This window comes from Topomyia yanbarensis, chromosome 3, assembly GCF_030247195.1.
Source record: "Topomyia yanbarensis strain Yona2022 chromosome 3, ASM3024719v1, whole genome shotgun sequence".
Classification (NCBI taxonomy): Eukaryota; Metazoa; Arthropoda; class Insecta; order Diptera; family Culicidae; genus Topomyia; species Topomyia yanbarensis.
In genome coordinates, this window is record NC_080672.1 from 28,547,696 (window position 1) to 28,795,317 (window position 247,622).

A 247,622-nucleotide genomic window follows, 5' to 3' on the forward strand; every position below is an offset into this window, starting at 1 on the left:
ACGTGTGAATTAATATATGATAAACACTAGCGCCGCCACACCAATCTATCCCAACTATCCGTCAAATCCATTCCGGAACCGGTTCGAAATCCTGAATGGATTCAGTATGAAATCTTGCTCAAAGAAAACAACCGATTCCGACTCTATCGGTTAATGCATTTGAGCTGGAATTCATTCTGGAAGTCCGAACCGGTTCCGGACTAGTTTGACTGGGTAGAGGAATAACCGCTGTCAATTCTGTCGAACTCACCCACTGAGACGTCCAAAAAATTGTTTCAAAATCGTTCAACACGGGTCAAACGATGGACGTTTGTTGAACGGTTATTTGGACGTTGTCCAAAATGGTCCAACGAACGTCCTTCATTGGACGATTTTGAAACCAACCGTTCTTAGAGGGCAGCCACAAAAAAGCATGACGACAGTAGCGCATCGCAATAGCGAATGGAGTCAGTATGGATTCCAAATCAAATGCAACAACCGATTCTGAGTCGGAATCGGTTGTTGCATTTGATTTGGAATCCATAATGACTCCATTAAGAAATCCGAACCGGTTCCGGAATGAGTTTCACTGGGTGGTTTGGATATCCCAACTACCTTCAAAACCGTTAGAGATTTTACACAAGTTGAATGCTGAAGATGGACGTCTGTTCTCTGTGGTCATAGCGTTCACACGATTCAATGGGAGCGGAACAAACGGTATGATGAAAGCAAGTCGATTTATTTTGTGATCACTCACACCACTCATGAAAGATTCATCTTACGAATACCAAAGTGCCCTCTTCGCCATACCTGTATATACACATTGGGTGAATGTGGTCACCTTTCCATGTTTCGTTCGCGAATTAGTATTTTTTTAGTCAGAATGATGTTTCCGCTACTTAGCGTGTAGTTGTGGTTAAAAAGAAAGAAAAAAAGCGGCTTTGGTGGAGTCCTTTTGCGTAATTATTGAAATTTGCGCTGTTTCGCACTGTTTGACCCGAATCCGTAATAATTTCGGATTGATCGCGGTTGTCGTTTTCTTTACGGAATAAGTGTTGTGTATAAATCTTTGTTCGTGAAACTGTAAAACACTCCGATCGGTTTGTTTCTACTTCTAACCTCAACTTTTTTTGTGTGCATGCCTGCTGGAGCAAAACAAGCTGGCGGTGGCGTCGCTTTAGAAGAAAGTTGTGTTTACATTGTTTTCTTGTTGGCATTTTTCAAACGGCTACAGAAATGAGCAAGCTTCGGCAGCGTTCCATGTCCGTATTTGTTCCGAAGGACGATAATCGGTTCTCGAAAAGGTTTGAAGGAGGTAGGTAGCTCAGCATGTAAATTTCGGTGCGTTGGGAAGTATTTATTATGAACTGGCAAAGCTTCGGCTTTTTATATTCAACTTTCACTAGTCTAATTGTTTACTATTGCAGTTGCTTCTGACAATGATGCGCATTCGGATTCGGAAATCGACGAAGATGACGATGATTTGCATCGATCTATCGACACCAAATCACACGGAGGTTTGGAAAGAGTTGATTGGACGAAGGGCGATTACGATATGTTAGTAGAAAAACTGAGAGCAGCGCTTCCCAAGAAAGATACAAAAAAATTCAATCGCACACTTCAGACTATCAATTGGGAGGAAATCGAAGTTGGTAACCACAGCTCGGAGGACGTCAAAAACGTCGCAGAATCCTTGATTGCAAAAATACGACGTTTCCGAACGCTTGGTGAAATGTTGAACGACATACCGGAACTAGTGAACAAGTTGCTTAGTGCGGAAAAACCGAAGGCTCCCCCGAACGCTTACGCACTGTTTGTGAAGGAAAACTTGCTCCGCTACAAGAGCGCCAGCATTGATATGAAAAATGTTTTTAAGGTTGCCGCCAAAGAGTTTCACAAATTATCCGACAAAAAGAAGAAAAAGTTCGAAGACAATGCTGCTCGATTGAAACAGGAGTACTCTAATAAAATGGCTAAATACTAGTAAGTTTATTGTGTTGAAAATCTATTACGGATGATACTAAATGTTATGAAATTTTAGCGAAGATCACCCGGATATGACGCCACAAAAGAGGACGAAAAGAAAGGAACCAAATAAAACACCGTTCAATCTATTCTATCGCGCGCGGCGTGAAACATCCTCCAACATTTCCATGTTACAGCTTCGGAAGGAGTGGGAGGAACTGCCTATAAAAAAGAAGCTTAAGTATATTCGAGAATCATTTGCTTCGGAGAGCGCAGGTAAACATCTGAACAAAAAGGAACAGGAAATTTTGGATCGTGATCATGGAAAGCCGGAGTTTATTGGACGAAACGTGTTCGAGTTATATGCTCGCAAACAACGGACCCAGTCCGAAATGTTGGCTTTGAGTGGAAAAGAACGAGAGCAGCAGATACGCAAAGATTACAAGGCGTTAACTAATCAAGAGAGGCTTGATTTGAAAGCCGAATACGCGGAAGCTAGAGAGAAGTACATTACTCAGTATAGAGCATATATTGAAAAATTGCCTGTTGAGAGGCGAGAGGCTGAAATTGAACATATTCGTGGGTTAACGGAGTCCAAAAAACGGGACAAGAAGCTTACAAACAGTGCAGATAATGCGTCCGATCTGTATTCCGGATCTGGGAATGAAGATCCGCCGATAGCAGAATCAACAACGATAAAAAAGGTTAAGAGTAAGAAACAACCCAGTTTGCCGGAGTCATCTGCTGTAGAAGTCAAGAGGGAATCATCATGTGAACCATCCGCATCGCCCAGCAAAAGATCGAAGCCAGCTGCCGAGTTGACCATGAAAGCACCTGTGCTAGTTCCTCCACTAATAATCAGCAAGAAAAAAACCAAAACGGACTCTTCCAGTGACGAAGCCTCAAAGCAGCGCAACAAGAAAGACAATTTTACATTGGAAATAAAGCGAGATCAGCCGAACAAATCAACTAAATCTGGCACCGAATTGGAAAAGCTACCAAAAGAGGAATCTTGTGTAGATATGCCGTCGACCTCGATCAGCAAGAAAAGCAAAAAGAAAAGCAAGATCGCTTCGTCCAGTGACGAAGCACCGGAACCGTTGGTTTCTGCTAGTCCAACTAAAAATGGTAGCGTTATGAAGGAGTCGAAAAAGCGATCATCGATGGAAAATGTACAGTCGCAGGTGGAGCAGAAAAAGTCAAAAACTTCGACAAAAAAGGGAAACCAAGATGTGCCAAAACCGGCACAGGAACCCCTAAAGGAACCGGAACGACCTCCAGGGTTAGTATATAAGTTAGAAGATTTTTGCCACACTAACAGAAGGTTATTTATCTCTGTACCCAATAGGGAGAAGAATCTGACATTGCCAGGGCGTAGTAAACATAGTAAACGGCACACTAGAGCAAACACCACACGGCAGTGATGTTGTGAATGCTGGTTTGCGGTGAAGTTGCACAAAGTTACTTTTGCATTTTTTTTCCTCGATTGTTTGGATTTGTTTATGGCAAGGAGAAGCGCGTCTATGGTTTTGTTTTTTTTTGCTTTATATTTGTACGATTTGAATAGGAAATGCTCGATCATACATGTTTTAATAGCTGGATTTATTGTTGATGTGAATTCATTGAATTGCAACCTACTCTCAAGTTGAGTATAAATGTTTAACACATCATTTTTAGTGGAGCAGTTTCCATAAATTGTTAATTAGGAATGCGATACCAACTGAACGATGCAAGGAAATTAATTTTTGTTACTAACTAAAATGGCGTTCGTTATTTTTGCAATGAGCCCTGTACGTCTATGCCAATTGGTAATAGGTTTCGCTTTCGAAATTTATATTATCTTCCAAAGAATGATTCGAAATCTTTCGCCGCATTCTTAACTGTGCAACTACGAAATTTGAAGCCGACTAACCTATTTTACGAAAGTGTCAATTTTCACTACTGTAAAACTCCATTGACAGATAATCTAGCCGAATCATAAAAAAACTAACTTTTACTAACATGAGGCAAGAATCATCTACTTTTTCTAACACTCAGCTGAACGTTCAACTTAAGTAATCTTATTCTTGCAGGCAACCGGAAGAGTTCTATCGCCAACGAATCTACAAGGGTAAGGTGGGCAAACACAAGGAATCCTATGCAAATCTATCCGCGGCCAAGAAACGCGAAATTATCGAGCAGATGAAAACGGCACAGCAGCAGTTCATAGTAGATTTGGAAAACTACCTGAAAGCGATACCCCGCGAAGAAATCAACCGATACATCCAGAAGGTAAAAACGATGCAGCCCGAAACGAAAAACGGTAGTTCGGATGATTCCGATGAGGAGGACGATGATGAGTCATCATCTGATAGCGAAGACAGCAGCTCCGATTAGAGGAAGTGTGCCACTTTATATTGAAAATAATTTATGTGTTTGTTGGCGTGTTAGAATAAGTGAAATCAGTGACAATTTCAGATGATTTTTTTTATTAGAAATATTATTTCCTATGTAAATAATAAACGATTGACTAGTAGTACTAATTATTTTCTCAAAATATTTTTCAGCAACGGCCCATATTGCCCGTAGGGGTCAACGGGAATAAAAATTGCAGATTTAAAAAAACAAAATCCAACAACTCTACCACGGACGATGGAATCAAAAGAACCGGATTTATTATAGCTATCTTGGAACTCCCTTTCCGAGATAAGTACCGCCTCATCTTGCACTGCTTTTTCCAGCATACTAATTTCCAGCGGCACATTAACCTCCGCTGATCCTCCAGTGCAATCCGATATTAAAAGTTTATTCGTGTTGAATAAATTATCCAATTCGTAGGCATTCGCCACCCTACCGTGCAGATCGCTGGGCACCATTGCTATCGTAGGATGCCCCGCTGACTCGAACCATGCAACGGCTGCGGTGATACGCTTCGCATCAAACTGTCGATAAGCATCGTCGTATGCCAGGCTTTCGCCATCGCAGATTACCGGACGGCGATGTCCTCGTCGACGAGTTCACGACGAATCCGCCGACTTGTTGCTCGTGCTAGGGAGGTGTTGGGTTCGCACGTACCCAGTTGTGTGCTGGTGGCAGGAATTACACTGGACTTTCGAGACAGATTTCTACGGTTGACTGGGTGTTTTATCGGAATTTTCGTTGCTAGTCTTTGGTTTGCAACATTCGATTTTGGAATTATTTTCATGTCTTTTATTGTACTCGTTCAATTATTCAATTAGAAAATTTTGACACGAACGATTTGGATTCGAGCTAAAAAAAGTGAAAAAATAAACGTTGCTAGCTGCAGCCTACTATGATTTGAACTATTTTAAAGTAGAACTTATTGGAGTGCCGACATCGGCAAAAGTCGAGTCTCATATATCATTCGACTCAGTTCGTCGAGGTCGGCAAATGTGTGTAGGTGAGTGTGTTTTTTATAGTAAAGTTTAAAAAGTTTCAGAAGCCTGGCCTGTAGTGTATTGGCACTGTGTGGGACTCACGACTGACGTTCAAAGCTAACCACTAAAAACACTCCTTACACTTTTTTGTCCTTCCCCACGGAACTACAACAAGATATTACTTCGTTGTGCTTCCGTCGCACCGCTTTCTTGTGCTGTATCTCGGATCCTCACGTGGTCCATGAAATGGCTTGACCTTTGCGCTTTGATTTAACTCTCGACTCCTCTCTTGCTTTTTGCATCCATCTATTACGTCACCATTTTAGCTCTCGTCCCCGTGAGCCGTCTCCATGAACGATTCCATGAACCATTTAGCGCCTGTTTCCGCGAGTCATTCAGCTCCCGGCCTGATACTCGGATACTCTCCGACGGTTAACCTACTCTGCTCCGTTTGAGAGTTCCCCAGCAACGGAATTTCTCTCGGTGCCGGGGTTTGTTTCGTGAGCCAATTTCGTTACGATTCTGTCGAATAGTCCACGGCGGCGAATCTACCCTACTGTGAATTCCCCTGCGGTAGATTTCTCCCGATACCGATGTTCGTTGCCGTGAGCCATTTAGCTCTCCGCTTCGTCACGATCTACTCGATCTAGTTTCCGACGGTGGAGCTAACTTACTCAACGTGTCAGCCAGTAGTACTATCCAGCGATGACGGGTGGAGCGTAGCTTCAGTTTCACAGGCGCCCCAACGATCCACAGCTAGCTATTCGACGCGGCCTACTCGGTCTAATCCCTGGCGGTGGATCTAGCCTACTTACGAGCTACGCGGTAGAGTGTCGAGGTCGGCCCGACGATTCCGGTGAAGCCTGACGTCTTGTTCGCTGGCGCCCTGAACCCGGTGCTACGTCGCATACTACTCAACTGGTCCCGGCTGTGGGCCTAGTTTACACCGTCGGAGAGTTCCCTGGCGGCGGAATTTCTCCCGAAACCCGATTTGTGGTTTCACGGCGGCTTTCTAGCCAATGGCGCTACTTTGTTGGTCCTTTCGCCACTTTCTCTGCAGCTCGGAGAGTATACTCGTAACCACTCTGTTGACCGCATCCGAGATAGGCTCGTCGTGGCACATCTCTTCGACAATGTCACTGTCCTGTCCTCTTCCAATCTTGGGCATTAAAAGACCACGTATTCCGGTGGCTCGCGCGCGTTGACACACTCCGAGCAAAGGGGTGAGGAAACATGTCTAAGCCGATGCAAGTACTTCCGGAATCATCTGTGCCAGGACAAAAACTGCGTCAAATGGAAGTTGATCTCTCCATGCTTCCTATGCACCCAAGCCGACACATTTGGGATGAGTCGGTGGGTGCACCTTCCTTTTTCCGCGTTGTCCCACTCCCACTGCCATTTAGCCAACGAGTCCGCTCGGACCAGTCTCCTTGCATTACGTGCATTTCTCCGATTGTAGCATTCCACGTCCTCGGCTAGAGTGATGCAGATGGGAATCATCCCAGATTCGTTCGAAAGTGATGTGTATTCCCGTTTACGACAGCAAAATCAAATGGGCATACTATTCGTTCGAATCGCTTTCGAACGAATCGCGCATTCGTCGTAAACAAGAATAAGGGTGATGATTCTGTAAGCACTCGCGACTCGCACGGCCACCATCCGGAATGTCCTGTTCAGCTTTTCACGGTTCCGCTTGGTTTTCGGCGCAGCACCCCAGGCTGGAATCATATATCGGAGTATCGATGACGAAACAGTAGATAACAGACGTTTCGTGCTACTTCTCGTGCCGACGACGTTTGGCCTAATTCACGCTATTGCGTTCGTAGCCTTCACCGACTTTTCGCAGTCGTAGTTGACAAGGTTGTTGAAGCTCAACCGGTCGTCGACATCACTTCAGTGCAAGCTTCTATATACTCACGTGCCCTCTGACGTCAATCTGCATCCGCTGAACCGCTTTGCAGTTGCTGCTCAATAACACCTCCGTCTTGTGGTGGGCTATTTGCAGCTCGACCTCGTTCATCCAGCTCACGATTGCGTCGATTGTCACCAACACCTTCACCTCATCAAGTGTCTCACCCATCACCGTTAGTGACACGATGTTCACTTTCCCGGGTAGCGGCAGTGTTAAGGCCCTACCGTGCATCCCGTTCCAAAGAGTTGGGCCGAAAACGGAGCCCTAAGGAACGCCCGCTGTGACTCGCATTGGCCCTTCGCTCGTCTCGTACAGCAGCACTCTGCTCTGGAAGTAGCTCTTCAGGATCTGGCGTAGATAGTCGGGAACCCTTATTCTGTGCAGCGTTGCAGCGATGGCTTCCCAGATGGCGCTGTTAAATGCATTCTTCAAATCTATCGTGACTACAGCGTAGTATCGATCTCGTCTTCGCTTCTGTTTAGATGCCTTCTCAGTACTCTCGAACACCATTTGAATTGCTCCTTTTCGAAATCCGAACTGTATTATGAACAGTCCGCGCTCACCCTACGTGCATTTCGTCAACCTGTTAAGGATGATTCTTTCCAGGAGTTTTCCAAGTGTATTCATTAGACATATGGACCTGAACGAGGATGGATCGCCCTCTGGTTTTCCTTGCTTCGGCAGCAACACCAGCTACTGGACCTTCCACTTTTCGGGGAAGTAGCCTTCATTTAGACACTTTTACAGCACCACCCTGAACATGTCCGGATATGCCAGGATCGCAGCTTTCAGCACCACGTTTGGTATTGCATATAACCGGTTTTTTTTTATTTCAGGCGCTTCGATGTTTCTGTGAGCTCGTCGTTAGTCTCTTGCCGATCGTCTGTGTTTGCTCCTTCTTCTTCGCTGTACGGTGTCGGTGGCCAGATAGTTGCATCGTGCTTTGGGAAAAGACTCTTGACGATTATCTTCAACTTACTCGGGCACATTTCGACTGGCGTCGTCGAGCCCTTCATTTTCGCCATCACGACTCGATACGCGTCGTCCCAGGGATTGGCTTCTACTTCTCGGCACAGCTCCTTGTGACAATCTGACTTGCTCAGTCTGATCTCCCGTTTTAAAGAAACCCTAACATCCCGAAACGCTGCCTTTCGGTCTTCTCTATGTGGCTCCGATATTGCTCTCTGAGCCCGCCTCTGGCTCTGAGACAAGCAGCACGTAGCGTACTAAGCGTCTCATTCCACCAGTAAGCTGAACGCCGTATATTGCGTAGTTCCAGTTATCGCGGCATTGTGGCGTCACAAGCCGCCATAATCCTTCGTGTTAGGTCAGCCGCATCCACGTTCTCGGTCCCACGGTTCGGCTGAAGTACCCCAAGAAAAGTGCTCTTCCATTTTCGCTCGCCAGTCACCCTTCTCCGTGGTGCAGCAGGGTTCCGCTGACCGATACGGTAGCGAATCACCTGGTGGTCACTATGCGTTTACGTTTCGCATACTCTACAATCCATGTTCGCCGTCAGTGAAGGACTACAGAATGTGAAGTTGATGATAGATTCTATCCCGTCTCTCCGAAATGTGCTAACGGAGCCTTCATTGCACAATCGAACCTTCGCTAGAGCATCCGAAGTCGCCGTTGATTTTGGTGATCACGAAGCTGTCGTATGAGCGTTCCACCCGTCTGACGGTCGTTATTGTCCTCTGAAGTGCGAAGCGTGCACTTCGGTCTCTGCGTCTCGCAAAATAGCCCCTCTCCCTGCATTTCCAGCACATCCTTGATTTATCCAAGTCCATGCCAAGTATCAAAAGCCAAAACACTTGAAGCATTTCTCCACTCGTTTATTTATGGAATCCTCCTTCAATTCGAAGAAACGCCTGGTTCTCACCGTCTTCACCCAAATCCCTCGGCTCCAGGTCCTCTCTGACCTTCTTGAAGAAAGCTACATACGTCGTCGCGTCATTAGCTCTGACGAGCACGGCTTCCTTCTTTAGCGCCTTCTGATGATCCGGATGTTTTTCTTTCCTCTTTTGCTCCACTTTTCCATTCTCCTTCCGCGTTTGCTGTTTCCTTTACTTCTCCTTCCGACCTACAACGGTACTAAAGCTTTCTCCCTGTTTTGTGACGTACTTCCCTTTGGCAGTGAGAGCGTCCTCGCGCGTCTGTCTCTTGGGCCGCCTGATCTTTTATCTCCTGGCGAGGATCTTGCCCTCTTTGGAGTCATGAAAACTGGCGTGTTCTCCACTCCAAGCAACTTCTTTTTCCTCTGCTTTGGGGGAGCTAATAAAGTCTTAATAATAGTCTTTGCCGACGCGAATGCACACCCAGCTACCTCAGGCTTACTCATCCCATTCTGCTGTGTCTTACTGAGGCTGCTGCTTCTTCTCCTCCTGCTTTTGCTGAATAACTTCAGGAGCTGCTGCTGGTGGTGACCTCAATCAACGACCGCCTCGCCTATTCCTAGTTTGTTGTTTGTTCGCCATTTTATTCGGTCCCAACTCCGGACCGCTGTTTCCACTCGTTGTACGTTGTTTGATAGGATCTTAGCAGAAGCGGCACATACTCGCTTCATCGTAGTTGCTTTCGGAACTATGGTTTTTAGAGGTTTAGCAATGTTGCCCAAACCCCGCCATATCCTAGCAAGAATCTCTAACTCGCAGTAGATCCGGAGGGGGTGGGGAGTCGTTAAGCCCCTAAACTCCTGTCCTCGGTATTTGTGTGTGTGTTATAGTAAGTTTTGTAAAGTTCCAAAAGCGCGGCCTGTAGTGTTTTGGCACTGCGTGGAACTCACGACTCACTTTCGTGCCTAACCGCTAAAAACACAGAATTTCTCTCGGTACCGATGTCTGTTTTATGAGCCTTCCATTTTGTCACGATATAGTCGGTTAGTCCGCAGCTGTGAATCTACCCTACTCTGAATTCTCCCGACTCCGAGTGCAGCGTAGCTTCCGGTTTACTTGCACCTAGCTGTTCTGTTTGGCGATTCCGGTGGAGCCTGCAGTCCGGTTTGCTGGCGCCCCGACCATTCGAACCCGGTGCTACGTCGCGTACTACCCCTCTGGTCCCCGGCTGTCGACCTTGTCTACACCGGCGGAGTTCCCCGGCGGCGTAATTTCTCCCGAAACCAGATCTGTGGTTTCACGGCGGCTTTCTACTTTGTTGGTCCCTTCACCCTTGCTCTGTAGCTCGGAGAGTATACTCGTAACTACTCTGTTGACCGTGTCCCAGATATGCTCGTCGTGGCACATCTCTTCGACGATATTGTCAACTGTCACACCAGGCCTGCAAAACTAGTGTTTTTTTGAGTAGATGAAACTCCATTGTCTCCACACGAACACCGTATATTCCCTAACAATAATAATTATCAAGACACAAGGACCTACAATGCCGCCTTTAATGTACTCTCCCGTGTTCTGTTTAGCAGACTGCGTTCGTTGGTTGAACCCCTTGTGGGCCTATACCAAAGCGGGTTTCGAGAAAGACGATCAACGACGGACCCCTTCCAAATCCTGGATAAATTCCAGGAATAAATTTGGCGGACTCACCATCTGTTTGTGAATTTCTATGCGGCTTAAGATTCAGTGAAACCAAATGTGGCAGATAATGCTTGAACATGGCCTTCCGACAAAACTGACGATAAATGATTGAAACAGGGCGATGTACTCTCTAATATATATTTCAACATAACGCTTGATGGTGCTATACGATCAATCTATAGGGGAGAGTGAGGACACTTGATCCTTGAGGATATTTGATTCCCTTGTCATACCTCATAATCTATACGCATAAAGTTATCACAATATTAAAAGAAAATGAAATATTTGGTCGTTTGCGATGTTTAAAAAAACAATCTGACGTATTACATTTGTTTTGGAAAAGTTATATAATATTTTAGAAAATATATGTTCAAACCCATCTCGAAGATCTTTTTACAAATTTTTTGAACGGTTGTATGTGATCATCGAAGTAATTATATTTGAATATTTTCAAGTACTATTACTTTCTAAGGGCTTTTGTCTAGAAAAACAATTTTTTCGAATAAAAAGTTTCACAACACATACAAAAAATATAAATTTTGTTCACCTCATCAAACGGACATCTTTGATCCCTGTGACACTCGGTACTCTTGATCCCTATCATTAGTTCTCTCAAACACTTTCGAAATGTATAGAAATAGAAAAACATCATTTCCATAATGTACCTGGCACCATTAATTGATCTAAAATGTTTTTTTCCGTGAACAAATATGGTATAAGTTATTGAAGATTGGAAAAGCAAATTAAACATCACTGATTTGCCTTAAATATTTGACTTGACTTTCTACTGTGGTCAAAGTTTGTCGTGCATCTAAAAAGTTAGTCTTATTAATTAATTTGTCAGGATATCAGGAATCAGAATATATTGGCTCAAATGGCACGTTCCCCGTACATAGTCGGGGATTTGTGCCTTGCCGTGTGTTTTCATCATTTCCTGAGCGGAAGGAAAGGACAAGGACGTGTGAGGAAGTAGAATTGGAAGGGTGGGAAAAATAACAGCACAAAACAAAAATAAACAACAGGTAAGTTAAACTCACAAGTAGTTCAACTTGCCTGCGAATAAGCCTAAAGCTCTTTACCACATTGGATAAGAAACTTTAGTATGTCTCTGAGTTTCAGTCGACCAAACATGGTTTCGTCTATATGAGGACGGCTGAAGACTCGAAATCGCAATTGCGCTACCGCTGGACAGTTGCATATCAGATGATATGAGGTTCCGTAGTCGGATTCACAAAGATCACATGAAAAAGACTCAGCGCGCTGAATAGGTGCCATGTGATAATTGAGTTTGCAGTGGCCGGTTAAAGCCCTGGTCAGCATACCGCAGTGGAGCTTCGAAAAATGTAAGAGATTTTCTACTAAGTTCCATAACAAAGGTGACAGAACGCCGCCCTGAGGACAACCGCAAATACTCAACTTCCGTATCTCAGCCTGTCGCAGTGACGAGCAAAGTATGCGGTTACTAAGCATTGCGTTTATCCAACCTGAGATACATGCAGGTATCCCATGACCGCGCGTCGCTTCCAGAATAGACTGGAAGGACACATTGTCAAAAGCACCCTCAATATCTAGGAAGACACCCAAGCTAGATTGCTTGAGCGAGAAGGCTTTCTCAATGTTGTAAACAACATCGTGAAGCAGAGTGATCGTGGATTTCCCACACTGATATGCATGTTGCATTTTGTGCAGTGGATATTCAACTAAACTAACGTTCCTGATGTGATGATCGATTTTCCGTTCCAAAGCCTTCAGAAGAAAAGAACTTAAGCTGATAGGCCTAAAACTCTTGGCTTCTTCATAGCTTGAGCGCCCTCCTTTTGGAATAAATCTAACAGTTATTTCTCGCCATGCTTTCGGGATATACCCAGTAGCAAGACTGGAAAGCAAAATCTTTTTCAAGACATGTTTAAGAATATCAAATCTCTTTTGCAGTAGCACGGGAAGTATTCCATCTTTTCCGGGTGATTTGTATGGAGCAAAGCTGTCAACTGCCCACTTGACCGATTCAGTGGAGACCAATGTGAATGAGATCTGTGAACATTGTTCAACTCCGGATCGATACAACCTGGAAAGTGTGTGTCGAAGAGACAATTAAGAACATCTTTTTCGTCCGTCACATAAACACCATCTCTGGTTTTCATCTGAAAATCCTTCGATTTGGAGAGAATTTTATTTAATCTGTTAGCCTCGTTCAGACTAGAGACATTAGTGCATAGGCTTTGCCAGCCAGCCCGTTCTGCAGATCTAAGACATTTCTTATATGCACTACGAGCTGACCTGAAAGCCCTGGAGTCATCACGCTGACGCCGGTTCCAAGCTCTTCTCATAACTTTCTTCATTCTTTCAAGCTCAGCTCTCCACCAAGGGGTTCCCCTAGTCAATTTAACAGTACGAAGTGGACAAGCTTCTTCGTAGGATGCTAATATGAATGAGTTTGTCGTATCCACGACGTTATCTAAGTCGTCTAATTGACTAATTGTTGGAAAATATCCATGAAATTTAGTCGCCAAGTTTTCTAAAAAGAGGTCCCAGTTTGTAGATTTAGGATTACGATATGTCACCACATTGAATGTGACATCAAAATGATCGAAAAATATATATTTATGATCGGATAGAGACGGTTCAGTTTCATTTGGAACCTGCCAATTTCCCAGTTCATGCAAAATTCTATCAGAGCAAAGTGTTATGTCTAACACCTCCTCCCTCCCAGACCTCGCAAAAAGTGGGCGGTTTCCCACATTCAGAATATGGAGATTTGTACTACTTATGCACTCCATCAGTTCAGAGCCTCTCAGATTGATGTCCGAGCTGCCCCAAATGATGTGATGAGCAATCGCATCACTGCCGATAATGAGCGGAAGGCCATTTCTGCTACAATATGATACAACGCTTTTGAAATCATCAGAAGGAGTTGATTCGTTATGTGGTAGGTATGCTGAACAATATATATATATATATATATATATATATATATATATATATATATATATATATATATATATATATATATATATATATATATATATATATATATATATATATATATATATATATATATATATATATATATATATATATATATATATATATATATATATATATATATATATATATATATATATTTGTCTACGTTTCCGACAGTCAGTGTAACTGTGACAACACCGATATCGCGAGTTGTGAGCTCCGATATGAGACACGCGTCAATAGCCTTATTTGCAAGAATGCAAGCACGAGGCATTTCACGTGGGTTAGTCATGCCTGTCTTGTTGTAAGCAATGAAGGCAGTGTTAAGTAACTTTCCAAAATAGAAGTTTCCTTTGTGGAAATACGGTTCTTGAACCAATGCTATGGAAGCTTTACCTTCCTGCATGAGTCGAGATAAATTCATAGTTGCTGTACGTTTATGTTGGAGATTGATTTGTGCTATTCTAACCATTGTTGATTAGAGAACTGTACATTTCATCTCCAACACAAATTGCACAACAACTAGAGGACACCAAGCGAGTTGGGATGTTAACGGATATAGCGATGGGACATGATCATTTAATTCCCACGATTTGCGAAGAAAATAATGGTCCACTGTGTCAGAGATTCGCATAACACAGTAAGGGCAAAACCCAAAATGCTCCGTGCGCGACTGGCATATTTTAGACCCTCCAGGCATTAAGTCCTCGGCACGGAAGTACACCTTGACTTAGGGTCTCCTACTTTCAGTCGCCTCCTACGACATGGGAGCAGGACTCCAGTGGCTCAATTCTAGGCCGGATACCACACGGCCTCTGGGCAGGTTCATCTGTACACATCGAAATTTGATAATCGAAACTCAACAAAACTTCACCGAACTACCATCAGCCGAGAGTCTCAGCAAACCCCCAGCCAACAAAAATTCGGTAAAATTAAGTGGATCATCGGTGAAAAAAAATCGGTGTGTAGAGTGAACGTTCCGCTGCGTAATGCAGCATACTGGGGAGTTCGCCCAACTCTTCCCAGGCTCCGTTCGCCATTGAGAATGTTTTAAACCCCCTCAACAATTTTACCCATTAAATATTTGACTTGACTTTCTACTGTGGTCAAAGTTTGTCGTGCATCTAAAAAGTTAGTCTTATTAATTAATTTGTCAGGATAGGTAATTAGCTGAACTTCCGTGCCTAGAAATCATAGTGTGCTTTGTTTCTTCAGGCCTAGTAGGCGGGGGATCAAGTTACCACATGTTTTTACAAAAGCCTCGTTTTGACATGATTTTCAAAACTGTTCATATTACTGACAGGATATAGTATTCGGATTTATACATTATTCATAGCTCTTACAATATGAATTGACTACAAGCTGGCGAACTTTGCAATAATTTTTTTTATTTCATTGAAAAGTTATGAGAAAAAAACAAAAGTTGAATCAAGCGTACCCACTCTCTTCTATATATAAAAATCAAAGTATGTTTGTATGTATGTATGCCCGCTAACTACTTCTAAACTACAAGTCCGATCTTGATGAAACTTGGCATACGTATTCTTTCCCCCCAAGAAGATGTTCATGGTATGTTTTTTTTTGTTTTGGGAAGAGGGTACACTTTTATGGCCCTTAGTAATTGTACAAATTTTAGTACCGATCGGTTGTGTCTACGGACCCTCCAAAAATTTCCAAGTTTATATGGAAATTTGTATGGAGAATCGGTTAAAATTGAAAATAAATTCTTAAAATTAATGCTATGATTAATAATGAAATCCACTTGTTTTGAAGTCAAGCTGCTTCTTTAGTTAATAACTTTTCTCGGCGAATTTTCACAAACTTACAATGTTACACGAATGTGTTCAGTAGAAAAATACCTTTAGAAATGTATAGTGTTCTCATGAATTGGTTGATGAGGCGATTTTTTAAGAATTTATTTTCAATTTTAACCGATTCTCCATATAAATTTCCATATAAACTTTGAAGTTTTTGGAGGGTCCGTAGACACAACCGATCGGTACCAAAATTTTCACAATTACTAAGTGCCGTAAAAGGAATCAGTAGAGCCTGGTGGAGCTCAAAGTCAAAAATTGAACCAGTCTAGTGGACATGATTGATGGTTTCGGAATCTGAAAGAGAGGGAGGGTTTCTGAAGCAATATCAATCAATTGCTGCAAAAATCTAAAATTTTGTTGCATTTAGGTTTACCAGCACACAAACAGATTGGCAAGAATTTATTTAATAGAGATCTTTTACGCGAATGACAATATAATACTGATGAATTGCATGAGTTCGTCGATAATTAAACTAAGTTGAAAATTAAATTCAAAATTTCACTTGCAATCGCTTCATCTGAAGTAACATCAACATTGCTGGATGATGGACGAACAGCTCTGCCCTAAAATAACCACTAAATCTTGCGCTTGGCGAAAACGCTACTTAAAATATCAATCGAAATTCGGGTATAAGCAAAATGCTGAAAGAATGCAACACTGTTATAGGACGAATTCACGATGACCCATAAAAGGAACCAATCGAATATTTGGTGGTGTGGTCAATTGACAATAACTTTGTTGCTTCAAGAGCTACAGATTCATCGTTGTTATAAAAATGTGTTTTATCGCTTTTAACAACTTTGTAGAAGACACGTTTAATAATAAAAAGTAATCGTAAAAAGTTATATTAGAAAAACTGTTTTAAGAGGTCTATCTCAAGCAACTCTACATATCTCGCTACTGTTGCTGTGCAGAGCTTTAGTATCTTCAGTAAAGTTTTTCACAATAATATTTTCTAGAACTTTACTGACGACCGCGACCTTCTAGCTAAATTATTTGGGGAAATAAATCTGCTATCTCACTTTTAGGGCGTTAATCACTCAATTCATTATATGAATAGTTGCGTCTATTTATATCTAGAAACTTCTTTGAAAAAATCCATTCTCCAATGGTTCAGAAGTTATTGAATTTTGATCGTTAAAACGTCGTTTTGAAACACTGTGCACCGCATGTGTTGCAATTGAAACTTTGTGTGCCTATTATATTAGTTACTGCGCAACATCGACCCACCACAACTGTGCCTTGGTTGAATTTTTTTGCCTAAGCAACCATTGTAACTAGAAAATATAAAGGATCAGATGCACTGCTACCTGGAATTCGAATGATACCAAGGGATTTCAAACGATTGTGTGTAGGAAAACAGATCAAATTATTCTATTGTGCTCCAGGTGGTCAAACCAAGAACATTGTGTATCCGTGAGAATTATAATAAGTTTTTTCTTTGTAACAAAAATATTTGTTATTTTTGGTATATTTAAACTATTTCGTTTATTCCTGATGGGTGTAGCGAAGCGCACCAGGTTACAGCTAGTCTGATATAAAAAGGAACGGGCCATAATCACGAGATCCTATCCCGTCAGACTTTATCTCTATTTTCTTCCTATTTATAATTTCCCCCAAGATTAATCCTCTAATTTACTAGGTTTTTCATTAAAAAAAATTTTCCTGGAGCTGAATAATAAAAATTACCGATTTCAAATGGTATGTTTGACGATTCATACGGTTTTATTTGCAAGTCAAAAAGTACTGACAGAACAGTATTTTATTTACTCAATTCTCGTTATATTTTACCGATTACCCCCGCAAAAGTTCAAATAAACTTTTCTTTACCAAACGTTCGTCATATAAACAAATTACTTAATTCAGCTGTGTAAAAGTCGGTAAAAAATGCGGGGTTCGGTGAATAAAAAACTAAGTGTGTAATAGCTCATTATACTACGATCTAGTGCGGGAATCGAGGATATGAAAAACTTAACGTCAAATGCAACCAATAACCATGTCAAATACAACCTGCTATTTTAAAATATGTGCGACAAAATGAGAGGCTAAGTGAGACGAAAGAATAAACAAAAAAAAATAAAACGAAAGCATCTATCCGCGAGTTCCGTCTCAGACCACGAAGAGATTGCAGTCCGCACAACGGTGAATTCAAAATCCCGAAAAAGCCCAAATCGAAACGAAATAATACCCAATCAAACTGGGAACCACCCAACTGTCAACGATTGAAGTACCACCCCCTCCCAAGATGAAGAGAAACACCGTCTTGACCCCCTCCCACATTTCCGTTTGTTTTTAGTATTTTTACTGTCCCTCTCTTTCGTACGCGTATCCATATGTGGTTACTACTGAGGTAGGTACAGGAGCAGCATAATATTAGTTATGCTCGTGATGTGCGTTGAGCATGCAGACTTATGCTATACGGCGTCTCGAATGTAAACAAAGAATCATTATCGTTCGTCTGTGTGCGTGTGACGGTTGTAAATGCGGAGTATAAGCATAGCCAACTTTTCTCTTTCTCGAAAGCACGTTATCTTTCTGTTTGGTGAAGAGATTAGATTTGTATTATTTTCAAGCAACTAATCCACCCAACATTCCTAGATTACCAATAATACATATTTCTTTCTTTTATTATGTACTATCCAAAGTTGAAAAAGAGCTGGAATTTACAGAATAAGTTTAGTTCTATAAATTCGCGGCTGTCGGCGGGTCACACAACACTTCTGGGTGACTCGGTGCTGATGATGTCTGCACGCGTTGGTTGAAGAAGGGAGTTATTCGGAAGTTGCTCTTTGCTCATGTTGCGATTTGAGCGATACTCCAGAAACCAGTTTCTGGTTACCGGTCGTGGCGTTCGGTCGCGTTTTATGCTGCTGCTTCTCAGTTATAAACGTTCATCCCATTCGCTTGGATGTACAGTGGCATAGAGAGATCTTTAGTCTTTCCTGCATCATAATCACCCCCTTCATCTGGAAGGAAAATAGTGAAGTAGGCCTTAGGGAGGAGTCGCAGATTTACGGCCACTTTTGCGGAGCTGGCGGTGCTTGGTCTGAGTTCCGTGTTGCTAATTTTGGCTGCGATCATATACGGTTTTTGTAACCTCCGGAAAAAGTGCCTCGGATTAAACTGAAATTTGCTTAAATTGAAAAAATATTATTACCAAGGATTGCGAAAGGATGCAGGCGAAGAATTGACTGTCGCTTAAATGAAATATGTGATAAAATAGCAGCACTCGGGGTGCAATTTTTCCGTCTGCCATTGGATTGTGCTTGTGTTTTTTGTGTCAGTTTTAATTAAAATTTCAATCCAGAAAAGAAACCAGTGCGGTGTTAATAAACGTGAAGTTGGAAGATGAGCTGCTTTGAATAGCCAGAGAGCCAACAGCGCGAGTAAGCAGGCGAATAAAAACAACGCAACTTCGTGGGCTCCGTGGGCTGCGTGTGTTGGTGGGTTGGTTAGAATCGCAAGAAAACGAAGAAACGAGATAAAATCGTAAAGTGCCGTGACGACGACGGTTGGAGACGGAAGGGTAGGAAGAAAGAATGCGTGAATAAAAATTGAGTGATAAAAGGTGAAGTGCGAAGAGATAAAGCAAAATATAGCAGTAGGCGATTGCAAGATATTTAATAAGTTCGTTTTTTTATCGTCTGTGCTGGAAAACGGGGAATCGGTGAGAGGAAGTGGACGAAGCGAAAGAAAGCAAGAAACAGCCGCGCTGAAAATGTATAATAAAAGTTCATTCACGATCGTGGTTGTTGCACTGGCGGCATTCTTTTGTAAGTAATTCACTGGTGGAGGCATTCTAGTATAATTACTTTTTTTTGTGGAACTTATGGACGGTTGAGTTTGAATTTTATCTGTAGAAACGTTTCGGTTTAAGACATAACGCCTTTTTAATAATTGTTGCTCTTAAATGACTTTATTATACACAATTACTTAGGAAACTGTTGGAAAAGATTTGTTTTATTCAACGCTAATTATTGAACATAGAGCGGAACGCTTGTTCAATATACCTAACATTAATGTTTGATAAAATCATGCTCTGTTTTTATGAGTACATTATTAGTAATGATATTATTATTGATATAACAAGTACTTGATCCCAAATTATGAAAACAACACCCATTATATCGCGTACCCGTTTTTAGACTTAACGCATATATGGTGCTCAAGTTGGTTGCCATATGCTGATGAGGTGAATTCTAAAGATTCAATCAATTGTTGTTTGTAAATTTGTACCATGCTTTAGGCGATAATGCCAACGAAATAACCAAATTTTATTGTATTGTCTTGAATAATTTTAATGCATATACAACATTTTTTGTTTTCAATGTATTGCTTTATTGACTTCAAAACCTAACAGGATCTATTACTGCTTTTAATTTATTTTCATTCAAAGTTATTCCATATTCTGGATTTACAATTCATTTTTGTTTAACTCATATAGAAAGGCTGTGTAATCAGTCTAGAATCGATAACATAAACCCGAGAAAAGTCGATGGAGGATAAGAAGGGGCATACGAGGACGATTTCGTATTTTCCTCCATGGTGAATAGGGGATGTACAGAATCAAATTGCATCATAAGAAAAGGTTCATCAAAATTTATCCATTCAACCGATCGTTTTCAAACTTCCAGGGAGTTAAATAAAATTTCATAGCCATATCCAAACACACGTACCTTCTTCTTAACTCTGCTTTTAAGGTTTTGTACAACGTTTGGACCAACTTGTTTTTGTGTGGAAATCTATTTTATCCTCATTTCAGCTTCCGATTTCTCTCTCTTAGGATGTTTTCGGAGTACCTGATTCCTTCCTAAATTTCCTAATTGGTCACAATTTCGGGAGTTTAGATCCTTAGCCTTGTACCACTTCAGAACATCTCTCGTAGCGCCATTGTGAGACGTCAGAAGTGAAAATTGACGCTTTTGGAGGCATCCTGTCAAGTAGACCGTCCCACTGTTTTAACAGTGTGGCGACGGCCTTTGACTTCAACAGGACGCGGAATGCGATAAAAGTGAAAATTTTGTCAATTTTAAAATGTAATTAGTTTAAGAAACCACCATTGGGGCCAAGGGGCCTGTTGGTGAAGGTAATAAACATAAACATTAACTGTCCGTTGCGGTTGTCACGAACGGGAAGTTCCGCTTTCCACACGAGCAAACTGCCTGCCAAATCACATATTTTTTACAAACTCATACATCTTCTACTTTCTGATTTCCTCATGGACATCAAATATATCATGAGTACACGAGAATGCATTTCACCATCAGTTCTGGAAATTATGGAATCCAGTTCTTCAGAACTGGATTCCGTGATTTCCTTAACAGACGGTAAAGTGTATGCGGGTGTATTCAAATGTTAATGTTAAATGATCGTCAAATTGATGTATTATTTGTTGACAGATATGTTCAAAATACAAACAATTCACAGGTACATGGTTTCGGTTGAATTTTCTCTAAAACTGTGAACATATGAATGTTACTTCAAGTATCTTACGGGCCTTTGCTCATGGGAGGAATCTTTGTTCCCTTCTTTTAAAACAAAAGTAGAGAAGTCGCTCCAAAAGACACAACTACCTAGTGGTTCGTGGCAGTATCGGATTTTTTACTGCGACGCTTTGCAATAAGACTACCGATTAAACCTACGCTTCTTGTTTATTCGTATCCTTATCATCTTGGGACCACGGCTAGGTATTACTTGGCTGGGCGCATATAAACCATTCAAATTGTTCGATTCGATTTGTGGATGTGTTGATTCTACAATTTATCATACAATACAATTGACATGAAATAACACTAATTCAGTCTACGAAAAACTAGAAACAGTACCCTAGTGTAATACAATTTAAACTTAATTGTGTCGCAAAATTTGTTCACGAGCTTTTAAACCACGTGACAATATTATGCGTTGACGTTCTTAACTTTTTGAGTGTTGAGCAGTGCAGCGTTCCACATATGATGAAACTGGACACAGCAGGCTTCACACTTCGCCAGAAATCACATTTTCTGTTTTCAATTAATATTTAACAGCAATTTGCTTACAGATGAACAACACTTGCAACACTTGAAATCAACCGCTACTTTTATGATACTAAGCGGGCGAGCCCGTAATTTCATTCATTTCGATCTACACGTTCCTCACTGCAGGAATAGAAAGAACCGTTATTTTGAATCTTTTTAAATCCACCTACTGGTGCTATTCTCTTTTTCATTCATGAACTGTAGGATTACACGGTTGATTATTTTCAGTATGCATCAATGTAAATGTCTATTACAACGATACTACACTTGGTATCTATGTACAAAAATTAAAATTGGTGTTGATTTCACGATCACTTCTGTTTCAAACGTTGAGTATAGACGTATAGTATTGACTTTTTAGACCTACCATCGGTATATGTTACTATGTTTTAATTGCCGCAATGTTCTACTGTATCGATTTTGTTGGCTATTTTCGGCAAATTTGAGACTAAGAGAAACGAAAGCAATGAAATTGAAAGACGGATAGGTATTCTAGAGCGAATCAGTTATAAACTTAGAACGGAAAACTAGAACTAGGCAGGCTCATATGGGCATGATCGAAAGGAAATGTGAAGAATTCTTTGCCTTATGCAGAGTAGGAGTTGGGCGTTGCACCCAAGTCTACCGCATGGTCTATGGTAGAACATAACTCATCATCATGTTTTACCGCCGACGCCGGCTAGGTATTACTTGGCTGGCCGGCGTCGGCGTTAAAACATGATGATGAGTTATGTTCTACCATAGACCATGCGGTAGACTTGGGTGCAACGCCCAACTCCTACTCTGCATAAGGCAAAGAATTCTTCACATTTCCTTTCGATCATGCCCATATGAGCCTGCCTAGTTCTAGTTTTCCGTTCTAAGTTTATAACTGATTCGCTCTAGAATACCTATCCGTCTTTCAATTTCATTGCTTTCGTTTCTCTTAGTCTCAAATTTGCCGAAAATAGCCAACAAAATCGATACAGCACTACCATCGGTATGTATGAATTAGTTTCCACGAATATTATGAGTCGAAAAATTTTAATATCGTCTGTGGTTAGTTCATATTCTGCAGTAAAAGTGTGTTCTATTTCCATAGATTTTGAATGGATTGTCAGGCCTTTTCCAGATTCCCTGAAGTGTTTGTCCGGCTGGGGTCCACTAGGAGGTTTATAATAGTCTATTATCTTTCTCTGGAAGAAACTTACCTAGAGGCCGTGTGGCATCCGGCGGGTTGATGGATCTCAACCAAGAATTGATCCACTGGGTTCCTGCTCCTATGTCACAAGAGGCGATTTAAAACAGGGATCCTCAAGTCAAGGTCAACATAAACAAGAAACACGTCTATTGTTCTGCCTATTTTCCACAAAATGAACCATCACCTTCTGTTGATTTCAAAAGCGTTGTTTCATATTGTGGCCCCTCATACTCGGCAGTGAGGCAAATGCTCACCACATAATTTGGGACAGCTCAGATATCAATTTGAGAGGCACCGAATTGATGGAATACCCAAGCAGTACAAATCTGCACATACTTTATATAGGAAATCGCCCAACATTTGGACGATCTGGCAGAGAAGAGGTGTTAGATGTAACTTTCTGCTCTGACAGTATTACGCATGAGTTGGCAAAATGGCTTGTAACAAACGAGCTCGAACCGTCGTTATCTGATCATAAGTACATCGTCTTTGATCATTTAAACGCCTCGCTAGATATCGTTACATATCAAAATCCCAAATTTACGAACTGGGACCTCTACGAAGAGGGCTTGGCGACTAGATTTCATGGATATTTTCCGACGATTGAATCTCCAAGTGACTTGTATGAGGGCGTAGATATAGCAAACTCACTCATAGTAGAAGTATGCCAACAGGGTTGTCCGCTTCGAGTTATGCGTGCTTCTAGAGGAACACCTTGGTGGAATACTGAACTTGTTTGACTTAAAAAGTTATGTAGACAAGCTGTAGAGCTTGAAATCGCTGACGCAGGGACCGGTCGGAGACATTTAAGTTGGCTCGCAAAGCATACAGAAATGCCCTTCGATGCTCAGAGCGAAGTGGTTCAGAGGACGGTCAGGATGGCGATGACTGGTGAGTTCTTGATAACAGCGGCTGCTGTTATAGAGGCACTCTTGAGCATAAAACCGCTATATGAGTGTCTGAAACCAGAAGCACTTTCTTGTGCTTACAGTCTTGAGGTTACTGGGCTCTGGAGCAGAAACGCAATAGATCTTGCAACTAACCACACAAAACTGGTACCCCAAATGGTTATTTGGGATGAGTATACACTTACTCATGGTGTCCTTACACGCACACGTAGTTTTCCTTTTCAAACCTTCAATGCGAAAATTCTTCCTCGCGAGGAATGGCTGTCTGGTAGGATGGAGCTTGAAGAATACGTAGTTTGTTATACTGACGGATCTTTGTTGGAGCGACGGTGTATATTGTCGTGAAATGAGATTAAACTAATGTCATTTGCTTGGTAGATACTGTACCGTATTACAAGCAGATATCTTTGCGATACTGTGTGGTGTGCAATCGGCACTTCAACAGGGAATTTGCGGTAAAAGAATCTACACACCAAAAAAATCTGAATTTTATCGGTGACGTAATTACAAACATGACACAATTCAAAAACTCGTAATTCACGAAATGACGGAACATTACCGTTTTCCGTTTAATTTTACATGATACATATACTTTACATGCGCAGTGACATAAAATTACACTTCATACCATTCAGAACAAACGCTCTATGGAGAATAAAAATACATGATTCAAGAAATTAAACGTCATGTAAAATTAAAATCAAACGTAAAACTAAGTCATTTTTGATGCTCGTATATGTCAGGGTCAGGAGACGTAAATTTACACTATTTTTTCTAGGTGTGTATTTTTCCACTGACAGTCAGGCTGCCCTTCAAGCAAATGCTATCTATCTTCTATGGGTACCCGAACATTCCGGTATTTCTGGAAATGAATGGGCAGACCAATTGGCTAGAGCGGACGCAGCGGCTGACATCGTTGATCCAGAACCAGTTCTGCTACCGGCGATAAGTTGGATAAAGCACAAGATTCACCCTTGGGCTGCATCTGCACATGCCAAAAACTGGCGTAGCTTGCAAACTTGCGTTCAAACAAAAACTTTTTTGTCGGATGTGAGTCAGAAAATGTCAAAGAATTTGTTGCATTTTTCCAAGCAAATATGCAGTATTCTAGTCAGGGCACTGACTGGACATTGCAAACTCAATTCTCACATGGCTACTATTCAGCATGCTGAGTATTATTCGTGTGATCTTTGTGAATCGGATTACGGAACTTCATATCATTTAATATGTAACTGCCCTACAGTAATGACATTGTGTATCCGGAATTTTGGTTCACCATATAGACACGGAAAAAAATAGTTCCCAAAATCGTGAAGAGAGTGTCATAAATTCTGGAACAATCACGAAAACAGGACCATGAACAAAAACCATATGTTTTATAATTATGTTCCATTTCCATTGATTAACGCCAATATAACGCTTTCATCAGTGGAGATATTTGTTTTTGTTTTGTAAACTTCAGTCACGATTTCCGCCATATCACTACCAAATCGATTTTCAATCATTGTGAACTATTTCATGACTCCTAATCATATTGGTCAGGAATCAATATCCGTGTTTGCTAAATAGGTCACAAAATCATAAAATGTTATTCATGTATACGTGAAATGATTCATGATTTTTAGCGAATTAGTCACAACTCACCATTCGTGCTCATGAAATTCACAAAATCGTGAAATAATTTTCATGTATTTATGAACTAGTACATGATTTTTAGTCACGACTTGCCACTAGTGTTCATGAAGACATCCGTGATCATTTTCAATTTAATGCAACTCTGCACATGGTCTTGAATTTTTCACGTGAACTATTTCCAAAATTTGTTATTTTTCATGAAATATCGTATGGTTATGGCCAGCTTCTAGCGATTAGTAATGGGTGCGAACAGTAGATAAAAGCAAACTATTAGAACCTCGAACATCGTTATTCATTTGATAAGCTTGACTGTGATGTATGGACAGGAAACGAAAACCGCGCTGATCGCCAAAAAATATTATAGTGTCACAAACCGTGTTCGTGATGTAATTCACAATACAAGATACCAAATCATATTGTCACATTACTCAGAGTAAAAATCCGATAGTAATTAAACATGAACATTACTCCACGTGTAAAATTCGAAAGTAAGCTCAAGAATAAAATATCACGATAAGGTGCATATAAATTACAAAAATCGTGACTTAGATCCTGAAATCGTGAACAACACAAATTACTTCACTTGTGACTAAAATATCACGATATTTTGCCAAAAAAATCCGATAGTAAACTCATGAATAAAACATCACAGAAACGAGATCAGAAATTACAAAAATCGCGAAATCATAAACATCGTTTTAATGATATACTGCAAATCAGTGTACCCCCAAAGTATGAACAAGAATCATAAAAAAACTAAACATATCCAGAGAAGAACCACAGTAACCCAACTAAACATTGCCATGTACATTTTTGTGCGAGCTAGTTTTTTAAAAACACAGAGTTTCATGAATACGAGGCTTATTATCCATAATTTCAGAAACTTGATCACGATTTTCTTGAATCATTCAGTTCACGAAACCGTGATTTTTTGTTCATGAATTTATGAACGGATTTTTTTTCCGTGTGAAGGCGACGAAGGAGCATTTATTCAGTAGACTGTATATCAAGGATATTATAATACGGACACAAGTTTTATGAGCTGTACCTGGTTGGTGGATTTCGGATTACAGGTCATATCGTGTGCTTCCGGTTATGTCCCAGACCCGCCCATTTTTGCTGCTTTTATGATCTATTTTTATGCACTTTTTCGTGCTAAGATAAGACAATTGGTAACATGCAGTCATACATCGAGTGAAGATAGGTGACCACATGTTTGCTTCACTTCTGATTTGTTTTTCAATTTATTATATCTCCTGTAATTTCTGTCTCTTTCATTGTGTTCTTGAAAGTTACATTTTGCGCCAGGCTCTGGTTTGTGTACTATCCTTAAATGTCGAGCAAGATTCAGACTTCCCTATAAGTCTTTTATAAAGGACTACCGCATCTTCACGCCCACTCACAAAGTTGAGATCGATGGTGTGGGCATCGATTCGAGTTAGTTATGTGTATATACTACTGAAGCAAGGGGTTGGTTATTTAGCCCTTAAATGCATACTGTTGCGATTTGGCAATATATCAAATTTTGTGATATAAAGACATAACAGGAGGAATAGTATTCATCCCGAAAAATCAGTACCAAGGAAAAATGAAGTTCATGCATTTAAGGGTTTAAGTAATCCTTTGGTCCAGTTAGCGAAGATTTGTTTGGTAATCACACGTGACGGGATTACATTGTGAACTCGTATCGAGTGATCTTTTGCGGGACCGCTTTGCATATGGTCGGTGTTAAGTCAGACCGGACTAAGTCGCAAAACATCAAAAAATGAGATAATTATAGCATTGGAAAAAAAATTTCGTCAGCTACATTCGACTCTTGTCAGATTTGAAATATGTAACAATAAACAAGAATTATGGCAAAAATTAATTTCCAATCATAATGTAAAGGATGCTGCGATTCAAACTTTAAACTCGTTTTTCTCGAAATCAATATTTTGTCACTTAGTCCGGTCTGACTTAACACCGACCATATATTTACGTCTTTTTCGATAAGGATCATTTTCCTGTTCGGCGCGTCATGCATTGCAGCATTGCTTTAAATGAAAGCAAATGGGTAATTCTACTAATGAGTATCGGTGTGACAATTGCACAGAGAATCATGAAGGGGGGGGGGCGGTCATAGCGTAGTTTGTAAATCGATTGCCTTGTACGCAGCTCACCTGGGTGTATAATTTTTACATTCTGGTCGTATGTCTATCTGTGTATGTGTTCGTCTGAGTATCTGAGAAAGCTAGGTCAGGGATGTAGAACTGGCGTATATGATAGAATAGTGGGTAATTTATTGTCTCGCGTGCAATTTTAATCTCTTTACATCTTTTTTATCTCTATTCTGCATGCTATTTTCCTTTTTTACTATATCCGAAATTAGAATTCATACTAACACTCACTAACACAATCAAATGCTCAAATGCACTCACAATTTCTCTCACTCCGAACGTACAAACGCTAGTTTCCTTTGCAATAACACAAACCTAGTCACAAAGGCGAACATGTGATTACAATCATCCACACATACATACGCCCGCGATCTCACTAACACTAAAACACTCCGGTAATTTAACGTTTTAGTACTTATACCTACGGTTCGCGCGATCTTGAATCGGTTTCGTCTGAAAGACCCTACACTCGCTCCTAGCAGCCTAGACTCATGCCTTCAGTTGAATCAATCAGAAAAAATGACGCTCGTATCCACTAGGCACCAAGTTCCATGGTTACATCACTGGGTACTCTAGTGATAAGGGAGAACTCACTCTCTCCTCGCATCGTTCAACGTTCACTGAAAATAAAGTATCAGATTCTCGGTCCATCATCCAAGAACATACTCGAATATGCGAATGGTCACGCGGTTATCAAATCAAATGTATACGCGCAAAGTTACATATGCGCTAGCACACACGATATACAAACGTCCACGCAACATAAAACGCCCACGCTATCGAACACATATCTTACAAACGCCCGAGCCCTTCGCGATGATACACAAACAAACATTGCTATTGCAATCGCAATAGCAATGTTTGCCGGCTCTGGAGCATCTAGGAGCAAGAAGCGTGTACTAGAACAAACCCTTTTTTCCACAGAAATTATCCCAAGTAGCACTTGCAACATGTTCTAGAAAAACAACAAAAGTTATTTGTTGCATTACAATGACAACAAAATTGCAAAAAACACTACTGTTGCATGTGTGAAACACAGCGGTTGCACGTTACATCTTAGTAATTTTTTTGGATTTCTAATGTTTTCTAAAACAATCAACTTTGACACATATCATGGATGTTTTTGAAACGTGTTCGTGACTCTACTGCACAGCTAAAACAATTTTGTTGCAAGCATCATCGCGAAAATTATTATTCAACTTGTCAGCAAACTTTATTCTGGATACACTTATAAAACTTTTACCCAACTTGAGTTTGTAGCATAGTAGAAATAAAAACAACCGCCATATTTATTGATAGAATGAATTATTTCTCTAAAAAATTTGCTGACGAAAAGTTAATATGTTTAGATCTTTGGATGAGAACCCAAAATTTTCATCATTAATATGCTTCAAATTGTTGATTACTCTCGAAAAAAGCATATTTGAACACAGTGCCTTTCGTACGATAAATAATTCACAAAATAAGTATAAAATTTATTGAGTTTATATCAACGTTGTTTGAAGGCCCTTTAAAAATATCAAAGTATTTTCAAAAATTACTCGATTCATTTTTATTGGTTATACATTTTCACCCATATTAATAATATTGTCGTATTTGACTGTGGACGTAATATTTATGCTTTATTTGCATAACAATTTCATGAAACACATTAAGTCTAATTTCATTTCGACAAAGTTGTTCAAAGCAATCGCTAGCATTATTGCAACAATCTTTGTTGTTATTATGATTCTTGGTACATCATACGGAACAAATGAACATGTTGCCTATAAGCTCCACCTCTTGCGCTTTTTTAATTGCATAACAGTTGAATAACGCTTGCTGCACGCATATTTTCACAATTCAATGTTTGATATTGGTGTTGTAAAAACAGCTTATCAACATACCGTGTTGCTTGGGATATTTCTAACCTACGGCAAAATGAGATACCTTGCAAAAATTTTGATTCATTTTGAAGTTGCAAATAAGAAAAAACAAAAGGAGAATAAAGTGTATATACTTACTCTTCCTTACCCCTTCCCTATTGTATTTATCACGACACCAAAACCAAACTGCATCATAGCAAACCAAAGAAACCTTCAACATGATATCATCATCGTTCACACAACTTTTCCCATTGACAAACAGGGATTTCCGATTCAACTCAACAGCCTTCCTGGCCTGATAAGAAGGTAGCGAAACATTGAATACCGTAGTATGTATTTACTATTAGGTTATGATGATGATGATGATGATGATGATGATGATGATGAGGACGACATTTTTGGCAAAGGAACCTCTATTCGGCGTGTCAAGTGCTCTACTTTTGATGGGACTGCTGATGGGGAACTGGGTGGGGTAAAAAAAAGGGAAAGAACTTTTTCTTCGCTTGCTGTATAGAACATTTTTGTATGCCAGTGACTAATTTGAATTTTCTTTTTTCTGTTTCCCCTTTCCACAGCATCGTTCGCTCGTTCGGAGTTTCAATTTACGGTTCTGCCCAAGTATACCCAGGTGTACGAGGGCGAGTCGGTGGTGTTCAAGTGTCGAGCTTCCTACGACGATGAGATCGACTTTTCCTGGACGCTGAATGGTAAGTTTCAAACCGGTGCGCTGTGTCCTCTGCTGGTAATGGGACGATGCCGGACAAAGCTGAAGTTGAAGGAATTTTCCAACGAAGCACAAAAATTTGCATTAATTTTCTTCAAATTTCTGATTTTGAATTCAATTTCAGATTTTGCTCTCTCTCTCTCTCTCTCTCTCTCTCTCTCTCTCTCTGTCTCTCTTTTCGTCAAAGTTGGCACAAGTGGCACAAGGGGTAAATGGCCTCTTTTGCCATGTGCCATTTCTTTGTCGCCTGCTGATATGGACAGAGCTTAGCTCTGTGTGCCTTGTCTTTTATTTCTGGGCCGTCCCCTTTGCGGAACATTAATTTTTACTGTATATAACTCCGGCACCGGCATTCATGCTACTTCTTTCTTTCCGCAGGCAATCCCATCCGACTAGATCATCGTGTGTATTTAAATGGTTCCAATCTACATATAAACTCCGTTTCCCAGCGGTTGGACAGCGGGGATTACGTGTGCTTGGCGACGGCCGAATCTTCGGGGGCACGGGTTGCCACCCCGCCGGCCAAGCTGGATGTCATTCGTAAGTCTACATTTTATACGGGGATTGGTTTTGTTTTGCCACTCTGCCATTTGGTTCAACCTGATGTTATCAAAGAGTGGCGGCCTACCAAGTGCGATGATTTTGTTAGTCAAACAACAATATATTTTTGACAATTTGTTCCGATCGAATAACAAATCAATTGACACATTATGGATATTTATGATTTGTTTGTTTGTTATAAGCATTGTACACCAGTTTGGGAATAATATGGCGTATTTCAGGAATGCTCGAAAGGATTTAAAGTTGCCTTCACAAGAGCAAAAATTTGATGTAATGTACCTTATGACAAACTTTTATTTACAATTTCGCCAATTTGCTTCGTATTTCCACTCGTAAATTTTTCCAAATCGTGCATAACGAATGTGTTCTTTTTTTAAATACCCTACACCGACCAACGAGCAATTCGGTACTGATCGAAAGTACTGATTTAAAGACCCAAGTCATGCCAAAATGTTATACAATATAGATACACCGTGGGACAATGCATCCGCGGTGTTCCAAAGAGAAAACAAAGCCAGTGCCAATGTGAGTTCATAGCCCTTCGTTCGAAATTTACTGCTTTTTCATATCATACATGAATAAAAATTATTAAACATATAAAGCTTTAGTGCAACGTCAACACATTTTTCATGCCTGCCACGGTCCGTGCACGATCATACCATGTCCTTTCGTAACTGCGAAAATGACGATGATGACAATTTATGTCTATGTCCTATCGCGCTGCTGGGTGCATCCTCTTGGCTGGATTCCCTATCTACATACAGTGCCGGACAAAATCATAATGCCATCGGGGTATTAGAATTCCTCTTTGGAGGGTAACCTCCAAGTAATGGTTGAGATAATTCCATTCAACGGCGGACATTAATACTAAAGCTTTCTAAGGATGAAAAATGAACATGAGAATAATTAGATCCAATCATTCATCGATATTTTGAAGAAACTAGCGAACTTTTATATTGGTCCCGCACATCGTCCGGCAAACATATTTTTCAGTTACGATATTGGTTAGCCGATTCCACTTATAAACAGTTATCCAGAATGCAAAATTAAGAAGGAATTTTAGGTGTTTACTAAAACTAAATAACTAAAAAGTCTTATTATGTCTTACTGTTGCCATTTGGCAACATACCGAATTCTGTGATATAAAGCCTCAACAAGAGGTGAATATTGCATCCATAGCGAAAAATCAGTAACAAAGAAAAAACAATTTCATGCATTTAAGGGTTAAAACGACACTTAGGATGGTCCCAATTTTACCAAGCTAAAGAAAGTTAACTTTTCAATAATTCTAGATAGAGCCATACGATCTTCAGTGAAGTTGTAGAACGACAAATTTAAGAAAAGTTTGCTAAAGACATGTAAGCTCTGTCTATCATATTTTTCATTTTTCAAGACATTTTAAATCAAGGTTTAAATTGTTTATTAATGTTTCTTGGAACAACTGTTTTCTTCGTATAACTTTTGCGGTATTGATTAAAAACTGAAGTAGTCATCAGACAACTTTAAAATTGTTTTAGGGCGAATAACACGGTGCTACAAAATAAAAAAGTGAATGTACATTTCAATATTAATTCTTCATAAGAGCTAAAGAGATTTTTGTAAACAAACTTATTTCGCTCATTATTCCGCTGCCGAGTTGAATTACATGAAAAATACACATGAATCAACATCTTTACCCTTAGCAGAATCAATATAAAATGTTTTCTGTATTGAAATTATAACAATTTAAGAGAAATCAGCAAAACAAAGGTTTGTTTACAAATCTTATTAGCCCTATTCAAAAGTTGATATGGATTTGAAGTGGGCTGTTAAAGGTTGGAGATCTCATTAAATACAACACAAATTCATATTTGATCAACTTAATATACCCTCAAAATCTTGATGTAGGGCAAAAAACTATTGTTCAGTATTTTCTTCACGAAAAAATTACTATACTATTCCGATTTTAAATTCTGTGTTTTTGTTGTTGTGTTTTTGAAAGAAGAAGAAATGACCTTTCCAACGGTATGCTATATTATGTTCTTCTGTAAAAAGTACTATGCGGTTCTGGGACAACAATATGAAAGTAACCTTTATTTTGCGATTTTTTTATTCAAAGTATAATAATTGCTCTACATTTTTATTAGGAAGAGTTTTTGTTTAAATAGAAATATAGGAAAAACATTTAATTCCGCATCCAACAACCTACTTATGATCAAAATCGGTTGAAAAAATGGTAGTTATTAGTTTTTTTTTCCAAATTAGAAACTTGCTCGCATGAACTTTTGAGGGGACGGTCTCATATAAAATTTTCAAAAAATGCATTTTTTTGCTCGATTACGTATACGTTCAAAAGTATGTGTGTGAACTTTTAGCTTGAAATTGGAAAAAATAATGGAAGATCTTATAGTGCGAGAAAATACCTCACTGACCCCTTAAGAGTTCATGCGAGCAAGTTTCTAATTCGGAAAAAAATAATATTAATGCCATTTTTCAACCGATTTTGATGATAAATAGGTCTTAGGATGCGAAATTGAATGTTCTCTCTATTTTTTTTGTTAAAACAAAGACACGTCTTTAGAATAATGTTGAACTATTTTCATAATTTTCATGAAAAAATCGCAAAATTATGATTGTTTTCATATGGTTGTCCCAAAACCACTAAGTATTTTTGACAAAAGGACATAACATATGCAACACAAAACAACGTCTGAAAAATGTAGTATACCCTCAAAATCTTGATTTATGGGGAAAAAACCATTTTTCGGTACTTTTACCACTAAAAAAATTTCTACGCGGTCATTTTTCAACCGATTTTAATTTTTTAGTGTTCTGGAAAGAAGAAGAAATAACCTGTTCAACGGTATGCTATATAGTGGTGAGTCAAGTTTACCATCTGTCGCTTGCTGATGCGTTTGTCTCCATGTCGTCGTCGCTAGAGCTTTGATTTTCGCTGATACATGTTTGGTGCTTTTTGTGTTTTCGAGTGACTGTGGTATAAGCGCCTTCTTTCAAGTTTATTTCTTCCCTAGAATGGCAGTGGATTGTTTGTCGGGCATTAATTTTCTGCCAGCTGTCTGTGGTGTATCAGCTTCAGCTTCAGCTTGGTTTTTCATGGATTGTTTCTTGGTGATAGTTTAAATGTTTTCACGGTGAACTATATAAAAAATATAGTTTCACTCTCATTTATTTTGTAGAGTGGGTATTTTTTATCATAATAAAACACGCAACTTTTCTGAAACAACTAAATAGCTTTGAATGCTTTGTAAATTGTAATTATGTTATGTTAAAATTATAATTATGTTATGAATTATTCTGATAGGACTGGATTTCACTCACAAAACGAAGATAAAACGTTTGTACGAAATCACCCGTTCAGTAGTTATACACTTTATATGTGGCCCTCTATTGAATGATTTTCTAGCAGGTGATGTACAATTTTACCTCGTTCCGATTTATTGTATTATAAAATTAAATCATGAAAAAATAAAATTTAAAGGTTTTGTCCAGCTAGGTGACACTGTGCGCCTGGATATTTTCAAATATTTTATAAAGCAGTGAATGCAGCAATTTTATGCATATTCTTCCATATCCTGAAGAAAACATTCATGTTTTTTGGCTTACCCATTTTTCAAAAAAAGTACTCCGAAACAACAATCGCACGCACACGAAAACAGAGAACCGCAAAATTTTGTGAGATAAAACGGAGCTACATGAAAATGATATATATGCTTTTCACAATATTACCATAGGTGAGAAACAGCTGGAGGTCCGAATTGGCCAGCGGTCCGAATTGGGCCACTTCCCCTAATGTTCAAAGTGGTTGTACTTTTTTGAAATAGTTCGGAAAGATCGTTTGTAATACATCATACGTAAAAATTGATGTACTTTCTGGAAATGTATGTTTTTTTTGCTCCTTTTTGCGCCGAGGAACAAAAAAATAAATTTTCATGATAAATCCAAAGGAGACGCATGGTAGGGTCCATCATGCAAATTTTGAATGTCTCTCAGAATTATCAACAATTAAAAAAAAAACAGTTGTAAATTCACTTCACTATTTTTTGAAAATAAATTTTAAGATATAGCGCACTTCATATTCGTAAATGTTAAATTTTTGAATCACCCTACGTGTCAAAATATTGAGTTAAAAATATTTAAAAAAAACATCAAATATGAATTCAGTGTCATAAAACACCCGAAGATGAAGCTTTCATCAAATTTGGGGCAATTTTTGAGGCTTTGCCCAACTTTTGTATGTGCGGCGGTTAATTTAGCAATTATATGGAAAATGTGTATGTTTTACTTCTGCCATATCCTGAAACTAAAATTCATGCGATAAACCTGAACGAGTTGAAATTGTACACCACCTGTTAAAAAATATTCAATATCGGTGTTAATCTTCCGGTAGACGCGCTAGTACAGAGAGTACACGCGAACGTGTCTTTGAACACCAGTGCCTACTCGTACAGTGAGCCATTAGGTTTTACACCAACCGACATAACCCCACAAAATGAGCCGGATGAACTTCGTTTGACAATTCTCGGTGGTTTGTTTACATGGAAGTTACGTGAGTTCGAATGTAACAGATGAGCACCCGTTGCACTCGCACTCACGCAACTGACAAAGTAAACAAACCACCGGGAATTGTCAAACATGAACTTCATTCATCATAAGGTAATTCGTGTCGTCATCTTGTAGAACTCAATTCACGCGACATCATTCCTGCCATACATAAAGGTTCCAACAGTGTATAACTTCTTAACGGGTGTTTGCAGACGGTTTTACGGTTTTCGTTTTGTAGGTGAAACCTACCTTCGAATATTGTTAACCCTAGAAAGTTGCACTGGGGTACAAATGTACCCCACGCCAATTTTGGAGTCATTTGAAAACGAGAATTCGGCATTTACCGACCTGGATCCCTAACAGTAATTCAATTTAGAGTTCATAGTAAGAGTAGGATAAAGTGGTAGAGGCAGTTTGCTTTTAGCCTTCGTGGAAGCAGGAGTTGAAGCTGACATGGGGTACATTTGTACTCCAGTGTACCGTTGTCGTTAGCGTTTCGTGCTGTCAGTGGGAATGTAGGGAAAAACCGATAACCCTTTTTATGGGTTTCCACAAAACCAAGAAAGTTGTAGTTTCTGCGCAGAATTCTTCTTCGAAAAATTCTTAACAAGGTCTGATTTTGTCAGTGTCGTTTTTGTATGCCATTATTATATTATTTTCAGTCTTTTGGGTCACAAGACATGAAATTTCAATATCCACTCGGTAAATATATTTTTCTTCGTGGACCCCCAGCAACGACTTCACGACACCCTTGGGGTCTGCGGATCCCATGTTGAGAGTCACTGCTTTAGAGCATATGCTAGTAATATTTTCGTTGAAAGCAGCACAAGACAATTATTCGTATCCTTCCCTCTGCGAAAGGCAAATTGAATTTTGATAACAAGCCATTTACCTTCACTAAATTGTCTAGGCGTAGTACAATCAATCGGTCGATACGAATTGTGGTCGAAAGCTGGTTATCGCGGTATATAAATAACAATCAATGTTTCTTGTCTCCAGTCCCGAGGACCAAAGCTCTTCTGTAGAAACCAGCTGTATAAATTCAATTAGCAACTCTTTGCTGGATCAGGAAGATTCTTCAAAAAATGAGTTTGATTCTATCTGATTCAAGACGCTAGTGCTCCTGGCAATTCATCGTTAAATGGGGTGTGAATTGTGCGACACGTCACACACAATTTTCTGCCTAGAAACAGAGTACTGCCATACCTTTCATGCAAAGTCTAAAGTTTATAGCGTCGAATTTTCTCGTTTGTTCGAAATAAAACAACTCGGAAAAATGCAAATATCGTTTCTTTAGCATGACAATTTCTACCTAAGGTTTACTACAATTTTGAATGCAAAAGATTCGCCCGAACCTATTCCTCGAGTTCCGGCTCTGCATCAACGTCAACGATCTCGTTCAGGTTCACAACTGAACAGCACTTTAGTTGTTTTTTTGGCAAACTAGCTACAAGCCCGGCTTTATAATCCTTGCGAATTTGAACAACAAATCAGGAAATGAATCGCTTTGCTTCAATACATCAAACGAGTCACAAACGAGTCGGATGTCTCTTTGACTATTTTGTAGCTTATCTTTGACCCAACCAATTCAGTTTATCGGGACGCCATGTTCAAGCATTTTCTGACACCACAGTTCATTTCATTGCACTGAATCGTGTACTACGTTGAAATCCACAAATAGACGACGAGTTCCTAAGTGGTGTACCCAGATCAATGATTAGTCTTTAAGTAGATTTCTTATCAAACCAGAAAATCTCTGCAGAGTTTAAAATTTTTGACAGGATTTTCATTCCAAAATCCCGATTCATCATCTAAAAATGTGTTTCAAATGTTTTTAATGGACTTTACAGCTGTTCTAAATATACGTTTTGAATTCGCAGGATTTTTAGATTTAAGCTGATTATCAATAGGTTGTTGCAATATGGCGTCTGAACATTCAATATTTTACTAAGAGACATTAAATTTGAGCAACAACCGATTGGTAATAACAAACAATGGCTGAACTACGAATTACAGAAAGAAAGATGTTTTCCACAGTGCAGCAGTAAATTGTCTATTTTTTCCTTTTTTTGAAGTTAGATTATGATCTCAATAAATTTAAATTTTAGGTCGATTGATCGGTTATTTATAAAAATTTGCATTCAAATTACTATATTTTTATAGGCTGATCGTATTGTTTTGTCCGCCACTGTATGACCGGTGTAGAGTCCTTCCCGTTTCGTATTAGCCGTGGATTGCTCCAGTCGTGGCACCCGTGCAGAAACCCGGCTTCGAAATAGGAGCGACAGGAGCAATCTACGACTGGAGTCGGTTTTCGCTTCTAGGTGCTGATCATACAGTTCCACTGACTGCTTGCCTGCCTGCATTCAAATGCAGGATGCGTTAAATATCACCGCGCCATCATCTGCAGTGTCTGCAGCGAGTACGGAAAATGGCTATTATATAATTCATATAAATAACCAGGAAGAGAACGAAGCCGGTTGAAAGCTAAACAATAGTTTACAATTGAGTCAAACAAAATAGTCCTCTGACGAGTCAGGTTCAGAGGACATGAGCTCTCGTCATTTCCTTAATTGAAATAGCGGGACTATTCGTCTAATTATTCTGGTCGAACTTAAGGTTTTAATTGAAATAGAATAAACAGAACATGTAATCGGCTCGATCTGATTGAGGAAATGTTGTGTCACTAAGTTGAGATGTAGATCCGGTTGGGATGTGGTGCAAAAAAAAAGAAAGTACACATGCTAAGGTTCAAAATAATATAATGTTTTGTGACTTTAACCGCTAGCGACATTGATTATCTTGTAAACACGGTTGTTGCTGGGCCTGCGGTCACTGACTGTGTGGATACTGTCACATTCATATGTGTAACCTATCTCCGGGGGGAATGCATAACCGAAACAGACTCAAACCAGGCGTATCGAGCAAAAGCCTTTGCACCTTCGGTCGAAGGATGGGGAAGGGAACCCATCGAACTTCGACTCTATGCGCCTATCTCTCGACAGCCAAGTATGAGGTGTGGGTCGACTGTTTCTTTGAAGTATCTGGGTCTACAGCTCCTCGCGCCGACCGATTATGAAATATGATACGCCCTAGGATGGAGACCAAAATGACATGAAATCGTTCTGACAGTTATTAGCAGGGTTAGCGCTGAGTATACATTTTTTCCATACGGTCGAAGATAAACATTAGATCAAGTCGTCGGAGAAAAAAAAGAGAAGAAGGAATTAGAGGAAAATGAAACCATCCGTTGTGATATAAACGGTTGTGACGGTGACGCTGGCTGGTGAATGATGAACTCGGTTTTCATCGGGACTGGGGCAGAAATAACATTAGTTGTTTGTTATGCTTTCCGGACTGTATAGTTTCAGTTCGTGTGCAGCTTCGGAAGAATAAATCATAAATAATTATGCTTATAAACTCGGTGCACTCTTTGAACTTGACGCCATGTGCCGACCATATTCGAATCTACCATGTGTTTTAATTATGTTGCCATGGTGGATGATTTGATTATGACACACAGCGAAGTATAGAGGTACATACAATTTTAAAAGAGAAGAGCGGTGATTTGCATGAAGAGTGCAAAGGGCGTCTTTATTCTTATTTTTATTTGCTCTGACGTGCATGCCATCGCTGTTTACTAGATGCAAAATATTCTTTCGCTTCGGTGTTGTTTAAAAACTCGTACCAAAATTCGTTGGCTAAAACTGAAATATTCAACCGTTTAGAAGGCAGGCATAATAGAAACTAAGACACTTCAGGGTGGTCTGCCCGAAATCGAAGACATCTTCCAGGTTCTCTGCTGTACATAACTTTAACTGGTCTATCTTACGGCAGGCGCGCTACATTTCATAGCACACTATAGATAGCCGTGTTGTATGAGCCTTCCAATGTCAGCATGCTTGTACGCTAGTTTCAGCTCGTGGTTTATGCGTCTGCGTTATTCTCCATTTTCTACTGTGTGCCGAATATTGAACGCAAAGTTCTTCTCTCAAACACACCGAGTACTCGATAGTCTTCTTCCTTCAATGCTCATACCTGATGGCCATACAGAGCAACTCGGTATCAGCGATTAGTAAGGAGCAAGTTTTGTGCGTGTCTGTAGGCTACGGGACTTTGGCTGACTACGTAAACCATAGACAATCCCAATCGCAGCAGCAACACGCTTTTTTATTCGCGACTAACATCGTTATCACATGTCACTAGCATTCCAAGGTATATGAATCCATCGACAACCCACTAACCATCGATTTCCCCCTCGGAGCACACACCGTTCGGACTGTCTTACTTTACGCAGCCTCTCTTTTAAAATGCAATAATGCCTCTTCCACTACTTTGCGATCAACGCTAATGATGTCAAAGTCTTCTGCGAAGTCAAGTTACATGTCAGATCTCATGACTATGGTCCCGTTCCTTTGCACACCATAACATCGTATCGCACCCTCGAGGTCTACGTTGAACGAGTCGGATGTCTCTCCGGCAATTTTGACGCTTTATTTTGACTCGTCCAGCGTCACACGAATCAGCTTAATCAGTTTTGTCGGAAGCCATGTTGAAGCATTATCTGCCACAGTTTGTTTCATTTCATTGAATCATACGCCGTCTTTAAATTCACAAACAGATGGTGAGTTCGCTAAGTTGTATTCCCTGAATTTATCCAGAATTTGTCACAGGGTGAACAATTGGTCCATCGTTGATCGCCCTTCTCGAAACCTGCGTTGATATTCACCGACAAAGGTTTCAACCAACAGGCGGAGTCTGTAGTGAGAGATGTGGCGTAAAAACTGCATTTACGAGAAACTTTTTTGCAAGACGTACAAAGTCAAAGTGTGCGGAAGGGTTCCAACGCGAAAAAACAGTTTTTTGTCAAATTATTTTAGAAAGATGGGTGAAGCTAATTGATCGAATTTTTGTAGATTATACTACATCATTTAAATAACATTCTGTAATTTTTTCATGCAAAAATATCAACTAGCGACTCGGTGACGAAGCTTAGAACGTCTCTGGAAAAAAACATGATTTTCGGTGTTCACTGTCATTCAAAAACTACTTAACCGATTTCTTTCAAACTTTGCATACACATTCTATGTAAAAAATACCTAACCCTTACGTTGAGTTTTTGGGATAATTTTTCAATTAAGGGGGCATTTTATTCATAAAATGGCGAAATTTTTCTTGAAAAACACCGATTCCGTCATTTTATTAGTAAAAACCCCCCTTAATTGAAAAATTATCTCACTCAAAACTCAACCTAGGGGTTAGGCATTTTTTACATAGAATGTGTATGCAAAGTTTGAAATAAATCGGTCAAGTAGTTTTTGAATGACAGTGAACGCCGCAAATCGTGTTTTTTCAGAGACGTTCCACAAAAAGCTTTACCACCAAGTCGCTTGCAGATATTTTTGCATGAAAAAATTGCAGAATGTTATTGAAATGATGTAGTATAGTGTACAAAAGTTTCGATCAATTCGCTTCACCCATCCTTCTAAAAAAAAACTACAAGGGGCAGCCCTATGGGGTTGCACGAGTTGTAGACGTAGGACTATACTACTTAATGTAAAATATTTATTTTCTTAGTACATTTATATTAATAATATATTTCTTACGTATGGTTTAATCACAACCAATCAACATCGAATATTACATATTGAACCAAACCTTCTTGGTTATCAGGTCATTTCATTTGTAGTAGGTGATCGAATCCGATTAAACTTATTTAAGAAGATCTGAAGAAAGAAGACAGATCATAACTCTCCGAGCTCTCGATCGAAGCAGTTCGTTTTCTGGTGCTGTGCATAAAGTGAACAAGAATAAATTGTCAGTGAAGGTCAACCATTGTTCGAGGCAGTCTTTGTTCGCCGGTGCCCAGGCTGGTGAAGTGAATACCAGAATAGCCGGAATCGCCGCTATATAAGCTAAGTATTTTTTTTTCTTTCATTTCCCTTTCCCCGATCGGTCTCTACTTCTGCCCTTTCCCCTGAACATAAGTTTCATCTCTCGTTTACACCACGTGTTATCCTCGTGCCTAAATGGCCGAGGGCGAAGTAACATTGGATGGGAATGATATTCCCATGGATATACCGGATAAACCCGAAATTACTCCCTCCCCTGATTCCCCCAGTCCTCCCCGTATTAAAACATACCCAGCCAGTTCGACTGGACCCTGGGTGGTGTATTTCCGGCCCAACACGAAATCGCCCAATATTCTAGAAATCTCACGGGAGCTGACTGCCAACTACCCGTCCGTGGCTCAGATAACACGTGTTCGAGCTAATAAGATACGCGTTATAGTAAATGACCTCGACCAGGCAAACCAGGTTGCTCGCAGCGAGCGTTTTACGAAGCAATTCAAAGTGTATGTGCCTTGTAGAGTTGTGGAGATCGATGGGGTCGTCGCCGAACCGGGTCTAAAGTGCGAAGACCTGTTGAAGTACGGGGTTGGCTGCTTTAAGGACCCTTCACTTCAAAAGGTGAAAATTCTGGAATGCAAGCAATTGTATTCCGCAAAAACTGAAGATGATAAGACAACTTATTCTCCGTCAGACTCGATTCGGGTGACTTTCTCCGGATCTGCTCTTCCCAACTATGTCCTCCTGGATAAGGTTCGCCTACCTGTTCGCCTATTTGTACCGCGGGTAATGAACTGCAGCAATTGCAAGCAACTGGGCCACACAGCCACTTATTGTGGCAATAAAAAACGGTGCGGCAAATGCGAGGGAGAGCATGAGGATGACGCTTGCGGTGGAGAAACTGAGAAGTGTATTTACTGCGGGGGCCCTCCGCATGCTCTTAAGTCATGCCCGGCGTACAAGCAGCGCGGGGATAAAATTAAGCGCTCCCTTAAGGATCGCTCGAGGCACTCTTATGCAGAAATGCTAAAGAATGCTTCGCCATCTGTCCCTTCCGAAAATTCCTTTGCTCTTTTGGCTGGCGTTGAGCAAGAATCTGACGACCCACAAGAGGGAACATCATTGGTTAACCCAGGGGAATCCAGGAAGAGGAGAAATCTAGCCTCCCCTACATTGCCTCGTAAGGGTGCCAAGGTGTCGTCCACTCAGAGTGCGCCAACCGCAATCAATAAATCCAACGGAAGTGATGCACAAAAGCCGAAGCAATTTGCTCCAGGACTTGGAAATATTAATTCTAACAAGGAGTACCCACCACTTCCAGGGACACCAAAAACCCCAAGTGTCCCCTTTTTTCAAACAGATACTCAGACTTAATTTTCACAGCTTTCAATATTACTGATCCTCTTAAAAGCCTTCTGATACGTTTTCTCCCTATAGTGCAAACATTTTTGAAGCAGTTGACTACTAAATGGCCCCTCCTTGCAGCGATCGTATCCTTCGATGGCTAAGTCATCGAACGAGGTCACCGATTCGATCACTGTTCTACAGTGGAACAGCAGAAGTATCCTCCCGAAAATCGATTCCTTTAAATTTTTACTAAATAGTTTAAAATGTGATGCTTTCGCATTATGTGAAACTTGGTTAACTTCCGATATAAATCTCAACTTCCACGACTTTAATATAATTCGTCTGGATCGAGAAAACCCCTATGGAGGAGTACTTTTGGGGATCAAAAAGTGCTATTCTTTCAACCGAATTAACCTCCCTTCGACACCAGGCATTGAAATTGTCGCTTGTCAAGTTTTAATCAAAGGTAAAGACCTTTGCATTGCTTCCATCTACATTCCTCCTAGAGCCTCGGTAGGGCACCGAACGCTTTGTAATATCACGGAATCCTTACCGGCACCGCGGCTAGTTCTGGGAGACTTTAACTCGCACGGTACGGTCTGGGGCTGTCTTCATGATGATAATAGATCAACATTAATCCAAGATCTTTGCGATAATTTCAACATGACCATCTTAAACACGGGAGAAATGACGCGGATTCCTACACCACCAGCACGCGCGAGCGCGTTGGATTTATCTCTATGCTCGACATCGCTACAGTTAGATTGTAGGTGGAAGGTGATCCCTGATCCCCACGGTAGCGACCATTTGCCTATCGTGATTTCAATTGCTAACGGTTCAAGACCATCGAAAACAATCAATGTCTCGTATGACCTCACACGGAACATTGATTGGAAGAGTTACGCGACCGCGATACCCGTTAAAATCGAATCCACTCAAGAACTTCCTCCGGAGGAAGAGTACAGGTTTTTGGCTGGCTTGATTCTCGACAGTGCGAATCAAGCTCAGACTAAACCAGTACCCAGCGCGAATACCCATGGACGGTCTCCCACCCTGTAGTGGGATAAAGAGTGCTCAGAGCTGTACGCGGAAAAGTCCACTGCATATAAGGCCTTCCGGGAAGACGGGTTACCCGCTAGCTATCTACAGTACGCGTCGTTAGAAAGGCGAATGAAGAGTCTAATGAATGCCAAAAAACGTAGTTATTGGCGCCGGTTCGTCGACGGGTTAACGAGAGAAACAGCGATGAGCACTCTTTGGGGTACGGCTCGACGTATGCGTAACCGTAATAGTACCAACGAGAACGTGGAATATTCAAACCGTTGGATATTCGCTTTCGCCAAGAAGATCTGTCCGGACTCTGTCCCGGTACAGAAAACGTACCGCGCCGCGTCTCCTCACGATACCGCGAACGAAACACCGTTTTCGATGGTGGAGTTCTCACTTGCTCTCTTATCATGCAACAATAACGCCCCAGGGTTAGACAGAATCAAATTCAACTTGCTGAAGAATCTGCCTGACACTGCAAAAAGGCGCTTGTTGAATTTATTTAACAAGTTTCTTGAGGGTAACATTGTCCCTCATGACTGGAGGCAAGTGAAGGTCATCGCCATCCAAAAACCAGGAAAACCAGCCTCCGACCACAACTCATATCGGCCGATTGCAATGCTGTCCTGTATTCGGAAGTTGTTCGAGAAAATGATCTTGTTTCGCCTCGACAATTGGGTTGAAGCAAATGGCTTACTGTCAGATACACAATTTGGCTTCCGCAAAGGCAAAGGGACGAACGATTGCCTTGCGTTGCTTTCTACAGAAATCCAAATGGCCTATGCTAACAAAGAGCAAATGGCATCAGTCTTCTTGGATATTAAGGGGGCTTTTGACTCAGTTTCTATCAACATTCTGTCAGAGAAGCTGCACCAGCATGGTCTTTCGCCAATTTTAAATAACTTTTTGCTAAACCTGTTGTCTGAAAAGCACATGCACTTTTCGCATGGCGATTTAACAACATCGCGATTTAGCTACATGGGTCTTCCCCAGGGCTCATGTCTAAGTCCCCTGCTCTACAATTTCTACGTGAATGACATTGACGATTGTCTTGCCAATTCATGCACGCTAAGGCAACTTGCAGACGACGGGGTGGTCTCTGTTACAGGGCCCAAAGCTGCCGACTTGCAAGGACCATTACAAAATACCTTGGACAATTTGTCTGCTTGGGCTCTTCAGCTGGGTATTGAGTTCTCCACGGAGAAAACTGAGTTGGTTGTTTTTTCTAGGAAGCGTGAGCCGGCGCAACTCCAGCTTCTATTAATGGGTGCAACGATCAACCAGGTTTTCACATTTAAATATCTCGGGGTCTGGTTCGACTCTAAAGGTACCTGGGGATGTCACATTAGGTATCTGAAACAGAAATGCCAACAAAGGATCAATTTTCTCCGAACAATAACTGGAACATGGTGGGGTGCTCACCCAGGAGACCTGATCAGGTTATACCAAACAACGATATTGTCGGTGATGGAGTACGGGTGTTTCTGTTTCCGCTCCGCTGCGAACATACACTTCATCAAACTGGAGAGAATCCAGTATCGTTGCTTGCGCATTGCCTTGGGTTGCATGCATTCGACCCATACGATGAGTCTCGAAGTGCTGGCGGGCGTTCTTCCGCTAAAAAATCGATTTTGGGAACTCTCATATCGATTGCTCATCCGATGCGACATTCTGAACCCGGTGGTGATTGAAAACTTCGAGAGGCTCGTCGAGCTTAATTCTCAAACCCGATTTATGGCCTTGTACTTCGACTACATGGCACAGAGCATTAATCCTTCTTCATATACTCCCAGCCGTGTTCGTTTCCTAGATACTTCTGATTCTACTGTATTCTTCGACACATCCATGAAGGAAGAGATTCGTGGAATCCCGGACCATATACGCCCGCAAGTGATCCCCAATATATTTTATAATAAATTCCGAGAAGTCGACTGTGACAAAATGTTCTACACTGACGGATCAAATCTCGATGGGTCCACTGGCTTCGGTATCTTCAACAATACTATCACCGCTTCATTCAAGCTCAATGATCCCGCTTCAGTTTACGTCGCAGAGTTAGCTGCAATTCAGTACACCCTTGGGATCATCGACACTCTGCCCACAGATCACTACTTCATCATTTCGGACAGCCTCAGCTCCATCGAGGCTCTTCGTGCGATGAAGCCCAAAAAGCAATTCCCATATTTCCTGGGGAAGATACGGGAGTCCTTGTGTACGTTATCTGAAAAATCTTATCAAATTACCTTTGTTTGGGTCCCCTCTCATTGCTCTATCCTGGGCAATGAAAAGGCCGACTCATTAGCAAAGGTGGGCGCATTAAATGGTGACATATACGAAAGACCAATCTGCTTCAACGAATTTTTTAGTATTTGTCGTCAGAGGACACTCAACAGTTGGCAAACCTCGTGGAGCAATGGTGAACTTGGACGATGGCTACATTCCATTATCCCAAAGGTATCAACGAAGCCTTGGTTCAGGGGGATGGATGTGGGTCGGGATTTTATTCGTGTAATGTCCCGACTTATGTCCAACCACTACACCTTGGATGCGCATCTGCGGCGTATTGGGCTTGCGGAGAGTAGTCTGTGCGCTTGTGACGAGGGCTATCACGACATCGAGCACGTTGTCTGGGTATGCGCCGGGTACTTGGACGCCAGGTCTCAGTTAAAGGATTCCCTTCGGGCCCGAGGTAGACCACCCAATGTCCCAGTCCGAGATATGCTGGCAAATCGTGATTTCCCCTATATGTCCCTTATTTATACTTTCATAAAAACGACAAATATCCCAATTTAGCCCCTCTCTTTTTATTTCTCGTTTTAGAAGCTTTCTCTTGCCTTGTGGGACCGATCAGCTCCAGACTGCAACTATGTAACCGCCGTCGCACTTACCACTACGGAAACTGAAGCGAGAGCGACTCAAGGTCCGATGACTTTTGAAGGATTCCCCGCGGGTCCGAAGAATACCATCCGCCAATCCGACCTACTAGACTGAGGCGGTAATCTTTCGCTGATCTCCCGTTTGAGCGAAAGTTGCAAGTTTTGCTCTTCTCTCCCGGTCACCATCTACGCTTTCTCTCCCCTGTCCTTGATACAACTGCTTCTACAGCCCCCCTCTGAATATCTTGACCAAGCATAAGTCTCCGCTAAAAAAGTTCAAATTTGTATTCTGTATTCCTAGTTTTAAGATAGTTGTAATTTTACCTCTTTGTTAAAACTATTGTCCCCCATCTTGTAAATAGTATTGTATCCCTAGTCTTAAAACACCTGCGAATTTTCTCATAAATATTTGTTCCCCCTTTTGTGTTCCAAACTATACTGTTAGTTTTAAGATAACTGTAAATATTTCCTAAAAATTATTACTATTGAATTCCTTGTTTTAAAATTTTTTCATAAAAAAAATCTTTCGCCCCCTCTCTTGTATATAGAATCTTATTTCTAGTCTTAAGATAGCTGTAATTTTTTTCTCTTTTATATAAAAAATATTTCAACATTGTAACCTCCTAGTTTTAAGATATTCAAAATGTAAAAACAAAAGAATTCGGCACCGCTAAGCTAACGCATTTGTGCCTATCAAATAAACGAAATGAATAAAAAAAAAAAAAGAAGACAGAAAACTGTAACCGAACTAATATCTGGAACTAAATCTTTATAGCATAAGATTAGCTTGTAAAAACTTTTCGATTGCGTGTGGTAAAAAAACCCGGACCAGTGAAGAAAAATCAAATTTTAGACAATATAATCACATTTCATGTATAGACCAAGCATTCTATCGAAACTATAAATATACAAGAATCGAAAACAATTTTATATATGGACAAGATGCGTTTTTGCAACGGTTTTTCAAGTGGCAGTGTATTCATTCATAAATAGGTTTTGTAGTATGTACCTATTAGTAGAATTAAAATACTATAGGCTGAGTGGAAATGAATCACGTGATGGGGAAATGAACCAATGAATTGATCGAACGTAAATAATAAACTTTCGTTGTGCAATTTAGCAACAAATTAAATCTACCTACCTACAGATTAAACCCAAGCGCACAAAGCAAAATGAATCAACGCTGATGATGATGGGTAGAGCGAAAGAGACAACTAATATCACCACACTTGTTAACCGTGTTTGCAAATGGAGCTCGCATGTACAAATTATTTTGTGTACATAAAAGTGTGCTGGAAACCAGCACAATACAAAAGATAGCATAGTGTTTGAACGGACAAGCTCACTCGCATTCACTGGGTAGGTACACAAATCTGTCGTGTTGGATTAGGGAAGCGCTATCTTCTGTGTGAAAATGCGCGATATTTTGACTAGGTTGTTCATTATTTAAATTTTTAATGCCATGATATCAAAAATCTTTGGTTTTATCTATTGGAATCTATTCTTAGAAGTATTTCGGGGCGATATGCGCAAAAAAATTGAAAATTTATCTTGAGATGGCTGAATTATATGCGTTCAAAATTGGACCACTTTTCGTTACATACCATTTTTGTAGAATTTGCAACGTGCACCCCTATATCGAAAACAAAGACGTAGTCCTACGTCAAAATTTGACAAAAAACCTGATTTTTTACGGTGAAACCCTTACCCCCTTCCTTAAGATCTCATTAATAAATATTAAATTTTGGAGGTTTTGCATTTTCGAACAAATTTTACGAAAGAATACAACGATCTGCTGATACAATAATTTTGGTGAATAATCCTCCTAGAAGTAATTATGGAGAATTTAAACTTCGGGAATTTCGGGTAATATATTTTTCAATTTTTTCGAAAGACTTCTTGAAAAGAAATCCAGTAGCTAATATCTCGATCAGAAACCTTTTGGAGAGTGTAGTAGTGCCAATAATACCTTTCAACTGGTTCCCAGTTCAAGGGTTGCATTCTGAAAAATGTAGATTTTTAGGTATTTATTTATTTTCATGTGAAATGGATACATCGACAATAACTGAAGCGAATTAGTCGCACACAATGCCTATAGCTACAACATGGCCAGAAATATTTGGTCGGTTTATCAAAGGCATATTTAGACAAATGTGTAGAAGGCCGGAAATGTAATATCATTTTTATCATGAATTATGCATACAGTGATATTCGAATTATTGGCTCATTTTTTACTGTACAGTTCGTGCACTATCAGATAAATTTTGGTTCAATCTTAATGCAAAGAGTTTCTGGTCCTACTCTGATTACACGAATTCGACATATCGTGGCTGTTGTGCTATCTTATGACAAACGCTATTTTGGGATAAACTGAGTTAGATAAGCCACATCACTTATCTAAAAAATCTACTAAGAGGCGTTTTCAGAATTTTGACATTCTGCTTGGTTACTGAGATATAGCGAGAAACGTGCTGAGAAATTTTTAATTCTTTGCTTCAAATGACTGTGTCTGGGGATTGGCTCAAGTTATCTTGACTTGGCACCAATACCCTAACCTTTCATTTGAGATGTGAGCCCGATGTCTTTTTGGTATGATGTCATTTTGAGATACCTTAACACGGTACACTAAAATAAAGCATAGTTGTGGTTTTATGATTTGCTACTTCATTAATTACTTATAGGTACCTTTCAATTCATCGGAGCACAGTGCCCCAAGTGGTCTTAAGTCAGCCCAGATAAAATACTGCTGTTTGCTGAAAAATGGCAAATACAACTAAAATATTGTAGGATATTTCAAATTTCTGAAACCTAAGAAAAAGTTAAAATTCATGTTTTGGGACACTACGAATAACGCTCTTTATTGTACACACCATACCATCATATTATTAATGTATTCCGAACTGTTCCTTATCCCTCTTCGACGAATAAAGAACAATTTTCGAAAACATTATTATTATGAAACAATCAGTTATCGAAAGGCTTTTCAAAATAAAAATATTTGTTCTGACAAGCGTTCTAGATTCGTAATGTTTGCAAACAGATAATTGAGAGTTTATTTATTTTAATTATTTAATTGTTTCAAATTGTATTAAATAGAATTTTTTTTCTATCGATTGAATAAAAAAAAATAAATTACTATGCTATATTTCTCCCTAAGAAAAAAAGTTTCGGTGCAAACCAATTTTTCTCCATTAAGGAGAAACCATATTTGCCCAATCTAAATTAGTTATGGAGTTTGCTTTTCGGCTTCGTCGGAATCCGACTCTACCAAACTAAATTAGCGCCGGATTTACACTAGCTCCAAAGATGAAGAAACGACTTGTGTTCCTGAGCAAACACCTAGTCAAGCGTGATGTCCCGCCAGAGAAGGTGTTCTGTTTAAGTTGATGAGAACAAATGATTAAATGGGCAAAATTGTTATTTTTTCGATTTTAGCAAAGACGTGAAAAGTAGAAATTGAGAGGCGGGAGTACCAAACCACTAGCTTACACATGTTTCAATTTAAATTGATTCTAGTCCACCGACCGATTATACGATACCATCTCAACCCTACCAGGCAACGCAAAGAATATCCCTAGCTAGTATACATAATCGCAAGAGGAAAGGGCAGAACGGTCTCAAAAAGTCCATGTAAATGAGCGTGGGTTCTAAACAGGGGGAAAATCCTTCCAGTATAATAAGCCAAAAGGTTGCACCGCTAAAACAACAAGCCCGGTCTGTAGGACTTCAGGACAGCAACCCTCTGGTTTTAATCATTCAGCAAAAAACAGAAGTAGGTAGTTGGGTATTTCTCAAGTTATCCTAACGTCATTGACTGCACCAACCAGTCCGATCGGAGTGTGTATGTACTTTTTGTGCCGAAGTGGGGTTATGTTTTGCATACACATATTAGGCCCGTCAGATTGATGGCTGAAATATGATACCGATGAGAGCGAAAAGTGCACACACAGACAGATCCTGAAACAAAGCACGGGGTGACGGGTGAGACGCAAGCACAAGGATTACAAACTGTTTTCGGGGGTTGTTGATTTGATTAACCCTGTTTAAAACATACACGCGAGGTACAAGCATCAGGTTTCTTTCTGGGTCGCTATTCAATTTCAAGTCCTATTGGCTGGCTTGGGGATTGCAGGGCGTGTTTAATCGAGATAGAATCGCTCTTCTTGAAACGGGCCTGTGGTCGTGGCATCCAGCACTGAAAGTCAGACAGACGCTTATTACCAAAATATGTAAATGTGTAGCGTATCTATCGTCGAACGCTTTACTGCCAATTAAACACAAGGGGATACACTGTATAACTCAGAACAATGGTACTGCCTTGTGCAATTTTTATGCCAACGCCAACGGCAAGACTGTTGCAGGAGGAAATTCGTTAATTTTTCATCATTTTAAAATTATGCCTCAGTTTCTTCAAAGAAGCCCGCACAGCACGTAGATGGCTTCCCGGTCACATTTTGGTCTTACCTTGGAGCGGCACCGGAGATAAAGCTCAGGCGGTAAATTTGTATGAATGGCATGTGCCGTCTATCGCGAACATTGTTATATATTCATCCCAGACCGCTAGCCAAGTTCGTTGTTTTCGTTTTTCTCTTCGCAGAATCAGAGAAAAAGCTTTTTACGCTTTACCATCAATCCATGGTAAATGTGCCGACATCTCAATCTAGTTAGTTATGCGTTCAACGTTTCCCTGGCCTACAGCGAAAATGCGCGATTTAGGGTCAATTCAGACTTTCGTCTGGTCGGATTATTGACGTGTCGAAAAAACTGATTAAAGTGGGCTTTGTGTGTTGAATCAGCCTCCGTCAACGGAACAGAACGTCGATGGCGCCGTCACCGACCATTCTGTCAAAACCTTCCGTTGATGATGTGTGTGAAAGTATTCATAAGAATGGTAAGGCGACATACATAAAGTTGCAAAATGTTATCACAAGGAACAGACGCCCATCTTGAGTGTTTTAATTGACGATTCCTTCAAAATGAAATTAGAAACTCCTTGCCAGGTGCGCTACTTAGATGAACCGATTTGTTTATTGCTTATGTTCACTGTGACGTTAGCGACTGTGTCGTCTGAAGCAACCTTAAAATTTTCAACAAAAAGAAACGTCACTTAGTCGGAGCTTTCTTCGATTCCGTAGCAGCAATGACGACGTCATTTTTATGCTGTTGATTCTATTTACCGAATCATGTTACGTTTCTGGCAACATCACGACAGCCAATGTGAAATGAAGGAATACAGCCTTAGGTTACGTATTTCGCAGAATGTGATTTGAATAATAAAGGCAGGTAGATGATAAAGCGTTACACCGTTTTGGCGACATCACTAATGTAGTGTATCAACTGGTTTACGTTAACGCCTAACGAATGACAATTGGCGTGGAGTCGAATGCTGGAATGAAACTGTCAGTGGAAAAGCCCCTAAACTTGAGTTAAATTTATATCATGAAAGCAATTCAAAAAAGGTAACACGAAATTATTGAAACACAACAGTTCTTTTAGTGTGTAGTTCAAATCTTGTGAATTGAGTAATTGTGTGCCACGCTGTTTTTCCAGTGAACAGTAAGTTACGGTGGATTGCCTAGAACAAAGTTTTAATGTAGCGGTAGGCCATCAAAACTTTGTTTCAGGAGGCAATCAACCGTAAGTTCCCGTTCACTGGAAAAAATAGTGTAGGACACAATTACCCAATTCACTAGATTTGAACTACACACTAAAAAACTGTTGTGCTTCAATAATTTATATCTATTTAAACCTGCATAGTAGGATGTCCCAAAATTGCATCATGTAGAAATAGGCATCGGGCTTACTTCTCAAATGGAAAGTTAGAGTATTAGGACCCCTTCCTCGCAGTGAATTAGCGAAAACGCTCGCCACTTATGCTTTTTGAAAAATTGCATAAAATGTCAAAAGGTCACATAACGAAAATTTGAAAAAAAAAAAAAAAAAAGAAACGTATACACTATTAGTCGTAGCTATACACTTTCTTCAACAAAATTACACCCCTGTATTACGCTCAACTATTTGAAGTGTTTCCCATTCTTTTAAAATGTTGTAGATACCCTGTTTAGAAGAAAAACCAATTAAAAAATACCAAAATTGCACAATTTACTAAGTTGTAATGATTCTTGTTTCCAAAATTTGTGCAAATTAACTCGCCAAACTTTTTCATTTGGATCTCCAGAAAAATTAAAAAATGCTGAAAAAATCTATAATAGTTCAGGAGTACTTCCACAGGCATAAATTGGAAATTTGACCTAAAATCTGCCAATTTTTCAAGAAATCAAATGTCATCATCAGTATTGAGCGTTTTAGCAAATTCACTCCGAAGAAGAAAGTGGTCCTAAAACACTAACCCTTCATGGAAAAATTGAGCCCGATGGTTTTTTAACATGATGTCATTTTGGGACACCCTACTGCGCAGTCGCCATTTCTTTTACTGGGATGTTTTGCTGCGGCCGAGATGGAAGTAAGTCAATCAAAAATTTATAATCAAGAAGTGGTAGTTTCAAAAAGAAGAAAATTTCGAAATTCGCCTTAAAGCACCATGTTTGGCAGGCAATCTGCACCTTAGGAAAGCAAACTAAACTTATCGTCGCAACAGGCGCCATCAATAGTAAAATTTACAACGACCAATGTCATAAAACCTTCGTAACGACGTTTAAAAAATGTCGAAATCTAAATTGTAAGAAATTTTATAGTGAATTCGTTTTCTTTACATATTGTTAATTCGTGTTTTGGTTTGTTTTGATTTTTACCTGTACTGCACTGTATTTCATCCGTTTTTTTCCAATTAACTTCAATAATTCAGCACGCTAAAGTACCGATAATAGTGGTCAATTTTTTCGGCGAGCTCATGCGATGGTGTTTTTGCGCTGATTTTGACAAATAAAACAATTTACACGCTTAGAAAATCAGCGGCCCATCTTTTATTTGAAGCGTATGTATACAGCAGATTATTTAAAAATTAATAACACAAATGAGAAATGGAATTCATTGACGTTATTCAGTTAAGAAAATGAGGAAGTGGAAAATGATGGGAATAATCATGAAACTGCGGAAGGAAATGTTGAAACAGCGTGTTTTTTCAGTAACTGCGTCTGGTTTTGTACTTGTGAATGACTTCTTCAGTGTTCTCGTCGTCGCCAGAGTGTAGAATGGAATTTGTGCATTCCGTCTTGCGTGGTTGGTTAGCTGTGGGACGACCACGTTTACGCTTCGGAGCATTTTTTTGGATTCCTTTTCCTTCACTTTCAATCATGTTTTCTTCGAATATCTAATTCAGCAACATATTAAATTATTACATTAATAACTCACGCGAAATATCCGACGCGCATTCATTGATGGCCAGCACTTTCCTTCCACACAAGCACGTAATATTTAGAATGGAAACTCAAATTTTTTAGAGGTTTAACGAATACTGGTGCCATTTTGAAGAGCTGCTATTGCATTCTTTATGTCACCTTCATTTCGCTTTGGCGTATGTAGTGCAAAATAACACACCACTTTTCTGTCAAAATAATTCAAATTTACATTATAGTAGTGCCCCAAGCGAATGTTTTATATTGATGTCCGTATTTTTTTCAAAAGAAAAAAATGTTTAAAAACCAACACAAAACTCGTGTTTTGACGTAAGAAAAAAATCACTTGGCATTTTTTACATTGATTATATGTACTGTACTGAGGACGAAAGACAGTGCGTTTTCGCAGAACAACGCGCTAAAACATAAAGGACGCCGTAACTAATACAGGGTGCGCCATTTGGATGTATCCTATTTCAACATTGAACAACCCCACCATTTTCCAGCTGATTTTGACAATTCTGAAACGTCATTTAGTGCCAATTTAGCTATGAGTCGATTTACACCCAAAGAACGCGCTGAAATCGTAGCGCTTTACATTGAAAACGATCGTTCAATAGTGAAAACTGTGCGTGCTTATCGTAAAAAATATGGCAGGCTTCAGCGCTTCACTTCACCCTTTCCGGCGGAGTAAATAAACGAAATTGTCGTATTTGGGGGACACAGAACCCACACGTTATACATCAAACACCACTGCATGACCAGAAAGTAACTGTTTGGGCCGAAGTGTGCTCCAAAACAATCATCGTTTCTTATTTGATCATTTAATCGACGTTGTATTCTAAACCTGGTTTATAATAAATGGCATAAATTATCCTAAAAATCGGCTGAAAAATGGCGGAGTTGTTCAATGTTGAAAAAGGATACACCCAGCAGGTGCACCCTGTACAGCTGATCTATGGTAACAGCCGAAATGGCAGTCGTCAACGATGTTCTCTACCAAGTATCTAATTCACGCAACAGGAGCGGCCTCCGCAATAACATAGCAATGCCACCATATACCTATTGCACCCCCATACCTATATGACTCCGTTCTACTCGACTAGAGTACAACTATTATGTGCTACTAGTATGTCTGTGTATGTGTTTGTCTAAGTATTTGTGACGGCGGGGTCAGGGAATGGATGCAGAACTGGCGTATATGATGGAATAGTGGGTATTCATTCCAGTGTTTGATTTGTGCATTCGATTTGATTCATTCGGGAAGATCGGATTGGATTAATTTAAATACAATTAATTTACTTCACACACCGGCAATTGAGTTCACACACCGGTAATTAAGTTGAACGTGAACTTATAAAATTATAAACGCGGTCTTGAATCGGTCGCGTAGGAAGTGTCTACTTTTGGTCGTAGCAGCTTCATATCCTCATGCCTTCAGCTGAACCAATCAAAAAATGACGCTCATATTCACTAAACAACACGTTCCATGGCGACATGACCGAGAACTCTAGTGATATGGAAGAACTCAGTCTCTTCTAACATCTGAGCCGTACACCGAAAATTGAGTATCAGATTCACGATCCGCGCGCGATCATCCTAGAACACACGCTTGTTGTCGTGTTCAGTAACCACTATCTGTTCTAATGCAATATCTGTCACCTTTACAAATGCACAACTAAGTCACCTGCAGTTCGCAAAAATAAAAATTTTATGGGAATCGAGTACTGAATCATCTCCATGCGCTGTTACGCTCCATGAAAAACTGGCTCAGACATCACTTCGTTAGAAATTAAATGACTTCTCCTATCAAAGCTGGGTTGACTTCGACAAAGTTTTAGCCAATTAAATTATGTGTCTTATTTTCACTTGCATTGATAATCTTATGCATCTAGTACCACCTAGCGGTAAAAGTGCGAGTATTACTGAAATACAAACTTCAATCACTTTGATCCGGTAGCTAGACTTGTCCGATTTGGTTCAAATTTGAAACAGATACTCTTGGTAGGATTAGAAAACGACTTAGTAGGGTCGTGTTAAAACCACTCGCAGCCTCTGGGCACTATTGAAGTAAGGGGCCCCTATGATTGAGCAGCTGTAAACAGTATTGGCATTTACGTACTGTAGCAGCAATCTGACAAAATTATGACATGTGGTAATCTGACCTTTATAGTTGCATGACGTTGCTTGAGTATGAAGAGTGCCGTGGTCAAGAAGGAATGACGAAGTAGAGCGGGTGTACCGTCCACCATTGGAACGTTGTCTAGACCAGAAAAAAAATCTTCGTATTCTATGATGTGTCTAAGGTTGTTTTCATAAACAAAGTGCGAAGCTTTTACGGCTTAAATATTTCAAATAGTGCGGTTTTCACATGTTAAATCTGAACTTATTTATATCGAGGCTATTCGAATTCGAATGAGAAACAAGCGTATAACAGCCACCTTGATCGTTATATTGACGTTGACTCCAAAAAGGCAAACAATGAATTTCAACGTTGAATGTAGCTCGCCAGTTTTCAGAGTACGGGAGTTACAATAGTACGAAGTTGCCGGTCTGTTTAGGACTTCTTGATTTTGAGCAGTACAATATTTCTCATGTGATGAAACTGGACAGCGTCGACATCCAACTCCTCCAATGTATTGTATTTATGTATTTAACAATTTAGGGCCAAATGACACTGAGTCTTAATGAACATGTTCCATTAGACTACCTAGAAAAATAATGAATTTTTGAAAGCTCAATCGGCCCAACCTTGAATCAGTTCCTAATCCCACCAGGAGTACTTGCACCAAATTTGATGCAAATCGGCCAAGTCTAGCTACCGGACCAACGTGCCCGAAGTTTTTATGGGATATTCCGAAAATTTATATGGATGAAACCTACTAGCTCGCATTTTCGCCGCTAGATGGCACTGTATGCATTGTATTATCACTGTAAGCGAAAATAAGAAAAATAATTTAATTGTCAACTTTGTCAAAGACTGCTAGTCAGTCCGGCTTCATGGTTGTGCTCGGTTCCCACGAACTACACATTTTTGTGAAATAATAGTTAGATTTAGCTCAATGGTATGTTCAGAAGAATTGTAGTACACAATACGAGTTATGCTGTGGTTACAAAACTTTAGTTCCACCTGTGGCCGAATAGAGGGCGCCAACACTAACTTTTCATAGAAGAGAGATAGAATATAGAATGTTCAGAAGAATTATTGCAAAATGCCTGTTCTACAACTTTGTTGAAGACACATAATTTCTATCTCTCTCCGTTGAAAAGTTAGTGTTGGTGCCCTCTATATGGTAACATATGGAACTAAAATTTCCAACCAAAATATGACTACAGTACATAATAGGGTACTAAAATTTTTCTAAATATACTGTTAGTTAAACCTAACCATTACTTTACAAAAACGTATAGTTCGTGGAAGTCTAGTACTAATACACAACTATGCACTGCTAGGCCCCATGCAAAATTGACTCAGACATCACTTCACTAAAAGTTTAATAATGGGGCTGTACACAAATGACGTAGCTTTGTTTCGGCTATTTTCGACCCTCCCTCCCCCCTCGTAGCATTTGGTCACAAAACTCTAACCTCCCCCTTGTAAATGACGTAGCATTTAACACCCCCCCCCCCTCCACGGCAGTGAGATGAAAAAAAATGTTATACAATTGTTCTTTGACGGCTTTTATTAACATTTTCGTTATAACAGCAAATTTCGCCCAAAATAAACCCATTTCTTGACAAATATAGTGTTGATAATTTTGTTCTGAATTTTATATGTCATGGAGCATGGAGTTCTCTCAGTTCACAATCCTACAGCTGCCAATGATTCTAAGAAGAATTCGTTCACCTAAATTACTATGTAGGTTTGGTTGAATCCGAAGAAAAAATTTAATTCAGCTGCCAAACTAAGTCGACTAGTTAGCAAGATTAGCTAACTAATCTAGCATACTGAATCTTTTCGTTTTCTTGCGAGCTTGAAATTCCGCAAATCGAGAAACTTACCACCTGAAACTATTTCTCTTAGGAATTGAGGAACATTAAATATATTTTCCCTAATCAATGGGTTTTGATGCCCGTAAAAAAATTAAACTTGATGCTACGTCGTGCAGCTTCTGACCCTACCCTCCCCCTTGTCACACTTCGTCATGAATTTGGTATACCCCCCTACCTCCGAAAAAACTACGTCATTAATGCATGGCCCCTAACTTCTTTTAACAAAGCCGTATTGATTTGCAGTCTTCGACAAAGTTGTAGACAATTAAATTATCTTTCTTATTTTTTCACTTACAGTGATAATACGATTGATACAGTGCGACCTAGCGGCGAAAATGTGAACTAGTGGGTTTTCTCCAAGTAAATTGTCGAAAATCTTATAAAAACTTCAGGCACATGTGGACAAACAAACAAACAATTTGCTTCCAACGGCATTGGATTGGGGCAATTTGTAACATGTAGATCAAACAGGGGCAGCCACAAAAGATAACCTGAATAGTGGTCGCAGTGGCAAAGTTTCCCCTAACAAAAAAAACTTCAGGACCAACGGTAGCTAGACTTGTCCGATTTGCTTCAAATTTGGAGCAAGTACTCCTGGTGGGACTAATAATAGACTCAGGGGTGGGCCGATAGGGGTCATTTTTTCTTGTGAATCTAATGTTCAATCGTTGCTGTAGGATAAAAATAACGGTAAAAGTAATAATCCTTTCTTTTCTGCGAATTTCTTGCTAAGGAAGGTTTGTTTGTTAGAGAATTCAATGGAAGTTTTGTACATTCGTTTGTTATGGCCTGCTCGAAAAGACGCAGTAAATGAACTAAAACTCGAAAAGATGCAGTAAATGAACATTTTAACTAATAATGAAAATCTCCCTACTTATGTTTTATAGCCAGTGCCGGTGGTTATCTAGTAAACCTGACTACTGTTCACCCGAGCGTGTAAGATGAAAAAAAAAAAAAATTCAAGCCTTCGTAAGGGAAGCGACTCACAGGATCACAAGATTTCTGCATAATCAAATTATGTAAAATATGTTTATGGGCAAAGATAATGAGGTTGTTTGCTTTATGCAGTTTTATGGTGTTCATGTTTTTTTCAAACATTTTGGAGGTTTGGCTGAAAGATGACTCAATTTTTTCATGTTTTTGAAAATTTTTCCTTTAACGGATGCACAGGTAACGAAGACCTGAATCATTTTGCCGCAAGCGCAGAACGCTTGCCAGGCACAGATTTATTAGCTATCGTGTTCTGCTTGTCGCTATGGTTCGGTCCTCTTCGAACTCAGTGAGCGTGTAGTTCAAAACATACCATTGTTTTTGCTCAAAATAATTTGAAACTTGATTCGAAATGTTTGAGCAACGCTTGAATTGGTTAAACGCTATCCTGGCGTTGCTGTGCCGCGTTTCCTGCCACTAGTATAATTTTACTTGGTTGTCATATGCTCTTTTGATCACATGGGATACGAATCAATGTGCTCTGGTACCGATTCACCGATAGGATGCATTGGGGCATTGAATAAATAATTCAGTTCAACTTTTAATTTTTATTAGCTGCCATTGTTAGCAACGCACTAAAGAGTTTCAAATAATCGAGAATACTTTTGTTTAATACAAAAGTTAGTATGGATTTACTTCCATCTTCATTGCGAGACCCCCAAAATCCCAGGGCCCCTGGTCTAGGCCCAGTGTGCCCATGCGTAAAGACAGTACTGTGACTCAGGGGTGGGTCGATCAAGTTTTCAAAAATTGTTTTTATTTTCTGGGCAGTATAATGGGCAGGCTTGTTACATAGAACTAAAAAATATTTTGTGATATTATATGAAAAAAAAAATCCTTTTTTTTCTTTGTTCGGATTTTGCTGACGCACCCTGTATATGTCTGATATGTGCATATCCCGTACCAAATAGCGTTCGATTCGGTTTGTAGATTTTTCAACTCAATCTGGCTAACAAATTGAGAAGAATGCCGAAAACTTTTCCAATGTACATTTTTCTCCCTCCCGCAACTCGAAACGCTATTATCACCACGAGAATGCATCCTCACGTCCCGCGCAGTGGCAATGCCAATATGCTTTATGAGCCACAAAACCATGAGTGGAAACTGCATAATGCACTTTTTTTCTACAATTTCAATTTCCTTATGAGCAAAAAGGCTGAGTGCAACCCGATCAGACGAGCTCCAGAATTCCGCGCAGTACACTCAAACCGAGAGAATGGCTCTGTGCTCCGGTGCAACGACGGAAAGCCGTAAACAAAAGCCCCGGCTAAATGGCATCTTTCAGTCTGCTAATAAATAATAAGTCGGATTTACGTGAATGCTCGCACTCATTATTTATCGCTCCGGAAAACGGGCGTTAGACTGCTGCGGTGAGGAGGGGGGGGAGGGAGTGCTTTGGATACCGCTGAGAATGCACAAAACAAAAAAAAATGCAACTCGAGAGGGACGTTTTTCAATGGGTTTCGACGCGATGCTTCCTTTTGGTCCAGGTAGGCAAATACCAAGCTTCGAAGGTGTTCCTGCTTGTCTGCAGGCTATTTGTTGAAAAGTTTTCATTTATTAGCATATGCATAGCATAGCTGGATGCTGGTAAAATGAATACGAATTGTTGTTTAAGAGGGGTTATAATGCATATGAAAATAATTCCGGTATTTTCGTTATGTTTTGTGAACCATAGATTCAGCGCAGAGGTTCACGAAACGTCGACAATGGATATTGTCTAAAAAGTAAAACCACAGTACACGTACATCGCTACTCCTTTGCGTTGTTTGTTATAAACTATTGTACAGCTAGTTTTTCGAATAAAGTTTAAATGTAGGAAGATTTCGCCAAATTTATTCACCGCACTTGCTCACCACTTTTACAAATCAAAATGAAATGCGACGTAACCACATTGGAGAATGTATTTCTCATTACCTGAAGTACACAAAGAGAGAAATTGCTACATGTTTAATACAAACAGTGAAAATGGGGCAGCCCCGGACACGCAGTTAATAAATCGAGGTTATGAAAAATCTATTTCATGATATTCTAAGTCTTAAAAATAGCCATTATAAAAGTAGGAAAAATCCAAAACAGCAACTTATTTTGGAGATTATTTATTTAATTTATTTATACAAATAAAATTCTCATTTACATTTACAAATTTAAATCTACATGCGGAAGTCTCTACACTACTCCATTTCTATCATTCGAGACTCATATAACAAATACCTTAATGAAAATTGTGTCGTTTTTCTCTGAAAATTGTCATGGATCTTTCATTCGATTAGAATCATCGCACACAACTACAACCGTAATCGAAATTACACCCCTGCAAACAATAAAACAGCAGCATAACCTACCTTCGTTTCGTTTCAGAACGCCGCAAGTTGAGTTTAGTCTTTTTTTCGCCCAACGCTCGTGTCGTAAATTTTGCTATTATTGTCGCTTTAATTCGGCATTAACGCGCCGTGAAAGTCCCCACAGAGAATGTGTACGGCATTTGTGCGTATCCTTGTCATGCCGAATGTTAGGCCTGGCTGTGATGACTGCGGACTGTTTTTAGGGTTCCAGAACCTGCCCGCGTTCGAAGGGGGTGGTGAATTCAAACCTTAGGGAACCCTCCGTAGTGTCGATCGATCGGAGACCCGGAAAGCTCGTAAATTATCCATTTTATGACTCTCTGTGAGTTCTTCTGTTTCCCTTTTTATGCATTTTGGATGGGGCGTCGAATCTGATGAAATGAGTGATAGGTAGCGGCCCGGAATAGTCAGTTGGGTTACTTTGATGATTCATTTTCCGGGATCGATTTGTTGGAAGGGAATCGAATGGAAAATGGAATTATGCGAGCAGCTTTGAATCCATAGTAGTGAAAATCAGAGTAACATTCACTCGGCTTCATGTAGATTGCATCAGGCACCTAAACAGATAAACGTGAGATTTTTTTCCTCTATTGACTTCAAACAAATTTTCATCTATTTGTTTCCGTGAAAGTAGCGGACTGCCAGAAAAAAATGATCTTGTTACTAACTCCCCTCTCGGGAAGTCAATATAACTGATCTCCGCACTGAACGTGCTCCTTCGCCTTCTATCTTCATGGCAAAGAGCGAGGAAAGGCTAGCATCAAAGTTCAAGCGCTACTAATGTACTGTAAATAATGAACGAAAATCTCTGGCTTGGTTTACATGATCGTTTTGAACGGCGCGAGTTAAAGGAGCCGTTTGTTTATCGGTTTAAAGTAAATAAATTAGGCAGGAGAGTCGAAGAACGCGGCATACCGCTTACTATTACTGTGTACATCTGTGCTGGTCTGTTGTCGGTTTCTCGCGTGCGGCGATAGACGCTAGGCACCGAACGTGAAAAGTTTAAGAGTGGGTATGCAGATTGAAAATTCAATCGGATACGATTGGAAACGGCGTTCCCGTTGAAGCTGGTTGCTTTGATGTTAGGTGTTGCTTCTAACGGAGCAGTCTTTGCGTGAGAAGGAAGTTGTCAAAACAAAACAATTATGGGTTATTTTGAGTTGGCGGATCGTTGCAAATCAAACTTATCATACTTAACCATTACATTTTGCCAAATATATGCAAACGCAGTGAATGAATTCTAGTACGATTATTGAAATTGTTCGTATCGTATTAGGTAGAGTATCACACAATCGGCTTGCCAGGGATGCGCAGCATGGGCAAATTTTACCATTCTTATGAAATCAAAAGATACAAGTATTTCTCTCTCATTTCTTCCTTAACTCGTCATTGTTACGATTACGTTGGTTTTCACATTTTGGAACGATTTTTTGACATTGAAAATGTTTTACTGCACTATCTGGGGCGGGCTGTCATTCTAAAATCTAAAATCAAACGATGTCACATTTTTGCGTCACTATTTTGAACGCTAATAACTTTGTTTTTTTTTTTTATGAACGGATTTCCGTCTGGTTCTCACCAAACAGTTCGGAATGAACTGAAATTATGTTTTATTGCTATAGTGTTTTTGTATTTCAATAGCACACTATTGAAAAACAAGCAAAAATGGATAGACTCGGAAAACGTGAAAACTCCCATACATCAGTCAATCTATCCCGGGCAGAGCCGTCAATAGGGAGCACCTAAGCAACTCAATCAGATACGGGAGGTTATTTATAGAGGTGCTGCGTGTTCGTTTGCGTCAGTCGTTGCTCAATTTTCGCACGACTAGGACCTGGACAATAATGTCCGGACGATGCGATAAGGTGGGCATGACAAACTTTGCGTAGACGAACTCCTTCGTGAATGCAGTTTCAAATCTCACAGCAGGATGAAGAGCACTCAATACACGTATACACGATGATTTGCAATGTGGGTGGGTGGATGGCCTTTGGTTCGAATACTGCAGGATGTTTGTATGCCGCTTCTGTGTTTGTGTTGGGACTGGTACAAAGGGGGCAAATTAATTGTTTTATGACTGTGTGCGCTTCGGTTAATGAGACGCCAAATGTTTTTGGCAGTTGGTATGCACGTAGGGTAGTGAGCTTATTGGCACACATGTTTTATATTTGTGGATATACGTGATGTGTTTTGGCACTAAGGCATCTGGCATGTTTCTGCATGTTCAAAGCACGGGAAAACTTAATTGGGTTTGCATCTACTGAAATGCGGGAGTGTGTTGAAGATGTTGATGATTGAGCGGGGGTTTATGATTTTTGTTTTAAAAAGGTTAAACTAAAGCGATCTTTGGTAGTCAACCTAAAAGTAAAGCCATCTTACGAAAAGAAAATATCGATTAGTTTTTATCCCAGGTTTGCAAGCATTAGTATTTTATGTTGTTCAAATTTCGTCGGGCATATTAACCAGCGTAGTATTTTATATTAGGAAGTTCAAAGAAAACCTGGAACGGAAACAATCTCCGGGTTTTGTTTTATTATTTCAAACATTAAAAGTGGTATACGCTGCCTTTTTTGCTGCTTTATTTGAAACACGTTTAGAACCTGTTGTGCACAGTTCCAGATTCATAATTGTAACAGTTCTATAAAATAAAACTGAAAATTTCAAAACTAGGACTTTAGTATCAGGAAGCGAATTTTACTATAACGTGGTAGTTTTGTAACATATTATATAAAAAAGAAACCCCGGCGTGAAAAGCTTTTGCAAATGCTGTGTCGAATAAACGTTTCATGAAAAGAAATGAAATATGGAAAATTTAATTAGAAAATAATTTTTGTAAAACCAAATATCTAATTTGTAGAGCGCTGAGTGTATCGATTATGTTTCACAAAGTTGCTGATTGTAATCGATTAATGCTAAGAGATCAGTATCGACACCAGAGATGCCAGATTTGCAGACAAGTCTGCAAATTCGCAGACTTTTAATTTAAGCTGCAGATTTTTTGGGTGACGCAGATATTTGCAGATTTTCTAGTTTGGTTGCAGATATTTGCAGATTTTTAAGTTTTGTTGCAGATATTTGCAGATTTTTGAATATAAAGGCTTTTGGTTACACTAGCTTTCCTGACATTTTTTGTTCTTCCCAGACTTTTAAAATTATTATTGCAGACATTTGAAAAAAGTACCTGGCATCTCTGATCGACACCAGGGTTATCATATTCACAGATTTTTTGCACCTTTTTTGATCACAGATTCTTTTTCACAGATGACAGATTTTTGGCATTTTGATGAAAATTTCACAGATTTCCACTGATTTTTGGAAATATCGTTATTTTTCACAGTTTTTTTGGGAAATCTATCACAGATTTTCACAGATTTTTTACCTGTTTCAGTCTTCACAGATGGTAAACAAATTTTTTTTGACTGAAACACAGATTTCAATGTGGCATCCCTGATCGAGACAGATCTTTCATTAGGGCCTAAGTCGCAATGTACTCAAATGGAGAAAAATCAGTTTCAATATTCGACTATGATTTTCTAAATTGTTTGAAATCTCTGCAATAAAGAAAGCCTTGCGATTACATTTATATCTTATCGTCCATTATGTCTAACGTAAATTATGCCAATCGTCCATTATGCCTAACGTACTTGCTTTACATATTTGTGTCTAACGTCGCGCACCCATTCGCTAAACAATCGTCGTTATTTGATCATAACTTTATCGTTTTTACTATTGAAACGTTTCGCTAGATAACGCTACAAATTTACTGACTAGGTTCTCAAACAAACTTATTGCAGTAGCATATGAAGAAGTTTATCTGCTTTGGGTAATGTGTATTTCCAAGATTGTTTGACTTAAAGCTGGTAGCCGCATGTCGAACACTGTTCGAAAAAAAACTGGCCAAAATTTCGACTTCGTCTCATCAGAATCCGACTTTTACTTAGTGACTGGTCTAAGCTAGCGCCCGATAGATGCTGGCTTCAAAAACGGAGATATAAATTGTTTGTGTGAGCAAACTCCTAGTCGAGCATGGCGTTCCACATAAAGGACGATCCATAAATGACGTAGAATTTTTCGTCACAAACCTCTAAATATCCCTCTGGTAATTACGTAGCTTGACGGCAATTCTCCCCCCCCCCCTTGTTTCCGTAAAATAAAAAAAATAAAAAAAAACGATGTTAGTTATTCCCCTTTAAAAAAGCTACGTAGCATGACATGACCCCTTACCCCCCTGTCGTCACATATCATCACAAAATACAATACTCCCCCCTCCCCCATATAATGCTACGTCATTTATGGGTATCCCTAAAAGGAGTTTAGTTAAGCTCTCATCAGCGAATGCAAGCCACTTCAAGTTACACTATGCTAGATTTCTCCTAAAAGCATTAGGTAAAAACTAATTTTTCTCCACTGAGTAAGAACATAGGTAAGACCACTTTTGCGTGTTAAGAGCACAAAACCTAATTAGTTTTGAAATTCGCGTTTCGACTTCATCTCACCAATATCCAACACTTAGCAACTTAGTGTCAGAACTACTTGTGAATCTTGTATCCGTACGTATGCAGAGCTGCCCATCAATTACAATAAGCAACGGGTCTTATCAGTTGCTTGTGGCGTGTGATTGTTTGGATATAGTGCCACACTAGTGCTAATTTGGGAACTAGTTTTGATACGTCGTCTAACTTGGCCCCAAGTTGGTGCTAGTTGCTGACGAGATGAATTTGAAACACAAAAATCTATCTTTAAATTTGGAGAACTTTTCTTCTTCAAATTATTGCCCATTCAAGAAAAATGTGAAACGTTATCAGTTTTTGTTGAGTCTTAGTTTGATACCTCCATAAGGCAGGTCTGTTTTTCTGGAAGCTCTGCAATGATTATTACAAAGCTTGTAGTTGATTACAGAGCTCGGGAGAATCGACCGGTAGTATGTAAAAAACAACAATTTTGAAATTACTCTCAATCCGGGTTTTTATGCATTTTATCCATTTGATCAGTTTGACCCATTTTATTCAATTTATCCAAGTTATTCATTTAATCCACTTGATCCATTTTATCTTTGTGATCTATTTGATTCATTAGATTTAGTCTATTTTTTCGTTTAATGGGCTGAAGTAATTTGATTTGTATAGGGAAACCCGGGCCAATTAAGACAGTGGGGGTAATTCAGACCCCTTCGATTTCTCAGAAAATTCTAAGGCTTTCTGACTGTCGCACATATTTCGTCGCTATTGTGCTATCTTACGACAAACGCCATTTTGGGGTAAACTGAGTTAGATATGTCACATCACTCGTCTAAATAATCTCTACAAAGTGGCGTTTTCAGAATTTTGACATTCTGCTTGGTTACTGAGATATAGCGAGAAACGTGCTGAGAAATTTTTAATTTTTTGCTTCAAATGGCTGTGTCTGGGGATTGGCTCAAGTTATCTTGATGCATGAGATGTTTTTATCTGTAAAACTACCTGAGAAACTCAATAGCATAATCATTTTCAAAACAAAAATACCTGGATTGTGAGCAGAATGAAGTTTAGGTTTTAAACTGGAAATATAGCATATTTGGCAACACTGTAATCAAAAATAACTACTTTTTCTAGATTTCCAGGTTCCTTTCCTTCAAAATGCATCTTACCGATTGTCTATAGACCAAAAGAAGCCAAAGATGTCAATAAAAGTTAATAATTGATGATTTTTTGTGGAAAATTTTTCATGCACGATTATGACAAGCCATACACATTTTATCATCAACACCCACCTATGACACGTGTGAGTGCGACTTTTGTTTACATTTATAGTAAAAACTCACAACATTGTCAACCGATCTTCGTAATTATTGAGAGATTGATACAGAATAGATAGAAGCATCAATTGTCTTCTTTGAATTGTTTATACCAGCGATTCTCAACCTGGGGTCCGCGGACCCCCAGGCACAGTGGCACAACTTAGAACAAAAGTTGACCTAAAGTCCAAACATAGCCGTATTGGTTCAAATAGGACGATTTCATGTAGTTTTGGTACGCTGAATTCGTTTATGATATTAAAACATTTCAAAAATAAGCGTTTACTATTCATTAGGGTGTCCCAAAAAAAATTTTTCCCTACAATTTGTGTATATTAATTTTCGTATGCTAAATCGTTTTTGATATAAACATATGTAAAAAAATCATTTTACGTTAGGGTGGCTTGGAAAATTATTTTGTTGTGAAGGTTCAAAAATTTTTTTGAGGAAGTTTTTGAGCGCTGTTTTTATTTTAATTATAAAAATAGAATTTAATTTTACTACTTATTAGAGTGGCTCAAAAGTAAGTATTTTGTCTTTCATTTTTTTTCAACTGTAATTTTGGAAATTATTTTCCATATTGAAACGAATTAATTGACATCTCATTTACATTTTCAAAACAAACATTTTGAGCGTCTTAGTGGAATGTTTAATTACAATCAACAAGATGGTTAACAATTGTTTTTGTATGTGTGTTTTAAGTTACTTAGATTGCTTATTTCATATCTTAAATGAAAATAAATCCAAAACCCTTTTTCGTGTAAATGGTTCATTTAAAAATAGTCTATTTTATTTGGATAATATCGTATACCCTTAAGCTATATCAGTGCTATGCAAATTTGGATCAAAATAGTCTCACCAAATGACTAGAACTCAACTGTATTCACTCTATTTGACAGTTATTGCGCAAGTTAGCAAGAAATAGTTCCAGAAACTTTGTATAACCTATTTCAGATAGTTGAAAAAATTTACTGATTTTCAATCATTCTTTATACCCCTACCATCCTAAAAAACATTCTTCCCACGCGGCTCCTTACTCTCGATCACTAGTAAAACACTTGTAGATCATGCTCTCAATGCTATTTGAAAGTTGTATATGTATTCTTGTCATTTTTCTAGCTATAAAGTGATTATTCAAATTCAATATCAGTAATAAGCATGCGTCTCCATTCACAGTTTTTTTTTTTTTAAATTTTGATTGCTTATCGCAAGTTTTCGCAAAACTAGCATACACTCATTTTAAAGAGAAAATTAAAAGCTTTCGAATGAGTATAGTGCGATCGCCGGCATTCACGGGCGTCGTTGTTGTTATCGCATTAGAAGTTCGAATTCAATAAAAATTCATGACAAACAGTTATCTAAACACTAACTAAACCAACTAGTGACTTATTTTTGGCGATTTTACGGTGTAATTTTATCACACGGATAATTTTGTTGAAGTAATGCAATGCATAAAATCAACCATTTCTTTGAAAATCGAAAATAACCGGATGTAGTTCCTATGGTCAAGTTATGCAAAAAACACTTGAATTATGCCCTTAAAAAAGCTGCCAAAAATTCATTTTACGTTCAAATCACTTAAAATCTCGCACAATGTCTCTGATGGCTCAGCTGATAGGAGAAAAATACTAGTGAGAATATCGCCTAACATTCATATATGAACTTAAGTCCGGGCTCGTCCCACTGGGCCAGGGGGCCGCGAAGTAGTTATCAGGCGAAGAAAATTATTTATCTCGGAAGGAGCTTTTTTGTAACAGACTGAAAAGAATATTTTGATAGTACACAAAATTGATGTAAAGCCGCGGAGGTCCGCAAAAACTCTGAGCAATTACGAAGGGGTCCTCGGGACGCAAAAGGTTGAGAACCGCTGGTTTATACCATCTATAAGTTTCAAACTATACAATATCAAATTTTAAAAATCGTTTTTCTCGAAATGTGCCAAGTGGCGTTTGCCATAAGATAGCACAACAGCGACGATTTGTGAAAGCGCCATTCTGAAACATTATTTTGACAGATGAATTTCATTGTTTCATTTTATCGCCATTCATAAAACAAAAATCATTATGATGGAAAAACCGTGATTAAAGTAACTAATAAAAGTGAAAAATTACAGGAAAGTGTTTTGGAAAGCTTGAGCCTCATGGAATATTTTTTTTTTATTTGGGCGAAACCCCGGATAATTTCAAGACGCTTACAACTTTTGTGCGAAATGAGCATACGGGGCTATTCGGACCCCCCATTCCATCAACCATCGTTTAGCGGCTTGCGGCTGTGCACACGGTTGCACACGCCACATCAAAAAGAATACATGATGCGCCAATCGACAGCTGTGACTACCCAGATAAATTTTTTAACACATTTTTTGCCGCTTAAGAAGTTTCTCCACTGATAGAATATATTCGTAAATCGCTATTCATTAGTTTCATAAAGATAATTTTCATAAAATATACGAATTTTTCGTACATATAATGAATCGTTCGTAGTTCTATTGAAACACATTTATTTTTTATTACGAGTTTTTCGTGAAAACCACGAAACGACTTTCGTTTACTTATTACGAAACAGCTTCGTTTGGCAAACGAATTGTTCGCTGCTATATACGAATATCTTTATAATATTTACGAGCACCATTCGTCGAACCGTCAACGTCAACAGAGCTTCAATAGAGGTAGAATATGGAGTCATTGTTGCTATACGTCAGATAATTGTTGATGTTCACGACGGTCTCGATCTGGCTATTTAGTAGCCGTATCCGTGTCCGCCGGTTTCAGGAAGATTTTCTAAACCTCTTCCACTTCTAGTTGATCCAGAATCCGGAGCAGTACGGATTCAGTTGAGCCATCGCTCGGTGGTTTTGCATGAATAATTTTGAGTTTTTCTCTGCCGGAGCAATGTAAAAGAATGTGCTATTAAATACGAAAACTTCTCTTAGATGAACGAAATGAATTCGTGCGACCAACGAGATTGTTCGAAATATACATAGACGTTTATTAAAATAAACAACACATTTCGTTTCATTCACGAAAATAATGTCGTTTTCAATGATAACATTCGTGCCATGTACACTTGATAAGTAAAAGTTACTAAAACTTTTGTTCATCAAGCGTCCATTTCTTCACACCACAATCTTTCTAGTACTCAATAATGATGAGCAGGTTGAAATAGAATCGAATTTGCCAGATCGATCTTTTTAATTAATAAAAAATCGGTGCTGTCAAACATTGATCCTAAAACATCGAATGCGACAAACGAAATCGTTTGTAATCGACATGAACGTTTATTAAAATACACGAAACATTTCGTTTCGTTCACGAAAAATAATTTCGTTATCAACGATTACATTCGTGCAATGTAACCCAAATAAAATTCACGAAAATTTTCGTTCATCAAGCGGCCATTTCTTCGTACCACAGTAAAATCGATTTGGCCACATCGATTTTTTTAAATAAAAAAAAATCGATGTTGTCAAACATCGATCCCAAATGAATGACTGAAAATAATAAGAGGCTAATAATACGAAAACTTTTCTAAGATGTACTAAATGAATACGTGCGACCAACGAAATCGTTTGTAATTTACACAACTGTTTATTAAAATAAACGAAACATTTCGTCTCATTCCCGAAAAATAAAGCCGTTTTCAACAATAACATTCATGTAATGTACACTAAATATGTAAAAGTTACGAAAACTTTCGGCCATTACTTCACAGCACAATCTTTTTAGTCCTCAATAGAAGGGAGAAACTTGAATTACAATCGATTTTGCCAGATCGATCCTTTCAGTTAATTGAAAAAATCGTTGTTGTCAAACATCGATCCTAAAATATCGATTGAAAAAATAATATGCTAATGCATACGAAAACTTTCCTAAGATGAACGAAACGAAATCGTGCGACCAACGAAATCGTTCATCATATACATAACATTTATTAAAATACACGAAACATTTCGTTTCATTCACGAAAAATAATGTCGTTATCAACATTCGTGCAATGCAAACTAAATAAGTAAAATTTACGAAAACTTTCGTTCATCAAGCGGCCATTTCTTCGTACCACAATAAAATCGATTTGGCCACATCGATTTTTTTAAATAAAAATATCTATATTGTCAAGCATCGATCCCAAAAGATCGACTGAAAACAATAAGAGGATAATAAATACGAACACTTTTCTAAGGTAAACGAAATTAATTCGTGCCACCAACGAAATCGTTCGTAATATACACACACGTTTATTAAAATAAACAAAACATTTCGTTTCATTCACGAAAAATAATGTCGTTATCAACGATAACATTCGTGCAGTATACATTAAACGTGTAAAATTTACGAAAGATTTCGTTCACCAAGCGGCCATTCTTGTTCATGAAATGAACGAAACCTATTATTTAGAATGCACGAAAATTCTTCGTTGCAGAAAACGACGAATGAATTCGTGTATTGTATGATCGATTTCATTATATTTACGAATTTATATTATCAGTGTCCAATAATGATTTTATAGGTATACATAATTCCACTGTAAAAAAATAGAAAAATTACGATCCGAATTACCCCTACATTGTAAAAGGATTTAAAAACGTTGAGTTCTGCAAATTGTAGCCTAGCGCTACCATGGAGTGGCGCAAATTAATGTTTATGGCTCCAAAATGTAGCTGATTGAGGATATCTTCTAAATTTGTGAAAATATACAAACACGCAAGATAGATCGTGAATAAAACTATGAATAAAAACCAGCTTTCAAATTTATGAATAATATTCTAAGATCTGTGAATTTTTTTTCGTATGAATTAGCATAATCGCCATATTGATTTTTACTTGAGGAGACGACCGGATGCAGATTTATTGGATTTTCGGCCACTGGTTGTGGCCTTTTTCAAGGTAACTACACTTTAGAAGATGGTTTGTGTAATGTTATCTGCATCAACCATCTTCTAAAGTGTCTTTGAGTCGTGCACAGTGGTTAAAAAGACTGATGGGAAAACTGAACAATTCCACTCACCATAACATTTGAAGCTAATTAAAAAAACTCCGATCGTCGGCAAACGACGCTCAAACGAAGAACGATAACGTATTCCCCTTAAAAAGGCCATAACCAGTGGCCGAAACGTCGGGCAGTATAAATCACTCGTTTTAATAAATCAGACCGTAAAAGCCGAAAATCCAATAAATTAGTCATAATATTTGCGTCCTGACTTCGTCTCAGCCGAATCCGACACTAACTTAGTGACAGGATTAAACAGCAAACTCCTAGTCAAGCGTAATGTCCCGCAAGAAAAGGAGCTCATTTTAAGCTGATGAGAACTTATGAAATCGAAACATTTTTTCCGTGTACTGGTCAGCATGTTGAACATTATTCGTGTGATCTTAGAGTATCCGATTACGGAATTTCATATCATCTAATATGTAAGTGTCCCGCAGTAAAGCAATTGAACAAATAGCTGAAATTTAAGGATATGTGGCTTGTGTTAAGCATAAAAAACGACCAAGCGCCATTTTGAGATACATGCTCAAAAAACGTTATCGCATCCAATGTAGCACTAGAAACACCCAAATCTATTTATTTTTAGGAGCTCAAATAGGAAACGAACGCAAATAAGTGTTTCTTAACTTTCTACGTAAATGATAAGTTATCGAAAATGATTTTTTCAATGGAAGATACCAGAAAAATCTTATGGCGCTCAGTCTGGTTTGGCTCTACGCAGGCCATGTTATTGTTCATAACCCAATTTGATAAAGAGCTATAGACTGCAACAGTCGGGTTTATTATCCTTACGGGAGTAAATCCAGACTGTTTTTATTTTTCCATCCCCCCTCTATTTTTGTCCTTCAAATAGGATAGGAAGAAAATGGGCTTAATAACCCTATATCGAAAGTCTGAAACATTTAGACAACATGGTATTGGTGATACAGTCACAGATTTGGTGAAGCCTTACTGTGCCATGTAGAGATACAACCCTGCTCGGAACCGAAAGTATTCGCGTCTAACAAATGGAAGAGAAATATCTGCACCACAAGAAAAACACCACAGCATAACGATTGCATTGTGGTGTGAGACTGCATACGACCATATGCATTTGCAAGACACTTTCATCCGTTTGCTGTAGGTACCGTATTCTCTTCGTATCGTGAAACTTTTATCGGTTATTTTCCCCACTAGGTACAGAAGTTACATTCGAATGGAGAAACTATTCGCCGTGTTGCATGGCCATCTGAGTTTGTCCATTCGTGACCAAAACACGCCAAAAGGATAACGGAAAGTCCATTTGCGCACATAGGTACCATACGAAACAGTCTGTACTTTTCGGTGGATAGCGAGAAGATAGTGGCCTGCCACTCCACGCGGCACCAGACGGACACAGGCGACGACCGACGCCATCGTTAATGCTAATGTCGGAATGAATTTGTTTACCCTCGAGTGAAGTTCCTGAGAGCACCACATCAAAGCAGGCAAATCCGACAGTCGGCCACAAACCGACCCGTTTCCCCCCACAGAAACTCCTGTGCAGCCGAGTTACGAGCCATAGAACCACGTGCGAGTGGAAATACAAACACTCGCACCTTCGTTTCGGGGGCCGGGATATTCGTGCTCTGCCACCAACGATGACGGCGACGCACGGTGCCATGGTAACCCTCGGCTAGCTAGCTAGCTAGCCGTCGTCGTTGATGACGGGAGTTGGGAGCCATAAAATTTTATGGTTATTTTGCTTCGAAATGAAATTGTTTGCCGACGCAGGCGACTGCTCACCGACCGACCGACCGGTCGGCCAGAAGCTGTCACCCAGTGAAAGGGGAGAGAAAGCTACTAAATGTTTGCTTCTGTTTTTCCATCTGTTTTTCGTGGAACGCAGGGGAAAACCTGCGAGAAAAACTGAGAAAACAGGCTGGAGAATGCAACATTCGAAATTTTGGTGCACTTAGCGAAGTGGAAGTAATGAAATAGCGTGAGCTTTTTTGTATTTAATCAACATTATTTTTTCTCGCTTCCACAAATTCCAGAGATTTCACAGTTATCTGTTCAATCAAGCTGTTCTTTTGAGATAAAATGCGTGTAAATTGGAAAAAAATTGAATAAAAAATGTGAAATTTAACAAAACTAAAACTTGCCATACCGTTGCGGCCAATACGTTGAATGAAGATGGCAAACGCTGCTCTAACTTACAACTTCAAATCGAAATTGAAAATACAATAGCTAGTGATTACCAAGTATAACGTTGAAAAGTTTAGCGCAATATCACTCAAAAGTGCGTAAGATATGGAAGATGATATGCAAAATCTACATTAGACCTCTCCACATTTTGAAAAAGATTTGAAATATGCATGGGTCAGCCCAGATTGTTGTTCTACGTGTGAGTTTAAGAAGTTTCGCCAAAAATGACTTAATTTGGACATGATTTAGAGGTGTCTCCAATCAAAAATCGTGTTTTTGCTATGTTTCCATAGTAAGATCACTTACACTCTGATTTAATAGGCCCTACATGCCCACATATCATCAAATGTTGTTCCTTAGACATATCTTCACGTGTTTTAACAGGTGAACATAGCTCTAATCGCAATAGAAAATTTGTTAACTGGATTTTTATATAGAAAAGTATATCAAAAACAAGAAAAATTAGTAGTGTTTTTTCTTGGATTTGAAATTATTTTCAATATAAAAATTCAGTTAACAAATTTTCTATTGCGATTAGAGCTATGTTCACCTGTTAAAACATGATAAGATATGCCTAAGGAACAACATTTGATGATATGTGGGCATGTAGGGCCTATTCAATCAGAGTGTAAGTGATCTTACTATGGAAACATAGCAAAAACATGATTTTTGATTGGAGACACCTCTAAATCATGTCCAAATTAAGTCATTTTTGGCAAAACTTCTTAAATTCACAAGTAGAACAAAAATCTGGGCTGACCCATGTATATTTCAAAACTTTTTCAAAATGTGGAGAGGCCTAATCTACATAGATAGTGTCATAAGTACAAGATGTCTTTCGAAATCAAATTTTATCTTCTCTAAAAAACCGGATTTAGAAATCCCATCAACGCGAACAGTTTGAGTCTCACTGCATGTATGATAAGCCAAAGGAAACTACACTATGCTATATTTCTCCATAGTATTGAATTTGCGTTTCGACCTAGTCTCAATAGATTCCGACACTAACTTAGTGCCAGGACTAAGCTAAAACGAAAACACTAAGTTAGTGTCAGATTCTGATAAGACGAATTCGAATCACAAATTCCATAACTAACAAAGGAAACTTATCCTTCCTTATTACGTTCATAGATTTATAGAACAATCATATGTGATATGAGGAATATGCTAACAGAAACTTATGTAATCTTTAGAAGAAAACATTATTATTTTCTTCAAGCTCATTTCCTACGGTAAGCTAGCCAACAAACAGTTTAGCTTTGTGGTTTAACGCAGCATTAGCACCGTTAACGAGGTTCGTTATGCAGAAAGGGATTAATTAAAAATAATACCTTTATTATGCCACTCTCGGGGGCCGACACGGGGCGAATAAAGGGACATACGAGACAAGTCCACATGTCAGCAAAGTTTTCTCTGATCTGAGACTTTTATGCGAACCCACACTGAACATTAGCGTGAGAATTTGCCCTTTCATTACCATCTAATCTGAATACGGTAGTAACTTTCCCCAGAGTCCCTGTGTTCTCTCTCTCTTTCCACTGTGTTTTTCACGACAACATAGTATGGCGCGGGCTCTACATGGGTGTTATTTGCAATTTGGGCATAGACATAAGTTCCACATGGCGAATGATTTTGGGGTACTTTTGCTATTTTCGCTTTGATCCTTCGTTCTTCCGTCCTAACGGAAGGGACGCTGGGTTCTTTGTGGTCGTCACTTACCTTTTGTATGTATATACCGGTTATCTACCCACTCCATTAGAAAACAAGCGGTTCGTTAACTGTGAAGTTGGATTTATGGATATTTTCCTGTGTTTTGTACCTACAATTTCTTCTGTCACATATTGCAAACTTATTTTCCGGATGAGCAACCAGCGGGTATCATTATGGGGGCTCAACTAGAAATATCTAGACTACTATCATGTTATTCGTATATCCCAGTTCAGTGGTTTTTTATATTTATTTGGTATACACTATACACATCTTTTTTATCCAAGAGTAATGTATTTATACGTGGAAAATCATCCACTGAAAATGATATGGATTTGATTTAATTTCGGGCGAATTTCCATATAATACTAAAAATACATTCTAGGCATTCAACCTGCAAATTCAATTGTTTATTTAGATTTCGGTTTCGGAGTTATGTATTGATGAGTACGGTCATATAACAAATACCAATGTATATTTACATAAATGATTAAAAACCTATAGAAATGGGCATCAAAATGCTTCGGTTATAAATGACGACCAAACATAGTGTTCGTGATCTCAATGGTTCCTTCCAATGGTTCCGGAAACTATGCGAGTTATGGCGATGATTCGGAATGAACCACTACTTTGTAATATGGATATCAATACACTTCAAATTTTTAATCTACATGGTGATTTTAAATGTAATTCAATGCATTACCAGCAAATTCTGATAGCCTTACATTAGACATTGTTTATCAGGTGATTTCCGGTTCCGACAGCATGAAGTACAAAGCTACTTTACGATCGTTCAGGACATGCCGCAGACTCAGGTGATTAGCATTTCAAATGCCAAAATATTCTGACCCCCGCGGAAGAAGACAAAAAGTGAAAGTAGGCGGGAAACTCTAAGCTTGCTTATATGACCCTATTCCACGTTTTGCTAAACTTTTTTCCATCAACTCCCTGCTCTCTCTTGAGTACTATGGCTCTTAATATTGAAAAATATTAATTACCTTATTACCTTCAAGGGGGCGGGCATAGCGTAGTTGGTAATTCGATTGCCTTGTACGCAGCTCACCTGGGTTCAAGTCCCAACCCCGCACATAGGGCTGGAGATTTTTCTTAAGAGATTTTTCTAACCGGAAGAGACGAATGACCTTAAGGTTAAAACCTCTATAATCAGTGCCTTCCTAATCAATTGCCGTTACAGCAGATACAACTTATTGTTGTTAATGATGGCCCAAATAGAGTTAAGTGAATCCGTAAGCGGATACAACTACGCAGATTTCGCGGGAATTATAAAAACATAGACAAACATATGACTACGGCTTAAAAGCCAGCTGTCGAAATTCTCTTTGAAAGAAAATTCTTTTATCTACTGCCAGCATCTGTGATTTGCAAGTTATGGTTTGTCCGAAATTTCCATTCAAAGTGAATTTTGACAATTGGCTTTTAAGCCGTAGTCATATGTTTGTCGAGAGTTTTCCAACAATAACATACGGCAACATAATAAAGACTTCAACAATACCAGATTTTGATGTATGTTATGGACATTATATCTATGAAGGTAAAGAATGTAATGAACATACTACATACAATAAATTTGATTGAAAACCGTGACTTCGAAGAATATAATAAATAAATTGCGCGCAACAAACTATTTCGAATGAACTAAAGATGAACTATTTTTTCCTAATTCGTTCATTTGACACGGCCAACTATTGAATACTTTACACTGACGTCACAAATGAACTCGATTTTTATTTTTGACAGTTCGCTTGTACTGTTTACATGGACTTTATTATGGACATGGACAAATTATTTGCGATTTGCTTCGAGCGAATCTAGTCGTCCACTAATTTTTTCTAATGCTGATTTCGTTTTTAAATCAGAGTTGCTCTAGGTTCGCTCGGAGCTGTCACTTTTGTATGGAAACTGTAAACATTAGAGCGAACCTAGGGCGACTCGATTCTAAAACCGAAAACAGCATAATTCTATGTAAACAGTAAAAGTCAACTATCAAGAAAAGTGAGGTTAACTGCGTCAGTAAAAAAACCCAATGTCGACTCAACGATATTTACAATCGGTAGAAAATAAATTTGAAAACTAATATTAGCGAATATTTTCTACGCGCAACTCACTATCGCGAATAGGCAGTCATTTTCCGTCCGGAGACTATCTGTCTTCGTACACCTCCATGTCGTCGCCATTAGTGCTGTATTGATGCTCGTGGTCGAATGCAAGTGAGACTTGCTTCTCGCGTTTACAAATTCCGACGTTGGAAATCTGGCGTCGGAAATCTAACGTGGGAATTCCGCCGTCGGAAAATCAATTTCGGAATTCCGACGTCGCAAATACGTTATCAAAAATCCGACGTCGAAATTTCGACTAGGAAAATCCGACATCGGAATCCCGTCGTCGAACATCCGATGTCAAGATTCCGACGTTGAAAATCCGATTTTAAAAATACGATGTAGGGAATCTGATGTAGGAAATCCGACGCCAAAAATTATGACGTCGTACATTCGATTTCGAAAGTCCGACATCGGAATTCGGACGTGAAAAATTCGACGATGTAAGTCCAAAGTCGGAAATCCGACATCACAATTAACGATTTACTATAGAATTTCGATTTCGGCTTTTCGATATTCGGTTTTCCGATGTCTCAATACCGACATTGGATTTCTGTCGTCGTAATTTCGATATCGAATTTCTGATGTCGGAATTCCGATGCCAGGTTTTCGACGTCGGAATTCCGACATCGGATTACCGACGTCAGATTTTTGACAAAACATCGGCGTGAGGTTTTTGATGTCAGTTTTCCGAAGTTGGATTTTTGACGTCGGAATACCGACATCGGATTTGCGATGTCGGATTGCCGACATTGGAACTTCGACAGCTGAATTTCTATATCGGATCTTAGACGTGGGAATTTCCAGACGTCGGATTACCGAACGTCGAGTTTCCGGAAGCTCGAATATTCGACAGCGAAATACAGATAAATGATTTCCAAAGTCGGAACTCCTACTTCGGAATTTCTACGTCGGATTTACGGGATCACATTTTTGACATTGGAATTCCGACATCGGTTTTCCGACATCGAAATTCCGACATCGGATATCCGAACGATGGATTTTCGAAGTGTCAGATTTCCAATGTCGGATTTTCGAAAGAATTTCGGCGTAGGATTTTCGTTGTCGATTTTACGATGCCGGAATACCGACATCGGATTTGCGATGTCAGATTGCCGACGTCGGAACTTCGACAGCGGATTTTCTGTATCGGATTTTTGACGTGGGAATTTCGACATCGGATTTAATACGTCAGAATTCCGACATCGGATTCCCGTACGTCGAATTTTCCACGGCGTAGTTCCGATGTCAGACTTCAATCGTTGCTGCTCCCTCTTCGGAATTTCTACGTTGGATTCACGATCTCGGATTTTCGACGCCGGATTTTCGATATAGGATTTTCGACGTCAACGTGCCGACAACGGATTTCCGACGTTTGTTTTTGATGTTGATATTCCGAAGTCGGATTTTCAACGGAATTTTAACGTCGGATTTTCGACATCGGATTATCGATGTCGGTGTTCCGAGATCAGCTTTAAGGCTACACAATTGTAACATCGGTTTTCTCACGTCGCAATTCCGACATTGGATTTCCGACAGCACGTTTCCGACGCTGGATTTTCGTTATGGGAATTCCGACATCAGATTTCCGATGTCGGAATTTCGACGCCAGAGTTCCGACGTCGAAAATCTGGTACCGAAAATCCGAAATCGGAAATCCGATATCGAAAATCCGCTCTCGGCATTGCAACATCAGAAATCCAATGCCAAAATCTCCACGTAGAAAATCCGACATCGGCATTCCGGCGTCGAAAATCGCATATCGAAAAAACGACGTCGGAATTCCGATGATGAAATTTCGACGTAGGAAATGTGATGTCGTGAAATCGATGTCGGAATTCCAACGTTTAAATCCGGTATCGAAAATTCGACGTCGAAATTCCGAAGTCGGAGTTCAGACGCTGAAAACCTAACGTAGGAATCCCGACGCCGAAAATCCGACCTCAGAAGTCTAAAATTCGACGTCGGAATCTCAACGGCACAAATCCGATATCGAAAACCTCACGTCGGAACTCCGACATCGGAAATCCGAGGTAGGAACTTCGCCATCGGAATCCCAATGTCTAAAATCTGATATCGAAAATCTGAAGTCAAAATCCAATGTCGGAATTCCGACATCGAAAATCAGATAGCCGATGAAATTCTGACGTCAGAAATCTGATGTCGTAAAATCGATGTCGGACTTTCAACGCTGAAAATATGATATCGAAAATCCGATGTCAAAATTCCAACGCTGAAAATCCGATATCGCAAATTCTACGTCGGAGCTCCGACGTTGAAAATCCAACTTGGGAATTCTAACATCGAATAACTGCGACGTCGGCAATCCGATATCGGAAACCTGATGTTGGAATATGATGTCGGATTTCTGATGTCGGGAAACCGATGTCCGCCATAGGAATTCCGGCGTTGAAAATCCGACGTCGAAAATCCAACGTAGGAACTCCGGTGTTGAAATCCGATTGCGGAATCTCAACGGCACAAACCAGATATCGAAAATCTGACGTCACAATCCAATGTCGGTAATCCGATGTCGGAAATCCGCTGTTGGAATTCCGACATCGGAAATCCACTGCCAAAATGCCCACGCCGAAAATCCAACATCGGAATTCCGACGTCGAAAATCAGATATCAAAAATCCTACGTCAAAATTCCGACGATGAAATTTCGACGTTGAAAATCAGATATCGAAAATCCTACGTCAAAATTCCGAAGTCGGAGTACAGGCGTTGAAAATCTAACGTAGGAATTCTGACGTCAGAAGTCCGATTTCGGAAACCTAATGTTGGAATACGATACGGAACTCCGACATGGGAAAACCGACGTACATAGGAATTCCGACGTTGAAAATTCTACGTCGATGTAGGAAATTCGACGTTGAAAATCCGACGTCGGAATCTCAACGGCACAAATCCGATATTCGATGTCGGTAGTCCGATTTTGGAATTATCACGTTGAAAATCCGACATCGAAAATCCGTTATCGAAAATCTTGCGTCAAAATCCGATGTTGGAAATCCGCTGTCAGAATGCCGAAACCCCCATGTCGAAAATCTGACGTCGAAATTACGACATTGAAATTCCGACGATGAAACTCCGACGACGGAAATCTGATGGTCGGTCGTAATTCCAGTGTCGGATTTTCGACGTCGGAATTATGATTTATTGTTATTATTTATTTATTTATTATTGCTTATTTATTTATAAATTATTTTATGAAATATGTGTATCTTTTACTTGTTCTTTCGTATCTTAAAACAAAAACTCACACGATAAACCGGACCGTAAAAAGAAAGAAAATGTATTTATCGGGTGTGTGACGTTAGGCATAAATACGTTAGGTATACATACATTAGGCATAAGTACATGAGGCATAATGGACGATAGACATAATTCAAAAACGTAATCGCAAGGCTTTCTTTATTGAAGAGGTTTGAACCTTTCGCTAGTTTTTCCGGTTTATAAAAAAACCTATGCTTAGCTACGCCATATCTTCGTATAATTTCAACAAAAGACTGCAAAATGAAAAATATGCGAGATATTTATCCCTTACAAGCGTAGAGTTTTCTTCTATTTTTTCCGCAGATGGGCTGGATACTTTTTTCATGTAAGCGAATAGTTTTGGAATTTGCGTTTCGACTTCGTCTCATCAGAATCCGACACTAACTCAGTACACGTACAAAGCTAGCGCTGGATTAACGCTAGCTCCAAAAAAACGGAGACATAATTTGTGTTCCTGAGTAAACTGCTAGTTATGCGTGATGTCCCGCAAGAAAAGAAACTCTTTTTAAGCTGTTGCGAACTAACGAAATCTAAACAATTAAGTTTGGCTTAGCAGACCAATGCAAGATACACTATGCTATATTTCTCCTTAGTGGAGAACAACCTACGGAAACTCGCAGTGTTATGGATAACATCAGCATTAGGCTACGGATGTGATGTTCGTGATGATTTTATGTTTCGGTAAGTCTTCACATTACAAGGAAATCTTTCTCCCTCGTATCAGACAGCTTCCGTAGTTCTATCTTTGACGGCTCCAAGAATGTAATCTTTACACTGAATATTATGAAAGATAAGAATCAGCAATATTCGTATATTCGTTGAATGAATAATAGAATACATCGTTCTTTCATTCATGAGCTGTTCTTCATGGCTTATAATTTCTTCTCGATCAATTGCATCGTGCATGTATGTAAGAACTAGTCTAAGTTAATGTGCGTTATTCATACCCTAATATAAATAAGATTGATTTTAAACAAGAGTGTTGAGCCTGTTTTAGTCCTATGTCATTTCTCGGATGTTAGTCGAGAAATTAACGCAAGCTGAGTTTCCACATGCCAAGCATTTTCAGTCTACTTCTTTTATTAGAGCAAAGATCTCTTCAGGTATATACAGCAAATTCAAATGTTGATCGAGTTTGATCAGTTTTCAGAGTAATTCTACAACATCAAAAAAGTTCATACATTCATCATCTTACCACCCGAAGCCATCACCGCCCAAAAATGAGTTTCTTGAAATGATACTTCAACATGATAATTTATGGCTAACGTCCATTATGCCAATCGTCTTTATGCCAAACGTACGTATACCGAACCGTTAGAGGAAAAAATCCAGCACTCTAAGAACTATGTTGTATGGCATAAATATATTTTTTGTTCATAGTCATGTTATACGGATTCAAAAGCAGTTTAAAATTAATACAAAACCTATCACATCTCTTTTCAAACAAGCCACAGCGATTTGGTCTTCAGCAAAGTTGTGTGTTTTGTGACAATAAAAGATATTTCTGAATAAAATAATCGCTAGAATTCAGAAACAAAAATGGTTTGCTTAAAAATTGCAATTTAAGGAGAAAAAACGACCCATAAGACGATAACTATTTAAGGCTCAAGTTACTTTCTTTGAGCATGTGTAAGAATTGAACGCTTGGTAGTATGCGTAGGAAAAATTATGTACATCTTTGCCGTCGGTTTATCCATATAAAGCATTTATGGAACTGTAAAAGAAGAAAATCAATCGATTTATTAGATATTCACGATTCAAATCATGCAAAATAGTTGGTGGAAAAACAATTGACCGGGCGGAATGGTGCTTTCGAAAAAGTGGCTGTGGTTTTTTTACTACGCAGTTGTGTTGCGTGCCCCAGCACAGTGTGGTGGTATGACAAAAAATCGCCGCCATTTTTTCAAAAGTACCATTCCGCCCGGTCAATTGTTTTCCCCCAAACTATTTTACATAATTTGAATTGCGATAACCCAATAAATGGACTGATTTTCTTCTTTTAGAGTTTAACAAATGATTTATATGGATAAACCGGTGACCAAGTTGAACGCATTTTTTACCAACGCATATTATCAAGCTTTCAATTCGTATATACGCTCACCTAAAGTTTTTTGAACCTTGAGAAAGCTTCGAAAAGCGGTCATCTTGGAAAATAAAAAAGCAGTTTTTCCTCATTTCTCGTTGGAAAAATGTTCATGAAAATGAATTAATGTATTGGGGGTTTCGGTAGAGTAATATAGATTCATTTTCAAGAAGATTTTTCACACGGTGTGAGAAAAAACTGCTTTTTTCGTTTTCCAAGATGGCCGCTTTTCCAAGCATTCTCAGTTAGAGGCAGAGAAAATACGTCTTCAGCAGAATTTATTGAACTGTTCTCCTCTACAACTCTCTCGAAGACACTCATGCGATATCTCTTTTCGTTTAAAAGTTAACTTTTATATAGCTTACTATGATCAATTTCTTAAAAAAGGAATATCACCAAAAGCTGGCGGATACTCCATCCAATAAGGCTTGTCCATTTCTGTGCGTTTAGCCCCACGTGAACTATTCTGATGGTTTTGTCGTCTATAGTATATGTAGGGTGATGAGCCTATTTGCGCCATGTTTCTATTATCACCCTATCCATTTGAAGCCGTTGGCTAGAGCAGTGTCTGCCATCTTTGTTCAACGCATTGAGTCAAATGGTAGCGCAACAATAGGGGCACTCGATTCGAGTTTTCATTGTGCTCAAACACGAGAATTTTACTGTTTTCAACGCATTTGTGTTATTATATTGGTTCTTAACAACGAAGCGAAGCGGTTGATGTCCATTTTTACGCATTCCATTGATTGTAAGGCAAGAAATGATCGAATTAGTGAGGCACCTTGCTTAGTATGGTGAAAATAGGCTCATTACCCTATTAAGGGTTTCCAATTAAAGGGAATCCTCCCAATGTGATGGACTACTTTGAAGCTTGCTATAACCTGAAAAACGGAATGAAAATCGCTCGGGGTCTTCTTATACAAGATTTCAAACTTCTAAAACTTGTATGTCAACCCGAGCAGATGAAAATAAATCCTGACCACTGATTTAAAATACTCCTCGAACTTAAAACATTCTGAGATGTTATGTAATATTTATTTCAATAAACCTGTAATAAAATTAAAGTGATTTTTCTTGTTTCAAATTCTGCAGGAGTTTTATTCCATTCCAAATTATTTTGATTATTGAGAAAAGGTGAAACAAGACTTAGGGTAGGGTTATTAAACACAACTATGAAATAAATTTAAGGTTAAATACAACCGATCCGGTTACTGCCCTAGTAGATATCAACTACATAAAATGGGAAAAGTTCAAAGTCCAAATTGTCGTTTCTTTCAATTTAAGAATGAGACAGCGGAGCATCTACACTAAGAAACAAAAATATGCATAGTTTGCATACTTTATATTCCCGTCTTTTTTTCTTCTGCTGTGATTTTTATGCATTTTCATGCATATTCTTCTAGTAATCATTCAATGAGTGGATAGACCGAATATGTCCAATGCATAAAATTTACAGCAGAAGAAACGAGAGGCAGATAGAAAAGTATGCTATCGATGCATAAATAAAATTCTGTGTGTAATTTGTGATTGCAGCGCTCTTGTTAGTTACAGATATTCAATTTTTGGAAAAGGGTTCCTACAACAGCCCACTGAGATTTGGCAATCAATTCCTAGTAAGGTAATCAGATTCATTAAACGAGTTGATTCTAACTGGGATAATATGCAAAATCAGACAAGGCCCTTCTTATCTCAATTATGAAGGGAAAGCTGAGGTGCATAATATGAAATTGAGTCATACCACAATAATCCTGTAAATGGTCGCAGTGGTAATCAAGCTATACAAGGTTTAAAAAAAATCGATACGAGCGCGTTATAGCTTGCAAGTTTGACAGTTACCTTATTGGACAAATGACAACGAAGCCGATCCGGATCTGTTATATTTCATCGAAAGTTTTACTCTAATTGCCAAGGGTCGCGTATATTATCGAATATGAATGAAGTTATGCTAAATTTTTCTGCTAAAAATAAATTGATTTAGTTAAACATACCTCAGTTGATTGGTAATTAGTAGCTCGGGTTTGATTAATATGATTATTTATTGGATTAATTAAGGCTTGATTACTACAAGTTCTCACAGCACAGCTACACTTGCAAGGTTTTAGAATTTCGCCTGAACTTAATTGTGCTACTTCAATGTTATCGTAATACATTTTCGTTTTAATCCATCCCTTCGCGTAGATCGCTATGTTTCCCTCACCAACTTTGTGATACGGCATTAAAGGAGGATAAAATCTTCTTTTTGTCTACTGCTTCCACGACAAAAATCGCTCTCTTTCAGTTATTTTTTGTACTCGGCGAAAATTCGAACCCGTTGAACAGAGCACTGCGTTTAAAACTTAATCCCGTTTCTTCTCATTGCCAAATCGATTCGCAAGCACAGGAATCCACGATCGAAATAATAATAATAATAACAATAACACTAAAATACCTTTGCATTCACTCTTTATCGAGACTTCTTCGGACCCTTCTGCGTCGGTCGCTGCGAACTTTTAGTTCCAGATTTTCTGGGTTAGGGTCCCGCTCTACAAGCAGGAATTTCGTTGTTCATTAACTACGTAACCGGTTCGCCCGAATCGTCACTCACTTAGCCGGGAATCGCATCGTAATAATTGAACGTCCCCGTCGAAAGGCGTTCCACATCATTCGATATCTTATCCTCGCACATTGATGAGCACAGAATGCTTTTAACTATAGGTGCTGAAAGAGAGCTAATGACTTTAAATTAATATCGTCGTGTTCGCAGGGGGGATCGAGGAGGTTCACCATCGGAGAATTGAGTCGTTTGTTCCACTTGGGTTATAACCGCTGGCATGCGCAGCGTGGGGGCTAGGAACTGATAGAGCCCAATGGATATGACTATTAGGCTTTAGCTCCTCCTAGAGACCCCTCCACTGCACACACCCGTGCTTGTGATATCCACTTTCGCATATCTGGAATTGGATTGGCACTATGTGGTAAGATTCGGTGTTAGTTAAAATGGTGGAAAATCACATTTTTTGGCCCTATATCGCTATATCTTACCGACAGTGCGAGACCACTGCTTTGAAATGCGTGCAAAACAGGTTCTGGCTGCTTTTAAAGAATATTTCAACCATAAATGATTTTTCGCAGCATTAGCCTTCTTTTAATGCGGACGGGCTTTTAACTCTTGTGATAAGCGATGACCGTAAAACCGTGTGATTATGTATGGAGATTATTACACTGGAATAAATTGTGGAAAAAAACGTCCTCAAAAAAAACTTTACTAAATTTACATGAAACAGAATGTGCTCCGGAATATGTCGAACAGTTTTAGTTTTCCTGAGGCTGACATATTTCAGTTTTCTAACTCCATTTTCGTGTGCCACTTCCCCCTTACTATACACAAACAATCATACAGTGCGGCGACAAGAGCCCACCTTGTTTGCCACTCCAATGTTTGGAACCCGTCAAGGACACAAGTAGCACTTTTGTAGGCATGCGACTTTTTGCCTGTCTGTCTGTGTTCCTTTAATTTTGGAGCAGTCAGTCGTTGCATTGCCGTTGCATGGTTACCAGAAATGAAAGTGGCTATACATTTCAAGTGCGCGCTTCACGTTGCAACTGTTTCGACCGGGATAAAGTTATGTGCTAAAAATATGAGCAGTCCAGAAACAGGCAGGCTGCGTCTTTCAGCAATGGGGTTTGGATGTCGATGATCCCATTTTTACAGTCTACAGTAAGGATTCTTTGGGGTAGGGAACAAGCATCTGAATGGGTTTGCTTCCAGGTTAGGCAAATCGAAAATACAGCCTACTTCTGTGAAGTATGATGTTCAGTTGTAGATCTGTCACTTTCAGAGCGGAAAATTTCCATCCAAACGGTAATCGTTTCTACTTGTTCAACTCAGGAAAAAAACCTCTGATCATGTTCCCGAAAATGGCTTACGTTGCCAGAATAGGTCCTAAAAAAGCATGTAAGTAATGTCTGATTAGTACATATATTGGTCGTGAATCGTTCCTAATCAGTAACCTTTTTTTAAAGCCGCTATCGGAAAATGGGCCTACAATTGGGCCGGATTCAACCAGTATGGTATGTAAACACGCATAACCCCAACAAATCTAGTGTATCACAACATTAAAGCCTCTAACTCACCAACACCCGCTGTAGGTCTATACCGTGACGACTGCCTGGCCGAGGACCGCGATGTGAGGGAAGCAGTTCGACGCCTGCCGGAGAAATTGAAGGACGAGCGCAACTATCGTTTCATGCGAGCATTGCACCTCTCGACGACGCATACGGTCCTGCCGAAGGAGCAGTGGACCAAGTATGAGGAGGACGTCAAGTATCTGGAACCGTACCTGGAAGAGGTGAAGCGGGAGCGCAGAGAAAAAGAACAATGGGAGACCATGTAATGTTAAAGCTAAAATTTTGAGATAAACGCTGGCAATTTAACACATTATAGTTTTGGGTTGTTTTCTTCAAGGTAAAAGGTGTAATTAAATGCGATCAATTCAGTTCTAGTTTATTGCTTGATTTTTTAAGGGTTGGTGTCCAGGAGATTGAAATTACTGGGTTCCTGCTCTCACATCGTTGGAAATGACAAAACTGGACTCTACTCTCCATTTTATGACTCTAATTTTTGTATCAATTTAGTAAACTAATTCTTATCATTCTTCGGGGACAAATCTGTTTGCGAGACTCCCAGCTTTCTTCTGACATATCGAACGAAAAGGTTGGGGTAAGTGGAGGAGATCAACAACAGATATATTATTTGGGATTGTTAATACAGGTTTTTAACTAGAGATATTCGTGTATTGAGCAATTAAATCTAGAAAAATGCATTCAAATTCTATTATGTAATGAAGGCTTATACTTATGTAGATATTCAGAGGCGACCTTTTTCCCAATATCGGTGTAGTAGCAGTTATATCAGGGACAGGAAGGAGAAGGCAGTCATGACGACAGGGAAAGGAGCACAAAACTTGTAATTTTCGGGCAAACTGACGATTATTGCCATGAGTTAGCGCCTCAGACTGCCAAGACGTCAGTTGCTGGGTTGCTTTGTTCCGACCTGCAGCGAATCCTTCAAAATGGTAAGGCCATCAGGTCTATTTCGCATCAAATCAAGACAGGACAGGAACTTTTAAAAACGAAAAATAAAAAGACAGTTCCGAAGTAACAAGTTACTTTACGCTTGTCTGGATATGCCGTAGACTCATGTGATTCGCATTTCTCATGCCAAAAGACCCTGACTCCAACGGTAGCAGACAAAGGGTTAAGTCGCCGGAAAACTCTAAACTTGTCCATATGACCCTTCCATGTTTTTCTAAACTTTCTCCCTTCAACTCCTTGCTCTCCCTTGAGTACTATGGCTCTTAATATTGAAAAATATATTTCACCTTCCAGTCCCTTGCTAATTAAATGCCGTAACAACAGTTGATAAATAAAAAGAGTGGGACTAAATTTATATAGGGGAACCCGGGGCTATTAAGACAGTGGGGGTAATTCGGACCCCCTCGATTTCCCAGAAAATAGCAAAACTTTCTGACTATAGTACATATTCGTGGAAGCGCTATTCTGAAACGTTAATTTTGAGAGCTGAAGTTGAATCTTTGTTCTTTGTAGATAGAAGATACAACGTGTTTCGTTGTTTTGCAATTCTCAAAACAAAAATCATTATATCGGAAAAACCGTGATTAAAGCAACATATAAAAGTGAAAAAATAAAATGGTAAGTGTTTTGGAAAGCTTGAGGCTCCTATTTTATGGTATGATTTTTGTTTGGGTGAAAACAGAGATATTTTCGAGAGGCTCACCGCTTTTGTGCGATATGAGCGTACAGGGCTATTCGGACCCCCTATTCCGTCAACCACAGTTCAGCGGCTTGCGGCTGCGCACACCATTGCACACGCCAGAGCAAAGAAAATACATGAGCCGTCAATCGACAGCTGTGACATACCATATTAAGTTTTTGTAAGGCAATTTATTTATTTTTTTGTTTCTTAAGGAGTGTCTCTTGTAACTAATTCATAAGTAAACATAATTCCATTGTAAAAAAATTAAAGAAAAATTACGGTCTGAATTGCCCTTGTAAAAAGATGGAAAAACGTAGAGGTTTGCAAATCGTCGCCTAGCGCTGCCATTGAGTGGTGTAAATGAACCTTTTATGGCACCAAAATGTAGCTGAGGTTTCAAACTAACAATTAGGACTTTTGGCCGGTAACTTTTTTCACATGTATCCATCTAAGAGGGCGATTTGCTTAAGTAGGTCCGAATAGCCCCGGGTTCCCCTGTTTCACGTTTTTACAACATTGTATATATGGTACATATAGGGGAGATAGCGACTTGCCAGGATATCACGAACTGGGAATTGATCCGAAGAGAATCGTTTAACTGAGAGCTGGCGTCATAATATTCTGAGCATACCCAGACAACGTGCTCGATGTCGTGATAGCGCACAGACTGCTCTCTGCAAACCCAATACGTCGCAAATGGGCATTAGGGTGGGACAAAAATTAGATTCTAGCTCCGAGCAACTTTTTAGGTACCAGTTGGGTCCTAGAATAACTGTGCAAATTCCTAGATCGATCCCTGAAACTATATTTTTGCGCCCACTGTTTAAAGTGTACATAGGATTTTGTATGGGAAAATTAACTTTCACAAAATAATTCCTCCAGGAGTCGCCCATTACTTCCTAAAAATAAATCGTTATGTGGCTTTTATAGGAAATTTGACAAAGAAACAAAGTCTCGAAAACCACGAAACGATCTGACGCTTGTGAAACAAGTTATTAAGCAGAAATCGTTTGATGATCTGACGATTGATAAAATAATCATTTTTTCTAGCACCACTGCTGTTGGTTGTCCAATTATACGCAAGTTTGTTTTAATCTATTCTTAATGTGTCTGAATCATTTATCTATACTGTTTGGCCACTTCGCAAGAGATTTGAGGGATAAATTGAGGCTTCTTTTGTACATAATAAGAGAAAGTTAAAAAATTTGTAAATAATTCGACCGTCAGCAGCAGTGATACTATGAAATGTGACATTTTCATCAGTTTTCAGGGCATCAATCGGTTTTTGCCTAATAACTTTTTTCACAAGCAACAGATCGTTTCGCGGTCTTCTAAACTTTGTTTTCTTGACAAATTTCCTATAAAAATAAGACATCTATTTATTTTTAGGAGGTAACGGGCGACTCTTGGAAGAATTATTTTGCAAAAGACGATTCTCCCATACGAAATCTCATGTAAACTAACGAAGCATCCAACGTGTAATGATTGGACATACGTCAGGATATTACACGAATGAAATCCCGACCCACATCCATCCCCCTAAACGAACGCTTCGTTGATACCTTCGGGATAATAACGGGTTTTCAATAACAAAGGAGAATGATTTCAATACCATTCTGTAATTAAAGTTAAGAGCGTGATTTTTTTCTATCCAAGAGAATTGCTCTCTGGACTCCCTAGAAATGGGTACCATGTTTCTTTTCGCTCGGGTGCTGTCAGTTCAATCTAAGATGGCGTCGAAACAGCAAGCATTCCGCGAGCGTGTTGTACGGTTTTACGAAACGCATGGTCATCGTGAAAAAAGTTTACGGTAGACCACTTTCGAGACGAAAACGTGCCCGTGAGTACAGCTTACCGAATCCTGGCATCTCTTAGTGCAGAGCGGAAGGCCAGTAGCGGCCGTCCGGCGAAGATAATGACGAATAAGAAGAAGAAATCGTTGAAAAAGCTGTTCGACAACAAGCACGGAGCAGATAACGATCGTGAAATCGCAATGCCGGTGAATGACGAAGAACTACCGCGAGATGTCGTTCACGCTGGACGACGAAAGTTACTTTCCGCTCTCGAAGACCCACTTTCCAGGAAATTACATCTACTATTCCAGCGACAAGTCGGCCAGACCCCCACCCCCCCGAAGTAAAATATAAGTTTAAGCATAAATTTGAAAAAAGTTGACCATCAGAATTCGGAATTGTATCCGGAATATGGACGTTAGTTCCGTCCAGCGCTCTTGTGAGAACATCGCGACTAAGTTGCGTCGTACGGCTGACCAGGGCCCCTTCTCCAATATTCATTGAAGTTTTTTGAAGAATAAACATTAGGTTTTTTATAAAAAATATTGAATTTGCTGATTTTTTTTTGGTTTTTACTACATGACTAAAAAAAATTCTCACCTTCAAAGTCCCCCTTTTCTCCATGAGTTTTGCAAACTGTTGAATATCTTCTGATGACCAATTTTGAAAAATGCATAGAAGCAAAATGATCTTTCCTAGATGTCATCTTCTAATGTGCCCTGCTTTGCTAAAGAGTCCGCTTCTTCATTACCCGGGATAGAACAATGAGAAGGGACCCAAACGAAGGTAATATCGTAAGATTTTTCAGATAAGATGTGCAGAACTCCCGTACGTTCTCCAGAACATGTGGGATGCTGAAGTAGTGATGATCCCAAGGGTGTACTGAATTGCTTCTAATTCTGCGACGTACTTGAATGAAGCGGTGATATTATCGTTGAAGATACCGAAGCCAGTGGACCCACCGAGATTTGATCCGTCAGTCTAGGGCAGTCGACTTCTCGGAATTTATTATGAAACATATTGTGGATCGCTAGCGGGCGTATATCATTCGGCAGATATATTTCGTGTCACCTTGAAATCACACCAAACCATCGTCGCTGTACGGTATGGGCGTAAAAGGGCACTTCTGAAAATGATAAGAAAAATAAAAGGAGCAGTTAAATTTGTATATTGATTTAGGTTCATAGGAAGGTGTATACGAGGAACATATTGAGAAGATCGCGGCTTTCTACGGAGATATTCCTCGGGCCCGAAGAGAATCCAGTAGTTAAGATCTGGCAGAACAATACTCGGCGCATGCCCAGACAATATGTTCGATATCGTGATAACCGTTGCCAAAAAAAACAGATACCGCTATTCGCGAGCCCAATACATCGGAGATGAGAGTCTAACGTGTAGTGATTGAACACGAGCCGATGCATCACACTAATAAAATACCGACCCGCATCCATTCTTCTGAACCAAGGTTTTATTGATACCTTCGAAATAATAGAATGTAGTCCAATCCCATCTCACCATTGCTCAAAGATGTCTGCCAACTTTGTGTTTCTGGGTAAACCCCTAGTCCTGTGTAATGTCCCACAAGAATACTGTTTTCGTTTTTTGGAGCTAGCGTCAATCCGGCATAGGCAAGCCTAAGTTTGTGTTGGATTCTGATGAGACGAAGTCGAAACACAAATTTAATAACTAATTTGAAAAACAGGCGATTTTTTATCTCTACGACAACTGGGATTATTCAGCGTTGAAATGCGTATACAAACTGAGAGAATCTGAAATATCCGAAGAGTTTCGTTGGGGAAATGTTCACACATACAGGTGGCAGCAAGGACAGGACGGACAGGAGTCCAGGGGCTTAATTGCACCCCCCTCCCCCCGGACCTACTGCGAGTTTGGAAGTCTTACCAGAATATGGTAGGGTTTGAATTGGGCTTTGCTAAACCTCTAAAAAAGTCATAACTCCGACAGCAGCTGCAACGAAGCGAGTCTGTACCGCTTTTGCCAAAATCCTAAGATTTCAGATTTCTGAGATCTAAGATCTTAGAAATTAAAGCATCCTAGTCCAACCATAGTGCTAACTGGCACATCAGGATCGACGCCAGTAACATCTTGATTATCATGGCGAACGTCAACGGATAGGAGACGGATCACGAATTGGATGGCTACTTTGGACTGACAGGCGTGATGTTCTACTCCCTGAGTAAGAAAGGATGACAGCGATTTGCAATGGCGGGTTGGCCAACAGCACTCGTCACCATTTAGTTGGTGGTACTAGGTTCGGATGAACCATTCCCGATTTTACGGCTTTTAACACTACTCCCCATGAACGATAGTGGTCTCCCTGCTTGTATAGATAAACCATTTACGCTAGTAACTAGCGTTTTGTATTCATGTTTACGCTGGCTGCGTAGAAAAATGCCAACATGTATCGATAAGTATCTTTTGAATACATAAATTCGAGCTTCGTGTTAGCACGAAATACAATACATACGCATATGTACATGCACAATAAATAATATTTACATCCAGTATCTGTAAATTAAAGTCAACGATATTTATGAGAGACTACCTTATGTTGATTAAGACATAAACTATAGAAACGTAGAATAAAAAACGATAGTGATTTCGCAATACCAGCTGTGACGGTGCATTAACGTCCTTATACGACACGTCACCCCGCCAATGCAACATTGACTTTCCTCTCATTCACCGGAGTTGAGCAGCGTCTATCACAGACAAATCAGGCACAACAAACACACCTGAATCGTACAGAAAGTCTACCATCGGAGCGACAATTATTTGCATATGCAAATCCAACTGCGTACCGCCTACAGGCACCTCCACCCGCCCTTCCCTACATGTGAATGATGCTCCTTTATTCCCGGATTGCAATGATCTCGACGAGATGATGCACCTTCTACCTACCTACGAGCTGGTGGTGGTTGTGCGTGAGATTTACTTATGCAAACCTTTTACAGGAACAGATTGTCACCGCCGTCGCCGCTGCAGCACCGTTATCGAGTGCAACGGGAAAAGGTCTCCTCTTCCAACAACGCTTTCATGTGGTGTGTTCTATTGAAGTTCCGCTAAAGCCGTGGCAAATAAGTAAACGTGAAGAAACCCGAGCTTACAAAGGCAGAATTCCGACACCCGAGTAGAATGTGCAATCAGACGTGATTGAGGAGGGATGCCGGCAATGGTAGCGCGCGAAAGGCTGACAATCAGATCGTCACAGGTGCCGGGTTGAGTTCCGACCGAGAGATTTACTATTGCAAATACGAAATGAGCAAGTCATTCCCCGTTGGCTCAAAGCTACCTTTTCTCGATAGCAATTCCATATCTGAGGAAGGATTGAGAGCATCTGCTGGTTCCCCCGGTGGGACTTTCTGATTTGGCGGCACAACTTATGCACGACATCATAACTTATGAATAAACTCACTGAACGTGCTCATAAATCGCAATGATATTGGCGTGAAGGAGAACAACAGCAGAAATTCGACGAGGCGTTAGAGGCATGTGTTGATAATTAAAAGGAGAAGTGTCATTAAAAGCGACACCTTTTCTTTTTAATACACCCATGGTGGATCTTGCAACTACCGCTTATGCAGTTGAGCACCCCAATTGTTGAAGATTCGCACCAGATATGATTTTATATCGCATAATAGTCCCTATCATGCTAGAGCATAATGCCGTTATCGGAGCTATAAAGTCACGATAATGCCGAAGTCCTGCTTTCTATAAGAAAGGTGACAGCAAGCATTGCACAGTGGTTCAGAATGAAAACATAACAGGAATTTGAACTATTTACTAAAAGTAAATAACTAATTAAGTAAAACTAAAAAACGAGCCTTATTATATATTAGGGAAGCCATTGTTTTGAAAAGACGAAGTCGAAACGCAAACCACTGGACTTCTTTGGCTCGGTTTTGTGCTATTTACGCACAACATGGTTTTGAACCAATTTTCTTCTTAGTGAGGAGTATTGTATATTACGTGGGTGAATGGAGAACAATGATTCTAGTTATACACACCCAATTTTCAACGGGTAAGTTTCTGTTACTTTTGGGTAAGATTCTATTATCATTTTGGTAATAGACCATTCAATTGCGCATTGCAGTATTAATCCCATATCACCGCAAAGATACAAAATGATGGAATGGCGAACTGTTTTCGTATGTGGGTTAATTCAGTCGATTCCTGTGATTGTATTAGTACCGAGTCAAAGTAGCCAGAATTTAGGCTGGTTTCTGGCTATTTTCAGCCGAAAAAAGGCAGAAACCAGCCGGAATTTCAGATTTTTTCTGGGTAGGTTGGATTGCACAAATTTTAAAAATTGATACGATACTTTGTATCGCTTTGGGTTCCAGATGCCTTTAATGCCGTTTAATGCTCAGATCCCAAATCCGTGATAGATCACGGATCTAGACCACTCTATGGGTCCGAGCTAGTTTAGTATGGATCAGGACCAGTTTCAGGATCCGGACCAGTTCCAGGACCTAACCCATCTTCTTCCCCCTTATCAGGTCCGCACCTCAGCAAGGCCTGGACAAGTGTCCGAATCAGGACCCTCGGATCGGATACGTGGATCCAAACCGTAGGTCTTGCTTCCCGTACAGGATGGGAACAACTGCTTCTATTTTATGCGTTGTTGATGTCTGGATGGAAAAGCGATTTCAAGTCAACACGACACGAAACACGCCACCACTATTTCATGTCGGTTTTTTCGTTTGACTGTGTTTTAAAGCTATGTGTGAGCCGATCTGCAAATACAAAAACATGTCATGTAGTAAAAAACCAAATCCATCTTTCTCCATATTATGTTCGCTTTGCACGATGCACAATACACTGACAAGCGAAATGCTACACACTTTAAGAAGATTCGAAGCGTTTATATGTATTGTCTGAGAGTTGATGAAACGCGAAGGATCTCATATTCCGCATGAATGTGACACAGGGTTTGAATGTGTTGATATTACCGTTTAGGGAATATTTATCGGTACCTTTTTAATATTAAACGGATTGCTTTTTTTTTCTATTGCCGTAAATCTATTATGGCCTAGTTTTGGGTGTACGGTAGGCAAACTAGGCTCGATAGTGGATCCAAACCAATGTTGTTTCAAGCTGTTCTCAACTTCTATTCTACAGTTTTCACGACGCCACCCGCGTTACGGTTTAGCTTGGTTTCGCGAACAGGCGGCAAAATAAAGGGAAACCATGTACAGGGATCGTTAGGGAAAATTTAAAATAAAAGATTTTCGTGGTTTGTGTAGGAAGTTTAAATGATGTAGCATTTTTTGAATAATTTTTACGCCCCCTCCACAATTGTAGTATTTCGTAACAAATCTCCAAACATCCCCTGACAATGACGTAGCTTCTAAGCCCCAACGTTGAGTATGTATTGTTCGAGAGTTAGCAATCATTTTGGACTTCTTCGAAATCATTGGACGTAAGTCAACTGTTGCGGTAGCGAGCAGTTTTGAAGTGTTCTGATTTTTCCTACACTCCTTTCAATTCGTTAACGGATGGTTTGACCATTTTTTCCGTATAAGAATTGTTGAGCTTGCAAAATAAACTTTTTTAGATTGAAAAAATGTGAGAAGCTCTTTAAATACAAGCGATTGCATGAATGCGTATTTTAAAGAGGGTCAAAAAGAGGGACCTTTAATTCCAACATACTTAACATATTGATAGAATGAACAGTTTTAGCGCAATCCCCGCATAGCCCCCCTTGAACTTTGGGACTATTGTGCATCGATGCAAACAGGGATTTAGGTTTTAATATTGTTATATTCGAATTCGTGTTACTTGTTGTTCTTCGCAATGAAATTTTCTGTTTGGTTTAAACTCAATTTTCACTTTTAGTGACCGTTCTACCTAATAGCTAATACCGTTCTAAGGTACTGTAATTTTTGTGGCTCATTCTAAGCCATCAATACTGTACTGTTTTTGCAGTGGATAAGCAACAAAGTAGTAGATAGAATTATATGCTTATTTTTTAGTTCTGCATCTCAAATAGCGATTTGTAGAGTTAGGCATGGCAGAGTTAGTATCAGTAGATAGTGAGTGAAGGAGTGATTGCAAATACCTCAATTTTTTATGAATGCTAAAAGACATGTATCATGGTATGCTCCCTACTTCCCTGCCATAACAAAATACAAAACTCTCCTCCCCCTATATAATGCTACGTCATTTTTAAATGGTTGGAGTGGGAGAGGTGTTTACAAAACTAATATGCGATTATAGGAATTTACAGGAAAACAAGTAAATTCCTTCACCCTTTGATGCCCACTCCTTTTTTTACTAGCGCGTATAAGGTTTCAAAACTTTTTCGTAAGACTATTAGAGTTAAGTATGAGGAAAAACCTGATTTGATCAAGATATGTGCTACGCAACCAATACTGTCCCTGGCAGCACTGCTCCAACAAAATCCAACTAGTCTAATTGCAATAAACTCTGTTCTACTTATACACACACTTAGAAAAAATGAAAATTACATTTGACGTAAACAACACAGTGACGTATTTTGCTGTCTAATAATGGAATTTTACATGTTTTGACACGTGAAATAAAATGTTGTATTTCTTTTGGTGTAGAACTCGGTTGAATGAACATGGAGAGCATTTTTATATGTTCTTGCATGTAAATTCAAGTGAATTGTGACGCTCCTTTTACATGTACATCTTGCGAGACGTAAATATTTTTAAGTGTGCAACTAATAACTGTGAGTGTTCAAATAATGTAAATGCTCCGGTTATCGGCCTCACTTATTTTTGTAAACAATTCTTTCAGATATTTGAAACCGTTGCTGTTTCTAAACTACATGAACAACCAACATCTTTCAACCAAAATTTTCATTCACTGAACCGCAAACGGTTGCCAAATTGAGGCCTACGGTTAAGGTAATAATAACAACTGCAAAAGCTGCACCTAGTACCCCCAAAGTCGACGGCTAACGCCATCAGATATTAAGCCAACGAAAAGACAGACATTTGTGACCCATAAGTTCATGAAACAAGGAAGAACATCTGATCGCGAGCACCAAAATAGCATTAACGATGCGGACAACGACAACGAGCGCGAAGTAAATTATCCCGAAGAGTCAGGTAGTGAAGACGCAAATGTTTCTCTACCACGAGGGAAAGTCTACACTATCATTTGTTTTATTTCATTATTTTTCATTTTTACTGCTTTGTTCAGCTAAGTGCGATAAAGGAATTTTATCAGTATCCATGTTAATTTTGTTCGGTAAAGTATACTCGTTCATTTGAGAGAGTCTTGGTGGATACGGCTCGCAGTGGAGGTCATTGTGTGTCGATTAATCGGCTGACTTCGTCATCGTGCTACATACTAATTAATGAAATGTAAAAGTAGAAGCCTATTAGTAGTAGTTTTGTAATAATTGTAGTTCTTAGTACTAGTGTACACTTGTTATGTGCTAGTCGTATGTCTTCCTGTGTAAGTGTTCGTATTAGTGAAAGCTGTGTCAGGATACAATAGTGGGGAATCCTTCCTAGGAATCGTTGGTCTCGTTTTTCGGTGTTCAATTCGTGCATTCGGTTCGGCCCAGTCGGGAGGATCGGATTGGATAAATTAAGATACGATTAATTTATCGACGCACGTGAATCATCCATTCCCGGGCAGCATGGCATGATAAAATTCTAACAGAATACAATTGTCGTTAATGGTAAATAAATATCATTTGCTAGCATTTAAACGAGTTCAAGCAGTTTGATTGCATGTTACATGTATTCTTTTCGTCTAGTTCATTAGTCTGTTTCGTACATTAGTTTGCTTCTATTCAATCTCTTTGCTATCTTTCTCTCATTTTCTCTTAATTCGGCATGTTATGTATCCTTTTATTGCTATATTTTAAATTACTATGGCTTTAAATATTTATAACTTTCACTATTCAGTAATCTCTAACTAATTGAATGTCGTTAAAACGTAAACGAAACTTAAATTAGATTCATACTAACATTCACTAATATTCAATTGCATTTTCTCTCATACACACTCACAATCTCATCCATTTCAAACGCTCGTGGCCTTCGCGATAATACAAACCTGATCACAAACGCGAACATGCTATTGTAATCATCCACACATACTTACGCACGCGATCTCGCCAACATTAAAACACCGCAGTAATTTAGTGAACGTTCCAGCTCCTACAAATTTTCAAACGCGGTCTCACATATTGACCCACCGCTCGCACGATCATGACGCTTCTATTTTCGGTTCTAGCAGCCTAGCCTAGCCTTCAGTTGGACCAATCAATCAAAAAAGTGCCGCTTATATTCACTAGGAAACACGTTCCATGGCGACATGATCGGGAACTCTAGTAATATGGGAGTACTCACTCTCTTCAAGCATCTGAACCGTACTCCGAAAATAAGGCATCAGATTCATTTTTTTGTTAGGAGAAACTATGCCACTGTGACCACTATGGGGCCGTACACAAATGACGTAGCTTTTGCGGCTATTTTCGACCCCTCCCTCCCCCCTCGTAGCATTTGGTCACAAAATTCTAACCTTCCCCTTGTAAATAACGTATCATTACCAACCCCCCCCCCCCCCCCTCCGACCTCGCGGCTGTGGGATGAAAAAAAAAATGAAATATGTTTTATAATTATTTTAAATGCATGTCCTTACAAAATGTTTGACGGCTTTTATTGACATTTTCATTATAACAGCAAATTGCGCACAAAATAAGCCCATCTCATGACAAATATAGTGTTGATAGTTTTGTTTTGAATTTTATATGTCATGGAGCATGGAGTTCTCTCAGTTCACAATTCTGCAGCTGCCAATGATTCTAAGCAGCATTCATTCAACTAAATTACTATATTTCTTTAGTTGAATCCGAACAGAAAATTTCAGTTACCAAACTAAGTCTACTAGTTAGCAAGATTAGCTAACTAATGTTGTATACCAAATCTTTTCGTTTTTTGCGAGCTCGCTATTCTGCAAATTGAGGAACTTACCACATGAAAAATCGCGTGAAAAGTAACTTGTGTGAATTTAATATATTTTTCTTAGGAATTGAGGAACATTAATTAATTATCTCTAATCAATGAGTTTTGATTCCCGTCGCATAAAAATGAACTTAATGCTACGTCGCACAGCTTCTGACCCTACCCTCTCCCTCGTTACACTTCGTCATGAATTTGGTATATCCCCCTACCTCCTAAAATGTAACGTCATTTATGCATGGCCATGGTTATCTTTTATGGTCAGATTCATGGTCCACGTGCGATTATCCAATCCATCATCCACACGCGAATATGCAAACGGGCACAATTATAACATTTATACACTTACAGTTACGTACACGCTAGCACACGCAACATACAAATGAACCCGTTAACGTACAAACGCTCGAGACTTTCGCGATGATACACGCGATCGTGAAGTTCCTATGCCCGCACATATCTGAACCGTGAGAATTTTCTGCGCACGGACCTGCCCTACTTATTGTTATACAGGTCGGACTCGATTATCCGGGGATTTCAAAAAAATCTCACCCGGATAATCGAATCAAACTTTTTTGTGTTATTTTATGAATTAAAGCTTTATACGCGAAGAAATTGGAAATGAAATGGTTAGGTTAATTTTTCCTATTATGGTAAATGTAAATGTACCTATTTCGTCCCTAGTAGATTTTTCAGAATTTCAAGGCGTTGGTTTTCATTTAATATTTATATGCGTAACGAGTTAACAGTATGTATCAGTTGTTTATAGCTATTTGTGCAAGAATTTCAACACTAACTTTTTAAAAAGATGTGTCTTCTGTAATACAGGTCAAACTCGATTACCCACACATATAACAGCTAACGTTTCTTTCAACCCTCATTCTAGTTAGAAGAGGGCACATTGTGCATCCAAAAAGAGAACCTTGGATTCGTAACGTTGATCAATGCCGTACCGGATTGTCAGGTGATCACTACGCATATAGTCTTCGCAAACTCTCCCACTCATGTTTGTCACCAGCGAAGAACTACAGAAGGTTACGTCGATGATGGGTTCCCGGCAGCCTCAGCGAGAAGTACTGCTGGCACCCTCTTTATATAGCCTAACATCCATTTTTGCTTGAGCTACTTAAGAATTGAAATATCCTCCGGTGACTGCCGGGTCTCTTATCAGAATCTTGTTAAACATTTCTCGACCAACTTTTTTCTACCGCATACAGGGTTCCAAAACTATTTTTTTCTTAAAACTGTTAGCGTCATGAAACACGAAAAACCTGGTTTAATAAAGATAGGTGCTTCTTTCGCAGTGCTAGAAGCTACTCAGTATTTACCTTCCTATCAAGTCTAATTTCATGAAAAAGATAGTTGAAGGCAATCTAAATTAGAAAGTTCTATCAGTTTCCAATAATTTTTACATATATTAGGCTACTAAAATATTCTAAAATTTCACTTTCACCATTAACAGAAGCTATCTTTGGCAGCTCTGTTTCAGCGGAACATATATACTATACTATAGTCAGATTATTTGTAATAACTGCTCGAATAAAAGATATTAGTCCCAGTTATTAGCCTTACTTGTCGTTGTAAATATACGTTGTGTAAACCGAAAGTTATAGTATTTTAAAAATGGTGTTATCTATCAACATCATTGGCATGAATGGGTTAAAGATTCCGTTGGAATAAATTGTTGGAGGGGATAATGGAAGAAGAGCAATATTGTGCCAAAGTCCACTGAAACTATTCTGATGAATAGAATTTCACACCGGATTTCATTGAAAATAGGAACACGATTGTATCAGTATCTTGAAAAAATCATAATCTTCAGCAGAATACTATTTTGAGCAGGATTCCACCAGACCTTTGAGAACCTTTTCTCTACAATCCTGCATCAAAATTCAGAGAAAAAACAATAGAAATACGGGTAAGGATTCAATCGAAATTTTGAAATAGATTTTATGGGAATGCTAAGAAAACTTCGATCAGAACCCTAGAAAGTATCCAAACAGAATCCATGTCATCATTATCCCAAGAGAGTGCCGGAAATCAACCGAGTAAGTATAATGACATTTTATGTGTAAAAAAGGCCTCCAGTAACCGATATGTGTATTACGAGAAAAAAGTACTTTTAGTTTGAAACTAAAAAGTTGCATATTTGGCAACACTGTCGTGAAAACTAGCGTTTTTTCCAGATTCATTAAACAAATCCTTCAAAAATCATCTCTCTGATTGATTCTAGTGCAAACAGTACCAGATATAAAATTAGAAGAACAATTATTTTTTCGAAACAATTTGTTAAAATTAGGAGTGTTTCCATGGACCGAGGGGTGGTTAAAATGACACAATAATTTAGAATATTATATATGGCTCTAGATGAATAATTTCTTCAAAACTTGTTCCAATCCGTGTAGGTCGATTCCAAGCTTTGGTTTTTTGGACACTTTGCGCGAAATAACCCATATAGCTTTTTTTTGAGGCTTGCCAAAATTTGTGAGGAGGTTAACCCTAGACCCCTCGGAAAAAAGTTTTGTTGTCCGTCATTATCGAATTAGCACTATAATCAGACATTCTAATTGAAATTTTAATTTTTTTCGAAACACCCGGATAATCGAGTCCGACCTGTATTAGCAAATAAACTGATTTCGTGATGTTTTATCATTTTCATTTATCTTCATGTCATCGTATGTTTAAATCAAGAATTCATATCATTTACGTGCATTTGGCAGTGACGTACGAATTATCATGCATAAAAGTAAAAATTCCTGTTTAAATTTATATTTAAATTTTAGTGAAAAGTTTGCTCTTAGACATTGATAGTAACAGGGTATGAAAATTTGAAAACTTTAGCAAGGATAATTTTAAAGACCGAGTTTCTAAGCATTAGCCCTGTTTTCTTAACTGACATTCGGACTCAGCAATGCATTCACGTGTGGAAGTTAAGCCACCCATTCGCACTAGAAAATATCGTACTGGCTCAGCAGCTTAAAAACACGGAAACGGTACATAGTTGAAACCAACCGAAGCCACAACGACCCTGACATGTTCTATACCAGAGCCAGCTTTAACCATTCTATTTCCGACTCTTCAACCGAGCTCCCACTGCCGGCGCTTCAACGAGACCAAGCGGAAGTGGTTACGCGAAAAGCTAACTAATGCTCGTGTTCTGGTTCGTTCTTCCGTCGTCGTCTTTCTATCCGTGTATCCAGCAGATTTCACCCATGGGAAGGGAGGGAACAAACAAGCGATGTCGTGTCGTGCCATTCTGAGTTTTAAAAGATGCTGCACGTCGCCGCATTCATTGGCAGTGCCACCAACTATATGCTACATTTCCAGTCCGTGTACCTGGCACTTGCTACCAACCTATATGTAGTAGCAGACAGAATCATAAAGCGCAAGAGAGCAATAATTTGCAAACCACTATTTACTGCATAAATATTAAAGTTCTCTTCCACTTGGACCGGACAAGCCAACCGGTCCGGTTCTCCACTCCATGGGCCATGGGTACCCTTTGGAGGATGGCAGTGTTTCCAAGTTGCCGTAATTTACTGCTAATGGAGAGGGAGAAACGGAGAACAACCACCACCTACCTCCTCGCCAGAACCGCTGGCTGGGCTGAGTTGGGGGTGAGAAAATGAAATGAAACAGTTGTAGAATTCTTTGTTGGAAAATATGTGTAACAAAAGCAATTGTCTACTGGGAATAATCCTCAAGAACGGGAACGGGAAAGGGTTGCACAGAAACCGACGAAAGCTATTATTGTCAGCCGGAACTGGAACATGATATAAATGCAAGATCTTTTTCACTTGCTTACACTTTCGAGTGCAGATGTGCTTATATGAGTGCAAGTACAAATTTGAAGAACAATCCAATTATGATCCCTCTACAGCTGCTAATAAACTTTGACTCAAGTCATATCGCATGGTTGTCTGCCAACTTGTTAATTTTACTTTGTTTTGTCTAGAAACTGTACGAATGGATTACAGAACATTGCTGGAATAAAAGAAAAATATTGCCTCCATAGTCGGGCAAAAATCAGAAACAGTTGGGTGTTTAAATAATTCAACCAAAGAACTTGAGGATGTGAAACATGTGGGTACACTGTTACCAACGGTTTGGGCAATGAAGAGATTCGTTTTGCTTGTTTTTCATTTTCTCTGGCAATCTTAGCTTAATACAGCTATGGCCAGCATCATCCAAGCCAGGTTTTAATAGGAGCATAATGGAATTACTGAAACAATGTAGGAGGTAGCTTTGAGTTTGCCTCGGAGAATAGTTTTTGTCTTTAGCCGGTTCCAGGGTGAGGGCGGTGCTACTTGTAAGTACCTATGTGGTATTAAAAGCCCGTAAACTCTACAACTTATTACTACACGACAAACACAAGGAGCAATTGTTAGGATTTTTCCAAGTGAATACTTTATTCCTAAAAGGATTGCAGTGGTGTATAAATACTGAATCATTTTGAGTTATTGGGAGAACAGGATTTATGACTCTGTGAGTAGGTAAATATGAGTCGAGACCGCAAGATGAAAATTGCAAGGTCGAATTCAAAACACCTTAAAATCCAAAGGAAAACTTTCTGGAAGGCGGAATTTCAAAAGGCAAGCTTTTCAGTAAGCGAAATTTCGAAAGACGTAAAAAACTTAATATTCTTTTCAAGGTAATTAATGTGATAATATTTTTTTAAATGACTAACACTACTTTGTCTTTAATATTGTATAAAAAATTCATGTTCTATTGAACCTTCAATGAAGATAAGTTCCCAAAGCACTAAACATCTGCTTTTCGATTAATTTTCTTCAATTACTCTGAATTTTTAAATCAGTACGCCATGCAATTTTGATATCTTTGGCCCCCACCGCAATGAAAAAAGACTGCTGATGCAGTTGTACTTTATCACTTTCTATTTTGATGGTTTCCAGTCGCAGTAAATGTTATTTTGGAGTATTTATCCATTGCAACCTGGGATGATGTTTGAAATTGGAGACACCCCGTAAAAAATTATTTTTGAGTACCTTCTTTGGGGAAAGTTGGATAGTGAATCATGATCTCTAGAGAAGGCACAGATATTTCTAGCAAACTTTGCCGAAGATCTGATATAGTGTAACGTAAGCTCAAGTCATTATTACTTTTATCTTGCTAAATTGTATCTGTTGCTCAGTGTTATCATTTTTTAATATTTTTTTATTTTTAATTGTTTTTATGATGGGAATTATTGTCCCAATAAAGCATTGGACAGCCTTATTAGTGAAATATGGGTAGATAAGGTCTCGGATATAACCAGAGATACTCATTTAATTTTAGGCCTCTCAAAATTTCATTGCTAAATACTAATATGTGAACGAGTGACAGTGAATCTCTGGAGGTACCTCATCGGAAACCTGTTTAGCGGTGTACATCTTAACTCACAATCTACATGGCCAAGATCTGTTTCTGTTTCGAACGTGTCCCATAGAAAATAGAGAGAGAAAGAAACGACCCGAACGGTGAGAATGAAGATACAGTGAAAATTCACCTTTTATTGGACACACAGAAAAGAAATATCATCAAGCGGGAATCGAACCTGCAATCTCCCAGTCTCTAACCGTGCGTTAACCCCTCCGCCATTGAGGAACTGGAATGATGTCATCACAAATTACCAACAGTATAGTGATCATCGTTTTTTTTCTCGATTTTTGAATTTTTCGTAGTATTTTGAAGCCAAAAATCCGTCATAATACAAAAGGGTATATCTGAATTTATTGAAACGCTAGTCTATTTTACCCCACATTATTCCAAGGATCCCATTAGCTCCCCCTATGATTTATATATGTATCAATAGGGTATTTCTTGTTGAATAACTAAAAATAAATTTAGCTCCTACTATCTGCTACTCTACAAACCATGGCCCCTAAAATTAGCCCAAAAAACAAAAAAAAACAGGTATACAACCTAAAACCGAAGAGATAACGAGTTGGTCTATTCCGCAAAAAGGTGTGTTTTGAAAGCATCTACAACTTTCTAGAACATTGAAAAACTGTAAAAAATCAAATAAAAAAGTTACAATAAAAACACTTTTTAAGGGGGTATTCCAACATGTATTTCAATTTCACCCAAAAACTTTTTTCGCTTAACGGATAGCCATTTCGCTACTCCAACAAAGTTTCATAAAATCATTTCGTCTATCAACTTTTCATACATGACTATCAATTTTAGCAACAACTTGCAAAGTTATTTTTTTTATTTGCGTATTTACCCCCTTAAATCAAATTTTTCCAACATTATATAAAACTACTCAAAAAATAAAGAAACCTTTCCGAAGACAACAAAGTGCAATAACCAATAGTTTCGTCGCAAATATCAATGTCCGACTTTTTTGATTCCGTCGCACTGTGCGTCGGTTACGCCTCCAAATCACGTTCTACCTGGTCCGCCCATCGTGCTCTCTGCGCTCCTCACCTTCTTGTACCAACCGCATCATTAGCGAACACCAGGAGGATTGTTGTCCGGTATTCTTGCAACATGTCCTGCCCACCGTATCCTTCCAGCTTTGGCCACCTTTTGGATACTAGGTTCGCCATAGACTGCAGCGAGCTCGTGGTTCATCCTTCGCCGCCACACACGCTTCTCCTGCACACCGCCGAAGATCGTCCTTAGCACCCGCCGCTCGAAAACTCCTAGCGCTTGCAGGTCCTCCTCGATAACCACCGGTCTTATAAGCGTTTTGTACATGGTGCATTTGGTACGGGGATGAATCTTTCTTGACCGCAGTTTCTCCTGGAGACCATAGTGATGATGCGTCTTCGGATTTCACGGCTCACGTTATTGTCAGCCGTTAATAAGGGTCCTAGGTAGACAAAATCCTCCACTACCTCGAAGGTATCCCCGTCGATCGTAACGCTGTTTCCTAGCCGGATCCTGTCGTTTTCGGTTCCGCCTACCAGCATATACTTTGCTTTGGACGCATTTACCACCAGTCCGACCTTCGCTACTTCGCGTTTCAGCCGGGTGTACAGATCTGCCACCGATCCAAATGTTCGGGCGATAATGTTCATGTCGTCCGCGAAGCATACAAATTGGCCGGATTTCGTGAAGATCGTGCCCCGGCTGTTGAGCCCGGCTCGTCGCATCACACCTTCCAGAGCGATGTTGAATAGTAGACACGAGAGTGCATCACATTGTCTCAGTCCCGTCGAGATTCGAATGGACTGGAAAATTCACCCGAAATCCTTACGCTGTTTTGTACACCGTCCATCGTTGCTTTGATCAGTCGAGTCAGCTTCCCGGAAAAGCTGTTTTCGTCCATGATTTTCCATAGCTCTACGCGGTCGATACTGTCGTGTGCCGCGTTGAAGTCGATAAACAGGTGATGCGTTGGGACCTGGTATTCACGGCATTTCTGGAGGATTTGCCGTACGGTCCGTTGTCGACCGGCCATCGATGAAGCCGGCTTGATAACTTCCCACGAACTCATTTACTTTAGGTGATAGACGACGGAAGATGATCTTTGTAGGCGGCATTCAAAATGGTGATCGCTCGGAAGTTCTCACACTCCAAATGGTCGCCTTTCTTATGAATGGTGCAGATCACTCCTTCTTTCGACTCCTCCGGTAGCTGTTCGGTTTCCCAGATCCTGACTACTAACCGGTGCAGACAAGTGGCCAACTTTTCCGGGCCCTTGATAAGTTCTGCTGCGATACCATCTTTGCCAGCTGCTTTGTTATTCTTGAGCTGTTGGATGGCATCCTTAACTTCCCTCATCGTGGGAGTTGGTTCATTCCCGTCCTTAACTGCACTGACGTAGTCAAACCCTACGTTGCCTTGATCATCTGTACCTACATTCTCCTCGCCATTCAGGTGCTCATCGAAATGCTGCTTCCACCTTTCGATCACCTCACGGTTGTCCGTCAGCAGGCTCCCGTCATTATCCCTGCATATTTCGGGTTGCGGCACGAAGCCTTTACGGGATGCGTTGAGCTTCTGGTAGAACTTCCGTGTATCTTGAGAACGGCACAGCAGTTCCATTTCCTCGCACTCCGCTTCTTGCAGGCGGCGTTTTTTCTCCCGGAAAAGGCGTGTCTGCTGCCTCCGCTTCTGTTTGTATCGTTCCACATTCTAATGGGTTCCATGCTGCAGCATGATCGCTCGCGCTGCATTCTTCTCCTCCAAAACCGCTCTGCACTCCTCGTCGAACCAATTATTCCGTCGTCTCCGTTCCTCGTACCCGACAATGCCCTCAGCTACGTTGTTGATTCCTCAGTCCTCTAGAGGGGCCACGTCGAGCTCTCCCTCGTCCATCAACGCTGCCTCGAGGTATTGCGCGTATGCGTATGGCAACATCTGGTTGCTTCAGTCGCTCCAGATCGTACCGAGGCGGCCGTTGGTACCGTACATGATTAATGACGGATAGTTTTAGGCGCAATTTAACCATCACCAGGTAGTGGCCAGAGTCGATGTTAGCACCACGATAGGTACTGACGTCGATAATGTTGGAGAAGTGCCGTCCATCGATCAGGACGTGGTCGATTTGCGATTCCGTCTGTAGCGGTGATCTCCAGGTGTAACGATAAGGGAGGCTGTGCTGGAAGGAGGTGCTACGAATGGCCATGTTCTTGGAGGCGGTGAAGTCAATGAGTCGAAGGTCGTTTTCATTCGTCAGCTGGTGAGCGCTCAACTTTCCAATCGTCGGTCTGAATTACTCCTCCTAGCCTACCTGAGCGGTTAAGTCCCCAATGATGATCTTGACGTCGTGGCTGGGGCACCGGTCGTATTCTCGTTCGAGCTGCGCGTAGAAACCGTCTTTATCATCATCAGTGCTTCCGGAGTGAGGGCTGTGCACGTTTATTATGCTGATGTTGAAGAAACGGGCCTTGATCCTCAACCTGCACATTCTTTCGTCGATCGGCCACCAACCGATCACTCGCCTTTGCATAGTCCCTAGCTCATGTGTGTTGCCGCAGCTCTGATAGATGGTATGATTACCTCTAAACGTTCGCACCATGGATCGTGTCCAACACACCTCCTGCAGCGCTACGATTCCGATCCCGCGGTCCTTGAGAACATCGTCGAGTACGTAGGTGCTCCCGATGGAGTTGAGAGATCTGCAGTTCCACGTTCCGAGCTTCCAATCGCTAGTCCCTTTTCGTCGTAGTAGTCGTCGCCATTGGTATCGGTTCGCATTCTTATCTTGTTGACTTTTCCCTCAATTGGTTTTTTATGGCTGGTTCGCAGGGCCTGACACCAACCCCCTAACTTTCCGGAGGACCATAGCGCACAGTTTAGCTTAGAGTCCTTCACTGGCACTCGGACGATGATCAGCCGCCCCTAACATGGGGAACAGACGCTGTTTTGATCCGCTCCTCCTGGAGATCAGCCGCTCAGGCGCTCAGGCTTGCAGCAGCAACCCCCCCCCCCCCTTCCCTGACAGCCTACGACCAAAGTTCCCACCGGGGTTGGTTACCCGATCTTCCCTAAAGTTGCTCGCAGTTCCCGGGGAGGTAAGGATAGGAGTTGCTGGGAAGAGGCTCTGTCTTACGCCTTACCCAGCCTTTACCGACCAACACACCAGCATTATTTTTCAAATAACCTGTTATGCAGCGAACTGCGTGCTGCGTTGAACATAAAGCGTTCTTTGGAAATATTTTTGGATTTTTTTTTTGTTTTGATGTATGCAGTTAAGTTGAATTCTTTTTTGGAAATATTATTAAAATTTTATAGAGTTTAAGCAAAACGAATTATTTAAATACGATTTTTTCTTTTTAACCTTCCAGAAGTCGCGCTAGTGCACTTAGTGCACGCTGCTCTGAAAATCTAGCGAAATCGTCTTAGGGCACCAGCGGCTTCTCGTTCAGTGGGCCATAAGCGCGACTTCCGGAGGGTTAAAAGAGTAGTTACCTTTCCTGTGTGAGGGTTTTTAGATATTAATTTATTCTTTAAAGTCGAATCGTCACTAAAATATTGCGAAAACATACTCGTGATTAAAATATCAAAAATCGTGACTAAGATCGTGAAATCATGAACTCGCGACTAAAATATAGCGATAATGTGAAAATGAATTACGAAAATCTCGACTAAGATCTTGAAATCATGAACATAAATCCCGCTAGTCTGACAGAAAAATCCGATAGTAAACTCATGAATAAAATACCATAGTATCGTGATGAGAAGTCACAAAAATCGCGAATAAGCTTCTGAAATCTTAAACATCGTTTGGCTGTTGGCTATGTATTTTCAAATTATAAACAAAAATCATAACAAAAACTGAACATGTCCCGGGGTGCAACAATAGCAATCCAGCTAAACATTCGAATGTAACGCATGTATATATTCGAGGCAAACTAGTTTTTCGGAAACACAAATAGTTACATGAATAGAGGGATTCCATGAGAAACCGGCCGACCGCAAAATATGACCATCGTCGATTCGAACGAAACTTTGCAGGTGTGTTCGCTGTATGAATCTCCATAATATTCTCTGGCAATTGGAATATTTTGATACAAGAGTAATTTTTCAAAAGGGCGTAAACGTTTCTACGTGTATGAATTTCAATTTTTTTTTGTTCGATTACTGTATTTTATACAGCAAAACTATCTGAGAACAAGTTACAGGGAATGAATACTTCTGTCCGAAAAAAATATACACTGAAAAAAATGTTGTCATTTTTCAAAAAAACAAAAATTTATGATAAAAATTTAAATTGCGAAAAAACCCATTTTTTTAAATTTTTTATATTTTGTTACCAAAAACCTAAAGAGAAAAGAAACATTTTGATTGTGATTGCATGATGGAGAAAAAATCGGTAAAAAAGTTTTTCTAACAATAACTTCGTACATGTTTTTAAATTTCATACTAATTGACATACAAAATTGTAATTTTATTACAGAATATAATTCTAAGCACCATTTAAAATCAAAATGCATTTAACAAAAATCTTCCAAAATGCGATAGTTTTCGAGATATTTGAAATTTTGCTACTTCAAAAAGAATTAATTCGTGTAATTATGCTCTTTTTAAAAGTTATTCGCGTTACCCCATCAAAAAATGTCAAAAATTTAATGTTTATCGTTTTAAAGACGTAAAAGCAACCTTTTTAGTGTATTTGGATCATGGAGAAGCTTTCAATAAAAAAGTTTTCCTAACAACAACTTTTGACATTTTTTTATAATTCTTACTATTTGCAGTCAAAAATACAATTTTCTTTTTGAATATTATTCTAAACGCCATTTTAAATCGAAATGCTCTTAACAAAAATTTTCTAAAATGTAGTAGTTCTCGAGATATTTTAACTTTTGTTTTAGCAACACTTATTTTATTTTGTTTTATTACGACCTTTTCATAAGTTAGTCGCGTTTCTCCATCAACAATAATAGGTTTTTCAAAAGGCCCGTAAACTTGTAAGTTGTTGTTATGAAAACTTTTTTAATGAAAGCTTCTCCAGGATCCAAATACACTAAAAAAGTTGCTTTTACGTCTTTAAAACGATAAACATTAAATTTTTGACATTTTTTGATGGGGTAACGCGAATAACTTTTAATAAGAGCATAATTACACGAATTAATTGTTTTTGAAGGAGCAAAATTTCAAATATCTCGAAAACTATCGCATTTTGGAAGATTTTCTTAAATGCATTTTGATTTTAAATGTTGCTTAGAATTATATTCTGTAATAGAATTACAATTTTGTATGTCTATTAGTATGAAATTTAAAAACATGTACGAAGTTATTGTTAGGAAAACTTTTTTACCGATTTTTTCTCCATTATACAATCACATTCAAAATGTTTCTTTTCTCTTTAGGTATTTGGTAATAAAATATAAAAAATGAAAAAATGGGTTTTTTCGCAATTTAAATTTTTATCATAAATTGTTGTTTTTTTTTTAAATGACAACATTTTTTTCATTGTATATTTTTTTCAGACAGAAGTATTCATTCACTGTAACTCGTTCTCAGATAGTTTTGCTGTATGCAGTAATCGAACAAAAAAGATTTGAAATTCATATACGTAGAAACGTTTACGCCCTTTTGAAAAGTTGCTCTTGAGTCAAAATAATCTTATTACCTGTGGAAAATATTTAGTCTTGCATGACGGTGAAACGTGTAAAGTTTCATTGGAATCTAAGATGGTCGGTCACGATTTTAAAGATTTTCGGACGGATCTTCGTGGAATTCTTCAATACGAGGTTTATCATTCACAATTTCCGGAACTTGGTCACAGTTTTTGTGAGTCGTTCAGTTCACGAAATCGCGATCTTTTGTTTATAAATTCATGAACGGATTTTTTCCGTGTTCTATATCAGTTTTTTTACATTTTATACATGGAAAAAAGTGAATTTGATGCAATTTTTTACCAGTCGACGTTTGAGACAAATTTCTGTCCAGTCATGCAGGTTCGATTTGTTAATTTAGTATACAGTTTATTATAAATTGTCGAGTAAATAGAAAGGGTAAACATAAACATGTTACCTTGTGTCCATAACATAGTCTTTTCAAATAGCACAAATAAGCTCAATTAATTATAGGATAAAAAGTCACAGCTCACTGAAATCTAACAACAATATAGGAGTTATCATCCGGCATTAATTAAACATCTATCAATAATCAACCACAACTTGTCAACGATCCTTATAGTATCATAGTGGATAGATAATATCTCTTGTACGCACTTCTCTTAGTCCATACAGACAAGTACGCAATGCATATTCTCAAACCACCCGTTGCCTCCTGCCCAGTGCTAAATATACAGTGCCAACTAACGATTCCATCTTCTTCACATCCACAGACCGTATGTGGTGGGAACAATTACCAAACATAAGTTCTGGCTGGCGGTATGAGAATCCATTCATTTATGATGCCAAACCCGTAAATGTGTCCCAACTGTACAAACTCTTCTGGAATCACCCATCGACCGTGTCTCACGACGACGACGACGACGGTCGCACTGTACTGAAAGACCGACAAAGCTGCAGCTTCTAAACCGCAAAAGACTGTCAATTGGATGCATCTTTGCAGTAGGTGCTCATGTGGAAGTGCAGATGATGATTTGACAGAGACAGGGACGAATCTCACACAATTTAGTTAGTACAAACATGCCGACAGTCTTGTGCAATAGAATGTGGAGAAACCGGGCGTCGCCTTTCTGTCGGCACCGGCCCAACACAGTCGGTTCCTGTTCTGTTCAGTTTGCATTGAATTTGCATAGCAGAAGGGTTTGCCCTACTTGCGCTAATGAAACGTCAACTGTAAGTCTTTATGCATTCGCCAGAAATTGGCTCTCGAGCAGCAAGTGCAGAATATGGTTGCAAATCAATGTCCTGGCAGGCCCTTGCTTACTCAACATAATAGCATACAGTTTCTAGATATGATGGGGAATGTGGCGTCACCATGTCAGTAACATGGGATGTGTTTGCTTGCTATGAAATTGAGTCATTCTGCTGGCAAGCATTCATAAATTTGTCATCAATTCCAGACACTTTAGTGTCGCGTATTTCTGCTGGATTCTTTAGAGTTGATCGTAAGGTCCATAAATCTATACCAACGATGTTGTATACATTCGGATGGCTTCAGAACGGACTTTCTAGTCTCGCTTTTTTAAATGACAGCAATGGATAAGCCGGAAACGACTTGGCACAAAGTTTTCCATAAAGTTTTTAAACAAGAGTCAGCTTTGCAATGGTCGGCTACTTTCTTCGATAAATTTCAAAGAAAACCGGCCCCTGTTATGACTAATGTTATAATTTTCATACTCCCTAGCTAGATTAAAGAAGGGAAAGAAAAGAAATGAAATGCCCCCAAGAAGTGCTAAACTGTAGCTTATCCGTGCAATTATTATTATCTCGTTGGTTGGGGGACTAAAAGTATGATACCGTGAACTTTGCTGAAAAATCCCCTTTGGGAGGACTACAAACTACACTGGGCCATCGCACTTCCACAGCTCTAGCACCGACACCGGGCCAAATTAGCCCGCCTTCACGCATGTAATTAACCCATTTCCAGCAATCACGAAATCCGAAAACAAGCTTCCTGCTCCTCGTTGCTGTTAGGCGGAAGGTGAGCTACGTGTAGGACCGTTCCGATTGTCGTTTCGTAGAGATGTTCTCGTTTGTAATCATGCGGAAAATTACTACGAAATGAGCAAATTCAGAAACTTGAATAGGGTTTAAAAACTATCAAAACATACGTTTAGAATATGTACATTATAGAAGAAGTGCTACAGCTGTTAACAGAAGGGAATTTTGGAAATTTGCTCTCAGTTTTTTGACTTTCGGTTTATTCACCCTAACCATACGTCATTCAATTATTATTAATGCCTTTTTTGCTTGAGGTAAAACTGAGTCAAATTCTGATGCCAAAAGATTTCAAAATATATGAACTGGCAGCGGCTGGGGCTGTAATCTGACTCAGTTTCGGAATCAAGTAAAAATAGCATCCCAATGCAAAAAAATGGAGAACTAGATATTTTTTCGGACATTTTAAGCGTATATATCTCTCTTTTCAAATGCCTATAATATTCCAGTAGGCTTTTTTGGATTTGCGAAGAATTCTAAAAATTCAATCATCCCTACCGGGCCCCGTTCAATCCATAGAAACTTTCCTTCTGGGCCGAAACAACAAGCCCCGGGTTTGTTAGAAGACCAATGTGTACACACAACGATTGGCTTTCCAGCTAACAGCTAAGAGCGCGTCTATACAAAGTGAAATCGGAAATTGAGCCGTAATGAACCAGCCAACCAACCAACCTACAATCGAAGGTAGGTAGGTAGGTACATACAAAAGGTACAAATGCGATGACTGTGCGGCAATATGCGATGGCGAGATGCGATATTGTTCTGAGTTCTGTTCGGCCGACCAATCCCATTGAACCGGGATGTTGTTGTTGTTAGAGCTGGTGAAAGAATCGAGGAGCAGCAACCACACCGGGGAAACCTCCGTGAAAAACCACAAGCAAAAAGTAGACATTATTCATTAAAGCATTACCTGCGAAGCATATAAATGCTCTTTAAGCGGCTCCATCAGAGGCTTTAGCTCGGGGAATGTAGGGCATTATTTCGGAACATTTTGGAAATGGGATCTTTGTCGAACGATTTCCGGTGGTTGGAACATTCTTTACGAGTACCAGTCATAGGAAAGTGTGAATTCTGAACAGAAGGCTGGGTTGGCCATCTGACCCCGCAATCGTGTCTTCTTGGAGATTCGCACGGGTAATGAGCTCCGGCAGAAAATTAAAAGAGGTAAAACGATAAAACGATAATGATGATGGAAAGCAGCATTCGAAGGGTTTGGCTGTGGCGCGATCTTGAACCGAAACGAACAGAAATCCGGATCGTGGGTTCTCAAAAGTACGCATAGGTTGAAATAACTCGGTGGCGTAGCAGGGAATTATTGAAGGGGGTAGTCTTTTTGTGAGAGACGAACCAATGCGACCAGTATTAAGACATATTGTTGAAAGCTACTTCCTAAGCTAAGTGAATGACTGGCGTCCAAAAGTTTTGTATCTTGCACAGAAAACGGAAAAATTAGATTTCCAAATTAACGTTTTTTGCCTTTCTGCTGTAGAAAGGCTATACAATCGCTCTGAAAATCAACTTTTTAATCGAGGGTCTCTTATACCATTCGACTTTGTTCGTCGAATTCGGTAAATGTCTGTGTGTGTATGTTTGTGATCAATAATTGCACAAATGTGTTTCTATTCCAACTTTCAGGTCCGTTATTACGGGTTGAAGAGTGTGGTCACGCCTGAAACTCCCACATAAAGCAGTATCAGCATATTCCTTGGTATATTCTCTACAAGTTGAAAATCTTCTTAACATGTGTTCTAAGTTGCTTGCGTTTACAGTTTCTGCTCACTGATGCCCCATCACATCCATATTGACCATTCCGGATACCTTCGGCGGAGCCGGATGCTGCGAGGCTATGTTCCCGAATTTAATTCGCTTTGTTTTTGTCGCTCCTATTTCTTCTGCTCTATCTCGGAGCTTGGTCCATGAAATGAATAGACCTTTGAATTTTGATTTAACTCTCGACTCTTCTCTTGCTTCTTGTCTCGATCTATTACGTCGCCATTTAGCTCTCGTCCCAGCGAGCCGTTTAGATGCTGCCATTTATCTCCTGTTTTCGTGAGTCGTTCAGCTCCCAGCGCTATAACGATCTGTTCGAATAGTCTCCGGTGGTGAACTCATCCTACTTCTAGTGAGAGTTTCCCGACGGAAGAATTTCACCCGACATCGATGCCTGCTTTCTTGAGCCATTTAGCGCCTAACTTTATCGAGATCTTTTCGGATACTACTCGGCGATGAAACTACCCTACTCCAACTGAGAGTTCCCCGGCGGTGAAATTTCTCTCAGCACCGATGTCTGTTTCGTGAGCCAATTCGTTCCCAGCCCAATTAGTATCCACCCTACTGTGTATTTTTCGGCGATGGATTTATCTCGATCCCGATGCTTTTTTCGTGCGTCATTTAGTTTCCCGCTTGGTCCCGATCTATTCGATCTAGTCCCTGGTGGAGTACCCAACCTACTTAACGAGCCAGTCAGTAGGTGCTGAGGTTTGTCCAGCGATTCGGGGGGAGCGTATTTTCCGGTTCACTAGCGCTACAACGCATCCACTGCTGACTGTTGGACGCGATCTACTCGATCTAGTCCCCGGTGGCGGATCTAGCCCATTTACAACCTACCCGGAAGCAAGTTCTCGTCAGTCCATCGATTCCGGTGCTTGGTATCCAGATTGCTTGCGCCCCGGAGACCCGATCCTGGTGCTACGTTGCGTACTATTTCACTAGTCCTCGACGGGCGACGTAGTCTACACCCCGGCGCACAGTGGCGGCTCTTCAAGCAAAAGTCGGACAAAACCTCAAATGTTGCCTAATTTGGCTGAAAATCTCAATTTAAGCTAATTTTGAGGTGCTGAGCTCATTTTTGATGTCAAAAGTCGTAAAATATTAAATTCATTTTTCCATACAGTGTCATTGAACCTTTCTTATAACTATGATCCCGTTTTCATGATAGATTTTCCGTTACTGTTCACCAATGTCAACAATATCATAAAAAATGAAGAACACTACTTAAAAACCATTGTTGAACGTGTTGGTTTACTGTAGATTGTCTAACTATTTTACACAAAACATCATGTGTCTCCATATCAGCAACAAAGCTTCAAAATCTCCTTACACCTTTTTGCGCACCTAGGCGCAGAACGAGACCATGATATTCGAAAAGTAGAGGTAATTTCACATAGAATGTATACGAAATTTGTACAGAATACATTAGTGAACAAAGTATTTTTGATCTGGCCACCTTAAACATATTTAAACTAAAAAGTCATAGTTCCAAGCAAATTTACCAAATGTATTTTACTCACTAACCAAGTTCTTTAGTTCCTCTACACAATGAAACTAGTTGTGCTAAAATTGAACCAAAATCAAAAGAGCAACATGCATTTGAAGTGAACAGAGCAATAGTGGTTTCGGAAATGAAAATTATTAAAAAATCCGGACTTTGATACGTTTAAACTCGTGTTAAAAATCGTGTTCTTATCCAATGATCATAAAATTTCGAATATACATCATTCAACGCATGAGAAATTTAGGAAAAATATAAAATATCAATATTTCAAAAATAAATTTTTGAGGTTTTGGCCAGCCACCGGCCACTGTGCGGCGGCGGAATTTTTCCCGAAACCAATTTGTTGTTTCACGGCGGCCTTCTAGTTCGTGGCGCTGCTTTGCTGGTCCCTTCGCCACTTTCTCTGTAGCTCGGAGAATATACTCGACACTACTGTGTTTAGGTTGGACAGAGAATGGGCAAAAATCGAAAACGAAAAAAGCAGTTTTTTCCACACCGTGTGTTAGATCTTCATAAAAATCAATCAGCTTATGTAGAATGTTGTTACAGTACTGCTGATTGATTTTTATGAAGATCTAACACACGGTGTGGAAAAAAAACTGCTTTTTTCGTTTTCGATTTTAGCGCTTTCTCTGTTCAACCTTAACCGCATCCCAGGATATGATCATCGTAGAACATCTCTTGGACGATATTGTCGACTGTCACGCCGGGCATACCCCTTCAAACTTCTTCGAACCCAGGACATTTGAGGACTACGTGTTCTGGCGTCTCTTGAACGATCTCACACTCCGGGAAAAGGGGTGACGAAGCATGTCCAAACCGATGCAGGGACTTGCGGAAGAATCCGTGTCCGGACAAAAACTGCGTTCACCTCTCCGTGTTTCCTTGGCTCTTCGCTAATGTTTCCGACAGCTCATCGGTTGTCGGAATTGGAGCGAGGCTTTTAGTACGAAGTTCTTCCATAAAAAGGTCCCTGTAAACAAACTTTATTTTCCAATTCCGCTCGCCAGTCCTTACTCTCCGCGTTACTATACAATTCCGCCGACTAATAGTGTAGTGGATCGAAAATACTCACCTGGTGTAAAATTTGTCAATTTGGGGACGTTTTGTAGAAATTATCTCTTCTTTCAAGATTGCAGCTTATATGCATATATGGTTGTCCGATGTTACGTGATGAGATAGAGATTTCATTCGTAAACAAACGATTATCGCATCAATATAACTTTAATAAGAAGCGTCGGGATCTTTCTACGTCAAAACAAAAGAATAAAATTTGCAAGCAGAATATTTCACTACAGATGACATCGAGTTTCATAGTTCCTACCCATGATGGGGCACACTGGTACATTTTACCATCGACTGCTTATTATCCAAAAAAGTTATTACTCCTGAATTTTCCCAGCTGGAAGAAATACACGTATTCGTGAACACCAGAGTGGAACTATGAATCACTTTAGGCTACACAAATAACGTGTATCATCATCAAAGTTAAATCGTAGAAAAAATGTGTTTCACTGTTACCTCCTCTCCCTTTCTCTATCGCGCCTAAGAAACAGAAAACACCTTAGAATAAAATTACATAGCGAAGAAATTCGCTGAACAACTAAACACGATTAGATTAAAAATAAGCATGTTTTAGGTAAAAATTTAACTAACTTTAAAAAAAATCATCATATTTTAAAATCCACAGGACCTACAAAGTTCGAATCTTCAGAAGATATACTTATAAGTATCCGACTACAACACCATTTTTCTATCTAGTTTCATTAAACCCTCCTTTTACCGGAAATTTTTCCCGATTCCTGTGAAAAATGAAAAATGTCGGTTAGCCTTTTTGAACGCGACCCATTCAATTGCTATTATTTAATCAAACATGAATACGTGATGCCCGTGGTATAAATCTGATTGACACTCTCATAACTCCCAATTCAGGTAAAATTTGCTCACAAAAACATGTAAGGGTAATTATTCGTTACCCTTCATTTGAGTACTAAAAGTTATAAGAATTATCCTTAGAATTGAAGTTATTACAATTAGTGTTATTGGATTTCGCTGGAGCAGTGCTGGCGGGGACACTTTCATTCAAAGATGAAAATATACAATTTTAATATAGCTTTGTTCTCTTGAAACATTTTTGAAAACTGATACAGCCTGTCAATTTAGACTGTTTTAACTACCTTTTCTATGCAATTAGACTTCGGTAATTATTTTGTCCTGAGCTTGGCGATGAGATCTGGTTTAGAGCTCTTTTAACCTTGAAGTGGCCCATGCCAGGACTGCCGAAGATTACGGAATACCAGATGACCTGTGGCCAGTGATGTCCCTATGCTCTGTGCGGTAAAGAGAAATTGAAATTGCTCCCCACACTCTGCCAAGCTAAACGAGAGCGCTTCTCCTTCGTTCATATACACCTCTGTATTTGATATGTGTGAGCGCAGGTTGATGGAAGAGATACATTTTTATACACTCAACACTGGAACGATCTAGAGTGTGCAAAAGAGCTCTTTCAATTCTCTGTGGTAAGTTCAGATAATTTCACCATTGCGCGCGCCCCAGTGCGGTATACTCACTGGAGTGTACATTGGAGTGTGCACTGGAAAGTGCACTGACGTGTGATCTTTGGTTTGTTTTCGTCTGGAAAGCGAGAGTGTGGGTGCGATTGATTTGATTTTCACTGGTTGTTGCGTTGTGTAGTCGTGATGGAGGTTGCTTATTTCAAGCTTATATGATTTTCAACTGATGCTTTGATACATTTGCTTGGTAAAGCTTACGGACATATAGAGTACATATTGTTACACTACCTACAAAATCGACAGTCCAAGGGCTCGTGCTTCGGGTGCTGGCTAGTAACTAAAGAATATGATGGTTAGTGCTGAATGTACTACGTGGGAACTCTTATCTTTGGTAACAAAACCATATGGTGACCAGTAGAGTGGAACATGGTTATACGAAAAAATAAAACTTTTTGCGTTCCATTTGGGTCCTAGAATAACTGTGCAAATTCTAAGATCGATCGGTGAAACTATATTTTTGCGGCCACGGTTTAAAGATTGCATGGGATTTCGTATGGGGAAATCTACTTTTACAAAATAATTCCCTCCTAAAAAGAAATCTGTACAGGAAATTTATCTTTTGTAATTTGTATAGGAAATTTACCAACGAAACAAAGTTTCGAGGACCGCAAAACGATTTGACGATTGTGGAAAAAGTTATTAAGCAAAAATCGGCTGATGCTCTGAAGATTCATAAAAATTTCAATTTTATGGCACCACTGCTGCTGACGGTCGAATTATACATAGGATTTTCAACTTTCTCTAATTACGTACAAAAGAATTCTCAATTTATCAATCAGAACTCTTGAGAAGTGACCAAACAGTTCAGATCATTGATTTAGACACAATAAGAGAAAATCTAAACAAAATTACATATAAAGACAGCCAAATACAGTGGTGCTAGAAAAAACGAATAATTTATCAATCGTCAGAGTATCAATCAATTCCTTATTAATAACTTTTTCCACAAGTGTTAGATCGTTCGTGATCTTCGAGACATATATAAATATAGTTCCACTGATCGAGCTAAGAATTTACACAGTTGTTCTAGAACCCAAATGGTACCCAAAAAGTTGCTCGGAGCTTAAATCTAATTTTTGTTCCACCCTAGTGACCAGTCTTGCTGATCCGATGACAGTGGGAACCTCGGACTGGTGATCCGATGGCATTCAGTGGGAAGAACATAACGTTAAAAAAATAAAAATCATAAGGTCTATTTAATTGTCCCTCTTGTTCATTACTTGAACATTTTTTATGGATGGAAATTATTTTACTAACTCGCACTTAAACTAATAGTTTATGAAAGGTTAATTAAGGAACTAATACCCTAAAATCAATAAAATTGAAGGATTTACCGATTCAAGTGGGCCGGGAATAGATAAGTTTTTTTTTTTAAATAGTAACGCTAGCGCATGCGGCCAACAATATAACATACAAACGCTTGAGGCCTTCTGGATCATCCACGCAAATTGCGATCTCCTAAACATAATAATACACCAGTGATGAAGTGAAAATTTTAACGTTTACAAACCTATAGACGCGGTCTCTAACGTGAACCTACAAACGCTCTTGCTCGCGTGCTAATGAATCGGTCACGTCCGGAAGTTCCTACTGTCGGTTGTATTTTTTCATGCATGTTTCATTAAATGTCATATAGTATGTTCAGCTGATATTTCAGTGTGATGTCTTGACAGAAATCGAAAACTTTACGATCCAGTTCATCTTGTCACTCTAAGTAAAAATCCAATAGTAAACAAAAAATAACATATCACGATAAAGCAAAGAGAAATTACAAATATCACGAAAAAACTGCTATCATGAACACTACTCCACGTGTCAAGTTCGAAAGTAAGCTTAAGAATAAAATATTACGTTAACGCATATGCACGTTACGAAAATCCTGACCAATATCCTGAATTCATGAACATAAATCACGCTACTCTTGGCAATAATATCGAAAATCGCGAATAAGATCCTAAAATCGTGAACATAGACCACTCTACGTGAGACTAAAATATCATGAACCATCATCATCCAAGACACGGATCGAGTCGACGCTTTCAATTGTTCTCCCTTGTAGGCTGTATTAATAATATCTTGGAGTAAACAAGCGTCCGAAACTAATTACTTTGCATTTATTGACATTTATTTCCATTCTATTAAGCGTGCACCATTCTTGAATAATACAGATACCTTCTTGAAGCACTTCGGCGTCAAGTGCCGAAGCGATAGTACGGATGATTTTGAGATCGTCCGCGTATAGCAGTTTCCCAGACTTGATCCGACTACAGATGTCGTTAATAAACAAAATGAAAATAAGTGGGCCCAGATGACTGCCTTGCGGGACTCCTGTTCTGAATGTGCTTGAGCGCGTGTTTTTCATACTCACGAATGCCGAGCGATCGGAAAGACAAGACTGCAACCAGTTAGCAAGTCAGGTGGGAAATCCTAAATGTATTAATTTCAAGATTGCAATGTTGTGCGGTACTTTGTCGAAAGCTTTTAAAAAAATCGACGGCGCAAACAACTGTACACTATCAGGTTAGAAGTTATTGATCGTTTCGTGACAAACTCGAGTTGATACTCCGAGATAATGTGGGATGCAGCTGCATACGTGGCGTTGTAGACCAGCTTTTCGATACCTGTGTAGTTTTCGACATTGTGTCCAGTCTTATGGCTTACGGGAATGCTACTGCATCATCAAGCTCATTACAACACATTAAGTCGGTCCAGTCGACAGTGGCAATCAGTGCGGAGATTTCGTCAAAATCGAGGACGTCAATCGAGTGAAATGAAGCAGGTATGTAAATCTAGCCGCAGGACAAATGGTTTGTGGCGAGGTTCGACTTTCAGAATAGCAGTCGGAGGTTCAAGCAGCTCTGTGATATCCTCGTGTTGTTTACGAATGCAAGATCGAGGATCCTCCCGTTCATATTTATCAGTTTATTTTGATTATTTTGTTTAATACATAAACAGGCATATCAAAGCCCCAATGATGTTGGCCTAAATACTAATCTTATTTCTAATAATCAAGTCGCACATAAAAACAATAATCATACAATAATTACAAACAAAGAATAAAAAGGTCAAGTGTTGTTAACGAAATGATTAAACAATCTGGAGAAACGTACACGCAGAGTATGTCGAGAAACGTTGAAATCAAATGCTGAAGCTACCTGGTTGAAAATTCGTTGCAGACCAGTGATGGCTCCATACATACTATAATTTGTGCGTCGGAATGGCAACCGGAACATATTGTTGTTACGTAGTGCTCGAGGTGCGACGTTTATGTTGATTTGTTCCAAAATAGCTGGGGCATCTATACGGCCTTGCAGAGTGTCAGCGATGAACAAAGCTCTTGCGGTATTCCTTCGAACATGTAGGGGCTCTAGTTGAATCAGCTGACATCGGTTTTCATAGCTAGGTAGTCGGACAGGATCTCTCCACGGCAATCTACGGAGCGTAGTGAGTAGATCTGGTACAGACCGCCTGCAACCATAAGATTCCGTTACAGCTATTCCCTGTTCCGATGAGGCATTGATAGGTAGGTATTTTAGATCGTTGTCTAGAATTGTTAGAACCGCATTAGCGTGAGCGTGCTACAAATCCGGATCACTATTTGGCATTAGATAAACACAGCTAATATATACAGATTGATTCGGGAGTGCGATACGCGCGGCGATTTGATCCAAGCGTTCGATTCCTGACAAGCTTAGCTGCGAACTTTCGAGGTTGTTCTTTGCCGCTATAAGGACGCCACCACCTCGGCGCAGATGACTCGTTGTTGAGTTGCGGTCGCAGTAATTCGACGAGAGTTTGGCGTTTAATATGTCTTCGCGCAGTCAGGTTTCTGTTAGGACAATGACATCGTAATCACTAGAAGAAAGCGCTAGATGGAATTCTTTTTTTTTCGTTCTCATTCCTCTCACTGCTCGAAATGTGCGACATCTTCGGGAATAGGCAATACTGGAAGTAAGACAGGCATGTAACTAGTTGGGAGGGGGCGAAGAGGTCATCGTTGCTGAGTCGGGCGATTTAGGTTTCCAAAAAACCTTTTTGGAATCGGACTTTAATAACAAGAATCACATTAAAAACTATACGTGTTTAGGGAACAACCACAGTAACAAAACCAAACATTCGAATATAACGCCATTTATATTTTTGGCGCAAACAGGATTTTGGAAACACACATATTTTCATGAATACGAGGTTTATTATTCATAATTTTTAGAACTTATTTACGACAGGTGTTGGATGAGAAAGGTAAAGCTGTGCCAAGCTACCCGTCAGAGTGTGGAACGATACATACTGAAGCGGCGGCAGCAAACTCAATTCTTCTGGGAGAAAGGGCTATGCCAGGTGGATAAGGCGAAATGATAAGACCTAGAACGCTCACGCTCACATGACACGCGTAAGTTCTACCAGATACGCGTCCCTTAGAGGCTTTGTGAGGTGACCGAAAAGTGGAGCACTTCGATGAACATCTGAATGGAGTATAGAAAGAGTATCTAGGCAGCAAAGGAAGTGACGTCAGCGATGCAGCAAGTGACATAGATGTGCCACCTCGGACGATAGATGAACTACAAAGCAACTAAAGAACAATAAATCGATGAAGGGGTGGTATTGGAGTAGAACTTGTCAAGATGGACTAGGACAAGCTGGCCGATTGTACCGGCGAAGGCCCTTATAGGAAGCTATAAGTTTCTCAAACCAATCCGCCATTTAGATATTCCTCATTGTGGCCCCGTAGTATATGTTCAAAACCATTATGAACCCGTAAAGCATTTCCCCTAATTATTATGCCGATCATTATCAAGGATTGGTAATTCAAATCTCTAACAAAAGCGCCACCGGCTAATGAGGCGCTCCAAAGATGTTTTCGAAAGTTGCGAAATTCGGGTCATCACATTGTGCTAGTTACTATCGGAATGAAACAACGCGATCTCGAGAGAGGTCAGTAGCAGACTCTAAAACTGCATCAATCTTCATTATAATGCAGCCACAGGCTGCTTGAAGCTCCATCGAGTAGGCGCAACTCCACAAACTGACCCTTGAAGACGCCGCTGAAAGAAATTGTGAAGTACCTTTTTTCTCTCGTTTCGCGCGAAACCTTTTACCCGAATCGCACGTTACGATATCCGAGCGTTGCTTTCGGTTCGATTGGAATGGTAGAGCAGAGAAAATTGCCACAAGAAACTCCTCGTCGATTCACATTCACCTCCGCTACCCGCGTCCAGTCCTCTTTGAAGCAGAAAAACAGAAGTAAAGTGTTGCGATAATAAAACACCAACGACGAGGGAGAAAGACGAAATCGCAAAAACCAGATCTTCCGTCTGCGTGGCCCGCCGATGACCTGGACTACGACGACGACGACGACAGCGGCGATGGCACGGTGAAAAGGTGATTCCAGCGGACCCCACCCTCTTTGCGTAAAAATTTGCTGCGCCCGGAATGCAACGAGGCACCGTGCACCATGAAGATTATATTTGGCGATGCATGAAAACGGAAATATCAATTTAATCGCATCAACTTCAAAGGCTCGAACTGAATGTACCTTGGTGTGTTAACATCTTACCGGTCGGAGTGAATCCGTTGCGAGATTGCTTTTGCTTGTAATTTATTCACCCTTGATGGTAGGATGGGAGTAGATTTTGATCTTGCGAGTAGTCTGAATGTTCCATGTGTTTTTTTTACCTCATAAAATACTTCTGGTGGTCTAATTGGAGTTGCAATAGAAAGTGTGCTTGTGGATTCTTCATTTCACTGGGCACATTTTTCAATTTCACAAACGCGAAAAAAAGATACATGATTCTTGAAGGATATTTGGGTTATTGAATATGCAGGTGCGGACTATTTTTGTTAGGTTGAATCTCAATACTTTTTCATTTTTGAAATCAGAACTAATGATAAATTGGATCAATTTTTCATTTTTTTCCTTTTGAAAGCTAATTTTGTATAGTCTCCAGCCTAAAAAACAAGAGTTCATTTTTCCTTTCTTTTTAGCAAACCGAAGCTTCTGTGTTCAACCAGTTGGCTTAGGCGTTCACACAAATTGTGTGACTGTTTAGACGCAGTGCCAAGTTAGTGCTAGTTACTGACGAGAGCAACTCGAAACAAAAAATCCAACTGATTCGAGGTTAGATGTTGTACCCTGATGTATAAATTTGTTTAGTTCAATTTTTTCCCATCTTGCGATAATATTTTGCATGATGTTTTTGCCATAATTAAATTTAAAGACAACAAATCTACTATTCTTTTTTGCATCTAATTTATAAAAGCCGTTTTAAGACCACTATAATCAATAGATCTACTACTAATCGTAAATGTCATTTTAGAATCCAAACAGCATCGAGTCATATGCAAACAGATTGCATATAGCAAATGTTCCGGATCATGCACCTTTTATCTGTCTAGTAAGATAACTATTATTTTACACAGACGTCACTACAGAAATAACTTATCAGGTTGGAATGTGAAAAGTTGAGCGTTGAAGCGAAACTGCATTTTCTTAATTTGAAGATTCCTTTTATTTTTATAGTTTTCTCTTTCTTGAATTATGGAAGTTAAAGAGATTAATCCTAGAAAAAAAAGTTTTCCCATTAATTACACACACCCTCTTCTCGATTTATGACTAGATCGTACGAAAAGATAAAGTTAGTCTGCGGTCTGCAGTTTAAACTGCTCACCGAGCGACGTCGAGCAAAGATTAGCAACAACTGCATTGCTGAGAACGAAAGCATGTAACTACCGGAGGGCATTAATTAGTGCAGCATAGTGCGCGGAAGTGAAATATGTTTTGGCTGTAATTCTATGGCAGTTTCGGCAAGTGCTGGTTATGCAAATTCGTGAAATGAAGTATTTCAGGTTGGTAGAGTGAGGTACCGCTATACCGGAAAATTGGCAGTTAAATAATAATCAGAGTTAATTAGAACTACATTAGATTAAACTATTGATAATCCAAAGGCAACTACCCTCCTCTAGGTTGATGAGTTTGACGGTATTGCAAACATCATCAAGTATATTTCGTGCATCAGTTTCAAAGATAGTGGTGCATCGAGTAGACCGAGAGGGCTTGGGTGCCTTTTTATGTTTTGTGTTTTTATACTTTGCACCTTCCCAACCTAACGAACAACCACTAGCCCGTGTGGGCTGGTGTGGTCGACTGGCGGGTCGACGTGGACTTTTGCTGTGGGCCGTGTTTGCAAACATTGTTCCACAGCGTAATGGCGGTGTTCGTGGACACGGCACGAAGTTGAAGTCATTGTGTGTCGATTTTTCAGTCGACTTCGTCATCGTGCACACTCGATCAGAAACACATAATAAAACGATTTCTAAACTATATCTCGCGTTGTTACTTATTATAATTTTCTGCTATTTTAACTACTAACGAAACCTAGTTTATAACACATTGCATTCTGTTATAATGGGTGTTCAAATTAAAAATGAGAATTTTTTCAGTCATGTAGTTAAAAAAACAAAAAAAAAAATCAACGAATTCAGTATTTTTAATAAAAACATAATGTTCAAGCTTCAAAAAAAAAACGTCAATGAATATTGGAGAAGGGACACGATGCAACTTAGTCGCGATTTTCTCATAAGAGCGCTGGACGGCACTCACGTCCATCTTCCGGATCCTGGTGGTCAACTGCTTCGTATCCTTGGCCTGCCAATTATTTTTGTACATTAGGGCACTGAGGGAGCCAAAAAAAATCCTCAATAGGACAGCACACAGAGCAGAGCAACTCTCTTGAAGAGAACAAAATTTACTGTCTTTACTTTAATTATAGAAAGGTATTGTAATCATTCTCATTTTTGATTGGACTCCCGTTAATCTTGTTATTGCATTTTGATCAGGCAGGCTAATTAATCAAAAAAATATAAAAGTAGAATCCTATTAGGGTTAGTGTACTAAGAATTATAGTTTTTAGTACTAGTGTACAATTGTTATGTGATAGTCGTATGTCTACCTGTGTATCAAGAATAAGGAATTAGTAGCGACTGGCTCAAATGACACGTTCACCATGTTGATCGGAGATTTGTACCTTGCCTTGATTTGTTTTTTCATCATTTCCTGATAGGAAGGAAGAACATAGACAATACGGAAGTATTGTTCACTCCCAAGGCAATTCAAGATCCGGATACGAAATTGCGTTACTGTAGGCCAGTGACATATCAAATAATATGAAGTTCCGTAATCGGATTCACAAAGATCACACGAATGACACTCAGCACGCTGAGTAGTAGCCATGTGATAATTGACTTTGCAATGTACAGTCAGTGCCCTGACTAGAATACTGCAATTTTGCTTGGAAAAATGCAGCAAATTCTTTGACATTTTTGGACTGACATCCGGCAGAATAGTTTTTGTTTGAACGCAAGTTAGCAAGCTACGCCAATGGTTGGCATGTTCGGATACAGCCCAAGAGCGAATCTTATGCTTTATCCAACTTATCGACAGTGGTAGAACTAGTTCTGAACCAACTAAATCAGTCGCAGCGTCCGCCCATTCATTTCCAGTAATACCGGAATGACCGGGTAACGCTAAGTTCTTTGATTTGACTTCGACATCCGATTACTAATTTCGATCTCGAATCTGCCGAACTGCTTTTAGGGCAGCCTGACTGTCAGAGTAAAAATTTATTCTTTTACTGCAAATTCCCTGTTGAAGTGCCGATTACACGCCATACAGAATCGCGAAGATTTTCGCTTGGAATACGGTACAGTATCTACCAAGCGAATGAGATTGGTTAAACGTATTTCACGACAATAGACACCAGCACCGGCTCGGTCCTCCAACAAAGACCCGTCAGTATAACAAACTAAGTATTCTTCAAGTTGTCGTTCCATCCAGCCAGAAGGATATTCCTCGCGAGCAGAAAATCTCAGATTAAAAGTTTTAAAAGGAAGACTACATGTGAGTGTAAGGTCACTGGAAGCAAGTGTATGCTCATCCCAAGGAACCATTTGGGGCCACAGTCTTGTGTGGCTAGTTGCACGATCTATTGGGTTACTGTTCCAGAGCCTAGTAACTTTAAGACGGTATGAACAAGAAAGTGCTTCTTGTTTCAGAAACACATATAGTGCTCTTATGTTCAAGAGCCTCTAGAGCAGCAGTAGGTGTTGTCGAGAACGCACCAGTCATCACCATCAAGACCTCCTCCGAAGATGGTTTAACTTTGATTGGATTGTCATGACTTCTCCCTTCTGCCACCAAACAGGGCACCCGTATGCCAGTATTGGTCTAACAATTGTTTTGAATATCTACGGAATGTAGTTGTGTTTGAGTCCTCAAGATTGGCCGAAAGCCTGACTACATTGGCCGCAGGCCATGCAAGCTTTCTTGATCCTGAAATCGATGTGAGCTGTGCAATTATATTTTGAGTTAAGAATTACCCCAACGTACTTCAATTGATCTGCGACAATAATTTCAAAGAACTGCAACGGACGAGCTCCGGTTGTAATCCTTTGTTGCGTGAAAAGTATCATTGATGTTTTACTTGGATTTACTGATAGTCCAACATAAAGAACCATTGCTCAACAACACGTAAGGCTTGTTGCATCAAATCAAAAAGTGTAGTAATGCAAATACCTGTGATCATTATATGATAATCATCGGCGAAGCCATATGTCGGAAACCCAACCTCTTTAAGTTTCTTCAACAAGCCATCGGCGATAAGGTTCCATAGAAGTGATGACAGCACAGCACCTTGAGGACATCCGCAGACACTCAAATTCCTTATCTTTACTTTTCCTAACGATGAGCACAGAAGTCGGTTGCCAAGCATTGCGTGTATCCAGTTCGTGATATATGAAGGTACTCCATGATCTCGTGCTGCTTCCGAAATGGACTCAAAAGACACGTTGTCGAAAGCACCTTCAATGTCGAGAAAAACTCCTAAACTTGATTGCTTTTGTGAAAAAGCTTTTTCAATGTTGTAGACAACATTGTGTATCAGGGTGGTAGTAGACTTCGCCTGCTGATATGCATATTTCATTGCATGCAACGGGTACTCGCCCAAGCTAACATCCCGAATGTAGTGGTCAATTGAACGTTCTACTAATTTGAGAACGAAGGAGGTGAAACCGATCAGTTCAAAGCTCTTTGCCTCCTTCTAAGTTACGCGTTCACCTTTGGGAATGAATTTTACAGCTATTTCCCGCAACGCTAATGGAATGTTTCCTGTTGCAAGATTACAAGTAAAAATATTTTTCAAAATATGCTTGAAGTGTTCATATCCTCATTGTAGTAGAACTGAAATGATTCTATCTTTCCCCGGAGACTTATACGGAGCAAATCTTTCAATCGCCCGTTTTGATCGATGCGTTTGTCACAATTCTACGAGCAAATGCCCAAGAATCAGAACTACCTGAAAAGTACTCAGGGACAGTCGTCGGTGATGGGTTCGTACAGCCTGGAAAGTGTGTGTCAAAGAGACAGTTGAGAACTACATCTTCGTCAGACGAGTATTAACCATCAACAGTTCTAATGGAACTGACATGAAGGTCTTTCGATTTCGAAAGTAACTTATTTAATCTACTAGTCTCGTTGAGACTAAAGAAAGCTCTCATATCCACTGGACACCACGTTACATGGCAACATGGCCGAGGACTCTAGTGATATGGGGTAACTTACTCCCTGTCAGAATGTGAATTGTACACCGAAAAACTAACTATCAGAATGAAGGTCCGCTTGACCATCCAAGAACGCACGCGTATATAGAAAATGCCACACGGTTACAAAATCCAGTCTTGTACACGCGAAGTTACATGAACGCGAGCACACGTGACAAACACGTTAACATACGAACGCTTAAGCCCTTCGCGATTAACAACGCACACCTACGTTCGCGATCGCGCCAACTTAATAACACCCTGATAATAAGGAGAACGTATTAGCACTTACGAAATTTCAAACGCTGTCTCAAACGCGAACCTACAAACGTCCGTTTTCGCGCGCTCATGAATCGGTCACGTCCGGAAAACATTACTCTCTGTCCTAATAACTTAGGTCCATACATATCCACTAGATAACACGTTCCATGGCGACATCACCGGGAACTCTAGTGATATGGAAGATCTCACTCTCTTTTAGCATCTTGGCCGTACACCAAACCAAAAAATAAAGTATTGGATTCACGGTCCGCGTGCGATTATCCAATTAGAATTTATACACGCTAAGTTACATACACGTTAGCACACGCGACATACAAACGCACACGCGATCGAACACGTTAACGTACAAATGCTCGAGCTCTTCGCAATGATACACGCGATCGCGAGTCCCTACGCCCGCACATACCTGAACCTTACAATGAATATCACATTCAGAATCACGGCCCGCTACAATTGGCCTAAAGCAGTGTTTTAGTGGGTGACATAGCCTGTCTGCAAATTGTAACATGGGGTTCTGACGGGGAACCCTTCCGAGAACCTAGCTCTACAGCTCCAGTAGGACAACTATCGAAAAAAAAAATTTCATTCCTTCCGATAAAACTTTTATTTCGGAGGCAGTAAAACCTGTTTGAAAATGTCGATTTGAATACTTCCTCTGGTGGCAAAAATAATTACCGATAAGTCTCTCTCCTGTACACATTATATCCGTCTAACACAACCGGCCATTCCGGACAAAAGATAGCTATTTAATATCATCGATATATCACGTGATCAAACTAAACAATACTCGGCCGTGACCGATATCGTCGTGGTTCGACCAGATGAACGTAGGTTCTCTGTGCGTGATCTTGAACAGCTAAATACGATTGTACGCTGCGAGCATTCTACGATGATACTTTGTCTACGTACCCACCCGGGAAGTACAGATTGATGGTGGATTCTCCGTCATAAGCCTTAATTGGGAAGATCTGCGAAAGTATGCGGTTGGCTCCTTCATCAACTCTTTGTTTGAGTCAGTGAAAATTCTAGATTACAAGAAATTATTTTCCATACGTTTAATTTCGGACGTTTCACCAGATCTGGTCTTCCATACTTGTTTATTTTAAGCTGGGTTCGTTTACCCGTTCGGCTTTTTATTCCGCGGGGCTGCAAGCTGCCCTCTTTGCAAATAATTGGGCCTACTGCTAGCTACCTGTATAAACAAGGCACGGTGTGGAAAATGCGGAGAGAATCAAAAAAATGATTCATGCATGCTGAAAGGACTTCCTACGGTATGGAGTCTCCACAGGATCTTTCGACATATACCGCGTACAAATAACACGGGGAAAAATTGAAGCATTCTTGTAAGGAACTCTTCAGGAAGAAATGCTAAAGAGGGCTATGCCACCGACCACTTCCAAGCTTCCTTGTAAAGGCCCAAGAGTGTCCCAGGATAGGCCTGCAAATATAATAACTCAAGAAAACACTGTTACAAAATCGAAGTAAGTGGCTCCTGGTATCGGCAGTCTTAGAAAGTAGCAAGAAAATCCACATGGGACATTAAAAATTCAACCTAGTATTGTACAGACAAAATGCTCCGATATCGTGGACTTTCAACAATTTGAACACTTTGGAAGCAGTTTTTTATTATCCTTTGATTATATTCTATCCTTGAGCGATTGTATCCATCGATAGCTAATTCAGTGAGCGAAGTCACGGATTATATCACTGGTTGCAGAAGTATCATCGAATCTTTGAACAATCTAAACAATTTGTAATGTTATGCATTTGCGTTTTGTAAGACCTGGTTTACTTCCGACGTAGATCTTAACTTCTATAATTTAAACATTTTTCGCTAGGACCGAGAAAACTTTATGTGCTATTCTTTCAATCGATTTTTTATTTACGTGTTTTTCAATTGAATTAACTTTTCCGTGGTACCAGCTATTGAATTTGTCGCTTGTCTAGTCTGTATCAAAGACAAAGCCTTTGCATTGCTTCCATTTACAACACACGTAAGTCTTTCGGACATTCCGTTTCATTTCGGGTAGTGGGAAGGAGTTCAATTGGATTAGAATGGTAATGAGAAGGGGGACATTTGGGGATTAAAATGTAATATTAATGATTAATTAAGTTGTTAAGGATTTCTCGTCAGAGGGCGCTCCATTGGTGTCAAATTTCTTGGAACAATGGAAGTTTAAGGTTACGACTCAATTCGGATGATAAATAGGGTCATGTCCACTCATTACACGTTAGATGCGCATCTCCGACTAATTGGAGTCGTGGACAGCGGTCTCTGCTCTTGTGGTGACGGTTATCGCGACATTGACCATGTTTTCTGGCCATGTGCCTAGTTCTATGACGCCAGATCACCACTAAACGATTCCGTTTGCCTTCGTTCCAGTTTTAGATGTTCTGATTGTTCTCGATCTTCTCTACATGTCTCTCATATACATATTTTTAAACACAATAAATATCCAAATCTAGTTATCTTTTCTCTTTTGTTTGATATGCTAACAGCGACCTGAAAATTTAACCCTCAAAAAGCTCCCGGCGAATTCAAGGAAAACCAGTCGGCAACTTTGGTGTCCTGGCGATCACTGTTTACCAAAAACTGCAAGTTTGTCTTCTTCTTTTCCCCGTCATTGTTGTCAGCACTCTTATTACTTTCCCTAATATGGTCTCTGCAATTCTGAGATTGAAATCAATCCCTCTCGATTATGTCTTTTGTCTTCCTTATAAAAAGCCTAATAGTGTTTCTCCTTGTTCTTGTTAATCAAATCATAGTTCTTGTTAAAATATTGCGAAAATCGTATATCTAGTCTTTAAACGCATTTCTAACTGCATCCATTAGTCTGAATTCCTTGTTTGGAGATGTGGATGTTCCAAAATGTATTTTCATTAGTATTCATATAAAAAAATCAAATCAATTCTAACTCTTATCGTTTATTTTCAAAAAATATTAAATTATAAAACAAATAAATTAGCATCCTCAAGTTAACGTAGAATGAGTGAATGAAAAGAAATGGTTGTGTATCGAAAATTTCAGACGCGTACTTTGTGTGCGCGAGGCACATAATCTAATATCAAGTTTTATTATATTTCTATGTCTCGAGTGGGCAGACTTCCCATGAAATCGACAAGTTTGTACCTGTGTACAAAATTTCGTGCACGCGTTCAACTTCAAACATGCTTCGTCTCCATGTGCAGGTTCGCCTCGAACATCGAACCCAAGCGAACGATGTACAAACTCTAGCTCAAACATTCGTGTACGTACACTGGGTGAGTCAAGGCTAGTGATGATGAGACAGAGAGAGAGAAAGAGAAAAATGGTGCCACAAACCTATGTGTACGCACACTGTGCACATACATGGGGTTCGGTTGTGCAGGCGAACATGTGCGCGTGGTTTGGTATGAAATAGCTTCTTTGAGTTCGTACACGAAGGGTGGGTTTAATATGAGCATACATTGTGTACGATGTTCATTTGGGAAGATAGCGAGTGGGTAATCACTCTCTTGGTTATTTTCAAGTAGTTAGTACTACCCATACTACCCACATGATTCGCCGGCTCTTTACACACGCGATCTCGCCCACATTTAAACACCCCGGTAAATAGGTGAATGATTTAGCACTAGTAAACTTCTAAACGCGGTTTCAAGCGAGAACCTACAAACGCGCGATAATGCATTTTTACCTTCAGTCTTAGCAGCCATGCCTTCATTTGAATCAATAAAAAATGACTCATATTCACTAGACAACATGGTGACATGACCGGGAACTCAAGTGAATGGAAGAACTAACTCTCTTCTAGCATCTGAACCGCACCAGTGTGCGTAACATTGTATATCAGATGCACGGTCCACACGATCATCCAAGAACACACGCGAATATGAGGATGGACACGGTTATAAAAATCGAATTTAGATACACGCTAGCACTCGCGGCATTCAATAGTCCATGCGACCTACAAACGCTCACGCGACATACAAACGCACACGAACACCTTAACGTACAGACGCTAAAGCTTTTCGCGATGATACACAAAGACGAACATACAATCGCGAACATCCATGCACAACTACGCACAAGATTTCGCAATCGCAAAAACGCCCCGATAATTTAGTGAACGCAATAACACTTATAAGCTGATAAACGTGGTCCTAAGTGCGCACAAATAAATGCTCATTCCCACGCGATAGTAGAATCCCTACGCCTGTAGGGGAATTGTGGGTAAAATGAACAGGGAAGTCAAATCAAGTCAATGTTAGTTAAATTTAGAACAAACTTCACAGAAACGTGACCTGCCAAGTATTCAAAGGATATTGAAATCATTTCTTTTGATAAAAGGCTTTCGAATGTGAAATAAATAAGATGAAAACCAAAATCGGCATTCATGTTTTTCGCAGATTTTAAATTCGGCATGTAGAATATAAGGTCTTTTGTGGTGACATTTTAATTTTATTATGAAAATGGTGTTACATGACAGTAATAGAACCTCTTGCAGATATTTCACAGCAATAACTAGGGATCAGGACAAATTGGTTCAATCGGAACGGCTGTTTGAAAATAAAATGTCTTAGGGGGTAAAATGAATAGGTTGTAGTGGGGGTAATATGAACCATCTTGCTGCTCCAAGTACCAAGCCTCAAAATTAATCACTAAGTTCAAGTTGCTATATTTTCACTGTTCTACAACAGATCCTTTAATCCTTAACACCTATGGATAACCCCAAGTTTGTAGATGTGTTTCGATGTCACAGAATTGTAAATTGGTTAGTATTACATGAAAATTTAATTTTTCCGTGACAAGTTTTTTTTGCCTACAAAATGACCTGTGTGTATGCAATACTCATGACTGGGACATCAGCATTGCTCGGAAAATGCTTTTCAACGCTAAGCATTGCATACATACAGAACATTTTGCAGGTCACTAGAAGGTGTTCATTTTAGCACCAGCACATGTTCATTTTACCCACACGCTATAAACATGTATCTTTTTTGGACATGTTTTGAAATCAAGAATAATGTTCGAAAACTTTTGTTTATGTCGAAGTATTTTCACCAAATATGTACAAAACATGTCTAGCAAGAAACATATAAGGTGATTGTAGTATCTCAATCACTTATTAGTTAGTAAATAATGACTTTGCTTAACGTGTTCATTTTACCACCAGTTCCCCTACATCCGAACCGTAGGATTATTTAACATTCATTTTTATGTGTTACATTGGCGAATATTGCGTTCCTTCAATACAGCGAATTCTGATATTATTATAAAATAAAAACGCTTCCATCCTTTCATTTGGTTTCAGAACGTTTCGAGAAAACCTCTTTACGTACGCATTGCATCACCTCCCCATCACCTTGACACCATCTTCTAGCAGGACAACTTAACCCTCGACCCTTTTTGTCGGGGACGATGGGTAAATGCCCAAACAATAATTCTGGTGGGAAAAAGTTGTGATTTATCTTTTCCGGGGTTCCTTTTTCGGTGCAAGCGCTTGCCGTCCTCCGAAAATCGGCCATCATGCAGGGAAGGAAACAACGTGTTTTGTATGTTGCGGAGCAGTTGTTAATTATGGATAATTAGGGGGTCCTTGTGCTTGATGAGATCATTATGTGGTGACATTTATTGACCCGTAGAAGGTTGGGAGTTTCATACATTAAACTTCATTAACACAATGTCTTGTGAAGGAGTGTAATTATGTCCTTGTCATTAGATAGTGATTTTTCAGGCATCAAAACTTTATACCCAATTCTTTTGAGCCGAGTTAAACTGGAATAATAATAAACTCTATCTCGATCATGTTTGAAATAATTGAATATTGTCAATCTAGTCCATTGAAAGTAACCCGACCCAGTTTCCTTCGCCCAATTGAAAGCTGTCCTGTGTTACTACTGCAATTCAAACCGACAGGATACAATAAAACGTCGTCTATAAACCCCTACATAGAGCTGTGCGTTTATGGTGAGTTGTGAGTACATACATCGTAGCAGTCTGGCAAAAAGCCAGCAGTTCTCGTAGACTGCTGTGTTATGATGGAAGCTGTGAAGCAATAGCATCTCCCTTTTCGCCACTCTGGGACCATAATTAAAGAAACGGTCAACAGTTGAGAAAACTCATAAATAAATCCAATACATAGTTCATTGTAGCAGGTCCTAGATTCTGCTTGCCAAGGATGTTTCCTGGCCGGGAATAAGCAATGGTACAGCGGAATCAGGAATCGTTCCTGAATGGTAAAGCAGCGAGAGACAGATTAAAAAAATCGTCCCTTTGACTTTCTGCAACTTCCGTAAGTTGCTTCACCTCGCGTATTTTTGCGTCGCATATCCACCACTCTGGCACCGTCCCCAAGTCCATATTCCTATACATAATTGGATATCGACTGAGAGTTATCGTATACTGACACTACACTGCTTCTATTGGGGAGGGAAAAAAGCTAGCTCCTGCATCCAGGGCTGACGGGAGTCGGCATATAGTGTGCGATAACAAATGCCATAATAGACTAGGAAATGGTGTCGAACTTTTCAGATACGGGTCTTTCTTTCCAACGTTGGTGATCGTAGTGAAGGAAAGATGTGGGTATGTATGTGTATATGCTTGCTTTGTTAGGAAGCGATAAACGAGCAATGGGAGTCAAGTCGAGGCACACTTGAGGCGCTGTGGTTTAGCAAGGATGGAATAGCGCGAGATTTAACCAAGAAGAGTAGGAAAAGATTGGATTGTGAAGGCTGAGAAGAAAGCTAGGAGAAGTGGTGCCAAATGGTCATAACGCAGTGTCATCAAAGTAACATTTGCTTCAAATAACCAGTTATTGCGGTCATTAAAATTGTGCCGGGAAGTACTAATATGTGCATCCATTTCTATGATGGCAACAATTGAAATAATCAAATGTATTTTCATCAACTCAGTATGTATTTTGCTTTGTATCTTTCGCACCCAGTACAAATATCGTAGTAAAGAAATGCATATTTTCTTCAAATTGATCGTACATTCTTAAGCCCATCGTAACCAGTAACTTGGATAACTTCCTACTTGTCAACGCTAGCAGTAGTTCGATTGTAAAACTTACTATCCTGGCAGCACTGCCAACTCGGAGCCATGTGCGTCAGGACCAATCGAACAGTTTCGCGAAGTCGTAAAAAATTATGACCTAGCTGTTGCGGCGAACCGTAGACCCGAGATGGAAGCAAGTCATAGCTTCTCTCCGACAGTCCCGATGGGATCCAACAGCTTGAACGCATTCGGAGCTAGAGGAACGTGTAATGAGATAAAATGGAATTTTATTCAATTGATGGTCAATACGTTTTTATTGGTTTGGAAGTTTAGTTCCTTTCTTGCCGCAGGAAAGTTGAGGAGGAAAAAGCTCCTTCCCGAGCGAGAAGAAGAAGTTTTCCTATAAATGTTGATTACGGTAATAACTGATGGGACTTGGATGAAACTCAATCAGGTGATAAGTGTGTCCGAACTGATTGCGCTTTTCTATAATGATTACTATAATCCAATCAGGTGGAGCAGTTTATCTGTCACAGTAAATTGATATGTGTTTTCAGTTCAGAAAATCATTTCGCACTTGGGAAATGTCTCTTTTCAAATTGTCTGCGGAGGAATGAAATCCATTTTAACAAAGAACTTTATTATTTTCCAGGAACTTCTTCACCGGTGGTGCAATTGATGAAACATGAATCGGAAAAGGGTAGCTCGGTCGTACTGAAATGTCATGTTGGTGGCAATTCCGGAGGCATCCGGGATGACGATGAAACTCGAATCGAGTGGTACAGGTAAGCTACAGGAAGCTGCAATCCTTTATATATAACGACAATATGACGAACCCGAGTGTGCTGAGTTTGCACTTAGCTTTTCGAGGAATAGAAGGAAAATGATGAAAAAATGCGTTTGAAGTTTGTCTTCAGCCACGAGTGAATCACGAATCGATCAAAATAATCGACTCTTGAAAAAGAGCGAATGAGCTTCGATCCTTTTATGCGATTCTTTAAGAAACTGTCTTTAAGCAACTTAGTTGAATGTAAAATTACAACTTTAAGAATGGAATACTTTTTCTAAAAATTGTAGTTGCAATTCACTGACGGAGTGATTGGTCATTGTTGTCCTCATATGCCTTATACACTACAAGGGTTTTAAACACCAGTAAAATAATTATCGGCCCATAATGATCCTCAATGTCACCAACTAAGAAATCATTTGTGTGACATTTGTCACGTTTGATGGTTTGAATCGGGGTGATTTACTCTCTAATCTATTGATCCATATAGATATTCTAAATGCGATAAAAAGATCTGACGTGCAAAGAAACGGAAACATTATCACGACATCTCATATGCTTCTTAGCATCGCGAACGGCCTCGATATTATTGGGGTTGATCGCAGAGCAGTGGAAGAGGCATTTGCGACTTCAAGCAGACAAAACTGACAAGACAAAGTAAGTGATATGTGGTAGAGAGCGAGACAATCAGAACGGTGTTGGTTCCGATGTGAAATCAAATACAAATCGCTGATAGTCCCCATTGCTTTCTACGTGCATGAAGCAAGGACGTTGAAGGAAGCAAAGCAATATTTTTTGAGGAAATTTTATTTAGGTTTTATGATCCATTTCTGTATTATTTTCTCTCTCAATAGCATATACAAATTTCATTATCGTTATACATAAGCCAAGGAACGCGTTTTTGCGCTAACGTTGCGCTAACGCTGCTCATCAGTCTTTGCACAAATTCCTTCGCAATTGTTTTAGACACTTTGTCCAAAACCTTCGAGTTTTTTTCGATGGTACCTGCTGTTTTAATATGTTTCCTTTGATATTCCTTTTGCAAAGTCCAAAACAATATTGGGCCACCATGCTTCCTGATCAAACGCCGATTCAAGCATTCCCGGGTATACGTAGCAGTTATCATTGATGTCACAAACAAGACTGAACACCTTCCTCATTTTCGAATGACTTGCCAAACCATTACCTTTTTATCGAATTACTCTAAAAATTGACTTATCGACATCATCAACGTCCTGGCACCGCACGGAGTAATATTGATCTGGCGGAAGCGTCTTATAATCAAATTTTACATATGTTTCATCGTCCAAGACAATACACGCCGATTTTCCGCACAATAAACCGTCACGCAGCTTCTGAGCCCGTGGTTTAACGGTTGTAGCCGGTCTTTCATTCCGTTTTGGCTTCCACTGCTGCTTGAAAGATGGTTTCTTAGCTTAGAACGTTGGACGTTATTTTTACAAGCACCCAACAGACTTGCGTCTTTTTTTCTAACTGCTCCGATACTCACACTTTCCAGTTTCGCCAGTTGGCTTAGTGGAATATTGGGTATGGAGCCCCATTTGTGCACTATATGTTTACGCTTTTCGGGATAAATGCTTCACATTTAGATGACTCCATTACAAAAATTCGTAATTAAATTAATTTGAATTTAAAATAATTGAAAATAGATTGAAATATGATAAGATATAACCGATACATTTTCTTGATATAAAAACTTGATATTCTAACAACTTTGCAAACATATTTTATATCAAATAGAGCTATATAGGGGTCTGCCCCGGATGCATAACCAGCGTTTATTGAGTATATGGAACTCCATTGGTTTTGATTCGAAGAGTTAGGAAGAAGGGGATAAGTTTCGTCGGACGCATTCGTATCACACGCTCTGTACGGAAACCCGCTTTTTCTTCGTCCTTCCTCAGATTTCACCTCATTGAGATGCTTCCGTAGTGCTTGCTTTATAATTGGCCAGTATTTTTCGATGGGCATTAGATCCGGTGCGTTCTGGAAGGGGGGGGGGGGGTTTAGCTCATGTCCTTGGGCATGAAAGTAATTCCGGTGGCTTCGTAGCGCTCCAGGATAACATTTGAATAGTGGCACGAAGCAAGATCCCGCCAGAAGATCGTAGTGCCCTCGTGTTGATTCAACAGAGGAAACAAAAGTTTCTGAAGACACTGGAGGTAAGTTTCTCCGTTTATAAGCCGTCTTAGATGGCTTCAAAACTACTGTCATCCTTCTAGAACGCGAGTAGTGTCTCTTCCTGTGCTGAGTTGTTCGCTAGTGTGTTCCGAATCGAGGAGGACAGGTTATGGAGTCGTCGCAGGTCTTCGAGCTCCCGGCAGTTTAGGATTACGTGCTCTAGCGTAAGTCTTATATTGCAAGTCGGGCACATTAGAGGGTCGACGCGGGTGATGGTGTGGGTATGGGTGATCTTCGTGTGTCCTATCCGTAGGCGCGAGAGTGCTCTTTGTTCTTTCCGGTTTTCGCAGTCTGTCCACTTCTCGGGATATCTTTTTACCTTCTGAGGGTAGCGTCGAAGGTTTCTCCAGTGGGCGATAAAGTGCTCGGAGGCTTGTGCCTTGAATGCTCTAATAATGCCAGAGGATGAACCTCTTTAGAGATCAGAGCGCGTGGCAAACGGTCAGCCTTCTCGTAATCGTGGATTCCACTGTGCCCGGGAACCTAGCATATGGTAGTCAACGGTTTGCAAGATCGCTCTATGACTTGAACGTTGGAGTGCTTGGACTCTGCTGATTACAGTGCGGGAATCGGAAGAAATCACAGTCGGAGTATCTTCAGGTTTCTTGATTATGGCAAAACCGATGGCGACTTATGCGGAAAAACCTTAACAAACAGACGGTAGACGAAGGGCGAGGCCGTCTCCAATTCCACTCACAGGAGCCCCCACGGCCTCGCCAAGTTTCGAGATGTCAATGTAAATATGCAGATGATTTGAGTATTTTTGTTCGACCAATTGGGGGAATTTAGCTCTGACAGTACTGGGAGGGTTACCTGGTCTGGCGGATACAGCCAGGCGTATTGGTAAATATGGTATGGATGTCCATTGCTGTCGGTAGAAGGTGACATTCATCATTAGATTGTTTTTCTATTAAGCTCACGGCTCGTTTCTGGACGACAGCTACTGCCAGTGTCCATCGGCAGGGAAGTACGCTAGTCTCAACGCAGGCGGCTTCGACTGAGGTGCTGGGTAGTATGTATTCAAAGCCAGTCTGACTGCTCTGTGGTACAGTGATGCCAGGATATCCGCTAAGCCCTCCCAATAGCGACTGGTTACCTCGAGGCCGTAGAACAGGCGACTCTGGATGAGGGCCTGGCTAATGTTGAGTGCGGTTCGCCTATTCCACTTCGGGTGACGCGAGGTAATGGTGCGGATTAGTCGTTTTCTACTTTCGCAGTCCTTTTGCACCTGTCGAAAGTGTGAAAGAAAAGCACATCAAGGGTTTTAGGCTCCTTCCGGAAAGGAATTGCGGTTTCAGCAAGTTGGACTGGCTACATTATGGGAATTGCAGCAGTGCGCAATAGTGCATTTTTGGGCTGAGATACGGAAACCGACTGAGTTGACCCACCGGCCTACAGAATTGAAGGATGCCTGTAGCTTCAGTCTTGTGTAATCAATTGTTTTTCGGTAGCCATAAGAATTATACCGTTGGTGTACACAAACACGGAAGCGTGGTAAAAAGGGAATTCATGCTGACCAAGAATAATGTGACTGCCAAGGCCGACCCTTAGGTGGCCCCGTTAGCTTCCCGAAACAGGTACGACTGCTTACCTCCAATTCCCACCCTGAAACTTCGGTCTACTTGAGGAAGCAGTCAAGGTTTCCGCTAACACCCCATTGGTGCAGCTGGTACTCCTTCACGCCATACCGTACTATAGGCCTTGGCGAGATCTAGAATAGCGATGTCTGCATGTAAGTCGTTGGCTACGGCGTCACTTACTATTTCACCGAGCCAGCCAAGATGAATTCCTGTGCCGAGTCCTTTACGGAACGCGAACTTTCGATGGTCAAGAAGCTCCTGTTACTCGAGGAAGGTCATCAGGTGTCTGTTTACTATCGTCTTCCCAATGCAGGGAGAAGGCTTACGGGTCGGAAGTTCCCTCGCATTTCTTCGGAATGGTCACGATTTCCACGCGGTATGGGAAGGACCCGCCTTCCCATATTCTGTTGAATCCGTTTAAGAGTGCTCGTAGAGTTCTATTGTTCTCTACGTTCTGAGGAAGGCAGGTGGGAGAGAGGAGGCGCTAGAAAGAAGGGCAAAGTGTTGACCGATTGCATTAGCAATTTCAGAGGGCTCAACTAGAAAAAATCCCATTCACCGATAACGCGAAGCCGTTTTGCCTTCTTTTGCCGCTTAGGGTATTGATCCTTTTCCACAGATCTGCAGAGCTGATCCCGTCCTGGGGGGCTTTCTTGATGACCCGCCTGACCTGAGCGGCGAAAATCTGCCGATCTCTCATCCCATCGATGATGGTCAAAGGGGGTATTTTTAAGATTTCGAAGAACTTTTCGTCGGTCTTTGATTGCCCTCGCTACTTTTGGGCTCTACCGATGAACCACTCGTTTTGGTGGTGCTCCGCTGGTTTGGGGAATGTATGGTTTTGCAGCCTGTGTCATTACCTCTACAAGCTTGTCAGGTGAATAGTACCGGTCTCGATCGAGTGCATCCGAAACGTTATCTTCGTAAGTGAGCCACTCCGCCCGATCATAGAGTCAACGGCGACGCTGCGACGTAGAGGGGGGCATCCGATCATAGGAGACTATGATAGGGAAGTGATCGCTGTTTCCAGTATCGGCGAGAACCGACCATCCGCAGGCTCCAGCAATGGAGCTAGAACATATGTTTAAATCTAAGGCGGATGTGGACCAGCCCCGGAGGAAGGTGATACTGCCGTAATTTAACGTCACCGCGTTGCTATCTTCAATGGCCTCGATAATGGCATTGCCGCGATGGCAACACCTTTTTGAACCCCACGCTGTGTGATGGGCGTTAAAGTCACCCATCAATAGGAAAGGGGTGTGTAGTTGCTTGAAGAGATTCCGCAATTTATTTCCTACGTTACTGACTTCTTAAGGTATCTAAATAGACGCTACTGTACAACTTATGGGAAAGTTGAATTTTTCTTCCCACTACAATGAGGTCGGTGTCAAATTTTACCGACTCAGACGGCAGGTCAGTTCTGGTTCCTAAGCCGACCGTTTGGTAGATGTTCGACCCTTTGGCTGATTGCCAAATGTAACGGTGACTGAACCAAGATGATGGATCCGTGCTTCCCTTTATGTGTGCCTCTTGGATGGCAAGACAGATGGACGCAGAACGTGCAATGATGCGTTGGAGGTCTCCTAGGTTAGCTCTCAAACCGTTGGTGTTCCATTGGATTACCATTGTGCAGTTTGTTCCGTCGGGTAGTTGGGTTGGACTGGGGCTGGAGCTATTCCTGGCCGGACTTCTGCTGGATACCATTTGGATGGGTCATGTGGAAGTTAGAGGTACGAGTGGTGACGAGTCCGCCGCGGGTGTGCGTTCAGAGGGTCTTTGGCCTGTCGTTAGTGTTTCTGTAGAAAAGGTGCTTCCCGAGTCGGGGGCGACGCGAGGAAGGAGGCTTTTTTGATGCACGGTGACCCGGTGGCGGAGTGCCGCCTGGCGGGTATTGGCTGAACAGATTTGAGGACAGTCGGTTGTTCACTGTTGTATTTAATCTGGAGGTACTTGTCTGGGTAAAACTCGTCGCCGGGGGTGCATCGCGAGAACGTCCCCCGTCAGAGTCAACGCGGGAGGATTGTTTGTTTGGTATTCGACTATTGAATGTTGTTGCTATTGTTGTTTTCTGAATGCTGGGTAGAGTGTTGTTGGATTTATTCAGAGATGAGGTTGGAGTAGTCAACGTCCGGTGAAGGTTCTTGACATAGTGTGTTGAGTGATATTGATGAGCTGAAGCGAGACTAGGACATGATAGAGTCCATGATCGGCGAAGGCAATATTATGTCGGGGGTAGTTTTGGGGTTGGGGCTTCTGGATTTGTCAGTGTTAGTTTTCCTAGTGTCTTTCTCTTTCTGGCGGCTGGATCTCCTAAGCTCCGCTTGGTTGGACAGACCGAATGTAATTCCCTTTCTTGGGCTTTGTTCCCGGGGAAGCAGTATCGTCGGAGGGAATGTTCTCACGGGAGTGGACAGATGGCTTTTGGTGGAGCTCGGTAATGTTCGCGTAGCTGGGGCCTTACTGCCGTTTAGTTACTAGAACTCTAGCCTCAAAGAAAGTCAAGTTTTTGTCGGTTCTGATCTTGGTGATCTGTTCCTCCTTGACAAATTTGGAGCACTTCCTGCTGCGGGTAGAGTGTCCATCTCTATGGACTAGGGTTCTTGCAGGGATTTTCCTTGGATGTCTCGTGTTGTTTGCTGCAGTCCAGACAGGCGGAGGAGTTGGGGCAGAAACGGCTGCGTGCCCGAAGTAACCGCACTTGAAGCACATCATCCGTAAGGGTAGTACGGGCGGATGCTAATACGCAGCAGGCCGATGAACACGTTTTCCGTGAGTTTGGAGCCAGAGAAGGACAGAATAACCAGTGGTGTATTGATCGGTTTACCTTCAAGCATTTTTGTTATATGTCGAACATTCGTAACCCCTTGAGCCTTGAGCTCTTCCAAGAGTCGAGCTTCTTCGACGTCTTTGGTGTCAGGGTCGTAGATGAAGCCCTGTTCTAAGTTGAGGGTTGGATGCGAGATAACTTCCACCTTTTGGCCGCCTATAAGCTGGTCCAGTTTCTTAAGGAACATGAAAGCTTTCTTAGGTCTGGTTCGATTCCTAGCACTGCCTGTACCGATTTCATAATGAGAAAGGGATCAGCTGGGAGGCGTTGTTCCTCTTTTCCTGGTTCGTTGACTGCACGCAGTAATAGCGTCTGCTGGTCTATTACGTCTCCGGAATTCAGGTAACCGGGAAGAGATAGGCGAAGGGAGGGTTCCCCGCCCCAGTCAGAGGGAGGGGGGCGTGACATTTTGCATGATAGACGAAGGGTTCGTCACGACACTCTTGGCAATTTAATGGAGGCGCAAGTTTTTCACAAGATTTGAAAATTCGACTTGGTGGAGATGCAAGTTTTTCACTGTTACGATTTTCGATGTCCAATCTTTTCGCGGAAAATTCGTAGTATGCTTGGTATGTCGCTGGTTTAGGTTGGGGCGGCTCCGCTGTTCCTCGGAATGGAGCAGACCCGCCAGGAAACGAGTTTCGACGCACTTGATTTTCGCACTATAGATCTGGTTAATAGACACTGCACTTGCGTAAACTATTGCCGGGGTAGTGAGATACTACAGCGGTTGGTGCCGGATGGCAGAGGCCGAGATAAAGAGAAAGATCCGTAGGCGTACGCCGAGCATTTGTTTTTCGGTCGATCACGGGCCAGAGCGAAAAAAAATTAAACTCAACCGATCACTCCGAGTGATGGATACTGAATAAGGCTAAATTGTTTAGTTTTAATAAAATCGCAAAATTCCTGCTAAATTGGCATTCTGGACTACTGTGCACTGGTGTTCTGCAAGGAAAGTGAGCAAGGAGGCAGTGCAAAGCTTGCTGGAAGGAGTCAAGCGAAAGGCCCGGCCATTCGCATTTGCAAATAAGAAGCTTGAGTGAATAGTTTTTCTTTATTCTGTATGAATTGAACATGCAAAAGAAACATGTTTTTTTAATAAAAAGTTTGACCGATTTACCCACATTCTTATTTGACCAAATTTTAATCGTAGCACCCTTTAGGAAAGTCAGCGCGCTATGAAATCGACACAGATCTTTCAATAGGGCCAAAGTCGCAATGTACTCAAATGGAGAAAAATCAGTTTCAATATACGGCGATGCTTTTCTAAATGTAGTTTTTATTGTAGGTATAAATTACTTTATGACCATGTTTTTCCGGAAGCATCTTTGGGTAAACCTTATGACAATATAACAAAGAATTTAATTCCTATGTGCTTTTAGTGGGTAGAAACTAAAAAAATGCTTACGCCCAATTTGCATCCCAGTCGTGATTTCGCCCTTCAGCAACCACCATTTGCGGAAGGGCTAAACGGTGTACATAATTTTCAGAAGGGCGCGGTAAAAGGGCTAAACTGACTCTGTCTTGCTGGGTAGGGCTGGGTAAATGGGCGAGCTTGACAGTATACTTTTTTATAGGGCTCAGCAAATGGGCGCATAGAAACCCAATGTAAATGATAGGGCGCGTGCATCTTTTCTTCGAATTTCATGAAAATATCGAAATATTCGAATGTTTATGTGCAACAACTATCGAGTAGACATGATCCTAGTAGATATTGCTTATCATTTATATAATAGAACCGCCGTTTAAAGAATAATTTTGTGAATAATAACCGTACGCCCGGTTCTGTCAAAAAATGTAAGTTTAGCCTTTATATTCCATATGAGAAGAAGGGCCTAAGTCGAAATCTCGAAGAAAATGCATGTTTCGCCGTTTTGTTTTCTTTAATTATAAATCGAACTAAAAACCATTTTAACTAGTTTTCACCTCAATCTTGTAGTATTTTTGTCGCATAATGTCATAATAGCGAAAACGCAGTTTGTTTACATTTGCGATTTAAGCCCTAATGAAAGATCTATGTCGAAATGGCATGTTTATTTTATCATAGTTTGCCATGCGTTTTCATAGGAATTAAATAATGAAGGTTCCTGGTCGCACGTTCCAATAAAAATACGAAGATAAAACAATTTGTAGAAAATGTATATATTCATATTGACATGCCCAAGAACATATTGACGAGCCCGTCACCCCACATTCGTTATCATCAGTATGCTAGACGATACTCGTTCGATAAGGATCAATTGTTCTTCACCGGATCATTGTGCTCCCCAAATTGCAATTCTGTGGCCATCCACCTCTACCGCAAGTGCATAAAGCATTGCAGAAAACGCCCCTTGTCGCTTGCAACACCCACCCACGATTCATCTGTTTATTTCCTTTCTTTCCCGACAGGAACAACGAACGACTCACCAAATCGGCGCATATCGATTTTCAGCGTCGGAAGCTGCACATAAAAAATGCAACATCCAAAGATAATGGCGTGTACAGTTGTCTGCTGGTGCACCGAGAATCGACCCCAGGTCACCAGTCGGAAGCGATCCCGAGCGTCAAGAACTACCGGCTCAAGTTGAAGGCCACCAGCGCCGGCGGCAATAGTGTTGGTGAGTTTCGGGACGGGTTGATGAATATTTGATGCCGGGGTTTTATTTTTTATGATCATGTTTTATTTTCGGCGCGACTGGAGAATGCAATCGTGATGAAGTTTTGTCGGTTCGTGCCATGTTGTATCTTACCTTGATTTACACTTACACGATTTGTTTCCAACGAAGTGTTAATTTTAGATTCGGGTTGTATGTCTGGAAGCGCCATTCGGTTTAACCAAGTACCATCCACGTTTTATACCAGTTATTTAGTTGAGAGATTATTATGTCCAACTTGTACAAGTTTAAAAAATCACAGTCTATTTTGGACTGATCGTGAGATATAATCTTCATCGTAACGTTATCATTATTAACAGAATTCCTAGTTGCTATTCATTCCATTTCTTAAATTGAAAACTAATCAAAACATTTCATTTATACTTCATCTCCGGTGATTGCATAAAAGTCCGTGTAGATAAATCATGTTTCATGTACACCACCGCTCTGTTGTACAAATAAATTCTCCATCAATGACCGAATTGCATCCATACAGATAACTATGCTCTATCGCAGCGTCGAAATCAGCTTCGGCCACCACCGAAAGCCTCTTTTCTATTCATTCTACTTTATCGTTGTTTACCACCTCTCCTCCCCCGCAGATACAGCGAAAATCGACTGCACCAAGAGCGAAAATTCGTTACTGTGCCGTGGAAAACGAGGTGATAAGCCGATGGCCGCGGCACTAACCGCCGGTTCGCCGTCATTCCTGCACCAGCAGGCCATCGGTGCCGCTGCTGCAGATACCGTAGCATCCGCGCCGGTACAGATCGTGGAGCACCCGGTCAATGCGGTGGTTAATGAGAGCGCTCCGGCTATTTTTAATTGCGGCTTCCAAACGGTCCCTAACGAGACGGCATTCATTCTCAAGTGGCGCAAGGATGGCAAGGTGATCCGGAAGTGGGACAACGGGGCCACCGAGCTGGACGATGGAGTGACCGAGAGCTCGATGTTTCGGGACGATGGTAAGTGGCGGTTTAGGTTCGCTCGCAGTAGGGTGGCTTAGTGGCTTTTACTTTCACAAAAATATATTCTTCTACATGAGGGACATTTTTCATACAAATTTTGATGGTAGCTGACCACCCTAATGTGCATTGTTGGATTAGGCTGGTTTTTGTTTTCGAACTCTACTGAGGCTAGTTTCATTATTTCCAGCTCGAATTCACGTGGACAGAAACAATGGGTCGCTCGTATTCAATTCGGTTATCGCCAGTGACGAGGGAAGCTATGACTGCCAAGTGACCAACAATGGAAGCGAATTTCTGGTGATGTCCAATGCGGCTGAGCTACAGATTATATGTGAGTATGGAATGATGGAAGAGGTTTTATAGAAACATTTACTTTGTTAGTCAACCTTGTTGTTCGAAGCTCAAACAAACAAGTTTGAAGCATCAACGCAGAGTATTGTGCTGGATGGATACCGAACAACAGCCAGTGGAAACAATGTTGTAGGAGTGGAATGTAAATCCTGGCAAGCACGCGTACCTGTCCGTCATCGGTTATCAGTCAATGTATGCATATATGGTATATATTAACTATAAAGAGAGCTAATCGTTGCAATTTTTGATTGCAACGTTTTTTGACGGAAATTGCTTATAATACTGTTTGGCGTAATTTCTGATTTATTTGTGCTAAACCAGGGAGGACTGAAAATGCAAATACGCTTCAGAAATAAAAATGATGCCAAGATCGGTTTCAACTTCGATACCCAGAACCCTTGAATCGAACAATTCGATCAAATCGATTAATAACAAAACTAAAGTTACTCTTCAATTTAATATTTAGTTTTAAAGAAAGATTCAGTCACAACCGCTATACACACTTTAGGTGCCCTCAAGAAGTTGAAAAATTCGTCTTCGCATTTAATCAACGATCATTTCAATTTAATGCATTTAAATGATTATTTAAAGACATTATTAAACTTTAATTTCATTACAGTTTTGTTAGCAAATTCCCACCCAGCTTGAAACGCTTCAAACATGGAGGTTGAATTTAACATAACAATCATCATAGGTAACATCGGTTCTTGCAAGAGTTTTAAATTTTCTTCCCTTACGCTACCTAGATCCATTGGACTAAAGGAAGCGTTGTGTAAAAACAAAATTGGAGGGCGGTAGTTATCGTTCTTTTAGCCGTGTTACCTGTCACTGAAGCATAAGATGACGCACCATTGTAGGATGGTGTGACAGAGATAGAAAATCCTTGTATAGGTAGAGAAGTTTTATTTCTATCTTGAAGTGTATTAACACGTTTAAACTTGTTCTATTCTATTCTATTCTATTCTTGCACATCCAGTATTAAAAAGCATCCTGGAAAACTCTGCAGTTATTCTGTAGTGTATTTCTTATTGTATCAGTTTAAAGGGGATATAATAAATCGTTGGTAGTGACTTGGCTAAGAAGGTTTATGTCACTCCTTTGGTGCTCCACCTTGCCCTGGCTAATAACCCTAGGTTAAAGCGTCTTTACTCACCCTTAATTTACCTATTTCATTTGAGTTATAAATTATTAAAAAAAAGTATATCATGTCAATAAACGAGAACTAGATAACTGAACCCTATGAAAATTCTAAGATTGACAATTTTGAAGATCCCACACGCATACACCAACTAATTTAAAATCATTTTTTTAGAAAATGGCAAATAAATCTGATTCACTTGTAACAGGATCATCAAAAATGCTGTTATTTGCATCTCTCGTGATGGCGGCCTTAACCACCGCACACAGAAAACTCGCGATTTTCTGGATTCCAGTCGTAGTTGATGCTGCATTCAATCGAGCCCAGGAGATCCACCCAGTTAACCCTACGAGCATTACAGAGAGCTACATTACAACCTGACGGCATTATTGAGTTCCTCGTGGATGAATGGATGTACGATGAAGATACCAATGTTGCCGAGGTAGAAAACACTTATCGAGCCAGCCATCGCTTCAAATGTTTGTTTGAACGTTGAACACTCCGTAGTGAATGGCTTTGTCCGGTTAAACAACATCTGTAGCCGACTCAATAACCAGTTCCAGGATTGGTTTTGAGTTGATGCCTGTGGCTTGCGAGTGGATGCCTGTGGCCGTATCTTCTCGAACTTAATCCGCTTGGGGTATGAACTTCTTGATGCAAAACCCCAGTAACAATTTAGGTTTTGTGGTAGTTTTATAGCCACTCATAAAACTTAGATTGCACTTGTAGCGTGCTATAAAACTTCAATTCTTACTTGGGAATGATTCTCTTCATCAGCTGCGTTGTTGAAGAATAGCGAACGGAAAACATTATTTCTTCAAAAACTTGTCAGGAGCGAAAAAAAAACATCTTCGTCGTCAGGGGTTGCTGCGATCGATCTAGGAATAACACGGTTAAGATGAAGATATGTAGAAACCAAGAACGCACGCTTGTTGCTAGGCACCGACGCGCTTGTTTACATTGAGAAAAAATGGTATTCGAAGTGAAAATTCAAACGCTCAAATGAGAGTTTTCGGACATTTTCCTTCGGTCATCTGCACATTGGTAGAAAATTTGAAGTTTTGTTCGTATACGATTAAAGTTTCGCGGGTGTTTTTGCAGTGGTGTGTGATTAAAGTGCATTTTAAAAAGTGCACTGAAAATGAGAAGAAGAAAAATAAGAGTATTTCGAAAAGAAAGGGGTAATATTTTCGCACAAAATAAGAGCTACAGATGGAGTTCTGTCAAAAACTCGGGTTGATTGTATAGGAAAATGTTTTAGCTTCCTCAAGTAGCAGTTTCGTGGAACACCGGCAAGGTTAGTGTATTGAAAAACGTATTTTTGTATTTGCTCATGTGGGGAGAGGGGTGTGTGCGGCGTAGGAGCTATATTGTGGCTCGCTTGGATAATGTTCTTAAACTTGTTTTCATAAAGTGTACCTGAGGAGGCCGTTATTTTTTTATTTGTTGCTTTGAACGAGAATTTATAACTTTTTCTCAAGTGGGATATGTCCAGAAATTCGATTTATGGTTTTCGCTACAAATGCGGTAGTATTTGAAACATTCTGTGGTTTCTTTCACCGGATAAGCGTCCTTTGCGTGCGATTTATCGCCACAGATCATACAATCCAAATGATAATTTTTTGTGCCGTGTCCAATGCCCTGGCATCAACGACACTGGGTAAGATTTTGAATTCTGCCCCGATGTAGTTCATAATGTCCCCATTTTACCCGCACGTGGAACATAAAACGCTTTTTTCTGTTTTCAAGTTATTAACCTCATTACGGTTAAAATGAATTTAATAAAGTTCTTGGATAATTACGAAGCATTGCGGCGCGCTGGTGCCGTTAGCTTTTCTTTTCATAAGAATAACTTGCGAAGGAGAAAATCCAAGTAGGGGAAGATGGGGTAAAACGCACTCCCGGGGCAGAATGCACCCCTTGCTTATTTCGAAAACAGCTGCAAATTTCTAGAAAAGGGTAACACCAGTCGGAGTCAAAGTTTGATCAACGTCGTTGGTTTGATAACCGTACATCAATAACAGCTTGAGAAATAAACAAAAAACAATAACGTGCGCTTCTCATGTAATTATTGTAGCTCGTGCAACAAGGATTTTCAGGTCTTGTAAATGATGTTTTACTATTATATCAGAGCATTCCAGTTCTATTTATCCCGTGTTCATTATTCTGTCGCACTACATATGAAAAATGTGCTAAATAATTCACTTTTTGCTAAATTTATGCAAAATGCCCTCTACTTTTATTTTGCTGGTTTTTTAATCGAAAACAGAAAAATCGTTCTAAAAACCTATTAATTGCATAATCTAAGACTGTTTAACGGCACACTTTTGTGTAATCCCGTCAGAAAACAAAACTAGGGTGGATGTACCTATAGTCGCATACTTAAGGAAAACTTTTGTTAAAAATCGATGAATAGACCTATGGGCAATGTTAATACATTAAACGAAAGCTTTCAATCCCTATTTCTTAGGAAAAATATATAATGGTTTAGTAACCAATTTATGTATTCAAAACCGCTTGTACCACTATAGGAACACATGTACCAATAGTGGTTCAATCGCTAATTTCAGTTCCAATTGTTGCAAATCCCATTGATTTCGTATGGGACATGCAACTATAGGTACACTATATCAACTATAGGTGCAAACTTCAACGAAAATCATTTTTTCGGGTAGTTTAATGTTTCAAATGACCACTGCTCATGGTAGACGAGGTGCGCTTCGAAGCGCTGTAACTTTCGATCTATTGGGCGCATCTCCATGAAAATTTGAGAAAATATTCTCAAAGAGTTGTACTTTCAAATAAAACTAAAATTTATTTTGTTATGATTTTTTCATAAGTTATTCGCGTTTCTCCATTAACAATAATAGGTTTTTGAAAAGACTCATAAAATTTGCTGCAACTTTCCGTTTGACATCAAGGCGATATTGTAAACAATTTGAAAGCTACACGAAAACAATCAAAGTATTATTCAACCATAGGGTCTGATGATTAAACTATTTTAAAAAAATGTAAAAATCAGATTCATACACTTTTTATCTTTGGTCGGAAGATTTTCTAAGGCTCGGTGGACAACCATGGATAAACCTTGAGCCGGGGAGCCGATTTTGTTTCAACATCTATCGTGGCCCGTAGTGTTCGGTAGGTCAGGTTGGCCCCTACCAAGGGCGCTAGCGTTTGGCGAGGGGGGTCAGGATTAGCTTACCATTTCAGTCTTCTTTCAACCGCTGAACACACCTGTCAGGAAAAGCTCGTAAAGCAAATTATACAGTTATCCAGCCGCGTTAAGTACATGTGCACTGTGCTATGGAAATCCACAACGTAAGCATCGTTTTTTTGTTCCGACAGAAGAGCTTGAATCAATCGCATTTCGGCCTTGATTGATACACTCAGGTTTTTGCACGCGCTTTATTTTTCGCGTGGTTTGTACGAAGTTTTTTGACGCGGAAATATTCAAAGTCCTTTTGAATGCAAAAGAAGATTTTCGGAAAGATGGTAGAGACGGATCTGGAAGACTCCTTATGGTCCGCACCTCAACAATATGGGTATTTTCGGAATGGAATTGCCGAGTAAGTGCCAAAAACTTATGTTTGACACCATTTTGAAATCCAAGATGGCGACTACCGGTTTAGCGAAATTCGCTATAACTCAATCAATATGGATATTTTCGAAATGATCTTGACGAGTAGGTTTCAGAAATTGATTTTTGACCCCATTCTTAAATCCAAGATGGCGACTTCTGGCTTAAAGAAATTCTCTACAACTTTATCAATATGAGTATTTTCGGAATAGTCTTGACGAGTAGGAGACAAAAGTCGATGTTTGACGTCATTTTGAAATTCTAGATGGCGACTTCCGGTTTGCCGAAATTCCCGCATAAAAAATCTGGGCGATCATCCGAAACATCCTCGAATATAATATCTAAACATAAGCCATCGAAATGCAAAATATTTTTATGTGTTCATCCAGAAGAGTGCGGTGAGATTTGAAGTGAGAGGAGATAGAGAAGGATGTGATGTGAGTTGGGAGTTTGAACTGATTAAAATTAAACACATTGCTAACTTCAAGTAAATTCAACTGTTTAATTAAAACTATTTGTACTGCAACTTCAACTTCCAAATATACCCATATTGATTGGGTTATAGCGAATTTCGATAAACCAGAAGTCGCCATCTTGGATTAAAAATGGTGTCAAACATAAATTTATGGCACTTACTTGTCAATTCTATTCCGAAAATACCCATATTGTTGAGGTGCGGACCATAAGGAGTCTTCCAGACCCGTCTCTACCATCTTTTCGAGAATCTTGGAAGTCTTTTGCATTCATTTGCATATTTTTTTGCAAAAACCATGTTAATTGTGAAATCCGCGCAATTCTTTGCATCTAAAAGGCCTTAGATTTTTTTACGCGGACCGTACGACCGTCGAGGACTTCAGGGGCGTAAAATTTGACCCACCATTCAAGAAGTGGAGCTTGCTAAAGGTAAAAATGTATAACGGCAAACATAATGTTCATATAATTTAGCCTCAACATAATGTAGTAATGACACAGAGAACAGACATACGTTCAAAATCACCATCGCATACAGGTTCGCATGCATGAATCACCATTGTATTTAAGTTAGCATTCAATGCCCGTATAGCGTTTGCTGACCAATTGTAGCGCCAAATAGCGGCAAGTTGCTTCTTGCTGGTGGCATTTCAAAACGACAGTTTTATTTCTTACACACATTGAAAACTTTGCTTGTATGTCAGTTCTCAGAGGTAATGATAAGATTTTTTGGTTACCCACAGCACAAACCTTTATTTTATGATACGATCTGAGCCCGGGAACATCCAATGTTGCTAGTGAAAAAAGCATTTGTATGGAGGAGTTTTCTACGAAAAAGAGAATAATTGGAGACATTTATTCCCAGGTATTCTGAACGAAGTCCGAGCGGTAAAAATGCGGATAAAATACCAAATCCTTGAATCCTGCCTATTTTCAGACCACGTTGTGTACATATGACAAACAAACTTTCATGTGCCAGTACTGTAAACAATCAGCATGCTTTGAAACCCCTGCGCGGTGGTACCGAAGACAACAAAACAAGCACAGAAACTCCAGCACAAAGCAAGGTCCAAACAGTAACAACTATAAGTTAAAAGATTTGCGTTTCGACTTGGTATTACCAGACTAACGCTAGCAGGGTTGCCAACAGAAAATCTGTTATTTTGTAACAAAAATCTTTTCGTCTGCATTTACTTTTCGAATAATCTGTATCGATATCTGTATCAAGCTCCTAAAATTTGATTCGTGAGATGTCATCTCAATGATCTTTTCAGTATTAAACGTCTATTAGTAATCATGTATATCAGTGTTCAAGCAACTATTTCTTAAAGCAACCAAGAGCACCTCGTGTAATTTATTTTTTATGAAAGATGAAAATGAACTATAAAGAAATTATTATAGAAACATTAAAAGTTCTATAAGCACCAATATGTGCAAAAAAATGACAATAAAATTTTGCTTCCACACCCTATAACTTTGTCAACTCTTAATAGTTTTGTACGAAAACTCGATATTGCTGAGAATAAATAAATTTTTGAAAATTTTTGAGGGATAAAGATGTTTTGAATTTTTAAGAACATTTTACCGCTAAATATAGATTTGTCCGCATATATTAATATTTTTAGTCATTGATGTTTTCGTTCATTATCAAGTAATATTTGAGACCTAATAAATAGGCGATTTAAAAATAACAGAATCGATATAACTTGTTGCTTTCATTGTTTTCATATATTCAACATATTGAGAATAGAAGTATCGAATTTATGAACAAAAATATTAAATCTAGTTTTCGTAAGAGCACAATTTAGCTAGGATTATTCTGCCCAACTAAACCCTCCCGCCTCAACCCTCAAAAATGAAAGCAACTAGAAAATATTGGTCTAATTTCAGATATCAATCGAATATGGCGAAAGTTTCACTGAAACTAAAAATCGCATTTCTCGGCATATCGCTTTGATATCATTATATCTCAAACATCTGTATCAATCTGTTCCCAACGAAAAATCTGTACATCTGTACTACACATTCTTTATCCGAAAATGGATACAAAATCTGTATAAATTCAGATTATTTTGTATAATTGGTAACCCAGAAATTACGAAACATTAATTAGGGACGCACCTAAAATACTTCGATCTTTCAATGTCCCGCCAGAGAAGTAGTTCTGTTTGATGATGAACTTCTTCTCTTTCGGTACATCGAATGTTAGAAGACGTTTAGATGTATTCTTCTCTGTGTTTCTCAATTTGGACTAGCGTCAATCTGGCGTTTTGGTTAAGTTTTAGTTTCTGAAGACACGAAGTTGACATGCAAAACCCTCGATTTTCTCTGAGTTTTTAGGCCCTTTCAAATGAATGTGCTTTTTACCAAATTTGCAAACAGTAGCACCTACTAAACTATCAATAGAAGCTAAATAAGCCCAACCGTCTTCCAACGTAATAGAAAATGCTACCAGCAACGCCAACAATATAAGAGAAAACAAGGAAGATGATTTCCCGACCGCCATCCGCAAACTGAAAAAAAGTCAAAGCAATCAGTAATTTACAATATACTCGCATTGGCAAATACGAAAGCGACAGTCAAGAAAATAAACTGAATGACTCTCGAGTGCTATCAGCTGATGTTCAAAATGCACCTCAGTGAAAAATTATCTTTGCACGAAACGGTTAATTGCGTGTGCGAAGAATTCGAAAATTCGATACGTCTAAATCAAACAGTTGTGGTTTGTGGTTTTAGTAGTTTAACAGTTGCTAGTATAGAATAAAGTGTTTTAATAGTTTCCAAATTTGGGAACAGATAGCTCCAGTGCTTACTGGTGTCGAAAATTAAGATGAGCACGAGTACGAGATTCATTTAAACACTAAGGGGCGCAAAACTGAGACTCCGCCAAGGGCGCCAGAAGACCCCGCTACGGCTCTGCATCCATCTTATCTTGCGATGAACCACTGTCAGGGGAATTTTTACACGGGCCTATTGCACAGTTCACGTTAGGAGAACCAAGAAAGGGGGACGTAAAATAATAGCAGTACTCTGCCGTTCTACGCATAATTGTCCCATGCAGAGTTGCACAAAATCATGATCATCACTTTTTCTTCAAAATGTACCCAAAGCTTCAGTCACAAATCAAAATGATCGTCTTTTTCAGTTGAGATAACTTGAGCAACCGAAACTGAGCATAGTGAGTACCAACAACAGAGACGAGGGAGAGTGAGAAAAAAAATGACGGGGCGTAGACAGCCGAGTCAAGTGACAACACACAATGATAATTTCTCTTTCCTTTTTGTCTACCACGCGAATTCAACAAGCGTAGTTTTTATTCACTAAATAATCACCATATACGATTCAATCACTAGCCAGTGCTTATTGACCCTTCGCAATTGCCTTAAATTCGATCAAAATCATAGTACATACTGATAGTTAAACTTGAACATGCTGATAGATGAACTTGAAAGTTACTTATAGCTTATATGCTCCTGAATTGGTAGTAATGCATATTGTTTTTTGACCTGGTTTACTGCAGAAATATTTATCAACAGACAGAGCATATTTTTAACTAACCGAACACATCAACATGATCAAAACACAACATATATTTCTTTTGATTTCCTTGCATTTTAACCCTGCCTACTGTGTTTGGGTGCTCTAGACTGTGAATAAACAGAAGTTAGTTTTATGTTATTAGGGAATCCCATAGAATGTAGAATGAATATTATATGATTGAATATGACATTAAATGAGCAATTTACGTGGCTTATAACTCCTATCAAAACGGTGACGGAAAATGAAAGACAATATTTCTCAAACAATTTTCGGTTAGCAACCAAACCAATTGTTTAATAGGTAATGTATTTGAACTATAATATTGAATTCAAGACTTGCGTCGTGCAGAATTTAAAATTCCCTTTGCTTGGCCTAATGACAATAATTTTCAAAACTGACTGTCATCGAAAGGCTTCAGTCAAACTGAGTGAACAAAAGAGCGAAAAGACAGAACATTTTTTTCGCAAAGGCACTCACGTAGTATGACTGACACTATATGGTGCTGTCACAGTGCGAGAACTTATACGGAAAGAGAGTCGAATATGAGTACTTGCGACTGTGTAGGAAGGTTTTCTGTTTACGGTTACCGAATGCAGCACTGGTCCCATGTATATAGGGAATCCCATAGAACATGGGACAATTAAGCTTATAACGGCAGTACTTATCTTTGATAACGGCATCCAGGCAGCTCACAAGAGACGAAGCACTGCTACTGCTCTGCTGGTGGACTAACGGTTAACACGCACACATGAAAAGAAAAAAGAGAACCTCGAAGAGGCGAAGAAAGCACAAGATAACCTAGCGGATTAGTACTATTCTTTATTGTTATAAACCGTACAAACTGGAAGGATCGACTTCTTGCTCCGGAAGTCACCGTACGAATGTCACACTTCAAGCACGGTTGTCCGGTAGCTGGACTTGTCCGACTTGGTTCAAATTTGGAGAAGACACTGCTGGTGAGACTAGGAATCAGGTGTGGACCTATGGGGGTTATATTTTTTTTGTCACTCTTTTGTACCACATTTATATGTTCACTCTATTTTTTTTTCATGTTTTTCTCTTCAAGCAAACTGCATCAATTTTTTCGAGTTTGTTATAAAGTTGAATTAACGATGTTCAGTAACTTCACTCAAAAGATCGAAGAGTATTTCTGTAAGCTTTGCGAGCCGATCTAAATGTCTCCAAACCGTTTCTGCATCTGCGATACCAAGGTTTTTGAATCTAGCAAGTTCGGCATTCCACTAAGGGGTTTATCTAAAAGTACACACAGCTCGAAGCGAACAAACCTCTTCGTATGCTTCCATTATGAGTCAGTTTGTTGTATTCACGATCTCATCCAAATCATCTCAATCGTTGGCAAATACCCATAAAACCTTTTCATCAAGCCCTCTTCTTAGATTTGGAATTTCGATAAGTGACGATATCTATAGCGAAACGTTTAAATACTTAAATTAATCGAATGACGGTTCGAGCTCGTTCGGCACAAGACCCTTCATGTGTAATACTGTCGGAGCAAAGAGTTACATGTAACACAATTCCCTGCCGGGGCACGGGTATAGCGTAGTTGGTAAATCGATTGCCTTGTACACAGCCCACCTGGTTTCGATTCACAGCCCCGCACATAGGGTTTAAGATTTTTCCAAAAGAGATTTCTCTAACCCGAAAAGAGGCGAATGACTTTAAGGTTAAAACCTCTATAATCACAATAAACAAAAAAATCCTGCAGATCGTACATATGGTGGGCCCATTCCGGTGTACCGCTTAAGTATTCAGCTTCACCCAGATGTGTGGCGGTTTTGAACTAAAGTACCGGTTACAGAAAGATGCAGCATTCTGTATTTATTTTTGAACATTGCAAACTAAATCAGTTATTTCTGTGCTTCACGTCAGCAAAAATCCGAGCAATAAAATCGAAGATAAGTGTACTATAAAAATATTTATCTTTTCATTTTCGTCTAAACAGCTAATCTTCGCTTTACCCCCAAACCGCCAACATCGAAAAATCTCGAACTGGGCTCCGTCGCCAAGATCCACTGTAAAGCTCTGGGAACACCAGCGCCACTGGTCCACTGGATCACCGAGTCCGGTAAAACGGACCTACCCGAGTCGGTGGACGATGTAAATGGAACACTTATTTTCCGTACCGTAACAACAGCCCACCGGGGAAACTACACGTGTGTCGCATCCAATAGTCAGGGAGAAATTAGTGCCTCCGTCGTGGTTAACGTCGTAGTGGCACCAAAGTTCGAGATCGCTCCGGAGGGATCCATGCAGGTGGCCGAAATGGGAACCGTTCATATTCATTGTGTTGCCACGGGAGATCCCAAACCGACGGTACAGTGGGACAAAGATCTGCAGTATTTGCACAGTTCGAATCAGTCTGAGGAGAACAGGTTTCGAATACTGGAAAATGGAACGCTGGTGCTGAGTGAGGTGCACCTGGAGGATGATGGGAAGTATGGGTGCACAATTGGTAATAGCGCCGGTTTGAAGCGAGAAGAGGTTCATCTAGTTGTGAAACGTAAGTTAATCTGAAATTATGTTTAGCAATGAAAATTCTAACGATTTTTTTTCAATTTGACAGCTGCTGATAGTATGCCTCTACCGGAGGAAACCTCCGAAGACGGATTTTTGATTACTAGAGCCGTTCTCATCACGATGTCCGTCGCCTTTGCATACATTATACTAGTAGTGGGACTGATGCTGTGGTGTCGCCATCGGCGAGCAGCTCGGAAAGCTCGTCTTAATATGAGCTCTAAGGAAAATGGTGACGTTGATATGAAGAACTGTGAAATTGAACCATGTCTTCCGGAGAAGTCTTCTCAGGATGCTAAATCAAAGTCTTCCAAAAAAGCAGGAAATCAAAAGAATGGTTCAACTGCCGATTGCCAGGAAAAAAGTGATGATACTGTAAATTCTACCAAGTCGAAGAAGTCAAGTAACTCTACCTCTTATCTGGATCAACTGTCAGTTACTCGATCCAGTGTCATCGATATGTTGCAAATAGGAAAGTGTGACTTTGGAGATGTGTTCATTGGTAAGATCAAGGAAAATGATTGTCGAACGGCTACAGTGAAGGAGGAAGCGTCTCGAGAACCGGTGACAGGTGATGAGGTAATTCACGCAGATAAGGCTGCGGAAATAAGCAACGAGGTTGAGAAAATTACGAAGAAGCCGTCCAACGAGGAACTGAACGAGATTAAACTGGAGAACGACTACAAACTAGTTATGGTGAAGGCACTGACCAAGGTGAAGGACGAAAACTGCTGCTCCGAGTTCCGCCGGCAGCTGGATTTGTTCCGGACTGTATCGCACAAGAATGTGGTCAAACTGTTTGGTCTGTGTCGGGATAAGGATCCTCACTATATGCTGTTGGAGTATACGGACTGGGTAAGTGATGCTGAAGGCGAATGGGGTGTGATAACTGTTCTTAATGCCCACAGTCGTAAGTTAGTCCCATATAGATAGGAAATCTCATAGAACATGGGACTGACTTGCGACAATCTCTACAACTCGCCAATAACTCACAATCCTTTTGCAGGGTGATCTAAAACAATTCCTGTTGGCGACATCACCAAGCATACCACCCAACGGCAGTGTAGAATCCAAAGGCGCTGCCAAGCCTCCACCACTGAACGTGCCACAAATTCTCGCCCTAGCTCATCAAATCGGACGAGGAATGGACGCCATTTACAAGGCCCGAATCATTCACAGGTAAGCAAGCACATTTGAATCAATAATGTCTCATTACTCAAATTTGTTATCAAAAGGGACCTGGCAACGCGCAACTGTATCATCAGCAGTGATTTTTCGGCTAAAATCTCCATGCCCGCACTGAGTCGCGACAAATACAGCAAGGAATATTTCAAATTCAAGAACCAACTCATGCCGGTACGGTGGATGGCCCCCGAGTGTATTCAGGATGACGATTACTCAATCAAAAGTGACATCTACGCATTCGCAGTGCTAGTGTGGGAACTTTTTACCCAAGCCATCGAGATACCCTTCAAAGATCTCACCGATGAGGAATACGTGACGCAGGCCCAGAGTGGTAAACTGGAGTGGAAGGTGGCCGAGAAAACACCCGAGGGGCTGCATAAGATACTGGTAGGCATTTTCGAACTGAATCCCATCCGTAAACCTACTCACGCTTGATTTTTTTTTTCTAATTTCAACAGACATCCTGCTGGTCGTTGAGTCCCAAGGAAAGACCTTCGTTCAGTCAGCTGGTAGTCGCTATCGGTAACTGCCTACAGAGCGAGTACCCAAAAGAACCTACGGAACAGATAGTTTGAACCTCTGCTTATTGCTTCCTCTAGTACCAGAACTAAGCCGACAGTAAGGATCATAACTTTTCTATGCATTATTAGAGAAATCGCCCAACGCTAACCGCATCGACGGTATCGGCTTACACTTTATACAACGACAATTATTGCTAGAAAGCATTTTTTTATTACTGCTATTAACTGTATTATAGTATTTATTGCAAGCAAAGTATTAGATCCTTTATATATATATTTTATATCTTTCCCATAAGAAAGGGGGATGTAAAACTATTCGTTCAAAAAGTACTGCTAGTGTTTGATGATTTTGTCTGTGACAAAAAAAAACAAATCTTAATAAGGGCCATCTATTTATCGAATTGATAGCATCAACCAACCGTAACACAAAACCGTACACACAGAAGTGAAGACTTGATATTGAATAATGTAGCTTAGCAAAGATAACAAACAAACGTTTATCAATAAATTATCAACCGGACTGCATTACTGTATCTGTAAGTAGTAATAAACATTGTATTGATCGATATTTATACAGCTCATACAACTTCAAGTAGAGGTAGTTTATATATCAGAAATGGTCGTTCGAACAGCTGAACCAGTTTTTTACCACATAATTGTAATGGCCAGTACAGCCAGCAGAAAATCGTTCCATATTACGGAGTATTTAAACGACCACCAGACAAAACTAATAAACTGCCAATCTTCCAACCGAGATAGGATATAGCAAGGAATATTCCAACCGTAATCATTCGCTTCTGAATGTCCAACTTATGACATTTGCTTTATATTTGTAAGGCTATCAGCAAAAGTAAAGGTTGGGGAATATTTCATTGATTTTATATGTTCTTACAACTTAACTCTACAATTTATTGAAAATCAATACCTGGTGTAGAACTAGAACAGGGCAACTATGCAAAATGAGCGGAGGAAATAAATGCTTAGCCCATTATTTCGTTTTGAATATTGTTTAAAGGAAATGTTCGTATTATATTAGGAAACGTTTTCTTACCATATAAAATTCGACTCTATACATTGACTACATTCAAAACAAATTGTAACCACAGTTTAACATGAATATTCCACAGTTTGCACGCATGTTCCAACAAAACAAGAATCTTAACTAAATGCTATTCTTGCCTTATAAGCTTTCTGTGTAGTGCCCTACAACAACACCATCTACTAATCACTATTTTTAATCTTCCACTACAATGAAATCACAACAAATAGATAATACCATTTTTTATCCTCCAACAATTTCATAAAGAAGTTTTCCTCAAAAAATCGATCTAACTTGTCAACTATCAACGTGAAAACAATTTGTAAAAAGTGAAGTACATAAAGCCAGAAAAGTTGCATTTTTATCACTAATTCAACGTAACACGTTAGCACATATACATATTGTAGTTCGTAGAAATTCCATTCTCAGTAAGGATAAGTGAAACAAGAATTGTGCTTTTTTCCAAGTCCTTAATCATAACAAAACAACTACAAAACTCTCCTGTACATAGTAACATATCAGTTTGTGCTAGACCGTAGTAAGTGATATCTTAGTTTATATACAATTCGAAGCGGTTTCTTCCATATGAAATGAAAATAAGCTTAAGGTTTACTTTTAAGGCAAACAGATTTCCTTACGTTTTTTATGTTGTATTCTTTTTCGATAGTACTTAAGATTTAGTTTGAAGAGAGCAGAACAAATATTGTCTAGTCATGGAAATAAAAAGTTGAAAGCAAATCGCCAAGAAAAGCGAACGTACACGTACTGTTGTTATTGTCACGGTCAAATTTGTCAATCAGTTTGCCTTGTGTTCGCGATTGCTGGCTTTCAGTTTTGGATAAGTGAAAGTTGCAATCGAGATCCGGCAGCTATTTTTCTAACCGTTAGTATAACCCACTGTGCTTCGAAGAATCGCCACCAAGACAGTTATAGGCATCAAATTTTGTGCTAACATGATCGGTATGAATATAAAATAAAACTGCTTAGTCAACGGCAGCTTATGATTGCTGATCCGAAAACAATCCTTGCAATTGGTAGATTTTGGACATACATTGCAGGTTAAAAAAAGTTTCTGTACATACACCATTTGCGTATGATAAAAATTTAGCAAGGTTATGCAATCACTCTGAATATCGCCAATCTAATCCCTAATCAGTTTGTCGAATTCGACAAATGCCTGTTTTTTTATAGTAATGCTTACAAAGCTTCAAAAGCCTAGCTTGTAGTGTATTGGCAATGTGTGGGACTCACGTTCGCGCCTAACCACTAAAACACTCCATACTTTTTTACGCCCTTCTTCCCCACGGAACTACATCAAGGTATTACTTCGTTCGTTGTGCTTTCGTCGCGCCTCTTTCTTCTGCTCTATCCACGGACCCACTGCTGTTCGACGCGGTCTACTCGGTCCAGTCCCTGGAGAGTGATGCAGATGGGAATCATCCCGACAATTACGCATACCGCCTTCGACGATATCGTTCTATACGTACCCGCGACACGAACAGCCATTAGGTGAAACGTGCTTGGCAACTTCATCCGGTTCCGCTTTGAGTTCAGCGCGCAGCCCAGGCCGGTACACCATTCCTCAGTATTGAGGATGAAACACCCGCTAGGAGACGTCTCGTGCTGCCTCTTGCTCCTCCGTGATTCGGAATGATCCTTGCCAATGCGTTAGTTATCCTCGCAGCGTTCTCACATACATAGTCGACATGGCTGTTGTAATTTAACCGATGGTCGACCATCACACCCAGGTGCTTCAGCGCACGCATCGATGGAATGGATAGTCCCCCGACGCGGATCTCGACACGCTGGATTATTTTACAGTTGCTGACCAGCACTACCTCAGTCTTGTGGTGATCCAGCTGCAACTTGACGTCAGCCATCCAGGTTTTCACAATGCCTATTTTCTCTGTCGTCAACACCTCCACCTTCTCAAGGGTCTCGCCCGTTATCGTTAGGACATCATCTGAAAAGCCGACGATCTCCACTCCCCTGGGTAGTACCAGTGTTAACACTCCGTTGTACATTATATTCCGGAGCGTTGGGCCGAGAATGAAGTCCTGAGGTACTCCCGCCGTATACCTAATCGACCTCTGCCCCATGTTCGTTTCGTAGACCAGTACTCGGTTCTGGAAGTAACTTTTCAGAACCTTACATTGATAGTCCGCAACCCGCATTCTGTGCAGCGCTACGGCGATTGCCCCCCAGCTAGCACTGTTGAATGCGTTTTTGCCCAAGCAACCAGAAGTTGCATAAAGTTGCATGGAGTACAAAGAACTGTTTAAAATCATTATCGTATATCTGTATGGGTCATGTATATATTTTGTCGCATATAATGATATTACATGAACTTATTGCGATTAATATCACAGAATCGCATAACCATGCAGATGAATTCATGTTATGTATGCTGAAACTCGTCAGAATTCCTCAAACTGATCAATATACGTGAGATCCAACAGTTTCCTTTATCACACTGTATTGTGTAGGTAATACGTCGTACAAACTGATAGTTTATAACAATATAAATAATCGCTTGAAGTCGGATTATATGTTGCATCATTGTAGCAATGTGTAAATAAATTCAACCATTCCGAAAGTTTTCACATGTGTGATTATTTCAATAAGAAACGATTTTTAAAAGCTCGAAAAAGTGGGACATACAGTCGATTACTGCAGTGATATAGGAAAAATGGAAACTTGTGAATAATGTAACAATTGAAAACCCCGAAATTGATGGAAAGCAGAATACAATGCTTTCCACTGAAAAATTCAGTGCGAAATTTACTTAAAGTATCTACGAACATTGAATTACCAGCCATTGTTAATGAACATCGGGTTATAATTCAAAACAGTAGCCATAATACTTATTTATATTCAATATTGCATGATTATTTACAAGGCAAACATTTGGAACTGACAGGACGAATCTAGCTGCTGACATTCGGTACTAGTCCACGGAGTTCCACATCACTCAAACAGCAGTGAAATCTATTGTAGGAATCCTCAACTCCTACTTGAATTGGGTCGACTATTAACATTAACGGTTTATCAGGTCACAAAAGTAGTACTAAAAAGTTTTGGCGAATTCTCTTCAGGGTACACGAGTTTCCTGTAACTCCCCCTATGGCCATAGGAATATATTATGGAACGAGCAAACCCAAAAGTGCTATTGAATTTCTAAATCCATTTCTAGATGAGCTACTACCTATTTTAGAGCATGGGTTGGTGATTAATCATGTTGCACTCAGAATACGTTGTTTTATTTGTGACTGTTCTGCTCGTTCTTTCATCAAAGGCGTGATAAATTTTAATGGTAAACATGGTTGTCTAGAATCCACGACAAAAGGTATAAACGATCATGGGCCCTATTCTCACAGTCACGTCACCTAGTTGTAGTAGATAACAGTTTAGGGTAGTTAAGTAACATAGAATTTGTAAACCGATTTCGCAGTGTATTAACAAACATAGAAAAAGACTATCTAGCCGGAAGCGTTCAATCGACTGTATTGGTGAGCGGGAGAGACATGCGATAGGCAATAAACGTTTCTATAGAGATGGTAGAGCGATGGTAGGAAATAGTTGTGAGTACACCTTACGCGAACGCCAACGAGAGTCGAGAAAGCTGTTGCTGAGTACCCGTATATCGTGCAAATGAGTGATTACAGCAACCGAGGTTACGTTAGTGTGTGTATATTTGGGACGCGGTGAGAGATGGAGAGAATGAATGTATGATCGGTTCCAGTGCACGACTGACGAGGAAAGTTTTTTTCGCGGCGACATACGTCGGTTATTGAGCTTCGGAGTATTTTTTTTTTTACAATGGAGAAGACCTTTACGTCCTAGCCCAGTACACGTGCTATTGGTAGGGTCCAATCTACCGCACGGGGTGCACTGGGGGCGTGTCGGGCTCGAATGGTGACGCTGCCATTAATACCGACTAAACTCCATTGGGCTCTGCCATCGTTCCTCCCAGGAACTACCTCTCGGTATTACTTCGGGGGGGATGGCTGTACTAAATGTACTCATTCACTCTCACTCACGCGTTCATACGTCCTGTATGAGGCTTACTTGGGTGCTCTCTCTATTGCACCTTGATTCACTCTCAAACACTCCCACATGAGGCTGACTTTTGTGCTCACCTTTTTCGTTCCTTGCGAGGCTGACTTGTGTGCTCACCTTACTCATTCCTTGCTAGGCTTACTTTTGTGCTCGCCCCACACATACCATGTGAGGCTGACTTGGGTGCTCACCCTATCACCTGATTCACTCTCGATCGTGCCACTCTATTGTACCTCTGTCACTCCCCTGGCATCCCATGTGGGACATTTTTTTCGGAGCTTCGGAGTATAGATCATACGAACCGATAAGAGAGTAATTGAGCCTCTGAGCTAGAGCGAAGGGTTGCAGTCGCTTAGATGGATCTCGAGCGTTATTCTATTGGCGAAAGTTAGCACGACTGGACGTGTTCGAAAGTTGGTGGTCAACCATCGAACCATATTTTTTGTTGGTGGGGTTACCTTTCGGTGATACCGAACATCCTCCCCCCGGTTGATTTGGTATTTTGTTGATAGGACGGCGATACGTTGAACCATCGACGAACACATCGAACGATCTCACTAGCCCGTGTTCGCCTGGATATGTGGACAGGAAGTGGGATTCGCAGGCTACTTCTTCTCTGGAGAGCTTGGGGACATCCGGCAATTGTTCGACTTGCCAGAACCGCTGCATCATGGTTTCGACTTCTTCGATGGAGACCAGGTTGGAGTGCTGCACTGGAGCGTCGGCGACGTACGACTCTTTAAGGACATCGACCACGATCCACCCTAGGTGAGTTTCTCGCAGCTGTGGCAGCTTGTCGGACAGACTTAGATGTCTTGGCTTCAGGATATCGAAGAACCACTCTCCACCGATCAGCATATCCACCTTGTCGGGAGTGTGGAACGCTGGATCGGCTAGAACTATTCCTTCCGGAAGACGCCATCCACTGATGTCAATCTTGGTGGTGGGGTTTTTCCAGTCACTTTGGCTGTGACCAGACACTCGAGATTACAGAAGAATGTAGACACTCTGGATCGGAATTTGACCATCACCTTGTCACGAGCGTGGCTTCGCAACTCGTTGATTCCGGTAATGGGAACGTTAGCTCGCTGGTTCTTGACACCCAAACGGATGGCCATGTTCTCCGTAATAAAGTTTACTTGGGAGCCGCTATCAAGGAGGACGCGACAAGGATGAGGTTGGCCGTGTTTGTCAATGGCATCTACCACTGCGGTGAGCAGTAGTACGGTTTTCGCGCTGGTGGCGAAATAACTGGAGAAGGATGTAGACACTTGGTGGTCTATCGTAGTGGTTGCTTCCGGTTCTTCGATGGATGGTGGTTGCGGTTTAGGCGCTTTGGTTACTACCGATGCTTTGGGTTGGACGTCACGCTCTGGAACTGGCGCCACATCGTCGTGCAACAAAGTGTGGTGACGAGCCTCACACTTGCGACACGACTTGGTGGAAGAACAACTTCTGGTGAGGTGTCCTTTCCGTAGGCAGTTGTAGCAAAGCCCAGCGATTCGCACCTTCTCTCTCTTCTGGGATGTGGACAAAGAGATGAAGGTCGAGCACTGGAAGTTGCGGTGGGAACCGCCGCAAAAGTCACAGCTAGTTCGGTCTTCGTTGGATTTGCTGAGGCTGCATGACTTTTCTGAGACGGTTTCGGCCATAAGTCTGTTGGCTTTGGATTATTCGCTGCTGGAACTTGTAACTGGTACGCGGCTTCACAGTTCTCCAGAATTTCGGTTCTGGATGTCAGGAACTTGATGGTTTGCTCGTAACTTGGAAGCTCTCCCTTTCGTTGTGTGGACTCCCAAGCCTTTCGTGTCGACTTGTCGAGGGCATTCACAACCACGAACACGGTCATGTGCTCCGACACACCGGTCATCTCTTGCTTAAGGTAGCGTAGGCTCTCTACATCGCGGGTAACCTCGTTCACCAGTGATCACAGCTCTTTGTGAGATTCGGACGTCATCTTCTTGAGCAACAGCAAACTCCGGAGGTGTGATTCCACAATCACACGCAAATTTTCGAATCGCTCGGTGAGAATGGCCCAGGCTTGTTGATAACTACCGCTAAGCGCCTTGGTGTCTAGTATTCCGGCTGCTTGACCAACGAGAGCCTTGTCAAGATGATACAGTTTCATGGCATCAGTATCACTCGAGTTGGCCATCAGATCCAAAAAGATGGCCTTGAATTTCGGCCAGTTGGGGTAATGGCGTCAAACGTAGGAATTGGCGCTTTTAGAGGCTGCTGTTGGATGATGACTTGGGGTTTTGAACCCGCTGCTGAGGCTGCTCGGTCCCTTGCAACCAGTAGTAGCTCCTCTACATTCGTTGAGACCAGGTCAAAAAAGTCTTCGAAATCCTGGTAAATTTCTGCTTGTCGGTACACAGTCGCATCCGGGATTAGCGCCATCACCTTGCTGTGAAATCCATTGTACTCCTGATATGCTGCAGACAATTTGTGTTGCATCACTGTCAGCAGCGCTACAGACGGTTACCCTTGATGCACAATGTTCCGCTGGATGCTCATGATTCACTGTTTAACTTGCTCTCGCTGACGAAAGAGAGCCGCCAGTTCCTTCGGTTCTGCAGTTGCTTCTTGTTCCGAAAAACCTCTGAAGGATTCGTCGTCTTTGGATTGGTTATCCTCATCGGGATTATCATTTTTATTCCCGCCGTCGTTAACCAAAAATGAATGATCGACCGGCATTGTTTTGCGAATACGTCACCTTTCTGTCGTAGAAAACCTTTAACGGCAAGCGATATTGTGCCCAGGAAAGATCACGTTCGAACACGTCAGCAAAATGCAAAGTTTCTTCCAGCACACTCGGTACACAAAAACGAACACGTTCTGACACGTCAGTACAGGAGCAGCAGTCGTTGATACCCAGGCAAATCACGTTCGAACAAGTCTGCCAAGCGCAAAGCTTCTTTTCCAACACTCGGTATGCACAGAAACGAACACGTTTTTTTACACGTCAACGCAGTGGGCGTCTTCTCGCACGCGATAGGTACAGGAACGAACGAGTCAGCACAGGGGCAGCAGTCGTCGATCCGGTTCGAAGGACCAATTTATGTTCCAACTTGGGGAACGTTCCGGTTGGTAGAAAGCTCTATCGCTTGAAAATTGGCTGGGTATCCAATTGTCCAGTGGATGCTTCGTCCTGGATAGTAATGAGCAATCGCCGTAGGAAAATATAATTTAATTCTTATGGTCCTGAAAAGGACCCTTTCGGCGATGCTCACACCTGGATGGTTGGTGGTGTAATGAAGACTAGAACACTTATACTGCTAACTGTTTATTTTCTGAAGATGCTTACAGGTTAGAGGTGGAAATCAAACTAAACTTAAGCTTGCTAGGGGTTCTCCTTTTATAGAGACGGTGGTGATAAGTGGTACTAGTTTTTGTTGGTGGGGTTACCTTTCGGTGATACCGAACAAGGCCTTTGTTTGATTTGGCCTCTTTGACATATGAATGCAGAGTTGTCATTGTACCAGAAATATCTGCACAGATATACTTTTGTAAGTTCATTAGATAGAAAGGAAAAATCCTTTTACTATACGTCAGATGTATAAATAATGTACTTTTTAAAGCACAACTTACCAAATACACGAGTTAGTTCAGTTAATGTCGTGCCCTATCGAGAAAATATATTGATTTTAGCAAATTTTGTGAAAGAATTCTGCGTATACCCCTTTAAGACACCACATGCAAATATTTCATAAATAGTTTTAAAGTTTATGTTAACCAGAATAATAAGCACCCAATTCCGCCAGATAATTTAGTTTTGATTTTGCAATATTCAGTCTAAAAAGAGTTAGTAATTACATCATGGTTGGTATGTAAGTAATGTATCTGCCTGTAAAAAAATTCAAATTAACTCGCGATATGAGATACAATGAAATTGAAGTTAAGCGATATATCGTGACCAAACATATGCATATATAAGCAATATTTTCCTCGTACAAAGTAGCGAATTATATCACGTAATGACATTCGCAAGTATATTGCGGTTATACGAAATAATTTGGTTAAATATATGATGAAAGAAGAATGTCATCGCCAAAAATCGACATTTCCGATAAGTAGGAGATACATCAGAGAAAAGGGTGCCGCTTGACGACTAAGAAGTTCAAGGTTCGAGTCTGGATGGAAGACTAAATATGTCGGATATAAGAGGAACAAATACAAAAATAATGTGTGCACAGCTTCATTACCTTGGAAGCTAAGAACACCACGCCACGGATAGCAATATTAGTTTTGGAACTAATTTAGTTTTTTTTGTTTTTTTGGCACTGAAAAGAAATACGGTGTAAATAGTATAAAACATCGTAATTATAACTGACACACATCGCATATATTGCTAAAGTAATTCGTTTATAATGTTCCTTTGAATCGCAAATATGAGATTTTAAAGTCGCAATTTTTAACTTCTTTTAACAAAACCGGATTGACTAGCAGTCTTCGATAAAGTTGTAGACAATTAAATTATCTTTCTTATTTTCACTTATAGTGATAATACTATGCATACAGTGCCACCTAACGCCGAAAATGCGAGCTAGTGGGTTTTCTCCTTGTAAATTGTTCAAAAATCCCATACAAACTTCAGGCACGTTGGTCCGGTAGCTAGACTTGTCTGATTTGCTTAAAATTTGGTGCAAGTAGTCCTGGTCGGTCTACGAATCGACTCAGGGGAGAGCCGTGATGTTTAAAATGGAAATTCGTTCACGCTCCAATAGATTTTCAAATCCAAGTTTAATCCAGATTTTCAATTAGATCTTAATTTCAGCCAATCGTCGAAAATCCACCGAGAATGTTTAGTTTAATTTAATTTAGTTCGGTTAATGTAGATAGGGAGAAAACTCGGCGTTCACATAACTTGAATGAAATTTCCAGACTTCCCAAGAACATGGACAATTTTGTACCGGTGTACAAAATTTCGTGCACGCGCTCAACTTCAAACATGCTTCGTCCCGATGTACAAGTTCGCCCCGAACATCGAACTCCAGCGAATGATGTGCAAACTCTAATTCAAACATTCGTGTACGTACACCGGGTGTGTACACGAGAACGATTCGCACATGGCAAAACGAGTCAGCGCTAGTGACGATGAGAGTGAGAAAGAGAAAACTGGTGCCACGAACCGATGTGTACACACATCGTGTACGTACATGGGGTTCAGTTGTGAAGGCGAACATGTGCGCGTGTTTAGATACGAAATAGCGTGTTTGAGTTCGTACACGAAGTGTGGGTTTAATATGAGCACAGAACCAGAGCGAATATTGTGTACGGTGTGCATATGGGAAGACTGGAAATTTCATTAAGCTCTCTGTATCCTGCCGGGCGCCCAATAGATCACAAAAATACAAAGGCCTGCAGCAGCTGCCCCCATACGTACCGTATACGTTATGCACAGTTTCTACAAAAATTTAAGCACATCTACTACAGCGGAACAGAACGATGTTTATAGGTTCCTCGATAATAATTAGTGGCCTAAGTTCATGTTTCGGGAATTTCGTTTTTTTTGTCTACGCTAGATCGGCTCAAGCGATTTTAATTTATTTATAAACGAAACTAAAAACATTGAATTTATGTTCAAAACTATCCTAGCATTATACCATTTAGCTTTATGAGAGAAAATGCGCAGAACAATTAATGGTCGCAAATAAATCGTAAAAAAAATTCTGTTATTTTCATTCTCCGTTATATCTCAGAACAAGTTTTTTGCAGTTGGGCCGTTCTTGCACTGAGCCCTTCAATATACCTAGGCGTGATTTAATCGAAACCTTACTGTACTATGTTATCTCACCCAGTGGTGCAAATTTCCATTTTCAAATGCCAACTTTCAGTTCAATGGAACCCAGTCCCGATTCAAATTCAAAGCCTCCCTCAATCATTCACTTTCAAGTTGGCATGATTTTCATGCCTGAATCGTACGTCTTCATTTCAAATTGATGCTTTTTCATTGACCAACAAAAGCTGTCATCTGCTCTATAGAGGCCAGTTTAGGTTAAATGTTGACATGTTTTGCGTTTTTAAGCTTTCATGAACAGTAAAGAACATGTTCAGACTAGTTTCGGTCGAAAAACCTAGTCAATACCCCAGTAGAGAGATATTCACAGTGTCAATGAAATTGAAAATGAATGTAAAATGATTGAGCAGGTCGCTGTTTGAAACCAACATCAGCGAATTGAACATAGTAGGGCATGATTTGAGATTTGTTCCCCCTTCAAGTTCAAAACAACCTGTTGAAAATTTGCAACTCTGATCTCACCATTTGACGGCACAGGTATTGTTTGTCGCCTCTTACGATATGGGGAACAGAAATCCAGTGGATCTATTCTTTGCTGAAATAATGCGAGAGATTTCAACCACCAACGGATACCACACGGCTGTTCGATCCTCTTGATTTGATCATCAATGTGGTAGCGTATCGTAATCTTAAATCTACCTTTCCAACTTGGCGACTAAATGTAATGGATATTTTTCATTAAATTAATCAACTAGACGAGTTGGATGACGTGGTGGATACTTTTTCTAAAATACTAAAACGAAAAAATTTTAAATTAAATTGTCCCCGCTACCTCTTTAGTTTTTATCTTTTGCTACTCTTAAACCTAACTCACTTGTAAAAGTCAGTCAACAGTTAGTTGAAACATCATGAATAAAAAGAATGAATAAAAAATATCAAAGGGATTACACCCAGGTTTTGTTTACGCGGGGGATACGTACCGCGTAAAAAAAATCCGCGTTAATTGGAAAATCCGCGTAAAAAACCGCGTTAATTGAAAAATCCGCATTAATTGGAAAATCCGCATAAAAAACCGCGTTAATTGGAAAATCCGCGTAAAAAACCGCGTTAATTCGAAATTCGCATAAAAAACGCTCAGCAAAAGACTTAGAATATTTTTGGAAGCTTTTTTTGCGCGGATCTCGCAATTAACACGGTTTTTGCAAAAATATTCTAATTCCTTTTGAATGCAAAAGACTTAGATTTTCGGAAAGATGGAAGAAACGGGTCTGGAAGACTCCTTATGACCCACACCCCAACAATATGGGTATTCTCGGAATGGTATTGAAGAGTAGGTGCCAAAAATTGATTTTTGACGCCATTTTGAAATCAAAGATGGCGACTTCTGGTTTAGCGAAATTTGCTATAACTCAATCAACATGGGTATTTTTGGAATGGTTTTGAAGAGTAGGTGCCAGAAATTGATCTTTGACGCCATTTTGAAAACAAAGATGTCGACTTCTTGTTTAGCGAAATTCGCTGTAACCCAATCAATATAGGTATTTTCGGAATGGTCTTGACGACTAGGTGTCAGAAATAAATAAATCTGCACCTTCCCCGTAAGGTTTTCCATGAAAATTGATTTTTGGTGCCATTTTCAAATCCCAAATGGCGACTTCCGGCTTAGCGAGATTCTCTACGACTCAATCAACATGAATATTTTCGGAATGGTTTTGACGAGTAGCAGACAAACGGTTGGCGTCATTTTAAAATTCTAGAAGGCGACTTCCGGTTTACCGAAATTCCCGCATGAAAAATTTGGGCAATCATCTAAATCATCCTCAAATGTAAGATCTAATCATAAACCAGCAAAATGCAAAATATTTTTATGTGTTCATCCAGGAAAGTGCGGTGAGAATGGAAGAAAGTGAAGAAAGAGACGTATGTGGTGTGAGTTGGGGGTTCAAATTTATTCAAATTAAACATATTGCTTAAATTTAAGTAAATTCAACTGTTTAATTAAAACTATTTGTACTACAACTTCAACTTCTAAAAATACCAATATTGATTGGGTTATAGCGAATTTCGCTAAACCGGAAGTTTCAAAATGGCGCCAATCATAAAAAGGTACCCACTCTTTAAGACCATTCCGACAATACCCATATTGCATGGGTTGTAGGGAATTTCCGCTAAACCGGATGTCGCCATCTTGGATTTAAAAATGGCGTCAAACATAAATTTCTAGCACCTACTTGTCAATACCATTCTGAAAATACCCATATTAAATGGGTTATAGCGAATTTCGCTAAACCGGAAGTCGCCATTTTTTATTTCAAAATGGCGTCAAAAATCAATTTCTGGTACCTACTCTTCCAGACCATTCCGAAAATAACCATATTGTTGGGGTGCGGGCCATAAGGAATCTTCCATCTTTCCGAAAATCTTCTAAGTCTTTTGCATTCAAAAGGACTTAGAATATTTTTTGCAAAAACCGTGTTAATTGCGAAATCCGGGCAAAATAAAAACTGCCAAAATTCTTCTAAGTTCTTTGCATTTAAAAGGACTTAGAAATTTTTTTTCAGAAAAATATCTAAGTCTTTTGCATTCAAAAGGACTTATTTTTGCAAAAACCGCGTTAATTGGAAAATCCGCGTAAAAAACTGCGTAAAAAAACCTGGGTGTACAATGAAATTCAAAAACATTAATTATTATTACAACGTTATTTAGTTTGTAACATGTTATGGAAAAGAAAAAATCTCCTGCGTAAAAGAGATACGCGGGAAAATAAGGAAACTCTCAAACGGAATATCAAAATATATTCATACTCATCGTTTCAGCGATTGTCGCAAGAAAAAAATGAATGTTATGTTAATAGCGTCACCATGCGATTTAATTCCAATTTTTATAATAAGACACGAAAACTTTTTGAATACTCCATCACTTGGTAAAACATCAGATTGCGCCATCTTTTACCATTGTACAGATAGGCATTGTACCTTAGTTTTGCTAACTGGCGACTGAATTTTGGATTTTCGAAATGCGAAAAGAAAGTTTTTAGTACTCTATAACTTCGTAGAACATCAAACTGCCCTATCTTTTATCGTTGTACGGATAGAAGAATTTCTTTTGAATTGCTTGGCTGAAAGTCCATTTATTTCTCTATAACTTTGCGGAATATTAATACTTTCTATCAATGCGTTGTTTCAGAGATATTTGAGTTCTTCCTGTCTTACAGGATTCGACGATTTTTTTCAGCATATCTCCTTCCTAGGTCCGTGTTCGGAAGTTTACAGCATTTACAGTTAGTTTTGTGAATTACGAGTGTTTCTCCATACATTTTGGTCAAAAATCCCATACACACTTTAAGCTCCTTGGGGAAGGGGTTAGGGATAACCGATTTCGCTCAAATTTGGACAGTGTCATTTTTTCATGATTAGGAACGACACCATGGGTGGTGTGTAGGATGCGAGATTTTTTTTCGTAGAAATTATTGTCACCCTATTGCAGTTTTCATCTTTGAAAGTTACCATTTTTGTACTAGCATCAGCATGTTAACCGTCGTACCTCTACTAGAAAACCTAACTGTGGTTCACTCCCAACTATTTCACGATGTCCTTTCCGAGTCAAGTTTGTGATCTACACACGCTTGCAAATAAGGCGAATGCTTGTTCAAAGTTAATTGTAGCTCTCCCCACATTCATCAGTGATATGAATACTGTTGATAGTTTAACGATCCGTCCACTCCAAAACAGCGCCGTACTAGGTATGTTAATTGGTGCTTACGGTTTACCATTGCACATATTCCCATATAGTAACGTTAGTTCAATTTTGTAATAGACAAGGCTGTATGTCATCTTCGAAAAAAAATCTAAACCCAACTATCGAGTTTTACGTTTTATTAATACATCAGCGAACGGGTTTCCTAGAAAAACGGAACCAACGAAAAGGCCGCCCAAAAATCTCTCTAAAACGGTACTATTCTACGAAGTAAGAGTCGAAAATTTGGTAACGGTAACATACTATTTTAGACCATATTCGTATTTGTAAACTACACTCCGAAGGATTATTTCTATCATGGATTTTCCGTAGAGGATAAACATGCAGTCATAAATATTCCCAACTATCAATATTATTATCAATGAGTTCTGGAGAAATCAATTCCTAGTCTTATTGATAGATAGTATCACTACTACTGTTATTGGTTCGATAGCATCACGAATGTCAACTGATTCTATTTTGGCACTCACCTTCTCGAACCAGTTAGTAAACTTCATCTCGATAGGTACGGAAAAATTTAATCACAATATCCGGCAGATTCGGTGCGCGGCAGATATACCGATGCCCATAATGGCTGCTCTTCTCAAACCGATGAAATTCGATTGGACCCCACGATTTCCCACGTGTGTCAAGTGCGACACGGTAGAGCTGTACGCAAAAAATAGCCGTGAGAAATGTGTCGTTGAAAAACGAATACTTCCTACCTTATAACCTAATTTGAATGGAACCACGTGATCATCCTCGGCATGCAATATCAGCACCGGTTGTCTGAACTCGGAAATGTGCTGATCCGACTCGAACCTCAGCTGGTTAGCATACATCGGACTGGAGATCATAAAGTCAAACCATGGAAGATGACGATAGAGCTGAAATTTACCATTACTCGTTATGGAGTACTAACACATGAGTAAAAGAGAACACACAGCTTACCTTGGAAAATGGATGAGAATAAATTTCCTCCCGGATGTTGTTAAATGGGCTCTCCAGGACTAGTGCCCTCGGCCCAGGCAAGCTCATATCAGTCAGCAGCGAGAGCAAATGTGTCGCCACACCCGTACCCAGTGAATGACCCCACAGATACACCGGGTTGGTACTAATGCTAGTAATATACTGATAAACGGCGAGCGCATCGTACACGACGCCTCGCTCGGTTGGGGAAATATTTGCCGAATCACCGTACCCGCGGTAGTCCAGCGTTATCACATGGTAGTTAAGGCTTCGTAGCAGTTTGTACAAATCGACCCGATGTGAGGCACCCCGGGAAGCAGTGTTTCCGTGCAAGTACAGCACTATATCGTTGGTGGTTGCCTTTAGTGCTTGCTCGAACAGGGCCTTTTGTGTAGTTTCATCCGTCAGATCCAGATTGTCTCGGCGGAGGATATTTTCAATCTCTCGGTATTTGGAAGTGTCCTTATTGGAAAGGGGATCAATGCTGGCTCTTACCACTTCCGGGGCCGTCATGTTGGATAGAGTAAGCTGAAAGATTTGTATTTATTACATCAGTTAGGTATTTATTATTATTAGTTAATTAAATTTTTGTATAAGAATATATTTCGTGAGGAAGTATTATGAAGTTTTTGTGTACAAGATATAGACTGTGGAACCTCACGGTCTTAACTTCAGAATGATTTGACTACGTAGGATTCTATTTCTATGACTACCTCCGTGGTTTCAACGCGAAAGTGGAAGCCATCAAGGCTACTCTAGAAGTACTCTAGAAAGAAGTACATGCTTGCGGAGAGTTTGAGATAAAGAATTGGCAATCGGTCTCACGAGCCCTTCTGCGACCGATCGGTGAACCTAATCAACCACAAGCCAGGGTCATAAGCATCGAAGCGGAGAGCGAAGCGTAAAGAATATTACATCAACTTTGGCTACCGAAAGAAGTCATGGATTTTCCAATAATAGCCCCCTACCAGTCTCTCGTTACACTGCACAGGTGCGTCATCTCTCTTATATCTTCTTGGACTACTTCGGACCCATTCAGGTCAAACGTCCATTCACTGTCTACGGAATCCCGTTCGTCATTTTTGTTACACAACGTGGATCACCAACAGAAATTAGCTTTGACAACGAACCATTTTTTGGGGAGCCAACACGGAACTAAGAGAAGAAATCGAAGTGATAAAAAAGCAGATGGAGGAGAGTTTCACTAATTCGACCACAAAGTGGGTTTTCCTTCCACTATCCGCTCCCCTTTTCGGTGATTGCTGGAAGCATCTAGTTCAACGTCTTGCAGGTCGATTGCATCGAATTGTCTGTTATACAACTCCCAGTCTGGGTACATTTGCGTTAGGATTTTCTTTACCAGTTTTAGCAACAATACAAACATGAAACATAGGCTTGGGGGCACGATAGGTCAGTCGTCAGAGGGCAGGTTATGACAGAAAAATTGTGCATAATTTCGTATAAATAATGCAACTGAATCTGTTCAAGATAGCGGCAGTGTTCGATCAGCCTCTAAACAATTCAAGGTTTCGCTCGAAACATTAGGCGCTCATGTGAAAGAAAAGTGCTCGTCATCAATGAAAGCGGGTTAGATATTTTGCGTGAGCTAACAATATAATAATTTAAGGTGTCGTTGATGTAGATAATCGAAAAAACATAATCGAAAAAAAGAAGAAAAAGGAATCCAAAAAACTGCTCCGAAGCGCAAATACGGTCGTTCCACAACTGAACAACCACGTGAGCCGGAATGCACAACTTCCATTCCACATTCTGGCGACGACGAGGACACCGAAAAAGTCATTCGCATCTATAAAACCAGATGCACCTGGTTTTTCAACATTTCCTTCCGCCGTTTCATAATGTTTCACATCATTTGCCACTTCTTTATTTTCTTACTTGACTGAAGTAAATGGATGGCATTTATTTTTTTGCGTTAACTTTTAAATAATCTGCAGTATTCATACTCTTCAAATAAAAGTTGAATACCTGATTTTTAACCTCAAATAGTGACCTATCGAACCCCAAGAGTTAAAAAAACATCCAAAAAAGCAACTTCGCCTTATTGGATTTAGTGCTTGTTTATCAAAATTAGTGCAAAACTACCACACGAGCTCGCCAAAAACTGAGGGTGGTGGCTATTGGGTTTAATACATCCTTGGCCTGACGGACGAAGCTATGGCGCCTTGAACACAGGCAACGCAGATCCAAGGCCATCATTGAAATGATAAGTTCTGAGTTTAAGATGTACTTCCCACGCTTGCCAGACGAATACCTGTAATTATTGCGTGTGACTTTGAATGTGTATGCCTAATTGTGAGTCCTACTGTGGTGGTGTGTGCGTGGAATGTGTGAGTTTTAGCGTTAGAGTCCAGGGGTACATACCAGTCTGCGTTGGCGTGGGTGCTCACTAATTGCGTAATAGTGTGTGGATGTTGTTTCGAGAGTTGTTTTACTGGAGCTCTAGAGCTAGGGTCTCGGAAGGGCTACCCGTCAGAATAACTCACTACAATTGCAGACGAGATCAATTGCTGCGGGTTGTGATTCTAAACATTTTTTATACGGTACTGATATGTGCGGGCACAGGGACGTCCCGATCGCGTGCATCATCGTGAGGGGCTCGAGCGTTTATCCGTATTCGATCGCGTGGGCGTTTGTATGTTGCGTATGCTAGCGTGTATGTAACTTCGCATGTATAAATTCGGTTTTATAAACCGTGTTTCCATTCGGGTGTGTTCTTAGATGATCGCGCGCGGACCGTGAATTTGATACTTAATTTTTGGTGTACGACTCAGATGCCAGAAGAGAGTGCGTTCTTACATATCACTTTTGCGTTTTTCGAGATTTTGGACATCTTGATGCTTGGACGACCGTATTTGCATGTATGGTAGCGTATTCGATATGTATATCGCGTGTGATGGTGGACCTATGTATGTCGCGTGTGACGGTGTGTATGCAGCTTCGCGTGTATAACTTCGGTTCTATAGTCGTGCGGCCGTGGGGTAGAGACTTCCGGACATGATCGACCCGTGACCGCGCGAATACATAGTACAGTCCAAATTCAGGAGAGTCCCAAGTCAGGGCTCGTCGCCAAGCCAGGGTGTCTCCAGGGAGAACTTGGCCCTAAATCCACATTGTACATTATTTCGACCATGGTATAAGTAGGTAACAAACCCGATCAGAAATTAATATCAAAAATTATATCAAAATAAGATATTATATCATGGAAAAATATATAAATATCACCTTTTACGTACCTTGTGAGGCTTACATTTGTGCTCACCCCTATCATACCATGTGAGGCTGACTTGGATGCTCACTAGGGTGGGACAAAAATTAGATTCCAGCTCCATTTGGGTCCTAGAACAACTGTGGAAATTCTTAGCTCGATCGGTGAAACTATATTTTTGCGCCCACTGTTTAACGTTTACATGGGATTTTGTATGGGAAAAAGAACTTTTACAAAATAATTTCTCCAGAAGTCGCCCATTACTTCTTAAAAATAAATCGTTACGTGGCTTTTATAGGAAATTTAACAAAGAAACAAAGTCTCGAAAACCACGAAACGATCTGACGCTTGAGAAAAAAGTTATTAAGCAGAAACCGATTGATGCTCTGACGATTGATAAAATATTCATTTTTTCTAGCACCACTGCTGTTGGTTGTCCAATTATACGTAATTTTGTTTTAATTCTCTCTTAATGTGTCTAAATCGTTTATTTATAGTATTTGGCCACTTCGAAAGGTTTTGAGGGATAAATTGAGGCTTCTTTTGTTCATAATAAGAGAAAGTTAAAATTTTTGTATATAGTTAGATCGTCAAAAGCAGTGATGCTATATAAAGTGAAATTTTCATCAATCTTCAGGGCATCAATCGGTTTTTGCTTAATAACTTTTTCCACAAGTATCAGATCGTTTTGCAGTCTTCTAGACTTTGTTTCCTTGACAAATTTCCTATAAAAATCAGACATCTACTTATTTTTAGGAGATAACGGGCGACTCTTGGAAGAATTAATTTGCAAAAGACAATTTCCCCATAAGAAATCCCATGTAAACTTTAAACAGTGGGCGCAAAAATATAGTTTCACCTATCGAGCTAAAAATTTGCAGAGTAGTTCTGGGAGCTTAATGGAACCCAAAAAGTTACTCGGAGCCTAATTTTATTTTTTTCATATAACCATGTCCCACTCTAATGCTCACTCTTCACTCCTCTGCCACGCCACGAGGTATCAATAGCAAAGTCCCAACATAGGGGAGAGAGGGTAACAATGAAACACATTTTTTCTACAATTTAATTTTGATGATAATACATGTTATTTGTGTAATCAAAAGTGATACATAGTGCCACTATGTTGTTAACTAATACATATATTTTTTTCAGCTGGTAAAATTCACGGGAAATAACATTTTTTGGATAATAAACAGTTGGTGGTAAAATGTATCAGTGTGCCCCATGGGTAGGAACTATGAAACACGATGTCGTCTATAGTGAAATATTCTACTTATAAATTTTATTCTTTTGTTTTGACGAAGAATGATCCTAACGCTTTGAATTAAAGTTATATTGAGGCGAAAATCGTTTGTTTACGAAAGAATCCACTATATTATCGCGTAACATCGAACCACCATATATGCATATTAGCTGCAATCCTGAAATAAGAGACAATTTCTACAAAATTTGGCCAAATTTACTAATTTTGCACTATATGAGTAGTATTTAGTGTGGAAAATCGGAACCCATTGACATTTTGAGATAGACCACAAAAACAAACAAAAATCACTGTTCCCCATACGCCATCATTTCACAGTTACCCAATGGGTCTATTCATGAAAATTGTGAAATCACACAGAACCATGAGTAGTTACCAAAAAACTTTGTTCGCGGCAAATGTTGAGCATAAAATTTGCTATAAATAGCAATAGACTAAACATTTATTCAATGAATGGTAATTCATAAAGATGGAATAATGTTTATCATTGCAAATTTACTCTGGCTATCACAAAACAAACAAATATCCATTAAAAGAGATAGAGTTATCAGATCTCTTCCAAAATATAGCAACACGTGTAAAGAATTAGAAATTGTGAAATATGAGGGAATTAGACGATTCCGATCATGCATTGTGATTTTATTGCGAATGTTTCATAGTTCCTGCTGATCCACTGTTACCCTCTCTCCCCTACTACGTTACGACCCTCCCGTCTTGGCATGAGGCAGATATATACTCACTCTTCTGCCTTGCTTCGGAATGACTGGGTTTACCACTTACGCGGTTGCCAGTCGCTGCGCCAAACCTGCCTCATCATGAACAGACCATTCACTCACTTTTTTGCGCTCGGCCCTTTCCGCTCCAACTAACCAATCACTAATTAGTCGTGCCCGTCGTCTGCGCTCGGTGCGCCAGATTCTCTGAAGCCTGCAGGCAATCTGAGTGGTTGCGGTCGATACTGCGTTCCACTTCTCCACCGCTTGACACATCCGCTGAATAAGGGTATCAGGGGTTGTGTCCCAGCCACAGACGTCAAGCATTGCTCTCCTTTCGACGTCGAAGCGAGGACATACGAACAGTATGTGCTCGGCAGTTTCGTCAACACCTGCGCAGTGAGGGCAGACGGGGACCTCCGCGTGCCCGAACCTGTGGAGGTACTGTCGGAAGCAGCCATGGCCTGACAGGAATTGTGTCAGATGGAAGTGAACTTCCCCATGGATGGAAGTCAAATGGAAGTGAAATTCCCCACCCAGCTCGATATGCTAGGTATCAGCTGGTGGGTACACCTACCTTTCGAGGAATTATCCCACTCACGCCGCCATTTCGCAACCGAAGCCACCATGTTGCGCTCGCGGAATCCTCTAATGCCACGCAGCTCAAAGCACTCCTCATCTTCCCGGATGACCAGCCCGACTGGCATCATGCTCGGTATCACGCAGGATGCATCGTGTGATACCGTGCGGTAGGCAGATATCACTCTGAGGCACATCACGCGGTAGGTGCTCTCCAGTTTCTGCAGGTAACTGGTTACCCTCAGTGCTCTTGACCAAGATGGGCCTCCGTACCTGAGGATAGATACGGCAACGCCTGCCAATAGCCTACGTCTACTGGCGCACACCTTTGAGCTGTTGGACATCATCCTCGATAATGCCGCAACAGCAGTCGAAGGTCAGTTTGTCGTCTATGATGACTCTGAGAGACTTCAGACTCCGCTGTGAAGTGATGGCGACTTCTCCCACCTGGATAACTGCATGTTGTGCCGAATTGCGGTTGTTGACGATAACCACCTCCATCCTATGTTGAGCGAGCTCCAGGCCTCTCGCGCTCATCCATTCCGCCACAGTGTTGATCGCAGTGTTCTGCGGTCAGTTCTAGCTCGGGGATTGACTCCCCGTAGACCTCCAAGGTTACGTCGACGATTTTGACCCCAGGAAGGAACTTTAGTCTCAGAACCCCGTCATACACGAGGTTCCATCATACCGGGCCTAGGATTGAGCCCTGCGGGACTCCGGCGGTAATAGGAACCCTTTACTGACCGGCATCGGTCTCATATAGCAGTACGCGGTTCTGGAAGTAACTTTCCAGGATCCGGTACAGACCCACCGGTAGGCTAAGCCGGTGTAACGAGAGCGCGATGGCAATCTAGCTTGCGCTGTTCAATGCGTTCTTCACGTCAAGTGTCACTAACGCACAGTATCGAATGCCTCGCCTTTTCCGTTGGATCGCTATCTCGGCAGTCTTTATCACTGAGTTGATAGTGTCCACCGCGGACTTACCCTTTCGAAAACCAAACTGATTGCTTGACAGGCCGTCCGTGCCTACTGAGTACGGAGTTAGCCTGTTCAGGATGATCCTCTCCAGCAATTTGCCGGTCGTGTCGATCAGACATATTGGTCTGTACGCCGATGGGTCGCCTGGCGGCTTCCCGGGCTTCGGCAACAGCACCAATTTCTACCTTTTCCATCTATCGGGGAACTGGCCCTCGTCAAGGCATCTCTGCATAGCTAACCTGAATATGTTCGGGTTTGCTATGATCGCTGGCTTGAGAGCGCTGTTTGGAACTCCATCTGGCGCTGGAGCTTTGATCGTTGCTAGGGAATTAGCCACTGCGAGTAATTCTTCAATCGTCACCGGAGCCACCATTTCGGCCGCGCCCACAATGTCTTGCGGTGCAGGTGGCCAGAGGCTTGTGGCTCGAGACGGGAAGAGTACTTCAATTGGTTTGCTGCTTGTAGACGACGAAATGCGACCTGTATCGTGTCCGCAGATGAAGTTGGTTTTCAAAACACCTTTTGCTGGAGCCGCCATTTTGGACGCCATTTTTGACACCTTACACTCAAAAAATTTTATTCTATGGATGAAACCTTAATAAAGATTTTGCAGAATAGCGCACATGTCTAAGTCATTTTACTTCTTCAAAAAATTGTCAAGCATTGGGTACTTTTTGCACAATTATATAAGAAATTTGATCACAATGTAGCTTAACTAAAAAGAAAATAATTGTATCCCAAGTTTCTATGTGATATCATCACTGTAATACTGCTTTGGTGGAAAAGACCTGGACCACATCAAGGTACAGTATCATGCCGAGGGTTATTTTTTTATCGAGAAATTAAAATAAAAGATACAAACCCCATATAAAAAAGTAAGCCATTTTTTGAAATATTAAAAAAAAATTCTAAGCATTGCGAACGAAGATCCTACCGATTCCAATTGAATTTATATTGAGGCGAAAATCGTTTGTTTACGAAAGAAATCACTATATCATCACATAACATCGGATCGCCATATATGCATATAAGCTATGATGCTGTAAGAAGAGATAATTTCTAAAAAATTGCCCTAAAAATTTACTGTGGAAGATCGAAACCCATTCACATTTTAAGGTAGATCACAAAAACCAAAAATTCGTACTGTACCCCATACGTCACCGTTTCACACAGTGAAATTGCACAGAACTATGGCAAGTTAGCAAAAAACTTTCTTCACAGCAATTGTGTAGCATAAAATTTGCTGTAAACAGCAATGCACCAAAAATTTAAAATTTGATTTTCATGATGATTGCGAAAAAATGCAATTGCATCAGTTGAGCCTTAAACAACATTTTCTTCTAAATTGTTTTATTCCAAACCAAATATTCTGGGATACTTCCAGTTGAAAGCATACTGTATTGAATGGACAGGGCACTTATTTGTTCATGGGCGAAAAAAATTCGTGTCAGCTCATACGAAAATACAACTTTTACTATTCGTAAAAAAAAAAAAAATCATGCAGTTCACGAGTTATCAATGATTGAAAAAATTTTGATTTTATAAACTTGAAATCATAATCTAAAAAAAGCATATCTCCAAAAAACGTGTTGATTATTTTGGCGAAAGAGCGACAGAAATTGGTATCGCAGTAGTTTAAAAATTAGTTATCTTATATTGAGAAACTAAATTCTGGATTTGGGAAATACATAAACTAACGTGACTTTCAATAATTAAGTAATAAAACTTTTCGCACAAAACCAAACTAATAATGAAGACTTGACATAATTCAGTTGCTAGCCACGTTAATGGAAAAGGCTACGCACGCCTAGGGATACTAAAAATCAAATGTGCTGTAGGCACTGTACTACTAAAACGTACTCGACGAAGAGTTACGAATTTATTCCACGTATTGTCATTTTCCGATCACTGTGTACCGGTGTACTACCCATAATCCCATATCTGTCCTTCATTCTATCCACATAAGACGAACCTGCGATTATAGGCAGTGTAGCACATGTGAAAACAAAAATGTTACAAATGTTGTTGGGCTTCTAGGTAGCTTTGGGAACAAGACCATTTACTGCCACACACCCAAATCCAGAAGCAGTTTTTGTTTTACGCATACTAGGACCTTCCTATACAAGGACTTTAGGCAGAAAGAGCATTTACGCGTATGCCATGTGGAGAAAAACAAGTGCCTATTCGATGAAGTAGTAGTGGTCGTAAATCAAATTTCCTATAGATTTCTATCAGCTGCGTCAGCAATTTTAGTAGTAATCCACGTCGTACGATCCATCAAAAACCAAGATCGATTTGCATGCGCATTTTACGGGAACAAATTTTGAAATTTGAACGATTCCAATTGATTTGCTTTAAATTTTTGTTTGTTGAATCGAAATACGTAACACCGATTTACTATTTATGGTTGTTGTAATCTGCAACACTTCGTTCGTCGTTTTCAATAGCGAATTCTCAAAGTGCATTTAACACCGTATACCCCCGCCGCGACGAGGACATGTGAGTGCAACTGCACCAACTAGGCTACATATGTGATATGTATATATATATATATATAAATCAGTGCAGACACTTACCTCGTCAATCTGTAGCTCTTTGCCGAAACGCCGCACCAGATCGTTGGGGAGCACATGCCACACTGCAAGGTCCACATCGAGGTCTTCCTCCTGATCGCGATAATTGATGTAAAAATTTCTCGTCGCATACAGCCCACTCTTCTCCGGTCGCTTTAGGTCCAAATTCGGCGGATAGGTGACTGTGGAAGACGAAACACAACTAATCAACCGAAACACGAGATTTTACCGAAAAAGTATTCTTACTGAAGGTGAGAAATAAAATTCCTTTCTGAAGCTCGAAGGAATATTTGAAGATCAACGGTAGCACTATGAAAATAATCACAAACACAAGGATGCATATTTTACATGTCGCGAGGCATATTCTGAAAAAAGAACAAACAAAAAAATACTACGATTACGTAAATTAGAAGAAAATACACTTTATTTTTACACTGACGTTTTTTGCATCGATATGTAGGACATCTCTGGTTAAGTATAAACACAGCAGTAGTCTGGATTGTTTGCTACACCAATCCCAAAACAATCTTGAGAGCACGAGATGAACAGTTACTGAACTTGACCCTTCTGTACAAGGGTCGAAGAGATGTCTAATCCCGATCTTGTCCGATAAATCGCGAAAATGCACCCTTTCTCACATCCACACACAGAGCCATACACGCACACACTGGTTTGGTCGCCGGTTGAGCATATATAGACAAGCTTTAAAATCTCACTGAAATCACGCTTAGCGTAGACGGTCGGTCTGCCTGCCAGGACAGCCAGTCGGTTAGTGGATCTCAAACGATCAGAAAACCAGTCCGCATGCAACGAAGTGCGAATATAAAATAGAAGTTTGTTTCCCAAAGAACGGGAGCCACCCTGCGCGAGAAATCCGATGCGCACGTTTGCTCTTGAAACGTGTGCGGTTTGTTTAGACGGTTATAATTTCTTCGGAAATGAATCAGTTGCATTTTTACTCTTCTTGTAAAAGGAAAGGTAGGAAGTACGGTAAACCAGACAACATATGCATTCTCGTTTTCGTTAACACTAATAAAAAAAGTTACAAAATAATCATATTCTATAATACCATAGTTATTAAAATATATTTTCTATGCATAATACTCGTTTGGATAGTGCTAGCGGCATATTTTTGCTAATGCTTCCAAAAATTAAATGGTTGCGAAAAATTTGGGAAAAATAACGGTGCGGGTGATTTCAAGCTTTCAAATATTAACGACAACAACAAACATCGATTAATAATGCTTTCCACATTGGTTTTTCGTCTACCACTGCTCAAATCAATCAGTATCAAATCAAGGCAATTTAAAATCAAATTATTTATCTCCGAAACACTCGTACTTCGAATTTTATAAATAACTTACAGCTTTGAAAAAGGTTTTCGTTTTAATTTCACTTTACTTTTAGTTGTCAGTGTAAATTTAAAACTGCTTTTAAATATTTGTATAGCGGAATACTGTTTTTTAAAGTAAGTCACTTGAAAATATTTCAAAAGATATATTGCTATAACTAATTCAAATTTAACCGAAATGCCACTTACACCAACAGTGCAGAGTTGCTAAGCTAGCAAGCCTTACTGTGGTGCATTCAAAATTGATCAACTTTAGCAAACAGTTTGAAATTATGCTGTCGATATTTCATATTATCTAGACTGAAATATTAAACCATTATGTGCATGTTGCACACAAATTTCACTTTTCGTGAACAAATTTCAATATTCCTAAGATAATTAGATAATATAAATTGCCTTATTCAATTAAATGGACGAAACTATCCAAATCTTTCCAAAATATCAAAGCTACACCCTCCGGAAGTCGCGCAAATGGCTCACTGAACGAACATCCGCTGGTGCCCAAAGACAATTTCGCTAGATTTTCAGAGCAGCGTGCACTTAGTGCACTAGCGCGACTGCCGGAAAGTTAACTCCGAACATTTATATAGTAGAACCGATTTTCACGGAATTGCACCGGATCAAGAAATAAAATTTAACGGGTGTTTAAAACATTTGAAATCAGTGTAGATGATTGCAAGGGAAATTACAAACTGATTAACTTGAGTAAACGCTTTGTTGTGGAAGTTTAACTACACTGTTTGAACCACCGAAATTAATGAATAAAAATTTAAAAAATCAATCCACTTATTGTTAATAATCGGGCGTTTTCTTATTATCATGGTAGTTTTAATGCTTAACTTTGACCATTTTGGAACTTTTAATGATTCATGCATTTAATAATCCATGCATGTCTGCTAACTAAGAACGTCTCAGTAATTCACGACTGCAGGATTTTCACAATAAAAATCTTTCGTGGAGCGGAATTTCGGGAGATCGACTTTAGAATTGCCATTTTGGGTTATTCATAGAATTTTTCACGACACCAAAACTATTTTTAAATATAGGCAAGAAACAAAAACGTGTCGGGTTGTTTTGTCCAAAAAATTACGTGAGCTCGCCTAAAGCAATGATTCTCAACCTGGGTTCCGCTAAGAAAAATGCATTTTCCGAGTGCATATTGAAATTTTAAGTCTTGTTTCCTAAAAAAACGGAAAAATGACATATTGAAAGCATACAAAATCTATGTTTATCCGTGAAAGTTTACAGCAACCCAGGATGATATCTAAGGGGTCCGTGGTACGAAAAAGGTTGAGAACCGCTGGCCTAAAGAGTAGTTACTTCAATAGTGTACTGTACTAGCTTTGAAATGTCTGCATAAATACATCTAGCTGAGTCAACTAGTATGATGAACACAACTCTCTTTAAATCCTATTTATAATTAGAAATACGAGAATAACAAAAAATCTAAGTCTACGTAGACATTAGCAAATACCCCCCCCCCCCCCCCTCCCCCTCGTAGAATTGGAGGCAATGAAAAAGCAGACTTGCTAGAAAGAAATAGATCATCTAAATTATTTCTAGGGCCTGAACCATTTTGTGGGGTCTTAGAATGCACCCTTAAAATGAAATTGAAGAAACCCTTAGATGTATGGACGACTGCCCCCAGTAAGGCAATACACTTTATACGTTCTATAATACCTTACTGGGACCATGCCTATAGTCAGCAAGTGGGAATCACTCAGATTAATAGTGATACAACACCCTGATGTGGCATACAATAAAAAGGGGCTTGCCACAATAGATCAAAATACTGGTCGCAGTGGAATATGTACCCAACAAAAACAAAAAAATAGAGAAAATAAACACTTACGATCCAGCATTAACAGCCTCTTATCTCGTTATTCAGGCACAAATATATTAAACATTGCACTGATACATACCTTTATTTTAGTTGGAGAACCTTTTTACGATTATTTCACTTTAAAAGTACTTGTCAAACACTAGGATAGGCCTAGTGTTACAATAGGAAATACGGGGGTTCACATTATTGCCGTGTTTTGTCCGATACACGATCAAAATAAACTTTTTGCATCCATCATACAGAAAAGAATCACCAGTGTGACCGAACCAAAACATGAACTTGAAAATATATTGTGATGCAATTTCAGGTACAAGTAATCAATTATTTCAAGTTATTCAACCAATTATTGATTGCAGAGATTTTATTTTCATCTGCACATACAATTCGCATCGGGACAAAGCAATGTGTCATGCGAAACTTGTCATGCCAGTTGTTAACCTTCACATGGTTATTTCCAGCGAGCGCGATTCTGGGCACTCTTCTATTAACAGCTGATGAGGTTCCTTCATGTGCGTGAGGTTTACGTTTGCTATGATCGGCTGAAAAAAGCAGAATGATTCGTTTTACAAACCACGCGTTGGCGTTCATGATTTGGATACCTAGTTAGACGCTCTCGTGTCCCTTCGAATCACGCAGAGGGTTACGGCAAGGTGATGGTCTCTCGTGTCTGTTATTCAACATCTCGCTGGAAGGTGTAATAAGAAGAGCAGGGATCGACACGAGTGGTACGATTTTCACAAAGTCCGTTCAGCTACTTGGCTTCGCCGATGACGTTGATATTATTGCACGAAACTTTGAGAAGATGGAGGAAGCCTACATCAGACTGAAAAGAGAAGCCAAGCGCGTCGGACTTGCCATCAACACGTCGAAGACAAAGTACATGATAGGAAGAGGTTCACGAGAAGAGAATGAGAACCGCCCGCTTCGAGTTTGCATCGGTGGCGACGAAATGGAGGTGGTTGAAGAGTTCGTATACTTGGGCTCACTGGTGACCGCCAACAATGATACCAGCAGAGAGATTCGTAGACGCATCGTGGCAGGAAATCGTGCTTACTTTGGCCTCCGCAAGACACCGGTCGAACAGAGTTCGCCGTCGCACGAAGTTGACCATCTACAAGACGCTGATTAGACCGGCAGTTCTCTACGGGCACGAGACCTGGACCATGCTCGTGGAGGACCAACGCGCACTTGGTGTCTTCGAACGGAAAGTGCTGCGTACCATCTACGGTGGAGTGCAGATGGAAGACGGCACATGGAGACGGCGAATGAACCATGAGTTGCATCAGCTGTTGGGGGAGCCGCCCATCTGTCATACCGCGAAAATCGGACGACTACGGTAGGCTAGGCACGTAGCCAGAATGTCGGACAATAGCCCGGTGAAAACGGTTCTCAATAGGGATCTTTAGGGGTGTGCGGGTTAAGGCATATTCTGATGCAGATTAGTACCGTGAGTTAATATCTCAGTCCTTTTTCAATTTCTTGGCCCGAAACTATTGAAAAAAAAAACATTTTTTAGTTTGTTTCCTTTTAGGACAATAACACATCCAAACCCATGCGACTTGCACGGCCCTATAGGTTGCCTTATCAGATCTACCATAGTTTGCAGATGAAACTTGGGATGGCAGGTTGCTAGCGGATTGACAAAGTACCAGATCATGCTGTGTGGGGTGCTGTCCCGGTTAACAATGAGGCGAACGAGATATTTGCAGATACGTCATTTAGTAGGACAACTGTCAGTTTGCTGGTTGAGTTTAATTTGGTTTTTTTAAATTTAAAAATCATAAAAGAATAATTAAGGTTTAAGAATGATATGAGTGTACTCGTAAGGACACCCGCTACCAATACATATGAAAAACTGGCACAATTTTTCCAAATTAAAGATCCCTATTACAATCCGACCGGTACAAGAAGACGTGGCGCGCAGCGAGCACGATGGATCGACCAGGTGGAAGACGATTTGCGGACCCTTCGCAGACTGCGTGGCTGGCGACGCGCGGCCATGGACCAAGTGGAATGGAGGAATCTTTTGTATACGGCACAGGCCACTTCGACCTTAATCTGTTAATAAATAAAAAAGACACATTACACTGATACTTTATTCTGAGAAAGGTTATAGGTAATATAGCTTTTTTTAAAGTTGTTCAAAAAATAGTTCGACCCTCTCCCTAATCGTGCCAAAATAGGCTCATCACCCTATATTTCGGGCATTTTTCTATAAGCAAAAATGAAATTATTCGAGATCCTATGAAAGGGGATTTAAAATCCTCATTATATACAAGTACAAGTACAAAATGTATTTTTTCCACAAAATGGCGGTTGTGTAACATCATAGACTCATCTAGCTGCATTGGTATTGAGCGGTTTTGACGTTTGAATTGGGAGGCAAACAAATCGTTTACATTGTGGTGACAAACAAGCCGCTTCTGGGTTTAAGGGGAGGATGGTAGTATAAAAATGCAAGATCTCAGTGTGCGTATTTTGAACGTCAGATATCTCAATTCCGCTGACCCGTTTTGCCTTTCTCATATAGAAAGGTTATGCAATCATTCTGAAAATCGTCAACCTATTCTCGGGCCGGAGGGTCGAGTGTCATGTACCTCTCGACTCAGTTAGCCGAGATCGGAAAAAGTCTGTATGTGTGTGTGTGTGTTTATTGTTTTAGGGAGCAGAAAAAGTTTTCAAAAAGCCCTGAGCAGAAGAAAATGTACTAAAACCAACATCTCAGAGAACTGGTTTAGGCTGCCATTCGTCCCGCCAAAACAATAGCTCTTGCCCAGATCCTGATTCGGTTCCTTTCTGTCATTCAGTAGCGCAACTCCCTTGTAGTACCATTCAGCACCACTTACTCGTCGAGCTCCCGACTTATTCGCGAACTACTCGATCTAGTTCCCGACGGTGGACCTAGCCTACTCCAACGGAGAATTCCCCGGCGAAAGAAGCTCTCCCGAAACCGAGCCAACAACCAGGTGTCGAGTACAGTTCGGAGATTCCGGTGTAGCAAGGCATACCACAACGACCCGCGACTGGTGCTGTCTCGTCGCTGTCTACTAGGTCTAGACCCCGGCGGTGAATCTAGCTTACACCGAGGGAGAGTTCCCCGACGAAAGAAGTTCTCCCGATCCAATTCGTCTTAGTTTTCGCAATATTTCTTTCGGGTCGACGGGTAGGACCGTGGACGGTCCAGTGATTCCAGGTTGAGCGTGGCGTCCGGCTCCTCGCCGACCCATACCCGGTGCATACTCCAGCGGAGAGTTTCCTGGCGGTGACAGCTCTCTCGAAACCGTTACTCGCTGTTGATTACGCCCTTTCCGCTGTTGAGTAGTTATGATCTGTGCCACCACTTTGTTGACTGCGTTCCAGGTGTTTACGCCGCTTGTCATTCTGTAGACGACATTATTCGGGCTGATGTCCGGCCCTCTCGTTTCGAGCATCTCTCTGCGTGTCGCTTCGAACCTCGGACATTCAAAGACCACATGCTCTCGTTCTCACACTCTGGACACAACGGTGATGTTGCGTGCCCGAACCGATGGAGATACCTCCTGAAACAGCTGTGGCCCAACAGGACCTGTGTCAGGTGGAAGTTCATCTCTCCATGCTTTCTATTGACCCACGCCGACAGGTTTGGGATGAGCCGGTAGGTCAACCTTCCTTTTTCTGTACTGTCCCATTCCTGCTGCCACATCGAATCGATTCTTACTAGCTTACTCGACATCCTCCGCTAGGGTGTTGCAGATGGGGATTATCCCAGCGATAACGCAACCTGCCTCCCACGATATTGTTCTGTAAGCACTCACGAGTCGTACGGCCATGAGCCGGAATGTCCTGTTCAGGTTTTCACGGTTCCACGAAAAACAATAACACTGTCTTGAGTTGAGCTATTTGCAGCTTGGCCCCGTTCATCCAACTCTCGATCACGTCTATTGTCTCCGTCATCGACACTTCTTAAACGTCGTCCGCGAAACCCACGATTTCAACTTTCCTGGGCAACTGCAGCGTTAAGATCCCATCGTACATATCGTTTCAAAGAGTTTGACCGAGAATGGAACCCTGAGGAACGCCCGCTATGACTCGTATTGACTTCTGCTCTTCGTTCGTCTTGTACAACAGTACTCTTCAGGATCTGGCGTAGATAGTCGGGAACCTTCATTCTGTGCAGCGTTGCAGTTATGGCTTCCCAGTTGGCGCTGTTTAATGCATTCTTCACATCTATCGTGACCAAAGCGCAATATTGATCTCCAAGTACCAGTATTTTCGGCTTGGGGCCAAACCATTGATGTAGAATAAATCAACCCTGGTTCTTAGTGGTCAGTAGGGATGTTTCACTAGACCTGTACACAGAGAATTGGCTACAAATTCTGCCGAAACAAAAAGTCAAGTTCCACAACGGAATGTAACACCAAGATTTTGTTTTACTTACATCGACATTATCAGCATTATTAATTGCCAATTAATATTTTCAAAATTCAACCAGCAATATGGTAACATCATTTGGAAAAAATATTTACAAAGTTCGCTCCTCCTAACAAATCAGATGATACTGAATAAGATTTTTGAAAAGTACCGCTCCGGGTTCCACAAACATCTACGCGGAATTGTTGGGACAAATACGTTTTTGTGTGGTATTCCCCGTCAAGTCAGCTAAATTGTATTACCAGACTAGTCCTTATGTTTTCGTTTAGACTGTGTTTACTTAATAAATCCCAATTTAAATAACATTTATAGCGGGAAATCCTGCGTTAATCCATCTACCAGTGAGATGAGACCTAATTAATATGCAAATAGTTTTTGCCTTTCTTATAAAAAAGGCTATGCAATCACTCTGAAAATCGAATTTTTAACTGAGACCCGGAGGGCCGAGATTCATATACCATTCGATTCAGTTCGTCGTGATCGATGTGTGTATCGTTTAAACTGACACAAGTTTCTCAGAGATGGCTAAACCAATTTACGCAAACTTGCAAATGGAAGGCTACCATAATCTGCTATTGAATTTTTAGTTGATCCGACTTCCGGTTCCGGAGCTACGGGTTCAAGAGTGCGGTCACACAGCAAATTTCCATATAAACTGGTAACACCATGATGATCGGAATGATGTAATATATATTGAAATGGGTACAACACTACTTGGATTTGCGGGTCTAGATCACAAATGATCAATCACAGTAGCATTGATTACATTGGCGACCTATGATGGTTCTTGATACCCCCAGAGAACTTGCCACGTTTTTAAGTTCATATCACGCCTATTTCCCAGCCAATTACTGACCGATTTTTACAAACTTGATTTTAAATGAAAGGTATAGTAATTCCATTGACTGTTATTTAATTTCATTCGGTTCTGCTTTTTGTTTCCGGAGTTACGGGTTGGATAGTAAGGTCACTCGTTACAATCGTAATACTTCGGAGACTCAAAATCTACTGGAATGGTCGCAAAAATACATCGATTCGCAGGTCTAGATCACTGATTGCCTAGCCAACATTCTTTAAAAATAGTGTTCACTATCGATAATTCCGGAAGTCCCGGTTTCCGGGCATATTCCACAATTAAGGTCACATCGGTTCTTCGATGATGGCTGAACCGATGTGACTTTAATTTAATTTAAGTCTCAAATGGAAGACACTCTAACAATTCTCTCCTTCATCACTCCAACCCCCCCCCCCCCCCCCCCTTGGACCACCATCACACCCGTATTCTTTTCAGCTACCCCGCATGCCGAAATAAGATAAAGGATTTCCCCCTTCACTGAACTGATGCTGATTAAGCTAATTATATATACTTTTTTGTTTAAAACACGTCAGCGTCGACTTTCGTGGTAGTCGTGGGATACGTGCTAAGTATAATAAGCATGTAATAGACATTTCCTCAATTATATTAAACATAATCAACTAATCAGTCAGAGTTTTTATAAAAATGAAAAAGGCACAATCGCACCACTAGGTGGATGAATACATACTGTTGCATGCAAGAGACGGCATGCGAGAAATAGTTACCTTTCAGTCTACTTTCTACTTCTGCCCAAGTCAGACGTACCAAGTGAACAAAAACTAGCAACCTCTCGATCCAGTGTGCATTGTCTCGAGAACAAAGGAAATTTATTCTTTCCATCATGAGTAAAGTTGACGAAAAATCTCTGCTCTGACCCAACGCAGCGGTCGTTGACTTTAAAATCTGTACAAAAAGATTGAGTTTTCGTGAAGTGGAATACCTGCTGAAGGTGAAGATGCAGCTTAAGCTCAAGGAGGTTATGTATCTACAGTATCATCATCTTCGTAATGTCGTACTCATATCATTCAACACGTTAGCACAAGCCGAACGTTTCGTTTTGCAGAACAACTTAAAGCACGTGGCATAAAGGGATAAAGCTGGAATTAAGATTCCCGTGTATATAGAAAAACACTATGTAGATGTAAAGTTACATGACCTATCACCACGTACCCCTCCTGATCTAATCGCAAAATACATGTCGCAATACGGCGAAGCAGAATCAGTTACACGTGATACGTGGAGAAATTTCTTCCCGGGTACACCTAACGGTGTTCTTGTGGTGAGGATGCGGATCGAAAAACCTATCCCCTCCCACTTGACTATAAAACTCAAAACCCACGAAGCTACTATTAATCAAACTACGTTATGCACCCATGAGGGGCAAACTCCCACGTGCAAGTATTGTAATCAAACAGCACACCACGGACAACCTTGCGCGGAAGATAGAGGAGAATGCATCTCTACCGATTGCCAACGAATCCACGGTAAACCAACCCAAAAAAGAGTTTTCAATACCAATACCTGAACCACAAACGGTTGCCAAATTTGTGGCAGCTGTTCAGTCCATATTGACAACTGCCAAAGCAGCATCCAGCACCACTGTAAGCAACATCGGTGATGAAGATAATAGCAATGACGATGGATTTACATTGGTCACCCGTAAGTGCAAGAAGCAGGAAAGAACATCTGGTCGCGAGCACCAAGGCACTTTTAACGATGATGAACTTGATGTGGAGGACAGGAGAGAATTAAATGGTCCCCATGACGCAGTAGGCGAGCCGCGAAAGAAGGTCTCCGCTCGCAATAAAAAGTTGCGCACATGAGATCCAACGGACAATCAATAATATTTGGTTTATTTTTATTTTTACATATTGTAAACATATAAAAGATCCACGGCTCCGTTAAGCTACCGCTATGAGCCGTGTCAAATAAACGAAATAAAAAAAATAGTTACCTTTGAATTTAATGGTGTTTGTTTTACAGATTCCTATCAATACGGCTTATTCTGCAGAAATCGGCGGATTGGTAAGTTATCTTACAACGTTGCTTTTTAGGGCGAAAAAAAATCGAGAACCTAACAGATGTCAGAGATAGAAATAAACTTTCATCACTTTCTTATGCTGGACAAAATCTAAGAATAATTTTAAAAATTATTAGAATAAAAAATATTTTATATACAAAATTTGCTGAAGATGCTATTTTTTTCTTTGTGTGCAAATAGGGCCGAGAGTGGTGACTAACGGATATGGTACCGTAAACCGGGGTGACATTGATCATTTTTCGAAGTAATCATTACATGTTTTTAGACGCAACACATTTTTTTCAAGTTTCATATTTTTAAACCATGTACTGATGTATGGAGAACAAGATCGGATGGTTTTACCTAAAATTGACCGCTTACAGCCATTTTTCCAAAAATAATTTCCAGGTGAAGTCCGTTTTCGTATTCCGGGGTCACTTTGATAACCTGCATGTTCACTCACATTAAGTTATTGATGTCAATGTTTTTCATTCAAATGTTTGTTTAAACTAATTCTGGAAAGATACTTATTGTTAAATAGATGTTAATTGGTATTATACAAAGTATTTCAATGTACTGTAAAATTCGAGTAACCAAAATTCGTATAATTCGTGTCCAACTAGAATAAAAGATTCTGAAAACCTTTAGAACTGCTAAAATTGTTTTATTTCAGTGCTTTATCGATGTACAAAAAGTTTCATCAATTCTAACACGTTGGAATATTGAACAATGAAAAAATGTTGCGAATTTTAGCTTAAAATAATTTGAAATAATTGCCAACTAGTTTTACAAAAAATTTATTTAAAATAAACAAACTCTTAAAACTAGAGTTGGTACATCCCAATCTAAAGGAAAATAAAAACTTGTAATTGTAATTTATTACTTTTGCTCAAATCTGAGATTTATTTGTTTTACAAAAAATAGACACTTTACGAAGCTTCGTAAAAATAAGGTAAAATCAAATTTCGGTTTTTTGTAGTTTTTGTACCCAAAAACCGAACAATATACTCAAAAAGTATAACAAATCAGTATTTTATAAGTTTAGAGTAAAAATCAGTTCAAATTAAAATGATTCGGTAGATTATTCTGGTTTAATAGGCGATCTAGGGAAAAAATTTCGAGTGATCAAAGTCACCCCGCTGATCAAAGTCTCCCCGGTTTACGATACCTTGAACACAGGCAACGCAATATCAAATACATATATGTATTTGGTAATATCAAAGCCATCATTAAAATTGTTAGTTCTGCGTTTGAAATGTACTTTCTCCAGTTGCCTGACGAAAGTGTGAGTTTTGGCATTTAGCGGCCGTTATTCTGAATATGATATTAAGTGTGCTGCTCAGGTGTACGTGTATCATCGCGAAGGACTCGAGCGTTGGAATGTTAACTTGGTGAAGCTCGTGCGCGTTTGTATGTCGCGTGTGCTAGCATGTATGTAATTTGTCCAGTATGAATTCGATTTTATAACCATGTGGCCATTCGCATATTCGCATGTGTTCTTGAATGATCGCGCGGACCTTGACTGTGATACCTAGTTTCCAGTGTACTGTTCCGATATAGTGAGTTCCCCCATATCACCAAAGTTCCCGGTCATGTCGTCAGGCAACGCGTTGTCTCTGGGTTACTAGCGACATTTTCTTTGATTGATCTAACTGAAGGCATGAACCCTCGCGAGAGTAGGGACTTTTGGACGTGACTGATTCAATACTGCGGGTTGTTTTCATGATGGCGAGATCGCGGGCGTTAGTATTTGTTGATGATCGCAGTTACATGTACGGCAGTTTGTGACCAGGTTTGTATTATCGCGGAGTCCACGAGCGTTTGTGTGTATGAGTAGAAGAACACAAAACAAACTAATTAAGAAGAAGAAAACAACAAATGTAACATGCAATAAAACTACTTGAACTTGCCTTGGATATCAGAGAAATACGTTAGAACGCCAGCAGATGAATTTTGTCGGACTACGCTGACCGGGAAGGGATTGTTCACGTGCGTCGGTAAGCTAATCTAAACTATCCGAATGAATCGAATCGAATGCTTTAATTGAACACCGGAAAAAGTGATCCTAGGAAGATTAAAATTGCGCGCGCGACAATAAATTACCCACTATTCCATCATATATACCGGTTCCCTGACTCAGTTGTTACAAGATAATCAGACGTATCGACCGTGGAAAGTGGAATAAATCAACTCCGCACCAACTCACTTCTCCCAATACATAAATATACATACTACTAGCACATAACAATTATACATTAGCACTAGAAAAACTATAACTAGTACTACAAGCACTTACACTAACAGACATTTCTTAAGATTCAAATGAAAAACCCTGAAAAGCAACTATTCCTGGAAAGGAAAAAGGCAGCCTCTAGCCACACCGTTGGTAAAATCCTCATGAAAATAAATCAGTGGTACTCTACCAATGTCCCGAATGCATAACCTGACCATCATGAAGCCTGTGCAAAGAAAACTGCTCCCCTGATCCCTAAAGACGGCCACCTCTCCGAAGCACACTCGATCGAACTTTAATGGTTGATCGTTAGTTTGGGCTGGTGTAAAGTATAAAAAAAAACAAAAAGCCCAATGAGCCCTCTCGGTTTCCTCGACGCACCACTATCGAGGCGTAATGCAATAACCATCTTATAAAGCAATTATCTGTCAGCGGGTTTGTAATACTGTCAAACCCGTCAGCCTAGAGAAGTTCAATTTGAAATTGATATAAAACATGTTTTTTTATCCCTTTATGGGCAGTTAGGGCCGATGGTGGTGGCCAGCGTGTTTCAAACCTCCTTGACCTGACGGACGAAGCTATGGTGCTTTGAACACAGGCAACGCAGATCCAAGGCCATTATTGAAATGATAAGTTCTGCGTTTGAGATGCACTTCCCCCGGTTGCCAGACGAATACCTGTAATTATTGTAATAATTGTGACTTTGCATGTATCAATCTAATTGTGAGTCCTGTAGTGGTGTGTGCGTGGAAGGTGTGAGTTTTATCGTTCGAGTCCAGGGGTGCATATCTTTCTTGGTTGGCGTTGGTGTTTACTAATTGCGTAATAGTGTGATCGCGAGGGGCTCGAGCGCTTGAATGCTAGCGTGTATTTAGCTTCGCGTGCATAAATTCGATTTTATAATCGTGTGGCCATTCGCATATTCGCGTGTATTCTTGAACGATCGCACGCGGACCGTGAATCTGATAATTGATCTCATTAATGTTTTATTGGTCCAACTGAAGGCATTAGTCTAGGCTGATCGACAGTAGAGATCTCCGGACGTATCCGACACATGGTCGCGCGGGCGGTGGGTTAATGCTTGAGACAGCGGTTGTAAAGTTATAGGTGCTGAAACGTTCACTTAATTACCGGTGTGTTTTAAAGTTGGCGAAATTGCGGGCGTATGTGTGGATGATTGAAATTGTAATGATTGAAATTGTATGGTGTTTGTGTTATCGCGTAGGCTAGGGGCGTTTGTGCGTTTTGGATGAGAGAGATTGTGGGTATATATGAGAGAATATGCAATTGATTAGTGTTAGTATGAATCTAACTTAAGATATAGTGATAAAAGGAAAATAACATGCCGAATTAAAAGAAAAAAATAAAAAGATTAAGCAGAAGCGCATAAATTGAATTTTTTGGTATACATGAGTAGTGGAAAAGTAATCTAATAGAAGTAAAACAAAAATATACCACTAAAGTAGAAGAAAAGAACGGGAGGAATGTTTTTCACCCTTAAATGCATGAAACTCATTTTTCATTATACCTCATTTTTCGGTATGGATACGTTATTTACCTCTTGTTGAAGCTTTATATCACAGAATTCGGTATGTTGCCAAATGGCAACAGTATGCATTTAAGGGATAAAGTTAGTTATATTTGGGAACATAGCCACTTTATTTGACGGTTGGTTTGGTTCGCGTAGATGATGGTTATTCACGATTACTAGGCAGATTTAGAACATTTGAATTCATATGGTCCATATACTTTGGCTAATTCACTGAAGTTTTAAATCATTGCGCAAATTGAATATTTAATTTCGATTGTTTGTAATGAACCAACAACCATAGGAAACTGCATCAGTCTGGATCTAGTTGAATTGACAGTAAAAATAATTCAATCCGCCAGTCGTCAGGGTATCCCTTAGCTTCTATCCACCACCTGAAGCACGCGCCGTGTTGCTACTAAATTCTAGGGACCAGCAGAATTCAAGGTATCCAAGCTACAAATCTCTAAGCATAAAAATTGTAGTCTGGAGTTCACTGCCAAGCCCACGGAAGAAAAAAAACACTAATGGATAATAAAAGTTACTTAAAGCTAATTGTTAGCTCCTTAGCCTAACCATAAAATCTAAGAAATAAGACGGATTAGCGATGTGAAAACGTGAAAGTATTGCACAGCCTCCGGCACAGCACTATAAGGTAAGGATTCCTTAAACTAAAACATGGTCGTCCCGCAGCCAAGCAAACACGTGAACCGGAAGGCACAACTTTCATTCCACACTCTGGCGACGATGAGGATATCGAAGAAGTCATTCGCAAGTACAAAATCAAATGCGGCTGCTGAAAAAAATATGTTTTCCTACATTTTATTCCACTGTTTCATGATTTTTCACATAATTAATGAGGTTAATGGATACAATTTATTTTTTGCGTTATTACGTTCTAAATAATCTGCAATATTCATACTCTTCAAATAAAAGTGGAACTGCTGATTTTCTAGGCATGTACACTGTTTTATTTAATAGTGACCTATCGAACCCCCAGATTTTAAAAACATCGCAAAAAGTAGCTTCACCTTATTGGATTTAGCTTGACAAATATTTATTGAGACATAAAATAATTATTGCCAAAATATTGCCCGATGTATAACCTTTCCAATGAGTGTTCATTTGTCGAAATCAGTGCAAAAACATCATCGCGCGAGCTCGCCAAAAAAAACTGACCTACTTGACCCCACTCTACACTTAAGTGTAAAAATTCCATTTTCAACGGTTAAAGATAGTAAGCATGAAAAATCGTAAACGGCCTAATAAATAAACTTTTGTGTTCTCAGTTTTCAAGCTTTTAATGTATGCATTACATTAGGCTCATCCCGATTCTACCTTCCCGTTGGTCAAGGTAAACGCCCGGAAGCGCAATTACTAGCACGACAAGCACTTTGACTTAATGTGGAGTCACTTAAACAATCAAGAACCACATAGCGTTCGCACATTGCGTAATCACACGGCAGGCAAACTTTAAACAGTTATTAATTGAAATATGCTTTTGACTGCAAAAAGCCATATCATACCTTGCAACTTGAGACCCGGTTTATTTCTGCTAGTGAACGTGTCAGCTTTTACTTAATATCGGATATCCTACGCGTTGGTATGAATTTTCTCCGCACATGTTTCGTCTGGGCGGAGTTAACAGGCAATTAAACGTTTTATCTGCCAGATTTGATCAAGAAATCGATTCTTCAAAAAATTGTCAAACAATATGAAGTGTGATCGTTTTACGTTTTGCGAAACTTGACGATCTTTCGATACGGATCTCAAACTCCAGAATTTATTTGCCTTTGATGTTTCGTTTTGCGATTTCAGATCTCCTTCAAGTTCAAGATGATCGACGGGCATTGATACATTGGTTATAACCCCAAATTTCAAACCATTTTATTTTCACCTAAACAGATCATATTGTCGGTGTTAGGTCAAACCGGACTAAGTGACAATGAATTGATTTCGAGAAAAACGTGTTTAAAGTTGGAATCGCAGCATCCCGCACATTATAATTGGAAAATAATTTTTGCCATAATTCTTGTTTATTGTTTCATATTTCAAATCTGATAAAAGTGGAATGTAGCTGAAGTAATTCTTTATCCAGTGCTATCATTAACTCATTTTTTGATGTTTTGCGACTTAAACCGGTCTGACTTAACACCGACCATTTTATAAAATAATACACGCATTTTGAAGTTTTTAAAATAATCAGAAACACACGGAAGCATTTCAGTTCGTATACGAACATTACTTACAGATCGATGAGCCATAACGCCACAATTATCCCAGGGAGAACGATCGTCCGAAACACAGCATTTATAATAGTATCGATGTCAATCCGTGCCATCGCGTGAGAGCACACTTGCTACCGAACGACCTGGCGAACGTGCTACGATGGTAGCGGAGTGTTGTTTCGAGCTTGCTACGTTTCTCTCTCCGGTACGTCACTAACTGTTGTCTTTATTTTGCAATGTTATTTACTGTTATCGTTTAACCGCCGATCATATGCACTTTCACGCGACCAATTCGATAACAAGTTAGCTTTTCTCTGTTGGTTGCGCTTGGTATTTTTACAACACAATGCACTTGATCTATTTCGGAAAAAACGATGGTTGATTGTTTTGCGATGGATCTAGATTACTTCCTTGATTAGATTCTACTATTCTAACTACAGTAACTTATTCCTTTGTATAGGTAAGTATTACGAGATTCACTAGTCTATCGAGAACAGTTTGCAAAATAATTCAATCAAGCAAGGAAAATTAAAGCAAAAGCCTATTTTAACGTACTATCAGTTATTGCATACGTATGATTAATGTCCGTTATATAATAATTATGACTCACTGGTATATAAATGTTCACAGCACTACATTGATTAAAAGTTGCAATTGATCAGTCCGTTAATGAGTCACAAAATAGCTAGCATTTCACACTGCAGCTACGTTGAACGATAACACTTGTCCGTATGGGCAACAATCGACTAACGACGCGATTAACATGCAGTAGCTTATTATTCAACAAGTAAGAACAAAGTATTCACCTCTTCAACACTCGTCGTCGGAAAAAGTACATTTTCTGAGCGAGCGCTTCGACAGCAAACAACAAACTAGCCGATTCCTTCGGTTCGTTGTGATGGTTCGATTTTCCGGCAAGCGTCTTTTTCTCAGTACAGCTATAATACTGCGATGATGATATATTCAATGATGATGATTATAATAGTGATGGTGTAATGCCCTCTCTAGCTTGGTCCGTTCTCACGCAGAATTCTCTCCACTACAACACTGCGGGTAATCTATCGCGAAGGACCGGTTTCAATACGGCGACTCGAGCTGCTTGTAAATGCCGGCTGTTTGATGTGTTTCCATCGAAGATGTGTACGAATTCTTAATGCAATGTTCGTTTTTTTGTATGCTCGTAGATATATGTGCTTGACCAAAGTACCTGCTTATTGGAGTTATGTTTGTGTTACTGGCAATGCGAAATTTCGGTATATTGGTATTCTCCTCTATCGTGACGTTGATGCATTGATCAACATTTTTCAACTGCAATTGGGAAAGATGCAAAATTGAAGTTAGTAAAATTATAGCTTTAGTACCAAAGTAAACGACCATAAACTGTGTCCTGTGTTCATACCATATCCTATCACACTTATAAACCGTGTGGTATTTAGCTACAACTAGTTTTCGGGAGGTGATAAAAAAAATCTATCACAAATAAGTTGAGACTTGCTTATGTACATCAAAAATAACAGAATTATCAATGTGCATATGTTAAATGTAGCTTATCTCTACAGAGCAGCGGTTACCAACCTTGTTTGCACCGCGGACCCGTTCGAAATCACACTGGGTGATTGCAAACCCCGACGGTGTAACATCGATTTTGTATACTGTTAATATATTATTTTCAGTTTGTTGCAATAAATCTTGAAATTTCAATATCTCTCCGGAAAAGATATTCTTTGCAGATCCCCGACTTCAAGGTACCCAGGGGTCCGCAGATCCCAGGTTGAGAATCGCCGCTATAGAATATTAATCTCGGTAACGATCCATAATACCACTATCGCAATGCTAGCACCCTCTCTAATTGGTGAAAATACGGCCAATCACCCTACCAGAATGTGTTACATCAAGTAGATGCATGGGATAAAATCATCAAACGAAAGTTGCTTGTGTCGAAAATGACAAATACGTCGATTGGTTAAACCAATTTAAAATAGCAAATTTCACACAACTTACCGTTTCAATAGAACGCTGGAGGCTTCACATATGTAGTATTTACAGTATTTTCATAACAAAATAGGCACCGTCGAATGAAAATGCCAGTCAAAACAAGAACAGCTGAGTACACGAATAAATGTTTGACGTTTGCGGTCGTGTTAGTATTGGGAAGTGATGCCAGTTCTACAAATTAATCAAATACCGTCTCACATCTCTATAATGTTCCTCCGCCTTTTTTGTCACCAAATTAAAATATTACTGCTCCTTTTTAGACACCTATCGATGTAACAGCTCTATCTTAAAACCTACTCGATTTATGCTCGTTAATGTTCAGAATACCTCTGAATCCTTTTAAAAATACAAACGTATAGACTGTGAATTCATAAATTACAACACGCTAGAGTTAAATTTGTTTACGTTCCAATAATCCACTTTATTTTCCTAATAACAGCATCAATCCGCGCAGAGCCGCTCAAAAGGCCCGCACAGCCAGCCGCAGCCAGTAGCTTGCTCGTGTATCGCTGTCTGGCATCAGCTTTACTTGTTGGATTCCCACTTGTTAATTTCTTCGCGTTCCCTCTTAACCTCCTCCAGGTACGGTTCCAGGTACTTGCAATCCTCTTCGTACTTGGTCCACTGTTCTTTCGGCAGGATTGTCTTCGTCATCGAGAGGTGCAGCGCTCGCATTATACGATAGTTGCGTTCGTCCTTAACCTTCTCCGGCAGACGGCGAATCGCTTCCTGCACATCTTCATCCTCGTACAGGCAATCATCACGATGCAATCCTAGCGAGATGAGGATGAAAAGGCTATTTTTTTCTTTTGATAGAGATATTATTTCTTACCGTACTGATTGAACCCGGACAGATTGTAAGCCCATCTTCCGAAGGCGGCTGAAACAAACAATCCATATTAAAGAATCGCACATTGACGGAAGAGTACAATAACATTATGTAATGGATGGGATCATTCCGAAGCCCATTTAGCACTTCCTCCTGGAAATACAGCAAGGCTATTGCATATTTAAACAAACTAATGATACTTACACATAACCTTTGGTCCTTTCCTGGCAACGTAAGACATTTTGGTGGGCAAAATTTGATATTTTGAGCGCCCTGGTTAAAAAAGTTCTACACGCTCGGAAGGATGAAAATTCTACGACAGACAACTGACAGCTCCAAGGTTGACTGTCACGATGGATATTCGATTTTGGTAGACAGGCACTGACATTTTGCACTCTTCAGCAACTAAAGCGCCGCTCTAGCGGAGGATAGTAAACCATTTTTTACCGTTGATTGGTGTAAAAAAAATTATAACGACGAGGGAACAACCTAGTAAAGGCTATAGTTTACAGTTCGGGAAATGGGTCACAGGATTTGTGTCGGAATTTGATCAGGGAAAATTTTCCGCCGAGACTCTCCAAACTGTCAAACCAAAACTCTGCTGGCTTCTAAAAATTACCAACAGCATCAAATTTGCACCGAAAATATAAAATACTATTTTCCCCGTCGGAAATAATTTATGTTGAACTGTTCCCAGCCGGATTTTTGTGTGGAGTTTCGAAATCCCGTGATGTTTCAAGCAGCCCCCTGGCAACCCGATACCATCATATGGAGTTTGAAAGCGACCAACACTGAGCCAAAAAATCACATACGTTTCATGTGAAAAAACACCTAAATTTTAAAAACGATTATGCACATCAAATTCATATGCATCAAATAAAACTTATACAGTCACCGATGAATTTCAAATACAAAATGAATAACTTTCAAGCGTGGCCCACATACATGTTATGTGTCTTCACATACTTCTAGGTTTATGTGTAAAACACATTATTATTACGGGAATATATAATGTGAAAAAAATCATACACATTCAACATGGCGTCAAGGAACAGTACGGCGGCGAATACATTGCTCCTGGACTTGTGATTTTTCTAATTAAACGTGAAGACGTTAGAAATACATATATATCCGCTATAACTGCTCCAGATTGAAGATTCCAAGATGGTATAGAATGCATTACAAATCAATGATCAACACAGACCTGTAAGTCCAGCCGGAAAATGTGCCAAAGTTCTGGCTGGCTCTAGTTAGTAGCTGGTTCCAGTGATTGTTTTGTAACTGGAATCGGTTATTAACTAGAGCCAGTCAGAGTACCGGCTCAATTTCCAGCTGGACTTTACTAGGATTATCCGCACATTTATTCAACCAAGCTACATTACCTAACAAAACATTTGAATACTATTATACAAGCAACTAACAATCACATGAATATCAGATAAACCCACTTCACGTAACATGATTGCTATTATACATTCAGTTAACAATCATCTGAATATCATATAAAAGGTATATAAGTTTCAAATAGAAAATATGTGGCATTCCGATAGCAAGTAACTGAACCTCACGTAAGATATATCTGTAACCAATACTAGTTTTTATAGGGCGGAAGAGAGAACAGATTATGTGTGAAAATAATAACATTCATGTGAAAAGTATTATGGAAAATATTTACATGTTTTTGCATATGAAATGTAAGTGATATTTTGGTTGAGTGAACGTATATGGGGCGTTATAGCTATAAAGCCCCAAACAAAGAATTATGTTCGGCACTATACACGATATTCAAGCATTCCACATGATGTTTTGCATCTTGTGGGATGATTTACTACCATATTATTCAGAAAATCAACATTTAGTAACTAATTACAGCTTTTAATCATTCGATTCAAAATTAATGTTTTGATTTTCATGACAGTGATGCTGGCTATACAGAGACGTCGTCCTTGACAGAGGGCTGGTTTCAAGGCATTATTTTGCGGACGAAATAAAACATATTATTCCGAACATAGGTTCTATAGGTTCCCGAGAGATCCAGCAGGGGAGTTATCGTGGATTCGGTTCTGTGTGCGGAATAATACGGAAATTCCTCTTGTCAAAAACAAATTGAGCAACAGGCTGTGTAGCGTAAGCATGAAAATATTTTAAACTTCTTGTAAAAATTGTCTTTGTTCCAGTACTGAGTAAATTGGAAGTACTTTGAAGCAAACCGGGGGAAAGTTCTTCCCGTAATCGTTTTTTGTTCTTCCTACTATTCGCTGGTTGGACACTCTTTAACTGAACTGATTTTTAGTTAGACCTCCACTAATTGGACCATTGTCCAACTAAAAAGCGACTGAACGTCAAAATCTCGTGTCAAATTTACTTTGACAATCAATCTGACAATATTTAGAGATGTGAACACATGCATTTACACTCCCAACATCGTCTTCGGAGAGTTTTTGAAATTTGTCAGTCGGTCCAACTAGCGAACCAAATTCGTTAGTTTGACAAGGCTGTGACCCAACCAGCGAATCACGACTGTACTTGTATGTCAGTCAGAGCCAAAAAATCTCATACCTATTCAATGAACGACGAAATTCAGAGAATTTATCTTCGTCCTTTCCCTGCCTCTTTCGTCACTAAATGCATGAAAAAATTAAAGGGTTGTGTACAGGACACGACCACGATGACATTAAAAATGTAGCTTTTTTCAAGAGCGTGCAAATGAATTTTATCTATCGCACATATCGACTCACGGTCTTGTTCACTCGCCTGTTTTCAATTTTTACAATTTGCTATATACCATCCCCATCAAAACATAATTTATTGAAGGTCTTTTAACGGTAATCTATTAACTAATCAAGTATCTCACTAGGTGATTGGCATTATTTGGCTGATCCATCTAGTAAAAATAGGCTGGTCTGTCCAGAAAATATATTCAAAAGAAAAGTTCCATATTGAGAGCTGTGATAAGGAAGCCCACGCCCGCCAACGGAAATATACAGATTCTCCATGAAATATGAAATTTCATTTTCGATTTAAATTTTCAATAATGTACTAATGAACTTATGTAAACAATCTTAAGTTTAAGTATTTCTTGATCGATTAGTGGTGGAAAAAATGAAATTATTTGATAAATTACATTGTTATGCAACGTTCGCACTACCAGTTAAAACGGGTTTTTATGCTATCTTGGTGACATTTTTCTTGTTGCTAATTATTAAAACGTGTTATAACTCTGTAGTGTAAACATTGTATTATTAAACCAATTCTGCATCATGCATAATTATATCTTCAGTACAGCGGTTTGTTTCATAATTTAAAACAGATTTATTTTAAAATTTAAATTAGTATATCCAACCGTTCTATTTGTTGTATACTTTAAAACGCAATTGGAACTGTGTTTTAAATACATAGGGTAGGACAGATATTCTGACTGGATAAACTGGGAAAACAATTTTAAGTCCAGTAACGCTTAAGACATGGCTTGAATTTGAATCGAAAAAGAACACCCGCTTCAACTGCTGCTGGGACGGTAAGTTCTGTTTTAAAATTTTCCGTTGTGTGCAGTACGAAACAAAAGTGTTTGAAATTAGAAAACAAAAAGTTCTGCTGGGAATGTGATTGTTTCCGATGCAATTACACTCAGATTTTTCACGCAGGGGATACAGGCCGTGTAAATGAAAACCGCGTAAATTTAAAAAAAACGCGTTAATGAAAACCGCGTAAATTTCAAAATCCGCGTAAAAAAACCTGAGTGTACTCTCCTATATAAAATACTACGCTGCTGAACAGTGCAATAACTACAGAAGCACGTTGTCAGATGCCTTACTGATAAAAAACATATAACCGAAATATGAAACATGAAAACCAATAGGCTCTTTACCCTACGCAGCTACAAAGCGCCGTAAACATGGATTAACAAGTTACAACGCACACGCATGCATAAAAATAAATATATTTTTTTCAAACGCAACACTTACGCAGCACACACCGTATTGAATTAAATCCAAACCACCCCACCCACCCACTTTGCAAATCATTCTGTGACACCGTGCTGGTACCCGAAAAATCCGCACCGGCACCGCTGCCGAAAATGCATAGCGTCTACCGCTTATTGTAGTGCCCAGACGCTGCAGTCATGATCTTACCCGTTCGACATAAGAACAAAAACTGATTCAAACGGGTACGCGTCACCTCTATTTATAAACTAACCGTATATGGTTTAGTCACTTAGGTGCGAGTGTGTGCAAATGCCAACGTTACCGAAAATCGATAGCGCTTATTGCATCGCCCGGAGACGACGTTGCTCGTGTGGGATAAGAGCAACAACTGATTTAAACGGACATGCGTTGCTTCTATTTATGACTTTTCGTGTTTCATTGAGCAACTAAGCTGCCCTCTTTTGACGGCTGTGTCTGAGAAATCTGCCTCACGAATGGCATTTTTCCCGTTTTTTGTGAACTTTTTAATTTTACCAATTTCCAAAAGTCTACTTTTATTGGGGAGATATTAAATTATTACCAATATTTAAGTTAGGTGTTTCTGAATCGGTTGGTGTATGAATGATTAAAATCCATCTAGTAATATCGGAGTTATAAGCGTGCAAACCTTACATAGTTTCGTTACATGGGAGATAGTTTAGATTTTAGAATGACACCTAGCCCCAGATAGTGGAGTAATGTAAAACAATAAAAGCGATGTCCCCTCCTCTCTCGATTCTACGAAAACGAGTAGCAGCAGCAGCGACTTTCGTTTTCCCATGACAATCCGAAGTTGCAATTTCGTTTTGATGCATGCTCAGTAATTTGCGATTCTCATTCATTAAATGAAATTAATGCAATGTGCATCTAATAATGCAACTAGAACATAGTTAGAATGAGAAATATGCACACCGATCAGGCTTCCGTCTTACATTACCATCATTAGCCCGCAAGTCCACAGAATCGAGCATCGCCATATAAATATCATTTCTAGTGTATTTTAGTTTCCCCAGCAGTAAGTTTCAATTTCGGGGCACCAATATCATTCTGAATCTCAAAGCGAAAACGAGCGTGCGGAGAGAATAATGAAAACGCTCTGCTACATGCTTGCTTTGTCCTAGCCCGTTGTCTCATTTTCGATTTCGCAAAGTGCTAGTGGTATGGAAAGAAGCTTCGTTTTCCGATGTCAGTTCTCAGTGAAGTCGTCTCTTTGCTTATTCTAGTCTCTTTAGTAATGACAAAGTATGTACATGCTTCATTTCCCAAAAAAGAGATTATTAAAAACGAAATTGATTCAAACAAAGTTTTGAATATAGAAACTAGAGTTTACAGCCTATTTGAGGTTCTCAAGGCGTTTGGCACCAATAATATTTTCGTACACACATGCATACACATGCAGATTATCTTGAATCTGTTTTGTGTTTGTCAAATCTGCAACTCTTCGTATTCTTATGCGGACGCTCTTCTTCTCTTTCAGGAAGACCCTCGGACAACTGCCGGTCTAAGAAACGATGTGAACAAGCGAAAGTGCCTGTACCGCAAAAATAATTCGGAACATCGGACGAAGACTGTGCTGAACGAGTGAGACGACGCAACATCAAAACCATAATGGCAAAATCGACAATGACGTACCTATGGAAGCGAAGGAGCAATACCCAATATTTATAGAGATATGACGCATTGGATAATGCTGCAGATTTTCCAACTGTTCCCGACAGCTTCGCCAGCATGGCGGCGGGACAATAGCCGAACGAAGAATAAGCGACAGTGCAAATCTCACAAATCAAAACGACCTTTGCAGGAAAAGAACATTGCTGACCAGGTTCGGGCAGATAATAAGAAGTAGACCAACGAAAAGGAGAGCACAGGCGTAGCTCTATTAGGCAATTCATTAGACGTTTGTTTGACAATTCAGCGGTGGGTTCTGTCAACAAGTCTACTCCTGCGAACAGAAATACTCTTCCGACAAACAACTTTGTTAGTCCGATTCGTTTGATATTGGATCGAATCAACGATATTGTCGGACGTCGCACCCCTCGGAGTAACGTCAGAATAAGTAAACAAGAAATAATCAGGTGATCAGAAACGTCTCATGGATTGCCTAATTCAACAAATTCAAGGTGACAGAATTCGAGCGATGGGCTCAACGAAGTGAAAAGCAGAGAATGCAAAACATTACCGAACAACTCGGCGGAAAAGACCAAAATGGAGATGGCACAGCGATCAACGGAGCAGCTGGTAACCCACATACAAACGAAGCAACGGGAAAAATTCAGACTACAAATGGAAATACCAGTAGCCGTTGGCCTCGTGCCAGTGCGGTAGAGTGGTCCCAAGTAGCACAAGTTCTAGGAATGGAAAAGTAAGTAGAAATGACAAAACAGAACATACGAATTATACATATAAACATAAAAAGCATAGACAAGAATAAAGATGAATTGACAAGGGTACTCATTCAGGATCAGTACGATGTAGCATTGGTAAGCGAAACATGGAGCAAACAAGAACTAGAGAAAACGAAATATAGGGTGCCAGAGTATTCTTTTCTTAAATCAAGAAACGATGGATACGGTGGAGCCGGTGTGATGGTAATAAAATCAAGTCCCGAGAAGTAATTCCGTTTGGAATACGAATTCAGCTATTAACTTCTACAGCTGAATTGAAATTCCAAACGGAACATGACGTCTCTTAGTTATTCTAATCTCTTTAGTTTCTACCATCTGTAAGCGAATTTATACACGGAAGTTCAGAAACAGTCTGTTGCTGGTTGACTTTTTGAAGTTTGCCCTTGTCGGTGGTTCCCGTCTGTCATTTGCTGGACTGATTACGTTATCGGTTAATATCAGTATGAAGAGTAATTTTGGCAATGATTTTACTGCTACTGTGATTTGGTAGCTGATTTGGTGGTTAAAGTAGAAACACCGGTTTTAAGTATGCATATTCGTGATAAAGTAGTTGACCATGTTGATTCTTTGCAGTAATTTCTTTCGTCGAAGAAAAAGGGGTAATCCGTCATCATTGTGTTTAAGAAGGATCAGGAAGGTTGTTGGCTGTTGAGTCTTTTCATTCAACTGCCAACAAGCTGACCGGTTTACTTACCTTACCGTTCAGGCTAGAGCATTGTTGTCTCTTGCTGTACGCAGAAGCCGTCTCCACTCCACACGATCCATTGCTGCTTGTCGCCAGCCTCGCAGTCTTTGGAGGGTCCGCAGATCGTCCTCTATCTGGTCGATCCACCGTGCCCGCTATGCGCCCCGTCTTCTTGTTCCTGTAAAGTCGCCCTTCAGAATCATCTTCACCGGGTCGTCGTCCAACATTCTTACGACGTGTTCAGCCAACGGCAAACGTCCAATTTTTGCGGTATGCACGATGGATGGTTCTTCCAGCAGCTGATGCAACTCATGGTTCATTCGCCTGCGCCACGTTCCGTCTTTCATCTGCACGCCACCATAGATGGTACGCAACACGTTTCGTTCGAAAAATCCACGAGCATAGACCAGGTCTCGTGGCCGTAGAGGACCACAGGTATAATCAGCGTCTTGTAGATACAGTCGTGATTCGCTGGTTGGACACTGGACCGCTATTTAATTGGACCTCCGCTAGTTGGACCATTGTCCAGCTAAAAAGCATCTGAACGTCAAAATCTCGTGTCAAATTTACTTTGACAATCAATCTGACAATATTTAGAGATGTGAACACATGCATTTACACTCCCAACATCGTCTTCGGAGAGTTTTTGACATTTGTCAGTCGGTCCAACTAGCGAATCAAATTCGTTATTTGGACAAGGCTGTGGCCCAACCAGCGAATCACGACTGTAATCAACTTCGCGCGGCGGCGAATTTTGTTCGACCGGAGCGTCCTCCGGAGTAGGCACGATTTCCCTCCAAGATCCGTCTCTTAAATTCGCTGCTGGTATCATTGTCGGCGGTTACCAGTGAGCCCAAATAGGTACACGAATTCGTCGACCATCTTGTCAATCCGAACTCGGGATGGGAGGTTCACATTGTCGTCTCTAGAACCTCTTCCTCTCATGAATTTTGTCTTCAAAACGTTGATGGCAAGCAGACTTCCCATGAACATCGACAAGTTTGTACCTGTGTACAAAATTTCGCACAAGCGTTCAACCTCAAACATGCTTCGTCTCAATGTACAGGTTCGCCTCGAACATCGAACCCAAGCGAACGATGTGCAAACTCTAGTTCAAACATCCGTGTACGTACACCGGGTGAGAGTGAGAAAGAAAAAACTAGTGCCTAGAACCTACGTGTACGCACACCGTGTACGTACATGGAGTTCGGTTGTGCAGGCGAACATGTGCACGCGTTTAGGTACGAAATAACGTGTTTGAGTTCGTACACGAAGTGTGGGTTTAATATGACACAGAACCAGAGCGAACCTTGCGTGCGATGTGCATATGGGAAGACTTGGCAAGTCCAATCCCGCTGGCTTAAGGACATTATACAAGCGAGCTACAACATAACTCCTACGCCGCACACACCCCTCTCCCCTGCCTAACAATGTATCTGACATGAGAAAAAAATACGTTTTTCAATACACTAACCTTGCCGGTGCACTACGAAACTGCTATTTGAGGAAGCTGGAATATTTTCCTATACAACCAACCCGAGTTTTTGACGGAATTCTTTTCTTTTGTAGCCTTTATTTTGTGCGCAAATATCACCCCTCTTCACTTGGGGTTTCTTTTTGAAACACTCTTATTTTTCTTCTCATTTTCAGTGCACTTTTTCAAATGCACTTTAATCACACACCACTGCAAAAACACTCGCGAAACTTTAATCGTTTATTAACAAAACTTCAAATTTTCTGCCAATGTACAGATGACCGTGGGAAAATGTCCGAAAACTCTCATTTGTGCGTTTGAGTTTTCACTTCGAATTCCATTTTTTCTCAATGTAAACAAGCGCGTCGGTGCCTAGCAACAAGCGTGCGTTCCTGGCTTCCACATATCTTCACCTTAAGCCTTCAGTCCGACGTACGTTTCCTACATCCCCTCAAAGTTCCGTGCCATTATGACAATGTCGTCGGCGAAGCCAAGACGCTGGTGGGATTTCCTGAAGATCGTGCCACTCGTGCCTATCCCCGCTCTCCTTATTACACCTTCTAACGCAACGTTGAACAGCAGGCACGATAGACCATCACCTTGCCGTAACCCTCTACGAGATTCAAAGGGACTCGCGAGTGTCCCTGATACTCGAACAACGCACATCACCCGATCCATCGTCGCTTTGACTAATCGTGTTAGCTTATCCGGAAAACAAGCTGAACAGCACAGTTATCAGATAAATCGCAGCGCTTTCCCAAGTTTTTACGAGAATTGGCTAAATGCAGAAAAATTTAATTAGAAACAGTGGGGTGCACATATTTATGAGAATGACAGCACCGTTAAATGATGCTGGCAAAATGTTGGAGCCGCTGACTTTTTTTACTAAATTCAATCAAAATAGATTTTTTTTTAATCCTTGATAGGGGGGAATAAATCCGTGGATATGTTGAAAGTAAAACCAATCTTATTTTCGCTGTACAATCTACGACTGAGCCTAAACACTCTTTATAAAATAGGTTCGACAGTCAACAGTCATATTAAACGAACGTAATAAGAAAATTTTGAATATTGACAAGACAACTTTTCTCCCAACGCGCTCCAGATTATTGTTCGTGATAGAAGTTATCCGGTGCGATATGTTTTCATATAAGGCTCGAATATTCAGTTGCTTTCTCTATATAAAAAAGACCATTAAAAACTTGGCATATTTCGTAGAAATTTCTTCTTTATATTAATGTCACAATATACGTGTATCACTAAACTATTTAAAATTTTAACGCGCTTACGTTTTTGAATAGCTCAATATGATCAGGAAAATGTATATTCTATTAGAAAAATAATCTTTGCGCATAGTCGTAAATCCAAAGGATGCACCCTGTGTGTGTGTGTTTAGTACTCAGATTCAGCTACTTAATATATCACTATCGATTAGTAAACAGGCTAAATATTATTAAGCAACTCAAGATCTGATAGCCATGTAAATATAGTCTACAATCTAATGTCAGTTCTAGTTTATTTGGGGTTAGAAGATAGTGTATTAAAACTCAACTCGAACTGAAAAGTCAGTAAGCGGCAAACTAGTGTATAGAATAAACCCATCCTAAACATAAATGATATGATTCGTATTCTTGATTAATCTATTTCTTTGTTTAGAAGAAACAAAAGTATTCCGAAAGTTCGATATAGATAAAAGCTAGACAAGGCTAATAAAGATAGATAAACAATTTAAACTACCAAAATTAATGAAATACACATCCCATAATAAACTTAATGAATAGTAATCTATATACCTATATCGCAAACCATTAGGCGATGATTTCCAACTTTTTTGCTCATTGTGTAATATGTTCAAACGAAAGGGTTTTGGTTACAGTATTGCCAATTACTAAGCGATAAGATCATCACATCAAAATAATTCTGTAATGGTAGGTAGTACGAATATAATTATGGATGAAATTAATCTTTACGATAAGACTGAAAATTGTCGGTCAACTTTCGCTCAGGTTGTAAAATATTTGCATAATTTGGTTATCAGTCTTTTATTTGAAAAGAAAAGGTAAAAAATAATTTGCTTGCCCCCTGAAGGCGGAGGTATGTACAGATAATTAGCATATTACCTCGCCTTCGATTTGTTTCGACAGTTTACTACACCTTTGTTGATGTTTCAAACAAAGGGAATCGAATCGAACAAAATATAACAATAAAGAATAAAACGAAAGCGGTTACAAAGCAGGAGACGTCGCCGACGTTCACGCTTCATTCTAATCTAAATTTTTGATGAACAACCACACTGCCTGGCCTCCGAAGGTCGTGTGAGCTTTAGAAGTGTAACGTGATATGAAATTGGATGATTCATAGCGTGGATGTATTTTCTGGGCATTCATTCGATTCGATCATCACCGGGATCTCATAAACCCATAGCATGCTTCATATTCTCTGCGGTAGTACCCTTCAATGCTTCCAGAATGCCGTTGAAACAGTCCTCGAGGTATGGTTTACCGACCAAGTTCGAAACCACCGGTATAGGGTCCTGTCCCGCAACGATAAGATTGATCTCCTGAATGAGTCCCTGTAATATAAAACTCGTGTTGTAACTGTACAAACATGTGTGAAGTATTAAAACGTACCTTCTCAACTTCCACCTTGACCTTCATCTCATGTGGCTGACTATCTCCCTCCGATTTCAGCTGTACGCTTTTCTGAACCGCAAACTTGGGTGTCTTTCCGAAGCGCCAGTCCCAGGAGACAAAGTTCTCCCGCAGCTCGTTCAGACCGGGAAACCATTTCTCCGTTGGGTTGATCAACTGGAACCCAAGCTGTTTCATCAAAAGGTCCCGACCTCCATCAGTTAGTTGAGTAGCCGGGGTACGCAGAAACTCGTATCTGTGTTTTGTTGGAAGCGTGGTTATAAATTATAGTGCCTGATAGGGGAGAGTTACGGGTGTACTTACCCGATGGCTGATAAAAGCTGTTGAATGTTTACGGTGCGGTTCACGTCGGCCAAATTTTTAATCGGCGATGGTACCGAGGCGGTGGCCTTGCTGATGATTTCGGCCTGGAAATAACAAAGAATGCACTTATTAGGATTTTTGCCGGGTGGTTTACGCCTGTACTGTTTTACAGGAGATTGTTTTGTTGGGATTGTGTTGATGGAACAAGAACTGTAAAAAGATAGCTTAATTAGCTTGGAAAGAAACTGCAAACGTATCACAACAACCGCAATGGTTTATGTAGGTATATTTTTGTATGCTGTATTCAAATAAATAAAAACAACCCGCTCTCACGTGTTGCATTTGCGCTAACGTAAATTGTGTATAGTGAGCTTGACTCTACTACGCACCAATCTATAGGGATATCATCACCCGTCGAGCAGAGACAGTAACCCCGCGTTCAACATGCATCACCATACATCATATTGGATTCTACTTCTATATATATATATTAGTTGTTTCGTTTAAAAATACATTCAAGCAAACAAAATAAAAAAGACCGAGACACGCGCTTGGCGAGTGCAAAAATGGGACAAACGATGCCGGTAAACTTTTCCACTCACCAGTTGGAGACGTAGATAAGAATTAATTCTTGTCGCACCGGGCGATATGACAGGTTTGGTCTCTGCACGGGGAGAGTGATTTCATCCATTTGGATGTCAATTAGTTGAAGCTTCATGAAGATAACTGAAAGGACTCTGGACTTGAAATAGACAACGAGTCGTTGTTTGGTACAAAACCGGTTTGTTGGTCATCGGTAGCGGTGACCCCAAAACGCCCAAAACAACATTATTTGCGCACGTTTCGAGAGAGTGCAAAGTCCAAACTGCTTTTAGGCAGAACTCGTTGTCCGCGGGTAGCGGGCGAAGGGAGTCTGCAGGGAATGTTTTCATTTTTATATCGATTATCGTCTTCTCTGTATGCTCGGGAGTGGTCAACAAACTTTAAGGCCGACAAATCACGATAAAAAATGGGCATTTCGAAGTCTTAATACCTATTATCACAGAGAACAGACGTCCATCTTCAGCATTCAACTTGTGTAAAATCTAACGGTTTCCAAGATAGTTGGGATATCCAAACCAGGTGCGCTACTGTCGTCATGTTTTTTTTGTGGCTCAGTTCGACTGAATTGACAGCGGTTATTCCTCTACCCAGTCAAACTAGTCCGGAACCGGTTCGGACTTCCGGCATGAATTCCAGCTCAAATGCATCAACCGATAGAGTCGGAATCGGTTGTGTGGCGGCGTTATTCAAATGTTTACACACTTTTTTTTAAATATTTTTTTTCGTTCACGGATGTCTGTTCTCTGTGCTATTATTACAAAAAAATCCCTTTTCAACCTGCTATATATTAATACCACGTCATGCTAATTTTTATTGTTATTAATCAGTGCGCAATCAAGCTGTCTGAACAACCTATTTCCGCAACCTATTTGTATTAAGGGGTTACATATGTTGAGGTTGGCCAAAAAATCGAAATTTGTTTTATTCTTCTATCGTAAAGTTCAGGTTCCTAAGAATGTTATGTCAAATTTTTATAGAGATCGTAGCAGTAGCCGCAAAGTTATGGCGTTTTTCATCTTGCTCCTTTACGGTTTATACTTGAAATTATCTCGATTACGCGATTATCTCGAAATCATGTTTTCCCGAAAACCTCTTTGCGGTGACTACGATTGCCGAAAAAGTTTTCAACCGATTTCAAAACTTTTTTTACCTTTTTGGTAATTTAGCTGCGGTGTTTTTGAACGATTCAATTTTTTCGTCAAAATTTTCATATTATTGTCATGAATTTGTTAACAATTTTTTTCAGGTGAAAATAGTTTTTGGAAAAATCATCTCCATTTCCAAAAAGAGAAAACATGTTTTTAATAAATCGTTCAATGACACCACCGGTACATATGGAGTAGAATGGGGTAAAATAGGTATGGGGGTACAATAGGTATAGGACGTTATCTTTGGTATGTTATTGCGAAGGTCGCTCATGTTGCGTGAATTAGATATGCGGTAGAGAACATCGTTGACAACTGTCAATTCGGCTGTTACCGTGGATCAGCTGCATTAGTTACGAAGTTGTTTATGTTTTTGTGTGTTGTTCTGCGCAAACGTATTGTCTTTCGTCTGCAGTACTGTACATTCAATGTAAAGCAACGTCTAGTGTGTTTTTTCTTGCGTAAAAATTATTGCCAAACACGAGTTTTGTGTAGGTTTTTCGATATATTTGTTTTTGAAAAAATACAGACATGAAACATATGCTTGGAGGAACGATAGGTCAGCCGTTTGGGGGCACTATAGTTCATTGCTATAATGTAAATTTGAATTATTTTGACAGCAAACAGTAATTTTGTGCGAAAAACACCAAAGAATGCAATCGCATCTGTACAATTTGGCGCCAATATTCGATCAGCCTCTAAACAATTCACGGCTCCGATCGAAGCATTGCGTGCTCGCGTGAAAGGAAAATGCTCATCATCAATGAAAGCGCGTCAGATATTTCGCGTGTTCGCAATAATTCAAGGTGTTGCTCGAAAACGAGAAGGAAAAGGATTAAAAAAATAAATGTTTTGAAGCGCAAACGTGATCGTCGCACAGCTAAGCGTTAGCCGGAATGCACAACTTCAATTCCACACTCTGGCGGCGAAGATGACACCGAAGAAGTCATTTGCAAGTACAAAACCAGACACAGCTTCTGAAAAACATGTTTTTCAACATTTCCTCACACGATTTCATGATTTTTCACATCATTTGCTACATCTTCATTTTCTTACCTATATGACGTCAATGGCATTTATTATTTGTGTTATTAACTTTTAAATAATCTGCAATATTCATACTCTTTAAATAAAAGCTGTACCGCTGATTTTCTAGGTGTTTATTACATTGTTTTATTTAACCTCGAATATAGGGACCTATCATACCCCAAGGTTTTAAAAACGTCGCAAAAACTACTTTCGCTTTATTGGGTTTAGCTTGAAAAATATTTAGCCGCGCATAAAATCATTATTACCTAAATGTTGCCAGATGTATAACCTTCCCAACTAGTGCTTGTTTATAAAAACCAGTGTAAAAATACCGTCGCAGGAGCTAGCCAAAAAAACTGACCTACTTGATCCCACTCTACATACCATTTTTTGATGATATTTTTTTCAATTGCATCGAACTACACCAATTTTTGGGTAATTTTCAAGGGGTTATTTTGTCGACTTCTTTCAAACTTTGGCGAACCTATTCCCATTCCTGCATTTTAAGCTTTTTGCCTTTCTCCTATAGAAAGGCTATGCAATCACTCTGAAACCCGAATTTTTAAACCGAGGTCTCTTATACCATTCGACTCAGTTCATCGAGTTCGGCAAACGTCTGTGTGTGTGCGTATATGTGTGTATGTGTGTGCGTATGTATGTGACCAACAAATGCACATCGGTCACTCAGAGATGGCCGAAGCGATTTTATCAAACTTAGTCTAAAAAGAAAGGTACAACGTACGCATAAGCTGCTATTGAATTTCATTTAATTCCGACTTCCGGTTCCGGAGTTACGGGTTGAAGAGTGTGGTCACACACGAAATTCTTAAATAAATCGGAATGAGCATGTTATCTAAAAGATGCAAAGCTTCATAAAATGTGTTCGAAATTGTTTGGATTTATAGTTTCAGCTCACTCTGATGCCCAATCAAACCCACGTTGACCACTTTGGACACATTCGGCGGAACCGGAAGCTTCGGGAACGTGGCAAAGTTCCTCAATTGCATTCACATCTGCTACTCAGAAATGTCTAACACGATTTTCTCAAATTTAGTCTCAAATGAAAGCTACAGCATTCCAAATTCCATTCGGGTTTCTGGTTCCTGTGTTCCGGGTTGAAGTATGTGGTCACATGCGAAATTCCAATATAAGACGGTTTTATCATTATATCTAAATGAGGCAAAACTAATAGAAATGAGTTTCAAATTGCTTGAAATTGTTGGTCCTGATCACCAATTTACAATAAAGTTTTTGTGAACACTTTGGGAACCATTGAGGATTCCGGAAGATTATCATGCGTAATAAATTTAATAAACACAACGACAAGGGCTCCAGATTCATCAGCGGCCCAGAAGAAGAATGGATGGAAGAAGAGGAATACTGGCAAAGCCCGACTACCGTATGAGCGGTTCCAACTCGAAAGAGTGACGCAGAGTACTGCACTGGATGATTTTGAAGAAAGGGCCAGGAGTGCGATTTTACGAAGTTTTTGCTTCCGATGGCCCTATATGACAGAGTGAAGCTCTGGAGTGTTGCAAAGTTTACCACTGTTTAGGAAAGCAAAAGTAGTACAAAGCTAGCGTCAGACCATCATGAGACCTCAAGAAGTAACTTTTGGAGGTATTCATCAATGTAGATATGTCCGTAGACGGTTCCAGATGTAATAAAAAACTGGCTTATTTTGAAACATCTACAGATCGCTTGCCGCACAAATTCTTTTTTGTTCAATTCGTTGTTCAGCAACTATGCCTTACTGTTGGACTATCAGTTAATACAAATAAAACAATAAAGGAGCCGGAATTCTGGCTGGTTCCAGTTAGTATTCCGGCCCCAGTGACACCACCGATTCTAACTAGAATCGGTTATGTCACTGGAGCCGCAATACAAACTAGAACCAACCAGCTTTCTGCCTCATTTTCCGGCTGAACTTAACTAGGTAGTTTGGCAGATTCGAGATCGAAATTAGTAGGGTTACTAACCAATTTTGGACCCCTAGAGGAAGTGAAATTACGTGAACGTCAAAAAATATTTGCTTGCCTATGTTTTTTAATGCAATACATGCACGAGTCTGCTCCAAAATTACTGTTCTTGAAAGAAAACTGTCAATAGATGTTTTATACATTGACATAAACTGAAAAATGACATTTCTTCACAGCATGAATTTTTCAGATTTCGGAACCTTCCACACTAATTTGGACAGTGTTCCAAGCATATTTTGGACACACTGAATGTGACCGAAAATATTTTGGAAAGTTTTTTCTACTATACTGACTCGTTCTCTTTGCAGTATATTTAATGCATGAAAGAAGAACATAATCAAATCAGTGACTGCCAATCAAAAATGGTACCGTAAACCGGGGTGACATTGATCACTTTTCGAAGTAATGATTACATAATTTTAGACGCAACACATTTTTTTAAAGTTTAGTATTTTTAAATCAGTTTAGTATTTTTAAATCAGGATTGGATGATTTTACCTAAAATTGTCCGCTTACACCTATTTTTTCCAAAAATGATTTCAAGTTGAAGTCCGTTTTCGTATTCCGGGGTGACTTTGATAACCTGCATGTTCACCCACATTAAGTTATTGATGTCAATGTTTTTCATTCAAATGTTTGTTTAAACTAATTCTGGAAAGGTACTCATTGTTAAATAGATGTTAATTGGTATTATACAAAGTATTTCAATGTACTGTAAAATTCGAGTAACCAAAATTCATATAATTAGTGTCCAACTAGAATAAAAGATTCTGAAAACCTTTAAAACCACTAAAATTATTTATTTCAGTGCTTTATCAATATACAAAAAGTTTCATCCATTTTAACACGTTGGAATATTGAACAATAAAAAAATGTTGCGAATTTTAGCTTAAAATGATTTGAAATAATTGCCAACTAGTTTCACAAAAATTGTATTTAAAATAAACAAACTCTGAAAAGTAAATTTGGCACATCCTACTCTAAAGGAGAGTAAAAAATCGCTTGTAATTTATTACCCTTGCACAAATCTGAGATTTATTTGTTTTATAAAAAATAGACACTTTACGAAGCTTCGTAAAAATAAGGTAAAGTCAAATTTCGATTTTTTGTAGTTTTTGTGCCCAAAAACCGAACAATATGCTCAAAAAGTATAACAAATCAGTATTTAATAAGTTTAGAATAAAAATTATTTTAAATTAAAATGATTCGGTAGACTATTCTGGTTTAATAAGAGATCTACGAAAAAAGTTTCGAGTGATCAAAGTCACCCCGATGATCAAAGTCACCCCGGTTTACGGTACATTAATCTTTATATGGAAGGCTGACTGCATGAAGTATTTTTTAGTTCCATCATTTTGAGAAATAGAAAATTTTTCGGTACAATTAGGTTACTGCAGACGTAACAAAGCAGCATTAAATGTTATGCAATAGAGTTAACAATAATATATTTCGTGTAACAATTCATCTGTAGCAGTATTATGGAGTAACATTCCCAAGTGGATGATAAATCAAGGTTCAAAGTTTGTCAGGAATCTTCTTGTACTAAATATTAATTTTTGATTTTTTGTTTACGAAGTGGTTTCTTGTTATTCTTTCTAAGCTCAGTTTTTCTTTGTTTCCCTTCCTTTACTTTCCTTTTTTCTTCAGTTTTCGCCTTGTGGTATTCAAGTGTTCGGCGCAATGTAAAAACAGCAGGACTACGTCACTTGAATCGTGATGTTCCTGTTCGTGTGAGTGTTTCAGACGATTCTAGGAATTCAGCAAGCACAGTCTTATTATCAGTATGTAGCTGTGATATGTCTCTTAGATTTGTCAACATATAGCTCGTCGAATTCAACAAATTTGACCTACAAATGTTCTTCAACATGGATTTCAGAAGTCTCCTCTTTGGTCATATTATGGTCTTCAATTCCTCAATCGTTTGATTTTCGACATCCATTGGTTTGAACATTTTTAAATAATTTGACCAAAACGAGCAGGCGACCTACTGGGGTGTACAAAATAAGTTGATATCAATTTTTTAAGGCATATTGTGGACACAATTTATTTAAGATTTTTTAGATAAACCATTACGAAGAAACCTTTTCAAACACGTAACATGCATAATATCAAATCAGACAAACTAATTAAATCGATAAAAAAATATTATAATTGTACACTTAAATCCAATTTGAAAATGTATCATTTCCACCGGTTCCTCTTGGCTATCGTTAAAACAAACAAATGCAGAGAAACTTGGCAGTGTAGGAGGCAAATACATTAACAGGGTCCAAAATATGTGGGGGTCCAACTTAGCGTTTCAAATGCTATCTACTTTCTATGGGTACCCGGTCATTCCGGTATTACAGGAAATGAATGGGCGGACGGGACACGTGGGTTCATGATACAATTCGTGTACAAGCCGCACCATGCAGTCCCTTTCTTGGATTTGAATAAGGTCTAAAGATTCTAAATCTTCTTTGGCTGCTCATCACATTGAATGGGTAGTTTTGTTTATTTAACCTGCTGTTGCCCAAATTTTTTATTTAATTTAGTTATTGGCGTCGGCGATAAAACAACATGATGTTCTACCATAGACCATGCGGTAGACTTGGGTGCAATGCCCAACTCCTACTTAGCAGAAGGCAAAGAATTCTTCACATTTCCTTTCGAACATATTCATATGAGCCTGCCTAGTCCTAGTTTTCCGTTCTAAGTTTATAACTGAATCGCTCTAGAATACCTATCCGTCTTTCAATTCCATTGCTTTCGTTTCTCTTAGTCTCAAATTTGCCGAAAATACCCAACAAAATCGATACAGTAGAAAATGTATTTGTATGATCAATAGGAATGTTGTTAACAGGTCTTCATAGTGGTCACAACATGCAATCGTGTTTTGAATATTCTATAGACTTATCCAGCTGCGTTGGTATTGTGCCGTTTTGACGTTAAAATTGGGAGGAAAACAAATCATTTGCACTGCGAATTGGGAGGAAAACAAACCGTTTGTGGGCTTAAGGGGAGGGCGGTAGTATAATAATGCGGGATCTCAGTGTGCGTATTTTAAACGTCAGATATCTCAATAGCGACTTTCCCGAAACCCGCCAAAAGGCGGGGTTGGACAACAGAGAGTTATTATTCCATACGCCAAACATGAGCTTCACCTGCAACGATGATTTTTTGGTGGCTACTTGCAAAAGGTTTGCTCGACCAAACGGTCATTTTTGAATGAGAATTGCAAAACTTGAGTCCTTGTTCAAGCGTAAAAAATAGCGTAATTGACAAAAATGATTAAAAAACACCCTTTATATTTCATGTCTATGTAATCAACAGTCAGATTGAATGTGATAGCACAAATATCGCGAATTGTACATCAATATCACTGCGTACAACGAAGAATATCTCATCAGATTTTGACATTTTACTAAAATGTCCAAAACAATATTTGACCTATTTTCGCGCGCACCAGGTTAACACACGCTATCACTAGAAAACAGATCCATAAAACAATTTTTAGAAAAACAAGTCACTTGTTGTACAGTCGCACCACGTACAAATGCAATTTGTTTGGGCAATTAACAGTCAAAGCAATCATTAACATTGCATTTATGAAAATGTTGTTTACGCAGGTACTTATTTACACAGTATTGAGTGTATTGAGCGCACTTACGTTATCTTTGACAAGGGATTCGCCCAGATGAAGCTTGTTGGAGTTGACGAGCAGTGTGCAGTGGTGATAAGCGTTCGGATGGCCCAGTTTGGCAGCTGTTCCGGAAACCTGGAAGATAGAGCGAAAGAAATAGTTGTTTATTGACGGATCGTAGTTCTATTGGTGAAAATTGCTTATTTGGTTTGTAATGAAATGGTAGTAACCTTGATATCCTTAGCATAAACATAAATAATATATTTAAAGCTTTCATATCATTCCTATCTGACCCAAACAATGATACGTCATCATTTTAACGCATCGACCAAGAGGATGATTACTGAAAACAAAATTAAATAAAATGCTGCTCGATTGCTGCCGTTTAGGCGAAAAAAAACCAACAGACGCAACAGAACCTGCATGTGGTCACGTTCGCCAATCAAGGTTCAATGCACTGTACAATTCCACAATGGCCAATTGCTTATCTTACATTCAGACATTTGCTTTGTAGTCAAGCATCGGACTTTATCTTGAATCTTGAATGCCTACTAACGTGCTTTACTAGTAGATTTTCCAGTGGAACATAAAGGTCTCCAAAGTCAGAATGATTGTGTGACATTGTGTCACTTTATCTATAAATGTCTCACGGGGTGTATGTTGACAAGATAAAGTGGCCCAAGGTCTCACAGGCAGGGTGGCCAAATGGATTTTTTTTATAATATCGGCAGACTCGGTAGTTTGTCGGTAGGCCGTATTATTGTCGCAAAAATGTAGTGTTGACATAAAGTTGTTAAAGTTGTAAAATACTCAAACACGGAAATGACAAATAATCCTTTGAAGAAATTGAGAAAAGATGTGTTACTTATTGGACCATTCACAGAGCACCCAAATGAAAAATTAATGTTGGTGTTAGCTGTGCCCAAAATCAATCGGCCAGGGTTGAATTATCGCGAACGATTCGAGCGTCTGCATGTTGAAGAACACAGCTTCAAATATTCAAATATTCATTAAATGAAAATTGATCATATTCAGCCGTATTCATTTTCAATATTCAGTGATGCAATTGAAAACGTCAAACAAACAAACTACCCATTCATTCAATGCGGATTTTTATTCATCTCCGAGTATTGCACGAAGCGAGCGTGCAGCAACGAATTAAACGTCTCAAAGTATTATGATATATGATTTTCCAACATTTGCAAACATTTACCTAGATAATTAGTTAAATGAATATTATTGTACGATATTCAATTGAATGACTAACATGGATTTTTGAATGACTATTTTTTCTATTCATTAAGAGTCGCATCAGATTCATGTTCAGCCGTCAAAAAAGAGCTTCGATTATGTTTGACTCTGTTGAAGAGTTGCGTGCACTTTCGTATGTCGCATATGCTAGCGGGTATGTTACTTCGCTTGTATGAATTCGTTTGTAAAATCGCGTATGCGTTTTCATATTCGCATAACCCCAAACATATTGGTATTTTTGGAACAAACGTGACGAGTAGATGATGAAAATGGATGTTTGTCGCCATTCTTAAATCCAAGATGGCGACTTCTGGTTGAGCAATATTTCCGAAAATTCTAATGATATGCGGCCATCCATATACCACGAAGACCATTTAGGGGAGGGTAGGGGTCACGAGAAAGTCCATGCTAGTCCAATGGGGGGGGGGCGTTGTAAGGGTAATATCCACGAAGACTTTTCATTATATTACTGTCTTTTATAAGAAAATGAAACAAATTTGTATCGTCGTTGATATGAACGCTTATCTTCAATTTGATTTTGAAACACTCAAAGTGTATGTTATGTTAGCATAGTATGGGTTAAAATTTAAAACAGATGGTAACTATCGTAAAAAAATCATAGGAAGTCGCACGAAAACAAATTCAAGAAAAAATTTATGCATTCTTCTATAATTTGGTCATATCCTACTAATTTTTAACCCATTCATGCCCATGTTGTTTGAGGACAACAACGTTTTTAAACAGCTATAACTTTTGGTTAAGGCAAAATTTGCAAACAAGTAAGGCTAATAAATGTGACTATTGCGTTTCATTTGAGTATTAATAGTTTCCAGGACCAGCTCTAGAACTGAAGTTATTGCAATTAGTCTGACTGGATTCCGATGGAGCAGTGCTGCCAGGGACAGTTTCGTTGACGACGGAAAATGAATGAAATGAAATGATGAATATATCATCGTTATGTTGCAATATTATTGAAAATTGATAAAACTTATCAATTTAGACTATCTTTGGCTACATTTTCCAAGCAATTGGACTATTGTAAATATTCTAGGAGCATTGAGCATTAGAAGAAAAAAATTGAGCAGCTTCTAGCACTGCGAGGGAAGCACCTATCTTTATGAAAAAAGGCTTTTCGTGTTTCGTGGCTCCACCGTTTTCAAAGAAAAATAGTTTTGAAACCCTACATTCACGAGAAAAAAGTTGGGCATGAAAGGGTTAATTTCAAAGCTTGTTTTGTGTAATTATGATGAATCTTTAAAACGTAACTATAAAAGAGCATAAGTCGTTCAGAAATGAGATATTTCCATGGAACTCTCACAAAAGATTACAGACTTATGACATTCTGTGGATGAAGTTTGAACGATTTTCATTAAGTCCTTCTACATCATAGTAGTCTGACACATTGGGAAATTTGGTGAAAACCCATTTTATTGATATTACCAGAATTTTTTTTGGAAAGTCTACATGGACATCGCAGAGAGGGGGTAGGGGTGCAGAAATTGCCCACGCTTGTCCACGAAGGGGATGCACATTTTTGGAACGGGGTCGCCAAGGGGATGATGAAAATGGACAGTTTTCGACCTTTTCGAAGTTCAAGATTGCGTTGACGAGTACAGTAAAGTCCATCTCGGTGTATTTTAGGGTGACAAAATGGAAACATTGACAATAGCGGGATACATTTTTTCTTTCTTTTTACTAAACAAACTCTTTAAATTATTTTTCTTTAGTTCCTAGACATATTCTCATAACCCTTTATTTTGTAGTTTAAATTTCAGGTGTTTCAGCGTAAAAATTAAAAAAAAGTTTGGAAGGCAAGACAAGAAAAATATGCTCAAGAGCGGTATTTGTCGAATTCGGCGTGGTTGGTTCATTAGAGCCCCTCGAACACATTTCATTATGAGGTTGATAAAATCGGGGGCTGATAAAATCGGGCCTTCACTCTACACGATAGAAATGAATGCTTGGCACCAGTTTTGAAATCCAAGATGGCGACTTCCGGCAATATTCTAGATAACCCCAAAAATATGGGTTTTTGGAACGGGATTGAGGAGTAGATGATGAAAATGGTAGTTTGGTGTCTTTTTCGAATTCAAGATGGCGACGTCCAATTGATTGAAATTTTTAAAACCTTACCCGTATTTTTAAAATGGGCTTGAAAAGTGGATGACAAAAATCGATGAGTACCGTTATTTTGAAGGCCAAGATAGCAACATTTTCTATGACCACATCATCACTAATCACTATATCTATATCTACTATATATCAATCCCATTCCGAAAATGCCCATAAACCTCAACAAAGGTTATAGAGTATTTATCTAAACCGGAAGCGGTCATCTTGGATTTCAAGATAGCTTCAGACATCGATTTCCGTCATGCACTCGTAAAACCCATTCCAAAAATATCCAACTTTTATTAGTAACAGTTAGCTAAGAATATATTAAATTGTATACAACTTCATACTGTAATGTACGTACGCTAACTTTTTTTACGAACTCGATTCATAAAAAAGATTTCGTTATTTCGAATTTAGATCACAACAAAATTACGCAAGTCGAATATTACCCAAAAAAATATTTCGTTAGTGGAGGTTTCACTGTATAAGATTCTTATTGTGAGAGTGAGGACACCCGGTGGGAAACGATTTATGATCGCGAGAGAACGGGTGTTTGTATATCGTGCTGTAGAGTGAGTTTATAAATTCGTAGCGGCTATATCACGTTGACTTAATCCACGGGGCGTTTTTAGGATCGATGTGCGTGAATGATCTCGCTTGCGACCGCGTCTATATTATCGCGAAAGGTTCGAGTGTTTAGACCTTATCGAGCGGGTTCTTTTTATAGCGAGAACGTTTGAATTTTGCGAGTGTGTTTGTAATTTCGCGTGTACTATTGTTTTTTTTTTTTTTAACCGTGTGGTCGTTTGCATGTTTCCATGAGGGTTTGTGTGTTCGCGTGAGCGTTTATATGTGTAATGAGAAAAAGTTTGTATATGAGAAAGCATGTATGTATATGGGTGGAATATCATAACAGCCAAATCAATATTTGCGACGAGAAAGACATAAAGCAAACAAATAAAAAGAACATTATTTAGAATTTAGTAGAGGTAAAGTAAGTAGTAAAGAATCGGTAAACGACGGTATATCAGCGAAAAATATTAGATACTTCGACAATCATGCGTAGAACGACAATAAGACAGTAGAAATAAAAGGAGGGAAAGGCAAGATACAGTGCCTGACAAACATATATTGGTACTTCGAACACAATACGGACTACCGTTAGTAGTCTAACAGAATCTACTTTCATAGTGTAACATGATAAAGGTCCTATAAATTCTCCCGGTCTGCTTGATGCACCACTATAGAGGCGTATTACGAACAACATCTTATAGTACTATGCAATATTTTTTTCCGAAAAGAGAAAAAGTGGATTAAACCAATTGGGTCATTAAACCATATGTTGTTTTTGATTTTTTTCCGAAGCAGCTGACGTTAAAGATACGTAATAGAACTTTTCTTTCACTTTTTTGTATGCAAAATAACAAATACAAATTATTTTATAAAATAGTTTTATCACGACCACACCTTCCATTGAATTGATTGGATAAGGATGCTTTTGCTGGGATAAATGTAAAAAATGCTAACCCATGTGGCTTAATTCACTGTCAAGAAAGAAAGTGTCAAACGAGGATGTGTTTACATTTTTTTAGAAAATCAATTAAAAATCATTCTGAAGTTTTAAAGGTTGAACAAATATACTGTTATATTTAGAAAGATAAGCTCTATCGGTTTATGAAATAAAAGGGGAATTTTATCCTTCATTTAATGACCCAATTTGAGCATGAAGGGCGCAAGACCTAACCTAACCTAAAGTTTGATTTGTGTTTCGAATTCATCTCGTCAGTAACTAACACCAACTTGGAGCCAAGCTAGACGACTTGTGCCAATTTGGGAGTTTATAATTCTACACAAAACTAGGAGTAATTGTTAATAGTTGTTTGCAATACAGTCAATCCAATCAGCTTGAGCGATTATAAATTTCAGTGCATTTCAAGGAAACCAAAAAATAAGAGCGAAGCTTCATTAAATTTGAATCTCAAGAATTTATTTTTTTATTTCAATTTGTGCTTAATATTGAATAGCAAACGGTTTAGGTTTTGTTTCAAAATTATGGCTTAATCTTCTATGAAGGTATATGAAAATATACATGTGCGCGTGGCTTCGCCATTCTCTATGAATCGCACAGGAGGTTCGATACCATCTAGCAGTTTTGCCGGGCCGGTATGCAATCACGTGCTGGAAGCGTGACACCGTAAACCGGTTGCGGAATGTTTTCATACATTTCTGCTGCGGAGTCCGCACTATATTGTGCAGATTCGCGATTATATTGATGACTGGTGAAACTAAATTGATAGCAAAGTGTTGCCAAAATGTGTGACAGTGTTGTTTGCTGCCTTTTTTACGATTTGTGGTGCAACTATGTATAAATTTTGGAAAAATAAATATTAGTTTACATTACTTAAAAAATTTGGTGGCATTTGTCTTAAGATGCTACAACATTTAAATAACAGAAAATAATTTCATTTTTGCTGATCGTGTTGGTTCTTCCAAGTTTTTTTTGCGAGTAAGTTTTTCAGCTTATCTTGAACAAAGTACTGGCAACTAGCTCAACATGAATGGAAAATACCATGTATTGAACGATCGAAGAATGACAACGCAAAGACACAAAAAACAAGCCCTCTCACCATCCCTTTACAAGCATGTAACATAATTCCGCTGCACTAGTGGCTGAGTGGAAATTTCCATTCTCGCACCAACTTTTTGTTGCTAGGTCAGACTTCTGTCGTTTATGTTGCCAGGTTCACAGTACGCACCACATACATAGCAGCTAGCCTAGCACCGAGCTGTTGCATTTCGCATACAAACAAAAACCAGTTTGGCTCGACAAAGTTAAACAACCTTTAATCAAATCGCTCTATTCTTACCTTCTTGCCCAGCAACGTAATATCGTCCCGGTCGGAGATCTCGGCGCTAATGCCAAACTCGCGGTATAGTGCGCGAGTAATTAGGTTCAGGTTGTACTTCCGATCGTAGCGAGCACGTGGCGTAAAAAAGGTACAATTCAAATTGCCCAAATCATGGAACACAGCACCTCCGCCACTGTTTCGGCGAGCCAACTCAATACCGTTCTGCATCAGCGCCGAGACGTTCGTTTCGGCAAACGGGTTCTGGTGGCGACCAATGACCACGGCCGGCTTGTTTACCCACAGCATCAGGATGTGGTGATGGGCAAAGTCAAAGTTTCGATAGATCCAATCCTCAAGGGCGAGATTGGTGAAGATGTCATTGGACTGCGAGATGAAAACGGATTTCCTCACGTCGCTGTCTGGGATCTTCTTCACGTCCGCCGTCGACAGCTGTTTGCCCTTGCCGCTGCTGTTGTTGTTTTGATTTCGCACCGGGCTGGTGGTGGTAATGCTACGCGCCAGCAGTGTTGTGTTAGTCCCCGTTGCCACATACAGCTTGCAGAGCGAGTGCGCGACTGTGTTGCAGCGCTGTAGAAAGAGAGCGGCCATCTTGCAAATCTTCCTTTTTTATTTTGATCTCTTTGTCCTAAATATAATTTCACTTTTTCGCTGATCTTTCGTATTCGGGTGGATAGTTTCTTGCCAGTCCTCACGTTGCGTAATATTTCCCGGTGGTGTCCTCCAGTGGAACTGTTTTTTTTTTGTACAAACTATTATAGATGTAAAAATTATTTCACTAATGATTTTTTTTGTTACAAATTGGCAATGTTCTTTGATAGCTTAGTCGAGAGGGATAGATAGCACTTTTCACATTGACTAGTTCAAATGAGGCACGACATAATAGTTTTTCACACACACAAAAAAGTTGGTAATCTTCAAAACCTCTGCTTAGATTCCCAGTTGAGCTAATATGGTTAGTAGTAACGGTAGTAGTAGGTGGCTTAGATCTTTATTGAGTTGGCTAATGCTTCCGGTTTAGTGAGACAGTGGCGAGGTCCGTGTCCGAAGCGCTCATAGAGATGAGATATTCATGCAGGGCAATGGTCTGATGCAGCCACTTCCAGGTCTGGTGCAGGGAGTTGATGCGGTATCTAATACCAACACAGTCGCGACTACAGTTAAAGGGCATTCCTTTCAATTACTGAACGAAAGAACAATTGTAAGTCCACCCTTCCTAACGAAAAGCACTGATCTGTTTTAAAAACACACGGCTGTAGATACTTCCGAGCTATACGATATCCAAATGTTCTGTTGAAGCACGTTTGCGTTGATGTCACCACTTTTGAACCTTCATTGAACTGGAGCAAATTTCTGATTAATGGTTCGAGGTCGCACAATCCAATAAATTGTAAAACTGAGCACAATAAATCCACTTCGAAAGGCGTTCTAAATGCAACTGATTCCGAAACTCGTTCGGCTCGTTCATTTATATATTTATTTCTCTCGCGCCGTCTGCGGCGCTCACATAAATGAACACACCGAAGATGGCAGACACCAGCACGCGAACAGGCCAACCAATGCAAGTAGAAATGTGACTAGCAATCGAGTAATACACTGAGCCCATGGGACGCATTTCCTCACTAATGTTGAGCAAGTGTAGTAGCAGCTTATCAAAATAGAACAGGACCGTTTGATAGTGATAGAAGGATATCTCGGTGTAGTAGAGTACTGACAGCTCGTACAAAACGAATACATGTTCATTCATTGTCCGAATCTTACGATATCAGCTGATGGCACGTTTCCAAGGCATGGCTTGCTTGCTTGCATGTTGCCCGGCCGGGATGAGGGCTGAACGAACGTAGCAACATAGTCGCATTTGCGCGCTCCGTTCGACATTGTCACCTTTCAATGGTTCATCAGGCTAGTCGAATGTGGCTGTATAAAAACTAAAATTAAAGAGAAATTGATGATTAATGAAGATGTTTTTGTAGAACGATTTTTTACTGTATCGATTTTGTTGGCTATTTTACCGAAAAGACTAACAGAAACGTAAGTAATGAAATTGAAAGACGGATAGGTATTCTAAAGCGAATCAATTATAAACTTAGAACGGAAAACTAGGCCCAACTCCCACTTAGCTGAAGGCAAAGGACTTCACATTTCCTTTCAATCATGTCCATATGAGTCTGCCTAGTCCTAGTTTTCCGTTCTGAGTTTATAACTGATTCGCTCTAGAATACTTATCCGTCTTTCAATTTCAATGCTTTCGTTTCTCTTAGCCTTAAATTTGCCGAGAATAGCCAACAAAATCGATACAGTAGAACCTTGCAGCAATTGAAACATAGTAACATAACAGAACGATTTTTTATAGGAATATTAAAATGAATTAACAATATCTTGATGCACTTCTAAGTCGACATAGTACTGGTAGACACGATAAGCTTGAAAGTGATCGGTTGTCGGTTCTGAAATACAAAAAACGCGGTTAATACGGAGATTACGAATCTTCGGGTTATTTGAGGGCAAAGCGTGGTAATGATAAAAATATTCCTACAAAGGCTTGACCTGAATGGGTTATCTACATTTATACAGCAAGATACTGATAAAGATGATCCATAATTTCGATTCTAGCATATTTCGGTTTGGGGGAGCAGGCCATTTCGCAAAGGTCTTTTGAAATTTGACATTATTTTTATTTTCATAGAAATGGTAATATGGCATGATTTTGAATCGTACTGGAATTAGGTGACATCATGAATATTTGCTAAAATTTCAATTGTATGATGTATTATGTGGCACTACCACCGATTGTAGCAAAACTACAGTTTTAATGCACTGGCTTGCACTTATATTAGAACTTGTTTAGTCATTTCATGAGTCAATCGCAAAAAAAGTTTTTGTCATGTAGATTCTTCTAAATAGATGCAACAGCAAGTTGGTATTTCCACTCTTCGTGTCCAAATCATTTCAATCGGGGCCCTGTTATTTTGGATTATTTTCTTCAACATAAAATCCTCCGAAGATGCCTCTTACCAACGCGTTGATAATGCGTCTCGAAATTCATAAAATAAAACCGATTTAATCCACCTAGCAGTGAGATGCGACATTTCTTACGCATATCACTGTTGGATCATTCATTAGTTTGCAGACCTCATGCGAAGTAGGTACCCAACTACAGGTGGTATGAACACAGTTTCGAGTCTTGCATCAATAAAATCGGAAACTGAACAAATTAAATTAAAAAATTGATTTCATAAAATTCATAAAATTAGTAGAATGATTAATATAAATTGAATTAAAAAATCTATTTAGTTCAGCTCACTAAATACAATTTGTCGATAACTAAAAAAGTTATAAAATAATAGAATAAAATTTGTATCAATCTAACAAATGTGTTTGAATAAATAAAAGAAATGACTAAACAGAATTATAGAATGAAGAAACTGAATGAAATGCATGAACTGGGAAAAAATCATAAAATCCATAAAATGAACAAACTAAATGAAATGAAAGAATTGTATACAATGAATAAAATAAACAAAACAAATAAAATAAATGAAACAAAATAAATAAAAAGAAATGAATGAACTTTACAAAATCAATATTTTTTACTATTCGTTTATTTGACATGGCTCAATGCGTTAACTCAGGAGCCGTGGGTCTTTTATATATTTACAAGATGTAATAAATAAAAAATACACTTTCATTTATCTAGAGCCTGTAATATCCCGTGCGCGCGACTTACCAGTTTCGAGTCGGGAAAATGTTAGTTTTCTCTCTAACTGCATCTTCGGGGTCATCCATATTTCTCTCGTTGTCGACCGTATCATCATCCTGATTGCTACCTTGATACTTGTGATCAGATGTTCTTCCTGGCTTCTAGCCCTTGCGGGTTACGAGTGTGAACTCTGTATCTTTGGAGGTAGCTTCTTCATTGGTTGTTGAATTTGAAGTGCTTGACGCAGCTTTTGCAGTTGTCATTATTGCCTGAACAGCAGCCACAAATTTGGCAACCGTTTGTGGTTCAGGAATAGATATTGGAGGAAATGCCAACACCCCCTTCTGTGGGTGAGCTTTCTCCAGTGGTTTCTGGGCAGGGTTGTCCGTAATGTGCCGTTTGTTTACAGAACTGGCACGTGTTAGTTTGTCCTTGATATGTACAAAGAGATCGCTGCACCCCTTCTGTTTTATACTGCAGGGTAAGGTTGAAATACTTGGAAAGTAGTTCTACTTCTCCGAAATACGACATGAATCTTTTAATAGCCAATTTACAAGTATCTGGTGCCAAATCATGTAATTTGACTTCCACGTTTCCGTTATCCATATATATTGGGTCTTGATTTTGGCGGTGTCACAATCAAGCACGTGTTTCAAGTTGTTTTGCAACATGAATTTTTTCGCCTTAACGAATTTGTTGAAGGTTACCAGCACCGCGTGTCTGGCGTGCTCCAGCTGGATGAAGCTGGCTTCCGAAAACATAAGTTGCATTTTCACTTTCAGCAAATGTTCCACATCACCAATACTCGGTCTTATGCGGAAAGACCGGAAGTCAATGGCCACCGTGTTAGGCCGAAGAATCACATTTTGTTGATGAGACTCAGTCATCTTGATTCGCGATCTAAAGCTGGATGTAGACCGCAAGATGGCACGAAAGTGCAGTGATGATGTTTTTATTACCATCTGTCAAAACGCATCGAAAAGTAAATTTTGAATTTTATAAACTCAATCAATCAAAACGTTATTTCATCTAATAAAAAGTAATATTGATGAAGAAAATATGTATCCTATCTCTAAAAAATATCTAGATGATAAATTTCTTGTTACATCACTAAGAATTCGTTCTTCCGGTTTCAGTTTACACTAAACTGAATTTCAGAGATTGGAATATCGATAAAAACACGATAGTGGGCGAAAATCACTGTATTAAAGAGTGCAAATATTGACAGTCGAGGTTATCCACTGATAAATTCAATTTCTAGGTAAACATTTTCCGCATTTAAAACAATCAACCTAACCTCAACAATACAAAAATAATTCCGGATCTCAATAATTCGCAATAAAATATCAAATTTGACTGAATGTTTTGGCGTCAAACGAAAGAATGAGTCTTTTCTTGTCACCTGTAATTAAACTTTTAGTGAAACTAAGCAATGTTGATCTTAAAACAATTAAAATCGAACAACCATCCTATATCATCAATGCAAGAAAATACTTCCGTCATCATTTGACTGATACCAATAATGAAACCTAGTTGGCGCGTCGAGCGGATAAGTTTCACGTTTGAGGGCCAATGTATCACAAAAATAATAGTAACGGTTCCATTTGTTCTTCAGACAATGCACACAAGAAAAAAGCAACTGTTTGCGCTGGCTTGGATAGCAGTAGAGAGTATACTGGTATTGTGACTGATGCATTTGGTGGTAAATAAAAAGAATGAAACAAATTAGCAAAATTAAAAGATTAAAATGGAAAATTTACGATATTAAAAAGTTATAAAAAATGTATAGAAAAAAATGCCTCAGATTAATTTTTTGGAAGAAATGAATAAATGGAATGATTGAAAAAATTAGTCAGATTATTGAAGTGAAAATTCTGAATAAAATGTATGAACTGGTAAAAAATAATAAAATGAAAACAGTGCACAGTGTATTGTGGTTATCACTGGAAATTAGCATAAATTGCGAAAAAACAAGATAGCGATAAAATCGCGACAAGATTGCGAAAATCTTTAAGCCGCCCGCAAATCTTTAAGATTTAACCTTTTCAATTCCGCAATGTTACAACAATATAATTTGAATTGATCGTTATATGAACAGTTTTCGAACGACTATTGGTCTTGAAAAAAAGCAAAAAAACTTAGGAGGATGGAAAGGAATCAAGTGAGGAATAAAAAAAGCTCACCAATGGGATATCAATAAATTAAATGGGTACCAAAAAACAGTAACAAATACTTTCCGATTTTCGCTCAGCAGGTAGTGAAGGTGTGAATAAATCCATGAACTGTCAATTCATGACCGTCTGATTCCTGACCAACATAGTCTCCATTTTGCATAATGTTTGTTCTAAACTTTGCGGTTTGAGCTAACAGGGAGCATTTTCAATTCTTTCGCTGTTTTGAATAACTTCCGTCACATGCTAATCTTCGGTGAAAAGCACAATAGTTATTTCAAAGAACTCATTTGCATTGGAGGAAGTGTGAAGTGTCTCGGCTATGTTGTTGATTATTTTATTGACAATAGCACAAAAACCGTGCATTCAGTCGATTACAATGCGGTCTCTTTCCAGTCATTCTTAAAACGTATAAAATTGTTTAGTTCGGAATTCTCGTTGCGGAGATATGAATTAATGAGTTCTATACAAGCCACCACCACGAAAAAGAAATGGTCCAGAATATCAGAATAGGTATTTAAATTTTTGGAGGGAGCGGGCGTAGCGTAGTTGGTAAATCGATTGCCTTGTACGCCGCGCACCTGGGTTCGATTCCCGACCCCGCACATGGGGTTAGAAATTTTTCATAAGAGATTTTTCTAACCCGAAGAGGCGAATGACCTTAAGGTTAAAACCTCTATAATCGAAAAGAAATTGGAAAAGCAAGTGGCCATTGAAAGTGTCCCTGGACATATAAACTGCTTTTGACATATGAACATTCTTGAACTTTCAAGCCTTATGTTTTATTATTTTAGTCGAATTGACCATGAAAATAGTACCTTAGGGTTTTCAGTACAGCACGGTGTCATTTGTTGCTGTGTATGACAAAAATGTAGTCAGATCAACTGCCTGTCCAATGCATAAACTCTGATAGTAATCCTCGCTCGTTTACTTGTAGAATACGGAGCTTTCAAACGATAGTGCACTGAATTATCCAGCGCCTTACCATTAATGATAACTGCCATTGAAACTTTAATTGAAGCATTCTCAGGGTAGGCCAAAAATGTGCAAATTGAAACTTTGCTATGAGTTCCACTTGCATCCCCCATCCAGAGTTCAGCGATCCTTCGACGGACTTTTTCCCGGATCTAATTTGTGGAGAATTTTGGACGTTCATCCGTTATTGCATAAAAATTCATAGGGCAACCCGGGGCTATTCGCACCTACTTAAGCAAATCGCCCTTTTAGGTAGATAGATGTGAAAAAAGTTACCGGTCAAAGGTCCTTATTGTTAGTTTGAAACCTCAGCTACATTTTAGTACCATGAAAGGTTCATTTCTCGACAGCGCTGCCATTGAGTAGTGCAAATCTCGACAAACATGTGATTACGGCCTAAAAGCCAACTGTCAAAATCCACTTTGAATGGAAATTTCGGACAAACCGTTACACGCCAATCACAGATGTTGGTAGTAAACGAAAGAGAAAAGTTTTCTCTTTCATAAACTGTTGTGAACTGTGTTCGACTAGTAACGGTTTGTCTGGAACTTCCATTCGAAGTGGATTTTGACAGCTGGCTTTTAGGCCGTAATCACATGTTTGTCGAGATTTGCACCACTCAATGGCAGCGCTAGGCGACGATTTGCAAACCTCTACGTTTTTCCATCCTTTTACAATGTAATTCGGACCTCCCTACGGGGCAATTCAGACCGTCACTTTTCTTTAATTTTTTTACAATGAAATTATGTTTTCCTCTGAAATATTTATAAGAAACACTCCTTAAGAAGCAAAAAAACAAATTGCTTTACAAAAACTTAATCTGATAAGTCACAGCTCGTCGCTGTTGTGCTATCTTATGACAAGCGTCATTTAGCACATTTCGAGAAAAACGATTTTTAAAGTTTGAGATTGAATATCTTAAATATTATAAATGTTATAAGCAATTCAAAGAAAACAATTGATGCTTCTATCTATGCTGTATGAATATCTCAAATATTGGGAAGATCGGTTGACTATGTTGCGAGTTTTTACTATAAATGTAAACAAAAGTCGCACTCACACGTGTATTGATGACAAAATTTGTATGGCGTGTCATAATCGTGCATGGAAAATTTTCCATAGAAAAAAACATCAATCATTAATTTTTATTAATTTTGGCTTCATTTGGTCTAGAAACAATCTGTGAGATGCATTTTGAAGGAAATGAGTCAGGGAATCTAGAAAAAATAGTTATATTTGGTTACAGTGCTGCCAAATATACTATATTTCCAGTTTAAAACTTAAACTGCATTTTTCTCACAATTCGTGAATTTTTGTTTTGAAAAAGATTATGCCATTGTGTTTCCCAGATAGTTTTACACATAAAAACATGTTATACATCAAGATAACTTGAGCCAATTCCCAGACACAGTCATTTGAAGCAAAATAGTAAAAAATTCTCAGCATGTTTCTCGCTATATTTCAATAACCAAGCAGATTGTCAAAATTCTGAAAACGCCATTTTGTAGAGATTTTTTAGTTTAGTAATGTGGCATATCTAACTCAGTTTACCCCAAAATGGCGTTTGTCATAAGATAGCACAACAGCGACGAGCTGTCGATTGGCGGCCCATGTATTTTCTTTGCTGTTGCGGTTGCAATTGAGTTCTTTGCGACCGGTCTCACGAACACTAATGAAGTTTCCTGGTTGAAAACAATCACACTTGCTTTTGCCGTCTTTGTTTATTATTTTCCACCAGCTTGTGATGTAGTATTTGTGTCATGTCGCAAGCCGCTGAGCGGGGGTTGACGGAATAGGGGTCCGAATAGCCCCGTACGCTCATTTCGCACAAAAGTGGCGAGCATCTCAAAAAAAAATCAGTGTTTTCCCCCAAACAAAAATTATTCCATAAAAAAGGAGCCTCAAGCTTTCCAAAACACTTACATCTTAGTTTTTTTTTACTTTTATTTGTTGCTTTAATCATGGGTTTTCCATGATAATGATGTTTGTTTGGAGAACGGCAAAAAAACGAAACACGTTGTATCTCCCTTCTACAAAGAACAAAGAATCAAATTCAGCTCTTAAAATTAATGTTTACCAATACAATGAAAATTCATTTTCAATAATATCCTCACAAAGCCGGTATTTTTAGTTTTAAATGACATATTGAAAGATATGTTTCATTCAAAATTCAATAGAGAGGCGAAGGGTTTAAAAAACGCTTACGGAATGTATCCTTTCAAAAAAAATCTTCAAGCATCCATATCACCCAGTTAAGCCGAATAAATAAATAATTTAATCCCGTGAAAAGTTCTGCTCTACACTAAAATTTGCGCCATGACCAGTATAATTTAAATCTTGCATAAAGGTTAAATTTTCACTAGAATTTTAAGTTTCCAAAATATAGCAGCTCTCGGTGATGTCACGAGTATAATATGAATTCAAATTATATGAGAAATCTACTATCTCACTACTAGGTGGATTATTTGGTGATCCATATACCATTCAACATCTACCTCATGGCTGAGAGCAACGCTTAATCCAAGTGGTACATCAACCCTGTAAAAAATTCAATTTCAAATAAACTTGCACATTATTTTGTGTTTGAAGTGAACTTTTATAATAACTATTGAGAAACCGTTCATTCATTATTGAGTAACCTCACAAAATGTGTACGGAATCGAATTCCTTGAATCACGTAGATGTGTTTTCATACCCGGATATTCAAAACTGGTTTAGTTTTGCCCCTAAAACACCAATGAAGCAGGGGGAGTGGGCGTACCGTATTGGTAAATCGATTGCCTTGTACGCAGCGCACCTGGGTTCGAGTCCCGACCCCGCACATAGGGTTAGAAATTTTTCCAAAGAGATTTTTCTAACCCGAAGAGGCGAATGACCTTAAGGTTAAAACCTCTATAATTGAAATAAAAAAAACCAATGAAGCAATACTCTACATGTAACCGTCTCATTTTTAATTATTGGAAATTGGTATTGTGTGTGCACCGATTTCAATGATCTCCATGTTTGTTAGTGCATATGCTATAAAAACATTGATATAATATCAGGCCACCTGCTTAATTTAATCGAAATTTTGAATATTTTCTATTTGGATTTGCGATCAATACACTTTTGTTTATATTTTATGTTGAATATATATTAAAAATATATTAAATGCTATAAGATAATTACAATTCATATTTCTTTTTGAAGGAGTAGTATTTGAATGGAGATATATCCATTTCTCGAAAAATACGGAAAAGTGGGTTACTGAGTCATTTTGTCCCTAAAACCCCTTTTTTAAAAATTTCATTGCTCCGTGATGCAAATCATACATATTTTGTACTTTTTCTACAGTGAAAAAATCTCAGAAATCGAACCGAACATTTGTGACCTTTGTCCGAATACGAGAAGTTGGGGTTATATGGCCTTGTGTCATTCATTTTAAACAACGCTTAAACAATTTTCTCTTAAGTGGAGAAAAAATAGTTTTTACTTAAAGTACTTATACAGCAAGGTCCTAGTTTGCGTCAAAACAAAAACTATTTCTGTGCTCGTATGAGTGGCAGTTTCTACAGCGAATGGTAGCATTTACGTCATCAATACCACGTTTTATAGGTTGTCTCTGTTCACTACCGCTTACAGTTTTGACGCATATATGCTAGTTGTACCTTGTTTAGAGGGACTTTGGTTTTACCTAAATTTTTCTCCACTAAGGAGAAATATATGGGATTTTCGATTGATATGCACCGATGTAGTGGAGTGCACAGGTTTTGCACTATTTTTGCACTTTCGAGCAGAAGAGCAGAAAAATGGGTATGACATTGTTTCATTGACACTTCTGTTCGAAAGTGCAAATCCAGTGCACTTCACTACACCGGTGCACTGACATCGAATATATCGGTAATAGCATAGTGCATCGAAAACCTGCCTCCACAAATACTGAATAAACTGTACGGATGAAATTGTTTCCTATCTGATATCATAACCCTTACAGTGACTTGCTTCGCAATTCATATACTCATATACGCCCGATTACATACGTCACATCAATCAATTCAGTCACCAAGGAACTACATTCGGCTTGCCTAGGCAAAACCACATTGTATGCACTAGTCTGAAGACTGATTGCAATCAGTGGCTTCCGTCGGGGATGTTTCCATGCACCACAATTTGCACGTGCCAAAGCTCTCCAAAGCAACATTGTACAGTGAGTTAATCCGTCTGGAAATGATATGTGACCTTACTTATATTATTAAATCCAATATTGTACAATAACACGGTAAAATCGTGTTTGTAAATCAGTACATATTTCTGGATGCCGTTTGACCGAAAAAAAACTTTGATCAAGTGGGTAATTCAGACTAATAAAGAAGAACGATAAAAGCATCTTACTACAGATGACAAACGTTCAGGCTACGTGCAACACAAAATATTAAAAAATCTGTGTAAACTTTCAGATCGATTAAAATAAAATGTTCGAATTATTGAGTGACTGCAAGTAACGCAATTTTAATAACACGGTAATATTTTTGTAAACTTTGTTTCTTCTTGATTATCTCAAGTTAAATTTGGTCAGCGAAATCATCAATATCATTTTAAAAAATGGTTGCTAATACAACTTGAAAAAAAATCCACTTTGATATCCCGGAATTTTTTTTAACTTTTTCTCATTTTAGGATAATATACATCCAAAACACGTGAGACTAAGACAGATATAAGGCTGCCTCATCAAATCTTCTATACATCGAATCATTTGCTTGATTTAAATTTTATTTATTTTTGTTTTATTGTGTTATAAAATCAAGAAAAATAGTTGAAAGTTTAAATCGATATCAAAGTCATCATGAGGACATCTGGTACCTACGACGGTAAAGTAGGGGGATCTTTATTAAAACTTCCAGAAATAATCTAATTACATACACGGAATGCCAACCCCCAACGTGTTTCAAGCACAAGCTCCAAGCAAATATAATCAGAAATATTTCTGCGTAATAAAATGTCAGTGCTCGGGCAAATTCATCGGTATAGACAAAGGCAAAGGCATGCCTTTCGACAAACATCAAACAAATGTGTCTACATCAGCTCAATCTGCATCTATGACGCCAAACGGTAACATTGTATTCATTTTCAGACTAGTTTACGAAGTGGTAGGCGAGTTCAAAAGATCAAGACTCCTCAGGTTGTTCGTTATCAGCTGTATCTGTGAATTGAGTACAGTTGCTGGTCGAATTGGAGCGATTGTGATCTTTATTAACCTACTCTGCACCTACTGAGTCAAGTAAGGGACTGCGATTGATGCAGCGTACAACTGTTCGTAGTAAATTTTCTTATAATACGTATGGAAACAGAGGTGTAGTACGAACGTAGCCAACCGGTTAGTAACTATTTCTGGAGCACTGATTTTACGTTCTGACTTGGGGGCATTGAATACAATGTAGGTACCAGTAACAGCAAATTAAGCGATTAATCTGCCGCTTCACGATAGTTGCATAATTCACTCGTCGGAAAATCGATCGTGAAGGAACTACATGTACTCTATAGGTAGTATTGCCTGTGAGGGGCATCCCGATTATTTCCTTTCCTACTAAAAAGTAACTTCCCGGGATTCTCGAGAAATCTAGTGGTCACTGAAGGTTCTAGTCTTAAGGTAAGGACTAACCTTATTTCCCTTCTTAACAAAACAGTCGTAATCGTAGCTAGTTATTTGATTATGTCGCTCAAAATAGGTGACATGACATGATTCTTCTAAGCGTAACTCAGTTGGTCTATTATGAACAGTGTGAGATAAGTTTAGGCTTGTTACGCTAAAATTCGGACATACAATAAATGCTACAAAATAGTAACTCTAAGTTTTTCATTAAATAATATTTCATATAATATATCAATGTGATCCATATCATAACTTTATATTGCTTCATATGGATTCGATTCCTTAAGCTACCAGGCGTACCTTTCTTTTAATGTCTTCCATTAGTCTTTACAACTTTCTTCGAAGCACTGAGCCATTTGGAACCAAGTTTTTTGGATCGATGAGAGTTTTTTAAGGTTTCCCCTCACAATCAATCAATATGCTTCGATCGAACGTCGATTATGGCAGTAATGTGGATTACTACACTTGGGAATACTACAACCAATAGGAACATATATATTCTGTTCATATAATGCAATCGTCTCCTTAGCGTAATGGCCGCTGACTAATGTTTTAGTTGCATGATTTTTCTGAAAAGGTAAAACTCGTTTTTTGAGACACTGCTGCGTATAAATTCCACTGTTTACGGTACCCGTTGTTACGAAAGTCTGAGATTTCAACGCACAAGTACATACAGCTTGCCATACAAGATACTTTTTTAGAATATATTGTGTTGTATCTGATTGAAATAAACCATGAGATATGTCTCATTCTAGTTTACAAGTGCTACAGTTCGAATGTGTTTTAGCGTTAAGAAAAGTCCCCCTAAAGCCGAATTTACACCTATCCGATCCGTTTCAGTGCCGGTTCAGTTCCGTGCACGGACGCCAATATTCTTTCATACAAATCAAATGCAAGCGTTCACACTTGTCCGGCACGGCACCGTCCCGGACAAGTGTGAATGCTTGCATTTGAAGTGCATGAAAGAATTTTGGCGTCCGTGCACGGAACTGAACCGGCACTGGAACGGATCGGATAGGTGTAAATTCGGCTTAAAGCTGATTCTCCGGTTCTCTGGCTATCCGCGATCCACCTTGTACAGACAGGTCTATTGGATCTTTCCGGACTATCCGGTCAAAGAAAGACCGTAAGTAAAATCATATACACTGATAAAAATGTAAACGTTATGCCTACTGATTTTACACATAAATTTTTTTGCAATTAGCGGTGGCATATAGACACTATTTGCTAACTCATAAACCTACAAGAAATATTAATCTTACATTCACATTTCATAACTATAACACTGAGAACTGACATACAAGTAAAATTTTCAACTTGTGTAAGAAATAAAACTGTCGCTTTGAAATGACAACAAATAGTAACTAGCCACTGGCCGGCGCTGTGATCGGCCAGCAATCGCTATACGGGACTTGTGTGCAAACTTGGATTCAGGTTAGGTGACTCACGCATGCGAACCTGTGTGTGATGGTGATTTTCAACGAATTTTCATTTAAATGTTTACACAGGTTTTTCGGGAAAGTTTGTTCCAGCTTATATGTCTGTTCTCTGTGATAGAAGGTATGTGTGCGCTGTATAATATTAGCATTTCTTCTTCATATGAATTTTAAGTGGTTTGAAGCAAGTAGAATTAACGTTTGGATTTTTTGTGAGTGCATAAAACAAAATTCAGGTCCAGAAAAGCACTTGAATTCTTTGAATCAATATTTTTCATTGGAAAATACAATGTTTCAAATATTTGCGCAAGATATCTTTTCTGCGTGCCAGCTCAGACGACACCATCTTTAAACGAAAAGCTGTTGTCAGAACTAAAGACGCTGAATTACTGAATAAAGACTCGCCATCTTATCCCAACTAAATAAAATGGTTTGGCAACATTATTTTCTGCAAACTAGCACCACTGTCACAGCGTTAACTTCAGTTGACTCGTATACTACAGTTACCGAAGAGTTGCAACGTCGATAATTTTTATATCATGAAAAGCTGTGTGAAGTATTGCACCAATAAAAATATTGTTTTTTTAGCCCCCGACCTTTGCGCAGAATGGGTCCGGTTCTGTGGTTTCTCAGAAAATTACAACGTTACGGATAGCTGCAATGGTTGAAGCAACTTTTAGTAGCCACCGCAATGATAAAAATTATGTTTTACCTTGCCTTAGAGATTCGATTCAGAAATTAACACAATACTTTCCAAAATTCATTCACCATATTGCAACATTTGACAAGTCTTCTGCTCGATTGAAATGACATTGACAGGTCTCGTGCTCGATTGGAATGACACTGACAGATAAATGGTAAACAAACGATTGACGTGACGAGTCTTCATCCAGAGGGATTTAGCGTCGCTAGTCAGAACCAGAGTATGTAAGAAGCAGCGTTGCCAACTTTATTTTCAAAAAAACTGGAACCTCTCTTTAAAAAAAAACTGGAAAAACTGGATACCCGAAAAACCAAATTTATCCTTGCAAACAAGGATGCAAAGTTTTATAAAATAAATTGGATCTATCTTCAATAAAACTGGATTCTCAAACATGAAGCTAAACAATATCCATTCAGCTAATAGAAAAGATAAGAAAACAATTATCACAAATATATTTAATTAAAAATTCGATTACGTATAGCAAAGTACATAGCAGCGAATTTCTAGTTAAAGATTGTATAAAAGTGATCGCTACTATTTAAATATAACTTTCACATGGCAAGTTTTAAGTAATTCGAAATGTTAAACGAAAAAATTGGTACCTTCAAGCAAACGCACTGTGTCGTATGTAACAAACAGACTAAAAAAACAATATTCATTTTAATTAACGATATCTGCTAATCTTGCACTCCATAGCATATCAATTTCTAATGTGTATTGAAATATGACAGGGTGCAGCAAAATATGGTTACTGAAAAACAATTAAGTTGTTTCCCAGAGAGGATGTACTCTTCACAATTTCATTTATTTTATTATTTATTATTATTTTATATAGTAAACTACTTTTGTATTGCAAATAGTGAGGAAATAATGTTAGCACATACCTCTGGGAAAAAACTGGATAAAACTGGACAATATTTTAAAAAACTGAACGATTTACACATTTGTCTGTTTGACTGGATCGAGTAAAAAAAACTGGAAGAATCCAGTTTAAACTGGAAGGTTGGCATCGCTGGTAAGAAGAGTGAAGACAACTGTCAGATTATCTGTCAGTGATATTCCAAACGAACAAACGACCTCTCAAAATATTGTGGTTATAACTGGAAATTAGCAAATTGGAAATTAGCAAGATAGCGAACGGCCATTTTCAAGACTTAACCTTTTCAATTCCGCAATGTTCGAAAGAGGAAAAAAAG

General features: G+C 39.6%; 7 protein-coding genes across 13 annotated transcripts; 3 read left to right on the forward strand and 4 right to left on the reverse strand.

The window, feature by feature from the left end:
* Window positions 1-879: 879 nt before the first annotated feature.
* On the forward strand, window positions 880-4,466 carry LOC131687225 (nucleolar transcription factor 1-like). 3 transcript variants are annotated; one of them, XM_058971293.1, is made up of 5 exons: window positions 880-1,294; window positions 1,407-1,962; window positions 2,021-3,226; window positions 3,293-3,389; window positions 4,017-4,149. In XM_058971293.1, the coding sequence occupies exons 1-4, from the start codon at window positions 1,216-1,218 to the stop codon at window positions 3,366-3,368; spliced, it is 1,917 nt and encodes a 638-aa protein (XP_058827276.1). In that variant the 5' UTR covers window positions 880-1,215; the 3' UTR covers window positions 3,369-3,389; window positions 4,017-4,149. The 3 variants fall into 3 exon arrangements, with proteins under 3 accessions (XP_058827276.1, XP_058827274.1, XP_058827275.1); XM_058971291.1 differs by lacking the exon at window positions 3,293-3,389 and having other exon boundaries at window positions 4,017-4,466; XM_058971292.1 differs by lacking the exon at window positions 4,017-4,149 and having other exon boundaries at window positions 3,293-3,705.
* A 13,898-nt stretch (window positions 4,467-18,364) lies between these two features.
* LOC131687224 (tyrosine-protein kinase-like otk) lies at window positions 18,365-163,573 on the forward strand. Its single transcript, XM_058971290.1, has 12 exons — window positions 18,365-19,317; window positions 29,881-30,012; window positions 30,408-30,569; window positions 137,885-138,017; window positions 147,020-147,228; window positions 147,867-148,229; window positions 148,420-148,563; window positions 159,276-159,833; window positions 159,897-160,702; window positions 160,854-161,026; window positions 161,083-161,419; window positions 161,491-163,573. The coding sequence occupies exons 1-12, from the start codon at window positions 19,263-19,265 to the stop codon at window positions 161,605-161,607; spliced, it is 3,189 nt and encodes a 1,062-aa protein (XP_058827273.1). The 5' UTR covers window positions 18,365-19,262; the 3' UTR covers window positions 161,608-163,573.
* LOC131687233 (cytochrome b-c1 complex subunit 7-like) lies at window positions 86,803-87,385 on the forward strand. Its single transcript, XM_058971307.1, has 3 exons — window positions 86,803-86,921; window positions 86,990-87,037; window positions 87,116-87,385. Exons 1-3 carry the CDS (start codon window positions 86,873-86,875, stop codon window positions 87,358-87,360), a joined length of 342 nt encoding a protein of 113 aa, XP_058827290.1. The 5' UTR covers window positions 86,803-86,872; the 3' UTR covers window positions 87,361-87,385.
* Window positions 163,574-176,249: 12,676 nt separating the features above from the next.
* On the reverse strand, window positions 176,250-205,028 carry LOC131687228 (lysophosphatidylserine lipase ABHD12). Of its 5 annotated transcripts, none has more exons than XM_058971299.1 (8): window positions 204,896-205,028; window positions 203,701-204,202; window positions 202,916-203,251; window positions 186,672-186,790; window positions 186,429-186,607; window positions 177,078-177,623; window positions 176,852-177,013; window positions 176,250-176,795 (listed from the first exon to the last, which is right to left on the reverse strand). In XM_058971299.1, the coding sequence occupies exons 3-8, from the start codon at window positions 203,005-203,007 to the stop codon at window positions 176,631-176,633; spliced, it is 1,263 nt and encodes a 420-aa protein (XP_058827282.1). In that variant the 5' UTR covers window positions 203,008-203,251; window positions 203,701-204,202; window positions 204,896-205,028; the 3' UTR covers window positions 176,250-176,630. The 5 variants fall into 5 exon arrangements, with proteins under 5 accessions (XP_058827282.1, XP_058827281.1, XP_058827283.1 ...); XM_058971298.1 differs by having other exon boundaries at window positions 203,505-204,202; XM_058971300.1 differs by lacking the exon at window positions 202,916-203,251.
* A 252-nt stretch (window positions 205,029-205,280) lies between these two features.
* Window positions 205,281-206,059, reverse strand: LOC131687234 (cytochrome b-c1 complex subunit 7). Its single transcript, XM_058971308.1, has 3 exons — window positions 205,923-206,059; window positions 205,722-205,769; window positions 205,281-205,662 (listed from the first exon to the last, which is right to left on the reverse strand). The coding sequence occupies exons 1-3, from the start codon at window positions 205,957-205,959 to the stop codon at window positions 205,415-205,417; spliced, it is 333 nt and encodes a 110-aa protein (XP_058827291.1). The 5' UTR covers window positions 205,960-206,059; the 3' UTR covers window positions 205,281-205,414.
* Window positions 206,060-215,457: 9,398 nt separating this feature from the next.
* On the reverse strand, window positions 215,458-232,403 carry LOC131687229 (lipoyltransferase 1, mitochondrial). The gene is made up of 5 exons (XM_058971302.1): window positions 231,813-232,403; window positions 225,607-225,714; window positions 217,202-217,305; window positions 216,878-217,133; window positions 215,458-216,819 (listed from the first exon to the last, which is right to left on the reverse strand). The coding sequence occupies exons 1-5, from the start codon at window positions 232,401-232,403 to the stop codon at window positions 216,658-216,660; spliced, it is 1,221 nt and encodes a 406-aa protein (XP_058827285.1). The 3' UTR covers window positions 215,458-216,657.
* Window positions 232,404-232,813: 410 nt separating this feature from the next.
* Window positions 232,814-233,272, reverse strand: LOC131687235 (uncharacterized). The gene has a single exon (XM_058971309.1). The coding sequence runs from the start codon at window positions 232,981-232,983 to the stop codon at window positions 232,816-232,818; it is 168 nt and encodes a 55-aa protein (XP_058827292.1). The 5' UTR covers window positions 232,984-233,272; the 3' UTR covers window positions 232,814-232,815.
* Window positions 233,273-247,622: the final 14,350 nt, after the last annotated feature.

Coding starts and splice junctions, on each gene's coding strand:
- LOC131687225 (XM_058971291.1), top strand. CDS start 1,216: ATGAGCAAGCTTCGGCAGCGTTCCATGTCCGTATTTGTTCCGAAGGAC. Junction 1,295..1,406: donor CTCGAAAAGGTTTGAAGGAG/GTAGGTAGCTCA, acceptor TTACTATTGCAG/TTGCTTCTGACAATGATGCG. Junction 1,963..2,020: donor AATAAAATGGCTAAATACTA/GTAAGTTTATTG, acceptor ATGAAATTTTAG/CGAAGATCACCCGGATATGA.
- LOC131687224 (XM_058971290.1), top strand. CDS start 19,263: ATGTATAATAAAAGTTCATTCACGATCGTGGTTGTTGCACTGGCGGCA. Junction 30,013..30,407: donor CTTTTCCTGGACGCTGAATG/GTAAGTTTCAAA, acceptor TTCTTTCCGCAG/GCAATCCCATCCGACTAGAT. Junction 160,703..160,853: donor TGTTGGAGTATACGGACTGG/GTAAGTGATGCT, acceptor ATCCTTTTGCAG/GGTGATCTAAAACAATTCCT.
- LOC131687233 (XM_058971307.1), top strand. CDS start 86,873: ATGTTCCCGAAAATGGCTTACGTTGCCAGAATAGGTCCTAAAAAAGCA. Junction 86,922..86,989: donor AATAGGTCCTAAAAAAGCAT/GTAAGTAATGTC, acceptor CTTTTTTTAAAG/CCGCTATCGGAAAATGGGCC. Junction 87,038..87,115: donor GGCCGGATTCAACCAGTATG/GTATGTAAACAC, acceptor CACCCGCTGTAG/GTCTATACCGTGACGACTGC.
- LOC131687228 (XM_058971299.1), bottom strand. CDS start 203,007: ATGGCACGGATTGACATCGATACTATTATAAATGCTGTGTTTCGGACG. Junction 177,624..186,428: donor AAGAGCTACAGATTGACGAG/GTAAGTGTCTGC, acceptor CAAATCTTTCAG/CTTACTCTATCCAACATGAC. Junction 176,796..176,851: donor CATTCAAATTAGGTTATAAG/GTAGGAAGTATT, acceptor TTTTGCGTACAG/CTCTACCGTGTCGCACTTGA.
- LOC131687234 (XM_058971308.1), bottom strand. CDS start 205,959: ATGTCTTACGTTGCCAGGAAAGGACCAAAGGTTATGT. Junction 205,770..205,922: donor GAAAGGACCAAAGGTTATGT/GTAAGTATCATT, acceptor TGTTTGTTTCAG/CCGCCTTCGGAAGATGGGCT. Junction 205,663..205,721: donor GTCCGGGTTCAATCAGTACG/GTAAGAAATAAT, acceptor TCATCTCGCTAG/GATTGCATCGTGATGATTGC.
- LOC131687229 (XM_058971302.1), bottom strand. CDS start 232,403: ATGGCCGCTCTCTTTCTACAGCGCTGCAACACAGTCGCGCACTCGCTC. Junction 225,715..231,812: donor TTACGTTGCTGGGCAAGAAG/GTAAGAATAGAG, acceptor TCTATCTTCCAG/GTTTCCGGAACAGCTGCCAA. Junction 217,306..225,606: donor AATCCCTTGTCAAAGATAAC/GTAAGTGCGCTC, acceptor TGTTATTTCCAG/GCCGAAATCATCAGCAAGGC.
- LOC131687235 (XM_058971309.1), bottom strand. CDS start 232,983: ATGCCCTTTAACTGTAGTCGCGACTGTGTTGGTATTAGATACCGCATC.